Here is a 288,358-nt window from a genome sequence, read left to right as displayed (position 1 = left end):
GATAGCCGTTGCCCATTACCTAGTACCATATCATGTGATAGCCACTCTCACTATCTGACCCTCATATTATGTGATAGCCACTCCTGTTATCTGGGTCCCATATATCATGTGATAGCCACTCCCATTACCTAGTACCATATCATGTGATAGCCACTCTCACTATCTGACCCTCATATCATGTGAAAGCCACTCCTGCTGTCTGACCCCCATGTATCATTTGATAGCCACTCCCACTATCTAAACCCCATATATCATTTGATAACCACTCCTGTTATCTGGGCCCCATATATCAGCTGATAGCCACTCTCACTATCTTGCCCCCATACATTATGTGATAGCCACTCTTGTTATCTGGTCCCATATATCATGTGATGATAACCACTCCTGCTATCTGGCCTCTATATGATATGCAGTCAGGAAGCCGATCGCCGGCTTCCCGGCTGTGCAATCCCGACAGGGGACCAATGATAGGCATCAAAATCCCAATGCTTATCATTATCCCTATGCTGGGAGCCCGACGCCAGGCATACCGAATGAAGGTAGCCAGACGGCGGCCGCGCGGGGGGGAGGGTTAGGTTAGGGGCTCCCGGGGGGAACTTAGGGTTACAAACCCCCTCGGGAGGGTTAGGCTAGGGAAAGGGGGGGTTAGTGTTAGGCACCCCCCCGGGGGAGGTTAGGTTTTGGCTGCAGGGAAGGGGGGGTTAGGTTTAGGCACTTACAGGGGGGGGGTTAGGCACTAGGGGGAGAGATTAGCCTCCCTATGGGAGGGTTAGGGTTAGGGGGGGGTAGGTATAGTTCACTGCTGCCGGTCTTCCGGCGTCGGGATTTGAACATAGGTCCTGCGGTCATTCATACCGATCCCCTCCTTATATCATGTGATAGCCATTCCCAATCCCTAGTACCATATCATGTGATAGCCGCTTCCTGGTCCTGATATAGCTACTCCCGCTATCTGATCCTCATACCATATGATAGTCACTCCCACTATCTTGCCCCCATATATCTTCTGATACCCATTCTCACTATCTGGCACCCATATATCATCTGATATTCACTCCCGCTATAATGCCCCCATACATCATGTGATAGCCATTCCCACTATCTGGCCCCCATACATCATGTGATAGCCATTCTTACTATCTGGCTCCCATATACCATGTGATAGCCACTCCTACTCTTTGGCCCCCATATATCATGTTATAGCCACTCCCACTTTCTGGCCCTGATATATGATGTTATAGCCACTCCTGCTACCTGATCCCTATATACCATATGATATCCACTCCCACTATCTTGCCCCCATACATTATGTGATAGCCATTCAAGCTATCTGGCTCCCATATAGCATGTGACAGCCACTCCAGCTACCTAGCCCCCATATAGCATGTGACAGCCACTCCAGCTACCTGGCCCCCATATATCAAGTGACAGCCACTCCCACTATCTGGCCCCATACACCATGTGATATCCACTCCCACTATCTGGCCCCCATATACCATGTGATAGCCACTCCCACTATCTGGCCCATGTGATAGCTACTCCCACTATCTGGCCCCCATATACCATGTGATAGCCACTCCCACTATCTGGCCCATGTGATAGCCACTCCCACTATCTGGCAGATTTTTTGCTATGCAGAGGCACAGTTGTGATTGAGAAGCTTGATATAATAATGTACTGGAAATATACTGGGCATTACTGGGTGGTGACTGTGAGGTGGCTCTTCATACTCATGTACAGTACATGGACCTCCTTTAGGCATGTTATGGGAGTGTCATTAGTATGTCACTGAATCATTTACCTACTCAGACACTCACTCACATTGGAGGCTGTACTCATAGCGACATCATTGGTACATTTCCTATATAAACAGCTGGAGATATCGCACACTGTGGACTGTGTTCTATAAATGATGTAAGTGTCACATCATTAGTAGCAGCTAGGGATGGCCATCGACCATCGATGATTTGAGCTCATCAATGGTTTATGCCCAATGGTGAATACTTTTACCATCGATGGTGGAGAACCAGATGATTTTCCGCAATTGATGGTGGGTCTTAGGCTGATGGTGATCATTTCATTGTGTGCCAACAACAGCACTCAGTCATTACTTATTAGTGCTGCCGCAGCCCCCTGCGCTAAGTGCTGACAGTCTTCAGTGGCAGAGACAATGGGCCCGGCAACAGTGCCAGCGGCAGTCACAGAAGACAAGGCTGCTCATCTTAGCTGTCGTCTATCAGTCACTAAGCAGCCCGACCCACTATGTATCTTCAGGCAGCTACTTGCGTGTGTTGTCAGCCTTCTAGGGAGGAGTCAATGACTGTCTCCTCCCTCAGCTGCTTTGTATCTGACCTATAATGGCCGCCACCATGGTTGTGTATAGATCCCCTTCAGCTAATGTACCTGAACATGACATCAGCTGAAGGCGGAAGTGCTGTATCATGACCTTAAAGGCCACCAACAGTAGAAATGTGTTTGCTTGGCATGCTTTAGGCATGGTGGCTGGCTACTTCGCCACAGGTTACTATTCCCAACCAATGTGCATGTGGATAGTAAATGATGACATCAGGGTACATTTGCTGAAAGGGATCTATCCATAACCCCACCACCACAAATCACATAGCCTGGTTCACACAGACAGTGAGTGACAGCATTACAACAGCCATAGCCAGCCGCCGGGTGAGCCACGCCACACATACGCAGAGGAAACTTTTGCTGGTTAGCAGACTTTCTCCAGCAAAGCATCTTCTTGCATGTGCGGCTATTTGATATCGGGAACCATCGATGGTAGATGATAGAGTTTATAACCATCGATGGTTCCAACTAAAATGGCCAACGATGACAACCATCGATGGGTGTGGTATCAATGGCCATCCCTAGTAACAGCAGTGTGATATTATACAAGACATCACTCCTATTATACCAGCAGCAATACATGATGTGCTGCCTGTGTCATAATACTGTACAACTAATGCTCCTTTCTATAACAGCTAGTATTTATGTCTTACATTAACCATGAGAAGGGATGGGCTGAGCTGGGCTGGTGATTCACGGCCGCTCTGTGCTGTATCATGTGTAAAGTAATCCAGCTAGGGATGGCCATCAACCATCAATGATTCATAATCATTGGTTTATTGGTCCATGATGGTTTATGGCCGATGTTGAATGCTTTTGCCATCAATGGGTGAGAACCAGACGGTTTCCCTCTATCGATGTAAAAGCATAACCAACTTTTTTTTGTTTTGCTTTTTTATATAAAGTGCAGAGACACGGAGCATAGCTCTGCCTCAATGCACTCACAAAGCCCCGCCCCCATGTTTTGATTGGCACACAGGCCAGTCAGTAAAAAAAAAGGATGACCATCGGTTGGTGAAACCATCGATGGTCATCCATTGAATGGATGGTAGCCATCAATGGCTAATTGCTATTTTGCCATCATTGACATGGTAACTACACCAATGGCCATCCCAAAATCCAGCAGGGGCTAACTGAAAATGGCTGCCCCCATAGCAGGCTACAAAAATATGTCCATCATCAACCAATAGGAAGCCAGGTTTCTTTTTCCAAGCTGGAGAGTAAAAAAGGGGGCGGGGCTTATTGAGGGAGTTTGTCAGGACTCAAGCTCCCCATGCCTTCCCCAGATTGACTGCTAGGGATGGCCATCGGAGGGGTGTCCATCAATGGTTACCATCGATGGGACCATCAGTGGTTAACATCGATGACACAGAAACCATCTATGGTGAACCATCGATGGTTTGCACCCCTCGATGGCCACCACTGCTGGATTGCACAGTGGGCCAATCAAAAACAGAGGCGGGGATTAGCGGCACTGGGGATCAGGGATAAGCTCACTCCAGTCTGAAAAAAAAATACATCAGCTCCCACTTGTTCATCGATGGCTAAGAACCATTGACACTCAGCCATCGATGGTTAAAATATTCAACAGTGGCCAAAAACCATAGATGATTTCAAATCATCGATGGTCTTCCCTATTGACTGCTTCTACTGCTGCCTTCTCCTGCTGGGTTCATACTGACAGCAAGTAAGATTCAGCATTGGGCACACAATAGTACTGTGCAGCACTGGGCACACCATAATAGTGTACAGCACTAGGCACACTATAGTACTATGCAGCACTGGGCACACTATAGTAATGTGCAGCACTAAGCACACTATAGTACTGGGCTGCACTGGGCACATCATAGTACTGTGCTGCACTGGGCACATCATAGTACTGTGCAGACTGGGCACACCATGGTACTGTGCAGCACTGGGTACACAACCATACCCCGGCTTCAACCTGCTGGGCCCACAATGACAGCAAGCAAGATTCAGCACTGGGAACACTATGTACTGGGTAGTCCTGGGCACACCATAGTACTGTGCAGCACTGGCCACACCATAGTACTGTGCAGCACTGGCCACACCATAGTACTGTGCAGCACTGGCCACACCATAGTAATGGGGTCTCTGTCTCCCTCTGACCCGTTCAATACTTAGGCAATAGTAAACGGGGATAGAGGTGAGAGGTCTTCCCCCAATTAGGGCAGAGAATGATCTCTTTATTTCTGATAACAGAGACTGGTCCTCCTGAATATTTTATTTCATTACTACGGATTCATGTTAATGTTTAATAATCATGTCACTATTAAGATTAACAATATGTGGATTCACATTTGTTTAATATGAGTAAATATCTAATACCCTTCATTTGAAGGGATGATGTTCTCACATGCCATTCAATAGCAGATTTCTACTATGCAATATATACAGGGCATTGGTTACTACAATTTATCTTATATCTGAATCTAATCAACATGATTAACAACCTTTTTCCGTTTTGAGGCCAGTAATACAAGGGTTAATCACTGAGAGAGGATACCAGCAAAGGGACATACTTGCACGATATATGTGAGGAGCCTTTCCCGTCATATCTACAAGGGTTAATTATGGGGATGTGACAATTTTTGCAGCACCAAAACCACTCCTACACACAGACTGTGACTCAGAGAATATACACCCAACAATATTATTCTATTCAATAAAAGATACTTGATTAGATCTCGTTGGAGGTAGTAACCAGTGTCACAATCTGGGATAGGACAGATTATTTGAAGTGGTTTAAATATTATATTTCACTCTTGTGTCCCAGGTTTTTGTAATTAGGCAACATGAGCTCTACAATGGGTAATTTAAACCGCAATAAAAGAGAGATAAGCATGTTGATAAAATAATAGACCTTGCATACTAATTGAGCCATTAATCCAAATAGAATACTGCAGCAATATATATATATATATGCTTACATTGTATGCAGATATGTTTTGTATGTACAATATTTTCTATTTACCTGTTTTAAAACGATACTAGTAAAAGTTAAGTTTTATATACATTTTTCATATTTAATGAGTGCACCCACCAAGGAAAAATCTTTACTCTCTGTTGAATCATCTCTTATATGATCCAACACTCTACATACAAGTACCTTGTACTTTTCCTGTGGTGCACCACCAGCCACATTTTCCGAATTGATAGGGGATAACACCCCGCTCTAAATGATAATTAAGCTGGTCATGAATTGTTATAACTACAGTGATTAGTTTTAGATTAAAATTATGTTTTCCTGTGCGGAATCAACAAATCCCTCTCCACCTCCCAGGGGGGTGCCTATCCCTAAGTCCCCCCGGGAGCCCCTAACCTAACGCTCACCCTCCGCGGCTGTCCGCGCCCGGCTTACCTTCGATTGGTTTGCTGAGTGTCGGGCTCCTGGCGTAGGTAAAATGATAGGCGTCGGGATTTTGACGCCTGTCATTAGACCCTTGCCGGGAGTAGACAGTCAGGATGCCAACGGTCGGCATTTAGACCGTTGGCATCCTAACTGCATACCCTGTGCAGCACTGGGCACACCATAGTACTGTGCAGCACTGGGCACACCATAGTACTGTGCAGGACTGGGCACACCAGAGTACTGTGCAGGACTTGCAACACCAGAGTACTGTGCAGGACTGGCAACACCAGAGTACTGGGCAGGACTGGGGACACCATAGTACTGGGCAGCACTGGCCACACCATAGTACAGTGCGGAACTGGGCACATAACCATGCCCCAGTCTTCACCTGCTGGGTCCACACTGATAGCAGGAAAGATTCAGCACTGGGCACACCATAGTACTGGGCAGTCCTGGGCACACCATAGTACTGGGCAGTCCTGGGCACACCATAGTACTGTGCAGCATTGGGCACACCATAGTACTGTGCAGCACTGGGCACACCATAGTACTGGATAGCACTGAACACACCACAGTACTGTTCAGCACTGGGCACACCATAGTACTGGGTAGCACTGGGCACACCATAGTACTGGGTAGCACTGGGCACACCATAGTACTGGGTAGCACTGGGCACACCATAGTACTGCGTAGCACTGGGCACACCATAGTACTGTGCAGCACTGGCCACACCATAGTACTGTGCAGCACTGGGCACACCATAGTACTGTGCAGCACTGGGCACACCATAGTACTGTGCAGCACTGGGCACACCATAGTACTGTGCAGCACTGGGCACACCATAGTACAGTGCAGGACTGGGCACACCATAGTACAGGCACACCATAGTACTTTGCAGCACTGGGCACACCATAGTACAGGCACACCATAGTACTGGACAGGACTGGGCACACCATAGTACTGTGCATGACTGGGCACACCATAGTACAGTGCAGGACTGGCAACACCAGAGTACTGGGCAGGACTGGGCACACCATAGTACTGGGTAGTACTGGCCACACCATAGTACAGTGCAGCACTGGGCACATAACCATGCCCCAGTTTTCACCTGCTGGGTCCACACTGATAGCAGGTAAGATTCAGCACTGGGAACACCATAGTACTGGGCAGTCCTGGGCACACCATAGTACTGTGCAGCACTGGGCACACCATAGTACTGTGCAGCACTGGGCACACCATAGTACTGGGTAGCACTGGGCACACCATAGTACTGTGCAGCACTGGGCACACCATAGTACTGGGTAGCACTGGGCACACCATAGTACTGGGTAGCACTGGGCACACCATAGTACTGTGCAGCACTGGGCACACCATAGTACTGTGCAGCACTGGGCACACCATAGTACTGGGCAGGACTGGGCACACCATAGTACTGGGCAGGACTGGGCACACCATAGTACTGTGCAGCACTGGGCACAACATAGTACTGTGCAGCACTGGGCACACCATAGTACAGGCACACCTTAGAACTTTGAAGCACTGGGCACACCATAGTACAGGCACACCATAGTACTGGACAGGACTGGGCGCACCATAGTACTGTGCAGCCCTGGGCACACCATAGTACTGGGCAGCACTGGGCACACCATAGTACTGTGCAGCACTGGGCACACCATAGTACTGGGTAGCACTGGGCACACCATAGTACTGTGCAGCACTGGGCACACCATAGTACTGGGTAGCACTGGGAACACCATAGTACTGGATAGCACTGGGCACACCATAGTACTGCGTAGCACTGGGCACACCATAGTACTGTGCAGCACTTGCCACACAATAGTACTGGGCAGGACTGGGCACACCATAGTACTGGGCAGGACTTTGCACACCATAGTACTGCGTAGCACTGGGCACACCATAGTACTGTGCAGCACTTGCCACACAATAGTACTGGGCAGGACTGGGCACACCATAGTACTGGGCAGGACTTTGCACACCATAGTACTGTGTAACACTGGGCACACCATAGTACTGTGCAGCACTGGGCACACCATAGTACAGGCACACCATAGTACTTTGCAGCACTGGGCACACCATAGTACAGGCACACCATAGTACTGGGCAGGACTGGGCACACCATAGTACTGGGCAGGACTGGGCACACCATAGTACTGTGCAGGACTGGGCACACCATAGTACAGTGCAGGACTGGCAACACCAGAGTACTGGGCAGGACTGGGCACCCCATAGTACTGGGCAGCACTGGCCACACCATAGTACAGTGCAGCACTGGGCACATAACCATGCCCCAGTTTTCACCTGCTGGGTCCACACTGATAGCAGGTAAGCTTCAGCACTGGGAACACCATAGTACTGGGCAGTCCTGGGCACACCATAGTACTGTGCAGCCCTGGGCACACCATAGTACTGGGCAGCACTGGGCACACCATAGTACTGGGCAGCACTGGGCACACCATAGTACTGGGTAGCACTGGGCACACCATAGTACTGTGCAGCACTGGGCACACCATAGTACTGGGTAGCACTGGGCACACCATAGTACTGTGCAGCACTGGCCACACAATAGTACTGGGCAGGACTGGGCACACCATAGTACTGTGCAGCACTGGGCACACCATAGTACTGTGCAGACCATAGTACAGGCACACCATAGTACTTTGCAGCACTGGGCACACCATAGTACAGGCACACCATAGTACTGGACAGCACTGGGCACACCATAGTACTGGGTAGCACTGGGCACACCATAGTACTGTGCAGCACTGGCCACACAATAGTACTGGGCAGGACTGGGCACACCATAGTACTGTGCAGCACTGGGCACACCATAGTACTGTGCAGACCATAGTACAGGCACACCATAGTACTTTGCAGCACTGGGCACACCATAGTACAGGCACACCATAGTACTGGACAGGACTGGGCACACCATAGTACTGTGCAGCACTGGGCACACCATAGTACTGTGCAGGACTGGGCACACCATAGTACTGGGCAGCACTGACCACACCATAGTACAGTGCAGCACTGGGCACATAACCATGCCCCAGTTTTCACCTGCTGGGTCCACACTGATAGCAGGTAAGATTCAGCACTGGGAACACCATAGTACTGGGCAGCACTGGGCACACCATAGTACTGGGCAGCACTGGCCACACCATAGTACTGGGCAGCACTGGCCACACCATAGTACTGGGCAGGACTGGGCACACCATAGTACTGGGCAGGACTGGGCACACCATAGTACTGGGCAGGACTGGGCACACCATAGTACTGTGCAGCACTGGGCACACCATAGTACTTTGCAGCATTGGGCACACAACCATACCCCAGTTTCCACCTGCTGGGTCCACACTGAGAAGTAGGTAAGCTTCAGCACTAGGCACTATAATACTGGGCAGCCCTGGGCACACCATTCAGTGTGAATCGCTTCATCGCCCCCTCTAACCACCCACTTTCACGTGTTGTGGGTCAGCACAGATTCCGGGGGACTTGCCTACTCTTGCAGGGTGCTGGAAGTGGCACCCGATTTTCTGGAGGCTCCCGGCAGTCCCAAGAGAGTAGCCAAGTGTGGTGCAAATACACATTAGAATGTAACAAATTTAGAGGATGTCACTTAATATCCTTTCACCTCAAGCTGCAGAGACGGCCTCACACAGTCCTGAAGTTTTTCGGCACAGTCCTGTAGTTTATTATTTCCGGTCAGGTCCAATCTGGTCAGAGAGCGGTTTGTAGTAATAACAGAGAGGAGATCATCACAGCAGGAGGAGGTCAGATCACATCTCTGTAACCTGATGAGAGATGAGGGATCTGTATTAGGTAATTTCTTATCATTCCCAGCCTCACACTCAGCATGATGTCATCACTGACAGGATAATACTGTGTAATGTACATACAAATATTGGTGAATATATATGAGCTTTAAATTACTAAATACATAAATCAAATAAAAAAATAAGTCAGAGCTTTCTTATATTAAATAATCCACAAATAAAAATATATAAACATAATAATGATAGATGATCTAAAAATCTATTTTTGTATGCGGCCAACGGTAAATCATACCGAATGCATATATATCATGTGACTGCCACTCCCACTATCTGGCTCATTTATATCATGTGACTGCCACTCCCACTCTGCGCCTAGCTGTGCTCATTGTGTATACACCTAAAAATAAAACAGAATGGATGGTGTAATGGTTAGTGTAATGGTTAGTATTACTGCCTTATAGGTTTTTGGTTTGATTCCCACCATGGCCCTAGATGTGGGGAGTTTTAATATTCTCTCCATGCTTTCATGGGTTTCCTCCAAGTGCATTATTTCGTTCAGTAACCAAAAATATATGGGTAGGTTAGTACAGATGTGTCCTCAGTTATCTTTGCTATGTAGCCTGTACTATTCATGTGAGTGTGAACCAAAGCACCTTCCCCCCAACCCCTCCCAACTACCGCATGGTGTCACACCTACAGTATATCTTACATTGAGGATGTCACACCTACAGTATATCTTACATTGAGGATGTCACACCTACAGTATATCTTACATTGATGGTGTCACACCTACAGTATATCTTACATTGATGGTGTCACACCTACAGTATATCTTACATTGAGGATGTCACACCTACAGTATATCTTACATTGAGGATGTCACACCTACAGTATATCTTACATTGTGGATGTCACACCTACAGTATATCTTACATTGTGGATGTCACACCTACAGTATATCTTACATTGTGGATGTCACACCTACAGTATATCTTACATTGAGGATGTCACACCTACAGTATATCTTACATTGTGGATGTCACACCTACAGTATATCTTACATTGAGGATGTCACACCTACATTATATCTTACATTGTGGATGTCACATCTACAGTATATCTTACATTGAGGATGTCACACCTACAGTATATCTTACATTGTGGATGTCACACCTACAGTATATCTTACATTGAGGATGTCACACCTACAGTATATCTTACATTGAGGATGTCACACCTACATTATATCTTACATTGTGGATGTCACATCTACAGTATATCTTACATTGAGGATGTCACACCTACAGTATATCTTACATTGTGGATGTCACACCTACAGTATATCTTACATTGTGGATGTCACACCTACAGTATATCTTACATTGAGGATGTCACACCTACAGTATAGCTTACATTGAGGATGTCACACCTACAGTATATCTTACATTGTGGATGTCACATCTACAGTATATCTTACATTGTGGATGTCACATCTACAGTATATCTTACATTGTGGATGTCACATCTACAGTATATCTTACATTGAGGATGTCACACCTACAGTATAGCTTAAATTGATCATGTCACACCTACAGTATATCTTACATTGATGGTGTCACACCTACAGTATATCTTATATTGAGGATGTCACACCTACAGTATACCTTAAATTGATGGTGTCACACCTACAGTATATCTTACATTGATGGTGTCACACCTACAGTATATCTTATATTGATGATGTCACATCTACAGTATATCTTACATTGATGATGTCACATCTATAGTATATCTTACATTGAGGATGTCACACCTACAGTATATCTTACATTGATGGTGTCACACCTACAGTATATCTTACATTGATGATGTCACACCTACAGTATATCTTACATTGATGATATCATACCTACAGTATAGCTTACATTGTGGATGTCACACTTACAGTATATCTTACATTGATGATGTCACATCTATAGTATATCTTACATTGATGGTGTCACACCTACAGTATATCTTACATTGATGATGTCACACCTACAGTATATCTTACATTGATGATATCATACCTACAGTATAGCTTACATTGTGGATGTCACATCTACAGTATAACTTACATTGTGGATGTCACATCTACAGTATATCTTATATTGATGATGTCAATACATTTTGTTTTTGTTATTGGTCAGCTTTAACTTGTTTTTAAAATGCAGTTTTTATGAAAATTGGTTCAGTAGTTTTTGTGCCAACTTGGAACAATCAGACAGACACTACGTTCTTATTATATTAGTATATATATTAGTTTAGATACATTGAAAATAGTTAATTATATATATATATATATATATATATATATTCAGATGCTATATAAGGAAATAACAGTAGCTAATGTGCCTGTGACTTTGCCCTGTGTGATCTATGTACTGTACTGAGAGACAGATATATAAATACTAGGACAGGTCTTACGTAAGATCCTGTAGGGTACAGTCCTGATGTCTTAGTCCCTCACACAAAAGTTTCATTCCAGAGTCCTCCAGAGCATTGTCTGACAGGTCCAGTCTGGTCAGAGAGCGGTTTGTAGTAATAACAGAGCGGAGATCATCACAGCAGGAGGAGGTCAGACGACAGGACTCTAACCTGATGAGAGATGAGGGATCTGCATTAGGTCATTTCTTATCATTCCCAGCCTCACACTCAGCATGATGCCATCATTGTTAAATAAACTATATAATGAAGATACATTATTGGTGAATATATATATTCGCTATAAGGCTGTAGGTATCTGTCCCTGTCAGGGCCAGCTCTAGGGGTGTTCGACCACTGCGGTTGCACAGGGGTGCCACCCATAGAGGGCGCACCACTCCACAACATCCCGATTTCAGCGGGACAGTACTGTCCCGCAGTTCCACCCGTGGGCCCGAAGTGGCCCGCGGGTGGTCACATCGGTAGGTTGGGGACCCCACTGCCGCAGCTGTGCGGCAGTGCCAGAGCCCCAGAGTGTGAATGGATGCCGCGCGCATGCGTGCGGCATCCATTTACTGACGAGAGAGGGCTGGGGGAAGCCCAGCCAGTGACGGAGGGCTGGGCTTTACCCCCAGCCTGACGTTATTTGGAGGCGTGCCATGCGGGGATGCCTCCTAATAACGTCACTTAGGGGGCGTGGCATATTGTAATGTAGCCACACCCCCAATTTCAGGCGCACGCGGCTTCACCATGCGCGATTACAGGGCGCAGTGTGACGGGCCGGCACAGGGTGTTCAGACCCCTGGAGCCGGCCCTGGTCCCTGTTAATGATGATTTGAATTACTGTATAGTATACAAATTGAATTCTAATAAATAAATAATCTACAAATATCAAAAATATAAACATAGTAATGATAGATGATCTAATAATCTATTTACATTAACATTCACCAATGAAGACATCTCATTTTCCGGTCCCCTTATGTGAAAGATACTCCTGCTATCTGTACCCATATACTGTATCATGTGATAGCCTGGCCCTGATATACAGTATGATATTATAGCCACTCCCGCTATCTGATCCTCATATACCATGTGATAGCCACTCCTACTCACCGGCCCCCATATATGATGTGATAGCCTCATACTTGCCTACCCTCCCGCATCTCGCGGTATCCTTCCATTTTAAGGTGGGAGCTCCCGCTACCACTGAAAGAAAAGCGAATCTCTTAGTTTCCCCATCTAAAATCCGGACTGCGCATGCCCGAGTCCGGATTTGACGGGGCGGAGCTCAGGTACGTCATGACGTGTGATATTGTTACGCTTAATATACAATAGGCTGGCCACTGCGGGGTTGTGGGAAGTGTTGGCCAGTGCGCCTAGCATAGCACATAGTCACTCTGTCACAGTGCCTTACCTAGAGCCCCGATCCCAGTACATCTCTATGTGTGAAGACAAGAAGTAGATGGGCTGGTGGTCGGCAGTGCACCCTGTATGGCAACAGTGTCATTACCTTTCCGGTGGCTCCTCTTCAACGCAGCAGGACCTGCTTCCTCCTCCATGGCAGCCACACTAAAATGGTCAGAGCAGTGAGCATCTAGCAGCAGCCCATGAGAAATTGGTAAGTGACACACTGGGGAGACTGCACCCTGATGGTGTAGATGAGGGAGTCAGTATTAATAGTCAACTCCCAGTACACACTGAGCTGGGTTATTATTTACAATAGAGGGGATTGCATAGTGATTTATGAGGGGAGGACGACACAACTCCCAGCACACACTGATATGTGGTATTATTATATAGAATAGATAGGATTATAGTGATACATTAGGGTAATAGTAATAAGACAGATTCCAGCGCATACTATATGTGGTATTATTTTCATATAGAGGAGAGGAAACTGTACAATGATATATGAGACACCAGCCTACACACAGCAACTGGATAGAGGCGATTCTTACCCACAACCCCTCTGCTTTCCGCAGTATCAAACCCCGATCTCCAATTATTGTGGTGCTCCACCCCTGAGTAGCAATAGATTCACTCATGGGCAAAGCTAGACACTTCCTTTGTGCGGAGCATGGCACCACCCGATGGCGCATACAACCACTGACAATAATCTCCATGAAACTGATTTTCAAAAGTAGGCAAGTACAGTATGGATATCCTGGCCCTGATATATGATGTTATAGCCACTCCCGCTATCTGATCCTCTAATACCATGTTATAGCCACTCCCGCTATCTGATCCTCTAATACCATGTTATAGCCACTCCCGCTATCTGATCCTCTAATACCATGTTATAGCCACTCCCGCTATCTGATCCTCTAATACCATGTTATAGCCACTCCCGCTATCTGATCCTCTAATACCATGTTATAGCCACTCCCGCTATCTGATCCTCTAATACCATGTTATAGCCACTCCCGCTATCTGATCCTCTAATACCATGTTATAGCCACTCCCGCTATCTGATCCTCTAATACCATGTTATAGCCACTCCCGCTATCTGATCCTCTAATACCATGTTATAGCCACTCCCGCTATCTGATCCTCTAATACCATGTTATAGCCACTCCCGCTATCTGATCCTCTAATACCATGTTATAGCCACTCCCGCTATCTGATCCTCTAATATCATGTTATAGCCACTCCTGCTATCTGGCTCCCATATATCATGTGATAGCCACTCCTGCTATTTGAGCTCATATGTCATGTGACAGCCAATTACCTATCATCATACCATATGATAATAGCAGAGCCAGATTTAGACCTAATGTGGCCCTAGGCAAGATACCAGTTTTGGGGCCCCCCTCCCTCAAACAATCCATAGCACTATATATTAATTTCTGATTCATGCCCTTGTACAGCATCCTTAAAAAAGGTCCGCTGCGGACTTGAAACGTCGGCTATGTATGTATGGGTTGGGTAAGGTATGCCGGCGCTCAGAATCCCAACGCTGTCATCCCGACAAGGTTAGGATACCGATAAATGCCGGTAAGTATCCTAACCCTACCCTTCCCTCCCAGCAGCCTAAACCTAACCCTCCCCCTCACAGCCTTAGACCTAACCTTCCACCCCCAGCAGCCTAACCCTAACCCCATTTAGCACAGAACCCCCCTCCCCCCACAACCCCCCTTTCCTCACATAACTGACCCCTCTCCCCTTTCAGCAAAGACCCACTCTTTCACTGACCCCTCTCAGCACAGACCCCTCCTCATAATACAAAACCCCTCTTTCCTCACATCACTGATCCCTCTCAGCACAGACGCCCTATTTCCATGCATCACTGACCCCACAGCACAGTACCCTCTCCCCTCACAACACAGACCCCCTCTTTCCTCACATCACTGACCCCTCCCCCCTCTCAGCACAGACCCCCCTCATAGCACAACCCCCCTCCCCTCACAGCAGAAACCCCCTTTCCCTACCTCACTGACCCCTCTAAGCACAGACCCCTCCTCCTCTCACATCACTAACCCCTCTCAGCACAGATACCCTCTTTACTCACATTACTGACCTCTTTTTCCTCAGCACAGTCCCCTCTCAACCCTCACAGTGCAGACCCTCTCTTTCCTCACATTACTGACCCCCTCTCCCCTCACCGATCCCTCTTTCCTCATATCACTGACCCTTCCCCCCTCTCAGCACAGCCCCCTCAAAGCCCAGGCCACTCTCCCCTTCCCTCACCTCTCACAGCACAGCACATTTCTCCCTTCCCCGCTAGTTCCAGCAAACTTACCTGTTGGCCAGGGCCCTGGAACATTATTTGCGCCGTGGACCTGTCCTGCATGGGTCCTCACACTCCGGCTCCCAGTAAGTATAACTGCGATGTGACTTGATGACATCACGTCGCCCTCACGGCGCAGTGCTCCTGTATAGGGATGGGGATGTTCTCAGCCGGCCGCCTACCCTGTGGGCCAGCCCTGTCCAGAAACTCTGCCTCCTCCTCCCCCTGCCTGGTAGGGGCAGGCTCTCAATGTGCTGCTGCTGTGTGTCCTCTCGCCGGCTGGTGCTAGCAGCAGCAGCAGCATCCGCCTAGGTTACCTAGCGGTTTATCCGGCCCTGGATAATAGCCTCTCCCACTATCTGATATATGGGAACCGATTGCACCATATCTGATTGTCAGCATGAAAATAGCAAACTGTACGTAATGAACCTGCACCTAGATGTGCTATTTGTCCATGCACCTAAAAATCAGAGAGCATGGTTGGTGTAACGGTTAGTATTACTGCCTCAAAGCACTGAAGTCTTCAGTTTGATTCCCACCATGGCCCTAAATGTTGGGAGTTTGTATATTCTCCCCATGCTTTAATGGGTTTCCTCCGGGTGTTTGCGTTTCGTTCACTAACCAAAAATATACTGATAAGTTAGTACAGATGTGTCCTCACGAATCTTTGCAACAATTATTAACCCTAGTGTGTGTATGTGTGGTAGGGAATATAGACTGTAAGCTCCACTGGGTCAGGGAACGATGTGAATGGGCAAATATTCTCTGTAACATACTGCAGAATATGTGTGCATTATATAAATAACTGGTAGTAAATAATGAATCCATATGGTGGAAATAGTAATAATGTGACATAAAGTCCACTCTACAATCACTTTATATCATCTATGTTGAAGAATCTTCACCTATGAAATTGATTTTGAAGCCATTTTAGCTGTTACAGTATGTAGGACTTGCATGGTGCAGTGATCCTTAGTAGAGAGAATCTTCCAAGAAGGGCTCCACTTTGGTAACTGGAGGTGCACCTAAATTCTGTATCACTGTGATAAGCAGTGATATAGCTTCTTAGTTATTGCTGACTGTTAAAAAATAGGCCCCAGATCAGAAAATTCGGCCACAGCACCAACGGAAATGGCTGCAGCCTAAACTTGCTCTGTTGTAGCCGCAGCAACATCTACATTTCTGGTCCTCCCACGGGTCTGACAAGCCGGACTGAGGCCACCACCAACTACGGAATTGCCTCCCTCTATGCATGCAGAGGTATGTTTCCCCTCTAATGCCCAGCAAATGCCAGCACCTGGGTAAAGAGAGATGCCAATCCAAGATGGCGGCAGCGGTTCCCGCTGTATCTTTGCTGCTTTTACCTTATCCTTTCTCTTCCTCATCTCCTTCTACTCCCTCTATGCCCCTGCAGGAAGATATACAACCAGAAGTGCTGGCACCCTAATCTGATAAAGTGAGGGCAATCAGGGAGACTATGGCCCCACTGATGAAGGAACAGGCAGATTCCTTTAAACAAGCAATGCAGGAGGCTAATAATAATATTGTACAGCTAACACAGTGGGTCAAGGCTATTAAGATCAAGCTGGGGGAGACATCTCATGATGCCTCTACTTTAAAGCAGCAATATGATACACTTTACCAACAGCACCGGTAGGTTCTTAATACAGTGAATGAATTTGAAAACCACTCTCGACAGAACAACCTGAGAATGGTGGGCCTTCCTGAATCCATTAAAGGGGATGCCCTGACCCATTTTATTACCACCACTCTCCCAGAGTTATTAAAGGTTTGCGACTCCTGTGCTGACATGGTTGTGGAGCGAGCTCATTGCATTAGACCTCCTCATGATACCTCTGAAGTTCACCCCAGAGTCACTATATTTCATTGTCTTACCGTTCTACACTGCAAGGCACTTTGGCATGCATCCAGATGTAACCGAACCATTGTTTGGGAGGGGCACAACTTCACATACTAAAACTTTATTAATTATTTATATTTTTATATCTATTTTATTTAGTTTTTTTTAGTATAAAGGTTATATTTGTTTAATATATATTTTCTATCCAGTGGAGTAGAGAGGATAGCTAAGAGCTTATATTTAGATGTGGAGTTAAAGTTTTAGTATGTGAAGTTGGGTGTAATCACAGGTGTCCCAGATTATTAAGTTTTCAATTGAAAAGATATCTCAGTAACCAATGGAGGACAAATAACAATTAAGATCAACGGGTATTTAAGGTCTATGTGACTGGCTCAGAATTACTCTTTGAAAAAGCTCCCTGTTTATTGGAGCGAAACGCATTAAAGTTTGATTAGCTAATTGATGAGAGACCACGTGAAGTTGGGTGAGATTACATACTTTACTCTCACCATTATTCCTGCATTACCTGAGGACACTGCACTCAGCCGCGCTATTGGGACCTTGGAGTTACAGCGTATCTAACTTGAAAAGCGGGGGACCTAACATTCACAACAGACGGCGGTGCAGTCACCTGGCTGACATCTCGCGGCAGTAAAGGCATGGGCAGTCTGCGGCTGCCAAGCCACATATGACTTGTGGAACTTACAACTCACAGTGGTCTACCTCCCATACTGTTGGGGATTACATTACCCTAGTGGTTATCCATGGACTTGAATTTGTCAGGAATGATTACCAGGTCCAGATGTAACGCTTGTGCCCCGATACACCTGTTCTCGATCTAAATGGTGTTCAGTCGGACCTATACCTGCCTATATTAATAGCATATATTTGCAGGTTCCTTTATGGAATTTTTTTAGATATTTTGGAACAAATTGGGACTTTCATTGTAGGTTCTATGATCATGATTATATCTTCACAATTTTAGTACATGCTTTTTATTGTGTATTTCTGATATCAATATTGATATTTTAGAGATGTGTTTATATATATCATATTAAAATATCTGAATTTCACCTATCAGACCTCTTGATCATTTATTAGCGCACTTGGATATATATACAAATGCTCATATCCAATATTACATGATATGCAAATTATCATACACCTCTAGACTCCATAGAATCATATTCATATATTCTATTTAAGTGTGATTGCGCGGAGATATATATATATATATATATATATATATATATATACACACACACACACACACACACCACACACATACAGACACACACTATATTTGTTTTCCTTTTTCTTGTGGAGGGGCCGCCAAACTCTAACTTGCCTCTGGGTGACTGGGAAGAACTTACCCCTCTGATCACCAGCACACAGCCAAGTAGGCCCCACTGTCCCCCTTCCCTGGGTATCCCCTATCTAGCTTCTAACCTTCAATTGGTTGATGTATGGAGGACATTTCACCCCACAGATAGGGAGCATACATGTTTGTATATACGCCACTTTGTCTCATATTGATTACATCTTACTGTATGATAAGATTTCCCGAGTTGATGTTTCCAGTATTGAACCTATTGGACTATCTGACCAAGCTCTAATCTGGTTCTCCTTCATTCCAGTCACTGATAGCGATTCTTACAGAACGTGGAGATTCCCCTCCTACTAAGTGAATTCTGTTACATTTTGAAATATGCTATAGGCAAATTATGTACATAACAATGTTGACTATGTAGACTCTCCCTCGCTCTATTGGCAGGTGGCCAAATCTGTTCTTAGAGGGGAAATAATTGCATATACTGTACTTCTAAGCAGAAAAAGGAGTGTGCACAATTGTATGTGTAGGCTCAAGGTGACCTCACTGCTTCTTTTTAGGACTTTAAGTCTTGTCCCTCCCCACCTTCCTGTGAAAAGTATAAAAAGGCCAAGTCTCATTTTGAGGGGGTATTACACCAGCTTGCTTCCCATCATACTTTTCGTAAGAATTGGCAATATTATAAGCATGGTAATAAAGCTATTTTCTAATTTGTTATGTAGCCGTACTACCCCTTATTCTGTCTCTGCCCTTCGGTCTTCAAATGGTTCTAAGATGCGGAAGGGTGAAGACATTGCTATCCTCCTTAGAGATGTTTATGCAGACCTATACTCTCAGCCTTCTATCAATGTAAGCCAGAAAGCCGTGTTTCGGAATAATGCTGCTTTACCTTTGATATCTTCGGACCATGCTGGAATGTTAATGGCTCCTATCACGCCTGAAAAAGTTACCAATACAATTACAAAATGTAAACCCTTGAGAGCCCCAGGCCCAAATGGATTCTCGGGAGACTTCTTTAAGATTCATAGTAAAGATATTTGTCCTCCTCTTATTTCTTTCTTTAACTCTATTCTTTCTGATCTTATTGTGCCACAACATTATAATTCTGCTGTAATGAAGGTATTACCAAAAACTGGACATAATACAGAACTACCTGCTTCATATAGATCTATATCACTCCTAGATGTCGAATAGAAGATATTTATGAAAATAATTTTGGAACGGCTGAAGTTGGTTTTACCTTCTATTATTGGACAGGTTCTCAAACTCGGTCCTCAGGACCCCAAACAGTGCATATCTTCCAGGTCTCCTCACAGAATCACAAGTGAAATAAATAGCTCCACCTGTGGATCTTTTTAAATGTGTCAGTGAGTAATGAATACACCTGTGCACCTGTTGGGTGACAAAACGTAACCTGTGTGAGCTCCTGAGGACCGAGTTTGAGAACCACTGTATTATAGCATCGGACCAAACTGACTTTATCTAGGGTAGTCATTCCACTCTTAATATCCGTAAGGTGATCTCGGTGATACAGTTGTCTGCCCTGTCCTCTGCTCCTTCTCCGCAAGTTATCATTTTCATGGATGCCGGGAAGGCTTTCGACTTTGTCACCTGGGATCACCTTTAATATACATTAAGTAAGTTTAGTTTTCCTGTCCAATTTACTGCCATTCTCAAAGTGTTATACTTCTCACCTTCTACACAGGTGTCCAGCAATGGCTATCTGTTCTCGTCATTTCAGGGTCACTGAGGCACTCGTTAAGGCTTCCCTATGCCCCCTTATTATTTTCCATAGCTCTAGAGCCACTTGCTGTCCTCGGCTGGTTATGCAGAGCTTAAGTTGTCACTCTTCGCGGATGACATGTTACTTTTTTTTATAGACCCTATTTCCTCTATACCAGCTATAATTTCCTTGTTGTCCTGTTTTGTGGGCTAAAAAAATAATCTCCATAAGTCTGAGTTATTACCATTCGGAGGCATCAGCATTATTGATTTACAAGATCCTGCCTTTGCTTATTTCAATATTACTACTACGCACTTTAAATATCTTTGCATTGTTATTCCTTTGATGCTTGCCTTGTTATACTGCTTAAATTTACTCCTGTTCTTACACAGATAGCCAAGATGCTGGAGGCCTGTATACTGTTACCTTTGTCCCTGTTCAGATGGTTGGCTTTAATTAAGAGTGTGACCTTCCCGAAATTATCATTCCCGATTCAAAGGCTTCCCATTGCTTTATCCTCATCTGATATTTTCACTACTTTCTTGTGGAGGGGTGGTCATTGGATAGCAGTCACCAATCTACAACTGCCCTGAGATAAAGGTGGGCTAGGCCTCCCAGACATTAACTTGTTTACTAAAGCAGTGTTCTTTAGGTATATCAATGTCTTTTAGATAGGGACATTTATACCCATTCTCCTTCTGAACCTGCTTAGTTTACCCCCTTCTCTGAAGCTGCATTGCTCTATCCACTTAAAAAATTATCCCCCCCATATTTATCATAATATTGTCTTTCATTAGATCTACTTAGCATGGAAATCTATCTGTTCCAAACGGTCTCAGCCTTAGATCACATAGAAATTTCTCCCATTATGGGGAAATCTTCTTTTTATTCCAGGGCTAGATAACTTGGAATTAAATTGAAATTAAGGACGTATTTAATCCCGTTTAGTACCCTCCATGATAAGTATCAGATCACACGTAAACAATTTTTCATGTACATGCCGGTTTCCCACTATGCTAGATCAGTTATGAAGCAGTGCCACATTCGGCCTCTCCTGATTCTATTCAATCATTATCTTTTCTCATACTGCACCGCTACAAGACTAAATATCTCAGCTCAGAATTGGTGAAACACACCCCTACCAGGGTCTGGAAACAGACAGTGGTAGCTTGGGAATGTGATATACCTTCTATTACTTCCTCTGATGCTCTTTTGAATCACTATGATGCAAACACAACTTTTTTCCACAACTTTTTGGTTGTGTCTTAAGATACGAAGGTTTTGGAGTAAGGTTGTGAATTATATTAACACCATTTTTCATTTTCAACTTCAGATGGGCCCAGCTGCTCTGCTTTGTGCTATTTTTTCAAAGTAGGCTATTGCGTTGAATGGTATTCTGATTATTCCTTTATTGCCCATGATTGTTACGATTGCCAAAAAGGACATTCTATGCACTTGGGCTTCCTTGGTTCCCCCCTTTTTTTTAGAAACAGTTAAGTCCTTGCTGTTTATAACACTCTATTATGACCGACAAGATATTTGCATTTGTTGTGTCACTCGACTCCTCTGTCCAAGCTAATGCTGGGTACACACGGAATGATCTGTTCAGTGAACGATATCACTGAACGATCTCTCTTGAAATTCCTGGTGTGCTGGATGAATGATATTGTTCATCCACAAATCAACGATTTCATCAATGATGAGCGACCAACGATCGTTCTCCCATATAGAAAATTAACGATGTCGTTCAGATTGGCCTGCATGCATGCCAGATGGACAATATCGTTACCGTCCAGTGGGAGCGTGCATTGCTGGTCGTTTATTGCATACGAATGGAACAATATGAAAGATATACCGTTGAACGATATAGTTATCGTTCATATTGTAACGATACTGTATATCGATCTGTGTGTATAAATTAGCCTACATCGCCCCTTGTGAACCTAGTACTTTTTGGAGGTCTACTGTTTAACCCATTTCTCCATTTGCATCCACATTGTATATTTCACTGCACTCTGGTGGTGTGTATATCTAACTTGTCCCTGATATTTCCCCACTCCTCCTCCTCTTTATCATTCTCTCCTTCCCTTTATGCACTCATCATATAGGTCTCTCACATTGGTACTATTGACTCCTATTATTATGGTGTATTTGGTCATCTTATGTATTTTTCATGAAATTATGATGATCTTGTATATTTTCTGCTTTACCAATGTACGATGCCTTTTGCTACTTACACTTGCTGTAATTTTCTATGTTCTATTGCACTTAATAAAAAGATTTAAAAAAAAATAGGCCCCTAAAAGCCATCTAAGGCAAAACATAAAATTACAGTGAGATAGGAACGGTGTGACCTGTATGTGTAAGATGTGATATGTATTTATACGTGTAATTCAAGATATTTATGTAAATTGGGTAACTCGCATTAAAAATGTACAGTAACAAATAAGAGGCTGCACTCAATGTCTCTGATTCACATTGTTCTTATTTTCAGCCTTGTAGTACAACATTTTTATCAATAATGCAGGAATAAGGCCATTGTTATTGTCAGAAGCATTACTGTATATCAAGGGCTTCTGCTAATGTACATGGGAGGTTTCTGTGATCCCTGAGCTCACATTAGGACACCTGTGTTATGATATGACATGTGCACCACCCCAGGGATCTCTTGTGTCTTGCTAAGTACCACAGTCCCCATAATTCTCAATGGGGACTGCCGTCTTGTGAGGGCAGTGACCGGTTACCCCAGGAAAGCCCATGACTGGACCAGGAGTGTCCTTTGGATGCTTTGGACAGTGCTGTACATCCTGGTTCCGTTGGCCCTGCCCCCTCAATGTGATGACATGTCGTCACATGTCTGGGATGGCACAAGGTGGAAAATCGTCCTGCTCCAGCACGGAGATAAGGTTACAGGAAAATGGGTGGTCCAGGGAGAAGACAAGGCAGATCCAGGATCACAGGCAGAGGATGGGTGTAGGCCGCAGATGAAGAAGTAGAGACTTGTCTTTCATGTGGTGCACAAAAGGAAACAATAAAACCTAACTCTTATTGGATTAAATTATAAACCACATCAATTAATTTAAAATTGTTTCATAAAAATATAGCACAGAAGTGTATATAGGTAATGAATTGTGTAATGTAAATTCCTGCTGTGCACCTAGAAACAACTATTATATAAAATATATCACAATTAGAGAATCTTATAAGATCTGTATTTGCTCGTCGGGAGGCTTGCCACCTGGTGGGTTAGGTGCAAGCCTCCCGACGATCGCGAAGAAGGTAAAGTGAAAGAACTTTCACTTACCTCCACAGCCAGGAGGGAAAGCGGGTCTCAAGAGACCCGCAAATCGCAGGTCCTAGGCACTATAAATGGACACGCACACGTACGCTGGGCACATGCTCAGTATAAAGGGCTGAGCCACGCCCCCCGTTAGATTTGACCTCTGCGTGATGGAGGACACAGTGTCTGTGTCTGCCACAGACACTCTGCTGGTGTCCCCATCTGTCAGCAAAAGAGGTAGGCAGTCCTCCAGGCATAACCTGGATGATGCTGCTACTACTTCTTCCTCAGAGGAAAAATTTATTTTCAAGAGAAGAAAATGAATGAACCCTGTCAGGTCGGAGGACAGCAGGGACACCTCTAAAGAGGGGGAGATTAGTCAGGCTGCAGAGACTCCTTCCCCTCCTGCATCTTCTCACAGAGTGGTGAGAAAATGGTCATATAAAAATAAACATATTGACAGTATTTCTTCAAGCGATGCCTGTCCAGGCAAAAACATCTCTTTCCCAGGTATTGCCTGTAGCTGGAATACCTGTAAGGTCCACAGCAGACCTCTCCTGCCCATGGCCAGCACATATTTCCTGACTCAGACCAGCAGGTCGCGCCACAGCATGCTCATAAGGGTGCTAGTCACCACCGCACACCACCCCCGACTCACTCACATAGGGATGCTAGCTACCTTCCAGTAGATTGGGAGTCAGAGGAGGTAACTAGGACTAGCACGTCCTCTCGCAGAGGTGAGTATAGTGATTTACAAATGGCCCATGTAGCATTAGCTGGCATAATGCCCCCATCCAAAATTCATTCCTCTCACTGGGTCCTGAGCGAGCGGTCCCAGGTATACAATTTTGCTCAGTTAGCCTTTAGAATGGCTCTCATTAAGGAAGACGAAATGGTTCTCCGCAACCATACTGGCACCCCTGACAAGCAGTTTGACCCGTGACCAGCGGGGTGCCCCCAGAGCTTCAAGACGAGGATTCTCCCGGACACGGATTGCGAGAGGCCCCAGATCTAGGAATGCATTCCCCGTCCAGAAAAGACAGAGGATACGTTAAGTCAGTTGCCTTCGCTTACTCCTCCTCGTCTTTCCCAAACAATAGTTTCCTGGAGGCAGATCACCACAGACAGGTGCTTGCTAAGGATTGTGGAGAAAGGTTTGTCCCTTCCACTTTTCCATTTTCTACATCAGGTATATCCCTGTTAAAAACCGCCAGTCTTTTATTAGAGGGTGTCCTAACCCTTGCCCTTCAGCAGGACAAAATAGAATTTGCAGATACTTCCAAGAGAGGCTGGATCAGTCACCTATTCCCCGTCAAAAAACAGGACGGTTCATACAGGCCACTTTTAAATGTCAAAACCCTAAACAAATATATACAGTGGGGCAAAAAAGTATTTGGACAGCCACCGATTGTGCAAGTTGTTGCACTTTAAAAGATGAGAGAGGTCTGTAATTTCCATCATAGGTACACTTCAACTGTGAGAGACAGAATCAGAACAAAAAATTCCGGAAATCACATTGTATGATTTTTAAACAATTTATTTGTATATTCTTGCGGAAAATAAATATTTGGACAATCAAAAAGTTTAACTCAATACTTTGTAAAGTAACCTCAGTTGGCAATTACAGAGGTCAAATGTTTCCTGTAGTTCTTGACCAGGTTTGCACACACTGCAGCAGGTATTTTGGCCCACTCTTCAATGCAGATCTTCTCTAGATGTTTCATGTTTTGGGGCTGTCGCCGGGCAACACGGACTTTCAACTCCTTCCACAGATTTTCTATTGGGTTGAGGTCTGGAGATTGGCTAGGCCAATCCAGGACCTTGAAATGCTTCTCCTTAGTTGCCCGGGCGGTGTGTTTGGGGTCATTGTCATGCTGGAAGACCCAGCCACGTTGCATCTTCAATGCTCTTACTGAGGGAAGGAGGTTTTTGCCCAAAATGTCACGATACATGGCCCCATTCATCCTCTCCATAATACGGATCAGTCGTCCTGTCCCATTTGCAGAAAAGCATCCCCAAAGCATGATGTTTCCACCCCCATGCTTCACAGTGGGTATGGTGTTTTTGAGATGCCACTTATCATTCTTTTCCCTCCAAAGACGGCGTTCTATTTTGGTCTCATCTAACCACATGACATTCTCCAAATCCTCCTCTGGATCATCCAGATGGTCATGGGCAAACTTTAGACAGGCCTGGACATGTGCTGGCTTAAGCAGGGGGACCTTTTGGGCGCTGCAGGATTTGAATCCATGATGACGTAGTGTGTTACTAATGGTAACCTTTGTGAGTGACTGTGGTCCCAGCTCTCTTAAGGTCATTGACCAGGTCCCCCCGTGTAGTTCTGGGCTGATCCCTCACCGTTCTCAAGATCATTGATACCCCATGAGGTGAGATCTTGCATGGAGCCCCTGGTCGAGGGAGATTGTCAGTGATCTTGTATTTCTTCAATTTTTGAATAATTGCGCCAACAGTTGATCTCTTCTCACCAAGCTGCTTACCTATTGTCAAGTAGCTCATCCCAGTCTTGTGCAGGTCTACAAGTTTGTCCCTGGTGTCCTTAGACAGGTCTCTGGTCTTGGCCATGGTAGAGAGGTTGCAGTCTGACTGTTTGAGGGTGTGGACAGGTGTCTTTTATACAGTTAACCAGTTCAAACAGGTGCCATTAATACAGGTAACGAGAGGAGGACAGATGACCTTCCTAAAGAAGTAGTAACGGGTCTGTGAAAGCCAGAATTCTTGCTGGTTGGTAGGTGTACAAATATTTATTTTCCGCAAGAGTATACAAATAAATTGTTTAAAAATCATACAATGTGATTTCCGGAATATTTTGTTATGATTCTGTCTCTCACAGTTAAAGTGTACCTATGATGGAAATTACAGACCTCTCTCATCTTATAAAGTGCAACAACTTGCACAATCGGTGGCTGTCCAAATACTTTTTTGCCCCACTGTAAAACCTCGTTCTTTCCATATGAAGGGCTTAGTGCATGTACCCTTCCTACTCGCCAAGAATGATTTTTGTATCAAAATAGACCTCAAAGAGGCCTTTCACACAATTCAAATACATCCAAATCACAGGAGACACTTATGATTCCTCTGGAATGGCGTCCTCTATCAGTGGACAGTAATGTTTTTCGGGCTATCCAATGCACCTTACACATTCACACGCCTTATGAAGGCAGTAGTTACACACCTCCGTCAGATGGGAGTCCACTGTATAATTTACCTGGACGATCTCCTAGTGGCCCGCTTGGACCAGGACTCCCTTTTACTCCACATGGACCTTATACTGTCTGTCACGGACTGAGGGCTTCATTCAGAGCCGCTCGTAAGCGGCCGCTCGTTCGTTCCGAGCGATGTTTGCACATCTGCGCATGCGTACGGATTGTAATACGCATGCGCGAACCAGTCAGTGCGGCCGAAAATCGTGTGCTCGCTAAATAGCGAATGCCTGCTATTTTGAGTGACAGGAGGAGGTGTATGTGGGTGGTAACAGGGGAAGGTGCTTGAAAACGGGGAGTGGAGATCAGAACGCAGGCGTGCCTAAAGGTCAAAATGGGCGTTTTAAGGGTGTGCATAATTAACAAAGCAGCGTCATCGACCACGTCACTTGGTTGTTTTATAGTCAGAACTGCTCGCATGATTGCGGAAGGAAAATCCAACCACAAGAATAGCGAGCAGTTCATACGCTGTTCGATGTACTCGATTAATCTAATAAATAGCGGACATGACGTATGATGCGAGCGGCCAGGGGGCGTTTTTTTTTCAAAATAACGACCGCATGTTTTGTTCGCTCGTTCAGACATAGAGGTGTGAACAGACCGCAAAGAGCGAACGGTTAATCTAAATAGCCACCCCCTTTTTCTGAACGAGCGAGCGCAAATAGCGTCCGGCTCTGAATCAGACCCTGAGTAACTTGGAGTTGTGTTCCCGAACTGGGGTGTTGGACAGAGACACCTGGATCAGTAGATGGTTTGAAACTGGATGGTTTCATATAATTTCTGCTCATACAGTTGAAATAAAAGAAGATTGTAGTGTAAGATGAAATACTATAGTCCTCTGAGCAGAGATAACGCAACTAGAAGATGCTGAATAAGATTGTAGGGGAAAGTCTCTAATTAGTCATTGAACTTGGAAAAGGAACTGTAGACTTGGAACTTGAACTTGATCTCCGGACTGGAGTATCGTGAACTGAACTAAAGCACTTGGATTTGACTCCGGACTGGAGTACTGTGGATTGAACTGTAGAACTTGAATTTGACTCCGGACTGGAGTACTGTGGATTGAACTGAAGAACCTGGAATTGACTCCAGACTGGAGTACTGTGGATTGAACTGGAGAACTTGGATTTGCTTTGTTGTGCTGGAAAGCATAGGTTTCACACCGGGAGCTCAGGAACATAGGCCATGCTGCAGCAATGGACAATGTTGTACTGGCAACCAGCATGTGTTACAGGGAGGTCCTTTATAGCACCAGGCTGGAGTGGATTGGCTGAGGCAACTAGGGACTGCTGCTGACTGGATGCATTGGTATCACCTGACCTGGCTTAAGAAGGCTGCGCCCAGGTCCTGGAGAGTTTGAATGCTGGTGCACCGCATGCGCAGGGATCTGCGGCAGTGGGACACAGGCAACAGCAGGGATGTTGCAGCCGATCCTCCAATGGAGGCCCTGCACCGGAGATTGTCAGAGTAGCAGACCGATGTCATGGCAGAGTGCGACGGCACAGACGCACAGGAAGGTACAAGGGTCTGGGGCGGAGGTCTCTGCCATGGTTTGTGACACTGTCGCTCCTACAAAATCTAGGGTTTACCATAAATCTCAACAAATCTGTGTTAATCCCTTCACAGGCAAACATATTTTTAGGATTCTTGAAAGATACCCCTTCTTTATCAATAGCCGTTTCCCCAGACAAGTGGAGGGATATTCAAAACTTCGTGTCTCAAACCCTCGAACACCAATTCTTAATGAGGGATTTAACTAAAGTTATTTGCAAAATGAGAGCCTTAGATCCAGGGTTTCTCCATGCTCCCCTGGTATGCAGGCACTCTCAGAACCTCCGCTCAACTCTCCTTCGACAAGGTCGGGATTGGACAGACAAAATCCTCGTACATCCCACAGTTCGCAGAGAGATCTGCAGCTAGACAGCCCTTCCCCTACCCTCTCCCAGACTTCTGCTTCCTCCTCCACTGGACATAGTCATCACGTCAGACGCGTCTCTTTCAGGCTGGGGAGCGTATACAAAACACAAAGCAGTAAGAGGAGGGTGGCCGGCTCAAGATCAATCTATTGGAATTGAGGGTTGCCAGGTCAGCTATTTCTGCACTAGTCCCACTGAATTCCTGGGGGGATATCTGTCCAGCTCTGCCTGGACAACAGGCCAGCGGTTTCTTATCTCAACAGAATGGGAGGCACTTGATCCCTAAATCTCTGCCAAGAGGCAATAGACATCTGGAACTGGGCGGTGGAGCGCAATATACGTTCCCGGAGAGCTAAACGAGTTAGCCGATTCCTGATCCAGGAAAAAACTCACACTGGATCGGGCAACTCTGAAACTGGAGGTGTTTCTCAACATTGTGAAGACCTTTGGACAACCACAGGTGGATCTGTTTGCAACCCCGTCAAACACTCAGGTTCCAACCTTCGTCTCCAAAATCTGGACTCAAGGGGCCATGCACATGGACACAATGGCCCTCATTCAGAGGCACTCACAAGATGCGAGCGGTCGTTCTGAATGAGGGTGGCCGCTTGCATTTTGAAGTGCAGCCTCCTGGTCACTAGCTAAGCTGTGGGTTACCACCCACAGCTCTAGCGATGGACCAGGTTGATGGTTACGATGGTCAAGACCATCGCGACCATCGGGGCTTGCGATGAGACCCTAAGGTTGGGTCTCGGCAACCGCAAGCCCCAGGGAGCTTCCTGCTCTGATCGAGCAGGAAGCTCCCCACTGACATCACTGCTGATGTCAGTGCGGCCGCCCACAAACGGCAGAGGTTCCTTAAGGAACGCCTCCGTTTGCCCAGCCACCCCCCTCCCCACGGGGCAAGCTGTCAATCACCACTGACAGCTCGCCCCCTTTGGTGCGAGACCCATAGCGACGGAGCGCCCATCGTAGCCGGGTCTCGCGCATGCGCACTTCGGAGCCGGCTCCGACGTGCGCATGCGCAGTGGCCAAACATCGACCCGCTTGAGAGCACCTAGCGCTTGCAAGTGAGTCTGAATAAGGCCCAATGTCCTTCCCATGGACAGACCTTCCTTTTCCTTACGCTTTTCCCCCTCCGGCCATGCTACTGAAGGTCCTTCAAAAGATCAAAGTGGACAGGATATCGCAACTCATTCTAGTATATCCCATCTGGCCCTCCAGAGTTTGGTGCCCTTTGATCACACCTTTATCTGCAAAGGTCCGAAACTTCTCGGCATGTCCAGAGACTGCTTCTAGGGGACTCCAGACCTCCCAATGTCGCTATCCCCATTGCATTTGACATTACTAGATTGTTGACCGCTACTAACCTCTTGGCTTCATCTATGGCCTTGATAAACGCATCTCTTAGACCCAGAACAAGGTCCAGATACCAATCCATAATCGATGAGTTTCTGTCCTGGCGGGCTGCTCAGGCTCTGCCCTCCAGCTCTCTTTCCGAACCTAACTTAGCCCTAGATTTCCTAGCTACTAAGTTCGAGTCAGGCCTCACTTCTGCCACAATACATTCATATGGCTCGGCACTGGCTCTCCTTATTCCAGGCCTCACAGAAAATAAACTATACCTTAGACTACTTAAGGGTATTTTCTTGTCCAGGCCTCCATGTCCATGTTACCACCTGGGACATTAATCCCTTTTTGAATTTTCTTGCCACTATTCCTACTACGGCAGACATCCCTAACCTTTCAAAAAAGCTAGCTTCACTCCTAGAACTGGCATTTGTTGCCAGAGGAGCAGATACACACATCTGAACCCTGGATGACAACCACTCCACTGGGTTTCCATATTGTTTTGAGAGGACACACAAAGACCAGTTCCATTCAGTTCCCTCCCTCTGGTGGAGTTTGATCTACTTAGAGACCAGTCAGACGCGGATCTTTGCATAGTCGACTGCTTATCTACCTACCTAACACTCATAGCCCCACTGAGAGATAACATTTCTAACCTCTTTATCACTTGCCGTAAACCCTTTCGTTCCGCCAGACCTTCCACAATCAGGGGTTGGATAGTTTCTGCTATGCAGAGTTCATTCCCTTCGTGGGTCATTCCCTTCGTGGGGCTGCCGTCACATCGGCAGCGGCTAGGGGCTTGACATTACAGTCCATAATGCGAGCTACTCGTTGGTCTTCTACACATACCTTCGTTAAACACTATTGGAGGCCTTCTGATACGCAAAGGATAGAATTCCTTAGAGCAATCACCAAGTACGTGGTAGTCTACCCACCAGCTGTTGCTAGGTGGCAAGCCTCCCGACGAACAAACACTAGTTTGTAGGAATCTATGACCTGCAAGCTCTCTTTTTTCTAGGGAATATGATTGCCACCTAGCAACAGCTCCCACTCAACCCACCCTATACCTTGCTAGGTCTGCTGGCTTTAAGTTCTTGTGTCAGTTACGAGTTATACCTGACCTCTCCTTTACTTTCAGGTGCTACAAAGGTCCAGAAGATGCAGCAGCAGTCACAGCTACCTAAGGATCAGAAATAGTTTTATCCTTATCTTCTACACTCACCACAAGTTCACAGGTGTTTAAGACTATGTTCCAGTTTCAAGTCAATATAGGAGATCGTTCTTCCTCCATTCCCAATTGCCTTCCTGATTACCTTATACTACAGTTTGCTGGTTTCTAGTAAAGGTATTGTTTCTGCATCAACATAGTCTCCTGTCTCCTTTGTTCTTAGGTTACAGGAATTAAGGCTATTTCACCCTTCCCAACTTCTCTCTGGTTCTAGTCAGGATTGCCATCTGTAAGCTTCTGTAAAATCTAACAGGGGGGGTGTGGCTCAGCCCTTTATACTGAGCGCGCGCACGTGCCCAGCGTGCGTGACCGGCGCATGCGCTTATAGTGCCTAGGACCCACGGTTTGCAGGTCTCCTGAGCCCCGCTCTACCCCTGGCTGTGAGGTAAGTGAAAGTTTTCTTTCACTTTACCTTCTCCGCGATCGTCGGGAGGCTTGCACCTAACCCACCAGCTGTTGCTAGGTGGCAATCCTATTCCCTAGAACAAAGAGAGTTTGCAGGTCATAGATTCCTGAAAACTAGTGTAATTTGAATACAAGTAATTCCAAGTATCCCTAATACTGATGTCAGTGTCTCACTCATACAGTATCTGGGGTACAGACCTTTGTAGAAATGTAAATTAATTAATGTGGTTTATAATGTAATCCCAAAAAGATAGGTTTTAATATTCCCTATTGTGCAGCAAATAAAAGACAACTCTCTCCCCTTCTTCACTGTTTATGTCCCAGTCAGGTGTCAGTGGTAGCGCCCCCTATACTCTGTAATGGGAAGTCTGGTGACTGTAATGTGAAAAAAGCTGTATTCAGATCATAAATGTGACATCATGTGTATACAGATCATAAATGTGACATCATGTGTATACAGATCATAACTGTGAGTCACATTTATAATCTGAATACAGCTTTTTTTCACATTGTTTGGGAATGCCGCCTCGTTCTTTGATATTGGAACCTTTGATGTGTATATAATATATATATATATATATAAATATATATATATATATATATATATATATATATATATATAATCACAGGGGCTCTGCACCACTCACCATAATAACAATAATAATAATACATATAATAAACAGTGGGGTTTTGGTTTTGGTTCATGAATTGATCAATGCATTTAAGCTTGCAGCCCGCTTCACGGGACCCCACTTTACTGCAAGTCCCTACTCTATTGCTCAGAATTATAACATGGACATAGCCATCGCATTAGTGTTAAACTCAGGGTATGCTATCAAGGTTTAAAGCTCACAGCAACTTTGCTTTTAAATGTAAGACAGTCGCCAAGCACACCTGTTGCAAAGCACCTAGGAAAAACAGCACCCCAAATCTAGGAATGGTGAGTGCTGTGGATTAGTGCTTTTTGTGTATATTGTATATATTATATATATATATTTATTAGGGATGTGCAGGCTCGGATAGGTTCGAGTTTGCACGTTGAGTTCGGATTTTTCCCTCCAAGAAAACAGAACTCAGAAAGAGGCAAAACGTCATCTTGCATGGACGAACATCATCATTCCTGGTCAAAAGTCCAGGAATGATGATGTTCGTCCATGCAAGATGACGTTTTGCCTCTTTCTGAGTTTCGTTTTTTTTGAGGGAAAAATCCGAACTCAACGTGCAAACTCGAACCTATCCGAGCCTGCACATCCCATATATATATATATATATATATATATATATATATATATATATATATATATATATATATATATAATTATATATACACACACACAATCTAGTACACCGGCACTCCGTGTAATTGGGCATATAGCCCTAACCTGCTCCGGTGCCCTCCAAGGAGGACAGCACCCCCAGCTTATTCACAACAGCAAAGTACAGGTGGCACTCGGAGTCTTATAACCATCACTACTATATACCTTGGGCATATAGCCCTAACCTGCTCCGGTGCCCTCCAAGGAGGACAGCACCCCCAGCTTATTCACAACAGCAAAGTACAGGTGGCACTCGGAGTCTTATAACCATCACTACTATATACCTTAAAAATTGCCATTTTTATGGTATACAGTGTTTAAAGTTTTTTTTTTTTACAAAATTGTGTTGAATAAGTTGTAAAAAGCTGTTCTTGACCTTATTCAATCATAAAAGAAACCCGACAATTTCAGAACGGTTTTGGAAAAAAATGTTGTCAGTTAAGTGGTTAAGGTGCACGTTTCCCTTGTAATTCCAGAACCAGGACTGGTTCAGAGCCCAGTTCTGGTTGTGCTAAGTACAGGCGAACAGTACACAATTTTTTCCCTGTACTTACACAACCAGGACTGGCTAGGAAATTTCCGGGGCTGATTGTGTATTTAGGGTGGGACCCCACATAATTATTTTTTTTTACTTTAACTCTTTCTAAGCATTTTACAGTAAGATACATGCATGCATCTCACTGATGTATGTATCAAAACGAACGGCTCATGCTGAAAATGAAAGCATGAAGCAGTTCTATTCAGTCGGGGCTTGGAAGTTCGTTTTGGTGTTCGATTTGTACATGAACATGCAAAATCGAACATTAAATCACTGTTCAAAAATGAACCAAATTGAATTCGATTTAAAAAAAGGCTTCTAAAAATGAATTTTAGTAAATGTGGAATTTGAAGAGCGATTTGTACTTTTGATGTGATTCAATTTGAGGTGAGCTTAATTGAACATCAAAACGAAAGTAAAAATGAACTTTGATAAATATACCCCCTAGTGTTTCTGTGACTTTGCCCTGTGTGATCTATGTACTATACTGAGAGAACAGATATATAAATAATAGGATAGGTCTTACGTTAGATCCTGTAGGGTACAGTCTGCATGTCTCAGTCCCTCACACAGAAGTTTTATTCCAGAGTCTTCCAGAGCATTGTGTGACAGGTCCAGTTTGGTTAGTGAGCGGTTTGTAGTAATAACAGAGCGGAGATCATCAAAGCAGGAGGTGGTCAGACGACAGCCGTCTAGCCTGATGAGAGATGAGGGATCTGCATTAGGTAATTTCTTATCATTCCCAGTCTCACACTCAGCATGATGTCATCACTGATAGAATAATACGGTGTAATGTATATACAATTATTGGTGTATGTATCAGTTATAAGACTGTAGGTATATGGCCCTGTTAATGATGATAGCAAATTACTGAATACAAAAATCAAATATTAAATCAGAACTTTCTTATATGAAAATAATTGACAGATATAAACAAGTTTCTCATTTTTCAAAATATACTTGCTTAGTAATTTATTTTCCAATCAAATGCATTTCGGTCCCCTCATAGTATCTGCACACCCAAAAGACAATACAGAATCCCTTAACTGGTGCCCCTGGGGACCCAATTTTAAGGATGGTCTATTGCGACACGATATGCAACCAACTATAACCATGGGGGGTAATTGGCTGACACAACAGACTGGCTGCTACAGATGTTTAGGCTGCACTACATGTCAAGCAATGCTAGTGTGTAAACATTTCAGTCACCCATATACCTTGTTTCTAGGTCAGAAACCTAACGGGTATTATCGGCTTATCCACAATATCAAATCCCTGAACAAATTCATCAGGGTGTCCAGGTTTTGTGGAAACCCTATGTTCTATTGTTCTAGCTATGGAGCCTGGGGGCTTTAAAGTATCTCTGGAAATTCAGGATGCTTACCTACACGTACCTGTAGCACCCTCTCATCAGAGATATCTCAGGTTTGCTGTCCTACAGCACCATTTCCAATTTCAGGCTCTGGCCTTTGGACTTTCTACAGCTCCACAGGACTTTAACAAAATTTTGGCTGTCATGGCAGCCTACCTGCGTTGTCAGGGAGTCAGGCTGCTACCATACCTGGACGACCTCTTAGCATGCTCCCCAAAGGTTCTTCAACTACATCTGCAGGTAACCATTGCCCTCTTGCAGAGGCACGACTGGTTGATCAACTGGAAGAAGTCATCCATGACCCCTTCACAAAGGATGGTCCATCTGGGAGCGCAGCTGGATTCTCAGGATCAGAGAATCTTCCTGACAACGGACAAGATTTCCACACTTCAACTATAACTGTGTAGATCTCCGCAGTCGCCGAGTGTTAGTTCATGCAGCAATGCAGATTCTGGGATCCATGGTATCCACCTTCAACATGGTGGAGTATGCTCAGTTCCACTCCAGGCCTCTGCAATGCCTAATCCTTTCCAGGTGGAATGGATTGCCCCAGCGTATCAGATCTCAGATACTGGTTCTCTCTCCAGAAATTCTTCTGTCCCTCTCATGGTGGTTACAGACGTTCCACCTAACCAAGGGTCACCCATTTTGGATTCCGGAATGGGTGCTTCTTACAACAGACGCAAGTCTCCGGGGATGGGGTGCTGTGACTGGTCAACACTCCTTCCAGGGTTGTTAGACATCGGTAGAGTTGATCCTGCCAATCAATGTGTTAGAACTAAGGGCCCGATTCAGACCTGTTTGCAAGGCTGCGTTCGCACACAGCCATCAGGAGGCAGAGTACCCAAATAACGCGATCGTATGGTAAGACATCAGGATGCCCTTTATGTCTTAGCGTGCGTCGGCAGTGCGATCGCAAGCCAGTCTAATGGTGCCCACTTTTCCTGTGCAGCACACGTCATCTCCAGGAAGTGTATAATACAAACGGTAACATCGAGACCATTAGAGGCATACGCAGTACTTGTGGTTGACCCTATCCTACCACAAACACTGCGAGTGCTTCAGTGTTTAAACATGCCAGGTGACGTGTACAATGACGCAGTCTTGTAATTATGGACACCCATAAAACGCCGTTTTGACGCTCAGACCCGCCTGAGTTCACACCACCACTCCCCTGTTTTCAGGAACCTTCCCCTGTCACCACCCACAAATGGCTCATTATGTCACTCAAACTAGCGGGCAGCCTGTGTGTTCTGTGCGAGCGCTCCCCGATCGCAATGAATGGTTCGCACACGCACACTGCGACACATGCGCTGATAGCATCAATCGGCAAGCAGCATGTGAATGCAGCCTAGTGAATAGGTCTGAATCGGGCCCTAAGAGCCATCTACGGAGCGCTCACTATGGCTCAGAACATTCTTCGAGACAAGCCTGTGCAGTCCGACAACGCCACAGCAGTGGATTATATCAATCACCAGGGAGGCACTCGAAGTCGGATGGCAATGGCAGAAGTGTCACGCATTCTCACATGGGCAGACGGTCACATCCCGGCCATCTCCGTGGTGTTCATTCCGGAAGTACTCAATTGGGAAGCGGACTTCCTCAACCGTCATGACATACATGCAGGGCAATGGTCTCTCCACCCAGAAGTCTCTCAACTCCTAAAGGACAGATAGGGCCTACCAGAGGTGGACCTCATGGCCTCCCCACACAATTGCAAGCTGCTGGTGTATGGGTCCAGAATAAGGGATGGCAAAGCAGCCTTTGTAGATGCCTTATCAGTTAAGTGGACCTTTCATCTTGCGCATCTCTTTCCTCCAGTCTCGAGTCCTTCGGAAGTTCAAGCAAGCTGGAGGCACGGTCCTGCTGGTAGCTCCAGCTTGGCCCAGATGGCATTGGTACTCCGATCTTCAGAGTCTCTCCATAGATGCTCCATTTTTACTGCCTCAATGGCTAGACCTGTTGTCTCAGGGTCCCTGCATGGGTCGTCTGTCTTTGACGGCATGGCTCTTGAGACATTACTCCTAAGGTCCAAAGGATATTCTCGCTCTGTGGTCCAGATTTGGGGGTGCTTTCCTGTCACTCTCCATTTCTAATTTTCAATCAGGACAGGGTTGTTCCATGGACCTGGTCTTCTTCCCAAGGTTGTTTCTCCTTTCCATTTTAATTAGGAAATTATAGTACTGGCCTTGCAATCACCAAACCTCTCAACAGGTGAGGCATCATTGGATGTGGTCCGGGCCCTTAGGATCTACGTGGATACTCTGTTTGTTCTTTATGGATTCCAGAAGAAGGGCTGGTCAGCCAACTTACTTGTTTTGATAACCAGATAAGTAAGTTTATTTTACTGCTATTATATATGATGTTTTATGTATTTTTTATTTATTTTATTATTCCTTCTATTATGTGTATATGTGGACTCTATGTGCATACCTCCCTACATGTTTAGGGTTCGGTCTTGTCTTAATAAAATTTGTTTTATATATTTTTGATAAAGTCCTATAAAATGTTTTTTTTATAGAAGTATTTATAGGTGTTGGTAATTTGCACAACTGATTGTATAATCAAATTTTAGTATACTGTACATTTTTCCTGCATTTTGTTTTGTTTGGACTTTCTCACAAGAACATACCTACTTGCTTTATTTCCAGATGCTTAGGACTTTAAGAATTTTAGTGGTTTAGTATCTTGCTACATGGTTGTATTTACTTTGCACTGCACTATAAATAGTTATTTTATGGTTTGAACTTTAGGGTTTTTGCATATATATTTACACAGGGTAATAAGCAGGGTGAGAGCTCTGTTTCAGTTCCAATATCCCCATTTCTTTACACATAACAGATTAGATTTTTAGTTTTTATTTTATCAAGGCTTCTCACTTCATTTGGCACTTTAAACCTCTGTGTATATATAGATATACAAAACAATTATGGTGAGCAGCGCTCAATTCGATAAGTTTGTTTTCCACACTTTTCAAAGTCTTAGGCTGGGTACACAGCTAAAGATTTTCTGTCCAACCATCAAACTAGTTGATTGGTTGGAATGAAAATCTGGTAAGGAATGAAAGCAAATGACAATCAGCAATTTGCTCCCAAACGCCGGAAAATGGACAAAAACTGTTGTTTGAACAAATTGTTTAGATCAAACATTTAACAAACTTGTCTGACGGCCATTTTCATCTGTTTTCTGGCATTTAGGAGCAAATTGCTGATCATCAGTTACTCCCATACCTTACCAGATTTTCATTCCAACCAATCAACTAGTTGCATGGTTGGACAGAAAATCTTTAGGTGTGTACCCAGCTTTAGTTACTGTCCCAAAAATGACAGAAAAGTTACACTCCTCACAATATGAGTGGCAGCTTCAAACATCTCCAAAGAGGACTAACACTCCAAAAAGTCCCAAGTACAGATTGTTCAGCAACTGTGAGACTACAGCGCCATCTAGTGTTTAAGATCTGAAAGACCACTTGTGCTTTATTCCAATTTCCTTTCAATTACGGCTCCAGAGAGATATTTTCACAGCCACAAGGGTAAAAAAAAAGATATAATAAAGTGCATTAGTTGTGTACCATTTACATAAACTTTATTTTTGAATATAATAAACCACCACCTCTATAGGTGCAATTCAATATTCGTCTTGTACGAAAGTTCTTGCACCCCTCATACAAGTTATATTAGTGCAAAAAATAACGAAACCTAAAGTAAATCCAAAGAATCACCGCAACAAAAGTGCACAGTGCTTTGTGCAACCATATTGTCTCCAGACCATGTGACCAAAACCATAAATAATAAAGTGCAAGTGTTCATACCAGCGGACTAATCTGGCAATGTCCTGATGTCCACTCTGTCACTCGTGTAGATTTTGTGGTAAGACATAAATGTGTAAGGATATAAATCAGTAGTATATATATAAAAAAAACATTTAATAAACAAGCATTTAAAACATACATCTAAGAGCAGGAAGTTGAGCCTCCTGAAGAAGACCTGCTATACGGTTAGCTGACGAAAAGTGTTGAGGTGGTCCTGGTGTTGTTGGTCCAGACTCTGATGTGGTGACCCCAGCCAGATAAGCTCAACTTCCTGCTCTTAGATGCATGTTTTAGATGCTTGTTTATTAAATGTTTTTTATATATACTACTGATTTTTATCTTTACTCATTTCTATCTTACCACAAAAATCTACATGAGTGACAGAGTGGACATCAGGCCAAATTTGTCTGCTGGTACGAGCAATTGCACTTTATTATTTGTGATTTTGGTCACATGGTCTGGAGACAATATGGTTGCGCAAAGCACTGTGCATTTTTGTTGCGGTGATTCTTTGGATTTTATACACAAATTGTGCACTTTAGGTTTCGTTATTTTTTGCGCTAATATAACTCGTATGAGGGGTGCAAAAATTCTCGTACAAAACGAATATTGAGTTTCACCTATAGAGGTGGTGGTTTATTATATTCACAAGATTTTATGCAAATGGTACACAACTAATGCACCTTATTATCTACTTTTTTACCCTTGTGGCTGTGAAAATATCTCTCTGGAGCCTTAATTGAAAGGAAATTGGAATAAAGAATAAGTAGTCATATGGATCTTAAACACTAGATGGCGATGTAGTCTCGCAATTGCTGAACAATATTTTATTTATATATATATATATATATATATATATATATATATATAGATATATATATACACACACACACGAATATCTGTATATGTCCAAGTTCTTTATACACTAAAATCCTGTTCTCACGGGGGCAGATCAAAGTTCTCCAATAAGACCGTTGTTGACGGATCCCGGATTTATGAGAAATAGAAGGGGGTATGAAAATCGCTCTATAGTGTAATAATTTATATAAATGTGGTGCACAGCTTGAAAATATAAATGCGTACCGTGTATACCTATTTATATAGGCATTTAATTTATGTCTTTTTCCTGGGTCCTCACCAGAAACTTCTTTGAAACATATAGTGTACAGTACAGTCATTGAGCCTTAGCAGTCATAAAAGAGAGGGAGAGACAAATACTCTCATGGTGTAGTATTTCAAACACATTTATTTGTACATATCACAAGCGAGTCGATGGTCCCCCACTGCGCATGCGCCGCCTCCAGCGTGCGCATGCGTGAGACCCGCCGAGAGACTGAACCTCAGTCGCTGCGGGTCTCGCTACAAGACGGGGAGCGGCTGTCAATGGTGAGTGACAGCTCGCCCCGTTTTGTAGGCAGGGAGGGGGGGTGGCTGCACAAATGCAGGCATTTCCTTAGGAACACTTGGAGTTTGTGGGCGGCCCTACTGACATCACTAGTGATGTCAGTAGTGGACGTCCTGCTCTATTAGAGCAGGGAGTCCACTCGGGCTTGCGAGAGCTGATACCCTACCACAGGGTCTCCTCGCAAGCCCGATGGTTGCGATAATCACGACGGGCTCCAGGCCACTCGCAAAAACTGTGGGTGGTCACCCACAGCGTAGCGAGCGGCCTGAAAAAAAAAAAAAACACACCCTGATTCAGCGAGCAGTTCTGAATCAGGCCCTATGTACAGTACTATACTGAGAGAACAGATATATAAATAATAGAATAGGTCTTACGTAAGATCCTGTAGAATACAGGCTGGATCTCTTAGTCCCTCACACAGAAGATTTATTGCAGAGTCCTCCAGTGGATTCCATGACAGGTCCAGTCTGGTCAGAGAGCGGTTTGTAGTAATAACAGAGCGGAGATCATCACAGCAGGAGGAGGTCAGATGACACAATTGTAACCTGATGAGAGATGAGGGATCTGCATTAGGTAATTTCTTATCATTTCCAGCCTCACACTCAGCATGATGTCATCACTGACAGAATAATACTGTGTAATGTAGATACAATGTTGGAGTATATATCAGCTAATAGACTGTAGGTGTTGTCACTGATAATGGTGTTAGTGATGTAATGCATATAGATGAGAGTAGGTGGATGTATGGCTGGATAATGTCTCCTTACAGTACTGATCAGTAAAAGATCACATGACCTCATAACGACCTTCTATAAACTGCAGGTGCTTTAAATTACCACTCACTTTAGCTGTGTGAATATAATTAATTTGATGCCTAAAGGTGGGTACACACCTGACAGATATATCTGCAGACTGAGTGATCTGCAGATATATCTGTAGATGATGGTCGTTCATACACACTGATGGCTATCATTTGTCTGGCAGCCGTGGGTCACGCTGGCCAGTGGGGCATGTTCGCCCACCTCTCTGAGGTTGCTGCTCCATGTGTATGGGCGGTCTGCAGACCACCCGTACACACTTGCCGATGGACAGTTATGTCTGCAGACATCTATCAATCGGCTGTACAGCACAGCCAAAGCGATATGTCTGTGAACTACGTCATTCACAGACATATCATCTGTACACACTGGCCGACGGGCAGCAAATATATTGGCCGATCAATTGATTGGCCAATATATCTGCCAGTGTGTACCCAGTTTTACACACAGGCAGAAAAAATAGTTTTGTCTCCTGGACAATCAAAATCAAAGCCCCCGACTGAAAAGAACATTATGTAACTACTGGAAAGACACCAGGTTGCGATGTGAAACATATGAGCAGAATAAGATTAAGATCAAACTTTGGGTGTCCATCTAAGCCGTGCCTGGTACTCACTGATTTCATTTTTGAAGAAATTTAAAATTCACAATGTGACTTGTATTTGTGTGTTTTAAAAATAAAAATAAATTATATGTTTTAAGTGAAATAAAAGTTAAGCTTGGTTTTTTTTATGTGTGAGAAAATTATTTATTATTATTATTAGCAGTTATTTATATGGCGCACACATATTCCGCAGCGCTTTACAGAGAATAGTTGGTCATTCACATCAGTCCCTGCCCCAGTGGATCTTACACTCTATGTTCCCTATCACATGCACACACTTACACACTAGGGTTAATTTTGTGTTGGGAGCCAATTAACCTATCAGTATATTTTTGGAGTGTGGGAGGAAACCCGGAGCACCCGGAGGGAAACCCACGCGAGCACAGGGAGAATATACAAACTCCACACAGGTAGGGCCGCGGTGGGAAATTTAACACATGACCTCAGAGCTGTGAGGCAGTAATGCTAACCATTACACCGTCTGTGCTGCCCTGTCATGCCCTCTATATATTTTTGGGTTATATAAGGATAAGACTCACCATTTTATATCTTATTTGGAACTCAGCACCAATTATGAATATTATTATTTAATGAGGATTAGTTTAAGGGAGAAGCTGTTGCTCCATTTATATTTGTAATGGCTGCTTTGTGAAGGGGTTTATAGCATGAATAATATCACTCATATATTATTATTGTATTGTGATTTGGACACCATAGTTTTATTGTATTGCTGCTAAAGATGTTTTCATATAGAAAATCTAGGAAGAATTATTTGAAAGATGTATTCTCCCCAGAGGGAGTCCTAGATTCGAACAAGAAGGATGAAGATTTAACAACCTTTTTTGGATAAATTAGAGAGACTTGTTAAGAGAAAACTGCCTAAGGTGGAAAGTGATTACTCTTGAGCAATATCAGGTTAATTATGTGGTTCCAAAAGGTCTGAAAATTATGAAAACTCCGTCTTTTGACTCAATAAGTAAAGGTTTTAAAAATGAGTGGGATATGATTTTTCAGAATTGCTCCCTTGCTTTGATTGATCTAAACTTAAGAGAAAGACATACAGATCTAGTTGAACTTAATCAGGAAATTGATACACTGAAGGTCTTAATTGAATCATTCATTGATTTAGAAGATGTTAAAAATAAAGGAGGAATTATTATAAGTAAATTAGAAAAAAAAACACCAATGAATTAAAAACCATAAAAAATATCTAAGGGATTTGGATAGTTTGAAAACAGAAACATCTAAATCGTTGATGGAAAAATCCATATATAAAAGGAAAATGAACAAGATAAATATCCCACCCAAAATTTTTTTTGGGGAAAGGTCATTTTAATAAAAGAGATCAAGAGGATTTTGAACCCACATGGGATAGATATAGAGGAGCCCAAAAACCTAATAGACCCAGGTACAGCAACTGGAGGTTGGAACCAGACAAAGAGAGATCCAAATCCAACTCCACCTATTCCAATTATAACACAGAAAGGTGTTATTATAAACTGCTAAGGAAGAGATTAGAAGTGAATGAAGAAAGAGAATGAAGAAAGAGAATATCATATACCACTAAAAAATAGATAAGAACATTACAAAAAGCAAATGGTTTTAAAGGGCCTCGTCTTTTTTAAGATGGTAACCTTGGACCCCAAGGAGAGAGTAAAGAGAAAATGGAAAAATAAATCTAATAGGGGGAAGTGGAGAGGCAGAAAGAACAATAACAAAAAGAGAAAAACCCAAATAGATTCTGGAATTATAACTACTATAATAATGAAAGTACAGACATAGGCAAAAGACATGGGGAAATAGAAATCAATATAAAGGGTTCTAATATGAGTAAAGTATTTATCTTGAGTGACAAAGACCTTTTAGAAGAGGAAGTAAGCATATTTAAAATAAAAGTTTAAAATTTGCCCCAATAGTTAACATTAACCAGTTTTAGATCTATGTCGATCTTCAAAAATTTATAAGGAAATTAAGTGTCAAGAAATTCTTCCTAAGAAAAAGGAAAATGATCCAAAAACAAACGAAGTAGAAAAAACTCTGTTTAAACCAAAGTCAAAATTTTATCCTAAATATTTGAAAAATGAGTATCAATTGTTTTAATTCTATTGTAACCAAAGAACTTAGAAAGGTCACAATCCCCTAAAGGAAGAATATTACTAAAAAAGAAACTCTAGCAATTAAACCCCTTTAGGAGAATGATAATATGATTTTTAATTTGGCGGATAAGGGGGTGGTGTGGTTATGATGAATAAAAGATTATGTGGATGAAATAGACAACTGGGTGGCCACTTAACATATAAGAAGTTGAGAGGTGATCCCACATCGAACATCACTAAGAATGTATTGGAATTCACAAAGAGAGCCCAGGAAAAAGGTTATATCCAAATATGAATTGGATTTAATTAACATTAGTAACCCCTCCACCCCACTTATTTATGTGCTACCTAAGATACATAAGTTTCTAAAAAGAAAAAAGCCAGGATGACCTATAATTATGGTGAGCAGTAGTATCTTGTCCAATTTATCAGCTTTGGTAGACTTTTACCTTCAACTGCTTGTCCAAAAGACAAACTCGTTTTTGAAGCATACAGGCGATGTCTTAATGAAATTAGATAATCTAAGATGGGATGAAAATTGTTATTTAGTAAGTGCAGCTGTAATCACTCTACACCATAATAAAATGGGATAGAGGACAAGAAGCCATTACATTCTTCCTGAAAACCAGTGAATATTCAGAAGACCTCAAAGATTTTATCATTGAAGCAATTGATTTCATTTGAAAAAATATATTTTTATTTTATTGGCATATATTTTGTTTACAAATCAAAGGAACAGCAATTGGCACTAGGTTTGTCCCCAGATATGCTAAACTTCATGTCTTATTGGAAAATGCTAACCATAGAGACTATGAGAAAAAAGAGTGGGCAAACCTGATGTGCTGGTGGCGTTTTATCGACGATGTCTTTTTCATTTGGAGAGCAGAAAACTCCCTAAATTATTTCTTCTCAAGCCTCAATTTTATTCTTTTAATATGAAATTTACTTTTAACATGAGCAAAACAGATTTAGGGCCTGATTCAGAGCCGTTCGCTATTTGCGCTCGCTCGTCCAGAAAATAGGGGTGGCTATTCAAATGAACCGTTCGCTGTTTGTGGTCTGTTCACGCCTCTAGGTCTGAACGAGCGAACAAAACTTGCGGTCGTTTTTTGGGAAACTACGCCCCCTGGCCGCTCGCATCCTACGTCATGTCCGCTATTTATTAGATTAATCGAGTACATCGAACAGGGTATGAACTGCTCGCTATTCTTGTGGTTGGTTTTTGCTACCACAATTTTGCGAGCAGTTCTGGCTAAAAAAAAACCCAGTGACGTGGTCAATGACGCTGCTGTTTTAAATATGCACACCCATAAAACGCCCGTTTTGACCTTTAAGCACGCCTGCGATCGGATCTCCACTCCCCGTTTTCAAGCACCTTCCCCTGTTACCACCCACATACGCCTCATTCTGTCACTCAAAATAGCAGGCATTCGCTATTTTGCGAGCACATGAATTTCGGCCGCACTGACTGGTTCGCGCATGCATATAACGATCCGTACGCATGCGCAGTTGGGCAAACATCGCTCGGAGCGAACGAGCTGCCGCTTACGAGTGGCTCTGAATCAGGCCCTTAGTCATTTTTAAATTTAGTGATTTATGTTGAAAGGGATAAAATCTGTACAAAAATACAGAAAATAAGCTGACTCAAAATCTTACATTGAGATCAATAATGAGCACCATAGAAGATGTTTCAAGAATGTACCCCTTGGTCAGTGTAAATTATTAAAAAGAAACTGAACACATCAAAGCACCTTAACGGAACAGATTGAGGAAATGAAAGGTAGAGTTGAACAACAAGGTTACCCACATCAGTTGTTGGAAGATGCTAAACAAAAAGTAGAAACAACTGAAAGGAGCCAACTTCTAAAGGAACTACCCAAGAGGGAAAATACCCATCCAAATTATAAATGGGCATTTATTACACAATATAGTGCCTATTATAGACATGTTTAAAATGTTGTTAAAAAGAATTGGAGACTATTGAAAGATGATTCGATGTTAGGGGATGTTATCACTAACAAACCAGTTTTATCAATAAAAAGGCAAATTTGCTTAAAGATATGTAAAAACTGCTTTACAAGAAAAAAAGGTTGCAAGCAATAAAATGAAAGGGTTCCATCGCCGTGGCACTTGTTTGATGTGTAGAACTACAAAAGACTATGGTCCTCATTCAGACCCGCTCGCAAGCGCTGAGTCCTCGCAAGCGGGTCCATGTTTGGCGCCTGCGCACACACAGCGGCTGCACTGCGTGTGCACTAGCCCCGGAGCGAGAGAGAAATTCTCTCGCTCCGGGGCTCACTACCAACGGGGTGGCTGTCGATGTTGATTGACAGCTCGCCCCATTTGGTAGGCGGGCCGGGGGGGTGGCTGACCAAATGGAGGCCGCACTTGAAAACACAAGCGGCCGCACACATTCAGAGCCAGCGCTCGCTTCTTGCGAGCACCTCTGAATGAGGGCCTATGAGAGGAAGACCACTTAATTTGAAATAAAAGGAGAAAAGCATAGAAGTCATGATTTTATAACTTGTCATTCAAGGAATGTAATTTATTTTTTAGAATGTTTATGTGGTTTTATTTATGATGGGAAAACATCAAGGAGCCTGAAAGTAAGATTACCAGAACATATTTATAATATTACAAAAGGTCTTGCCACACATCCATTGTCCCAGCACTTCTCATGTGAAATAAAATGGATCTTCTCATTAGACACACTCACCGCCAATGGCCTAAATGCCAATTTCGAACTCCAATGGTTTTAGATTAATCCTCCCTTTTAGTATAATTATTTTTATAAGATTGTCTTTAAATATTTTATAATGCATGTATGTATTTTTAATGCATTTTTTTATTATTTTTTTACTCTATTTTTACATGTATCATCCATGGGGCCACAAAGAAATTAATCCATATGTGGAAATCCCCCCCTTCTGGTATAGGGATGGACCATGTTGGAATACAAAGTACAAGACAGTTTGATGGTAAGGAAGGTGGAGATGACCACTAAAGAGAATTTATAATGAAGAGATGGGAATACCATATTTGGTAGATGGTCGCCGGGGATACAGTATGTCACTTCCAGGATGCATATCTTAGCAAAGAAAAGGAGTTTGTAAATTACACTTAACCGGAAGTCACTAATGAAGTGCATACATTACGCCCAGGCATTAACTTTTGGCCGTGAGGTAAAACACAAGTGGAAGTGGACGCTGGAACTCCAGCATCACTTCCAGATCATCGTGGACCAGAAATAGGATGTTTCTTCAAGAAGGATCTAACATCTGAAACAAATTGTACGGAGAAGCATGCCCAGAAAGTGGATAGAACCAGCACTGATTGCCTTAACTTGACTATTGAAAAGCTGACTGCGGTGGTGCCGAGCTTGAGGCCTGGGACCTTATGGTCTATTACTAGCACTAGCCCACCGCAGCACGTCTAAAGGGTGAGAGATTCAGGATCTATGCTTTCTCTTTTGGAATAGTGCTGTATATATCCTTTGGGCTGTATTTTTATTTGGTCTGTACATTGTCATTGTTTTTTTATGTGTGAGAAGATATATGTATTCTTTTATATGCATACCCTCTATATATTTTTGGGTTATATAAGAATAAGACTCACCATTTTGAGTACCAATTATGAATATTATTATTTTATGAGGCCCACTACCAGTATCTCACATCCGTAATACCTTGCAGTCCTGCAATACATCGGTAACATCGGGCCGCCATGCACAATTACAGCAGGTCTGACCTGACTCAGAAATTGCAGTGAGTCATGTCGTGCGACGACACTGTGCATGTCGTCGCAGTGGCTAATTTATGTATACCCATGCAACAGAGTTCAAATGAACAGGTACCTCTGTGTTTCGCCAACCACTTCCCCGACATCACCCCACAATGCTCACAGCCTGTCACTTACTCTGTGATGGCTTACTGTGTTCTGCATATTCGCAATGTGATCGCAATTCAGCCGCTGCTCAAGTGCAATGGAGTGCATATGCATGCATAGTACGCACTATCAACCGATCTGTGGGCCTGATTCAGAGCCGAACGCCCTGACCAGAGCGCTCGCTCTGAATCAGGGCCCTCCTCCCTAAAAATGGAGCGGCCTCTTGGACGCTCGCATAGCTGTGGGGGTCGCGATGGTCAAGACCATTGCGACCATCGGGCTTGCGACGAGACCCTGCGGTAGGGTCTCGGTGACCGCAAGCCCTGGAGTGATTTTGGCTCTATCAGAGCCAAAATCACTCCCACTGACATCACTAGTGATGTCAGTGGGGCCGGATCTAGACGGTAAGCATTCCCATGGGAACGCCTCCGTCTGGCAGCCACGCCCACCAAAGGGGGCGTGCTGTCACTCACCATCGACAGCACGCCCCCTTTGGTGCGAGACCCCGAGCGAAGTATTCCTCGTCGCTTGCCGGGTCTCGTGCATGCGCACGTCGGAGCTCCCTCCGTCGTGCGCATGCGCATTCGGCCACCATCGACCCGCTTGCGAGCGTCCTTCGCTCGCGAGCGGGTCTGAATCAGGCCCTGTGTACGCTGTTGTAATTGCGATTAATGCTGAATCAGGCCCTGAGACAGTGAGTAAGGGTAGGGAGGCTCTTACAGATGCCCTATACACTACTATATGGGAAATATACACCTTCATTATAAGAGCTGTCACATCTGAGATCACTTTTTACATGAACTATAAAACTAATACTATACTGTATCTATTACAAGACATTAATCTTTAAGTTTGGTCATTATGCAATACCACAAATGGGGACCTGGGTGTGTATTTAGCAATCACTGATTATACAGTTTTAAGGGAAACTGCTCTGTTAACCCCTTTATTTTCTCAGCAATCGGAAAACTGCATAACTTACCTGACAAGATACAAGATTTAAAAACACAAGATGGAATCCCTGTCTGAGACAGAGACATTTGTTCCACTGTCCTAGCAATGTACAGACACGTAGAATGCACAATCGCCGGTACTTGCCTGTTATCGGGAGATCGCATCAAAGTTATGATAACTTATCAGATGCTGTTTCACATGCAGAGTGTAGTACCTCAGAGCAGCCATGAGAGGGTAGGGGCCGCAGTGCACTGCTTCTACAATGCTGTCAGGATAGCCCTGGCATGTAATTAGACTATACAGGAGATACACAGTACTTGCCTACTTTTGAAAATAAGTTTCAGGGAGATTTATAGTCAGTGGTAGTATGTGTCATCAAGGGTTTTTTTTTGCTCCGCCCAAAGGGCGTGTCTAGCTTTACCCATGGGCGTATCTATTGCTACTCATGGGGTGGGGCGCTGGCAATAATGGGAGATTGGGGTTGGCTACTGCGGGATGCAGGTCCTGGGGGTTGTGGGTAAGAGTCACTGCTGTCCAGTTACTGTTGAAGCAGTCCAAGATGTGTCATATCATTGTAGTGTCTTCTCTCCCCTATATAATAATAATACCACATATAGTGTGTGCTGGGAGCTGTTATTACCTCTCATATATCACTGTACAGTCCCCTCTCCCCTATATAATAATAATACCACATATAGTGTGTGCTGGGAGCTGTGTTAATACCTCTCATATATCACTGTACAGTCCCTCCCTTATATAATAATAATACCACATATCAGTGTGTGCTGGGGGCTGGGTTATCCCCCATCAAATATTACTGTACAGTCCTCACTCCCCTATATTATAATAATACCACATATCATATCAGTGTGTGCTGGGAGCTGTGTAATCCCTCATCATATATCACTGTACAGTCCCCTCTCCTCTATATTGTAATAGTACCACATATCAGTGTGTGCTGGGAATACGGATTCCCTTAACTATACCATCCCGGGAAAGTGTGCAGTCTTCACAGTTTGTCACTCACAGGTTGCTCATGACTCTGCTGCTCAGACCTCACTGCTCTGACAATGATAGTGTGGCTGCCGTGGAGGAGGAAGCAGGTCCCACTACATTGTGATGAGGTGCCACCAGCAATTATTATGCCCACCAGCAATAGTATGCAAAGTAGCTAAGAGATAATGCTGATGTACAATATCTGAGTCTGTATAAGAACCAAAAGGAGAAGATATGCAGAGGCTTATGAAGAGTATCACTTATGTAATAATGGGTGTACGATGTGATCTGATGAACGTAGAATGATTGTGGGGCCCACAGCAGCAGTGAGAGCATTAGCAATAAGGCTGCACTGGTGACTTGTTCCAGGGCGACAGTTGTTACAGTGTACACAGAATGGGCCATTAGACAAACATTGGGTTTGAGATCTAGGCCTGTGGGTGTAAACAGCTGCAGGATGCTTTATTTCTTGTCTACTTTTGCAATATAATATACTTACTTTAGTTCCTGCATCTGACAGTGATTAAACATCCCAGATAAACTGAATTCAGCCCGAGATACGTCTTCCTCATTAACTGGAAACAGACAGTTACTGAAACTAAAGAAGACACAGAAACACATAAGTAATTACATGATGAGACCTTAAAGCACATGCAATGGTGATTAATAGTATATAGTAATAGTGTACACTGTGTGCCATAGAATAGAATATAATTACATGCACCTTATGCTGGGGCAGATGGCTATGGGTCTGGTATGATTTGTCCATATTCAGAAGGTTAACAGTTAGAATGCTGACATTTAACATGTCTATACAAGAATGTCGACATATGGTGGTTTGCTTATTTTAGCCCCATCCTAACCCTAAGCCAAACCCTAACCCAAAGCCAAGCCCTAACCCAAGCCAAACCCTAACCCAAAGCCAAACCGTAAAGCTAAACCTAAAATTCAACAAAAAAATAATCAACATTGTCAACATTGTGGGGTCAACATTGTGGTGTCAACATTCTGAATGTGTCTACATTGTAACCATGTAGAACTAAATGCAGGTCAACACATTGATTGTTGACCTAATGATCATGTCAACCTTCTTATTATTGCCATTCAGAACCAATGACTACCACTGGTGGATCACTAATTATTATTACAATCATCTTTTTTATATGGCCACACAAGGGTCCGCAGCGACATACAAAGTACATAGATAAAAACAATATGAACAAAACAAGAACAAAGTCACTTACAGTACAGACTATTGCAGGACATGAACATGGTATAAACATTGCTGCATCAGCAGTCATAATACCCAAGGGAAAGGTGCCATTGTAAGCAGTGGGGAGGAGATGATGGTATAAGTGAGGGAAGGCAAAACACAGGAGGGAAGAGGGTCCTGCTTGTAAGAGCTCAGGGAGGAAAAGGGAAGGAGTGAATTTGTTTTGACCAGATCCAAATAGGATTAAAATAGATGTGTGTATAGTGTTTAAGAAGCAACACAGAGGACATCACATAGTATGGTATGATCCTGCTACATCACAAGGTGGTGGTCCCTAGAGTCAGGTATATCATGTATTACCAAAGGAGTATGAAGGAAGTCTTTTTGTTGTGACATCACTCTTTTGATTTAAATTTTGTTTCATTAAAACTTTGTTATTGATCTGCACTAAGAAGGGAGAGGGGAAGAACATTTACTTTTTTTACTCAGGAGTCTATTTCCAGTAAAGGTACAATTATTAAAAAGGACACATTATAGTGAGTTATGTAATTAGTGTTACACAATTTATTGATAGATGTGAGAAGATACAAACAGTTCAATTATGTGATGTGGATCACAAACGCAAAAAATAGTCAAGTTCTATTTGTGATGGTGGAGTATAAAGTGGTTTCTACAGAATATAAACAATGAATACACAAAAAAAGGGGGGAAGGTTGCTCACAATATATACAGGGTAATTGGCATATCGAACATTAAACTAATAAATCATATAACAAAAAATCCCTGAAAAATATATCAATTGGTAAAGTCAGCAAATATCAGAACCACAAAGCTAACTAATGGCTCCCATTGAGTGGTCCAATAACCTGTGGGATGTAGTCCAATCACAGACATGAACAAAAAGATCTTGAGCAATTCATAAATGAACAATGGATTTCTGCTTCATGAACATAAAGTGCTAAGTGCTTACGTACAAAAACATATATTGATAAGTAAGAGTTTCAACACCTGTACGTAATCTGTGTCCCTGTGAGTGAGCAATCGTGGGTAGGTTATGCCAATATGTGCCTGATGGACCCAGTTTTCAAACTAATATGCCGATAATGAATTAATCAACTGACGAATTTAAAACATACATAAACATAATTATAAGCAATAGATAGATGGCGCTAGAGGAGAGATTAAACACACCTTTAGGGGTTAATGGAACCTCTGATTTTTCCTCTCCTTTTCTGCCTCTACCCCGTCTCCCTCTAACTCTGGATTTCTGACCCTTTTGGGGGACTGGAATATTGCTGCATACCGGTTTGTTTTTAACAGGGAATGAGTGGTTTCTAAAGGATCTTCCCTTCTTGCTGCCTGTTCTCTTTCTAAAAAATGCTTGTTGGATTTAGGCGGGGAACGATGTTTATTACATACAAAACTGCTATTTCTCCTCATAGTCTTAGGTCTCACATCCTGCCACCCACTCGTTGGATCTACATAACTCCTCCCTGAAGGATGAATAGAGGGTGTAATCTGGTCATGTTTATTAAAGGTATCTGGACTTTTGGATGGGACCTCTGCATAGCGTCTATGATTACGGTCTTGCTTATGTTTCTGATAATTATATCTATAAGGTGTAGGTTCCCTTATTTTGTTATATGTTCTTACTTTGTCCATATCATAATCCTGTAAATCCCACATAAAGTGCTAAGTGCTTACGTACAAAAACATATATAAATAAGTGAGAGTTTCAACACTTGTAAGTAATCTGTGTCCCTGTGAGCAATCATGGGCAGGTTATGCCAATATGTGCCTGATGGACCCGGTATTCAAACTAATATGCTGATAATTAATCAACTGACGAATTTAAAACATACATAAACATAATTAGATAATTAATTCATAGGTAATTAAGTGCATATGGTAAATCCATGCAAGACCAACAACGCTGACCTCTCAGTCTTATGATAAAATTTCGATTGAGACGTGTTTTAATTTAGTAAATTTCCAAAAAATGGTTAAACTCACCTAAGATTGCAATCTCAGACCAACACAATTCTTAGTATAATTACCCGTATAAGACAAGAGTGCTAAGAAATTGATTCAATTGCATAAGGGAAGGAGAAAGAAAATTGGGTGAAAATGTAATGTGTTGATATGAGACAGGTTACTGAAAAGTCAAAATTCAGATACTTATGAGGGTAAAAAGGAAAATAAAGATAAAGATAAACCTGTTAGAGGTTTCAATCTTGAAGAGTTGCTGTGTCTTGTAGGTAGGATGGTAGACCCAAGACAAGATGGTGTAGGTGGAGAGCACTGAATGTGCTGGCTTTCTCTAATAGCCCTCCAATTCCCGAGATCATCATAAGGTTTTTATGAACCTTAGGAAGAAGATAAAAAGTTGGGGTTTTGGGATGTATTGTTGTTAAGTAGTCATATTGCATGAATATTCCAGTTGCTAGTGCCTTATCCAGTATTCTTGTGAGTATTATATTGTAATTGTCAGTTGGATTGTATAGGATTCTTTTGTAGCAGGTCTGGGGCCAAATGTAATAAGGTGAGAGTTTAGAAATGTGAGTTTAGCAGCAAACTCTCACTCTTTTTAAACTCACCCAATGTAATAGAGTCCGAGAACATGCAAATTCGCATGTTTTTAGACTAAAAAAAAAATCTCACAATTTAAACGCTCATCCAGATGTTTTCCCATTTTGAAGATAAAACTCGTCCAATGTGAGAGTTTACTGCTAAACTCTCACATTTTCTAAACTCTCACCCTATTACATTTGGCCCCTGGTCTTCAAGCTGTCATGATGCTTCCTTGCAATACATATCCACAGGCCATGTGACAATGTTGCCTCCCTTGCCCGATGGTTTTATTAGGACATCTTTCCATTCTCATACTTCCATCATCATCTTCATCTCTTCTTTGCTGAAGTTGCCATTCTTGGGTGTTCAAGTTTTCTGAGGGAGTATGTCTAGATCTCGCGCTACCATTTCTTGAAATATTCTTACTTGTGGGCATACTGTTTTTGTTTCTGAGGAAAGAAATTAGATTTTTTTCTTGCAGATCGGTCTTTTCTGTGATGATATTGATAAAGTTTCATAGTTTTCCTCATGGAGTTCTTCCAGTGTTTGAAGAGCTATGCCTTTCTCCCAGCCTAAGTCTGTCATGGTGGAAGTTGTGTCTTGATATGTATGTTGGGCTAAATTATTTTGTTGCGTAAAGAATTTCTTCAAAAGGATTTTGCAGCCAAACAATTTAAAGTTCTTTTCACATATAAATCTGTTAAAGGATCTCATGGGTGAATACGATAAGCCTTTGCTGACAAAGGTACATTCTTGTTCCGTTATTGTTCTGGAGGAGAGATTGATAATTTTTAGACTATTAGTGTCTTCTAGCATCCCTTTCTTGTTCTGGTTGGGTATCTCAATGTCGATTGTGGGTCTCATTCTGGGCATTCTCTTCCTGCTCCTTCCAGTCTTGTTCGATAACATGTTCTGTCTCCCCTAAAATAGAGGGGTTTTCAACATAGGTTTCACTTCAATAGTCCTGGTTACTAAATCCTATGGAGTTTGCTTCTAGGAGGTCTTCCCCTCCTGATGACTCTGCTTCTGAGGAGGTATATGTGAAGTTCTCCTGCGGTTTGCGATGTCTTGTACCATTCAGGTTAGTGCATTTAAAGATGTTTCCCATCTCAAAATCTTTTTTATCACGGTTTAATTTATTTTTTTTTACAATCGATGATAGTTTGTTTGTACGTATCCAAGTCTATTTTATATTTTTCAAAATTCTTTTGGAATAAGGTGCTTTGTTCCCAACTTTCAAGTTTATGACCAAAGCTCTCTATTTCTTTTTCACAGTCGAGTAAGATAAGAGGATTGTGTTTAACTAATATAGATACCAGTTATTGAGAGCATTTCAGTAATGTTTTGTCCTGATTAGAAGTTGAACAATCCAAGATTTTTTGGATTGTATATCATATCTGACTTATATCAACACATTATATTTTCACCCAGTTTTCCTTCTCGTCCAATATTCACCCAAATTTAAATTAGACTATATATATGCTTCATTAATTTTTGCCCATTTCTTCAATGATGTCGAAACCCAGGGCCGGCTCTAGGGGTGTTTGACCTTAACGGTCGAACAGGGGCGCCACCCATAGAGGGCGCACCCTTCCCCAGCATCCCGATTTCAGCAGGACAGTACTGTCCCGCTGTTCCACCCGTGGGTCGCAGTGGCCCGCAGGTGGTCAAATTGGGGGGTTGGGGACCCCCATCACTGCAGCTGTGCGGCGGTGCCGGGACCCCAGAGTCTGAATGGATGCTGCGCGCATGCGTGCAGCATCCATTCAGTAACAGGAGAAGGCTGGGGGAAGCCCAGCTAGTGAGGCTCCCCCCAGCCTGACTTTATCTGAAGGTGTGCGATGCGGGCATGCCCTTCAGATAACGTCATGTAAGGAAGAATGGCCTATGGTAATTAGGCAACGCCCCCAATTTCAGTTGCACGCGATAATGAGCGCACAGCACTCAGCCAGAACAGGGCGCTATTAGCACTGGAGCCGGCCCTGCTTCGACCCACATTTTCACACCCATATTCATATTCTCTTATTCCCCACTTAAATACCAAACACCTTCCTATTACTCCACTACTTCACCTAATATGTATTACACAATTCCATTCTTCACCTTTATTACAAGTCATCCTTCCCTCACCCCTGCTGGTTCCCTTTATACTCATACACTATTTATAGATCTGTTCTTCAATAAATGACATCTATACTTTATGTTTATTCACATTTTCACATAATTGTATATATTCCTAATACCCACTATTCCCCACCAGGTCCCCATTGTTTAACATATATATTGTTTTATTCCCCAATATTGCGCTCCAATACTCAGCCTATATCAGGGTCGTAACTAGGGTAGTGCAACCTGTGCCATGGCACAGGGCACCACAGGGCAGGGGGTGCTGTTTGGACCTGTCAATTTTTCTGTTAATTATCATTCTCACTTGTAGCTTCCTCTTCTTTTATCCCCAGCATCTCCTGGCCTCCTATCTCTTCCCTGGCACTTCTCCATGAGGCCATGGCCCCTTTTTTGGGTGCACTATCTTATGTCCCTATTTGAAAAATGAAAGGGGGAGCGCCAATGCTCTCTCTGTCACAGGGCACCAAAAAGTCTGGTGACGGCTCTGACCTATATTATGGAGGACTGAGAAGTTTGCCCTGTGATTGCTCTATTCAATCCTTGTCCAAGCTCCAAAGGGACATTACTCAATCATCTTTGATAATATACAGTATATTGGATGCATAATACTAACTATGGGCTCTGAAGTTATTTTGCTCAGCAACAATCCACCTTATTTTAACCAAGTCCTAAAGTCTACTCTTGTAACCCCTGTATTACACATCCTACCATTATAATATAGCTAAGTATGCCTGACAGAAACACACTCCCCCATCTGACAAACAGTCAAACTACATTTCCCAGCCTCCCCTGCTGTCTTGTTAACGGTGCTGCCTAGCAACACTAGGAACGGACATGACTGGCACCTGAGGCTCATGATACCAGGGTCGAGAACACTTACTTTGCCCAGCCGTGATCCCCCCTATGGGTGTGGGAAATCGACACAGTGTCAGCACTCCCCGAAATCCGCATTTACCGGGAATCCCTATATAAACTGTCTAGAATCACTAGCGATACCATTAACGGACATGACCGGTGTCCACGGCTCCCATTTTTGGGACCGCAAACACGGATCATGCACACTTATGCCCAGTCATTTTCCCTTTAATATTTTGGGGAAGTTTTATACAGTGGCCGCACTTCTTAAACACCGGCATTCTCTACAAATACAGATGCTTATTGGGAGCATCCACATAGCAGTTGCACGGTCTTAATCACTAGCATTTTTTTCTTTAAATGAGGGCAGACTCTGCATGACAATAACATTTCCTGCACACACAGTAAGATCACTTACTCTGTATATGATTGTGTGTGTTTATTTCATTTACATTATACCAGTATGCTTAATACACATGGTGGCATATCAAGAGTTAACTTCATTATAGAACCAGCAATCATCAAGATTATATAACAAGCAATCATTGGCTCACTTAACGGTCTATAATACCCATATACTACATTTGTCTACATTCTCAAGTCACTCAGCAATACCCTTAACCAAGGAGTTCATAGGCTCACATAGGAGGATTTTCCTCCTATAGGTGGGACTATCATTTCCTCTTCCCACCCCCATTCTTTATGTGTAATAGTATAGGGTATATAAGGGAATACAGGTCACCTCCATGCCACACTTAGTGAACAAGCAGGGGCGTATCTATAATGGGTGTGGGATGTGCGAGGCACATGGGCACCTGGGTCCAGGGGGGGCCTGCACCACACACCCTGCACCCATAAAACTAACCTCTCCGGACTCCCACGTTGGCTCTGGTGTCTGTGCCTGTAAAAACGACTGGAAAATGGGTGCCGCGCCCTTTTTCCCAAAGTCTGCGCATGCGCAGCACAGGGAAATGGGCGCCGCAGCCATTTTCCCGGTGACCAGTGTATGTGCTATAGACTCTGGGCACACTCTAGTGCCCAGAGTCTATAAGTGCGGCGCTGCCCATGCACTGCTCAGTGTGCAGCCGGCCACCGGACGGAGAGGAGGGGGCCCAAGTCGGAGACTGCACACGGGCCCCCTCCTCTCTAGAAACGCTCCTGTTAACAAGCCTATAGATGGTGAAATATACGTTTAAGGAAGGAGTCTGAGTCCCGTGCACAGGACCAGGACAGACTGCAAAATACTCTGATAAGTACTCTATGTATTTATTATATAGGATTTTGTTGCCTCTCTCTGGATTATTATCTTGCTTTTTTCATAACAATTACTGCCTATATATTTTGAATCATCCAGTGTATACTCGTAACTTTTTACTAAATACTTTATATCAAGCAGCAAACAGATTAATTTAATTCCCCCTTCCCCCTCTCCTTTTCTATTCCCCTCCCCCACTCCCTTTTTTACTTTTTCTGGGACTCTCATTACACCTGAGTATAACCACACCCCCTGCAATGGTTATTACTAACAGGGGCTAGGTTTAATCTCTTTGTGTGTAGAAGCAGATCCCTTACACTTGTATCATCACTGACCCACATTTTCCACACTCTCACCCACCTGTTCACTGTTCTCAGAAACACGCAGGTGGGAAGTAGAAGTGGAATGTGGGTCATATGATTCGAACACATTCTATACAGTACCTACAAAGCATTATTGTAAAGCATCCTCCAGATAGGGCACCACCATTTGGGTTCAGGACTAATGGGGGGCATCCACTAGACGATTTTATCCCTGTCCAACCTCTTAACGATTTTCCCTTGAAGTTTCCCTTGAAATATGATCTTCCACTCTGAACAATTTGCAAAAGATTTGCAAAAGATTTGCAAAAGATCTAACAATAAACTATGTTGTTTTAATCTGTGATTGAGAGCTTTCAGCTATAGTGGGCAGATAGTGGTTCATCGTTTGATCGTTCAGCGTGAACGATGTGTAAACGATTTGTAAGCAATCAAGTGAAATTGACCTGCATGTTCAGTCGATGGAGGAGACGATCAAACGACCAGCGGGAGCGCGCATCGTACATCGCTAGAAACAATTTCTGCACGATGTTGAAACGATGTTTGAACGATTATCGAATGATTTTATCATTATCGTTCAATCGTTCAACTTTATCGTCTAGTGGATACCCCCCTTTAAAACTATCACAGTATTTGTGCAAATCGTGGATACTGCATTTCAATATATGATGATTATTTATGTGTGTAACTGAAAAATAAACTTCAGTATCTAATTTTGCCAAGTTTAATATCTTGTATTTGTATCTGTATAATTATTGTCTATTGTATATATTTTTCTCTCTACTTTCACTATACATGCTTTTGAACTGCAATAATTAAACTCATCCATTATATTCAGTGATTAACAGGATAGCATCCTATCCACATATTGGAAATCACTCTATAACTGGCTGATACATTTATTGCTTTTACATGTATCTGTATTTGCAATTTCTGTACTCTTATCCATATGCCAATTAACCTGTAAATATTGAGAGCAAACCCCCCTGTTTTTGTGTATTCATTGTTCATATTATTTTGTACAAACCACTTTACATTCTACCATCACAAATTATACTAAATATTTTTTGTATTTTTGATCCACATCACATAATTGAACTGTTTGTATCTTCTCATCTATCAATAAATTGTGCAACATAACTCACTGTAGCATGTCCTTTTTAATACTTGTACCTTTTACTGGAAAAAGACTACTTAGTAGAGAAAGTAAATGTTCTTCCCTTTTTTATTTTTTAATGCATAGCAATAAAAAAATATTCGAATGCTTAATAAGCTTGAGAAGATATAAGCACAGTGTTGTTTATTTGTTACAGTACTAGTTAGAGCTGGTTTTGTTATTAGTTTATAATTGGTAGAGGTCAGTTGCCAATCATTATCGGTTAGCCTATTAGCTGCCCCGTCGAGGTGGGGTTTAACAGTGGTATATTAGGGCTGGAGGAGGAGTCAACTGCCTCTTTCCAGTTTGTGATCCCGGACTGTTAAGTACTCTGTATCTTTATTGTCTGTTATAGCTTAAATAAGACCTTTATTTTACTTTACTTTCCCCATTATTTCCATAGCTCTTTCCTCACAGACAGCTCTTTCCTCTCAGATAGCACTTTCCTCACAGATAAGCTCTTTCCTCACAGATAAGCACTTTCCTCACAGATAAGCACTTTCCTCACAGACAGCACTTTCCTCACAGACAGCACTTTCCTCACAGACAGCTCTTTCCTCACAGATAAGCACTTTCCTCACAGACAGCACTTTCCTCACAGATAGCTCTTTCCTCACAGACAGCACTTTCCTCACAGATTAGCTCTTTCCTCACAGATTAGCTCTTTCCTCACAGACAGCTCTTTCCTCACAGACAGCTCTTTCCTCACAGATAGCTCTTTCCTCACAGATTAGCTCTTTCCTCACAGATAAGCTCTTTCCTCACAGACAGCTCTTTCCTCACAGATAGCACTTTCCTCACAGACAGCACTTTCCTCACAGATAGCACTTTCCTCACAGACAGCTCTTTCCTCACAGATAGCTCTTTCCTCACAGATAGCTCTTTCCTCACAGATAAGCACTTTCCTCACAGACAGCACTTTCCTCACAGATAGCACTTTCCTCACAGACAGCTCTTTCCTCACAGATAGCACTTTCCTCACAGATTAGCTCTTTCCTCACAGATAAGCTCTTTCCTCACAGATAAGCACTTTCCTCACAGATAGCACTTTCCTCACAGACAGCTCTTTCCTCACAGATTAGCTCTTTCCTCACAGATTAGCTCTTTCCTCACAGATTAGCTCTTTCCTCACAGACAGCACTTTCCTCACAGATTAGCTCTTTCCTCACACACAGCACTTTCCTCACAGATAGCTCTTTCCTCACAGATAGCTCTTTCCTCACAGACAGCTCTTTCCTCACAGACAGCTCTTTCCTCACAGACAGCTCTTTCCTCACAGACAGCTCTTTCCTCACAGACAGCTCTTTCCTCACAGACAGCTCTTTCCTCACAGACAGCTCTTTCCTCACAGATAGCTCTTTCCTCACAGATAAGCTCTTTCCTCACAGATAAGCTCTTTCCTCACAGATAGCTCTTTCCTCACAGACAGCACTTTCCTCACAGACAGCTCTTTCCTCACAGATAAGCTCTTTCCTCACAGATAAGCTCTTTCCTCACAGATAGCTCTTTCCTCACAGACAGCTCTTTCCTCACAGACAGCTCTTTCCTCACAGATAGCTCTTTCCTCACAGATAGCTCTTTCCTCACAGATAAGCTCTTTCCTCACAGATAAGCTCTTTCCTCACAGATAGCTCTTTCCTCACAGACAGCACTTTCCTCACAGATAAGCTCTTTCCTCACAGATAGCTCTTTCCTCACAGACAGCTCTTTCCTCACAGATAAGCTCTTTCCTCACAGATAGCTCTTTCCTCACAGACAGCTCTTTCCTCACAGACAGCACTTTCCTCACAGATAAGCACTTTTCTCACAGACAGCACTTTCCTCACAGATAAGCTCTTTCCTCACAGATAGCTCTTTCCTCACAGACAGCTCTTTCCTCACAGACAGCTCTTTCCTCACAGATAGCTCTTTCCTCACAGATAAGCTCTTTCCTCACAGATAAGCTCTTTCCTCACAGATAAGCTCTTTCCTCACAGATAGCTCTTTCCTCACAGACAGCACTTTCCTCACAGATAAGCACTTTTCTCACAGACAGCTCTTTCCTCACAGATAAGCTCTTTCCTCACAGATAGCTCTTTCCTCACAGACAGCTCTTTCCTCACAGACAGCTCTTTCCTCACAGATAGCTCTTTCCTCACAGATAAGCTCTTTCCTCACAGATAAGCTCTTTCCTCACAGATAGCTCTTTCCTCACAGACAGCACTTTCCTCACAGATAAGCTCTTTCCTCACAGATAAGCACTTTCCTCACAGACAGCACTTTCCTCACAGATAGCACTTTCCTCACAGATAGCACTTTCCTCACAGACAGCTCTTTCCTCACAGATAGCACTTTTCTCACAGATTAGCTCTTTCCTCACAGATTAGCTCTTTCCTCACAGACAGCACTTTCCTCACAGATTAGCTCTTTCCTCACAGACAGCTCTTTCCTCACAGATAGCACTTTCCTCACACACAGCACTTTCCTCACAGATAAGCTCTTTCCTCACAGATAGCTCTTTCCTCACAGACAGCTCTTTCCTCACAGATAAGCTCTTTCCTCACAGATAGCTCTTTCCTCACAGACAGCTCTTTCCTCACAGACAGCTCTTTCCTCACAGATAGCTCTTTCCTCACAGATAAGCTCTTTCCTCACAGATAAGCTCTTTCCTCACAGATAGCTCTTTCCTCACAGACAGCACTTTCCTCACAGATAAGCTCTTTCCTCACAGATAAGCACTTTCCTCACAGACAGCACTTTCCTCACAGATAGCACTTTCCTCACAGATAGCACTTTCCTCACAGACAGCTCTTTCCTCACAGATAGCACTTTTCTCACAGATTAGCTCTTTCCTCACAGATTAGCTCTTTCCTCACAGACAGCACTTTCCTCACAGATTAGCTCTTTCCTCACAGACAGCTCTTTCCTCACAGATAGCACTTTCCTCACACACAGCACTTTCCTCACAGATAAGCTCTTTCCTCACAGATAGCTCTTTCCTCACAGACAGCTCTTTCCTCACAGACAGCTCTTTCCTCACAGATAGCTCTTTCCTCACAGATAAGCTCTTTCCTCACAGATAAGCTCTTTTCTCACAGATAGCTCTTTCCTCACAGACAGCACTTTCCTCACAGATAAGCTCTTTCCTCACAGATAAGCACTTTCCTCACAGACAGCACTTTCCTCACAGATAGCACTTTCCTCACAGACAGCTCTTTCCTCACAGATAAGCTCTTTCCTCACAGATAGCTCTTTCCTCACAGACAGCTCTTTCCTCACAGACAGCTCTTTCCTCACAGATAGCTCTTTCCTCACAGATAAGCTCTTTCCTCACAGATAAGCTCTTTCCTCACAGATAGCTCTTTCCTCACAGACAGCACTTTCCTCACAGATAAGCTCTTTCCTCACAGATAAGCACTTTCCTCACAGACAGCACTTTCCTCACAGATAGCACTTTCCTCACAGACAGCTCTTTCCTCACAGATAGCACTTTCCTCACAGATTAGCTCTTTCCTCACAGATTAGCTCTTTCCTCACAGACAGCACTTTCCTCACAGATTAGCTCTTTCCTCACAGATAAACTCTTTCCTCACAGACAGCTCTTTCCTCACAGATAGCACTTTCCTCACACACAGCACTTTCCTCACAGATAAGCTCTTTCCTCACAGATAGCACTTTCCTCACAGACAGCTCTTTCCTCACAGATAGCACTTTCCTCACAGATAGCACTTTCCTCACAGACAGCTCTTTCCTCACAGATAGCACTTTCCTCACAGATTAGCTCTTTCCTCACAGATTAGCACTTTCCTCACAGATTAGCTCTTTCCTCACAGATAGCACTTTCCTCACAGATAGCACTTTCCTCACAGATAGCACTTTCCTCACAGACAGCACTTTCCTCACAGATAGCACTTTTCTCACAGATTAGCTCTTTCCTCACAGATTAGCTCTTTCCTCACAGACAGCACTTTCCTCACAGATTAGCTCTTTCCTCACAGACAGCTCTTTCCTCACAGATAGCACTTTCCTCACACACAGCACTTTCCTCACAGATAAGCTCTTTCCTCACAGATAGCTCTTTCCTCACAGACAGCTCTTTCCTCACAGATTAGCTCTTTCCTCACAGATAGCACTTTCCTCACAGACAGCTCTTTCCTCACAGATAGCACTTTCCTCACACACAGCACTTTCCTCACAGATAGCACTTTCCTCACACACAGCACTTTCCTCAGATAGCACTTTCCTCACAGACAGCACTTTCCTCACAGACAGCACTTTCCTCACAGACAGCACTTTCCTCACAGATAGCACTTTCCTCACACACAGCACTTTCCTCACAGATAGCACTTTCCTCACAGATAGCAATTTCCTCACAGATAGCACTTTCCTCACAGACAGCACTTTCCTCACAGATAGCACTTTCCTCACAGATAGCACTTTCCTCACAGACAGCACTTTCCTCACAGACAGCACTTTCCTCACAGACAGCACTTTCCTCACAGATAGCACTTTCCTCACAGATAGCACTTTCCTCACAGATTAGCTCTTTCCTCACAGACAGCACTTTCCTCACAGATAGCACTTTCCTCACAGATTAGCTCTTTCCTCACAGATTAGCTCTTTCCTCACAGATAGCACTTTCCTCACAGACAGCTCTTTCCTCACAGATAGCACTTTCCTCACACACAGCACTTTCCTCACAGATAGCACTTTCCTCACACACAGCACTTTCCTCAGATAGCACTTTCCTCACAGACAGCACTTTCCTCACAGACAGCACTTTCCTCACACACAGCACTTTCCTCACAGATAGCACTTTCCTCACAGATAGCAATTTCCTCACAGATAGCACTTTCCTCACAGACAGCACTTTCCTCACAGATAGCACTTTCCTCACAGATAGCACTTTCCTCACAGACAGCACTTTCCTCACAGACAGCACTTTCCTCACAGATTAGCGCTTTCCTCACAGATAGCACTTTCCTCACAGATAGCACTTTCCTCACAGACAGCTCTTTCCTCACAGACAGCTCTTTCCTCACAGACAGCTCTTTCCTCACAGACAGCTCTTTCCTCACAGATAAGCTCTTTCCTCACAGATAGCTCTTTCCTCACAGACAGCTCTTTCCTCACAGATAGCTCTTTCCTCACAGATAGCACTTTCCTCACACACAGCACTTTCCTCTCAGATAGCACTTTCCTCACAGATTAGCTCTTTACTCTCAGATAGCACTTTCCTCACAGACAGCTCTTTCCTCACAGACAGCTCTTTCCTCACAGATAAGCTCTTTCCTCACAGATAAGCTCTTTCCTCACAGATAAGCTCTTTCCTCACAGACAGCTCTTTCCTCACACACAGCTCTTTCCTCACACACAGCACTTTCCTCACAGACAGCACTTTCCTCACAGATTAGCTCTTTACTCTCAGATAGCACTTTCCTCACAGACAGCTCTTTCCTCACAGATAGCTCTTTCCTCACAGATAGCTCTTTCCTCACAGATAGCACTTTCCTCACAGATAGCACTTTCCTCACAGACAGCACTTTCCTCACAGACAGCACTTTCCTCACAGACAGCACTTTCCTCACAGATAGCACTTTCCTCACAGATTAGCGCTTTCCTCACAGATAGCACTTTCCTCACAGACAGCACTTTCCTCACAGACAGCTCTTTCCTCACAGACAGCTCTTTCCTCACAGATAAGCTCTTTCCTCACAGATAAGCTCTTTCCTCACAGATAGCTCTTTCCTCACAGACAGCTCTTTCCTCACAGATAGCTCTTTCCTCACAGATAGCACTTTCCTCACAGACAGCACTTTCCTCACAGACAGCTCTTTCCTCACAGACAGCTCTTTCCTCACAGATAAGCTCTTTCCTCACAGATAAGCTCTTTCCTCACAGATAGCTCTTTCCTCACACACAGCACTTTCCTCACACACAGCACTTTCCTCTCAGATAGCACTTTCCTCACAGATAGCACTTTCCTCACAGACAGCTCTTTCCTCACAGACAGCTCTTTCCTCACAGACAGCTCTTTCCTCACAGACAGCTCTTTCCTCACAGACAGCTCTTTCCTCACAGACAGCTCTATCCTCACAGACAGCTCTTTCCTCACACACAGCACTTTCCTCACAGATTAGCACTTTTCTCACAGATTAGCACTTTCCTCACAGACAGCACTTTCCTCACAGACAGCTCTTTCCTCACACACAGCACTTTCCTCACACACAGCACTTTTCTCACAGATAGCACTTTCCTCACAGACAGAACTTTCCTCACACACAGCACTTTCCTCACACACAGCACTTTCCTCACACACAGCACTTTTCTCACAGATAGCACTTTCCTCACAGACAGAACTTTCCTCACACACAGCACTTTCCTCACACACAGCACTTTTCTCACAGATTAGCACTTTCCTCACAGATTAGCACTTTCCTCACAGATTAGCACTTTCCTCACAGACAGCTCTTTACTCACAGACTTTTTCTCTTCCCTTCTGTTCTTTTGTTCCCCACCTTTTTGTACCTTGTCCTTTTCCCTCCATTCCCATCAGGCCCCCTCTTTTCGCCCCCCTCTTTGATCATGCCCCATCCACGCCGCAATGCCTCCCCGCCGTTTGGTTGGTGCTCACACCGTCGGCCGCTTCCCCATCCGGCCTCCGGACATGGCTGGCGAGGGGTGCGGCGGCCGGGCTTGGCACCCCCTGCCCGCTCAGCTCTCCAGCCCTAAGCGGAGCAGCGCGCCAGTCTTCCCCGGATGCTAGCCCTGCCCCTCTCACAGCGGTGGCCATTTTAGATGCTGAGGAGGTTTTAACCTCCTCAGATTCCCCCCTCCCGGCCTAATGGACTGGAGGCTTGGAGGATTTTTGCTGCGCCCAGTGCGCAGGCCTCCCCTGGGAGCCAAACTGGCAGCATATTAAGCCCCATGCAGCCTCCACCCATCCTGTGTTTCACTTCCCTGGGCCATTTTTACAGCAGACTAGAGCATCCCCTTCTGGGAGCGCTTGGCCCAGATAAATTGCGCCAATATTGCCCCCCCACCTGCCGCAGCTAATATGCTGGCAGGGCCGCAGGTTTGTAATTACGGGCCTAGCCCCACCCCCAATCCTGCTTTTTGTTTCGCCCCTTATTTCTATCCGGAAGCTTACCAGCAGCCATTCCCAAACCCATCCCACTTCCGGGGATGTCGTGGCAGATGAGCGTTTGTCTTCGTGTCAAAGTCTTCGTGTCAAAGCGCGGTGGGTGCACCGTACAACGAGGGACAAGCCTCCACTTCCAAGGACGCTCCTTTGATTCCATTGGCATCTGGAGCAGGTGAGATGCGCGCAAGCTTATGAAATACTTTGTGCCCATTGCTCAAACACGGCAATGTTGAGGTGTTAGGTCCAAGATCAGGGAGCGAATACAAAAAGGTCGATATATCGACATGTTCACAATCACACATGAAACTAAGAAGGCGCTAGACGCAGCGAAGAGGGGGGGTGGCAGCCGAGGAGGAGCTATCAGAATTGGCTTACTGGTATGTATGTGTTTGCTGCATGCTACATTGAGACTCGCCCGGCTGGATATATGAATGTGCTAAAGTACTTACATTTAGTACAGGGCATGCAGGTGTCAGCTAGGCTTGATGTTTGGAGGCAGTATGATGAGCTTTTTAGGAAAAAGTAGGATGGCCAGAAAGTTTTTAGTTTTGGGTTTAAGGATGTGGAGGTGTGGCTGGAAGTTACGCAGCAGGCCCGAACAACTCTTGAACCTACTGTTGGGCATAAACACCCTTTTCCAGCCTGCCCAGGATTTAATACCAGAGGAAAAGGGAAGTGCTACGCGTTAATAATGCCCAGTGTAACAGAGGGACTAGCTGCCGCTACCAGCACGTCTGCATGCTTGGTGGGGGAGGTTACCCAGCAAAGGACTGCAGTCGTGTCGGGGGTCATGCAGCAGGAAAAAGGGATCAGCGTGTGGGGGCTAAGTAGAGCTGTCTCTCCAATTAAGGTGGAAGTGTTAGAGCGTGGGTTTTAGGTTACCGTTGGTTCGTCCAGATCTAGTTGTAGCTAAAAGGAATTTGAAGTCAGCTAGGGAATTTTCAGAGGTCATGCCCCTTTTACCTCACCACGAGTGAAGGATCTTTGCATTTATCCGCTGGGTGTGGTACCAAAGAAGGAACAAGGAAAGTGCAGGTTGATACAACACCTTTCTTACCCGGAAGGAGGGTCAGTAAATGACGCCTTAGATCCAGTCGATTGTAGTATCACCTTCCAGTCAATTGAGGATGCACTTAGTTTTGTGCAGGATTTTGGGAATGGGGCTTTGTTAGCAAAAAATTGATAGTGAATCGGCTTGCAGTTGCCCCCTTTACATCCTGAGTCATTTAGGTACATGGGTTTTCGGATAGGTGTTTCATTTTACGTATATAAGTGTTGGTTGTTCTATTTCTTGTTCCTTTTTTAAGTGTTTTAGCTCTTTTTTTTTACAGTGGTGTCTCCAAGCGGGTAGAGGCCAGTTAGGCGTCACTCATTATCTTGACGACTTTCTTTTGGTAGGATAGTGCAGTCTGTAGCGAGCTGCTGTTTTCGGCTCAAGCGCTTTTTAAGTCAATGTGGGTTCCCATTGCGCACAAAAAGGCGGAGGGGCTTGTTACTAAGTTGGCTTACCTAGGTATTGAAATTTACACTGATTTGGGTTTGTGTAGGCTCATCTGTGAAAAGTACGCAAGATTAGCGAGTTGTTAGCGATTTTGTGTCCGTTAAGAAAATATATTTGAAGCAGCTGCAGTCCCTACTATGACTCAATTCTGCTTGTCGCGTCATTCGCAGGCTGGAGCGAGCCTCCACAGGCGTCAAAAAAGCTCACCATATTATCTGCCTTTCACCGATATATGAAGGAGGATTTTAAGGTATGGTTGAGTTTCCTACAGGAATTTCATGGGGTTTGTGTTTGGCTCACTTCGTCTGTGGCTAATTACGAACTTCAATTGTTCACAGACGCATTGGGGGCTTTGGGTTTAGGAGCATTTTTTGAGGGTGAATGGTGCACAGAGGCTTGGCCCGATTTGTGGCATTCGAAGTGTTTGACTCGTAACTTACTGCTGTTGGAACTATTTCCAATTGTGGTAGCAGTTGGGCTGTGAGGCTTAGCAATTGGAAAATCATATTTTGGTGCGACAACTTGGGGGTGGTTCAAGCTATTAACAATCAGAGGTTGGTCAGCCCCCAAGTGCTACGGCTAATTAGACATTTAATTTTTGTCTGTATGCTTAGGAATATTAATTTTACAGCTAAGCATGTCCAGGGTGTTGAGAATGAGGTTGCGGATGCGTTGTCTCGTTTCCAATGGGATAGGATTAGGTTATTGGCCCCGTCAGCCGGGATTCATGGTTTGCTTTGTCCTGATTCTGTATGGCAGATTATGAATCCGGCATTGAAGGACTCACTCTGAGAGCACTTGCTCCAGGTACGTGGAGGTCCTATGCCGCAGCGTGGGATGAATGGCGGGTTTTTCTGGCAAAGACAGAAGCCAGTAAGGATCCGCATGTCAGTATGTCTGAGCTTGTATGGCACGGGTGAATGGTTTGACTGATCCTACCAAGTAATCTATTATTTCTAAAGCGCTGAGGGGTTGGGTGAGGGATCAAGCGGCTTCATGAGCAGGCGTCTTTGGGTGATTCGTGTACGCCAAAAGATGTGGGTATGTTGAGAGATTTAGTTTTGGAAATAAGGCATAAGTAAGGGTGATTTTGAAGTGGCTTTGTTCAGTTTGTCCTTTGCGCTGGCATTTTTCGGTGCTTTACAGGTTGGGGAGTTAGTAGCAGCAGATAAAAAAACAGCCAACACAGGGTTGCTAATGGGTAATGTTGTAGTTAAGGCTAATTTAAATTTGATCAAAAACAGATCAGATGGGTGGGGGCATTGTATTTCTGTCCCCTCGCATCTGGAGCCGAGCATCTGCCCAGTAACGCTAGCTAACAGGTATAATCAGCAGCGTCTAAATGGGGGGGGGCTCATGGCTTATTCATGAAGATCTCCCAAGTTCCAGTATCTAAGTTCCAGTTTGTTTGCAAGTGTGTTCAATAGATGCCTGATAGCTTTGGACGTGTTGATTGAAGAGTACGGCACCCATTCATTTAGGATTGGGGCAACAAATTGTGCAGCAGCGTCAGGTTCTTTCGCGGAGGCAACCAAGCACTTAGGTAGATGGAAGTCTTCAGCTTACAAGAGATATATATATATATATAAGGGGCAATAAATTGCAGAAGTAATGGCGCTCCAGGCGAGTTTGTTTTTTGGGAAACCCAGTACCTTATGCTACCCGCCACTAGGGGGGATTGGAGTTCTTTTCACTTTTGCCCTCAAATCAGCATAAGAGGTTTTGTGTCGTTCACCTCCATCTGGGTAACCCAAACAACTCAATTTCCCTCCTTTTTTCCTGTTTGAGTTTGTATTATTATATTCTGTTAATGCTTAGGTATACAATTTTTTCCCATCACATGTTTTTTGAGGAGAGATTGCCAGGTGTGGACTGTTGGTCATTCTTTTGTGTACTGGGCTAAGGCATAGCTGTGCTACCTTAGCCCCTTTTAAGGTTCCCCTCCTTTGGATTGAGAGGTTTTAAGTGGAGAGGCTTTTTGGACCTTCTTTGGCAGTCTGAAAGCAAAGTGGGGGACCCCTGACTGTTTAGTAGTGCACTTAGGTGGTAATGACCTTGGCGCTTGTAAGGGAGTGGAACTGATACTTATAAGTTTATAACGGAATGCTGGCCACAGGTTAAGATTTGTTGGTCTGAAATAATTCTGAGGAGGTTCTGGAGTGGCACTCAGGGTGGGGCAGTCCTAAACAGAGTTAGAAGGAAGCGAGCGCTGCGGTGTCTAAGTTTGTGATGGTTTTAGATGGGCATTTTATCAAGCACCCTCATCTTCCCTATGTGGAGGCGCATTTATATAGGCCAGATGGAGTGCACCTCACCGAAGGAGGTTTGGAGTTTTTTGTCTCGGATATCTTTGCTTCTTTGGAATAGTTTGGAGGGGCTAGGTGTTCTTTTGTGGTGGTACGTGGCCATGTTGTCCACGTCGTTGGCGGAAAGCAGTGCTCCTCGGCGGCTCAATTTTGTGCAGCAGAGCTTGGCTAGCATTCCCCCTTTGAGAGAGGTGAGTCGGTTACTACTTTAGGGGGGAACCAGGTCTTCATCCTAGGGAGGGACCAGCACTGTGCCAGTTAAGGGGAGGTGGTACTACCCTGGATAGCTTGCGCACGGGGCAGAAAACTCCACCCCAATTTTGGTAAAGCGAATAATTATTATGAGCTGTAGACCGAGGTAGCACTGCTTTTGCGCCACCAGGACTAATTCATTCAATTATATTCCGATCTAAATAAATTTGGCTGTGACCTCTTTTTTCCAATTCTATACAGTTGTCTGTGTCTTATTTATTAGTTAAGTTAAGCTTAAGAGTAGTGTTTAAAATAATAAAACTATGGGTGACTTAAAATATTCGAATGCTTAATAAGCTTGAGAAGATATAAGCACACTGTTTTTTATTTGTTACAGTACTAGTTAGAGCTGGTTTTGTTGTTAGTTTATAATTGGTAGAGGTCAGTTGCCGATCATTATTGGTTAGCCTATTAGCTGCCCTGTCGAGGCGGGGTTTAGCAGTGGTATATTAGGGCTGGAGGAGGAGTCAACTGCCTCTTTCCAGTTTGTGATCCCACCCACCCGGCATATTGAGGAATTAATTTGTACCAATATTTATTCATTGTGAGAAATTGGTTTGTACCAATATTTATTCATTGTGAGAAATGGGTTTGTACCTATATTTATTGAAATTGGTTTGCACCAATATTTATTCAGTGTGAGCATTTGGTTTGTACCAATATGTATCATTGTGAGAATTGGTTTGTACCAATATTTATTGAAATTGGTTTGTACCAAGACGTATTCGTTGGAGTATATTATGTTCTTTTCTCCAGCAGGTGAGGCGCAGCAGGCGGAAAGCAGTGCTCCTCGGCGGCTCAATTTAGCGCAGCAGAGCTTGGCTAGCATTCCCTTTTTGAGAGAGGCGAGTCGGTTACTACTTTAGGGGGGAACCAGGTCTTCATCCTAGGGAGGGACCAGCACTGTGCCAGTTAAGGGGAGGTGGTACTACCCAGGATAGCTTGCGCGCGGGGCGGAAAACACCCCATTTTTGGTAAAGCGAATAATTATTATGAGCTGTAGACCGAGGTAACACTGCTTTTGCGCCACCAGGACTAATTAATTAAATTCTATTCTAAATTTGGCTGTGACCTCTTTTTTTTAATTCTATACAGTTGTCTGTGTCTTATTTATTACTTAAGTTAAGCTTAAGAGTAGTGTTTAAAATAATAAAACTATGGGTGACTTAAATGTTTTTCTATTTTTATTGTTTAATTATATATAATAATAATTTATATTATTTATTTGTTATTCTGTTGACAACATCGCAGTCTGTAATCAAACATATGAAGAATATAGAATCATTCTCTTGAGGGAAAATAAGCTAATCAATTCCAATAGCTCCCAGATGAGATATAGGCTATAAATAGAGAACACCTGGATAAAGTACAGCTAATAACAGAATCACCTAAAATATTTTAACAACTCACAAATAACATAATTCCAAAACGTGGAATGTCGTGATGATACACAATTGGTAACACTATCCTCTCTCAAACATTAGCCCAATTGATAAAAGTGACTTCAATAAATATATATAATATAATATAAAAAAATTAAGATGCAAAGAGATAAGGAAACACCAAAATAATCATAATCTGAAGAAGACAAGTGAAGGTCTTAGTTGCCTCCGGGATAAGAAATAGGCTTTTTAGTCTATTGGAGGGGAATGTTATCTTAAAACACATATAAGATTGAATAATCCATTCCCTTTTACACTTATAACTAGTTGAATGAACTCCTAAAATATCTCCATAACGTTATTCTGTTCCCACCACAACCTACTTTACTAAGTACAGTAACTTACTGCATCTAATTCTATATTAAGGTCAAACTTTAAATTTATTTCCAGAACAGCTACAGGTCACAAGGGAACTTTGCTCTCATTAATGAGCCAGGTACATACCTTAGTGTGGGACACATAGAAAGTGCTTTCAATACAACTTTCTGAGCCTTTGGTCCTATTGTGTAGTGCTCAAAAGTGACATTATGTTTTCTTGTACTTCTCTCCAAGCAGTAGGCTGCAGCACGCAAATCAATGTTCTTCTGGTCACCATAATAAGAATTTACTTTCATATTAAGAAAGTAAGACATCATTTTCTCCACATAGTCCTCATCCTGTGTTTCATACAGGCAGCGTAGTTTTGTATTATGGTACTGTGATTTACTTGTCTTTAGCCATTCCCCCAAAATCATTTTGCTAAAGGCAATGGTACTACCAATGGTTTCCTGAGTCTCTTGAATTTGTTTCTCACTTGTGAGGCCAAATAGGAATCGTACAGTTAAAGTTAGATGTGGCTGCCGTCCTAATGCCTTCAGTAAGCCTTTCACTTTTCTCATCTGTGAGTTGTCCTTCTTGCTCACGGCTTTCTCATCCAGGACATAGTAGAGAGCAGCAAAGAACTCCTGCACACTCAGATGGATGAAGCTGTAGCAGGTGTGGGTCTCAATGTCCCTGTGAAAGACGTTCTCATTCAGAAACACAGACTCCAGCTCTGACATAGAGAGTCCATGTCTATTGAGATCTGTTTCTTCAAATAGTATTCTCTGACCCCAAACTCCCTCAATGGCCAAAGCACACAGCTTCTTTATACATGTGCTTATAGGCTGGGCAGTGTCCCTTCCATGATAATTTATTAAACCCTTTAGGTACAACAGGTAAATGGATGTGGACGTTTTGCAATCAATCGCAGATAATCCCCCTTTTAGTAATGGTTTCATTACAGTACATACAATCCAGCAAGTTATAGGGACAGCACACATAGTGAACAGAGTGTCATTGTCTTTAATTGAACTAAGAACCAGGTCTGCTTGTTCTTTGCTTTCAAAGAAATGATAGAAATATTCCTCACGCTGATTCCCTGTAAACCCCAGAATTTCCACACATCGGGGATATCTAACAAGCTGCTTCAGCTTCTCCAATGACAATGGCCTTGTGGTGATGATTAGGGAGCTTCGCCTGAGAAGTTTTTTCTTAAACAAACTATACAGAAGGATTTCTTTGGAGATCTCCTGAAATGGATCAATACAAAGTTTCGTATCATTAATTGATGACAATTTTAATTCATCAAAACCATCAACAATAAAAAGTATTTCTTCAGAGGCACGGAAGATTGACTGCAACAAATCAGATGGTTCTGACAGTTCACAAAACTTTGATAAATATCCAGCCAGGCTTATCTCATAGGTGATGGTGTTGACTTCTCTACAACTAATGCAAAATACAAATTTAAAATGGTCTTTATACAGATTCCCAGAGGCCCAGTCCAGCATGATCTTCTGTGATGTCATAGTCTTCCCTATCCCGGCAGGTCCCTGTAACACCACAATCTTGGGGATAGTTCCATCTTTATCAGGATCAAACAGAGCCTGTATAGTGGTTGGGGAATATTCATCTGATGATCTGTCTGCCATAATCTGTAGATGCCTCTGGCCTAAAGCTGTTATTTCATGATGTCTCTGCTCTTCATCCCGATAATTTTTGATCAGTAAAAGACTGATGAATCTTTTCTCCAGACTGACAGTTTCCCCTAATCTTGCGTTTCTATCTTCCATAAGACGGTATCTCTCTCTCATGTCATCCACATACTGTATTCTGCAGTCTGTATAGGAAATAAAAGTACATATTAGTGATAAATACTTTGACAATTTGTATACTGTAAATATTTTTAGCTAATGAGACAACAAATCTAGTAAAACAGCACCACCTTAATTCTATAAGAAAAGTCAATAAGACATGTAACATCGGACACTGTGGTGTAAAAGAAAATGTACATTTGTCACACTCACATACATAAAATGGGGTTCACATGTATTTTCATCAGTGATGTAGTAGTGGGTCACATGCAACCAGTGATGTATGATGTAGTAATGGGTCACATGCAACCAGTGATAGATGATGTAGTAGGGGATCACATGTAACCAGTGATAGATGATGTAGTAGGGGGTCACATGTAACCAGTGATAGATGATGTAGTAGGGGGTCACATGTAACCAGTGATAGATGATGTAGTAATGGATCGCATGTAACCAGTGATAGATGATATAGTAATGGATCACATGTAACTAGTGATATATGATGTAGTAATGGGTCACATGTAACCAGTGATAGATGATGTAGTAATGGGTCACATGTAACCAGTTATAGATAATGTAGTAGGGGATCACATGTAACCAGTGATAGATGATGTAGCAGGGGGTCACATGTAACCAGTGATAGATGATATAGTAGTGGGTCACATGTAACCAGTGATAGATGATATAGTAGTGGGTCACATTTAACCAGTGATAGATGATGTAGTAGTGGGTCACATTTAACCAGTGATAGATGATGTAGTAGTGGGTCACATGTAACCAGTGATAGATGATGTAATAATGGGTCACATGTAACCAGTGATAGATGATGTAGTAGGGGATCACATGTAACCAGTGATAGATGATGTAGTAGGGGGTCACATGTAACCAGTGATAGATGATGTAGTAATGGATTGCATGTAACCAGTGATAGATGATATAGTAATGGATCACATGTAACTAGTGATAGATGATGTAGTAATGGGTCACATGTAACCAGTGATAGATGATGTAGTAATGGGTCACATGTAACCAGTTATAGATAATGTAGTAGGGGATCACATTTAACCAGTGATAGATGATGTAGTAGGGGGTCACATGTAACCAGTGATAGATGATGTAGTAATGGGTCACATGTAACCAGTGATAGATGATGTAGTAGGGGGTCACATATAACCAGTGATAGAAGATGTAGTGGGGGGGTCACATGTAACCAGTGATATATTATGTAGTAGGGGGGTCACATGTAACCAGTGATAGATGATGTAGTAATGGGTCACATGTAACCAGTGATAGATGATGTAGTAGGGGGGGTCACATGTAACCAGTGATAGATGATGTAGTAGGGGGTCACATGTAACCAGTGATAGATGATGTAGTAGGGGGTCACATATAACCAGTGATAGAAGATGTAGTGGGGGGGTCACATGTAACCAGTGATATATTATGTAGTAATGGGTCACATGTAACCAGTGATAGATGATGTAGTAGGGGGGGTCACATGTAACCAGTGATAGATGATGTAGTAGGGGGTCACATATAACCAGTGATAGGAGATGTAGTGGGGGGGTCACATGTAACCAGTGATATATTATGTAGTAGGGGGGTCACATGTAACCAGTGATAGATGATGTAGTAATGGGTCACATGTAACCAGTGATAGATGATGTAGTAGAGGGGGTCACATGTAACCAGTGATATATTATGTAGTAGGGGGGTCACATGTAACCAGTGATAGAGGATGTAGTAGTGGGTCACATGTAACCAGTGATAGAGGATGTAGTAGTGGGTCACATGTAACCTGTGATAGATGATGTAGTAGTGGGGTCACATGTAACCAGTGATAGATGATGTAGTAGTGGGGGTCACATGTAACCAGTGATAGATGATGTAGTAGTGGGGGTCACATGTAACCAGTGATAGATGATGTAGTAGGGGGTCACATGTAACCAGTGATAGATGATGTAGTAGGGGGTTCACATGAAACCAGTGATAGATAATGTATTACAGATGTGTCCACATACATCTTTCCTCCATGTGCTACAAATCCCGATAAACATAACATGTGAGTGACGTATTTACACTGTACTAAATAGCTGGAGATGCTAATTGATTTAATTATATAAACTTTATATTGAAAGTTGCCAGTGACACTTGTCTGACCCCTCATGGAGGGGAATATGGTGCAGCCTGACCTGGCTGGATTGAGAAACAATAGAGGCACGCCCCAGGGGCAGGTCATTATGGCCGCTACAGAGGGGAAACCCTGCTCCCTCTGACCTTTCAAAGGGGGCCAGTGGAGAGAGCGGCACGTGCGGTCAGCGGGAAGGAGCCCCGCATGCGACCGCTACTATAAAGAGACACCCACGGGGGCTGCTTGGAGAGTGTGTGTGAGGGAAGCCTGAGGTGACGGGACCCAAAGAGGAGTGCTGTACTTATCGGAGTACAGTGACTGGATCCGCGGCGGCTGTGGAGCAGACCGCCAAGGCTGAGACTCACAGGAAGCTGACCGGACGCTGTAGAGAGGAAGCAGCATCAGCGGGACCGCCCAGAGACCTGCCCATCTGAAGTGACTGACAGCCAGGAGGCGGGGAAGAGGAGGCACCACTGATCGTAGTACTGAAATAGGAGCTGAGAACAGGTCTATCAGCTGTATTTACACACCACCTTCATATAGCACATTGCAGCCTAAACCGTGAGCAAACTTCCCCTGCCACCTAGTGATATTTGTTTTCTGCAGGTTAATGTAGAAACTCACCTCCTCATCCTAATTGCTAATTATTAAGTAAACAGCTCCCGCAGGAGTAACAGAAATTTAAAAGATCCACAACTATAACGAGCGGCCATGATGATGGTCCTGATGGTCAAGACCATCGCGACCATCAGGCTTGCGACGAGATCCTTGTGGTAGGGTCTCGTTGACAGCAAGCCCTGGAGTGCTTTTGGCTCTATCAGAGCCAAAATCACTCCCACTGACATCACTTGTGATGTCAGTGGGGCCGGCCCCAGACGGTAGGCGTTCCCATGTCAGAGAAAAAAAGGACACTTAGGTTACAGAGACGATGTCAGTAAAGGAGAACGTATGCACCCATTCATTGGTCGCAAGGGACTGTATTATTAACGTTGCATATTAAAGATCAAAATTGGAAAAGGTTCAGCGTACTAAGCTGGGAACCGTGAGACAAGTTGGGATTTCACACTGAGGCTAGGCAGCGTCAGTTACCTTCCGAGTCAGTCAGCATCAGGGACAGCAACTCCCTTCCTATAGGAAAGATCAGGCCCGGGCTTGCTACATACAAGCATCAGTATCAGTAACAGCATCTGAGGTAGTGCCACCTATATACTTTCCATCAGGAATCAGGGGAAAAGAGTGACAAAGCAGCCATTATATCAAAGTTCAAATGTGCACCAACGCAAGTGGTTTGGCCAGATTTGGGGGATATTGGGAGAGCCTTAGGCTGTTTATTGCATGTAAGACTAAGGAAACACTGACTGGGTTCAGAACCAATAATTGAGTTAGGGTATTACATTTGTCGCTAACATTTGAAGAAGTGTTCCAGGTTAATAAAATTCCTGCAGGAACAGGGGCCCTGATTCAGAGCCGGACGCTCTGACAGAGCGCTCGCTCTGAATCAGGGCCGTCCTTGCTAATTTTAGAGCGGCCTCCTGGCCACTCATATAGCCGTGGGTGACCACCCACAGCTATAGCGAGCGGCCAGGAAGATGGTTGCGATGGTCAAGACCATCGAGACCATCGGGCTTGCGACGAGACCCTTGTGGTAGGGTCTCGTTGCCGCAAGCCCTGGAGTGCTTTCGGCTCTAACAGAGCCGAAAGCACTCCCATTGACATCACTTGTGATGTCAGTGGGGCCGGCCCCAGATGGTAGGCGTTCCCATGGGAACGCCTTTGTCTGGCCAGCCACGACCCCAGCATGCCCACCAAAGGGAACGTGCTGTAACTCGCCATCGACAGCACGCCCCCTTTGTAGCGAGACCCGGAGCAACGGTTTGGCCATCGCTATCCGGGTCTCGCGCATGCGCACGTCGGAGCCGGCTCCGTTGTGCGCATGCACACTTGGCCAACATCAATCCGCTTGCGAGCGCTCGCGAGCGGGCCTGACTCAGGCCCAGAGTGTGGTTATTGTGTTCTAACCTGTGCAATGTACTGTAATGTGCCCTGTTAACATGTTGTTTCTTGTGTAAAACTGTTTGTTTTGGTGAAGTTTGTGAAATTGTGAATAACTTCACATTGTTATTCAACCGGGAGCCTGTGATTTAAGCAACTGAATCGGAACAGTTGAAAGGTTAAGAAAGCAGGTGGATCTGGTAAGAACACTTCACTCCAACACCACGCTTTGAACAGTACACCCTTATAGGGGTGTTACATTAACGTAGCATTTCACATGGAGATACACAGCAGTCTCCTCTCTGGTCTTCTCCCGGTGACAAAAGATAGGAAAGTATGCATTATAAACCATGTTGGCTTTTCTTGTTGACTTGAGGCCCTGTTGTTCCAGATTTGCTGCCTCATTCATTTACCCTTGGGACTACTTTGGGAACCCATCAGTCCCATCCTGGTAGCAAAGGACTGATAGAGGATTTTGTTATTGTATGAACCAACTTTGATTAACGCTGGTCTATCTAAGGGCCCTATTTATCATGCAGCGCACCTCAGGTGCGGATGTGATCAAGTCGCCAGAATTCGCAATGCGATATTTGAATACGTTGCAAGGATGTATCAAATATTTCATGCAGGGACAGAGCTTGCCAGAAAGCTCTGTTCCTGTGAATCCTCTCCGCACACTTCTCAGGGATTTTTGAAAACAAAATACCCATTAACAGTGTCTGCTCATGCACCACCGGCTACACCGCCTCCCCCCACTGCTGCTGCCCGGTGATCAGTGCTCCAGTGAGGTCCTCTGGGGACTACAGTCAGCTGCCAGCATCTCAGTTTACAGCATAAAACAACTGACTCACCAAAAACACCCATCACTAGTCCCTGGGTGCAGGAAAGTGTTATTTATTTTTTTTATTCTCGTATTCTTATAGTGATCAGCTTGTAGTCTATTTAGGCACACAATGCTGATCAAAGGTGCCAGCTCCGCTCTGCATATCAGAGCAGAGCAGGAGTCAATGAAAGGTTGGAAAGCCCTAAAAACACCATCTCATAGTGGCATTATCATCACATGCCCCCCCCCTTATTATTTTACAATTGAAGCTTTGTAAAGCTGAGCAGATCACATTCACCATTAGATTTATGGGAAATGTGATCTGCTTACTAAAACATTTTTATAATTAGGGCTTGTAGGAGAATTTTGCAAATGCCCCTACAATTACCCCTTAGTTCATTTAGATGAAACTAAAATAATGTGAAAGTGTAAAAAACACCTGTTTTCACATTATTTTGGTAAAAATAACATTTATACATACAGTAGGGCCCTAAGTATCTCATGTATAGCTAATTGTCTGGCTCAATCAATTCAGATCATGATATCAATCTGAATTTTGCATAAGAAAATAGGTCTGTACTTATTTCTACACATAAATATTATATGGACTTCGATTAATTGACTATTTATCATCAGTATATATTTTACTAAGATATTGATGTAAGCTAACAACATCTCTTTATTCCTTCTATTAAATTATAAAATATATATTAAATACATCAGGAATTAAAGTATTTTATTATACTGTGTTGTATCAGATAGACAGAAGTGTAATACTTGTGTGGTATAAGGATAACTAAGATTTATAAAGAAATATAATGTTGTGTGTTCTACGAGAATAAGAGAACCTTGAGAAATTCAGCTATGGGGACACCCGGCTACTGATCAGTATGAGGAAAATAATAAGAAAATTACTTTCACTTTTAAAGAAGATATATAGATAGAAACTTCCTTTTATTACTTTGACTACATAAATGCATATGTGAGTACGATTAAAAGGCAATAACTGATGTTATAACGAAAAAAATATACTTTACTAAGATATATTAACAACATGAGAATATTAAGGTAGTTATGTTTTAATAAAAGAATAGATATTAAGAAATGGGAAAATGTAGAAATAATATAAGATATCTAAGTTCTAGAAAAGTTATTAAAAAACACATAACACTATAGAGCATATTTAATGATTAGGTGCAAAAATAGCAAAACCCCCGCACCTATGAGGTTATTCCCAAAAGTGTGGGATTTTTGCTATTTAATTAGGTGCTCTGTAGTGTTATTACGTGTTTATACTTAATACTATCCATTCCTTCTTTAAGCGTTAACCTAAGTAATACTTGAAGTCAGAACCTTATCGCACAAACAGGCTCTGTAAAGGCTCGCCCATCCAGTGCGAGTGTGTGACCCAGTGACTCCCTGTCACATGTGTGACCCCAATCATATGTGTGTGTGACCACCCTGTTATGTGTGACCCCATCCTGTGTTTGTGAGCATGTGTGACCCCAGTGTGCTGTGCAATCACTTTCCTCTCCCTGATTGGCTTCTCTGGTGCAGCAGCCAGCCGCAGCCAGTCCGGGCAGTGAGAAGCAGCAGCAGCCAGACGCAGCCAGTCCGGGCAGTGAGAAGCAGCAGCAGCCAGCCGCAGCCAGTCCGGGCAGTGAGAAGCAGCAGCAGCCAGCCGCAGCCAGTCCGGGCAGTGAGAAGCAGCAGCAGCCGAGCACAGCAGAAACCGGAGCCACCTGAACAGGTGCGTAATCATGCCTTTTTTCATGCACCGCAGGATTTTCAATGCTAATAACCCAGTTTGCATTTTTTTTTTTTATATTGGACTTTGCATGTATTGGGAGCGCGTATACCCATGGTGATCTGTAATTGGTTGCGAGATCCCCGTGATTTTTTTCAGTCAAAACTTGAGGACAATTGAATATGTTAATATAAAGTTTTAGACAGCAGAGTGTGAGCCATGAGTGAGAGAATAAGGTTTATTATAAATGTTTTCATTTTGACAAATAGGGATCTTATCACAGCAGAGATAATTTAAAATATAATACTAATATGCAACACAGATTAAGACACTCGAGTGCTTGCATAAGCGGGAGAGAATATAAGCACCTGTTTTTTTATGGGAGCAAAACGGATGGGGATTGGTTGATGTGTTTTAGTTGCAGATTGGTTTGCCGTGTTGTCAGGAAGTAGTTTAGCCAATAGATAGTTCTTGGTAGGCGGGGTATGTTAGGTGGTATATATTGGCTGGTAGAGGAGGGATCTTCCTCTTTCCAGTTTGTAATCACAGGCAGGCTAAGTACTCAGTGTCTCACTGATTTATCTAGTACAACATTGTTTGTCTTTCTGATCCCTGGGTATATTGCAAGTGTATCCTGGTATCCCTATTTCTATCCATTCCTTGCACCCCCCCCATTCACCTGTCACACCATTTGTGCATCAGCCCTCTCCATCAGGCCCGCCATTTCCATCGCTATGCCCCGTCCCCACCGCAACGCACCACCACCCCGCCGCCTCATGGAGGCCTCTCGCCCACTTACCACAGTGGCGGCTGCTTCTGCGCGCCGCGACTCCCGCTTTGATGCCCTACGTGCTCCTGCTCCAGCTTGGCATGCTGCGAGTGTTGCCGGGTCTGCAGCGGGACCAGCCCCCTCACTTTCCACCTTGCAGGCCTGGTTGTCCCGTGGGGCCACTAGCGTCGTGGGCACACCTGGCCCCGCTTCGCAGGTTGCATCCCCACGGGGCAGATCATGCTCAGCTCCGGCGCCTGGCCCGCACCTGTCCTCGCAGCCGCCATTTTGGATTTTCCCAGGATCCAAGGTGCCTTTGTTTCTCCTGCCCCTGTGTCCACAGCTGCCATTTTAGACCCAACCAGGACTCCAGGAGCCGGGGGTTTGCCCTCCACATTGAGGGATTTGTCTGCAGCATCTCCACTGCAGGGCCCGAGCATGTGGCTGTCACCTTCCCCGCTTGGTCATCGTCTGCGCAGTTCCCCGGCGCGAAGCAGGACTGGGTGGCGGTCGGTGATTCCGGAGGGTGTAGCATCACCTATGCCTAATTTTATAATGCCCGCTCCCCCACTGCTTGCCTTACCGCAAAATAGTTTGGGCTGGTCACCCTATTTCACAGGCATGCCGCAGCAGCAGCTTGGCTTTCCCATCATGATCTTTTTACAGCAGCAGCACATGTTTGCCCCTCCCCCTGCTCCATACATGGCGCAGGCGCATTTGCACCAATTGCAGCAGCCTTCTGGTTTTCACTGTGCCCCACCTCAGTTGGCGCAGCATTCATTGGGCATTTCGGTTGGCTCGCAGCAGGCATTCCAGCCCCCTCTCCCGATGATGCCCCCTCCAGTTCCACCACCTCCCCCTCCACCAGTGGGGCCAGTTCCCCCCTCTGCCCCATCCGCATTTATGGTTTCATCTAACACTGTGGCGCAGGAGGCTAACGTGCCTGTTTCAAGTTCGCAGGTTTCAGCCATGGTTACGACCGCATCGGGTTCGGAGGTGCCCAGCAGTGAACCAGCAGAATTGAAACCAGTAAATCAAGCCTGGCAGGCTCGCTGCGCAGCGGGGGACAGCATTCGGTTTCCTAAGAGCCTTCGGTGGGGCCTTCTATATCAGGAGCAGGTGAGCATGAGGTTACTGTTCCCAGCAGCGCTAAGCGTTCTTCAAGTTCTGATTATTCTACCGATTCGTCCAGCTCTTCAGGGAAACCTCGGAAGCTTATGCGTTATTTTGCTCAGCAGATTAGAGGAAAAGGTAAAAGTCGGGAAAAATCGGGTAGAGGGAAAAGTAGCTCTTTACCTGATGCTACAGGGGACATGGTACATTGCGCAAATACAGCTATATTGCGCAGCATAAGGTCTAAAGTTCGGGATAAAATTAGCAGGGGTAAATTCGTAGATTTATTTGCCATAACGCATGGTGCAAAAAAGGCCTTAGATGCGGCTAAGTCCAGTGGACCAGTAGCAGAGGAAAATAGGAGGAGTTATGCCAATTGGCTGAAAGGCATGTACTGTACGTGTTCGCAGCTTGTTATGCGGAAACCCGCTCTGGGGAGTATGTGAACATATTGAAGTATATGCATATGATTCATAGCATGTATATATCCACTAGGGACAATGTTTGGCGTCAGTAGGACGAGGTGTTTAGGAAGAAACAGGATGGGCAGAAAGTGTTGTCTTTAGGTTTTAAAGATGTGGAGGTGTGGCTGGAAGTCATGCAGCAAGGGAAGGTTGTCACTGAGGGGTCAGTTAACCGTAAGCAGCCTTTTCAGGCCAGGCCGGGCTTTAATGGGCCCGCTAGGGGACGAGGTTACGCCTTCAACAATGCCCAATGTCATAGGGGTGCCAGTTGTAAATACAAGCATGTCTGCATGTCATGTGGGGGAGGCCATCCTGCGAAAGATTGCAGTTGTCCCAGCGGTCAGGCAGCGGGTCGAGGGGAGCAAAAAGGATCTGGTAAACATAGCTAGATCTCCTTTTAATAGGGCTGTTTTGGAAGGTTGGTTAGGGTGCTATCCTCTGAAGGATGAGGCGGCCTTTTTGTTACAGGGTTTTTTACAAGGTTTTCAGTTGCCTCTGGTTCGACCAGTTTTGGTTATTGCTAGGGGTAGTCTTAAATCGGCTAGGGACTTTCCGGAGGTGGTGTTGGCTAAAATTAATGAGGAAATAGAGTTAGGGTGCATGGTGGGTCCTTTCCAATTCCCACCTCTTGACGGTCTCTGTGTGTCACCATTGGGGCTGGTACCAAAAAAGGAGCTGGGTAAGCTCCGGTTAATACAGCACCTGTCTTACCTGGAAGGGGGATCGGTAAACGACGCACTCAATACTTCAGATTGTTCTGTCAGTTATCAATCTTTCGAGGATGCCCTGAGTATTGTACAGGAATTTGGGAGGGGGGCGTTAATAGCCAAGGTGGATGTGGAGTCAGCCTTTCGGCTGCTTCCCTTTCATCCTGATTCTTTTCGTTACTTGGGCTTTAAAGTAGGTGGCCAATATTCTGTGGACAAATGTCTGGCGATGGGTTGTTCCATATCTTGTTCCTTTTTTGAATGAACGCCTGCCAATTGGGGACGGCCCTACTGACATCACGAGTGATGTCAGTGGTGAGCTTCTGGGTCTATTAGAGCTGGAAGCTCACTGGGGCTTGCGATGGACGAGACACTACCACAAGGGTCTCGTCACAAGCCCGATGGTCGCGACCATCACATAGCCGCTCGCAAAAGCTGTGGGTGGTCACCCACAGCTTAGCGAGCGGCCAGGAGGCCGGCTCCAAAAAAAAAAAATGCCCTGATTCAGAGCGAGCGCTCTGAAAGAGCGTCCGGCTCTGAATCAGGGCCTCTGTCCCTTCATATCAGGATCTCAGTATTTGTCCAGTGACCTTAATAGGGAGTTTCCTGTTGCAGCGTCCAAAAGGGAGTGTGCAGTGGTTGGTTCATGAGGATCTATCCCCTTTATCTCATTTCCAATTTACTAGCATTTTTAGGAAATGTTTGGTTGCACTGGTTTTGCCGCTAGAGCACTATGGGACACATTCTTTTCGTATAGGGGCAGCGGCATATGCAGCGGTTTCAGGAGCTTCTATTGCAGAAATAAATCGATTAGGTCGTTGGCGATCTTCTGCTTATAAGGCATATATTAGGGGGGGAAGTTGCATAGCACCTAGTGCTCCTTGCGAGTTGCTTTTTGGGAAACCCAATGCCTTAAGCTTCCCGCCATATAACGCGGGAGAGTGAAGTACTTTTCAATATTACCCTCACAATTAATGTAAATATATAAGAGGTTTTGTGTTTTTCAGCTTCATTTGGGTCACCCAAACAGCCTGTTACCCCTTCCTTGGCTAGTTATGTAGTTATGTTTACTTCCTTACACAATACTAATGTTTAGATATTTTCTTTTTGCAGGTATTCTTGGGGGATCTTGTCGGGTGTGGTTTATTGTCCACTCTTATATTTTTTGGGCCAGCAGGCATTTTTTGGCTGCTCGGGTACCGTTTGAGGCTCGATGGATTAGGGTGAGAGGTATGCGGTGGAATGCTTTGTTAGATCTGCTATGGCAGTCTGAGCAGAAGTGGGGGACCCCGGTTTGTTTAGTGATCCATTTAGGGGGGAATGACCTGGGAACTTGTAAGGGCATTGAGTTAATAAATGCTATCCGGAGGGATTTTACAGGTCATTGCAGATCTCTGGCCACAAGTCTTGTTGGTCTGGTCAGAGATGATACCACGTAGGCTTTGGAGGGGTGAGCAAAGTGGAGCTGCTTTGGACAGTTTCAGAAGGAAGCTTAATGCAGTGGTTTCTCGATTTGTGTTGAGTATTGGTGGGTGTGTTATTAAGCACCCTCGCATTCGTTTTGAGGAGGTGGAATTTTATTTTCCGGATGGCGTGCATATGACTGGCGAAGGCCTGGAGCTATTCGTCATGGCTCTTACCTCATTTCATTAGGCGGAGGGGTTGGGTTAGCTTCTTGTGGCGGTACTTGGTCTTTGACCTGTACGTGGCGGAAGGCTGTGCTCCTCCGCAGCTATAATTTTGCATAACAGGGCTTGATTAGCATTTCCCCTATGGGAACGGCGAGTCGGTCACTACCTTACAGGGGGGGACAAGGTCACCATCTCATGGAGGGATCAGTACTGGGCCATGTAGGGGGAACTGGTTCTACCCAAATTGGTTATGCACAGGGGGTTGGATTTCCACCCCCAGCGGTTATTTAATAATGTATTCATAGAGCTATGGCCGAGGGCACTGCCTTTCACCACCATTGCTAATCAATAATTAATAATTCAATTCGATTAATAAATTTGGCTGAGACCTCCCTTTTTGCAAACTTATTCACTTGTACGTGTCATTATTTTATCTGGTTTAGAAAGGTGAATAGTGATTAACAAACAGTTAGGCGTGTCTGTTTCATTATTCTATTTACTCAAGTAAGTGAAGTGTGAATAATAAAACCTATAGGTGGCTTATTTGGATTATATTGTAGCACTAAAAGAAACAATTCAATGATCTACAGAGTAATGAAAACAAGACAACTTTATTGAAAATCCCTCCAGGACACAAAGAACAAGATCCCACATGTGCAAACAGCAGCATATATTATACAGTGACCAGTTGGTGGGGATGGGGGTGGAGCTTATCACAAAACTTGTGATGCCTGTTATGGCACCAGTGAGGGGGAGGGGATTTGTGTTCCAACATGAAGGGAGGGGCCTATTTGGACAGCAGTGGGGGCTTGTTGTACAATAGAGTTCATGTTGGTTCTGCTGGGAGTTGGAATGTAGTAATGGGGTCTGGGCAGGATAGTACAGGAGACGGCTGCTGGTAAGAGGACAAGTGCTGGGTAATTAGAAGGTATATTGTGTATATTGTGTGTGCAGGGAGATCTGGTGCAGGAGAAAAGAAAGGAAGCTGTTATGATTTGCGGCAGTGGATCATTTTGTTTGTAGGTCCCAGCCTTAGATTCTAGTCCTGGCTGTTGCTAGATAGCTGGGACTCTGTCTATGGGTGGAATTCAATTGTTTACACGGACGGATCTCCCGTCTAAAGTGATAGGAGATCACGAGCCGCTATTCAATTGCTGCCATTTTCGCAACTGAACTTCAGTCACTCGCAGGGGCTCGCGCATGCTGGACGGGCGCACAGTGCTTGCGAGCGGCCCTGAATCAGGCCCTAAGTGTCTTTCCCTGTGCTCAGGTGCCTGAGTTTTAGCCGATCTCACCTGGTTCTGCAGTTCCTGCATTCAGTAGTTATTGTCACCAGTTTCCTGAACCTGTCTTCCTGATAAGAAGTCGCCCTGATTTCTTCTGCCATTTTTATACTTGCTCACATCCTTGCTGTTGGTACCATCCAGAGCAGCGACTTCTGCAGCCGCACCTACCTGTCCGCAGCTAGTGGCATTTCCACACCACAGCCTATGCTGCGTCAGTCAGTGATCAGTTGCTTCAAGCCAAAATCTCACTGCCTCCAGTCTGTGTTCTAAGCTGCACCTGTGATTATCTGTCTGTCATACCTCAGTCGGTCTCTTGTCGCACCTTAGACCTTAGTCTGTTACTTCAGTCAGTGGCCTAGCCCCATTATAGTGCTTGTCCAGTTGTTCTACAATCCACGGTATTGGCCGCATCACCGTCTACAGACCAGTTGTCCTGCGCAGCTTAGTCGCATCATAACCCTCACTCTTGTCACTCTGTAGCCTGTGGCCTGGTCACTCCAGACCATGATCCAGGCACTCCACAGCCCGTGGTTCAGCCGCACAGGAATCCATAGCCAGTCATGCCATAACCCGAGACCCTGCTTTACCACAGTCCCGGTCGCTCCTGCTCCATAGCTAGTGACTATCCACCCAGTGTTTAGCCGATTTATCCCTGGTGACCCAGTAGCACCATAGTTCCTAGACACACCTCAGACCATCACCACTTTCTGCTGGCGGTGTACTTTTACCATCATTCCTGTACAAGTTACATTCTGCCTGCAGCTTCGTTCCAGCTAGTTCCTGCAGTGCTAAGACTGCCACTTCATAGTGTCACACAGGCTGTGTGAGGAGGGGCTCACTGATGTCCTCCTGAATAATATTTGTAGTGTTAAGATAAATGTTGGGTGCAAATTTGCCTTGAGCTGATCTTCCTTTGGCAGATGGAAATTGTGTGTGGATTACCATGGTGTCTACCCCATAGGAAAGTTACTGCCTGAGGTCTACAGAACTTTACTCTGCCGCCCCCAAGGTAGTTTCATCAAAGTTTCACTGGTCCAAGACCCAGACACTACATCTATCAATATAGATATGTGTATTCTCCTTGTCCATGCATTTAAAGAGAAAATGTCACTAACCTTCCAGTTCTACATCTGAAGACGTCTTCTTTAATTTTGCTAATAGAAAAAAGCATAAAAAAGAGTAATTATAGAGGGTACAATGTGCCCCAGTGTAAGTAGGTAATAATATTAGATGTCACTGAGGATTATAAAGTCCAGATAACAGGAACGAGGCAGCAGGTGATCATTATACAGAACTCTGAGGGGATTCATAATATCCTTCTATATTACATTAGCACCATACGTAACCCTTATACATAGTACAGTGATGTCATCACTAGTCACCATTTATGTAAATGATCACTCACTGATTGTACAGGCCTTTATATATGGCATAACAAGCTCCCTACTGTAAGTTCTAGGGATATTAAAGATTATGGAGTATAGATTTGTCCTCATACATTTAGCCTCAATACACCACACGGTACAAGATGCCTGGCATGAATGAGTAACCAGGTCCTGTGTGTCTTTGTTAATGCTGGGCATATTTTTTGCATCTTTTTGTGCTGAAAATGTTACTACAGTAAGTCGCAATGTTATGTACTAGGACGCACACCAGGAGACTGTGCTGATTAAGTGGTGTGCAACTGAGTCTGTATATAAAGCACAGCAGCAGGGCCATAACTAGGGTGGTGAGACATGTGCCATGGCACAGGGCACTGTAGAGCAGAGGGTGCTGCTTGGACCTGTCAATTTTCTGTTTATAATCATTCTCACTTGTAGCTTCCTCTTCTTTCATCCCCGGCATCTCCTGGCCTTTCCTATCTCTTCCTTGGCCGACTTTCCTTCCATCTGACCACCTCTCCAAGCACCTTCAGTCACATACTCTTTTATTTATGGCAGTGAGACACCTTACACATGGAGCCATCTGCCCCACAATTTCTAATGGCAGCCCTGAACATAGCCACCAATTCCTGACCCAAGTGTTCAGCACACCTAGAGTACCCTTGCCGGTAAGTTCAGCTGCCGGCGCAGGATACATACATTCACCTCCCTGACACTGATATTTGCTGCATATACACTACAAGTATCATCCTTTCTATACCTTCAGTCTGTGATCTACACTGCTGGCACCGGGCTTGTGTCTGGTTGTTCTGATGGACAAATCCTGCTGCAGATGCAGCGTCACCAGAGCTCTCCTACATCTAGTGCTGGTGAGTTATACTGTGTAGTTATTGTGTATCATCACTGCAGCCATTGTAGTCACATTGTATTTGGCACCGACACCTGGATAACTGTGGTACAATGGGATTGGTACTCCATCATTGTACGGGGCAAATCAGATTTGTCATAGCCCTTCCCCATTAGGTCACATCCCTTTCTTAAGTGTGCATCTTATGTCTGTATTTTAAATACAGGGAGCTGGGCGCCAATGCTCTTTCTGGACTAGGGCACCAAAAAGTCTAGTTATGGCTCTGCACAGCACAACTTGGCATGAAAAAAGCTGCGGCTGATGCATCTTAACACTTCGTATATAGATTCCTAGACTCAATCGTACAGATATACAAGTATCGCATATCAAATTAATCAGTGCAGTCTCCTGGTGTCATCTCACTGTAACTCAGATGCATTTGCAGGAGAAAAAGACCCTCAGTACAAGCTAAGTCACAGGGGACCTGGTGCACCAAGAGGGGCTTTTTGGCACGACTTGAGCAATGATGTATAAGGACAAATCTGTAGTTCTGTGTCCATATAAATGCACAAGGGACAAGTTTTCCTAAGGAACACTGAAGTGATGACATCAGAACTCACTAATCATACAGATAATATATACATCCGCCTATACATATATTAGCAAACCTTTATGTATTATGTATATATTAATGGGATTTCTGCATTATGTCAGAATATTCTGTACAGTGTGAGACCAGTCTTCTCCACTTATGCTAGAAAAGTATCTCTCAAAGTCAGTAACTAAAGCATCTTCTCACTTTATAATTATAGTACAAATGATACAGATAAAAAACAGCATCCATGTGTTACTTAATAATATGGTTCTCATTTATTTTTTATCTGTATGTTTTGTAATAACACCTGGCAAGTGCTTATTAAATAGTCCAACACAGCCAGTATTCAAACACTAATAATATCCCCACTAACTATGCTGGTACTGCACAACTAACTACATAAGCATTACTCATGTGTAAGTACACAGTGATTGTATTATATGACAATTCATTCTGCAGTCAGTTTAAAGAGGAAGAGCACAATGAATGCCCTGTGTGTGATGCATACTTGCGTACTCTCCCAATATGGTCGGGAGCCTCCAGAAAATCGGGTGTCACTCCTGACCCCCTGAAATAGTGGGCAAGTCTCCCGGCCGGGGCCACCTGCCCGCAGTCCCCAGCTCTCACCTTGCATAGATGGCCGGTCTGGGTGGAACGGATGACGTGATTTGCGCTGAATTGAATCATCCTGGCTCCGCTCTGCCTACACAGTGCCGTTAATCTTGGCAGTGTGTAACAGGGCGGGGCCACAATGATGTGATCGTGCGGTCACGCCCTGCCCCCACCCACAAAACCATGCCATGCCCCCTTGCTGTGCCGAGCTTGTTGCCTCTCCCGGAAGACAGCCAGATTGTCTGCAATCCTGGTGTGATGTTTCCTCCTGCAGTCAGTATAAGTGAAAGTACAGATATGTCCACGTACATCTATCCTCCGTGCGCTACAGGTTGCGTTACACATAACACATGAGCGCCCTGTGACTCAGGAGTGCAGAGCGTCTTTTCGTGTTAATTTTTACCATCCAGTGCGTCTTATTAGCACAGCAATGTGAATAGGAGGCACAGGCAGCTTCTGCTGAAAATAAGGAAATGTGGCATGTCTATATTCTGTATGCACCTGCGGGTGTATCTGTATGTGAAAAGCTACATTACAGTGTCAGCAGCTGTAACACTGCAACGAAAGGTTTCACATACACATACACCCAGAGGCGCACAGAGAATATAGGCATGCCACATATCGTTTTAATCAGCAGAAGCTGCCTGTGCATCAGATTCCCATCGATGTTCAAATAAGATGAACAGGAAGGTAAAAAGTCACATGAAATGATGCTTGGAGCTACCAAGACACACCACGGTATGGCACGACTAGAAGGGCTGTTTAACAATCTCTATACAGTGATTGTCCTGTGTGTGATGTTCCTCCTACAGTCAGTATAAGAGGAAGTGCACAGTGATTGTCCTGTGTGTGATGTTCCTCCTACAGTCAGTATAAGAGGAAGTGCACAGTGATTGTCCTGTGTGTGATGTTCCTCCTACAGTCAGTATAAGGGGAAGCACACAGTGATTATCCTGTGTGTGATGTTCCTCCTACAGTCAGTATAAGGGGAAGCACACAGTGATTGTCCTGTGTGTGATGTTCCTCCTACAGTCAGTATAAGGGGAAGCACACAGTGATTGTCCTGTGTGTGATGTTCCTCCTACAGTCAGTATAAGGGGAAGCACACAGTGACTGTCCTGTGTGTGATGTGTCCTCCTGCAGTCAGTGTAAGAATGTGCACAGTGATTGTCCTGTGTGTGATGTTCCTCCTACAGTCAGTATAAGGGGAAGCACACAGTGATTGTCCTGTGTGTGATGTTCCTCCTACAGTCAGTATAAGGGGAAGCACACAGTGATTGTCCTGTGTGTGATGTTCCTCCTACAGTCAGTATAAGGGGAAGCACACAGTGATTGTCCTGTGTGTGATGTTCCTCCTACAGTCAGTATAAGGGGAAGCGCACAGTGACTGTCCTGTGTGTGATGTGTCCTCCTGCAGTCAGTATATGAGGAAGAGCACAGTGACTGTCCTGTGTGTGATGTGTCCTCCTGCAGTCAGTGTAAGAATGTGCACAGTGATTGTCCTGTGTGTGATGTGTCCTCCTGCAGTCAGTGTAAGAGGAAGTGCACAGTGATTGTACTGTGTGTGATGTGTCCTCCTGCAGTCAGTATATGAGGAGTGCAGTGACAGTTGGATTAGATATACTGGGTGGCTGCTGGTACTGCATAAATACCACCCAGTCTGTCAGATTTCCAGCACACCCCATCACAAACTCAAACATGGATTGCGCTCATCATTGTGAAGTGCATTGTGATTAGTTTTTATGCTTCTTAGAAAACAATCACTGACAAGCCATATAGGATAAAGACACTTCACCACCACGTGTGACTAGAACTCACCAGTTTGTGTCACTTGCTGTTGGAGATCCTCTGCAGGTCCCATAAAACCGATCAGTTTTAAGACCTCTATGGTCACTTCCAGAGCTGCTTCCTCTCCATATACTTTTATCAGCTGGTCTTTTGTGTTAATACAATCTGCATTCTCCAGGTGCCCACGTGGGATGGGGTCTCGTCCTCCATAGGAGAAATCAGACAACTCAGACTTAAACCGCTTGAAGTCATATCGCTCCAGGTCTTCCAGAGCCTGACATAGAATATTTCCAGGTCTCCTGCTCCTCTCACACTGAGCCCCTGGTGGGAACAGAGTAATATATAACTGTTATACAGAGAAACACCATCACCACATGACATATATAACACCCAGCGGACTCATTTATTGCCATTGCCCTGAGATAGAGCTGTTCCTGATAATATAATTACAGGGCTAAAGTCAGAAATAACAAGGAATTAATTTAGTAAAAGCTGCAGGAGGGCGCATACAAGCTACAAATGTAAAATTATCTAATTTACATGGTGTAATATCTATGTAATGACCTCCTGCAGAATGTAACTAATTATAAATGAGTAGAGTAATAAAACAGTTTGGTGTAAGACATTCCTTACAGAGAACCTGTGTATATTATATTTACTAACAACAGTAACAGTTACAATAGTGCAATGTATCTCACTTCAAGGGAAATATCACCTATAAGCAATAAATATATCCACATATATAACAACCATTCACTAAGTATTAAGGGATATTTACCACAACATTACTACTGCTGAGCTGCTGTTCTCTATGGATGCAAATACTCTTATTATTAATGATAATGAATTGTTTCAAAAGCTGTCACTCACTTTTTAATGAGGATGTGGCCATCACACAGGAGACAATCAGATCCTACGTGTCCTAGTGGAAAATAAAACCAGATTATATAAGATAAAACTTTGATAAGCTGGGTCAACTCTAAACAATTTTTGGACTGACCGGTCAGATATTGGGTCATTGGCCTAATAAATGATTAGTGTGTGTGTATGCTGCACCAAGGGCTGATGATTGGTCTCCTGATAGAACATGTGTTGCACACACTGTGCTGTTTATGTTGTTTTGGAACCAGTTGGAGATTGCTGTATGTATAGATCTCTGCCCAATTTCTGCTGATAGCTGTATGGAGACACTGATCACTGAGATGACTTGGAATTGAAGGAATCATTTAAATCTAAACGATTATTGGGTAGTGTGTACGCTGTATATCGGCCATTATGGCAGGCGAAGGCTGTATAGGCTTGAGAATAGATAAGAGTCCTGGGTTTTTTGCTGATTGGCTGTCTTGACAGCCTTGTTACTAGGCAGATTAGCTGGGTTAGTGGTCAGGTGGTTGTTATCTGACCAATGGAGTGAATTGCGGGTGTGTTTGAGAATTATGTATAAAAAGTGGTTGTGCATGTGATCAGCCTCTTTGTCATTTCTGGAGGATTGGATGAGTATCCTGCTGTTTGCAGCTTTATTACTTTCTCTTTCATCATCTCTCTCCTGCTTTTCCCTGTAATGCCCCCTCCTCTTCCCCTTGCTCATTTATTTCTCCCTTTCCTTTCCTTTCACCTTTGTTTCTCCTCTTTGTCATTTCTGTAGGACAGTACAAGTATCACACCCTGTGGTCTTTTACTCGTTTCTGCCTTTCATTTCTGACTGCTTTAGCCACTGATTTATTCTCCCTGCCTTAGTGGAACCCAGCCCCAGCATTCAGCCCCAGGCTATTTTTTCAGCTGCGCAGACAGCTAGAACATCCCTGCTGCCTCCTTCACTGGCCCCAATAACCCTCATCAGGCCTCCCCCGTTTCTTTCCCCCCCTGGCCTCAGGCTTCTTGGAGCTTTGGCTCTGCTCCCCCTATTTTTTCCTCATTTTCATCTGCCCCTTTTTCATCCATTTATTCTTCTTTTGCACCCGCTACCCTGCCTTATGGTTACCCTTATTGGCAACCTGCCCCCTTTTCCGGTCCTACTGCCTGGCAATTTCGCCCCCTTCCAGCTTCTTTTATTCAACATTCTTCCACTCCTGGTTTTCCCCCTGCACTGCCTGTGCCTGCTCCCCCTGTTTAGGCAACTCCTGTGCCTGCACCCCCTGTGCCTGCCCTCCCCATTCCTGCACCACCTGTGCCTTCAACCTCTTTTTCTACACCTCCTGTGCCTGCTCCCCCTATTCTTGCTCCTGCGGTTTTTATCCCCCCCCTTTCTGTCACCACCCCGCCTGCCCCTGCCTCACCCCCCAGTCCGTTTTTCCCCCGGTTTCTGTTTCGGCTCCAATTTCTCAGGATTTTGTGATGGTCTGACAGACTCTCAGTGGCTGCTGATTACACCAAACACGCAGCTGCTGGCTCCGGCGGCTGTGTGTTTGTGCTGTGTAGCGCTGACCGAACTCCGTCCGGTCAGCGCTACACTTCACTCGAGTATAAGCCGAGGGGGTACTTTTTCAGCACAAAAAAATGTGCTGAAAAAGTCGGCTTATACTCGAGTATATACGGTAGTTAGTTTTTCTCTGGGTGGTGGGCCAGTCTCCTTTTGAGTCTGGCTGTGGCAGGAGAATTGTCAGAGTTCAGCCGGGGATCGGCCGTCCCTTACCGTCCCGCAGGCTTCCTCTGACTTCCCGGGCAGTCGGGCGGCTGGTGCTGCGACGTGGGAGGTGCTGAGCATTCTCGCTGATGCTGGTGTCTCGGGCGGCCTGGTGCGTGGGGATCGGAGTTCCTGTCATGGGCGCCGCCATGACACTTCCTTCTCTGACTATCCTTCCTTCCCTGACAGTCTGGCCGGTCAGCTGACGCTGTGGACCAATCAGTGGGCTTCCAGGGGTATATATCCAGCTCCTGTGTATCAGGTAGTTGCCTGAACAACCATTGTCACTGCTAGTGTTACTAGTGGTCTCTCGTTCCAGGTTCCCTTGCTTCCAGTGATCTATTCCTGTGTGCAGCTATATCATTCATCTCATCAGTGCTTTACCATCTCAGCCTCTGAGCAGCTATATCATTCATCTCATCAGTGCTTTACCACCTCAGCCTGTGTGCAGCTATATCATTAATCTCATCAGTGCGTTACCACCTTGCCTGTGTGCAGTATACCTCCATTCCACCAGTGCGTTACCACCGCCGCCTGTGTGCAGTATACTATCCATTTCACCAGTGCTTTACCATCACAGCCTGAGTGTAGTTATACGTACCCACCTCTCCAGCGTCATAATCTCTGGCTGGCTCCAGTACCACTACCCACCTCATTACTGGACTCTGTGGTCCCTACCTACGTGTTACAGTATTGCACCGTGGTGCTCTCTTTCTAACCGGCAACCCGGTAGAGTGTGTCCGCAGTGCACACTTCCTTGTACCTCAAGTACAGTGTCCCTATGTGCCCCTTACTGGCACAGACCCTTTGGGCCACGAGTGTTCGTCTCTCCTTTTCCCGCAGGCTTTGGTCACCTAGTCAAAGGACCGCGACCTGCTTACGAGGTGCAGCTCAAGCCCATATCCCGATTGGTGGGGTCACTGGCGAACACCATCTCATGGGTTAGATTCCGCACCTTTGACTAGGTATCGCCAACGACCAACCGTGGATGCGGAGGTCGTACATTCAGGCCCCTCGCCTCCGTTTCCTCCAGCAGCCTCAGGCCTCAGCTTCCAGAAAACCGCCTCCCAGCGTGACAGTTTGTTCAGGCCAAATGGAAGCTACAGGCTCCCCAGGTACTGGGAATCTCCAGGAGCTAACGACTCGCATGGATAACCAAGAGGCGGCAGAGCAGCATGTGGCCCAGTACCTACAGGAATTATCTGGTCAGCTCCTGTCTATTCAGAACACTCTGGCAGCTATGTCTCATGCTCCACCTTCTGTCGCTCATACGGTTTCTCCTGTATTACCTTCGGGGGTCGTTCCTCAAAAATCCTGTTTGCACTTGGCTACTCCCGGGAGGTTCGATGGTACTCCTCAACGATGTCGTGGTTTCATAAACCAGTGTGAGATCCAGTTCGAATGCCTACCACAGAATTTCCCTACCTCCCGGTCTAAGGTGGCCTATGTAATTTCATTACTAACCGGGGCAGCTCTGGATTGGGTCTCCCCCTTGTGGGAACGAGCAGATCTGCTCGTATCTAGATATGAAGAGTTCGTGGCAGCTTTCAAAAGGATCTTCGATGAACCCGGGAGATCTGTCTCTGCTTCTTCAGATTTGCTTCGTGTCCGTCAGGGTACCCGGTCCGTCGGCAATATGTAGTACAATTTCAAACCCTGGAGTCCGAACTAAAATGGAACGAGGAAGCACTTAAGGCAGCCTTCCTACATGGCTTATCTGAGAGGATGAAGGATGAATTGGCATCTAGGGATTTACCTCCCACCTTCTCGGATGTTATATCCCTCTGTATAAAAATTGACCTTCGCCATAGAGAGCGGTGGGGAAATAGGGGGCGTGGAGATCGTCCTCTGGATCGGCCATCCTTGGGAGGTCATTCCTCTCCTTCCTTCTCTAGCAGTGAGGAGCCGATGCAAATGAACAGATCCCGGTTAAGTACCGCCGAACGGAACCAGCGTTTTCAAAATAAATTGTGCTTGTATTGTGCTGCTCCGGAGCACACATTAAGGAATTGTCCTGTGTTGACGGGAAACGTGAAACCCTAATTGATGTTGGGAGCATGCAATTGGGGGTTATTTCTGACTCCTCCCAAATAAATGACAGTTTATTGCCTGTGTCGCTCTCCTACCAGTCCAGGACAAGGATTGTTAAAGCCCTTGTGGATTCTTGGGCTGCCGGCAATTTTATTTCTAAGTCACTGGTTCAGACCCTAGGCATTCCGGTGGTTCCATTGCCAAACAGATTACTGCTCTCTGGTGTAGATGGCAAGACCTTGCTAGGGAGATCCATTTCCTCAAAAACCCTGCCAGTGTTCCTCCAGATTGGATGTCTGCACCAGGAGACTATTGAATTTTTTGTTCTTCCCGACTCAGCCTATGAACTAGTTTTAGGCCTCCCCTGGCTACAAAAGCACAAGCCTACGTTTGAGTGGTCCAGTATGCAGATTTTATTGTGGGGTCCAAGTTGTTTCCATGGATGTCTCATCCAAGTACTCCCTGTCCGCACTAACGCGGTGTCCTCCAGTGGAAATATAATCTTCCCCCCATCTGACAAGCACAAGTGTTCCTCTGTTCCCGGTCTACCAGCAGCTTATCAAGATTTTGCCGATGTATTTTGCGAACAGGCTGCGGATAAACTTCCACCTCATCGTTCCTGGGACTGTGGTATTGAGCTCCTGCCAGGGACGAACCCTACTCGGGGTCGAACCTACCCATTATCAGTTCCTGAAACAGCTGCTATGGCGGCATATATAAAGGAGAATCTAGCTAAGGGATTTATCCGGCCCTCCACTTCTCCAGCAGGGGCGGGGTTTATTTTGTTAGCAAGAAGGACGGCGGGCTTCGGCCTTGTATTGATTACCGGGGTCTCAACCAGATTACTGGAAAGAATCGATATCCTCTGCCTCTGATTCCGGAGCTTTTTAATAAAGTTTGCGGGGCCTCTTTGTTCACCAAACTTGATCTGCGGGGTGCGTATAATTTAATACGTATTAAAGCTGGAGATGAGTGGAAGACCGCTTTTAACACCAGAGACGGCCACTTCGAATATCTCGTAATGCCCTTCGGACTCTGCAATGCCCCAGCGATATTTCAGGGTTGTGTGAACGAGATCTTCCGGGATGTCCTCTACAGTTTTGTTATAGTCTATTTGGATGATATTCTAATTTTTTCCAAAAATTTGCAAGATCATCGCCAGCATGTCCGCGAAGTCTTTTCACGCCTCTGGAAGCATCATCTTTATGGAAAAATATCCAAGTGCCTTTTCGAACAAACCTCGGTACCCTTCCTAGGGCACATAATTTCTGGAAAGACCCTCCGGATGGATCCGGAGAAGTTAAAAGCCATTTCTGACTGGCCGTTACCAAAATCCTTGAAGGCTACTCAACGCTTCTTGGGTTTTTCAAATTATTACCGGCGGTTTATACCAAATTTCTCCACACTGGTGTCTCCTATCACAAATCTCACAAAGAAGGGTGCCAATCCCATTCGCTGGCCAGATACTGCCATCCAAGCCTTCCAAAAATTAAAAGAAGCCTTCTCCACTGCACCTATCCTGTGCCAACCCCAATTGGACAAACCGTTCACAGTTGAGGTAGATGCTTCTTCAGTAGGGGTAGGGGCAGTACTGTCTCAAATCTCAAGTGATGGAAAGTACCATCCCTGTGGGTATTTTTCTCGTAAGTTTTCCATTGCCGAAAAGAACTACGGAATTGGTGACCAGGAACTACTAGCAATGCGGTTAGCTTTAATGGAATGGCGGCATTTGTTGGAAGGAGCCAACTTTCCAGTTACCGTGATCACAGATCATAAAAACTTAATCTACCTCCAAACGGCTCACCGTCTAAATGCTAGACAGGCCCGTTGGTCCTTGTTCTTTTCAAGATTTAATTTAAAACTTCAATTTCGTTCTGGCAGTCTAAACAGAAAAGCTGACGCCCTCTCACGGTCTTTCTTGTCCAGCACTCAGGAAGAGGATCATCAATGTTCCCGACCAATTTTAGATCCTGTAGTCTTCGCCTCTACTCAAATGTTGACTCCTCCCCCAGGGAAAATTTTTGTGACCCCAGAACTACGGGGAAAATTACTAACTTGGGCTCATAGCTCTCTGTTTGCTGGCCATTCTGGTATCCTCAAGACTTACAAGTTCCTTCAGCGTTCCTATTGGTGGCCCACAATGAAAGGGAATATTCGAGAATTTATTCTTTCATGTGTTAAATGCGCTCAGCATAAGACTCCCCGCAAGAAGGCAGCAGGTCTCCTGCGACCCCTGTCCATTCCTAATACTCCTTGGACCCATATATCCATGGATTTCATCTCTGAACTACCATGCTCCCAAGGATACAATACCATATGGGTAGTGGTGGATTGCTTTTCTAAGATGGCACACTTTATTCCATTGATGGGTCTCCCTTCTGCTCCTCAGTTGGCAAGAGTCTTTGTTAAGGAAATATTCAGGTTGCATGGACTTCCTAAAGAGATCATTTCCGACCGCGGAGTTCAATTCGTAGCTAAATTTTGGAGAGCCTTATGTAGCACTTGTGGAACCAAGTTAAAATTTTCTTTAGCCTACCATCCACAAACTAATGGGCAAACCGAAAGAGTTAACCAAGAGCTGGAGACTTTCATAAGACTCTTCATTTCTTCCTCACAAGATAACTGGCTGGATCTATTACCTTGGGCAGAATTTTCACACAACTTCAAATATAACACTTCCTCCAAAGCCACTCCTTTTTTTACAGTGTTTGGGAGACATCCTCGAGTCCCAGATTTTCAAAATTTGCCTACAGTAAAGGTCCCTGCAGTTTCTGAATTGGTGGAGTCTTTCGCAACCGTTTGGAAGAGGGTTCATTCCTCTCTGAAGCAGTCGTCCAAGAACTACAAAAAATTTGCGGATAGACGACGTGTCGCTGTTCCACTGCTGAGAGTTGGAGATAAAGTCTGGGTATCCTCCAGGAACATCCGATTGAAAGTACCCAGTATGAAGCTAGCCCCACGCTTCATTGGTCCTTACCGTGTTCGCAAGGTCATCAACCCAGTTGCGTATAAGTTGGAACTCCCTCCTCAACTAAGAATATCCAATACCTTTCATATTTCTTTGCTGCGTCCTCTAGTGCTGAATCGTTTTCAAACTTCTGCTCCCAAGTTACCTCAAGTGCAAACTTCTCAAGGTACAGAGTTCGAGGTAGGGAGGATTTTGGACTCTCGATTTACCAAATCTAACAACCTCCAATATCTCATTGACTGGAAAGGGTACGGTCCGGAAGAAAGGGCATGGATCAGAGCCACAGACGTTCACGCGCCTCAAATGGTTCGAGCCTTCCATATTAGATTTCCTGGTAAACCTGGTGGGTGTCCGGTGTCCACCCTGAAAGGGGGGGGTACTGTCAGAGTTCAGCCGGGGATCGGCCGTCCCTTACCGTCCCGCCGTCTTCCTCTGACTTCCCGGGCAGTCGGGCGGCTGGTGCGGCGATGTGGGAGGTGCTGAGCATTCTCCCTGATGCTGGTGTCTCGGGCGGCCTGGTGCGCGGGGATCGGAGTTCCTGTCATGGGCGCCGCCATGAAACTTCCTTCTCTGACTATCCTTCCTTCCCTGACAGTTTGGCCGGTCAGCTGACTCTGTGGACCAATCAGTGGGCTTCCAGGGGTATATATCCGGCTCCTGTGTATCAGGTAGTTGCCTGAACAACCATTGTCGCTGCTAGTGTTACTAGTGGTCTCTCGTTCCAGGTTCCCTTGCTTCCAGTGATCTATTCCTGTGTGCAGCTATATCATTCATCTCATCAGAGCTTTACCATCTCAGCCTGTGTGCAGCAATACCATTCATCTCATCAGTGCTTTACCATCTCAGCCTGTGAGCAGCTATATCATTCATCTCATCAGAGCTTTACCATCTCAGCCTGTGAGCAGCTATATCATTCATCTCATCAGTGCTTTACCACCTCAGCCTGTGTGCAGCTATATCATTCATCTCATCAGTGCGTTACCACCTCAGCCTGTGTGCAGCTATATCATTCATCTCATCAGTGCTTTACCACCTCAGCCTGTGTGCAGCTATATCATTCATCACATCAGTGCGTTACCACCTCGCCTGTGTGCAGTATACCTCCATTCCACCAGTGCGTTACCACGGCCGCCTGTGTGCAGTATACTATCCATTTCACCAGTGCTTTACCATCACAGCCTGAGTGTAGTTATACGTACCCACCTCTCCAGCGTCATAATCTCTGGCTGGCTCCAGTACCACTACCCACCTCGTTACTGGACTCTGTGGTCCCTACCTACGTGTTACAGTATTGCACCGTGGTGCACTCTTTCTAACCGGCAACCCGGTAGAGTGTGTCCGCAGTGCACACTTCCTTGTACCTCAAGTACAGTGTCCCTACGTGCCCCTTACTGGCACAGACCCTTTGGGCCACGAGTGTTCATCTCTCCTTTTCCCGCAGGCTTTGGTCACCTAGTCAAAGGACCGCTACCTGCTTACGAGGTGCAGCTCAAGCCCATATCCCGATTGGTGGGGTCACTGGCAAACACCATCTCGTGGGTTAGATTCCGCACCTTTGACTAGGTCTCGCCAATGACCAAGACCCGTGAATGCGGAGGTCGTACATTCAGTTTCCTCCAGCAGCCTCAGGCCTCAGCTTCCAGAAAACCGCCTCCCAGCATGACAGAGAATGCTGCATCTCAGTGGCTTTATTGTGGCACAAGAGAGCATTGTGAGGGCGCTGGACCTCAATGTATCATGGCGAGTTTGTCCTTCTCTGTGCGAGGGGTCTAGGCCCAGGAGGGAGGTGAGTCCTTTGCAGCATGAGTGCATCTGTAGGGGGAGCATTTCAGTCATTCCCCGTGTATGTCTCCAACTTGAACGCTAGAACTGAGTATGCAGTGTCTCCTGGCCACCTCGGTTTGGTGAATTCATTAATTGATAAATAAAAGCTGTGACCTTTAGCCAAGCTGTTATAATGTCCATCTCTTTATTTATTAGATAAGTTAAGTTAAGTAAGGATGTTCAAGGTATTCATCAGCAATAAACCAATGGAGGTCTTATTGGGATGATTTTGTTCTGTCCCAATGGGTCTAAAAGTTACCTTCATTTGGAAATCTTACAGTGTGTACCCAGCTTTACTTTCCCAATTCCTTTGGAGCTTTTAAGTGCTCACTGACCTGTTGCAGAGGTGATTATATAACAATTAGCCATTATCTAAGTAGGTAAGCTAAATAATGCTAGAATCATTTTAATAAACCAGAAATTAAATCAGATGGTCAATATTTAAGATACATAAGGAAGAGTATAACCTGAGGCATTATAGTTATAACACAAGACAGACAGCTTTGAAGTGGGTGTGTTGATAAAACACATGGGACAAATATTAGTAAAGCTACATTTAAAAAGAATACAAGCAGAGCAACAAAATGTACATGAGGAAGATAATACAATACAGCTCATACATGCCAGAGGAGGACGAAACACAGCATCTGATTATTACAGAAAATGATCAGCACACGTTTTACTGCAATCAGTTCTACTGACTCTGCAAACCTCACAGTACTACTGACAGTGCCATCCTCACACAGTACTACTGACAGTGCCATCCTCACACAGTACTACTGACAGTGCCATCCTCACACAGTACTACTGACAGTGCCATCCTCACACAGTACTACTGACAGTGCCATCCTCACACAGGATTACTGACAGTGCCATCCTCACACAGGACTACTGACAGTGCCATCCTCACACAGCACTACTGACAGTGCCATCCTCACACAGCACTACTGACAGTGCAATCCTCACACAGCACTACTGACAGTGCTATCCTCACACAGCACTACTGACAGTGCTATCCTCACACAGTACTACTGACAGTGCTATCCTCACACAGTACTACTGACAGTGCAATCCTCACACAGTACTACTGACAGTTCAATCCTCACACAGTACTACTGACAGTGCAACCATCACAATTTGCTTTCTTCATATTTTCTTGGGAAATTGAGTGTAAATAACACGCACACACACACATATATTATATATATAAAATTATTGTACAATTGTAGCATATAGTAAATAGAGATGTGCACAGACCCTCGTATTTTCGTTTTGGTTCTAAATTAATCTTAGCATTTTGGTTTCACATTTGATTTCAGTTTGGTAGTTTTGGCAGATAGCAGACAAATAGCATAGCCATGTCCTGGCACAAGGTCAGTGGCAGATAGCAAACAAATAGCACAGCCAGGTCCTGGTACAAGGTCAGTGGCAGAGAGCAAACAAATAGCACAGCCAGGTCCTGGCACAGGGTCAGTGGCAGGGAGCAAACAAATAGCACAGCCATGTCCTGGCACAAGGTCAGTGGCAGAGAGCAAACAAATAGCACAGCCATGTCCTGGCACAAGGTCAGTGGCAGAGAGCAAACAAATAGCACAGCCATGTCCTGGCACAAGGTCAGTGGCAGAGAGCAAACAAATAGCATAGCCAGGTCCTGGCACAAGGTCAGTGGCAGAGAGCAAACAAATAGCATAGCCAGGTCCTGGCACAAGGTCAGTGGCAGAGAGCAAACAAATAGCATAGCCAGGTCCTGGCACAAGGTCAGTGGCAGAGAGCAAACAAATAGCATAGCCAGGTCCTGGCACAAGGTCAGTGGCAGAGAGCAAACAAATAGCATAGCCAGGTCCTGGCACAAGGTGAATTATCACAAGATGAAACAGGTCACAATCAGCAGAGGAATGGAGCTCAAAACAGTACCTATAACAGACACCATGCAAAGGTACTGCTGGGTATTAAAAGTACAGGTATAGAATAGGAAAGCAGCTGCATAACTGAGCCCTCTTCTTGTAGGCACCAGTGCGGTTATTTGACAGCTTACAGTCAGGGATCGCAAAATACACGCTATAGTGCATGATCTACACACTGTAGTACATCCTGGGCAGTGCTGCCATAGCAGCAGGTGCTACCTCCCTATATAGAAATATAACCAGCTCACCTACATCCCCAGTGCATGATCTACACACTGTAATACATCCCGGGCAGTGCTGTCATAGCAGCGGGTGCTATCTCCCTATATAGAAATATAACCAGCTCACTTACACCCCCAGTGCATGATCTACACACTGTAATACATCCCAGGCAGTGCTGCCATAGCAGCAGATGCTACCTCCCTATATAGAAGTATAACCAGCTCACCTACACCCCCAGTGCATGATCTACACACTGTAATACATCCCAGGCAGTGCTGCCATAGCAGTGGGTGCTACAGTACCTCCCTGTATAGAAGTGTAACCAGCTCACTTACACCCCCAGTGCATGATCTACACACTGTAATACATCCCGGCAGTGCTGCCATAGCAGCGGGTGCTACCTCCCTATATAGATGTATTACCAGCTCACTTACACCCCCAGTGCATGATCTACACACTGTAATACACCCCGAGCAGGGCTTCCATAGCAGCAGGTGCTACCTCCCTATATAGAAGTAGCGTTCCTGCTAGGCTGTTTCAGCGGGGCGCCGTGCCCTGCCCTATTTCTGAAGAGCAGAAAGCAACCTGCCCTCCACGGCAGCGCCCCGCTGAGACAGCCTGCAGGTTCTGTCTCCCCCCACGTGTCGCAGTGTCCCGTGGGTGGTCAAAATGGAGGCACAGCGGTCACCGCAGGTGAATGGATGCCGGGCGCATTCGCCTGGCATCCATTCACAGTGACCGCAGTGCTTGGGGGCTGCCCGGCATGTCCGTAAGTGCCGGGCATGCCCCCAGGACTGCCAAAAAGGGGACGCGTCATAAAAACACGCCCCCTTTTCGGCCGTGCGCAGAAGTGCCCTATCTGTAGGTCTGGCGCCCTGCCTGCTGCTGGACCTAGAGTGAACACTATAGAAGTATAACCAACCACAATGTCTAAGCTAAAGGGGGCCTTACATGCAGAAAAATAACAATTACATATAATTACAATCAAAGTGCCACATAAAAAGCACAAACTCCTGAATTGTTTAGAAACAAAGCAAATATAAATATTGAAATACTCCGTTCATGATATTATTCTTGTTGTAATCAGGGGAATCAGCACAATGAGCATGGGTGACAGTTTTCCTCACTCTCCATAGAGGTGTGTAGGAATATAATTGATGACTGCCTACTGTAATTAGTAATCTAATGTATAGTATAAAGAAATCAGCTACATTGCTGTGTGCATATATATTACAAGATTGATGTGCACTAGCTTACCTCCCAACTGTCCCGCATTCAGCGGGACAGTCCTGTTTTTCTGGGACTGTCCTGCTGTCCCACCCGCGGGCTGCAGTGTCCCATGGTGGGTGGGATGGGGAAGTTGGGGGGAGCATACAGCGCTGTTCTGCATAGCATACAGCGCTACATAGCAGAGCAGCAGGTATGCAGAGCGAGAATAGTAATGTTATTCACAGTGCTGGGGCCCCTTAGTGATGTAAACGGGGGCATGACATCAGGCCACATCCCCTTTTTAAGCGTGCGCACCTCAGGCACACGGAAGTCCAGATTCATTTGGGATAAATGTTGGGGGGTATGCACTAGTAATATTTTATATACTGTACATATAAAAATATTCATATTAGTTACAATATAAGACAGTTACATTTCTTTGTCTATATACATTATAGTATATTAGGTTTCTTAACATAATATATAGTATCATACAGATCAGTTGTCACATTGCTGTGTATATACAGTATATATATATATATATATATATATATATTACAGTAAGTGAAGTATATTAATAATATAATAGGTCTGTTATTACTTTGCTGTAGGTGTTTACATTAAATCATATGAATTTTAATGAAACATACATAGTACAATGTATAAAAGTTATTATATTACCTCCTCCAGCTCAGTAAACTTCCTGCATTGTGATCGACCTGCAAATATCTGTGTCTGTGGGTGCTTACATAGAGGATCACAATCTGTACAGTAGGAAAACAGAGAGAGAGAGGTACTAATTTACATATCTGTCCTTCCTCTGGACTATTTGAACACAATTTCCCGACATAACACTATACACACACTGTCCCCGTCTCTATAACCTAGACACGTACTGCAGCCAACACCCACACAGCTTCCTCTTACATTACCCGCCTCCTGTCTGACACTTCCTGCTTCCAAGCCTCATTTCTATATCTAACAACCACCTGACTGATACTTCCTGCATCCAAGCCTCATTTTTATGTCTAATAACCTCCAGATACTTCCTGCATCCAAGCCTCATTTCTATGTCTAATAACCTACTGACTGACACTTCCTGTATCCAAGCCTCATTTCTAGGTCTAATAACCTCCAGATACTTCCTGCATCCAAGCCTCATTTCAATGTCTAATAACCTACTGACTGACACTTCCTGTATCCAAGCCTCATTTCTAGGTCTAATAACCTCCAGATACTTCCTGCATCCAAGCCTCATTTCAATGTCTAACAACCCTTTACAAGCTCCTGTAAAAGACTATTAAGTTAATCTAGGCAACCACTATTTTGTGTTTCTGTTCTGAGAGGCATGGATGGGACCAGCATTTGGAGGGTGTGCTGGCTCTTGTAGTGCTATTTGGAGCTCTTTGTGGAACCTCCAGGTGAGGTGGCTCTCAACTTAGATATATCATTGTATGTGCTGTTATTATTATTTTTATTATCATTTATATGGTGCCAAAAGTGTTCCGCAGCGCCTATCAAAGTACATAAACAAATAGATTGATTTTCAGTGACTTACAGTACAGTACAATACGATACAATACAGGACATGGATAATATACATTGCAACATTCATGACCATAACACCCAGATAAGCAACAATGCAAAGCAACCAAGTGTTAGGTGCCCTGGTAGAAAGTAAGAAGAAGATGAAAGTAGAGTAAGGAAAAGCACAAGAGGGTAGAGGGCCCTGCTCATAGGAGCTTACATTCTAAAGGGGAGGTACAGACAAACAGGTGTGACACAGATGGGGTAGGCAGGGAGAATGCAAGATGTAGCAGCAAGTTAAGATGAGAGCTGGAAGGCTGTGATGAAGTAGTGGGTCTTGAGAGCCCATTTGAAGGATTGAAGAGAGGTGGAGAGTCTGATGGGAAATGGGAGAGAGTTCCAAAGGTGGGGAGCAGCGCGGGCAAAATCTTGGAGGCAGGAGTGGGAAGAAGTAATCAATTGGCATGAGAGGCGGCGTGCATTTGTTGAACGAAGAGGGCGGACAGGAGAGTAAAGGGAGATAAGATCAGAGATGTAAATGGGATAGGAATGGCTGAGGGCTTTGTAAGTGAGTGTGAGAACCTTAAATTGGGTTCTAAAAGGGAAGGGGAGCCAGTGGAGGGCTTGTAGGAGAGGGGAGGCAGATGCAGAGTGTTTTGAGAGGAAGATGAGCCGAGAAGCAGCATTGAGCACAGACCGGAGAGGGGAGAGAAGGGAGTTGAGGAGGCCAGATAGGAGGAGGTTACATTAGTCCATTCTGGAGATGACCAATGAGTGTATAGGGTTTTAGTGGCATCCTGGGTGAGAAAGGGTCTAATTTTGGAAATATTTTTAAGATAAAAACGACAGGACTGTGAGAGATTCTGGATATGTGGTTTGTAGGAGAGGGAGGAGTCCAAGATAAGTCCAAGACAGAGCACTTTGGGGCTAGAGGAGATAGTTGTGCCATCAATTGATAAAGAAATGGTGGGAAGTGTGGTTATGTAGGGGGGTGGGAAGATGATTAGCTCAGTCTTAGACATATTAAGTTTAAGAAATTGCTGGGACATCCAGGAAGAGATGGCAGAGAGACAGTTGGAGACACGAGTGAGGAGAGAGGTCAGGGGAGGAAAGGTAGCATAACATCATATTATTATTATCATGTGGCACAACAGTATGCAATTACAGTATAAGACCCAGAGTGGGTACTTTTATCATGTAGCGTTAGGGACACTGGTATAGAGACGCCTTGATACGGTAAAGTGCCTAAACATATATTTGCAAATATATGCAACAAAGATCTCTGAATTTCTATTATCCTGTATTATTCAAATCTGTCACATCTGAGGGTTGGTGTGAATAGGAACAGGCATAGGAGGTTGAAGGAGAAGTATAGAGAACCTTAAATGGCTTCAACCAGGACCTCCTCATATAGGAATATGAGGGAATGGCAATGCATGAGGTGCCCGAAGGCAATGAGAGAACACGGAAAGTCTATTTAGTTAACAAATTAGATACTGTAACTTACTTTGATAGAAGTCTGATGTAGAGAAATAATAACTGGATTTGTTATACTGATAAAAGTCTGATGTTAAAAAAGAACAACTTGATATAATATACATTGATAAAAGTCTGATATTTGAAGAACAATAAATTTAATTTGATATACTTAGCTAAAAGTTCATATTGAAGAATTTGATAAAGATCCGATGTTTGAAGAACACTTGACTTAATGAAGATCTGATGTTTTCAAGAATAATATTTAATTGGATGAGGATCCGATATTTGAAGAATAATATTTAATTTGATGAAGACCTGATGTTTTGAAGTATAATAAAGTAAATCGGTAAGGACCGATAATGACACTTTAATATAGTTGATTGGTGAGTACCGATGGGGAGGCTTTAATATAATTGAACGGTAAGAACCGATGGTGATATGAGAATTCTCAGTGGCAATTCCAGACTCCAGCAGATGACACATAAGAAATAACTCCCAATGGCAAGTCCAGACTGCAACTGATGATAAATGAGAGCTAATTCCCAATGGCAAGTCCAGACTGCAGCTGATGATAAATGAGAGCTAATTCCCAATGGCAAGTCCAGACTGCAGCTGATGATATTGGAGTCAAGTTCCAGGTGAAGGAAATGGAATAGGATGGACTGCACCGTACAAATAAGACACAGAGCTCAGCACTTGAGCTATAACTTCAGCATGAAGTGATGTACTGGCAATGAAGGCCAGTCAGGAAATGGAATTTATAGGACAGGATCCCATATGATAGGATAATGCATCCAGCAGGTCAGAAGATAGTGTTCTGAATGGAAGCATAGTGTCAGGTGACAGAGTCCAAGATGACCGCGCTCATATCCCTGTTCAGGAGGGAACTCCGGCGTGTGGCCTGTATGTCCACATGCTGGAGAAGCCTGTTAGGAGTAGAAGGCCACAGAGAGCTATCGGACGGACCTCTGCACAATCCTGGACAAGCACCGGAGAGGTAAAAAGCTATCTATGAAAGGGCGGATCGTGACAGAATCTTATTGCTGGTCTTTTGCAGTGTGCTGGAGGGAACAGTTTTTTCCTAGTCTAGAGTAAATCCCTCCCATTACAAGCACATGTGAAAGACTATTACATTGATCTGAGCGACTATTATTTTGTATTATATGTCTAACAACCACCTGACTGACAATGCCTGTATCCAAGCCTCATTTTTTTCTGTATTTAAAAAAGGGATGGCCATTGGTGAGACCACCATCGATGTAAAGAATAAGCAAAGGAACTGTACATGGTATCAAACTATAAAGTTGTCTACCATGGGTAGAATGCACATGTGCAGAAGAGACGTAGCTGGCACGGATGTCAGAACCAGAACCAGCGGGCAGTGGGCCTGATTCATCACAGATCACAACTACAACAGAGCACACAGATCAGTTGATGGTACGTACTGTGCATGCATATGTACTGCAGTGTATGCGTATGAGTTAGCATAGCAATGGCACTGCAATTAACTATGCGGCTACGAAACCAATGCAGATGGAGGGACAGGACGTTAGCGTTGGTGGTGGTGATGGGGGAGTGGTCAGAGAAACACAGGTGTGCCTGTCCATTGGAACGCCACTGCGATTGCGTATGCAGCCTGAGTACTCACTGCATGCTATGAGGTTAGTAATTTCTGAGTAAGGTCAGGGCTGCTGTACTGTGCGTGAGGGTCCGATGTTACTTGATGGTACTGATGTGCACGCCGAGCAGAAAGGGCATCAGAGGACAGAGCATGAGATGGGAGCGATAGCAGGTGCCATATATCAGTGACTGTAAGCAGAGAGGATGACAGGTGCACAGATCACCTCTGAGCAAGTTATGTTACACAGGTATGAGCACATGGACACGTCTGCATTATATACTTTTACATATTTATACACACTGTGACCTGTATTGTGAGGTTTTCTTAGTGCACTTTTATGTCAGTGCAAGTTGTTAGCCCCTCTCTGTAATATTATATTTCTAATCTTGTTAAAAAATATGTTTGTTATTTTAATTTAAATGTTACCTTCATTGTCTTTGTTATAGTATCATTACTTTAAATAGAGGCACATTTTTTGGTTATAATGTAGTATGTATGAAGCCAGACATGTATAAACCAATACCTTGGTAAAAACACTAGGGAATGTGTCACTATTAAATGTCATCCATATATAATAGTACAAACACGGTAGAATTATTGATTTTTAAAACAAAAATCACAGACATATCTGAGTGTTTGTGCCAATGTTTTATTTATGTTATTATTACATTGTTTTTCACTACAAAAATATCATTTAATTACAAAAAAAATTGAAATAAAAAATATTGGGCATTTTTCCATACAAGAATTTCTAGAAGGATGTGTAAGAGGAACACACTTGCAGATGTGTGATGGAGCTGATTCTGGGCCTGATTCTGACCCGCTCGCGAGCACTGTACGCTCGCAAGCGGGTCGATGGTGCCTAAGTGCGCATGCACACGACGGAGGGAGCTCCGTCGTGCGCATGCGCGAGACCCGCCGAGCGACGGGGAATCCGTCGCTCGGGGTCTCGCACCAAAGGGGGCGTGCTGTCGATGGTGAGTGATAGCACGCCCCCTTTGGTGGGCGTGCCGGGGGCGTGGCAGACAGACGGAGGCGTTCCCAAGGGAACGCCTACCGTCTGGGTCCGGCCCCACTGACATCACTTGTGATGTCAGTAGGAGTGATTTTGGCTCTGAAGAGAGCCAAAATCACTCCAGGGCTTGCGGCAGCGAGACCCTACCGCAGGGTCTCATCGCAAGCCTGATGGTCGCGATGGTCTTGACCATCATCATGGACGCTCGCATAGCTGTGGGTGATAACCCACAGCTATGCGAGCGTCCAAGAGGCCGCTCCAAGAATAGGTAGGAGGGCCCTGATTCAGAGCGAGCACTCTGGTCAGAGCGTCCGGCTCTGAATCAGGCCCTCTGCACCAAATGTTCCTCCTCCACTTCCTCCAACACAATAATCACCTTCAAATGTGTCTGCCAGAACTATAACAGACCCAACATACAGTATGATGGCAACGTATCAGTGCCAAGTCTTAGTAAGAGGGAGGTGCATCAAAGAGGTAATGTCCAGATTTCATAGTAGTCCAAAGTTCTAATAGATCATGGAATGATCAGGATTGAAATTGCCAAAAAAGATAATTCTGTGCATTGACGATTCACAGCAGACTCAGGACCTGATTTATCTGGGATCCGGGTGGACCATTATGTACCCTACTCAGAGCTGGTTCCTGGCTGGTTAGGGCGCAGGTCCACCTCTTGAGAGCTTACACTTGGGCCAGGTAGTCTTTTTCTTTTATCTCCCTCAAATCTTGATGAATTTCCTTTAGAACAGAGGTTCTCTCTCACATGCTGGCCCAGATGACGTCATGCATTAACTCAGTGGCTGCAGTCACACCATTTGTCACTCACATCTCCTAGATTCTGCCCATGCTAACAAATGTACAGGCATCTGGTTAGACACACGTGTCAATGCGTTGAGTGGTGATAGGAATTTGAAATAGAGGGTGCTGTAGCCTACCTAATGAAGTGTCGTAATCTGCCATTTTAATGTAGACAGCCAATCAGAAAGTACCAGAGTTAAAGTATGTAAAGTATGCTTGCTTTAATAATCACCATTGCCATAATTAGAGCAGCATGTTTCAGCCGGCGGGAGCTCCACATCCTAACGGAGGTCACGGACCGTAATCTGGGACATGTGGTGCCCTACATATGCAACACTATGAAAATCACAGCCTACCACCTCCGCAGAAAGGGGTGCAGACGTACCATCGTTTAATTGGAAAGGCAGTGGAGTGACCTGTGGCGTCACCAACCAAATCTCCTGACCCGCTTACTGAGCGCAGTAAGTATGTATAACCAGCTATATGCATAAAAGTGAGTAAGATGGTATGTATGTGCTTATGTAAGCACGCACCTCGCGGGCGTACTGCGGAAGCCTGTATATGCACGTGTATGATGCTGGTACTGGTAATATGGTGCTTCCATTTTATATTTTGTGTAACTATTTTTAAATATCTTTTATTTGTTGTACTCCATATTCCAAATGTATTCTCCCTCATAACACATTTATGACGGCTATAAGCTATAGAATTTCTTAGAGCATATTTACATATACCTATGTGTGGATATGTATAAAGGCTGCTGATCTCAATCCCGACAATGGAATCCCAGCAAGGGACTTAAGGTGCGTACACACTGGGTGATAAAGTGGACGACTGAATGATAACGATATCGTTATCGTTCAGTCGTTCACTATATCGTCCATTTTTTACACCAAAATGATGAACGATAACGACGATGCGCGTTCCCGCGGGTCGTTCGTCATTGTCGTTCATCGGGCAAACATGCAGACCAACCTGACTATATCGTCAGGTTGCTGCATGTTGGGGAATGGGGGAGAGAGCCGGGCGCTGTTCGATATCGTTAATTATATCGTTCGCTCAATGTCATGAATGACATTGAGTACACTCTGCCTGGGTGCATATCGTCTAGTGTGTATGCTCCTAAAAGCTAGGCATCAAAATACTGATGCCTGTCTTAATCGTGATGCCGGAACACCGAGGGCGCCAGCATGAGTGAGGTAAGTCTAGGGCACCCTTAGTGTTAGCCGTGGGGGGGGGAGTTTTTGGGGGGAGATTAGGGTTAGGCACCCCCGGGGAGAGGTTACAGTTAGACACCCCCCTTGGAGGGCTAGGTTTAGGGAATGGTAGGGGGGTAGGCACTAGTGGGGAGGTTAAGGTTAAGCACTAGTGGGGAGGTTATGGTTAGGTTCCACTAAGGGAGGGTTAGTGGGGAGAGGGGTAGGGTTAGTGTTAGGGGGGGGAGAGGGGTAGGGATAGGTTGCTTACCTGCCCTGTCGGGATCTTCTCCCTTCGGGCTGCTGATGTCGGGATATGAACCGGTGCCTATTCAGCTGCCGGAACTTCATACCCATTCCATATAAATTATATTGATCTTGCATGATATTTTAAATATTTCATATACACAAAACTTAGAGAAAAAAAATATTAAAATGATGTTAGAAAAATTATAAAATTTTTGTTTTCAGTATTTCATTCCTAGGACAACAGCAAGCACTTCAGGAAAAGCATCGGAGGAGACCAGAAGTGCCAATCTCCCCCTCCCCTAAACCTTCTTTCTCCTCTGCCCACTCTGAATTCCATGCCCATTCCAACTATCCTACCAACTCCCACACCCCTGCCCACTCCCCTGCTCCCATCCACTCCCCTGCCCAACCTACCCCACCCTACCCACTCTAATTCACCAGGGGAGTCATGCTATGCCACCTCCTCCACACCAGGGTGAGGTGGCATCTAAGAGCCTGCTAGGGATTTTTTCGATGGCCAACATGTGGCTGAAGGAACATGATAAAGCCATCATAATTTACCTCACACGTAGAAGGAATGTTTGTATTTGGCAGCACTTACATTGTAAAATGTATGGTGAAGATATACAGTTATCAGGTCTATCTTAGGGCAGCTGTACAAATCCATCTATCTCAGATGCAAATGCAGAAGGAAGTATCAGACACCTCCATGCTGCATCTGTGTGATACCATTGCTGCAACCAAGGTTGCAGTCATCACAATCATCTATCGGGATTGTTGTCCATTTGCCTAGGCTGTGGGAGAAAATGTTTCCAGCAGCCTGGCCAGTGCCTGGTCACACAAGAGGCCAGGAATCTGCCTTCAGTCACGCAGACCCTGGCCTCTTGCCTCCAGGAAAATAGAGGCATCACACCTCCATTTCTGTGAATGGAGCCCAAACAGGCACCTATGCCGCAGCTTGTCAATCATGCTACAGGTTGGGTTGTCTGCAAGGGAGACTGCAGAATTCATTCTGCACATGTGCTTAACATATGTTATAACGTATGCTGGGATGAACATACATCTCTGTATCAGGCCCTTAGTCTATAGTCATATAATCATAAGTTACTTGTACAGTATGTGCCTCATTTATCACCAAGCTTCAAACATTCACAAGAAGTGTCTAAACGTGTGTTTAATAATGTTACTCCAGCTAATCAGCTACTAAGGGCCATATTCAATTTGAGGCGAAAACCCGTCATTTCCGCCGATTTCAATTATCCCCGTATTTAATTACATAGACTTTTCACATAAACGGGGATAAATTTTCTACAGCCTTTAGCTGGCAAAAAAAAGTGCAAAATTGGGGTTTAGGGGTGCAGGCTTAAAATAAGTAGCCTGCACCTCTGGGAATGGCCCCTAAAATTAATGTAAGTCAAATAAAGTAAAAAAAAAAAAAAAATCGTGACACCCCAAAAAATGTTTTACATTTTGGGGTTAAAAAAACAATATATAGGGTGTTCCAAAGTATGTGGCAGGTGTTTTCTTCAATGCAGGTGATAGCGGCAGGTGCATTTTTGCAGAATTAAAAAAAATAATTTTATGGACTTAAAAATATGCTTGCACCCATTTTCAAGTACCCCAAATTTGATGGCCATACTTATTTTCCCCCCAAAATTGCTAAATGCTCTTCTGCATCACCTATTCAAAGCCGCATTTATGCACCTTCCGCGGCTATTTAAAAACGCGACTTCCTTTCAGCATGCAAAAACGTGGGTACCCATAGTGATCCCCCATGTCTGGACATCTTTAGGGGGGTCCAAGGATGATTTCCCAAAAATTTCCTTTTTTTTCACCGCTCCATGTTTCGCCGGGTCCCGATTTTGCGTCCTTTGAAATTGAATACGGAAAATATAGGGCACGCGCACAATATTTTCCACCTGGAAAACAGGTGAAGGTCTGGCAGGTGAAAAGTCTGGACTTTTCGCCTGAAATTGAATACGGGCCTAAGTGTCATTTGTTTGCTTTGCACCATTTATCAAACGCAACAGGTTTCATGCATGTAGAGTGCATACAGGTCCAACGGGCAATGTCAGTGACAACGTGTGGGAGCGCACATTGTCAGCGACATAGCTGGCACACACTGACCAATGCAGATAATATTTTATCAAATCCGCCTGATCGGATGGAATATGTCCCCAGCATTCCACTTATTGAAATTGTGATTTTTTTTTTGTTTTGTTATTTTTAATCTTGTGCATAAGTTTTTAGTTTATGTTATTATTTGCATTTGTACATAAAGTGATAGAAATATTCTGATATTCGTTTTTTTTTTATTTTTTATTTCAGATGCAGAACGTCAGAGGCGAGAGTGGCAAAAGGTGCTTCTAAATGAAATGAGGTGCATGAGTGACTATTTGGTCCAGATGAAGAAGCCGATGGACAGGGTCTTAAATTTATTAGAAGAATAAAAAATGTTTTAATAATAAATATTGAATAATTGAATATATCACGTGTTGTGTAATTATTATAGGTTAGCTAAGTATAGCTTAGAAGTGAGTATCTATTAACAATACACACAGGAATAAAACACACATATTAGACACATAACTTTTATTAAAATAATAACAAATAATACACATCAATTAAAATAAAGGCACACAGGCAGTTATGCAATTTTGTCCTTGCAAATGCAGCAGGAGGTGTCTGGTGTCTAGGTCACCGGCTGGGATCACCATGCCACTATTGGCCGCGATGGAGAATGTTGGCAGCTGAGTAAGCCTTAACTTTCTCAGGCTGGCCAGCTTGCGATACCAGAAACTACGTCTACTGACGCAGTCCTGGCCCTTTCCACTCCCAGAGAATAGGGTGGACATACACCAGTTTGGTGGCACACCAGCCAGCCCAGTTTCCTCACCAGCCATTAAATGCTTCTGCCCGTCAATCAGACAGAGGCATCAAAGTGGCTGCGTGACTTTACACAGGAACCCATCAGTACACTCACAGTAAGGGTCCTGTGTATACACAGATTTCAGATTATTGGGAATCTGCATTCAGCATTGTACACAAGTGCAATACTGTATCACCCCAATACATACAGGGGAACAAATATAATCTTGTATTTAATTAATTGAAAACGATAAACTTTAATTTAATTTTTTTTTTTACTTTTGTCTGTCTATCATCTTATACCCCTTTTCCACCTAAATTCCGGGTTTGACCCGGAGTTGGAACAAAGGTCCTATCCGGATCAGACCCGGAATTTTGCCGGCGCTGACTCGGGATATTCCCGAGTCAGCGCCGCTCACACCGCAGTCGGCTCTGCATAGACCCGGCTTTTGCGGAGTGAAAGTGGACGCTTGGAGATGACGTCAAAAGTGTGTAAAAGGGGTATTAGACACATGTTGTACACATTGCACACTACAGATTGATAGGGAAAATAAATGCCTTCGTACAGGTCTTCTCATGTAGCTCATTAGCCTAAATTAGTAAATGAGTCAGATCAAAGGTATTATTCACATTAAATATGTGTGCCAAAAACAATTACTACAACAAGAACCTTGAATGCTGTAAGAAGACGGGTTCAGATCCTTCGCTATACAGGATCTGCATTCAGTTGAAAAATTACAGGAGCTGATTGGTTGGTACTTTGTGACTCTCCAAGGCTTAGTGCATCTCCCCCTTTATCCCTATTTTTAATACATACTGGGTTTACTATAATGCAGTCTTTCAGTGAGTAGTATTAATAACTTTCTGGTGGAAGGTGCTGAATGGTGTTTGCCAGTTTTGGACAGACAAGTTGTCAGACAGCTGAGCTCAGTAAATGCCAAGTCAGTTAGGTGAGCCAGCCTGTAGCCCTTCCCCACCCATATCAACACACACTGGCTGCTGTCAGCCTGTCACCAGTTTAATGTAAACAAGCTCTGTAGACCTGCTGGTGTGGCACCGCTGTGCCTGAGGAAGTGGTCAGCATACTGAGACAGGCGTTGCTAAATATTTCCACTAAGAGAATTTTTTTTAAACTTTAATATTTTTATTTATTTTTATTGCGTTTGCTGCTTTTCTCTGTTTAGCAGATGAAACTACATATCATTTTGGTTCCTAAGTGTAATTGTATGTGTTTTAGATCTTCTTTATTTTGCTAAAACACTATCTTGCACTTTATATGTTTGACCTCCAATAATATTTAAATACAGCCAATAATTACAAACAAACATAGAAATCAATATAGTTCACTGCCAATGTTTGTTAATACAGGTAAAAGGTGATTATTGTAAGTGGTTAGATTCAACACATTATATTTATCTATTATTGATCATTCAAAAAACATATCTTGTTATTGAAAAAAATACACAGTACCAAAGAAGCCTTCCTTCTAATTTTGAAAAAATATCAGATAAACATATCTACATAGATTCTAGCATATTTGAAGGAGTATTTTGGCAGATGGTTTATCCTACATATATACTGTTATAGGAGATATCACTGTATCCATTTTGTACCAATATGTTGCAGCATGTTGCAGTACAGTTGCTAGCAGAGATAATTAGTACCAATATGTTGCAGCATGTTGCAGTACAGTTGCTAGCAGAGATAATTAGTACCAATATGTTGCAGCATGTTGCAGTACAGTTGCTAGCAGAGATAATTAGTACCAATATGTTGCAGCATTTTGCAGTACAGTTGCTAGCAGAGACAATTAGTACCAATATGTTGCAGCATGTTGCAGTACAGTTACTAGCAGAGATAATTAGTACCAATATGTTGCAGCATGTTGCAGTACAGTTACTAGCAGAGATAATTAGTACCAATATGTTGCAGCATTTTGCAGTACAGTTGCTAGCAGAGATAATTAGTACCAATATGTTGCAGCATTTTGCAGTACAGTTGCTAGCAGAGAGACAATTAGTATCAATATGTTGCAGCATTTTGCAGTACAGTTGCTAGCAGAGATAATTAGTACCAATATGTTGCAGCATGTTGCAGTACAGTTACTAGCAGAGAGACAATTAGTATCAATATGTTGCAGCATTTTGCAGTGCAGTTGCTAGCAGAGATAATTAGTATCAATATGTTGCAGCATGTTGCAGTACAGTTGCTAGCAGAGATAATTAGTACCAATATGTTGCAGCATTTTGCAGTACAGTTGCTAGCAGAGATAATTAGTACCAATATGTTGCAGCATGTTGCAGTACAGTTACTAGCAGAGAGACAATTAGTATCAATATGTTGCAGCATTTTGCAGTACAGTTGCTAGCAGAGATAATTAGTACCAATATGTTGCAGCATTTTGCAGTACAGTTGCTAGCAGAGAGACAATTAGTATCAATATGTTGCAGCATTTGCAGTACAGTTGCTAGAAGAGATAATTAGTACCAATATGTTGCAGCATTTTGCAGTACAGTTGCTAGCAGAGATAATTAGTACCAATATGTTGCAGCATGTTGCAGTACAGTTACTAGCAGAGAGACAATTAGTATCAGTATGTTGCAGCATTTTGCAGTACAGTTGCTAGCAGAGATAATAGTACCAATATGTTGCAGCATTTTGCAGTACAGTTGCTAGCAGAAAGACAATTAGTATCAATATGTTGCAGCATTTTGCAGTGCAGTTGCTATCAGAGATAATTAGTACCAATATGTTGCAGCATTTTGCAGTACAGTTGCTAGCAGAGATAATTAGTACCAATGTGTTGCAGCATTTTGCAGTACAGTTGCTAGCAGAGATAATTAGTACCAATATGTTGCAGCATTTTGCAGTACAGTTGCTAGCAGAGATAATTAGTACCAATATGTTGCAGCATTTTGCAGTACAGTTGCTAGCAGAGATAATTAGTACCAATATGTTGCAGCATGTTGCAGTACAGTTACTAGCAGAGAGACAATTAGTATCAATATGGTGCAGCATTTTGCAGTGCAGTTGCTAGCAGAGATAATTAGTATCAATATGTTGCAGCATGTTGCAGTACAGTTGCTAGCAGAGATAATTAGTACCAATATGTTGCAGCATTTTGCAGTACAGTTGCTAGCAGAGAGACAATTAGTATCAATATGTTGCAGCATTTTGCAGTACAGTTGCTAGCAGAGATAATTAGTACCAATATGTTGCAGCATTTTGCAGTGCAGTTGCTAGCAGAGACAATTAGTATCAATATGTTGCAGCATTTTGCAGTGCAGTTGCTAGCAGAGATAATTAGTACCAATATGTTGCAGCATTTTGCAGTGCAGTTGCTAGCAGAGATAATTAGTACCAATATGTTGCAGCATTTTGCAGTGCAGTTGCTACCAGAGATAATTAGTACCAATATGTTGCAGCATTTTGCAGTGCAGTTGCTAGCGGAGATAATTAGTACCAATATGTTGCAGCATTTTGCAGTGCAGTTGCTAGCAGAGATAATTAGTACCAATATGTTGCAGCATTTTGCAGTGCAGTTGCTAGCAGAGATAATTAGTACCAATATGTTGCAGCATTTTGCAGTGCAGTTGCTAGCAGAGATAATTAGTACCAATATGTTGCAGCATTTTGCAGTGCAGTTGCTAGCAGAGATAATTAGTATCAATATGTTGCAGCATTTTGCAGTACAGTTGCTAGCAGAGATAATTAGTACCAATATGTTGCAGCATTTTGCAGTGCAGTTGCTAGCAGAGATAATTAGTACCAATATGTTGCAGCATTTTGCAGTACAGTTGCTAGAAGAGATAATTAGTACCAATATGTTGCAGCATTTTGCAGTACAGTTGCTAGCAGAGATAATTAGTACCAATATGTTGCAGCATTTTGCAGTACAGTTGCTAGCAGAGATAATTAGTACCAATATGTTGCAGCATTTTGCAGTGCAGTTGCTAGCAGAGATAATTAGTACCAATATGTTGCAGCATTTTGCAGTACAGTTGCTAGCAGAGATAATTAGTACCAATATGTTGCAGCATTTTGCAGTACAGTTGCTAGCAGAGATAATTAGTACCAATATGTTGCAGCATTTTGCAGTACAGTTGCTAGCAGAGATAATTAGTATCAATATGTTGCAGCATTTTGCAGTACAGTTGCTAGCAGAGATAATTATTATCAATATGTTGCAGCATTTTGCAGTACAGTTGGTAGCAGAGATAATTAGTATTAATATGTTAGTATCAATATGTTGCAGCATTTTGCAGTACAGTTGCTAGCAGAGATATGTTGCAATGCAGCAGCTCAAGAGCTGGCAGAGAGACAATTGTTATTCATGTAGCAAAAACAGAAAAACAGATCCCTACAGTTTTTTTCACTCAGTAGATAGAACAAAGGGGCCTCATTCAGACCGATGTTTGCCCACTGGGCATGCACAAATCGAAGCTGGCTCCGACATGTACATGTGCGAGACCCGGCTAGCGACGGCCACTCCGTCACTCTGGGTCTCGCACCAAAGGGGGCGAGCTGTCGATGTTGATTGACAGCTCGCCCGTTTGGAAGGCAGGCTGGGGTGGTGGCCAGCCAAAGGGAGGTGTTCCCAATGGAATGCTTGCCGTTTGGGGGCGGCCCCACTGACATCAGCAATGATGTCAGTGGGGAGCTTGAGCAGGAAGCTCCCTGGGGCTTGCGAGTGCCGAGACCCAACCTTAGGGTCTCGTCGCGAGCCCCGATGGTCGCGATGGTCCTGACCATTGCAACCATCACCCTGGTCAGTCGCTAAGCTGTAGGTGGTAAGCCACAGCTTAGCTAGCGACCAGGAGGCCGCACGTCAAGATGCAAGCGGCCGCCCTCAATCAGAGCGACTGCTTGCATTTAACGACCGGGTCTGAATGAGACCCTCAGTCCTGCTGAAAGAAATATACTGCATGAAATTAATCAGCAGTAGAGATATATTTTATACCACTTTTACACCGAAATTCCGGGTCTGACCCAGAGTTGGAACAGAGTTCCAATCCGCATCAGACCTGGAATTTCCCCGGCGGCGACCCAGGATATTCCCGAGTAAGTCCTGTTCACACCGGAGCCGGGTCTGCATTGACCCAGCTTTTCCGGCATTGAAGTGGACACTTGGAGATGATGTCATTCCAAGTGCCACTGAAGCCGGGCCAATCGGCCAGCATGCGGCACACTCCAGGTCATCATGACGCAGAGTGCGCCATTCACACTGCAGGGTTTCATGGGTTACTCCCGTGTTAAACCCTGCAAGTTACCTGGGTGGGATTGCTGGGTCACTCGACCCGGCGATCCAACCCTCTCCCCTTTTACACCAAGGCGCTACCCGGGTTAACCCTGCAATAACCCTGGTTTTAGCTCTGGTGTAAAAGGGATATTATTCTCACATTTATTCGATCATTGAACTGGGACAAAGGAGGAACATTGAGGAACAGGCATAGGTATGATATAATCACAAGGTGCTATCCGAGCATTCAGTGTCTCATATACCAGAAAGTTAGTTCCAATTATTAAAAGAGTGTTCAATGCTATTAGCCCCCTGCACGCCATTTCAGCCATCTGCACTAAAAATAACTATGGCCATAAATTGCGTTGCTTGGGCAGAGATATGTGAAGAAATCGGATAACACTAGATAAAATTTCTGGTTATTTAATATAAGCTAAGTGCTTGGTAATATCTAAGCATATATAGTGAGGTAATATGCTCAACTCTTTACAGCAGTTGTCCACTGACATCATTACCGATATAGTCGTAATCACAGATTAATCCTCTATGATAGAATCCTTAAAGCAAATTACATGTAGTCACTGGTCATTCTCTTTGCTAGAATTCTTAAAGCAAATGTCTACTGACACCATTCCAAATATGGCCGTGATGACAGCTTAATATAGAAAAATATATACTTCCATAGGAATGTTTTAGTGAGGATTATAAGTCTGGATACCCATCAAGAATGCTGAATATTCTATGTATACAAGGGAACCATATTAGGGTCCTGCAAAATAGGGGATTATTGTGCAAAGAAGTAGTATTCGATAGAATCATGATATATATGTGTGATATGATGTTAGTTCTTAGTATCCATCCCGTTGGTAAGCATGTGTCTTATACCCCTTTTCCACCAAAATTCCGGGTCTGACCCGGAGTTGGAACAGAGGGCCTGATTCAGGACCCGCTCGCGAGCGCTATGTGCTCGCAAGCGGGTCGATGCTGGCCCAGTGCGCATGCGCATGACGTAGCTGGCTCCGTCGTGCGCATGCGTGAGACCCGGATAGCGACGGGCAAGCCGTCCCTTCCGGGTCATGCTACAAAGGGGGCGTGCTGTCGATGTTGAGTGACAGCACGCCCCCTTTGGTGGGTGGGCTGGGGGCGTGTCTGCCCAGACGGAGGCGTTCCCATGGGAACGCCTACCGTCTGGGGCCGGCCCCACTGACATCACAAGTGATGTCAGTGGGAGTGCTTTTGGCTCTGTCAGAGCCGAAAGCACTCTTGGACTTGCGGTAACGAGACCCTACCGCAAGGGTCTCGTCGCAAGCCCGATGGTCTTCACCAACGCGACCATCTTCCTGGCCGCTCACTATAGCTGTTGGTGGTCACCCACAGCTAGGCGAGCGACCATGAGGCCGCTCTAAAAAAAGAGGATGGCCCTGATTCAGAGCGAGCGCTCTGTCAGAGCGTCCGGCTCTGAATCAGGGCCAGAGTTACTATCCGGATCAGCCCCGGATTTTAGCCAGCGCCGACTCGGGATATTCCCAAGTTGGCGCCGCTCATACCGGAGTCAGGTCTGCATAGACCCGGCTTTCCCGGTGTGAAAGTGGATGCTTGGAGATGACGTCATCTCCAAGCGCCACTTAAGCCGGACCAGTCGGCCGGCTTGCAGCGCACTCCAGGTCATCGTGACCCGGAGTTTGCTGTTCTCACAGCAGGGTTTCACGGGCTGCGCCCGTGTTAAACCCTGCTATTTACCTGGGTTGGATTGCCGGGTCACTCGACCCGGCGATCCAACCCTCTCCCCTTTTACACCAGGGAGTTGCCCGGGTTAACCCTGCAATAACCCGGGTTTTAGCTCCAGTGTAAAAGGGGTAATAGATAGGATTATGCTCTGACTTTTCATAAGGTTCAATAAAAGAATTGTCCTCTGCATCTGAACAGTTTAGGTAGAGTAGTGATTCCTATAATTATTAGTAGAACACCAGCACAGACGGGTGGTTACTGTCACAACAGCAGAAGTGCATTTCCAATTATCTTTCATCCCAGGCAGGGCCTCCTCACTCTCTCATTTATCACCCTCTACTATATGTATGGTGTCAGACAGCAGAAGTGAAAGGGGATTCACCTGCCTGGATTCTGTCAAACTACTAAAGGTTTAAATGGTGCGTTCCTTGCAGTGAGTCAAATCTTTATTTACCCAAATCTGTGTCAATTGTGCTTAATGTGTATTCTGTACAGCACATTTATTAAGGGTAAAAAAATATTGACCCTCCTGCTCACTAAGCAGGGTGAAGCTCCACCATGAGCAATTAGTACATACCTAATAAATGTGGTTACTACAATGCACTCTGCATTACCAGTTTTTGAGACTAATACCCCTTTTACACCGGAGCTAAAACCCAGGTTATTGCAGGGTTAACCTGGGTACCACCTTGGTGTAAAAGGGGAGAGGGTTGGATTGCCGGGTCGAGTGACCCAGCAATGCAACCCAGGTAACTTGCAGGGTTTAACACGGGAGTAACTTGTGAGACCCTGTAGTGTGAAAGACGCTCTCCAGGTAACGATGACCAGGAGTGTGCCGCATGCCAGGCGATTGGCCCGGCTTCAGTGGCGCTTGGAGATGACATCATCTCCAAGCGTCCACTTCAATGCCAGAAAAGCCAGGTCAATGCAGCCCCAGCTCTGGTGTGAACATGGTGCTGACTTGCTGGGTCAGCGCCGTGGAAATTCCAGGTCTGATCCGGATTGGAACTTAGTGGAAATATTTAGCAACGCCTGTCTCAGTATGCTGACCACTTCATCAGGCACAGTGGTGTCACATCGGCAGCTCTACAGAGTTTGCTTACATTAAACTAGTGACAGGCTGACAGCAGCCAGTGTGTGCTGATATGGGTGGGGAAGGGCTACAGGCTGGCTCACCTCACTGACTTGACATTGACTGAGCTCAGCAGTCAGTCAACTTGTCTGTCCAAAACTGGCAAACACCATTCAGCACATTCCACCAGAAAGTTATTAATACTACTCACTGAAAGGCTGCATTATAGTAAACCCAGTATGTATTAAAAATAGGGATAAAGGGGGCGATGCACTGCCTTGGAGAGTCATAAAGTACCAACCAATCAGCTCCTGTAATTTTTCAACTGAACGCAGATCCTGTATAGCGAAGGTTCTGAACCCGTCTTCTCACAGCATTCAAGGTTCTTGTTGTAACAATTGTTTTTTGGCACACATATTTAATGCTAATTATACCTTTGATCTGGCTCGTTTACTAATTTAGGCTAATGACCTACAAGAGAAGACTACCTGTACAAAGGTATTTATTTTCCCTATAAATCTGTAGTGTGCAATGTGTACATGTTTCTAAGATGATAGACAGACAACAGCAAAAAAAAATTAAGTTTATAGTTTATAGTTCAATTAATCTAAGGCCCGTATTCAATTTGAGGCGAAAACTCCAGACTTTTCGCCTGCTGAACTTTTCACCTCCTTCGCCTGTTTTCCAGGCGGAAAAGTATCGCATGCGTGCCCGATATTCCACATATTCAATTTCAAAGTACGCAAAAACGGGAACCTGCAAACCTTTGAGCAGCGGCAAAAAATCGAGAATTTCCGTGAAATCATCCTAGGACCCCCCTAAAGATGTCCAGACATGGGGAATCACTATGGGTACCCCTGTTTTGCCTGCTGAAGGAAGTCAGATTTTTAAATAGCCGCGGCAGGTGCATAAATGCAGCTATGAAGAACGTGATGCAGAAGAGCATTTAGCATTTTTGGGGGGGAAAAATAACTATGGCCATCAAATTTGTGGTATTTGAAAATTGGTGCAAGCATATTTTTAAGTCCCTGAAGTTATTTTTAAAAATTCTTCAAAAATGCACCTGCCGCTACTCCCGCAATGGAGAAAACACCTGCCGCATATATGGGAACACCTTTGGAATCAATTTTGCTAATTTAGTGTGTTCCCTATTTTTTTTTTTTTTACCCCCAAATTAAAAAATTTTTGGGGTGTACCTATGTTTTTTTTTTTTTTTTACACAGATCATTTTTAGGGGCCATTCCTAGGGGTGCAGGCTATTTCTTTTAAGCCTGCACCCCTAAATCCCAATTCTGCACTTTTTTTCGCCAGCTAAAGCCTGGCAAAAAATTATCCCCGTCTTTTACATTGACTTTTCGCACTGAATACGGGGATAATTGAAATAGGCGATAAAGGACTTTTTGCCCCATATTCATTATGGCCCTGTGTATTGGGGTGATACAGTATTACACTTGCGTGCAATGCGGAATGCAGATTCCCGATAATCTGAAATCTGTGCATACACAGGACCCTTACTGTGAGTGTACTGATGGGCTCCTGTGTAAAGTCATGCAGCCACTTTGATGCCTCTGTCTGATTGACGGGCAGAAGCATTTAATGGCTGGTGAGGGAACTGGGCTAGATGATGTGCCGCCAAACTGGTGCATGTCCACCCTATTTTATGGGAGTGGCAAGGTCCAGGACTGCGTCAGTAGATGTAGTTTCTGGTATCGCAAGCCGGGGAGCCTGAGTAAGGTAAGACTAGTAAGGTAAGGTAAGGCTTACTCAGCTGGCTGGCAGCCACCACTATCGCGGCCGATAGTGGCATGGTGATCCCAGCCGGCGACCTAGACACCAGACACCTCCTGCTGCATTTGCAAGGACAAAATTGCATAACTGCCTGCATGCCTTTATTTTAATTGAAGTGTATTGTTTTTCATTAATTTAATAAAAGTTATGTGTCTAATATGTGTGTTTTATTCTTGTGTGTATTGTTACTCGCTTCTAAGCTATACTTATCGAACCTATAATAATTACACAACACGTGATATATTCAATTATTCAATATTTATTATTAAAAAATTTTTTCATTCTTCTAATAAATTTAAGACCCTGTCCACCGGGTCCTTCATCTGGACCAAATAGTCGCTCATGCGCCTCATTTCATTTAAAAGCACCTTTTGCCACTCTCACCTCCAAAATTCTGCATCTAAAAAGAAAAAAAAAAAAAAACAACAACGAATATCAGAATATTTCTATCACTTTATATACAAATGCAAATAATAACAAACTAAAAACTAATGCACAAGATTAAAAAAAACAAAAAAATTACAAAATTTCAATAAGTGTAATACTGGGGACATATTCCATCCGATTAGGCGGATTTGATTAAATATTATCTGCATTGGTCGGTGTGTACCAGCTCCCACATGTTGTCATTGACATTGCCCGTTGGACCTGTATGCACTCTGCATGCATGAACCCTGTTGCATTTGATAAATGGTGGGGAAGCAAACAAATGACACTGAGGGCCGTATTCAATTTGAGGCGAAAAGTCAGTTTCCGTTTGTTTTTGGCGGAAACTTTTCAGGTGCTTGCGGCAGGTGGATGTTTCCCAATTTTTTCAACTTCACTTTAGCAACTTTTAAATATGCTGACCCCCATTTTCAAGTACCCCAAATTTGCTGGGATAAATTAATTTCTGGAAAAAAACCCTCCAAAATACTATTCTTCATCATGTATAGAAGAACGCTATTTAGCAGCTATTGAGCCCGTTTCAAATCACCAAATACCTTCAACGAGCAAAATTGGGGAGTACCATAGGGAACCCCCATGTCAGAGCATCATTTGGGGGGTGTCAGGCTGATTTCCCCAAAACTAACAGTACTTTCCGCTTGTTTAAGTTTTGCCGGGTCCCGTTTTCGCGTACTTCCATATTGAACGGGGTCAAGCCGGGGCGGCCGCGATACTTTTCCGCCTACAAAACAGGCGAAGTAGGCGGAAAGTCCGGCCCGCGAATAAGTATCGACAGGAACCAGCTCTGAGTAGGGTACATAATGGTCCACCCGGATCCCAGATAAATCAGGTCCTGAGTCTGCTGTGAAGCGTCAATGCACAGAATTAACTTTATTGACAATTTCATGATCTATTAGAACTTTGGACTACTATGAAATCTGGACATTACCTCTTTGATGCACCTCCCTCTTACTAAGACTTGGCACTGATACGTTGCCATCATACTGTATGTTGGGTCTATTTATAGTTCTGGCAGACACATTTGGAGGTGATTATTGTGTTGGAGGAAGTGGAGGAGGAACATTTGGTGCAGCATCAGCTCCATCACACATCTACAAGTGTGTTCCTCTTACACATCCTTCTGGAAATTCTAGTATTTTTTATTAAATGATATTTTTGTAGTGAAAAACAATGTAACAACATAAATAAAAATTGGCACAAACACTCAGATACGTCTGTGATTTTTGTTTTACAATCAATAACTCTACCGTGTTTGTACTATTATATATGGATGACATTTAATAGTGACACATTCCCTAGTGTTTTTACCTAGGTTTTGGTTTATACATGTCTGGCTTCATACATACTACATTATAACTAAAAAATGTGCCTCTATTTAAAGTAATGATACTATAACAAAGACAATGAAGGTAACATTTAAAGTAAAATAACAAATAAACATATTTTATAACAAGATTAGAAATCTAATATTACAGAGAGGGGCTAAAAACTTGCACTGAAATAAAAGTGCACTAAGAAAACCTCACAATACAGGTCACAGTGTGTATAAATATGTAGAAGTATATAATGCAGACGTGTCCATGTGCTCATACCTGTGTAACATAACTTGCTCAGCGGTGATCTGTGCACCTGTCATCCTCTCTGCTTACAGTCACTGATATATGGCACCTGCTATCGCTCCCATCTCATGCTCTGTCCTCTGATGCCCTTTCTGCTCTGCGTGCACATCGGTACCATCAAGTAACATCGGACCCTCACGCACAGTACAGCAGCCCTGACCTTACTCACAAATTGCTAACTTTGTAGCATGCAGTGAGTACTCAGGCTGTGTACCCAATCGCAGTGGCTAATTTATGCACGCCCAAGAAATGGCGTTCCAATGGACAGGCACACCTGTGTTTCTCTGACCACTCCCCCATCACCACCACCAACGCTAACGTCCTGTCCCTCCATCTGCATTGGTTTCGTAGCCGCATAGCTAATTGCAGTGCCACCACAATGCTAACTCATACGCATACACTGCAGTACATATGCATGCACAGTGCGTACCATCAACTGATCTGTGTGCTCTGTTGTAGTTGTGATCTGTGATGAATCAGGCCCACTGCCCGCTGGTTCTGGTTCTGACATCCGTGCCAGCTACGTCTCTTCTGCACATGTGCATTCTATTGATGGTAGACAACTAGTTTGATACCATGTACAGTTCCTTTGCTTTTTCTTTACATCGATGGTGGTCTCACCAATGGCCATCCCTTTTTTAAACACAAATAAAAATGAGGCTTGGATACAGGCATTGTCAGTCAGGTGGTTGTTAGACATATAATACAAAATAATAGTCGCTCAGATCAATGTAATAGTCTTTCACATGTGCTTGTAATGGGAGGGATTTACTCTAGACTAGGAAAAAACTGTTCCCTCCAGCACACTGCAAAAGACCAGCAATAAGATTTTAAGATTTTGTCACGATCCGCCCTACAAAGCTACCTCTTTATCTCTCCAGTGCTTGTCCAGGATCGTCCATCCAGGCTTACCATTATGTATCATCTGCTGGAGTCTGGAATTGCCATTGAGAATTCTCATATCACCATCGGTTCTTACCATTCAATTGTATTAAAGCCTCCCTATCGGTACTCACCGATCAACTATATTAAAGTAATTATCGGTCCTTAACGTTTTACTTTATTATTCTTCAAACATCGGCTCTTCATCAAATCAAATCGTTTTCTTCAAACAACGGATCCTCATCCAATTAAATATTATTCTTCAAAACATCTTCATTATGTCAAGCATCCTTCAAACATCAGAACTTTATCAAATTCTTCAACATCAAACTTTAATTAAATCAAATTGTTGTTCTTCAACATGAACTTTTATCTAATTACTGTATATTAAATTGTTATTCAAATATCGCAGTATATTAAATCAAGTTATATCAGTATAACAAATCCAGTTATTATTTCTCTACATTGGACTTATCAAAGTAAGTTACATTATCTAAATTATACTAAATAGACTTTCCGTGTTCTCTCATTGCCTTCGGGCACATCATGCATTGCCATTCCCTCATATTCCTATATGAGGAGGTCCTGGTTGAAGCCATTTATGTTTCTCTATACTCCTCCTTCACCCCCTCCCATGCCTGTTCCTATTCACACCAACCCTCAGATGTGACAGATTTGAATAATACAGGATACTAGAAATTCAGAGATCTTTGTTGCATATATCTGCAAATATGTGTTTTGGTTACTATACCGCATCAAGGCATCTCTGTACCAGTGTCCCTAATGCTACATGATAATAGCACCCACTCTGGGTCATATAATTGCATACTGTTGTGTCACATGATAACAGCACATGCATTGATATATCTAAGTTGAGAGCCACCTCACCTGGAGCTTCTCCAAATAGCACTACATGAACCAGCACACCCTCCAAATTCTGGTCCCATCCATGCCTCTAAGACAGGGGTTCCCAACCACGGTTCTCAAGGCACACTAACAGTCCAGGTTTTGAGGATAGCCATACTGGAGCACAGGTGACTTAATTAGTACCTTGGTTATTTTGATTTAACCATCTGTGCTCAAGCCTGGATATCACCAAAACCAGGACTGTTAGTGTGCCTTGAGGACCGAGGTTGGGAATCACTGCTCTAAGAACAGTAATACAAAATAGAGCAGAGGTTCCCAATCATGGTCCTCAAGGCTCCCCAACAGTTCATGTTTTAGAGATATCCATGGTTGAACACAGGTGACTTAATTAGTACCTCAGTCAATTTGATTTAATCACCTGTGCTCAGCCATGGTTATAGCTAAAACCTGAGCTGTTGGGGAGCCTTGAGGACCGCATTTGGGAGCCTCTGAAATAGTGGTTGCTCAGGAAGTATCAGTCAGGAGGTTATTAGAGATAGAAATGAGGCTTGGATGCAGGAAGTGTCAGACAGGAGGCGGGCAATGTAAGAGGAATCTGTGTGGGTGTTGGCTGCAGTACGTGGCAAGGTTATGTAGACGGGAGCAGTGTGTATAGTGTTATGTGGGGATATTGTGTAATCATCTCCTAGAGGAAGGACAGATATATAAACTAGTACTCCCCTCTCTCTGCCTTCCTACTGTATGTGATCCTCTATGTAACCCCCCACAGACACAGATATTTGCAGGTCCCTCACAATGCAGGAAGGTTACTGAGCTGGAGGAGGTAATATAATAACTGTTATATATTGTACTATATATGTTTCACTAACATTCATCATATAATTTAATGTACACACCTACAGCAAAGTAATAACAGACCTATTATATTACTAATATACTTCACTTATATATATATATACTGTATATACACAGCAATGTGACAACTGATATACTGTATGATACTATATATTACATTTAGAAACCTAATATATCATAATGTATATACACAGAAAGAAATGCAACTGATGTCTTATATTGTAACTAATGAATATTTTTATATATACAGTATATGAAATATTACTAGTGCACATCAATACTGTAATATATATGCACACAGCAATGTAGCTGATTTCTTTATACTATACATTAGATTACTAATTACATATATCTCTCTACCAGTTATTACAGTAGGCAGTCATCAATTATATTCCTACACTCCTCTATGGAGAGTGAGGAAAACTGCCACCCAGGGCTGTAACTAGGGTAGTGCAACCTGTGCCATGGCAAAGGGCACCGCAGGGCAGGGGACGCTGTTTGGGCCTGTCAATTTACCTGTTTATTATCATTTTCACTTGTAGCTTCCTCTTCTTTTATCCCCAGCATCTCCTGGCTTCCCCTATCTCTTGCACAAAAACAGACAAATCTCAGGTGCACAACTCCCAAATTATTAATAATATATAAATGCAATAAAATTTTGCAATCAATAGAGGTTTTTAGCATAATCTTGGCCAAGGTTATGGGCTACCCACCATATCCAGGTAACCTCTGTAGGGTAGGTCCCTAACATACGTACCAGTGGCAAACGCAGGATTTTGAAAGGGGGGTTTCCAAACTGATTTAGATATATATATATATATATATATATATATAATATATACATACATACTGTATATCACTATAGTACTTGTGTACTTTACAGACTTATTACTTTATTAAGTGTCCAGCGTCATTCCCTACCATCCAAGTGGGCACAGAGTGGGCATATAACCGTGTGGCGAGCCACCGAGCCCGAAGCGTGGCAAGCCTGCGAGGGGACAACTTTCACCGAAAGTTCTCTATAATAAGGCAATGAGTCCGTAAAGTACACAAGTACCATTATATATATATATATACACATACACAGATATATATATATATTTTTTTAGACCGTTCAGCATTGCAGACACACACAAACACTGACACACTACATACTGACACACACACATTGACAAAGACTACATACTGACACACACACACACTGACAAAGACTACATACTGACACACAGAAACTGACAGACTACACAATGTCATACACACATATACTGACACACGCAAACTGACAGACTACACAATGTCACACACTGACAGACTACATACTGCACACACAAACTGACAAAGACTACACACTGTCACACACACATTCTGACACACAAACTGACAAAGACTACACACTGTCACACACACATTCTGACACACAAACTGACAAAGACTACACACACCTCTTTCACTTAAAAAGTTAATGTAGGCAAATATAGCGTCATGTATTAAAGATTCCCACCTCCCCCGCCAACAACCTCCGTCCCCTCACCCGACAACCACCCTGTGCTGGCAAGACACCACATACACATCCCCGCCGGCACCTCCTTTCCTTTGTCGCGCATCCCCACATGTAATTCACACACCTGTGGGGCTCCGGGGGAAAGCGAGATGGATACAATCAGCGGCAGCCTCTCACCATGCACCATCCTCGGAACAGCCTGGGAGGAGCTGCGCACTGTGCAGCTGCAGCTCCCCCGTCAATCAGCCCAGCCCAGTCCCAGCCTGTGTACAAAGTCGGCTGCTGTTGTTCAGCTGCCCGTTAATAGAGCGGCGGCCAGGGGGGGTTTCTAGGTACTCGGAAATCCCCCCTGCATGCGCGGGTGCGTACCATGATTCAAATCCAGAGCGCAGGACCCCCCCAAACTAGCCCAGCTAAGTTGCCCCAGGGCACCGCCATTGTAAGAAAAGTGCAGTGAGAAAGAGATAGTTAGGAGCAGCTACTGCTGCATATAAAGAATGAAAATAAAAAGTGAGGTACATAATTACATATATAATAAACAGTGAAGGGTTAAAATGTGTTATAAAAGAAAAATGTGTTATAATGCGGTGCCCTGAAAGAGATCAAAAAAGGCAATCCAGGGGGACCCATGCCCCAAAAATGGGGACTTCATGCTTTTAAACCAATAAGGTAGGGGTGCTAATCAAATTCTAGGTAAGTCCTACAAGTTTTATATACTGTAGTGCAACTTTGGATAATCGGGAGCAGCTCCCATCCCCCCGGAAAGGCAGGCAATCCCTCCGACATCCCCCGCAATTTACTCTTAACCCCCGCTGCGAGGGCAGCCAGTGACGCGATTTGTGTAATTTTGTCCCCGTCCCCTGCCTCACAATGCCTGTATTATCGGCATTGTGTAGCGGGGGCGGGGTCAAAATGATGCGATCATGTGACCCCGCCCCCGTGATGCCTACAAACATCTGGCACCCATCCGGACAGGTCCCCTTTTTCAGCCAAGCCCCCCGCTGCCCTGTTGATCTGGCTGCTTCCTCCCGGAAGGAGCAGCCAGAAAGTCGGCAACTATGCTATGGCAGCATTTCCTAGGATGTATTACAGTGTGTAGTTCATGCACTGGGGTGTAAGTGAGCTGGTTATATTTCTATATAGGGAGGTAGCACCCGCTGCTATGGCAGCACTGCCCGGGATGTATTATGGTGTGTAGATCATGCACTGGGGGTGTAAGTGAGATGGCTATATTTCTATATAGGGAGGTAGCACCCGCTGCTATGGCAGCACTGCCCGGGATATATTACAGTGTGTAGATCAAGCACTGGGGATGTAAGTGAGCTGGTTATATTGCTATATAGGGAGGTAGCAGCCGCTGTTATGGCAGCACTGCCCGGGATGTATTATGGTGTGTAGATCATGCACTGGGGGTGTAAGTGAGCTGGTTATATTTCTATATAGGGAGGTAGCACCCGCTGCTATGGCAGCACTGCCCGGGATATATTACAGTGTTTAGATCATGCACTGGGGGTGTAAGTGAGCTGGTTATATTGCTATATAGGGAGGTAGCACCCGCTGCTATGGCAGCACTGCCCGGGATGTATTACAGTGTGTAGATCATGCACTGGAGGTGTAAGTGAGCTGGTTATACTTCTATATAGGGAGGTAGCACCCGCTGCTATGGCAGCACTGCCCAGGATGTATTACAGTGTGTGGATCATTCACTGGGGGTGTAAGTGAGCTGGTTATTCTTCTATATAGGGAGGTAGCACCCGCTGCTATGGCAGCACTGCCCGGGATGTATTACAGTGTGTGGATCATGCACTGGGGGTGTAAGTGAGCTGGTTATACTTCTATATAGGGAGGTAGCACCCACTGCTATGGCAGCACTGCCCGGGATGTATTACAGTGTGTGGATCATGCACTGGGGGTTAACGATACAGAATTTGAACCTCTATACACTCCTTCCTATACATTCTAATATCCTTCCTATACCTTCTAATGTCCTGCCTATACCTTCTAAGGATGACGCTATTTTGCGTACGCAATCATACAGTAAATAAAGACTTCAGACCTAGAACATGTGGTTCCAAAGCACAAAGTATTATTAAAGTAAAAGTACAGTCAGTTACATGCTATTGATCCAAATACAATTCAGCGCAAAGGAATTATACAGACCCAAGTACAGTATACATACGCAGCGCTTCTGGTCCAGATGTAGGCATCAGCAAGAAACCCTCGTCAATCAGCATTCAGCAAGAAGACTAAGACCCAGGGTTGGAGCACACATTTTTATACCCCCCAGAAATAGACAACACAATAGAGAAGTTTGTTGCTGATGCCATTGGTCCTCATGGGGGATGCATCTGTTACAGAGCATTTAACAGGTTGGTTCAAATGGACACAGCAGCCTCTAACAGCTGCTGGTCTCTAGTTTCCCGCCTCATGCAACAGTTGTTCATAATATGTACATTTTGTTGCTTGAAGTCTCTGCCGTCCATAAGTTGAGAATGCATGATGCGATCTCCACAACGATGATACCGGAATACTGTTGAAAGAGAACGCATCAGTACAATACCAAACATGGCTTACTTATCACGTATAAAACCTTAGTTGCCAAATAATCTTTATTTCACAGCAATTATAATAAATGAACATACTTAAATCTTATACCTTAAAGCTTATTAAACCTTTTATATGAATATGTAATGTGTAAGTATGCAGGGTGTGATATAAAGATGCTAGTTAACTTGGGGCAGATGCGTGCGCATGGAGCTAATAAACAGCGTTTTCATACAAGATCTTATGCATTCGCTAATATGCGACTAGTTAACAGCGCAATTTAGCGTATTAATGTGTATATGAGAAATGGTGAAAGATGCAATCGTATGATGCTAATAGTAATATCGCCATATGTACTTAATTGTGAGTTTATCTAAAATGGCGCTTGGGCGGCCATTCGCAAAATGGCGTCTTGCGATCTCATTTCCAAGATGGCATCTTGCGGCCAATCGTAAGATGGTGTCCCTGCGATTCAATTTTAAACTGATCTTGTCTCAGCCAATTATCCAGCTTCGACAGTCCACCCTTTGATAGCGAACAACATGCTATCACAATCTGTTTTTAAAATTTAATTTTAGGCTTACATTTATATACCATTTAGTGTTATTATGGGATGGCACAAGGTGGTTCTTAATCCATCAATAATGTGTCTCTGAGTGGGGACATAAAACTACTATTATACGCACACCGCGGATCTTGGAAGATCATTGTGAAAGGTGTGGGGATGCACCATAAAGGCAGTCTTGAAGGGGAAATTAAGACTTCACATTATCTGAGGTGTTGTAAAAATAACATTTAAATAATACATTCTATGCAGGTCTAATTACAATACATTAAATGATGGTATTTCCTAGTTCAGGGTTGTAATGCAGTTCTATATTTACCTTGGCATTCATATTGTCATTACTGACCACCATCATTGTTTCATTCTTTCGTTTTACTCTATTTTTACATTTTCCACACTTCAACACAATAGGAACACACCGGACGCATATGCCAATTAGTATGATGACAATTAGTATAAGGATCAAGAATTTGCCTATGCTGGCGATCACTTCCTGGACCCATTCCCCTAGACCTGAGAACCATTTCACTGGGTTCAGCCATGAAACCCATTCTTCTATCTTCTCCCCTACTTCAGCCACTGAAGCATTATGGTTCTTACGAAACTCCCATTTTAGCTGCAGAATTTCATCCATCTTCTGGTCTATCACCTCCTTGGGGTCGCTGGTATCATTGGTGACATAGGTGCAACATTTTACTCCAAATTGGTTGGCTAGAGTTACGCAGTACCCTCCAGTAACAGCAGTTAAATAATTTAACACTAGCCTGTGTTGCACCAGTTCTTTCTTGTACGCTTGCAATTCTCTCACTGTATACCTAAATGTGTCATCGTACAGCTCGGTAATATTATCTATCAATTTAGCAAGTTCCTGAATATATCTAAAATTTAATGTACCCCGAGCAATCCTGGTGGGATCCAGTGCGACTAAAACTTGAAAGCCAGTTGTCTCATTAATTAACTGAGTGGCTTTATGCACGTCACCAGGTATCATGTTTCATTTGTCTCTGTGTTCATATTGCATGTAAAGATATGGTGATGGTGTGTTTTTATGTATACCAAGCATTTCAACATGTGTGAGGGTCATAACTTCTGGGACTACTCTTCCCAGGTAACACAAACCTTCGGAACTCGGGGAGAGCCACTTATACGCTTTTCTTCCACATATAAAATATACATTATCAGGGAGAACATAAGGAATGGTATGCATCATTATCATTAAGCACATTTCCCTTGCAAACAATCCTATTTCTGGGTCTTCCATCTGGTACATGCAAGTCTCTGGCTGTATTATTTTAGCACAATAACCATCTGGCACCTTACCAATAATTTCTTTGGTGGAACTCAATGTATACCAGTACCTAAAATGTCTCCCACTAGATTTAATTGAGCGTAACAGATCATGGTTTATGGACTCACTATCAGCTCTTTGTGAGAAGGTCATCGTCTGATTATTCCCTGTCACTTCCCAACTCCTGGGTTTATTGGGGTTGGTTATGTTCAAACACAAAAGTGATCTATCTACTTGGAATTGATAGAGTTTAAAATGAGGTGGTTTGGATGAGAGGAATTTTCCATCCAACGTTTTCCCTTTTTGTAATTCTAACATTTCCGTGATATTCAGCGGAAATGGTACCAACCTTATGTTATGCTGTCCCTGTGGCACATGTGAACACACCCAGCAATCAGTTTGATTTAACACTTTGCCTACCATGCTATGATAATCCTCCAAAGGATACCCACCCCAGTACGGGTTATATTTAGGTTGGCACTGTTGGATACAGTTCTCATCAACTAGGGACCCACAAAGCTCACAAATACAGGAATCTTCAGACGATAAACTTCCACACCTTCCCCAAGTATCCGGAATAACAGCTCTTTTAACAATAACAGTACTAAGATTGGTCAGACACTCCCATGATTGGCATAGCACTCCTCCTGACTCCACTCCATCAGCACTGCCATCAGCTCCCATCTCCTAAATCGGTCTCCTGTCACAGAAACCGGATATCCCAGAACCAACCAGAATGGTGAACACTCTAAAAGAGAATATGAAAATAAACACAGCAGGCCCGTCCATTGCCACAACAAGACCTGCAAAATTTCTTTTAGTTCAGGTATCTCACTATGACCTTTTCAATCCTCCCGGAACAAGTTCGCTATCGACAGGTCCACGCTATCAGCCTTGTCTCCGACTTGTTTCTCCACCAGTTGATTGACCTTTTTGCAGTGAGTGGAATGGACCCAGGTATCTCAGCCACCTTCAAAGATGTAGTACTTGTCAGCAGCACCTGGTACGGACCTTCCCACCGATCAGTCAAACAACCTGAACGCAAGAAATTTCTGATCATAACATATTCTCCTGGTTCAACATCATGACAGTTAGTTTCAGGCATATCATTGGACAACAATTTCAGTTTCTGCTGTTGCTGTTTCAACTGTCTACTCATTGATATAAGATACTTTACAGTTACCTAGTTGTTACCTTTCAAGTTTTCCTGTGGGGTTATAATCAAGTTAGGTTGTCTACCAAACAGTATTTCAAAGGGCGACAGATTCAGAGGGAATCTGGGAGTGGTCCTTATGCTATGTAGGACCAAAGGTAATGCTTTTGGCCATCCTAGTCCAGTCTCTGCCATGATTTTACTTAACTTATTTAGTGTTCACTCTAGCTCTGGCGCGAGGCAGGGCGCCGGAGCTAGAGAGGGCACGTTTGCACGCGACCGAGAAGGGGGCGTGGTCATCGGAAAGGGGGCATGTCTATAAGACGCGTCCCCTTTTCGTCACTCTTGGGGGCGTGCCCGGCACTTACGGACACGCCGGGCAGCCCCCAAGCCCTGCAGACAGGGAGAATAGATGCCGGGCTCATGCGTCCGGCGTCTATTCTCCGGCAGTGACCGGGTCACCGCACATTTCTTCACCCGCGGGACAGTGCAACCCACGGGTGAAGACGGCTCCCGCAGGCTGTTAGGGCAGGGCGCTTTTTGCCCTTCTTCTGGAGGGCAGGGCGCTTTTTGCCTTCCAGAAAGAGGGCAGGGCGCAGCGCCCCGCTAAAACAGCCTAGAGGGAACGCTATTATTTTTAATAGTCCCATTCATCCTCTCTACCTTGGCACTGGCTTGCGGTCGGTAGGGGATATGAAGTCGGCTATTAATACCCATCAGCTTACACATATTTTGAAAAACATCACCTGTGAATTGAGTACCCCTGTCACTCTCAATGCTTTTTGGGATACCGTACCTGCATACAAATTCCTGAACTATTTTATTGGCAGTAAACACAGCAGTATTAGTGGCCGCTGAGTAGGCCTCAATCCAATTAGAAAATATGTCAGTGCACACTAATACATACTTGAGATTCCTGCAGGGTGGTAATTGGATGAAATCAATTTGTATCACCTGGAAAGGTCCATCAGTCGGTGGAATGTGGGACGGTTCAGTAGGGATCGCTTTCCCTATGTTCTTCCTCAAGCAGGTCAGACAGGACATTGCTATCTTTTCTGCTTGTGAAGAAATACCTGGTGCACACCAGTATGCTCTTACCAATTTGCAAATACCTTGCTTTCCCAGATGAGTCAGACCGTGTGCTGCCTCAGCCAGGCTGGGGTAATATGCCTTGGGGGCTACTGGTTTACCTTGTCCGTCCCTCCAGAGCCCAGAGGACTCTTGCCCACATCCCTTGGACTTCCACATGGATTTTTCCTGAATTGAACACAAATTTTGCATCTCAATTAATTTCAGCATATCAATTGTTTGGAAAGACATAATTTTTTCAGTTGGAGAAAACATTTTTAACCCTGCTGCCCATTTTGCGGCTTCATCGGCTCTGTTGTTGCCCAGTGACACCGGATCATCCTCACATGTATGGGCTTTACATTTAATTACTGCCACCGCTTTAGGTAGTTGGATTGCTTCTAAAAGATGTTTTATGTGTTGGGAACGTGCAACTGGTGTGCCTGCTGCTGTCATAAAATTTCTCAGACGCCATAGAGCCCCGAAATCGTGCACCACCCCGAACGCGTACCTCGAGTCAGTGTAAATGTTAGCAGATTTGCCTGCTGCCAATTCACATGCTCTAGTTAGTGCTACTAACTCTGCCACTTGGGCTGAGTGAGGAGGACCAAGAGGTTTAGCTTCTATGATGTCTGTGTCACTTACAACAGCATAACCTGTACATAATTCACCTGTGTCTGTTTGTCTATGACAACTCCCATCCGTGTAAAAAAGGTGTGTCATGTATGTCAGGTCTAGCAGTAAAGGTCTGATTCAGATATTCCATACAATCATGTGCATCTTTATGTCCGCTGAACTCACCTCCCGCCAGCAATTCGTCTCTTTCCACCCTTTGTACATCATGTTGTACATATGGTAAATACGTTGCTGGGTTCAGCGTGCTGCAACGTTTAACAGTGATGTTTGGTGGTGCGATTAGAGCTAGTTCCCATTTGGTAAATCTAGCCGAAGAGACGTGTCTGGTTTGAGCAGAGTTCAGTAGAGCAGATACAGCATGGGGAGTATAGACAATCATATCATGACCCAATACTACGTCCTCACATTTACTCACCAATAGAGCGGTAGCTGCTACACTTCTCAAACAGGTGGGGAGTGATCTTGCCACAGTGTCCAATTGGGCACTGTAGTATGCTACGGGCCTACTGGCATCACCATGTTTTGTGTGAGGACACCTGCAGCACAACCCTCGGCTTCCGTACAATATAAATCAAAAGGTTTTTCATAGTCAGGTATTCCCAATGCAGGTGCTTTTGTCAGACTATCCTTAAGATTAAGGAAAGCCTGCTCTGATTCCTCTGTGTGTATGACACGATCGGGCTTTGAGGAAGATACTAAGGCCCTCATTCAGAGGCGGTCGTAGGATGCAAGCGGTCGCTCAGAAACTGGGCGGCCGCTTGCATCCTGACCAGCCGCCTTTGTTTCGGTCGTTAGGCTGTGGGTTTACACCCACAGCTCTAACAACCGCTAGGGTGATGGTCGCGATGGTCAAAGACCATCGCGACCATCGGGGCTTACGATGAGACCCTAGGGTAGGGTCTCACTTGTCGTAAGCCCCGGAGAGCTTCTGGCTCTGTCAGAGCCGGAAGCTCTCCACTGACATCACTAGTGATGTCAGTGGGGCCTCCACCAAACGGCAGGCGTTCCCCTTTGGAAAGAGACCCACTACGACCGGCGCTGTCGGTCGTAGCGGGTCTCATGCATGTGCACGAAGGAGCCGGCTCCCTCGTGCGCATGTGCACTGGACAAACATCGAGGTGGCCGTGCGATCGTAGACCGTACGGCCACCTTTGAATGAAGCCCTAATTCCTGTAAATCCAAGGCCAAAATAGAAAAACCTGGGATCCACATTCTACAGTATCCACACATTCCCAAGAAGGTACAAATTTGCTGCTGGTTCTGCGTCAGTGTCAGGTTCTGTATGGCCTTGATTCTATCATTTGTAAGATGTCTTAACCCCTGAGTTAGGCAGTGTCCCAAATATTTTACTCTGGATTGGCACGGCTGTAGTTTGTCCTTAGCCACTTTGTGTCCTGTATGCGAGAGATGAAGCAACAAAAGTTTAGTATCATTCAAACATGACATAAATGAGTCAGAACATAGCAATAAATCGTCCACATATTGAATTAGAACAGATCCATTGGCAAGTTGAAAAGATTGTAAACAGTCATGCAATGCCTGGGAAAAGATACTGGGGCTGTCTATGAAACCTTGGGGCAACCGTGTCCATGTATATTGTACACCTCTGTATGTAAATGCAAATAGATACTGACAGGGTGGAGAGGCACAGAGAAGAAAGCAGAACAGAGGTCAATGACAGTGAAATGGGTTGCATTTGGTGGGATCTGCATCAGGATGACAGTTGGATTTGGCAGTACGGAGAATTGGCTCTCTAATACCTTATTAACACCTCTAAGGTCTTGTACCAGCCTATAACCCCTCCCACCACTCTTCTTTACTGGAAAGATGGGACTGTTGGCTACACTAGCTGTATGAACTAAAAGTCCCTGTTGCAATAGTCGCTCAATTATTGGAAAAAACCCTAATTCTACCTCCTGTTTTAGTGGGTACTGGGGAATTTTTGGAGCTTGCCTACCGCTTTTTAAATTTACCTTTACAGGGCTTACGTTTGTCATTAATCCAGTGTCCTGTCCATCCTTAGTCCAAAGGGAATCTGGAATTTGGGACATTTCATCCACCTGTGATGGATTTTCATTTAAACTTGTAGAGTGATACATTATCCTTTGGGGAGTGTCCAACATATCATGCACCTCATGCGCAACTCTCTCTGGGATATCTAGAAATACACCATCAGGGGTGCAATATATAACACATCCCATCTTACATAACAAATCTCTACCCAGCAGGTTAGTAGGAGTCGCAGCAGCCAGAAGAAAAGAATGCCTGGTATGCAGCTGCCAAATAGTAACCTCTGTGGATTTTGTTAAAGGATAATGTTCCACTTTACCTGTTACACCCATTGTTGGTACTGTCTTGTTGGTCACCTGTAAATTAACGGGAGATTTCATCACTGACCTGGTCGCCCCTGTGTCTACAAGAAAAGGATATTCAGTACCAGCTACATCAACCATCATGACCGGTTCTTCCCTAGTACTTCCCATTAACCTGACTATCTGTAGACTACAGGTATGACCTGACCCCTAGCGTTGGCTACCATTCTCCAATAAAGCATTAACGGCCACAATTGGAGCTGGTGCCTGCTGAACATTTGCTGGTCTCTGTGCATATCCCTTGTGGGGATATCCAGGTCTTCCCTGATTTGGGGTTCCTACTCTTTTTACTAGACAGTTTCTACTTACATGTCCTGTTTGTTTACAATTAAAACATGTTCGTGGATCGGGTGAAGACACGGGTTGTTGTGAGGTTTGAGCAGAGGGTAAAGGTGGTGGATATGGGTAAGGATAGGGAGGGTAAGGGTATTGTGGGGGATATGAAGTTTGTGAGTAGTATGGGACCTGTGGTTGTATTGGGTTAGTGGACTAGAGCTGTGTTTGTTGTTGAGTGGGGTTAGTGAGGGCATATATCTGTTCAGGTGTAAGTGTGTGTGCAGATGCAAGTGTGTCTGTTGGCTGTGATGTTACTGTCATTCCCTCCAGAGCTTGGATACTGACAGCCATTAGTTTTTTGCTCTGGGTCTCTCTCTTCTTTGAGATGTTTTTATCATGTTCTATGGCAGATTCTATGAGTGTATCTATTGTGACTCCCATCCAGCCAGGTTGTGAGGTCTGAACCCGTCTTTAAATTCTCTTTAAGACCGTCCATGAGTACTGTGACTATCATTCCCCTGTGGTGAGTGCTATCTTTAATATCTTCTCACCCAGTGTACTGGGTGATAGCCTGCAGAGCCCGGTCGCAATAATCTTCTGCAGATTCACTCTCCTTTTGTTTAATGGTGACAATTTTGTTCCAGTTAACTACTACTGGAAAATATATACCCAATTGAGTTACAATGCGGGAAATGTTACCTTGGTTTACTTGGTCTGTTAAGGGGACATCACCATCCAATACACAATCCGTGATAAATTTTGTCACGTCGGTATTGCGTGGTAGACAGGCACCAATCTTTATTAGTTGGCTCATGAGAACTACCCAAATTCCTCAAAAATCTTTGACATTTGGCTAGTTCCTTTTTGGGATTGGGGAAATCATTTATGATGGAATTTAGTTCTGCTCTTGTCCAAGGACAATGCATTACTACTTCCCTCGTGGGCACTACACCGTTCGCATCTGCATTTCCATTCTGGGGGTTTAATCTGTTGCTGCTACGTATGGTATTAACAATTTCCTCTACGGGTGCAGAGCGTCTTAGCACTTCGCTTGCTGTTACCGGTGAAGATGGTGGCACCACTCGTGATTGTTGTGATGCAGCATCTATCATTTGTACAGCATGGGAAATGGCAGACATTACAATAGGCTCATCATCCACATCATGAACATTTTCTTTATGGTTGCTTAAGAGAGGGTACAAATTGCTTGTTACATTTTTATGGGTATTTTTGGTAACTGTACCTGCACCTCCATCCACATAAGTGGAGGTGGTGAGCGTGAACTGCTGGCAATACTCTCCACAACGCTACCTTGCTGCACGTGCGCACCATTTTGCGGCCCACCCGTATTGCAATTTAGCGTCGCGGATGTATTTTCTGGCAATGCGCTCGCAACGCTAGTTTGCGTCGCTTGCACATTTTTAAGCCATGCATCCCCTTCATGCTGTCACAATTTTAAACATTCATAATATTTTACCTTTTTCTCTCGGGAGCGCATCAGACTGATCCCGGACATTATCTAATACATCCTTATCAAAACTACCAATTCTGGGAAACGGTCTAACACTCTTCATCGTCATTTTAAACCATACATCACAATACCTTATTGCATAAGTACCGTACTTAGTATGCATAATACGACGGGCCGATCCGATCGGCGCTTCCATTAGCAGCACATCATTGTCTAACATCTCTATTGTTTGCGCGCCTCCCATTCTGAGACAAATCCTACGCTTTTCAATAAAGATTTAAACTGGTGAAAGACAAGCAATTATAATAAATGAACATACTTAAATCTTATACCTTAAAGCTTATTAAACCTTTTATATGAATATGTAATCTGTAAGTATACAGGGTGTGATATAAAGATGCTAGTTAACTTGGGGCAGATGCGTGCGCATGGAGCTAATAAACAGCGTTTTCATACAAGATCTTATGCATTCGCTAAAATGCGACTAGTTAACAGCGCAATTGTGCGTATTAATGTGTATATGAGAAATGGTGAAAGATGCAATCGTATGATGCTAATAGTAATATCACCATATGTACTTAATTGTGAGTTTATCTAAAATGGCGCTTGGGCGGCCATTTGCAAAATGGCGTCTTGCGAACTCATTTCCAAGATGGCGTCTTGCGGCCAGTCGCAAGATGGCGTCGCTGCGATTCAATCTTAAACTGATCTTGTCTCAGCCAATTATCCAGCTTCGACAGGGTGTAAGTGAGCTGGTTATATTTCTATATAGGGAGATAGCACCCGCTGCTATGGCTGCACTGCCCGGGATGTATTACAGTGTGTAGATCATGCACTGGGAGTGTAAGTGAGCTGGTTATATTTCTATATAGGGAGGTAGCACCCACTGCTATGGCAGCACTGCCCGGGATGTATTACAGTGTGTAGATCATGCACTGGGGGTGTAAGTGAGCTGGTTATATTTCTATATAGGGAGGTAGCACCCACTGCTATGGCAGCACTGCCCGGGATGTATTACAGTGTGTAGATCATGCACTGGGGGTGTAAGTGAGCTGGTTATACTTCTATATAGGGAGGTAGCACCCACTGCTATGGCAGCACTGCCCAGGATGTATTACAGTGTGTAGATCATGCACTGGGGTTGTAAGTGAGCTGGTTATATTTCTATATAGGGAGGTAGCACCCGCTGCTATGGCAGCACTGCCCGGGATGTATTACAGTGTGTAGCTCATGCACTGGGGTGTAGGTGAGCTGGTTATACTTCTATATAGGGAGGTAGCACCCGCTGCTATGGCAACACTGCCCGGGATGTATTACAGTGTGTAGATCATGCACTGGGGGTGTAAGTGAGCTGGTTATATTTCTATATAGGGAGGTAGCACCCACTGCTATGGCAGCACTGCCCCGGATGTATTACAGTGTGTAGATCATGCACTGGGGGTGTAAGTGAGCTGGTTAAACTTCTATATAGGGAGGTAGCACCCACTGCTATGGCAGCACTGCCCAGGATGTATTACAGTGTGTAGATAATGCACTGGGGGTGTAAGCTGGTTATATTTCTATATAGGGAGGTAGCATCCGCTGCTATGGCAGCACTGCCCGGGATGTATTACAGTGTGTAGATCATGCACTGGGGGTGTAAGTGAGCTGGTTATACTTCTATATAGGGAGGTAGCACCCGCTGCTATGGCAGCACTGCCCGGGATGTATTACAGTGTGTAGATCATGCACTGGGGTTGTAAGTGAGCTGGTTATACTTCTATATAGGGAGGTAGCACCCGCTGCTATGGCAGCACTGCCCGGGATGTATTACAGTGTGTAGATCATGCACTGGGGGTGTAAGTGAGCTGGTTATACTTCTATATAGGGAGGTAGCACCCGCTGCTATGGCAGCACTGCCCGGGATGTATTACAGTGTGATGCACTGGGGGTGTAAGTGGGCTGTATATGACCGGCACTGCTTGTCTCTCTATTTGTACATGGTATTTTGCTGTAATTAAGAATCTTTTAACATCTGTATACAACCATAGACAAAGAAGTTGCATCCAATCAGTTTATACCTATCATTTGATAGAATGTACTTAATAAAAGCTAGCTAGAAGCTGATTGGTTGTTGTGAGTAACGTTTCCATTTGTCCACTTTCCCAACTATAATTAGAAGGCTTGATACATCTCCCCTATAGTTTGTGTAGCAGTGATGGCGGAAAAGTGTTTTCTTGGATGTATCCTAACAGTGCTATATTATTAGGGTTATTACCCTGATAGATTAGTGGATGTAATGTACAGATTTTGTTTTTCTATTATCTTTGATTAACAAGTGCCGTATAGTAAGATGGTTGGTAATTGGCTGTAATACATGGAAGAGGGACTCTTAGTGTATGTAAGTGCTGTCTGCCTGATACTACACATAGATTTGCAGTGGTGGTGATAGTGCTGATGGCAACAGTCTTTCTGTTTTGTATATATCATATGGCATCAATATTGCCACACAGCTGGTCCACGTACAATATAGTTAAAACCAACCACAAACATATATAATGAGTGTGTGTGTGTATATATATAAAATGTTATTTTTATTATGGGAATGGATGGAGTAATGGTTAGCATTGCTGCCTCACAATGCTATTGTCCTGGGTTCAATTCCCTGTGTACAATTTGTAATATTCCCCCTGTGCTTGCTTGGCCCTAGTGTATCTGTATTTGTGTGTGTGTGTGTGTGTGTGTGTGTACATGTGGTAAGGAATATAGAGTGTATGCTCCACTGGGGCAGGGACTGATGTGGTGGCCAAATATTCTCTTTGAAACTCAACGTAGTGTGTGTGCACTATATAATTTGGTAATAAATAAATGGTGTGATGAAGGTGAGTGTGTCTGTATTATATGTGGTGTGATGAAGGTGAGCGTGTCTGTATTATATGTGGTGTGATGAAGGTGAGTGTGTCTGTATTATATATGTGGTGTGATGAAGGTGAGTGTGTCTGTATTATATGTGGTGTGATGAAGGTGAGCGTGTCTGTATTATATGTGGTGTGATGAAGGTGAGCGTGTCTGTATTATATATGTGATGTGATGAAGGTGAGCGTGTCTGTATTATATATGTGGTGTGATGAAGGTGAGTGTGTCTGTATTATATGTGGTGTGATGAAGGTGAGTGTGTATGTATTATATGTGGTGTGATGAAGGTGAGCGTGTCTGTATTATATATGTGGTGTGATGAAGGTGAGCGTGTCTGTATTATATGTGGTGTGATGAAGGTGAGCGTGTCTGTATTATATGTGATGTGATGAAGGTGAGTGTGTCTGTATTATATGTGGTGTGATGAAGGTGAGCATGTCTGTATTATATGTGATGTGATGAAGGTGAGCGTGTCTGTATTATATATGTGGTGTGATGAAGGTGAGTGTGTCTGTATTATATGTGATGTGATGAAGGTGAGTGTGTCTGTATTATATGTGGTGTGAGGAAGGTGAGTGTGTCTGTATTATATATGTGATGTGATGAAGGTGAGCGTGTCTGTATTATATATGTGGTATGATGAAGGTGAGCGTGTCTGTATTATATGTGGTGTGATGAAGGTGAGCGTGTCTGTATTATATGTGGTGTGATAAAGGTGAGCGTGTCTGTATTATATGTGATGTGATGAAGGTGAGCGTGTCTGTATTATATATGTGGTGTGATGAAGGTGAGTGTATCTGTATTATATGTGATGTGATGAAGGTGAGTGTGTCTGTATTATATATGTGATGTGATGAAGGTGAGCGTGTCTGTATTATATATGTGGTGTGATGAAGGTGAGCGTGTCTGTATTATATGTGGTGTGATGAAGGTGAGCGTGTCTGTATTATATGTGGTGTGATGAAGGTGAGCGTGTCTGTATTATATGTGATGTGATGAAGGTGAGCGTGTCTGTATTATATATGTGGTGTGATGAAGGTGAGTGTGTCTGTATTATATGTGATGTGATGAAGGTGAGCGTGTCTGTATTATATGTGGTGTGAGGAAGGTGAGCGTGTCTGTATTATTTTTGCTATTATATTTTTACTTAGTATTTCTTTGTCTTGGTCCCAATATGTGAAAGGAAGGCAGCACTCATAGCATACAGAAGTCCTTTCCCTGTGTATGGTAACTTAGAGTGCCCACCAGGCTGTTTTAGTGGGGCACCGTGCCCTGCCTTTTTAGTGGCGCTCCGCTAAAGCAGCCTTCCTTCTGCCATTCCCAACCATAGGTCGCAGGTGGGAAAATGTATGGTTTCTGAGAGAGGGTCTCAGGTATGCATCGGCTTTCCTATTCTATACCTAGACTTTTAATACCCGGCTGTACCTTTATATAGTGTCTGTTACACTGTAAGTTCTGTTTTGAGCCCCAGTCCTCTGTTGATTGTGACCTTTTTCATCTTGTGATATTTCACCTTGTGCCAGAACCTGGCTATACTATTTGTTTGCTCTCTGCCACTGACCTTGTGCCAGGACCTGGCTATACTATTTGTTTGCTCTCTGCCATTGACCTTGTGCCAGGACATGGCTATGCTATTTGTTTGCTATCTGCCACTGACCTTGTGCCAGGACATGGCTGTGCTATTTGTTTGCTATCTGCTGAAACTACCAAACTAAAACCAAATCTGAATCCAAAATGCTAAGTTGAATTGAGAACCAAACACAAAACATGATAGTCTGCACACATCTCTATTTGCTGTATGCTACAAATGTGTGTTTCATTCATATCATTTTTTCACTCAATTTCCCAAGAAAATATGAAGAAAGCAAATTGTGACCCTTCACGTTGGTAACCGTACTGTGTGAGAATTGTACTGTCAGTAGCACCGTGTGAGGATTGCACTGTCAGTAGTACTGTGTGAGGATTGCACTGTCAGTAGCACTGTGTGAGGATTGCACTGTCAGTAGTACTGTGTGAGGATTGCACTGTCAGTAGCACTGTGTGAGGATTGCACTGTCAGTAGTACTAAGTGAGGGTTGCACTGTCAGTAGTACTGTGTGAGGATTGCACTGTCAGTAGTACTGTGTGAGGATTGCAGTGTCGGTAGTACTGTGTGAGGATTGCAGTGTCGGTAGTACTGTGTGAGGATTGCAGTGTCGGTAGTACTGTTTGAGGATTGCACTGTCGGTAGTACTGTTTGAGGATTGCACTGTCGGTAGTACTGTGTGAGGATTGCACTGTCGGTAGTACTGTGTGAGGATTGCACTGTCGGTAGTACTGTGTGAGGATTGCACTGTCGGTAGTACTGTGTGAGGATTGCACTGTCGGTAGTACTGTGTGAGGATTGCACTGTCGGTAGTACTGTGTGAGGATTGCACTGTCAGTGGTACTGTGTGAGGATTGCACTGTCAGTGGTACTGTGTGCGGATTGCACTGTCGGTAGTACTGTGTGAGGATTGCACTGTCGGTAGTACTGTGTGAGGATGGCACTGTCGGTAGTACTGTGTGAGGATGGCACTGTCGGTAGTACTGTGTGAGGATGGCACTGTCGGTAGTACTGTGTGAGGATTGCATTGTCGGTGGTACTGTGTGAGGATTGCATTGTCAGTGGTACTGTGTGAGGATGGCACTGTCAGTGGTACTCTGTGAGGATTGCACTGTCAGTAGTACTGTGCGAGGATGGCACTGTCAGTAGTACTGTGTGAGGATGGCACTGTCAGTAGTACTGTGTGAGTATGGCACTGTCAGTAGTACTGTGTGAGGATTGCACTGTCGGTAGTACTGTGTGAGGATTGCACTGTCGGTAGTACTGTGTGAGGATTGCACTGTCGGTAGTACTGTGTGAGGATTGCACTGTCGGTAGTACTGTGTGAGGATTGCACTGTCAGTAGTACTGTGTGAGGATTGCACTGTCCGTAGTACTGTGTGAGGATTGCATTGTCAGTGGTACTGTGTGAGGATTGCACTGTCAGTGGTACTGTGTGAGGATTGCACTGTCAGTGGTACTGTGTTAGGATGGCACTGTCAGTAGTACTGTGTGAGGATTGCACTGTCGGTAGTACTGTGTGAGGATTGCGCTGTCGGTAGTACTGATTTCAGTAAAACATGAGGTGATCATTTATGTAATAATTAGATGCTGTATTTTGTCCTCCTTCGGCATGTATGAGCTTATTGTATTCTTTTCCTCATGTACATTTTGTTGCTCTGCTTGTATTCTTTGTATATGTAGGTTTACCAATATTTGTCCCATGTGTTTTTTCAACTACCCCACTGCAGTGCTGTCTCCCTTGTGTTAGAGTATTACCTGAGGCATTATAGTTATTTCTGTTTTATCTTTAAATATTGACCTTGTGATTGAATATCTGGTTTATTAAAATGATTCTAGCATTAATTAATTGACATAGTTAGATAATGGATCATTGTTATATAATCACCTCTGCAATAGGTCAGCGAGTAATTAAAGGCTCCAAAGGGATTTGGAAAGTAATTGCCCCCATACATGAGACGATAAAGCTGGTGATCTGACAGATTGGTGCGATTTGCCTGCTGTATTTGCCTGATGTCAGGTCGAGCGCGCTCCCATGGGGTCGTACATCGCACCCCCTGATCTTTCTGCAGGACCATAACATCAGGGGATGCGATGTGTGATCCCATGGATTCCTATGTGGGTGAGAGAGGGGGGAGCCAGCATTTCGGACGGTCGGCCACCCCATCGCACCGTGTGTGCAGACCGCCCGATATGTCAGACAACGGATCCCCTGTCACCTTGCACCATTTATGGGGGCCTTAAAGCTGGGTACACACTGTAAGATTTCCAAATGATGGTAACTATTAGACCCAGTAATGGCTGATCTATAGCATACACACAGTACCGGCTCCAGGCACGGGCAAGCCGGTCCGTCGCCCGGAGCGCCACTGTATCTGGAGGGCGCAGGAAACACCCACCCTCCCTCCCGCCGCTATTCTTACTATGTAACTTCAGGGGGAGGGAGCGGAGGTGGGAAGGGGCGGCAACACAGGACGACGCTGGGCGCAGCAAAGCCTAGCGCCAGCCCTGCGTACACACACTGCCCAATAATTATTTAGATTTAAATGATTCCTTCAATTCAAAGTCAGTTATCAGTGTCTCCTTACAGTTATCGGCAGACACTGGGCAGAGGTCTGTATATAGTGTTCACAAATACCCGGTATAGCCCGTATTTTACCCGGATTGAGCAGTGGGGACTCACTTTTAAAAAGCAGCCGGGTCCCCGGGGACGTGCTGTGCTGTGGCCAATCCCTGACAGCTGGCTGCAGCACAGCGTGTTCTCCTGTAGAGAAAGACACAACGCTGTTTGTTATAGCAGCCAATGAGAGTCAGACAGACTCTCATTGGCTGCTGCTGTGGAAAGCCATCCTGGGATTAAGTGTCTGATCCCAGCATTGGCACAGCTGCAGGGGCAGGCAGAGGAGATGTGTCCCCTGCGGGACACATCCGTGGCCAATGCTGGGACAGTGTGTTTGTTCCTAGTGTTGGGTAAGCTGCCGTGGCTGGTACCTGGTGAACGGACCACCTGGTCCCTTCCACCAGCATCGGCGGTAAAGTGGCGGCAGGAGAAGCTTGGCTCCGGGCACAAGCTAAGCGTAGCTCGCTGCCTGGAAGCCAAGAAGAGGTGGTGGTTGTTTGGCACTGGGCGCGAGCCAAACACAGCTCGCGGTGCAGCAGCCAATAGGAGGCAAACGCGACGAGCCAATCGCAGCTCACCGTGTCATATTCCCGCCCACATGCGGCATCTTGTATTAGACGCCGCTGAGCAGGAAAGTTCATTTTGGCGGCGGAGGGGGGGGACTGAAAACCTCTTGAAGATAAAAGCATTGCGGCAACAGTTCCGGCGGCCATGCAAGAGGCCAGAAGATGGTGTGATCAAGGAGGAAGAAAGGAAGAGGCGGCACCGCTGGCCAGGACGGGCCAGCGGCAGAAGAATGAAGCTGAGGACTGGAGAGGACTGCGGGGGTGGAAAGAAAAAGAGCTAATGAAGCTCCCCCTCACAGCATCTTCCTCCATACTAGTAGGCAGCCTTGGGCCATCGGTATTTAACCCCTCCCAGGGTTGTCGGGCAATATGTCCATGGGATAAATTCAGGCAATAGGCCTGTGGGTATATAGGCGGGCACAAAGCCCGGGCTACATATGGGGCATTAGGCCAAATTGAAGGTATCTGCCCCACAAATAGGTGTGAGTGACCTGGGCATTAGGCCCAGGTCACTAAAGGGCAAATAGGTGGACCACTACAGGGGGCAATAGATAGGGGTTAACTACTAGGGGCAATGCTTAGGGGACTGCTACTAGGGGCAATGCATAGGGGGTCAACTACTGGGGGCAATGCATAGGGGGAGGATTACTACTGGGGGCAATTTATAGAGGGATTACTAGGGGCAATGCATAGGGGACTACTAGGGGCAATGCTTAGTGGACTGCTACTAGGCGCAATGTATAGGGGGTCATCTACTGGGCGCAATGCATAGGGGGAGGATTACTACTGGGGACAATGCATAGGGGGACTACTAGGGGCAATGCATAGGGAGTCAACTACTGAGGGCAATGCATAGGTGGAGGATTACTACTGGGGGCAAGGCATAGGCGGACTACTACTGGGGCATTGCATAGGGGGACTACTAGTGGCAATGCATAGGGGGACTGCTAGGGGCAATGCATAGGAGACTGCTACTAGGGGCAATGCATAGGGGGTCAGCTATTGGAGCAATGCATAGGGGGAGGATTACTACTGGGGGCAATGCATAGGGGGACTACTACTGGGGCACTGCATAGGGGGACTACTAGTGGGAATGCATAGGGGAACTATTGGGGGCACTGCATAGGGGGACTAAAGGGCATTAATGTGCAGCATAATGTGTAAAGACCAGGCATTTAGAGTTCAGTCTAGGGAGTAAATTTACTAAGATGGGAGTTCAATTTAAGAAGTGATGTTGCCCATTGCAACCAATCAGATTCCAGGTATTATCTTCTAGAAGGTGCTAGATAAATGAGAAGTAGAATCTGATTGGCTGCTATGGGCAACATCACTTCTTAAATAGAACTCCCATCTTAGTAAATTTACCCCTAGGTCCGGCAGGAGGCAGGGCGTGGGACCGAGAGATAGGGCACTTCTGCGCGTGCGCTGCCAAAAAGGAGACGTGTCCAAAGAAAAGGACATGCCGGGCAGCCCAAAGCACTGCTTTCACTGTGAATGAATGCTGGGCGCATGCTCCCGGCATACATTCACCGGTGGTGACCGCTGCACCACCGGTTTGACCACTATCGGGACACTGCGAACCGCGGGTGGAGACAGAACCCGCAGGCTATCTCAGCAGGGAGCTGGAGGGCAGGGTGCTTTCTGCCCTTCAGAAATAGGGTAGGGTGCGGCACCCCGCTGAAACAGCCTAGCGGGAATGCTAGGGCATTAATGTGCGACATAATGTGTAAAGGCCGGGCATGGCTGTGTGGCGTAATTAGTGCTCACTCTAGGTCCAGCATCAGGCAGGGTGCTGGACCTAGAGATAGGGCACTTCTGCATGCGCCCAAACAGAAAAGGGGCATGTCTTTAAGACACATCCCCTTTTCGTCACTCCTGAGGGCGTGCACGGCACTTAAGGACATGCTGGACAGCCCCCAAGCACTCTGGTCACTGTGATTGGATGCCCTCTCTAGCTCCGGCGCCCTGCCTTCCGCCGGAGCTAGAGTGAACACTAAATGTGCAGCATAATGTGTAAAGGTCGGGCACTACTGTGTGGCATAATGTGTAAAAGGCCGGGCATTAATATGTGGCATAATGTGTAAAGCGCATTAATGTGCTGCATAATGTGTAAAGGCTGGGCATTGCTGTGTGGCATAATGTATAAAGGCCGGGCATTAATATGTGGCATAATGTGTAAAGGGCATTAATGTGCTGCATAATGTGTAAAGGCCGGGCATTAATATGTGGCATAATGTGTAAAGGGCATTAATGTGCTGCATAATGTGTAAAGGCCGGGCATTGCTGTGTGGCATAATGTGTAAAGGGCATTAATGTGCTGCATAATGTGTAAAGGCCGGGCATTGCTGTGTGGCATAATGTGTAAAGGGCATTAATGTGTGACATAATGTGTAAAGACCGGGCATTACTCTGTGGCAAAATATGTGAAGGGCATTACTGCATGGCATGAATGTGTAAAAGACATTACTACAGGGCACTACTGTGTGACGTAATGTGAATTAGGCCTACTATACAGTGAAAAGCTAAAACAGCCATCGCCACTTGTGGCCCGCAGTGACCGGCATGGCATGGCATGGCATGTATTCACACCGCAGAGAGAGCTTGCCTTGAGGGCAGCCCAGCATTTCCATGAGTGCTGGGCATGCCCCCTACAGTGATGAAAAGGGGATGCATCACAAGGACACGTCCCCTTTTCTAAATCACCACACCAATTTTTCGGCCGTGCACTAAAGGCGCGCGGAGTGTCCCTTTCTGAAAGACGCCCCCTGCTTGCCCTAACAAGACAACTAGGGCATTATAGCAGATATCTGGAATATCTGCTGTGGTCTCCTGTACATAAATCCTGGTAGTTTCTAATATTTGTATACCACCTCAGAAAATGATTGCTTTCTAGGATATACCACATATATCCTTTGATAAATATTATTACCTAAAGCGTTATTTATAGGATAACCATACTATCGCTTTAAAATGGGAAACTCATGAATTAATTACAAAGGTTCTGTGACTGGCTGACCTCATGCCTGGATTTCACCTGGTTCTAATGAGCCACAGAACCTGTGTAATCCATGAATGTCCCAGTGTAAAGGGATGATATGGTAAGCCTATGTATATATAAAGGGATGATATGGTAAGCCTATGTGTATATATAAAGTGATGATATGGTAAGCCTACTTATTCACTATGGGTTTTGTGAACAGACAAGTCATATTACCTGAAAGATCATGGAGGCATTAAAACATGCAATTAAAAGGCATGTGAGGATATCTAATGCTGTTGGGGGTATCATCTGGGCATTTTAAGGGCATGTGGAGATGTGTGGTGGCATGTGGGGAGGTCTGAGGCATATGGAGAGCTCTATAGCATAAATTATGATGGGACCCAGAAATGGTCAGGTAGGACCCCATTTTTTTTTTAAAGTGGAGGGTCCCTGGGACCCACATATTTTGTTACTCACCGCGATCACTGGTATACACTGCAATCTCTGAATGGTTCCAAACCAACATAAACAGCATAGTGTGTGCAGCACACGTTATATCAGGAGACTATACATTATACACGTTATATCAGGAGACTGATCATCAGCCCTTGGTGCAGCGTACACACACTAATCATTTATCAGGCCAATGACCCAATAGCCGACAGGTCAGCCCAAAAATTATATAGTGTGTACCCAGCTTATCATAGTATTATCTTCTATAATCTGGTTTTATTTCCCATTAGGACACGTAGGATCTGATTATCTCCTGTGTGATGGCCGCATCCTCATTAAACAGTGAGTGACAACTTTTGGAACAATTCATAATCATTAATAATAATAAGAGTATTTGCCTCCATATAGAGCAGCAGCAGTAATGTTGTGGTAATTAGCCCTTTATACATAGTGACTGGTTGTTACATCTATCAATTTATTTATTGCTTATAGGTGATATTTTCCTTGAAGTGATTGTACAATAATATCGGGCAACCTCTTTACCTTCCCCCTATGAGGCTTAGACAAAAGCCAAATCTTGCAGCACTACAAGTCCCAACATGACCAGTGCTTCACTATAGCCTAAGAGCCACAGATTGCCTAACTGTACTATAATTTATATTTTATTTAATGCGATCAAGCAGTATTGTAACTGTTACTGTTATTAACCACTTAGTTGTTGTTTAGCTGACAATTTTTTTCCCAAAAACCACTCAGAAATTGTCGGGGTTTTTTATGACTGAATTGGGCCAAAAACATCTTTATAAACTTATCCAGCATGATTTTATAAAAAAAAAATATGTTTTTAAACAACGTATACCATAACAATAGCAATTCTTATGGTACACTGGGCCTGATTCAGAGCCGGACGCTATTTGCGGATGGTCGTTCTGAAAAAGGGGCCGGATATTTAAATTAAGCGCTCGCTCTTTGTGGTCTGTTGACGCCTCTATGTCTGAACGAGCGAACGAAAAAAAACGCCCTGTGGCCGCTCGCATCATACGTCATCTCCGCTCTTTATTAGATTAATCGAGTACATCGAACGGCGTATGAACTGCTCGCTATTCTTGTGGTAGCATTTTCCTACCGCAATCATGCGAGCAGTTCAGAATAAAAGACAACCAAGTGACGTGGTCGATGAAGCTGCTTTGTTAATTATGCACTCCCATTAAACGCCCGTTTTGACCGTTTGGCACGCCTGCGTTCGGATCTCCACTCCCCGTTTTCAAGCACCTTCCCCTGTTACCACCCACAAACGCCTCATTCTGTCACTCATATTAGCAGGCATTCCCTATTTTGCGAGCACACGATTTCTGACCGCACTGACTGGTTGGCGCATGCGCATTACAACTAGGGGTGTGCACCGGCCACTTTTCGTGTTTTGTGTTTTGGTTTTGGATCTGGATCTTTCTTCGTGTTTTGGATCTGGATTGGTTTTGCCAAAACCACCCTTCCGTGTTTTGGGTTCTGGGTTTTGTGTTTTGGATCTGTATTTTTTTGAAAAAAAGCATAAAAACAGCTAAAATCACAGAATTTGTAGGTTTTTCTGCTCCTATGCTATTATTAACCTCAATAACCTTAATTTCCACTCATTTCCAGTCTATTCTGAACACCTCACACCTCACAATAGTGTTTTTATGTCCAAAAGGTTGCACCGAGGTAGCTGGATGACTATGCTAAGCGACACGAGTGGGCGGCACAAACACGTGACCCATCTAGGAGTGACACTGCAGTGGCAGACAGGATGGCAGTTAGAAAAACTAGACCCCAAACTGTACATAATGCAAAGAAAAAAAAGAGGTGCAAGATGGAATTGTCCTTGGGCCCTCCCACTCACCCTTATGTTGTATAAACAGGACATGCACACTTTAACAAACCAATCATTTCAGCGCCAGGGTCTGCCACACGACTGTGGCTGAAATGATTGGTTCGTTTGGGCCCCCACAAAACAAGCTGGCAATTAATGTGTCCCTGCACAAACTGGCTCTACGGAGGCAAGATGTCATCCTCATCCTCCTCATCCACCGATTCCTCACCCTCTTCAGTGTGTACATCCTCATCCTCACAAAGTATTAACTCGTCCCCACTTGAATCCACCACCACAGGTCCCTCTGTACCATCTGGAGGCTGGTCTCCCTGGAAGAGCTGATAATTCATTTTGATGAACATCATCTTCTCCACATTCTGTGGAAGCAACCTCCTATGCCTTTCGCTGACAAGGTTCCCGGCTGCACTAAACACTCTTTCGGAGTACACACTGGAGGGGGGGCAACTCAGGTAAAATAGAGCCAGTTTGTACAGGGACCTCCAAATTGCTTCTTTTTCCTGCCAGTACAGGTATGGACTGTCTGACATGCCTACTTGGATGCTGTCACCGATGTAATCCTCCACCATTCTGTCAATGGTGACAGTATCATATGCAGTGACAGTAGACATGTCAGAAATTGTTGCCAGGTCCTTCAGTCCGGACCAGATGTCCAAACTTGGTCCTGCCTGCCCTGCATCACCGCCAGCGGGTTGCTTAGGATACCTAAGTTTTTTCCTGGCAGCCCCAGTTGCAGGAGAAAATGAAGAAGGAGCCGTTGACGTGTCACGGTCCGCTTCAGCGGACAGTGTGTTCACCAGCAGGTCTTTGCACCTCTGCAGGCTTGTGTCAGCCGGAAAGAGAGACACCACATAGGCTTTAAACCTAGGATCGAGCACGGTGGCCAAAATGTAGTGGTCTGATTTCAACAGATTGACCACACTGGAATCCTGGCAAAGCGAATGAAGGGCTTCATCCACAAGTCCCACATGCCGAGCGGAATCGCTCCGTCTTAGCTCCTCCTTCACTTTCTCCAGCTGCTTCTGCAAAAGCCTGATGAGGGGAATGACCTGACTCAAGCTGGCAGTGTCTGAACTGACTTCACGTGTGGCAAGTTCGAAGGGCTGGAGAACCTTGCACAACACGGAAATCATTCTCCACTGCGCTTGAGTCAGGTGCTTGTATGGCCTTTTGCTGCTCCTCCATCCTCTGAAGCATATAGAGGGTTGAGTTTCACCGCGTCACAACCTCTTGCTTCAGGTGATGGCGGGGCAGGTTCAAGAGTGTTTGCTGGCGCTCCAGTCTTCGGCACGCAGTCGCTGAATGGCGAAAGTGGCCAGAAATTTTTCGGGCCACCCAAAGCGTCTCCTGCACGCCCCTGTCGCTTTTCAGAAAATTCTGCACCACCAAGTTTATTGTGTGAGCAAAACATGGGACGTGCTGGAATTTGCCCAGATGTAATGCCCGCACAATATTGGTGGCGTTGTCAGATATCACAAATCCCCAGGAGAGTCTAAGTGGGGTAAGCCACTGGGCAATGATTTCCCTCAGTTTCTCTAAGAGGTTGTCGGCGGTGTGCCTCTTACTGAAACCGGTGATACACAGCGTAGCCTGCCTTGTAACGAGCTGGCGTTTCTGAGATGCTGCTACTGGTGACGCTGCTGCTGTTGCTGCGTAAGGTGATACATCTACCCAGTGGGCTGTCACAGTCATATAGTCCTTAGTCTGCCCTGTTCCACTTGTCCTCATGTCCGTGGTTAAGTGGACATTGTGTACAACGGCATTTTTCAGGACACTGAGGACACTTTTTCTGACGTTTCTGTACAGTCTCGGTATCACCTGCCTAGTGAAGTGGAATCTAGACGGGATTTGGAACCGGGGACACACTACCTCCATCAATTGTCTAAATCCCACTGCACTAATGGCGGATACCGGACGCACGTCTAACACCAACATAGCAGTCAAGGCCTCAGTTATACGTTTTGCTTCAGGATGACTGCTGTCGTACTTCATCCTCCTCGCTAAGGACTGTTGGAGGGTCAATTGTTTAGTAAAAGTAGTGGTGTTCCTACTTCCTCTCTGGGATGATGAACGACTCCCAGCAGCAGCAACAGCAGCAGCAGCGGCAGCAGTAGGCGTAGCAATGCAGGATCCTCCGGAGGAATCCCGGATAGGAGAGTCAGTCATGCCAGTGACATGGCCTGCAGGACTACTTCCGATCCTGACTAAGGAGGAAATTGACGAGGAGGGAGTTGACGGTGTGGTTTGCAGGCGCTTGAATACAACAGGACAACGGGATTTAGGTGTCCCTGGACTGCTTACGGTCTTAGCCAAAGTTTCTGAACTTGACAGTAACTTTTTATGAACGCGCTGCAGGTGCCGTATAAGGGAGGATGTTCCTAGGTGGTTGACGTCCCTACCCCTACTTATTTCACCTTTACATATGGTACATATGGCAAGACAGTTGTTGTCCGGATTTGGATAGAAATATTGCCAGACCAAAGAGGGGGAATGTTTGGTCTTCTGCCCAGGCATGACCGTGATGGGCTTTTTCATCCCACGGACAACTGTCTCCCCCGGAGCCTGATTTAAACAAACCACATCACCATCAGAATCCTCCTCGCCAACTTCCTCCTCAGCGCCAGCTACACCAGTATCCTCATCCTGTTGTACTTCAACAGTGACATCTTCAATTTGCATATCAGCAAGTGGACTGTGGGTGCTCCTTTCAGCACTTGCAGGGGGCGTGCAAATGGTGGAAAGAGCCACCTCCTCCCGTCCAGTGCTGGGAAGGTCAGGCATCGCAACCACCACCACACTTGGACTCTCCTTGGGGATTTGTGATATCTTCTTAGAAAGCACAGTTCTTCGCTGTGCTTTTGCCAGCTTAACTCTTTTGATTTTTTTAGTGGGAGGAGGGCTTCCATCGTCATGTGAAGCTGAACCACTAGTCATGAACATACTAGGGATCGACCTTAGCCATTCCTTGCCACTCCGTGTCGTAAATGGCATATTGGCAAGTTTACGTTTCTCTTCAGCTGATTTAAATGTCTTTTTCAAGGTCATTTTCCTGAACTTTGCCATTTGGGATTGTATGTGCCCTCTACTATGACATTGGGCATCGGCCTCGGCAGACGACGTTGATGGCATGTTATCGTCTATGTCATGACTAGTGGCAGCAGCTTCAGCACTAGGAGGAAGTGGTTCTTGATCTTTCTCTATTTTATTTTTATCGGAGAAAGTTTGGTCCTCCATTTATGTTATATCGATTTGATATATACGTGCGGCTAAACACAGAAAATAATTTTTTTTTTGGTTTGGACTGGAGTGTACTTTTGGGGGTTACAGCACCCTTAACGGTCAAGCCAGCCGACCCTTTACTTATGACACAGGCGCACGCTTGGCACTACTTTGTTGATGCACGTGCGGCTACTGCGCACACAATTCACAAACACAGAAAATATATAATTTTTTTTTTGGTTTGGACTGGAGTGTACTTTCGGGGGTTACAGCACCCTTTAACGGTCAAGCCAGCTGGCCCTTTACTTATGACACAGGCGCACGCTTGGCACTACTTTGTTGATGCACGTGCGGCTACTGCGCACACAATTCACAAACACAGAAAATAATTTTTTTTTTGGTTTGGACTGGAGTGTACTTTCGGAGGTTACAGCACCCTTTAACGGTCCAGCCAGTCGGCCCTTTACTTATGACACAGGCGCACGCTTGGCACTACTTTGTTGATGCACGTGCGGCTACTGCGCACACAATTCACAAACACAGAAAATAATTTTTTTTTTGGTTTGGACTGGAGTGTACTTTCGGAGGTTACAGCACCCTTTAACGGTCAAGCCAGCCGGTCCTTTACTTATGACACAGGCGCACGCTTGGCACTACTTTGTTGATGCACGTGCGGCTACTGCGCACACAATTCACAAACACAGAAAATATATAATTTTTTTAGCACTTGGGGGGAGCACCCCTGATGGACAGAGCACCCCCTGGACAACACTACAGCACTCCTTTAGGACTGGGACACTGCACAGGACTTTGGAGTGGACACAGCCCCTATGGAGAACTGACTGCACAACACAGTCCAGCCAGCCCCTATGGACTTTGAAGTAGTGGACACAGCCCCTATTAACAACAGCAGCACAGCACAACACAGCCAGCCCCTATGGACTTTGAAGTAGTGGACAACAGCAGCACTACACTACACTACACAGCCCAGCCAGCCCTAACTCCCACCCTCCCTCTTCACTGTCCACAGCCGAGTGAGAAAATGGCGCCGACGCGGGTACCTTATATAGGATCCAAAACCCGCGAGACTCGGAAGGCGGGATGATGACGTTTTGCCTCGATTTCAGATCCGAGTCAGGCGGGAAAAGTCGAGCCTGACTCGGATCGGACTCGGATCGGGGGGGCTCAGGGGGGTTCGGATTTCAGAAATCCGAACCCGCTCACCCCTAATTACAACCCATACGCATGCGCAGATGTGCGAACATCGCTCGGAACGAACGAGCGGCCGCTTACGAGCGGCTCTGAATCAGACCCACTGTAATGATGGCCATTGACAGCTGTACCATCGATGGCCGAGTGGTTCAACAATCAGTAGAACCCATCAGTTGTTTGAGACTGTAGCTACCAATGTTTCCTTAACATCGGTTGAGGGGCTTACATTGTTGGTGCAGCAACGGTGCCCCTCAGCGATGGCAAAACCACTTGTCATAGACTACCGATGGTTTACAAAATATCGATGGTCATCCCTTGTATACTGTAGAAATGGCCATCGACCATTCAAAATAATCAATGGTTTATGGCCAATGTCGAAATGTTTTACCATCAATGACAGAGAGCCAATGGTTCTTTTCTATCGATTTACAAGGAGCCAATTTCTTTTTTTTTCTTAACCTTGCCCCCCAATGCCCCGCTCAGCTCTGTCCTTTTTTTTTGATCATTCCATGGCCTCCGTCCCCACCACAGCTGTGGCCATCGAGGTGTGCAAACCGTTGATGGCTCACCATAGATAGTTTGTGTGCCATTGATGGTAACCACTGATGGAGCCGGCCACTTTTCGTGTTTTGGATCTGGGTTGGTTTTGCCAAAACCACCCTTCCGTGTTTTGGGTTCTGGGTTTTCTGTTTTGGATCTGTATTTTTTTAAAAAAGCATAAAAACAGCTAAAATCACAGAATTTGTGGGTTTTTCTGCTCCTATGCTATTATTAACCTCAATAACATTAATTTCCACTCATTTCCAGTCTATTCTGAACACCTCACACCTCACAATATTGTTTTTAGTCCAAAAGGTTGCACCAAGGTACCTGGATGACTATGCTAAGCGACACGAGTGGGCGGCACAAACATGTGGCCCATCTAGGAGTGGCACTGCAGTGGCAGACAGGATGGCAGTTTGAAAAACTAGGCCCCAAACAGTACATAATGCAAAGAAAAAAAAGAGGTGCAAGATGGAATTGTCCTTGGGCCCTCCCACCCACCCTTATGTTGTATAAACAGGACATGCACACTTTAACAAACCAATCATTTCAGCGCCAGGGTCTGCCACACGACTGTGGCTGAAATGATTGGTTCGTTTGGGCCCCCACAAAACAAGCTGGCAATTAATCTGTCCCTGCACAAACTGGCTCTACGGAGGCAACATGTCATCCTCATCCTCCTCATCCACCGATTCCTCACCCTCTTCAGTGTTGTGTACATCCTCATCCTCAAAGAGTATTAATTCATCCCTGCTGGAATCCACCACCACAGGTCCCTCTGTACGTTCTGGAGGCTGGTCTCCCTGGAAGAGTTGATAATTCATTTTTATGAACATCATCTTCTCCACATTTTGTGGAAGCAACCTCCTACGCCTTTCGCTGACAAGGTTCCGGGCTGCACTAAACATACTTTCGGAGTACACACTGGAGGGGGGGCAACTCAGGTAAAATAGAGCCAGTTTGTACAGGGGCCTCCAAATTGCCTCTACGGACTTGTCTGACATCCCTACTTGGATGCTGTCACCAATGTAATCCTCCACCATTCTGTCAGTGGTGACAGTATCATATGCAGTGACAGTAGACATGTCAGAAATTGTTGACACGTCCTTCAGTCCGGACCAGATGTCCAAACCGGCGCTTGACTTATGACACAGGTGCATGCTTGGCGCTGCTACTGTGTTGATGCACGTGTGGCTACAGCGCACACAAGTCACAAACACAGAAAAAAAAATGTTTTTTATTTTTTGGAGCACTTTGGGGGTTACACCACCCTTTAGCAGACTTATGGGACACAAGCGCACACTTGGTGCTGCTCCTTTGTTGATGCACGTGCAGCTACAGTGCACACAATTCACAAAGACAGAAAAAAAAGAATTTTTTATTTTTTGTGGAGCGCACTTTAGGGGTTACACCACCCTTTAACAGACAGATGCACGCTTGGCGCTGCTGCTTTGAGGATGCACGTAGAGTGCAGACAATTCACAAACACAGAAAAAAAAAATTATTTTTGTTGGAGTGCACTTTGGGGGTTACACCACCTTTTAACAGACAGATGCACGCTTGGCGCTGCTACTTTGAGGATGCACGTACAGTGCACACAATTCACAAACACAGAAAGAAAAATATATTGTTTGGAGTGCACTTTGGGGGTTACAGCACCCTTTAACGGATGAGCCAACCGGCCCTTTACTTATGACACAGGCGCACGCTTGGCGCCACTTTGTTGATGCACGTGCGGCTACTGCGCACACAATTCACAAACGTAGAAAATTATTTTTTAATTTTGTTGGAGTGCACTTTGGGGGTTACAGCACCCTTTAAGAGATGAGCCAGCCGGCTCTTTACTTATGGGACACAGGAGCACGCTTGGCGCTACTTTGTTGATGCACATGCAGCCACAGTGCACACAATTCACAACAACAGAAAATATTTTTTTACTTTGTTTAGAGTGCACTTTGGGGGTTACAGCACCCTTCAATGGACAAGCCAGCTGACCCTTGATTTATGAAACAGGCGCACGCTTGGCGCTTAATGGTTGATGCACGTGCGGCTACTGCGCACACAATTAACAAACACAGAAAAAAATAAATTTTTGGGAGTGCACTTTGGGGGAGCACCCCTGATGGACAGATCACCCCCCGGACAACACTACAGCACCCCTCTAGGACTACAGCCTTTATGGGACACTGCACAACACAGTCCTGCCAGCCCCTATAGACTTTGGAGTGGACACAGCCCTTATGGACAACTGACTGCACAGCACAGCCCAGCCAGCCCCTATGACAGCAGCACAACACAGCCCAGACAGTCCCTATGGACAACAGCAGCATAACACAGCTCAGTCAGCCCCTATGGACTGAGTGGACACAGCCCCTATGGACAACAGCAGCACAACACAGCCCAGCCAGCCCTAGCTCCCACCCTCCCTCTTCACTGTCCACAGCCGGAGTGAGAAATGGCGCTGACGCGGGGACCTTTTATAGGATGCAAAACCCACGAGATCCGGAAGGTGGGATGATGACGTTTTGCCTCGATTTCAGATCCGAGTCAGGTGGGAAAAGTTAAGCCTGACTCGGATACGACTCGGATCGGGGGGGCTCGGGGGGGTTCGGATTTCAGAAATCTGAACCCACTCATCCCTACTGTGTACACAGTGCCTGATCACTGTGGGCAGCAGTGATTGAGGGTGAACTTCGGCTTCTAGTGCAGATTCAGATGCACAGAAACCTGAAGGAGGTGGCCCCGGGGGTGCCCCTAGCTGGATTATGGAGACATGCCATGAGAGGGGGTGATGCAGCCTCAGCTGCTTATGGAGACATGTCGGCTTTGCCGGGAGAGGTGGGTAATACAGCAGCAGCTGCAGCCGGCTTCCAGAAGCCGCTGCTGCAGCTTCCATGGAGGACATGGCTGCCTTGCAGCCGCAACAGGCGGGTACTAATGCTGGCTTCCCTATCACTGCTGGCCACAATAATTGGGACACGGCAGCAGCTTCTATGGAACACACGGCTGCCCTTGCAGCCACATCAGGAGGGGGTGCCACCGAGTACCCGATCATTGTGGCCAGCAGTGATCAGGACCCAAAGGATGGGGAGCAGTGGGTGGCTGTGGGGAGGTTAGCTTCCCACAGCCGCCTACTGGCCATATCTGACTAGATATTACACCCTTTAGATGAGATGGTTTTAAATTAGTGGCTCATATACGTCCTCCTGCAGCTTTTACTAAATGCATTCCTTGTTATTGCTGACTTTTACCCGCTATTTATATTATCAGGAACAGCTCTATCTCAGGGCAATGGCAATAAATGAGTCTGCTGGGTGTTATATATGTCAGGTGGTGGTGATGGTGTTTCTCTGTATAATAGTTATAGATATTACTCTGTTCCCACCAGGACCTCAGTGTGAGAGGAACAGGACACCTGGACATATTATTTATCAGGCTCTGGAAGACCTGGGGGAATATGACTTCAAGCGTTTTAAATTTGAGTTGTCTAATTTCTCCTATGGAGGACGAGGCCCCAACCCACGTTTGCGTCTGGAGAATGCAGATTGTATTAACACAAAAGATACACTTGTAAATGTATATGGAGAGGAAGCAGCTCTGGAAGTGACCACAGAGGTTTTAAAACTGATCAGTCTTATGGGACCTGCAGAGGATCTCCAACACCAAGTGACACAAACTGGTGAGTTCTAGTAACATGTGGTGGTGAAGTGTATTTTTCCTATATGGCTTGTCAGTGATTCTTTTTTAAGTAAAAAAACTAATCACAATACACTTAACAATGATGAGTGCAATCAGTATTTGTGTCTGTGATGGGGGTTGCTGGAAATCTGATGAACTGGGTGGTATTTATTCAGTACCAGCAGCCACCCAGTATATCTAATCCCACCGTCACTGCACTCCTCATATACTGACTGCAGGACGACACATCACACACAGGACAGTCACTGTGCACTTCCTCTTATACTGACTGTAGGAGGAAAATCACACACAGGACAATCACTGTGCACTTCCTCATATACTGACTGCAGGATGACACATCACACACAGGACAATCACTGTGCACTTCCTCACATACTGACTGCAGGATGACACATCACACACAGGACAATCACTGTGCACTTCCTCATATACTGACTGCAAGAGGTAACGTCACACATAGGACAATCACTGTGCTCTTCCTCATATACTGACTGCAGGATGACACATCACACACAGGACAATCACTGTGCTCTTCCTCATATACTGACTGCAAGAGGTAATGACACACATAGGACAATCACTGTGCACTTCCTCATATACTGACTGCAGGAGGAAACATCACACATAGGACAATCACTGTGTACTTCCTCTTATACTGACTGCAGGATGACACATCACACACAGGACAGTCACTGTGCTCTTCCTCATATACTGACTGCAAGAGGTAACGTCACACATAGGACAATCACTGTGCTCTTCCTCATATACTGACTGCAGGATGACACATCACACACAGGACAATCACTGTGCTCTTCCTCATATACTGACTGCAGGATGACACATCACACACAGGACAATCACTGTGCACTTCCTCATATACTGACTGCAAGAGGAAACATCACACACAGGACAATCACTGTGCTCTTCCTCTTATACTGACTGCAGGATGACACATCACACACAGAACAATCACTGTGCACTTCCTCATATACTGACTGCAAGAGGTAACATCACACACAGGACAATCACTATGCTCTTCCTCTTATACTGACTGCAGGATGACACATCACACACAGGGCATTACTGTGCTCTTCCTCTTATACTGAATGCAGGAGGAAACATCACACACAAGACAATCACTATGCTCTTCCTCTTATACTGACTGCAGGATGACTCATCACACACAGGACAATCACTGTGCACTTCCTTTTATACTGACTGCAGGATGATACATCACACACAGGACAGTCACTGTGCATTTCCTCTTATACTGAATGCAGGAGGAAACATCACACACAGGACAATCACTGTGCACTTCCTCTTATATTAACTGCAGGATGACCCATCACACACCGGACAATCACTGTGCTCTACCTCTTATATTAACTACGGGATGACACAGGACAATCACTGCGCACGTCCTCTTGTACTGACTGCAGGATGACACATCATCACACAATCAATGTGCTCTTCCTCTTATATTTACTGCAGGATGACACATTACACACAGGGCCTTATTCAGACCCACTCTCCACAGCGCTGAGCACTCGCAAGCGGGTCGATGTTGGCCCAGTGCGCATGTGCACGATGGAGCCGGCTCCGTTGTGCGCATGCGCGAGACCCGGATAGCGACGGGCAAGCCGTCGTTCCGGGTCTCGTACCAAAGGGGGCGTGCTGTCGATGTTGAGTGACAGCACGCCCCCTTTGGTGGGCGGCCCGGGGGCGTGGCTGGCCAGATGGAGGCATTCCCATGGGAACGCCTACCGTTTGGGGCTGGCCCCACTGACATCACAAGTGATAGAGCCAAAACCACTAGGGCTTGCGGCAACAAGACCCTACCACAAGGGTCTCATCGCAAGCCCGATGGTCGCGATGGTCTTGACCATCGCGACCATATTCCTGGCCGCTCGCTATAGCTGTAGGTGGTCACCCACAGCTATGCGAGCAGCCAGGAAGCCGCTCTAAAAAAACAGAGGGACGGCCCTGATTCAGAGCGAGCACTCTGTCAAAGCGTCCGGCTCTGAATCAGGCCCACAGTAAAATCACTGTGCACTTCCTCTTATACTGAATGCAGGAGGAAACATCACACACAGGACAATCATTGTGCACTTCCTCTTATATTAACTGCAGGATGACACATCACACACAGGACAATCACTGTGCACTTCCTCTTATACTGAGTACAGGATGACACATCACACACAGGACAATCACTGTGCACTTCCTCTTATACTGAGTACAGGTTGACCCATCACGCACAGGACAATCACTGTGCACTTCCTCTTATACTGAGTACAGGATGACACATCACACACAGGACAATCACTGTGCACTTCCTCTTACACTGACTGCAGGATGACACATCACACACAGGACATCACTATGCACTTCCTCTTATACTGACTGCAGGATGACACATCACACATCACACACAGGACAATCACTGTGCACTTCCTCTTATACTGACTGCAGGTTGACACATCACACAGGACATCACTGTGCACTTCCTCTTATACTGACTGCAGGATGACACATCACACATAGGACAGTCACTATGCACTTCCTCTTATACTGACTGCAGGATGACACACACAGGACAATCACTAGAGTCATACCAAGCTGTTCCTCCTGGCCACCAGGTCCCGTGTGACTACTTGTGCTGAGCATCTTTTTACCCTGAAAATGCTTTTTAGTTGTGATGCGATGTTACCAGGACCCAGCATGAGACTGCGCTGATTAATGTGATATGTGACACTTGTATGTCTGGGTTGGGTATGGGATGCCAGTGCTCAGGATCCCGTTTGACAAAATCCTGATGGGTTTAGGATACCGGCACCTGTCTGTAGGTATTCTAACCATTCTCCTAACCCTAACTCCCTCTAGTGCCTATACCCAACCTTCCTCTTCTCGCACCTTAATCTCAACCCTCCTCACTAGTTCCTAACCCTCCCCCTAGTGCCTAACCCTATTACCTAACCCTTCTACTCACCTTTAGGATGCCAGCGCCGGGATTCTGACAGGTGTCCGGGATTGTGAACGTATCCCGTATGTCTGTGACTATGTCTATAAATCTATATATGATGCATCAGCTGCTGCTTTTTCATTCCAAGTTCTGTTGTGCTTTGTATATAGACTCAGGGGGCAACTCAGCTGTGGACACAGTGACAGGGTACACTCAGATTCCTGATTATCATGGAAGGGAATCTGTGCATGCACCTGATCCATACTGCGCATGTGCAAAATGGGTCTACAATCCCGCACGCAGTCTGGCAGCATCGGGTCAGGTTACGAAAATAGATGCATGTTGCCGCCATTGGGAGGGAGTGGAGAGACCAGGATCTCTGTCGGCTGATGGAGATTTCTGGCTTCTTTTACTCCTCTGTAATAGCAGGCTTACATGTCCCCATCGTCATTAGCCATCCGATAGCCATGCAGATGATCCGATGCTGCATCCTTGGGTGCATCGTGGATCAGTAATACATTACCATATTACAGCTATAGCAGCTGCGATAGCATCTCCGTCTGCAGCTGAATCACTCCCTCAGTTGCGCTCACAATAATCAGCAAAGTCTCCTGGTGTGTCTTAGTACATCACATTGCAACTAAATCACATTTTCAGCTCAAAAAGATGCCCAGCAATAGCAGAATCACACAGGACCTGGCGGCTCACTCACACCAGGCATCTCGCACCATGTGGTATACTGAGACTAGATGTATGAGGAGACATCTGTATTCAATAACCTCTAATATCCCTATAATATACAGAATGCAGCTACTTATGCTATATATAAAGGCCTGTACAATCGGTGACTGATCTTTTACATAAATAGTGCCTAGAGATGACATCACTGTACTATGTATAAGGGATACATATGGTGCTAATGTAATATAGAAGGATATTTTGAATCCCCTCAGAGTTCTGTATAATAATGATCACCTTCTGCCTTGTCCCTGTTATCTGGTTATACTCCTCAGTGACATATAATAATATTACCTACTTACACTGGGGCACATTGCACCTTCCATAATTACTCTCTTTATGTTTTTATCCTTCAGCAAAATTACAGAAGACATCCTCAGATGTAGAACTGGAAGGTTAGTGACATTTTGTCTTTTAAATGTATCCAGAAGGATTTTAAATATATCTATAGTGATAGATGTAGTGTCTGGGTCTTGGGCCAGTGAAAGTGTCTTTGATGAAACTACCAGGGGGGCAGCTGAGGAAAGTCCTATAGACACCAGGCAGTCACCTTACTATGGGGCAGACATTGTGACCCATGTGAGGATTACAGTACAGTGAGGATACACCATATTTCTCCACATCAACATTTATACCCCTTTTACACCGACTGAAATATCCCGGGTTGATGTTCATGAGCGCGCATAATCCTGGGAATTTAGTCGGTGTGAACGGATCAACCCGGGTCCAGAGACCCGGGGATCCGACCATTCTCCATTGCAGGGTTGAGCGCGGGTTGTTCCCGTGTCACCCTGCAATGTAAACGGCGCGGCACGGCTCACGATGACCCGGGTCGCACCGCATGCTGCCTGATTGGCCGGCTTTAGTGGCGCTTGGAGATGACATCATCTCCAAGAGGCCACTGCAAGCAGCGCCTGCCCGAGCGGCACGAAGCAGCGCATCCCACCTGCTCTCCCTGCCTCCGGACCACTGCAGGCTAAGGTAAGTAGGTCGCGGTGGAGGGAGGGAGGGGAAAAAGTGCTGGTCACCTTCGCCGGGCAGCCGGGTCAGTGCTGACCCGGGTCAGGTGTGAATGGTGCCGACTCGGGCATAGCCCGGGTCGGCGCCGCAGTGTAAAAGGGGGTTGCCCCGGGTCTGATCCGGGTTGGAAACGTGTTCCAAATCCCGGGTCAGACCCGGGGATTTTGGTGTAAAAGGGGTATTAGTAACCTGTGCCTCCTTCCTTTCCCCCTAGTATTCCCAGCTGGCTGCCCCCTCCTGGAGGGACCACCCAATAAACCAGTCATGATCTGACACACTGAGTCTGACAATTAGCTACACATAAAATCTTAGAGACCAGCATCAGTATAATGGTTGGGAACCCCTGGTTTACTAAAAATAAGTGATACTTAGGGCTTGGAGTAGAATTTTACGAATTCTACTTCAATTGCCCTGTAATAATTATAGGTGATACTAAAATAATGTGAAAAGGGTGTGAAAACACGCTTTTTCACTTTATTTTAGTAAAAATAATGTTAATAAATAGAGCCCTAAGTAACTTTGCACCCGGACAAACCATTTTGCACAGCAGGGGGTACAATAATTTTTTTTATTATTGAATTGTAACAAATGATCCACTATTACAAATATTTAATTGGTTATAAGTTTAACTGGCGAGACACAGCATTGTCTGTCATTGGTTACAAGTGAGCCACTAACACAGCATCTATCACTTGCTACATGTGACCCTTTACTACATCCCCTATCACTGGTTACATACGGTCCACTACTATATAATCTATCACTGGTTACATGTGACCCATTACTACATCATCTATCACTAGTTACATTTGACCCCCTACTACATCATCTATCACTGGTTACATGTGACCCACTACTACATCATCTATCACTGGTTACATGTGATCCACTACTACATTATATATCCCTGGTTACATGTGACCCATTACTACATCATACATCACTGGTTATATGTGACTCCCTACTACATCATACATCACTGGTTATATGTGACTCCCTACTACATCATCTATCACTGGTTACATGTGACCCACTACTATTTCATACATTACTGGTTACATGTGACCCACTACTACATCATCTATCACTGGTTACATGTCACCCACTACTACATCAACTATCACTGGTTACATGTGACCCACTACTACATCATCTATCACTGGTTACATGTGACCCATTACTACATCATACATCACTGGTTATATGTGACTCCCTACTACATCATACATCACTGGTTATATGTGACTCCCTACTACATCATCTATCACTGGTTACATGTGACCCACTACTATTTCATACATTACTGGTTACATGTGACCCACTACTACATTATATATCCCTGGTTACATGTGACCACCCCTACTACATTATATATCCCTGGTTACATGTGACCCATTACTACATCATACATCACTGGTTATATGTGACTCCCTACTACATCATACATCACTGGTTATATGTGACTCCCTACTACATCATCTATTACTGGTTACATGTGACCCACTACTATTTCATACATTACTGGTTACATGTGACCCACTACTACATCATCTATCACTGGTTACATGTCACCCACTACCACTGGTTACATGTCACCCACTATCACTGGTTACATGTGACCCACTACTACATCATCTATCACTGGTTACATGTGACCCCCTACTACATCAACTATCACTGGTTACATGTGACCCCCTACTACATCAACTATCACTGGTTACATGTGACCCACTACTACATCATCTATCACTGGTTACATGTGACCCACTACTACATCATCTATCACTGGTTACATGTCACCCACTACTACATCAACTATCACTGGTTACATGTGACCCCCCTATTACATTATATATCCCTGGTTACATGTGACCCACTACTACATCATCTATCACTGGTTACATGTGATCCATTACTATATCATCTATCACTGGTTACATGTCATCCACTACTACATCAACTATCACTGGTTACATGTGATCCCCCTATTACATTATATATCCCTGGTTACATGTGACTCCCCTATTACATTATATATCCCAGGTTACATGTGACCCTCTACTACATCATCTATCACTGGTTACATGTGACCCCCTACTACATCATCTATCACTGGTTACATGTGATCCATTACTATATCATCTATCACTGGTTACATGTCATCCACTACTACATCAACTATCACTGGTTACATGTGATCCCCCTATTACATTATATATCCCTGGTTACATGTGACTCCCCTATTACATTATATATCCCAGGTTACATGTGATCCATTACTATATCATCTATCACTGGTTACATGTGACTCACTACTATATCATCTATCACTGATTGCATGTGACCCCCCTATTACATTATATATCCCTGGTTACATGTGACCCCCTACTACATCATCTATCACTGGTTACATGTGACCCCCTACTACATCATCTATCACTGGTTACATGTGACCCCCTACTACATCATCTATCACTGGTTACATGTGACCCCCTACTACATCATCTATCACTGGTTACACGTGATCCATTACTATATCATCTATCACTGGTTACATGTGACCCACTACTATATGACAGCAGAACACTTATGATAGGTGAGTGTGACAAATATACAGTTTCTTTTACATCACAGTATCCTATGTTACATGCCATATTGACTTAATTAATTATATTATGTCCATTAAAATCTTATACAGCATGTAGACAACAGTATGTGAATGACATGAGAGAGAGACACCGTCATATGGAAGATAGAAACGCAAGATCAGGGGAAGATGTCAGTCTGGAAAAAAGATCCATCAGTCTTTTACTGATCAAGAATTATCGGGATGAAGAGCAGAGACATCATGAAATAACAGCTTTAGGCCAGAGGCATCTACAGATTATGGCAAACAGATCATCAGATAAGTATTCTCCAACCACTATACAGGCTCTGTTTGATCCTGATAAAGATGGAACTATCCCCAAGATTGTGATGTTACAGGGACCTGCCGGGATAGGGAAGACTATGACATCCCAGAAGATCATGCTGGACTGGGCCTCTGGGAATCTGTATAAAGACAAGTTTAAATTTGTATTTTACATTAGTTGTAGAGAAGTCAACACCATCACCTCTGAGATAAGCCTGGCTGGATATTTATCAAAGTTTTGTGAACTGTCAGGTCCATCTGATTTGTTGCAGTCAGTCTTCCGTAACTCTGAAGAAATCCTTTTTATTGTTGATGGTTTTGATGAATTAAAATTGTCATCAATGAATAATATGAAAGTTTGTAATGATCCATTTCAGGAGATCTCCAAAGAAATCCTTCTGTACAGTTTGTTTAGGAAAAAGCTTCTTAGAGGAAGCTCCCTAATCATCACCACAAGGCCATTGTCACTGATGAAGCTGAAGCAGCTTGTTAGATATCCCCGGACTGTGGAAATTCTGGGGTTTACAGGGGATCAGCGTGAGGAATATTTCTATCATTTCTTTGACACCAAGGAACAAGCAGATCTGGTTCTTAGTGCAATTAAGGACAATGACACTCTGTTCACCATGTGTGCTGTCCCTATAACTTGCTGGATTGTATGTACTGTAATGAGACCATTAATAAAAGATGGATTATCTGTGATTAATTGTAAGACAACCACATCCATTTATCTGTTGTACCTAAAGGGTTTAATAAAGTATCATGGAAGGGACTCTGCTCAGCCTATAAGCACATGTATAAGGAAGCTGTGTGCTTTGGCCAATGAAGGAGTTTGGGGTCAGAGAATACTATTTGAAGAATCAGATCTTGATAGACATGGACTCTCTATGTCAGAGCTGGACTCTGTGTTTCTGAATGAGAACATCTTCCACAGGGACATTGTGACCCACACCTGCTACAGCTTCATCCATCTGAGTGTGCAGGAGTTCTTTGCTGCTCTCTACTATGTCCTGGATAAGAAAGCTGTGAGTAAAAAAGTCAAAGTACACATAAGAAAAGTGACAAACTTACTAAAGGTATCAGAACATCAGCCACATTTAACATTAACTGTACGATTCCTATTTGGCCTCTCAAGTATGAAACAAATCCAGGAGATTGAGGGAACCATCGGTTGTACCATTTCCTTCAGGGAAAAACCCAGTTTGGAGGAATGGCTAAAGGGAAAGACATCAAAGTACCATAACTCAATATTATGCTACCTGTACGAGACACAGGATGAGGACTATGTGGAGAGAATGATGTCTCACATCCTTCATATAAATACAGGTTCTTATTATGGTGACCAGGAGAACAATGATTTGCGAGCTGTAGCCTACTGCTTGGAGAGAAGTACAAGAAAACATAATGTCTATTTTATCAAAAACAGAATTGGACCTAAGGCTCGGAAAGTTCTATTGAAAGCAGTTTCTAAGTGTCCCACACTATGGTATGTACCTGGCACATTACTGAGCACAATGTTCTCTTGTGTCCTGTAGCTGTCCTGGAAGTAAATCTGAGTTTGGCCGTAATATATATATAAGTATGAGATACTATTTAAGTTACTGCATTTAGAAAATTAGGTCATGGTGGGAACAGTGTAATGTTCTGGAGATATTTTTTGATAATTGAACTAGTTATTAGAGTAAATGGGAAGAGCTGAATGAACATTCCCCTCCCTGCAGCTAGAAATAGTTCCAACATGAATGGAGATGGCCGCACTGCTCTAATGTGATTGTCAGTGTTAGAAATGCACTTTTATATCACCCCTTGTAGTTGTTAAGCAGTCAATGCATTTAATATGGAATTATCCTTTATTAGTATAATGTTTGGATGTACAGTTGCCATAAAGAGACTACTTCCCCCAGTATACAGAACGTTATTCAGCAGCCTGTTCATGCAGATATGTCACTTAGTTGCCAAAAAAGGGGCATTTGGTGGAGGTTTCCCTTCCCTGTACTCTTCTCTCCTCTCTGTCCCTGTAGCTCCTCCTCCTACTTACCTAACCTGGAAGTAGTACCACTCCTCCATACCTGCCACCATTTTATTCCCAAGAGACCCACCCCACAAATATGGTGGTACTGCCAGCATATCCCAATGCAGAGAGCCTGGGGAGGTGGTCATCGGTTGACTGGTCGACATTCAGAAGACCGACAGTTAGAACTTCGACAGATTCTGATGATGACATTTTGTTGTTAACATGTTGAATGTTGACATTATGCAAGTGAAATTTTAACCCTACCGACCTAAGTGCATGTTGACATAATGGATGACTGTGTTTTGACTGTCAACATTCTGGTGTAAACATACTGAATGTCGACCTTCTGAATGTAGACAAGTCATAGCACATCGTCAGACCATTATACATGGTTTCTGAGAAGACACCTCCCCCATTTATAGTATGTTTTTTAATCAACAATTACCAGTATGCTACATATGCCTCATCTGTCAGCATGATATATAGCCTCTTGTGATAAGATGTTACATAGCCTGCAGTGTCCTACATGTTGTTATATTGCCCCCATTTCTTCTTCCTCCATTAGGGGGGCACAAGTATCACTTTGGGTATACCCTGGAGAGGAGATTCTGGACACTAAATAGTTACTTATTATCTTTCCAGTAGCCCCCAGGCTTCCTCTCCAGTATACTCCACCCCAGCCACCCGCCAGCCAGTTTTTTGGTGCCGAGCAGGAGCGAGGACCATTTTGTGGCTGCTGCTTTTAAGCTTTTAATTTATTTTATTTATATCAATTTATTTTTTATGAGCAGGCAGTGCAGGGCACTCTATGGGATGCCATCACTGCCGCTCCAACTACATGAGCGCCGGTTGTGGCAGTACTGGCGACTTGGTTGGTGACTTCTGCTGCGGGACTCCAGGAAGGGATAAGCACACCACCACTCCAGGAGCTTGCAGCCACAGCCACTGCCGATGGGGACAGGTAAGTGTGACTCCCTGCTTACAGTGAGCCGCATGCTTGCGGCTTAACACTGCCAATGTGGAGACCACTGGCAGTGCTGGTAGCATTGGTCCTGGGGTTCCCCATTCACACACTAGACCACCAACGGCTAACAGGATGCTGCTGGCAGTGGTGAGGGCCATATTTTATTTTATTTATTTTATTTATTAACAGTTTCTTATATAGCGCAGCATATTCCGTTGCGCTTTACAATTGGAAACATTGATAGAACAAAACAGGGTAATAACAGACAGACATAGAGGTAAGAGGGCCCTGCTTGCAAGCTTACAATCTATAGGGAAACAGGCATTGATACACAAGGATAGGTGCTATATATATTGCAATTTGGTCTGGCCAGAATGCAGAGTTTCTTGGTGGGCTGCTTGATCCAGTCACATAGGAATGTCGGCAAAATGTCAGGAGTATGTGAAAGAAAGACAATATGTGAGGTTATGTATGGACTGTGAGAGGGGATGTAATAAGACATGGAAGCTATGAAGGTTATGTGGTCGGTTCTGGAATCTGATAAGCTTGTCTGAAGAGGTGAGTTTTCAGGGAACGCTTGAAGGATTGAAGAGTAGAGGTAAGTCTTATTGTGTGTGGTAAGGCATTCCATAGAGTAGGTGCAGCCCGAAGAAAGTCCTGTAACCGTAAATGGGAGCAAGTAATGCGTGGGGATGAGAGACGCAGTTCTTGTGCTGAGCGGAGAGGTCGGGTTGGGAGATATTTTGAGATGAGTGAAGAGATGTATGTTGGTGTAATTCGGTTAATGGCCTTATGTGTAAGTAACAGTATTTTGTATTGAATACGGTAGAAAACCGGCAACCAATGGAGGGACTGACAGAGCGGGGCAGCAGATGATGAACGTTTGGCAAGGAAGATAAGCCTCGCAGCTGCATTCATAATGGATTGTAATGGCGATAGCCTGTTTTTGGGAAGACCAGTAAGGAGACTATTGCAATAGTCAATGCGGGAAATAATGAGTGCATGGATTAGAGTTTTTGCAGTGTCTTGTGTGAGATATGGTCGAATTTTGTATATGTTTTTTAGATGTATGTAACATGATTTTGAGACAGATTGAATGTGGGGAACAAAGGACAATTCAGAATCAAGGATGACACCAAGGCAGCGAGCTTGTGGGGTGGGGTGGATTGTTGAGTTATCAACAGTGATAAAGAGATCAGATTGGTAACTGTTATTGGCCGGTGGAAATATAATTAATTCTGTTTTAGAAATATTAAGTTTCAGGTAGCGAGATGACATCCAAGATGAAATGGCAGAAATACATTCAGTGACACGGACCAATACAGATGGTGATAAATCTGGAGAGGATAGGTAGATTTGAGTATCATCCGCATACAGATGGTACTGAAATCCAAAAGAGCGGATTAGTTTGCCAAGAGAGGTGGTATAGATTGAGAATAGCAAAGGACCTAAGACAGAGCCTTGCGGTACTCCAACTGATAGAGGTAGCGAAGAGGAGGCAGAATCAGAAAAACGAACAGAAAAAGAGCGATCAGATAGGTAGGAAGAGAACCAAGAAAGGGCTGTGTCCTTAAGACCTAGGGATTGTAATGTTTGTACGAGAAGAGAGTGGTCAACAGTGTCAAAAGCAGCAGAGAGATCTAGAAGAATTAGAAGTGAGTAATGGCCTTTAGCCTTGGCAGTGACCAAATCATTTACTACCTTAGTCAGTGCTGTCTCTGTGGAGTGCTGGGAACGGAAGCCAGACTGAAGTGGGTCCAATAAGTTGTGGGTGTTAAGAAAGTGTGTGAGGCGGGTGTAGACAAGTCTCTCCAGTAGCTTGGAGGGGCATGGGAGCTGGGAGATAGGACGGTAATTAGAGAGAGTGTTAGGGTCAGAATTTTGTTTTTTCAGAATGGGAGTAATCACTGCATGCTTGAACAGTGATGGAAAGATGCCAGTAGAAAGAGAGAGATTACAGATTTTAGTTAGGGTTGGGATGAGCACAGGAGACAGAGCTTTACTAATTTGTGAGGGTATAGGATCTAGAGGAGAGGTAATAGAGTAGGAGGATGAGAAGAGTGTAGATACTTCATCTTCATTTGTGGGGTCAAATGAAGAGAATGTGCCAGAGGGTTCAGGTAGGGAATTGAGTAGGTCACTAGCTGAGGAAGAGAATAACATTTCATTTCGGATATTATCAATCTTGTCCTTGAAATAGGAAGCAAGATCTTGTGCACAGATAGTAGCAGGTGGCTTGGGTGAGGGAGGGGTAAGAAGCAGTTTAAATGTATTAAAAAGTCGCTTGGGGTTAGAGGCTTGAGCAGAGATTAGAGATTGGAAATATATTTGCTTGGCAGTGTCCAGAGCAGTACGATAAGAGTTGTAGATAGACTTATATGTGAGGAAGTCACTTGGAGTGCGAGACTTTCGCCACTGACGTTCTACTTTACGTGAGAGTTTTTGTAGATGCCTTGTTAAGTTAGAATGCCACGGTTGACGTCTGAGTCTACGCGGAGTGTGATGGGTAGCTGGAGCTACTTCATCAAGGGCTTTTACTAAGATCTGGTTTAGCTGTGATGCAGCATTCTCAGGAGAAGTGAGTGCAGAAATTGGTGAGAGTTGTTGTTGTAGAGAGGTAGATAGTTGTTGAAAGTTAATCACATTAATATTTCTGCGGGTTTTAGTAGGTTTGGTTGATTTCACTGACATTGAGGTTGATGTAATGGAGGAAAGTGTGCAGGTGATAAGATTGTGATCTGAGAGAGGGAAAGGAGCATTAGTGAAATCAGAAACTGAGCATAGTCTGGTAAATACAAGATCAAGGCAGTGGCCCTCCTTATGAGTAGAGGAGTCAGTCCATTGGGAGAGGCCAAGAGAGGAGGTTAGAGAGAATAGTTTGGTGGCATGAGGAGATTGTGGACTGTCAATGGGGATATTGAAATCACCCATAATGATGGTGGAGATGTCTGAGGATAGGAAGTGAGGGAGCCAGGCTGAAAAATGTTCCAGAAATTGGTGCGGTGGCCCAGGCGGGCGATAGATAACAGCAACTCGCAGAGAGAAAGGGGTGAAAGTCCTGATAGAATGTACTTCGAATGATGTAAATGTGAGTGAAGGTACCTGTGGGAGAACTGTGAATGTGAAAGATTGGGAGAGTAATATTCCTACCCCACCTCCTTTACAATTGCCAGGCCTGGAGGTGTGTGAGAAGTGTAGGTTACCATGTGAAAGTGCAGCAGGGGAGACAGTGTCTGATTGTGTTAGCCATGTTTCTGTTATTGCCAGAAGGTTGAGGTTGGTTGAAATAAAGAGGTCATGGATGGATGTTAGTTTGTTGCAGACAGAGCGTGCATTCCATAATGCACATTTTAGTGACTTGGATGGTGAAGGGAGGCATGCAATATTTATGAGGTTAGCTGGATTTATAGTTTGTTGTGGGTGTGGCATGTGAGTTGGGCCTGGATTTGGAGATATGTCACCAGCTAATAGAAGCAACAGGAGCGAGATATAAATATATTTGTGGGATTTGACAGAATGTTTGTTATGGCGAGAGGTTGTGGATGTTATTGTCAATGTGTTTAGATAAGTTAAAAGCTCATATGTGTTTGTAAGAGAAGAGGAAAGTACTGAGGCAGCAATATGTACAAAAGGAGGAGCTGCAGGGAGAGTAAAGGATGTAGTAGTCTTAGAGATGATTCCATGGAGTGAGATCATTAATAGAAGTTTTTGATACATTTTTGCAATACATTCAATAATGCACAACACACAAACTACTGGTAAGGAATGATATTGTAATTACCTTGTTGTAGATGTTGTTCATTGTTTGTTCTACTGTTTTTTTTTAACTGTTATATAATTACACTTTGTGTTATAACACACTTAGTGCTTATAATACACGGCTGCCATCGACATCCACGGCTGCCTCTATACTGATTCTAAACTTAAAGAAAGTCTGATTGAGACATGCTACAGCTGACCACAAATGCTAACTAATCAATGAAGAAATTTGGCACTGGGTTTGTGTAAACACAAGCAGTATCCTACCATAAACTAGGCATCACTGAACAACATCCCCCACCCAGGTAATCCAAAATACAATCAAGTCATTACATCTAAATCTTTGCTAACAGAAATAAAATCCATTATGCAGAAATGTAAGAGCAATATGTTGCTTGCTAGATGGGAATGGGTAACATACTTTTTAAAATCCAAACAGCTGATCTGAGTGATTGCAAAGCACTAGTTAGACTATGCAGCTTGTAGAATGGGTAACATACTTTTTAAAATCCAAACAGCTGATCTGAGTGATTGCAAAGCACTAGTTAGACTATGCAGCTTGTAGAATGGGTAACATACTTTTTAAAATCCAAACAGCTGATCTGAGTGATTGCAAAGCACTAGTTAGACTATGCAGCTTGTAGAATGGGTAACATACTTTTTAAAATCCAAACAGCTGATCTGAGTGATTGCAAAGCACTAGTTAGACTATGCAGCTTGTAGAATGGGTAACATACTTTTTAAAATCCAAACAGCTGATCTGAGTGATTGCAAAGCACTAGTTAGACTATGCAGCTTGTAGAATGGGTAACATACTTTTTAAAATCCAAACAGCTGATCTGAGTGATTGCAAAGCACTAGTTAGACTATGCAGCTTGTAGAATGGGTAACATACTTTTTAAAATCCAAACAGCTGATCTGAGTGATTGCAAAGCACTAGTTAGACTATGCAGCTTGTAGAATGGGTAACATACTTTTTAAAATCCAAACAGCTGATCTGAGTGATTGCAAAGCACTAGTTAGACTATGCAGCTTGTAGAATGGGTAACATACTTTTTAAAATCCAAACAGCTGATCTGAGTGATTGCAAAGCACTAGTTAGACTATGCAGCTTGTAGAATGGGTAACATACTTTTTAAAATCCAAACAGCTGATCTGAGTGATTGCAAAGCACTAGTTAGACTATGCAGCTTGTAGAATGGGTAACATACTTTTTAAAATCCAAACAGCTGATCTGAGTGATTGCAAAGCACTAGTTAGACTATGCAGCTTGTAGAATGGGTAACATACTTTTTAAAATCCAAACAGCTGATCTGAGTGATTGCAAAGCACTAGTTAGACTATGCAGCTTGTAGAATGGGTAACATACTTTTTAAAATCCAAACAGCTGATCTGAGTGATTGCAAAGCACTAGTTAGACTATGCAGCTTGTAGAATGGGTAACATACTTTTTAAAATCCAAACAGCTGATCTGAGTGATTGCAAAGCACTAGTTAGACTATGCAGCTTGTAGAATGGGTAACATACTTTTTAAAATCCAAACAGCTGATCTGAGTGATTGCAAAGCACTAGTTAGACTATGCAGCTTGTAGAATGGGTAACATACCTGCAGGGATGACAAGAAATAGAAGATGTTCAGTCCAGTTGCAAATTTATGTAGATTACTGTTTTTTTTTAACTGTTATATAATTACACTTTGTGTTATAACACACTTAGTGCTTATAATACACGGCTGCCATCGACATCCACGGCTGCCTCTATACTGATTCTAAACTTAAAGAAAGTCTGATTGAGACATGCTACAGCTGACCACAAATGCTAACTAATATATACCTGAGATCCATACCAGAAGGGGGGAGTTGGGCTCTTCCTTCCTCCAGACCTGGGCACACTCACTCATAGCAGACAGCCTGCTCCAGTGTGATTTCTCTTTCTCTCACTCTCCCCTCCTATAAAGAAATGCTGGGAAGCCATTTGGCAAAATGCATGCCTCACCACATCTCCATAGAATTGTTTGGTCTATAGACGGGTCTATAGTTGGTCTATAGGCAGGGGCTCACCGCTGTCAGCCAAGGAACACTCAGATATGACTCTATAAAGGCAGAAGCCGCATCTGAGCATTTCACTCAGGAGATCTCAACCATCCTGTTTGGTACCTGTTGTGTGAATCAGGATTTTCTTTTTTTTAGTTTTTTTTAAGAAGACCTTGGATGCCTACTTTGGACAAGGGGACCACTCCTGGTAATGTAGGTGAGTATATGTACGTGTGTGTATGTGTGTAATAAAACTGTACTTTCATGGTGTGTGTGTCTTGTGTTTTTAACACATTTCTTTACAGGTGAAATACAGGTACCAGCGGGCCCTTAATGCCCTGCATGCTGGAACTTGTGGTTCTCCAAGTACCAGCATGTGGGTGAGGCTTGCTGGGACCTGCAGTTCAACTGTAAAGACAATGTTGATACTTCTATTTTTATACACCACACCTACACTATCAACCTGCCACCCACTGCCCAGGGTTGGCAGAGATAGTCCCGGGCTATCACCTAGGCCAGGGGTACCCTGGAGAGGGGGACCCCTTTATTGGGGGGTTCCCAACTCCCCAGGGGGATCCCTGGTCTGGGCTGACTAGCGGTCAGGGCTGATGCTGTGGCTGGGGGGCCCGGTGAAAGGGCTCCCCTGGCCGTGGCATCAGCCCCCTGCTAGAAAGGGTCCGGTGCTGGTATTAATATAGGGGGAATCTCATGAATTTTTTTTCTCCTATATTTAAAACCAGGACTGGCCCCGCAGCTAGGTGTTCATTCATAAATTATGGTGGAACCCTACTAATTTTGTTCCCCGCAATTTTAAGAACCAGGACTGGCTGGCAAGTCCGGGGCTGGTTAGCCTTTTGGGGAGGGGGATCTCACATAATTTTTTTTTTAAATGAACCCTTCTAACACACTTTCCATTCATAAACATACACAAATCACACTCTTTTGTGTATGTTGGATGGCAAGTCGCAGCTCTGGAGGCGATGCATTTAAAACTTCTATTGAGTCCCCGATTTGAGTGTAAAATGCCTGACTTTTGCAGAACGAATAATGGTAAATTCACGATTTAGGCAGAGATAAGTGAAAAGCACTTCCGAATTGAGCCGATGGTGATATAATTTCTATTGTTCAAAACAGCCAAATTTGTGGCATCAAATCACCTGATTTCAACACCAAAGGATGAAGAAATCACCTGACTTTAATGATAGTAAATTCACGATTTGCAATAAAGTGATGATATCACCCGAAAATTCAAATCAGGACCAACACGAATCTTATTAAATTTACCCCTTAGAGGCTTTTTATATTTAGAGAAGGTCCTCATGGTCTGGACAGTCTCTAGGCACCCAAATTAATTGTCTGCCTTTTGCAACAGACCATCTACCTTCTAGAATAAGGAGTTCCTCCTCTATGGGTCCTGGGTCCTGACATAGGTGACCTTGATCTGCCAGAGAGCTGGCAGGTCTGTTTCCACAGGTTGGGGTGGAATTCCACCTGAGGAACCCCAGTGTGGGTGACAGTTTCCTGAGTTTTCTTGTAGTGTACAAACCATGAATAATGCCTAACAACCTGGCTGGCTAGCCACTCAGGGGTAATATTCCCGTATATATAGACCAAAAATGCCCATGTTCGAGTCCCATCCGGACTCGTATATACTTTCCCAAGCACTCCCAGGACCAGCCAGAGCTCTCGGAGGCTCTGTTCACTCCCCTGTGGCCTTCAGGGTCATTGTCCTGTTCCCCCCATCTCTGAAGGTGCAAGTTACTATATCAGGTGCCTACTGGTTAGACACAGGACTGCTTGTTTAAGTCCTTACACATGGGCGCTGGCAGGAACTTCAGGATTCTCAGGTTCTGCAAGGGGTCGCTCCGCTCCATCATTCACTCAGACTAGGTGATCTTAGAGCATGGTTCCTTTCAGGATGCCTACTATATATATTGCCATCCATGTCAGCCATTAGCACTTCCTTGAGTATGCTGTACAGAAGAATAACTTCCGGTATCACCTTTAGGGAAGGGCTAAAGCCACTTGTTTTTTCATGAGGATCAGGATAGTCATAACATCTTTTCTTATCTTGGCTCAGTCACTGGATATCCATCTGTCTCAGGATATATCTTTATTAATCCCATGGATGGATATTTACTTGGAAGCTTTTCTCCTGGATTCCAAGGTTAGGCGGGTATTCCTCCCTGCCATCATACTAAGGGTCTTATGGTTACCATATAGTTTGGCATCTCTACCCAGTGTTATTATTCTCCTGCAGACAGATCTATAATCTACCCCTTCGATGGGGTAGGGTTTTCTGCAGTTTACTTAGTTTGGTTCCCTGTCTCACAGGGAAATGTGGGCCCTATGACATAGATCCCATCTGCTTTTTATGATGCAAGCTACCATCCTTATTGTGTGGTAGCTAAAGGGGACCCACTTGGATATGGGCCACTCTCTTTGGGATCCAAGACAGGGGTCCTTCTCTTCACTGATGCACATCTTTGGTTGGAGAGCAGTTACCCATCATTAGACCTTTAGGACCGGTCAGTGGCTTAGGTGTGCCTGTTACCAATCATCATTCTACAGCTCTGGATGGTTTACAGAGCTCTTTGTTGCTATCACTGCTCCAGCCTAATCTGGTCTTGGTCTGGTCTGACAGCGCAACACCTGTTGCCCACATAAGCCATCAGGGTGGTGCTCTCTATTGCTGTTCCATTAAGATTTTTAGCTACTTCCCCAGTTGGGCAGAGCATCATCTTATGGCTCTGAAGGCTGTCTTCTTCCCCACAGTTCTCCTTGAACAGTGGACTCCTAGGCTACCAGGCAAGTGTACTCTACATCCTGTTGCTTTTCAGCACCTAGTGATCACTGGGGCCTGATGGACATTAAGATTATTGGGTCTTGCACAACTACTAGTTACCAAGATAATGTTCCTGCCCCAGAGAATCTGGAGCTCTCCTATTGGTCACTGTGGCTGTACAGTGGAAGTTTCCGATCTTATTTTTCTTTCCTCTACTTTCCATTCTCTCGTAGGCTGCAGCTTGGCCATGGCAACCATAGTACGCAGCTCTTTCCGTCTATCTGGCAACGTGTCACTGTATTTTCCTTTATGGTCAGTTTTTTTGGTCTCTGGGCCCATATTTCCATCAGATTCTGGCCAGCCTCACTTTGCCAGAGTGGTTCTTGATAACCATCCTAGAAGCTAGGAAGGTGTTTTCCAGAGGGGTCATTTGTACCCTGCTGCATGCCTAGTAGAACACTTCATGACTCCTACCAGAGGTTCAGGCATTTATTTCAGGGCATCCTCTATGTGCAGCCACCATTTGCTCTACCAGGTTGTTCCATCTAACCTGTCCTGGGTTCTTCATACTCTTCCATAAGTTACCTTAGGAGCCCTTCATTTGTTGATTGCTGTGCACATTGCGCAATCATTTGTTTACCTGGACACCTGTTTGTCCTACTTACCATCGCTTGGTGCAATGACTGTCTGTTTGACTGCCTGGTATTGTCGCTCCCCCTCTCTGATCTTGTACTTGGATCGGGCCGTTCTGCGGTTTCGCTTGGGTTTCTTTCCTGTTGTAACAAACTGCTTAACGCATTTTAGTGTGACATGCACCTTCATCATATTGCTTCTGCATGTCTTCACACAGCCACTGCTGGAGGCCTCTAGGTACTTAGCAATGGTATTTATATGAGAGTACTTATATGATATACTATAATTGTTTTCGTCCACAGGCCTTTTTTTCCTGTAGGAATCAGAAATGTTGTTTTATGGCTATGGTTTTATTTTCTTCTTTGCAGAGACTAAAAAAATTGTTTTTGTTTTAAAAGAAGAGACTTTTAGTGTTTCTGTACAATTAACAGTAAAACAAGCTTAGGTCAATAAAATGCTCTCTATTTCTACTGGTATATGAGGGCTCTATATCATACAGGATACTACAGGCTTAGTAACATCCTATCACTAGTATCTGTATATCATACAGTATACTTACAGGCTTAGTAACATCCCATCACTAGAGGCTGTATAACATGCATGATACTACAGGCATATTAACATCCCATCACTAGAGGCTGTATAACATGCATGATACTATAGGCTTAGTAACATCCCATCACTATAGGCTGTAGAACATGCATGATACTACAGGCATATTAACATCCCATCACTAGAGGCTGTATAATATACAGGATACTATAGGTTTAGTAACATCCTATCACTAGAGGCAGTATAACATGCATGACACTACAGGCTTAGTAAATTCCTATCACTAGAGGCTGTATAACATACAGGATACTATAGGCTTAGTAACATCCCATCACTATAGGCTGTAGAACATGCATGATACTACAGGCATATTAACATCCCATCACTAGAGGCTGTATAATATACAGGATACTATAGGTTTAGTAACATCCTATCACTAGAGGCAGTATAACATGCATGACACTACAGGCTTAGTAAATTCCTATCACTAGAGGCTGTATAACATACAGGATACTATAGGCTTAGTAACATGCTATCACTAGGGGCTGTATAACATGCATGATACTGCAGGCTTAGTAAATTCCTATCACTAGGGCTGTATAACATGCATGATACTATAGGCTTAGTAACATCCTATCTCTAGAGGCTGTATAACATGCATAATACTACAGGCTTAGTAAATTCCTATCACTATAGACTGTACAATATGCAGGACACTACAGGCTTAAGGGTATACGTTTAGAAATCACTAAAACATATTGTGTATCACTGTGCTATGCTTTCTAAGCAGCTCATTGAAGTTCAAGCATAAAAAATAAATAAAGTTATGAGCGCTATGTATAAAAATAAATAGTGGCACCTGCAAGAAAATACACAGGTTAGTAACTTATGTTTATAGCTGCTTTATGGAGAATGTGGTTTGAGGTGAGACCCGGTTCAGGGTCGCTATTGCCGTGTTGCTGTTAGCCCTGACTGTCCCTACCTTGTCCCACCAGTGGGCGCTCCTTGCGGTATGAGTCCGGGCGTTAATGGTAGTTGGTGGAGCTGAGTCTGGCCTTGACTCCTGCTCCACATGTGCCGCTGGCACATGGCCGAGTGCGGCCGCTGGTGATGATGTCAACGGGATACAGCAGACAATTACGGACGCCTTTGTAGCCAGTATGCCTCGATGCCGGATGTGAATCACCTACTGCCTCCAATGCGTTTCATGCCCTCCAGCACTTTTTCAAGGATGGATTTAAGTCTAATACTAATGGTTTAAATGGCTAAAAAACTTTATTAATTTTCATTAAAAACCGGAAGTTGTCACCGCAAGTATATAAAAAAGAGCGGTTACCATGTGTTGCACTGCCATATTGTGGATAAAGTTAAAATTAATTTGATAAGGTGCCACATAATTATAAAATATGTTAAATTATTAATGTATATACGATATGTTAAAATGTTAATATAAAAGTACAAGTGTGAAATAAAATAAATTATATAATTTAAAATATGAAGTTTGGAAGTTTAAAACAGGATTATAAAAATGCATTAGTTCAATATCTATATTTAGACCAGATGGTTGCAAAGTTTTAAGATCGTAGATCCATTTTGTTTCTATTCTTTTTACGCTATTTACGACTTTTCCACCTCTCCAGTTTCTATGAAGTTTTTGTATTGATATAAATTTCAGACCTACTGTTTTTTTTTTATGTATTTCTGCGAAGTGCTTCGAAACACTATGGGTTTGTAAGCCTCTTTTTATATTATAAATATGTTCCGCCAGTCTCGTCTTCATTTTTCTCTTCGTTTGACCTACATATTGAAGCTCACAGGAGCATTCTAGTAGGTAAATTAGTTCTTCACTTTTGCATGAAATAAATTATTTTATTTTGTACTTCTTTCCAGTTATATTTGATTTAAATTCATGTATTGGTTTTGTTGTTATTTTTTGGGTCTTGCACGCTTCACATTTAAGGCAGTAATGGTGTCCTTTATTGAGAAGTGAAGATTCCTCATTCAAGACAACAAAACTTTTTACTAATTCCTGTTTCATATTTCTTGCTTTTCGGTATATAATACGTGGGTTCTCTGAGATATGGGGAATCAGATCAACGTCCAGCCTCAAAATATGCCAGTGTTTTCTTATTAGGTCTTCTATAGTTTCAGTGTTACTATTAAACTGTGTGATAAAAGAGAGGTTTCTTTCTTCATTCTTATTCTTGTTTTTATAAGTAATTAGATCTTTCCTTTCAAGTTGTTCTATTTTCATTAGTTGGATTTCAAGATCTTTGGATTTATAGCCTTTGTTGATAAACTCAGTCTTTAATGTCTCGCTTTGTTGATGATATTCTGAATTCTCTGTGCAGTTACGTTTTATTCATCTGAATTGTCCTCCAGGTATATTACGAATCCAATTTCTGTGGTGATTGCTTGATACTGGTAAGGCATTGTTCCCATTTACTTCTTTGATATATGTTCTTGATTGTATTTTGTTTTCTCTAATATAAATTTCCAAGTGTAGGGAATACGACACTTTCCTTGCTCGTCATGGTTGTGAATTCCAGATTGATGTCAATCCTATTGATATACTTGATTAAATTTTGTAATTCTTCATTCGGTCCATCCCATATGAAGAAAATATCATCGATATATCGTTTCCAACAGATTATATTGTTTATATATTCATTATTTTCCCATATATGGTCATCCTTCCATTTCGAGACAAACAAGTTTGCATAACTAGGTGCAAATGAAGTTCCCATCATGGTTCCTCGTTTTTGGAGATAGAATCTACCTTCGTACCAAAAATAATTGTGTGTTAGGATAAACTCAATATTTTCCATAATAAAATTGATTTGTTCATTCTCAATTTCTGTCATCGTGGAAAGGAAATATCTAGTACTTTCACATCCATTGTCATGGGAAATACATGTATGCAGGGATTTCACATCGCTTATTCCCAAAGTGTAATCCTCCTTCCAGGTCACCTTTTCTAATACTTGTAGTATATTTATGGTATCTTTAAGATGGCTTCTTTGCTGAGATACCAAATCTTGGAGAAATAAATCAATGTACTTGGATAAATTGCTTGTGATGGAATTTAGACCCGATATTATCGGGCGACCGGGACACTTTTCTAAAGCCTTGTGGATTTTCAGTAAGAAATAGAATGTCGGGATTTTTGGATCTTTTTCCCAAACATAATAATTTTCTTGATAATTCCCATCTCTAAACCTTCATTAAGGATTTCTTCTAATTCTTTTGTGAATTTGGTTGTTGGATGCATAGGTAATAGATCGTATGTCTCTGTATCACCTAGTAATCTTTTGGCTTCTTGTTTATATTTTTGTTTGTCCATCAGCACGATTCCCCCTCCTTTGTCGGCTGGTTTAATTTCAATCGAAGTGTCTTTTTTTTAATTCTCTCAAACTTCTTTTCTCTTCAGGAGACAGATTATTCTTTATATTTTGTTTTTCTGGTAAAGTAGAAATATCTTTTTCCATCAATTTCTGGAAGGTCTTTATATGTGGTCCTTTGCAGTGTATAGGATTGAATGTTGATGATGGTCTAAATTCCGTATGTTTGTAATTTTCTTCTGATATTTGATTTGTTCTTATCGGTATTTCCTTGGAATAAAACTTCTTTATACAAAGCTTTCTCACAAACTGTTGGACATCAATATAAAGATCAAATTTGTTAATAGTGGACTGTGGTGCGAATTTGAGTCCCTTTTCTAATAATGAGGTTTCTGATAGTGTTAAAAATTTTTTGCTTGGATTGAAGATGGTGGTTTTTGAGTTTAATTGTTTCTTTTTTTGAGACTTTTTCTGTTTCCCTCCTCTTGTCCCTCTTCTTCTGAAAGGGGGTTCTTTCGCACTTTTTTGTTTTGTGAAATCTGTATATGGTCCGGAGGTTTTTTCACGCCATGCATCAATTCTAAAAAATCATCCTCATTAAATTCCTCTTCTGAGTCTTCATGTAGATTCCTTTTAAAGGAATTTTTTCTAGGTTCATAGGAGATTGTTGCTTCTTGTTTTTTCTCAGATATGTTCTGTATCAAGGAGTTACATTCTGTCTGGTCTTCTCTTAGAGCTGTTTCTCTTCCAGATCTGTATGAATCCTTTATCATTTTGTAGGGATTCTCTCCAAATGAAAAATTCCTTTGATTATATGGTTTATAATCTTGTCTAGTATTTCTTAGTTGTGGTGTTGTTTTAATAAGGGGTTCTCTTCTTTTTTGTTATTGTTGGTATTGTATTCCAGATTGAGGATTTGTTTGTGGTTTATTGTTTCTATATTTATGTTCTCTTTGTAATTTCTGGTTGTAAGTGAATTTTTGTCCATATTGTTCAGATTTATGGGCTGTTTGTTGTGTATGTATAATGGTTGTTCTCCTTTCATTTTTCTTTTGTTGGTATATAATTAATTCCTTCATGTCTTTTCTAAATTTTTGTTGTTTCTGTGTAATTATCATTTCTTCCAATTTTTCTATCTTGTCATTGGTCATTCTTATCAAGTTTCTAAAGTCTTCCATTCCTGTTAAACTTTCAAATCTTTTTTCATATAACTCTATGTTGTCGTTAGTTTTTTCTAGTGTCATTTTTCTATCTTCCACAATCAACTTCATGAGTTGTATGGAACATGAATATAAAATAGTGTTCCTCTTCTCATACAAATCACTTTGGATTGGTTGAAATGTTGCTACTTTATTAATTGGTAAACCTCTTGGTATCATGTCATTTTCAATATATTTATTAAGGGTGGTGATTTCCCACCACCGTTTCACCTCTTGGGTGTAGTGTTTCTCTAATTTCAGAAATTGACTACAGAATCTTTCATCATTAGTATTATCTTCTGTTTCTTGATAATTCAGATTATCACTAAAAACATTATCTAGATTATTCCTTAGATTTTGGTGTGTGACATGTACTGAGGTGTATTTGGACATGGTTTTACAGCTGCAGTATACTGGTTAGGTAAATCACTAAAACGTATTGTGCATCACTGCGCTATGTTTTCTAAGCAGCTCATTGAAGTTCAAGCATAAAAAAATAAATAAATAAAGTTATGAGCGCTATGTATAAATAAATAGTGGCACTCGGCCAGATGACAGCGGCACATGTGGAACAGGAGTCAAGGCCAGAGTCTGCTCCACCTACTACCATCACCGCCCGGAGTCATACCGCAAGGAGCGCCCACTGGTGGGACAAGGTAGGGACAGTCAGGGCTAACAGCAACACGGCAATAGCGACCCTGAACCGGGTCTCACCTCAAACCACATTCTCCTTAAAGGAGCTATAAACATAAGTTACTAACTTATGTATTTTCTTACAGGTGCCACTATTTATTTTTATACATAGCGCTTATAACTTTATATGTTTAGGAAGCCGGCGGACCCAATGCCGACTGCCAGCTTCCAGACTACTTAATCCTGGTGAGGGTTAAATGACAGGCATCTAAATCTAGATGGGCGACGCTGGGAGACCGGCACCCGGTATCCCGATCGAAGGGATGCTGGGCGCGGACAGCCGCGGCGGGGGAGGGTTAGGTTTAGGGCTCCCGGGGGGACTTAAGGTTAGGCACCCCCCAGGAGGTTAGGGTTAGGCCAGGGGGAGGGAGGGTTAGGCTAGGGGGAGGGAGGGTTAGGCACCCCCCTGGCGGCAGGGAAGGGGGATTAGGTTTAGGCACTTAGAGGGGGCATTAGGGTTAGGCACAGGGGGGAGGTTAGGGTTAGGCACAGGGGGGAGGTTAAGGTTAGGCACCCTAAAGGAGAGTTAGGGGGTAAAATTAGGTTAGTTTATACTTACCTGGGGACTATCGGGATTTCCTCCTCTGTCGGGCTGTCGCAATTTGAACTGCCGGCCATGCGGCCCGTAGTGAATCATACCGATTCCGGATTAAGGTGTGTATCTACTAGCAGACTGTGAAACGACTGCACGATTACGACATTGTAATCATGCAGACATTTCACAGTCTGTGCTGTGCCTACACTGAATGATCAGTCGTCCAGTGTAGGCACCCTTCCTCATCCCCGAACATGGCCAATCTGTCATTATCGGCAGATTGACCAGCATGTTCGGGCGATGATTGATGTCGGAAATGACCAGCGGGAGAGCGCATCGCTGGTCGTTTCCAACATTTTCATACCCGATTTGTGCTCAATTAATGAGCAATTGCACGTTTACGATGTCATAATTGTGCAATCGCTCAGTTTAATTGGGTAGTGGATAACCGTCTGTATTAACATCCTATCACTAGAGTCTATATAACAATTTGACAGATGGGACATATGTAATATACTGGTAAATGGGGGCCGTTTAAAAAAATGATCCATCTATTAGCACGTTATACAGCTTCCAATAGTAGAAACGTACTGTATGTAGCTTATAGTATCCTGCATCATTTATAGTACTGTTTGTTATACAACAACCCGCATTTACCAGTATATAATGTGCCTGTCCTATCTGTCAGCCTGTTACGTATATATTTACCAGCATTTTATACAGCCATGTGCAGACTATGCTACATAATATGTATCATAATAGCTCTGTGACCACTATAATAGCTACAAAGATCAGCCTAATAGCCCACAAGACCAGCACAATAGCCAGTGTTACAGCCCGCATACCGCAGAATGAAACTCCAATGTCCAGGACTGTATTTGTGTGTCCAGCCAGGATGTAGTTAATAAACCGCCAGATGCCATGCCGCCGGTCTAAATCCTGACTATACATGCCCGACACAGGACTTAAGATAGGCGTAGAATTACCGACGCCTACTGTATCTTAATCCCGATGCCAGAAACCCGACCCCCACCATCCCGATCGTCAAGAGAAGGGTAAGTTTTTACATCTTAGCCCGGGGATGGGGGGTTAGGTTTAGGGATCCCGGGGGGTTTAGGGTTAGGCACCCCCCGGGGAAGGTTAGGTTAGGGGAAGGGGGGTTAGGGTTAGGCGCCACTAGGTGGAGGGTAAGGTTAGGCACCCTCCCCCCACAGGGGGTGCCTAGCCGGCATAACTCATTCTTCATTCATGGAATTCAGCACTGCAACATCATTTCCAGTGAAAGTAATTAGAACCAGTCAGTGAGGGATTTAAAGTAACTACTTAATCTTGCAGCTATAGGGGATTTGTAGCCATATCACATACAGTACAAGCTTTTGGCTTTGACTTCTGCCTCTCCATCTAATCCTATAAATCTATACTTTTGGGAAGGAGTTCCAATTCTCCACATGTCAAGGCTGCATTTATATAGTGGGGAGCTCTATTTCATATACTAACGGGACTATATAATTACATTTTACACTGCCTGGGGGGGATGTAGTTATGTCGGTCACAATCCCAACAGCAGAATTCCGGCTAGGAATTGATGATAGACCTCAAAATACCGACGCCTATCATAATCCCGAAATCCAGGACGACGCGTGCCCGAATGAGGTAAGTCCAGGGCTCCTGTCCTGTTAGCCGTGGGGGGGAGGGTTAAGTTTAGGGCAGTTAGCGGGCTTAGCGTTAGGTTTTGGGGGGTTGTGGATAGGTACCCCTAGGGGGCAGGGCTAGGGTTAGGCACCCCCAGGAAGTGGTTAGGGTCAGGCACCCCCCCCAGGGAGGGTTAAGATTAGGGAGCAGTAAGGGGGGGGGTTAGGGTTAAGCACTAGGGAGGGAGTTAGGGTTAGGCACCCCTAAGGGAGGGTTAGCTTTAGGGGGGCGACAGGGGAGGTTAGCATTTCTACCTGCCTCTGTCAGGATTTTCATCCTGTCAGGCAGCCACTGTCGGGATTTGAACAAGCGGCCAAACAGCCACCGGAATTTCAATCCCATTCTGCCTGGGGAGCATAAATTGGGACTACTGTAACTATAACTGGCAATGATAGACTCCTCCTGAACTGATACAAAGACATTTCTGTTACTGGACTCTTGGGGGGGTAAATAGGTCTATATACGTAAGTAATTGCTAGAACATTGTAGAAGGATTGGTATAGTTAGTTATACCCTCAGAGGGTGATGTAATAAAAAAATATATAGTTATAAGCATTGTATGATAATACAAGGTATAGAGTAGGTAATAATATAACAAATGTAAATCAAAATGTTGCAGAAGAAAGAATATGTACTGTTGCAATTGTGTATGTTATTCTTATTTTATAAATTAGTAACTGAACTATAACTGGGGTGGTTTACTCACCCAAAAACCTGAAATAAAGCAGAATATTACAGTGTGATCAGTATATAAATTGTGTTATATTTATATGCCTTACACTGACATCAAATGGTATATTAGTAAATACATTCAAATAGTATTCTTCTTAGGCTTTCCCAAGTTAGCCTAGACAGCATTATCAAATATAATCTGGGTGGAGGGACTATTACCTAGAAACCAGGGTTACATAGTGATCCAGCAGTAGTAGTCATTGGTTTCAGGTCAACTTGTCGACATTCAGAATGTCGACAGGTTCTGAGTGTTAGAGAAGAAAAGAGTGTACACTATTACTATATACTGTTACTCAGCATTACATGTAATTACATTCTATTCTATGGTACACTGTGTACACTATTACTATATAGTATCATTCAGCATTACATGTAATTACATTATGTTCTATGGCACACAGTGTACACTATCACTATATAGTATCATTCAGCATTACATGTAATTACACTATGTTCTATGGCACACAGTGTACACTTTTATATACTATTACTCAGCATTACATGTAATTACATTCTGTTCTATGGCACACAGTGTACACTATTACTATATACTATTACTCACCATAACATGTAATTACATTATGTTCTATGGCACACAGTGTACACTATTACTATATACTATTACTCACCATTACATGTAATTACATTCTGTTCTATGGCACACAGTGTACACTATTACTACGGTATATACTATTACTCACCATTACATGTAATTAAATTCTGTTCTATGGCACACAGTGTACACTATTACTATATACTATTACTCACCATTACATGTAATTACATTATGTTCTATGGCACACAGTGTACACTATTACTATATACTATTACTCACCATTACATGTAATTACATTCTGTTCTATGGCACACAGTGTACACTATTACTACGGTATATACTATTACTCACCATTACATGTAATTAAATTCTGTTCTATGGCACACAGTGTACACTATTACTATATACTATTACTCACCATTACATGTAATTACATTCTGTTCTATGGTACACAGTGTACACTATTACTATATACTATTACTCAGCATTACATGTAATTACATTCTGTTCTATGGCACACAGTGTACACTATTACTATATACTATTAATCAGCATTGCATGTGCTTTAAGGTTGCATTGTATGCAATAATTACTATTTGTGTTTCTGTGTCTTCCTCAGTTTCAGGTGGTGCCGGTTTCCTGATAATGAGGAAGACGTATCTCAGGCTGGATCCAGTTTATCTGGGATGTTTAATCACTGTCAGATGGAGGATCTAGAGTAAGTAGTTTATATTGCAAAACTAGGCAAGAAACAAAGCCTTCAACAGTAGGCCTAGTAATCTAGTGAGTCCTGTGTATTATGTGACACACAATACAGTATGTTCTGTACCACTTATTCGCCCCTCACTAGCCTGTAACCTGCTGCCCCCAGATCCGACTATGGATACCAAGGTGCATACACAAGTTTCCCATTAGATAGGCTCACATGAGATGGGGGATAGGTATGGGGCAATGATACACCCAGTAAGAAATAAAGGTCTTGTTATTAGTTACTGCTGTACTCAATGGAATCACACAATTACACCTTGTTACTTGACCAGGATGGACAGTCACTGTCACACTATCATTATCCTACATTGTACACACTTGAACTCAATAAATGTAGAAATGGTCACACATCTATAACTAAATAGCAGATCCCTTGGATGATATATCAGATAATATGGTGTCACTGGGTGTATTCTACATCCATCCGTTCCACTGTCTTGTAGGTTAGCTATGGATGCCTGGGCAGCAGGTAAGTAGCTCAGACATTATGCCAGTCAGCATCTCTATCAGGCAGTACCAGGGTATGGCGTGCTGTCCTCTCATTAGTAGGCATGTGAGACTAGGTATAACTCCTCATGGGAATCAGATTTTATTATTCACATGAACAGTTTAGACAATCTGTCAGGTTTGAATTAATGACGGCCATGAAAGCCCAAAGTAACTAATAATCTAGCAACCAATCAATGAGAACATTATTCAGTGTAGTGCCAGAAATATAAACTAAAGCCGATATATGATTGGATCAGTAACTGTACTGTGCTATTAGACCATTTTTACTTTTGGCAACCTTATTTCATGCAGTAATGCCCCTGATTAGTGAGATGGTGGGTGTTCCCCATCAGAACCGTATCTAGACTTTTTGGTGCCCTGTGCCAGAAAGAGCATTGCCCCCCCTCCAATATTTTTCAAATAGGTACATAAGAAACACATCTGAAAAAGGGCCATGGCCTCATGGGGAAGGGCCAGGGAAGAGATAGGGGAGGACAGGAGATGCTGGGGATAAAGGAAGAGGAAGCTATAAGTGAGAATGATAATAAACAGAAAATTGACAAACCCAAACAGATCCCCCTGCCCTGCAGTGCCCTGTGCCATGGCACGGGTCGCACTACCCTAGTTACTGCCCTGTCCCCCATACCACTGCTGTTACCTGTTTCCAGTGTATCTGAGAGTAAAAGATAAGCTCTGGAATCACAGCAGCCGAGTCTTGGTGAATAATACAAACCTGCTTAGAGTAAGGTGTATATAATGCACCATCTGATGTACCGGACGCACAGCCATCCCAGCCAGGTGCCACGTTACACATCTGCCATCCACAGTACAGTATTCTGTGTACAACTAGAAGCACTGGATCCTGGAAATGGCAACTGGAAACACTGTGTGCCCAAATTATTATAACCTTAGTACATAGGCCCTCATTCAGAGCCGTACGCTCTGAGCAGAGCGCACGCTCTGAATGAGGGCCGGGCTCCATTTTCATGGAGCGTCCTCCTGGACGCTCGTATAGCTGTGGGTCACCACCCACAGGCTATACGAGCGTGCATTGTGATGGCCGCGATGGTCGAGACCATCGCGACCATCGAAATTGCGAGTCGGAGCCTGCGGTTGAGGTTTTCACCTGCAAGCTCCGGAGTGATTTTGGCTCTATCAGAGCCAAAATCACTCCCACTGACATCACTAGTGATGTCAGTGGGCCGGCTTCTGACGGGAGGCGTTCCCGTAGGAACGCCCCCGTCAGGGAGGCACGCCCCCGGCACGCCCACCAAAGGGGGCGTGCTGTCAATCAACATTGACAGCACGCCCCCTTTGATCGGACACAACGAGCGAAGGACTTTCCTTCGCTCGTCGCGTCTGGCGCATGCGCACGACGGAGCTCCCTCCGTCGTGCGCATGCTCAGTCCATAACATCGACCCACTTGCGAGCGGACAGCCGCTCGCGAGTGGGTCTGAATCAGGCCCATAGTTTGGCCACCTTTAGCTCTTAATACAGATTGAATTATTTTAGGCATTGATTCTACTTAATATTTTTAGATTTCATGGGAGCTATGATCTGCATCTCCATATCATTGCCTCTACCTGATGATAGCAATGGTGTATGGACAAGTCTTCTGCCTGGCAGTAAGGGGCAGAAGTATGGCAGCAGGGATAGGGGGTGTCTGGTAGCAGGGAGAGGTGCTGTCCATGGTACGGGTGACAGGAGCGGGAGGAAGGGTGTACTTAAAGCAGGGAGGGAATGGAGGTAGAAAGGGGGGGAAGTGCTAGTGTTTGGTGGCAGGGACTCTGGAAGTGAGGAAGAAGTACTGTAGGTGGGAAGGGTGGAGTCTGGAGGCAGGGAGAGGGTGTGTGTGGGGGGTTCTGTTTGGGGAAAGGGGGTAGGGAGGTGTCTGTATGTCACACACACCTGTCCTAAATTATCTAGCACAGATAGTATTAGTAATGGCATGGCACTGACCTCATCTGTATGTATAATGCTAGGGGCGGACTCTTCTGTCTACAGCCTGGCACTGCGGGAGTTATGTGAGGTACCGGGGGCAAGGCTAGGGGCCCTACCTCACCTCTTATGCCTTCTACCCCCTGTGGCAGTATATTAGAAAATTATATTAAACATTGAAAATAATGTATATAATAATGTATGGTCCAGGCCCACTGGCATGCCTGCGTATGGGTAAATAGTACCCGCTCCCCTCACATGCTTATTATGTCATGTGGTAGCTGATCTTTGGGATTGATTCTCATTGGTTACAGCTGAGTTTAATAGCCGCCTTTCTATTTCTGTCTTCACCACTTTGTAGATCCACCCAGGTAAAACAACCCCAGAGTTCCGACAAGTTCCTACTGTAGATTTCTCACTCAGCAATAGGGAGGTAGTTATGGAATTTCAACCTCGGTTCTCATAACCCTGCATTTCCACTGGGCCTTGACCATGCTTAGTACTTGTGGATTTGCTGTGGTATCACTGATATTGCCCCCATCTGAATCTTCCCCTCCTTTGCTATATATTCTGGGAATGTATCGCTCCTAAAACTCAGACTCGCATCCCTCACGGTCCTTCTAGACGATGTGCTCACGATGCGATATCGTGAGCGATTTCCCTTGAACTCTCCCTGGCAGCTCCCTGACACTACAGGACAAGATGTTCAGCAAAAGCTACATGATGTGTCACTAGATCTACCATGTGCAATCTAAAGATTTTCAGATCTTTAGATCATGCAGGATAGCAGACAGACGCTTGCACGGATCAGGGAGATCCGTGAAGCATACATCTGTCTCTAAAAAATAAATATAGATGCACTAACGGATCAGTGAGATCCATCCATGCTGAGGTGTATAAAAAAAAAAAAATTAAAGCCTGTGTGCATAAAAAAAAAAAAAAAACATGGCGTGCCTCCCCAAAAGAGCAACCAGCTCTGGGCTTAGTGACCCAGTGCTGGTTGTGTAAAATACATGGGACAGATGAGGTCCCCTGTATTTAAGCACATCCAGCACTGGGCTCTGATCTGGTAGTGGTTCTGGAAATACAGGGGGAAAATGCATAGGGTTCCCCTGTATTTACCAGAACCAGCACCAAACTTTTTCTAGCGGGGGGGCTAGAAACAGCCAGAGCCCTTTCACATGGCATAAAAATGGTGACACATTAAGTTAGTACAACTTTAGGGACAGCATAAGATTAATAGGTGACTTGTACCATATAAATGAGTATTAAATACATCCTGATATATTACCTAAATAAATGAGGGATGAACTAATCAGAAATATGAGAGTTTGTTACTATGGGTAATCAAAACTAAGTAATCTAACTAATACGCCTGTAATACAGAATCTTATCAACCAGTGATATGTAACCGTCAGTAATTCTCAACGATGGTCCGGGGAACATATCTTGTTCAGAAAGAATAACTACTGCATGTCCACTTAAAAATGTCACATCTCAATTGTATATCTGTAAAAAAAAGAGCAGTCTACAGTGTAAAAGGTAGCATACTAATCCTCATCAATAAGCAATTAATAATGCCCAAATAGCAGATAATAGCCTTTTTGGGTACTTACCATTGAATCCTTTTCTCTGAGTCAGGCTGGGGATCACTGGACCATGGGTAGTAGGTGGGAAGGCGTGGATTTGGCACGAACACTGAAATCTAACTCCTCCCCTCTGCAACCCCTGACTTCAGTACAACTTCAAAAGTGCCTGGTAAGGAGAAGCAATACTCAGTGACACTGTCACTCCAAAAAATAAAAATGAAATTGATGGTCAATACGACCCAAAATCATAACTCATACTCAATAAAACTGAGCATGAGGGAGGGAACGCAGTGTCCCCCAGCCTGACTCAGAGAAAAGGATTCAACGGTAAGTACCCAAAAATCCTATTTTCTCTTTCGTCTGGGCTGGGGGACACTGGACCATGGGATGTTCAAAAGCCCCCCCATGGGAGGGAACACTCAGATTGCCAGACCGGAGAACTGTATGCCCCAAAATGGGTGTCCCCACAGGCAAAAACATGAAACCTGTAGAACCGCACAAACATGTGGACAGAGGACTGCGCGACAAACATGTTCAGCTGAAGCCCCGTGACGCGCCACCCAGTAGGCCACCACGGCCCTAGTGGAATGAGCCAACACCCTAGCTGGTGCCGGGCGCACTGCCTCTGAATAAGCCCTTGAAATCACTGAGCGGAGCCATTTTGCAATGGTCTGCTTTGTGGCTGGCCAGCCCCGTTTGTGGGCGTCGTAGAGAACCAATAGAGTCCTTTTTACATAAGATCGAAGTTCTATCTAAATAAATGCATAGGGCCCGGACAACGTCCAGCAGTGATAGATCATCATGGTACCCTGAGGACTCTGAAGATGAAAAAACAGGAAAATCAATCTCCTGGTTTAAGTGGAAAGATGAAACCACTTTCTGTTGAAAAGAAGGAACCGTCCTGAGCACAGGCCTATCGTCATGGAAAACAAGAAAAGGTGGTTTGCAGGACAAGGCCCCCCAACTCAGAGACCCGCCGAGCCAAGGCAATGGCCATAAGAAAAAACACTTTCCACGTTACAAACTGAAGGTCAACTGATTCCAAAGGTTCAAACGGAGACTGCTTAAGAGCTGACAGAACCAGGGGCAAATCCCATGGAGCTACTGTGGTTGAACTGGAGGCTGTATTCGCAAGATCCCCTGTAAAAAAGTCTACACCTCTGGGAGGAGAGCCAGACACTGCTGAAAGTAAATGGAGAGAGCCGAAATCTGTGCCTACAAAGATTGAAACCGTGAGCCGGCCTCCAGACCGCCCTGCAGAAATGCTAAAAACCTTGGCAGGCGGAACTGGGCAGTATGTACTCTCCACTGCTCACACCACACAATATAGGTTTTCTAAACCCTGTTGGAGTTCTGCGCAGAAACCTGCTTCTGCGCCCGGAGCATGGTCCTGATGACTGAAGAGCCCAGTCTCAACAACCAGGCCATCAAAGCCAACTGAGGTAGGCCCTTGTGACAGAATGGCCCCTATAGCAGAAGATCTGGATGCAGAGGCAGACTCCAACCTGGCCCTACAGCTAGCCTGAGAACTGTGTCGAACCACGACCGGCGCGGCCAGTTTGGATCCACTAGGATGGCTGAAAACTGCTGCTCCCTGACTCGACGGAGTACTCTTATGGTGGGTACACACTAGACGATATGCTCCCTGAGCGATATCGTGTAGTGTTGTCCCCGGCAGGCTGTGCTCAATGTCGTTCATGACATTGAGCACAGCCGCTGAACGATATCATTAACGATATCGTTCAGCGCCGGGCTCTCTCCCCCATTCGCTGACATGCAGCAACCTGATGAGATTGTCAGGTTGGCCTGCATGTCAGCCCGATGAACGATGATGACGAACGACCCGCGGGAACGCGCGTCGTCATCGTTCATCTTTTTGGTGTTAAAAATGGACGATAAAGTGGACGACTGAACGATAACGATATCGTTATCGTTCAGTCGTCCACTTTATCGCCCAGTGTGTACGCACCATTAGTAACATAGTGTGGCTGGAGGCCGGCCCCACGTGTATAATGGCGTCTGCAGCACAGAAGGGGTTAACCCCCCATGCTGCAGCGCCATTTTTAAAGGACAAAAGGCGCCAGGCATCCATTGTAAATGTGTACTCTGCACTAGTTGCTGAGTGTTAATAAGTGTGCTTTTAATGTTTTATATGCCATGGCCAGGAACCACTGCACTGGGGGAGTGTGGGTAGAGTGTGGCTGCACGTGGGGGGACAGAGAGAGCCAGCTCCCACTACAACCAGCGCTGACACAGTTAAAGTCCCAGTGACGACACAGTTTAAAAGCACACTGCACATGGTTTAGAATAAACTGTATTAAAAATAATATATATGTATTTCTGTAATGCACAGCAGCTGATCTGCAATGCATTATTGCATGAAGCAAAGTATACTTAATAGGCTATGCACTATATTGTTTAAGAGTATATTATTGTAATGGGGATTGGCCCCCTGACATAGGAAGTGATATGTTAGTTATCCTGACCTATGGTAGTGGTCAAACCCTTTGTGTAACAAAGCTTTCTTTGAAGTGCATTCCAGGTGAGACCAGGATGGAAGCTTTGTGTGAAGGTGTGAATAGTGTCATATGGCTAAACCATTCGGTTACAGCACTTCCTTTGAAAAGACAATTTGTGTTTAAGAAGCCCCTTTTGGATGTCACTGAATGTGTTAAGGTTGGAAATGCCAAACTGATAGGTACTTCCATTGGGAAAGATGAATGTCATTTACTATTTCCTGTGAAAGGTTATATCAACATTTTAGGAGACAGGTATACTGTATACTAAATCAGTTTATGTTTAGGAAGCAACTGCTTTTATGTGGTGGATTAAAAAGGAGGAAATTGGGTGACTCCTTTGAAATGTAATATGTGGTTAAATTATATTATGTGAGGAAGCATGATTGGTTGAGAGGAACACAAGGCGGATTTACCCCCCTGTGGTGATGTATGTAAGAATAATATAAAAAGAGGGCATGTGAGCCCTGTATGTAGACATCTTTGAAAATCCTTTGTGGAGAAGAACTGCTGTTTTATTTCTGTATGATATTCCCCTTCAGGCGGAAGGGAAGGTCTTCTTTAAGATTTTGAGCAATAAACACCTTTGCCATTAGTTTGACTACATCTGTATCCTGTGACCAACAGAATTGCGCCAAACACTATTCTGTTCTCCTACTGTTCTCGGTTGGGCAGAACATCTCTGAAGTTCAAGCCCTCTGCTGCTACCATGCAGAGCCTGTTCCATTGTGAGGGATCAGGTGGGAACAGCCGACGCCAAACAGGAGGTGTGGCCACAGCCAGTAAATGCATATGCAGCAGAGCGGTTCCTGGCGCCGGCGGTAGGAGCCTGAGTATACCTAAGAAGTGGTTCCAAACGCCGATGGTAGAGTTTGGTGGTGGCAGCATTGTTACACCCATGGCGCAGTGGGTGGAGTCAGTGACAGGCAGTCACTGAGGTTAGCGGTAATCCTTGATACCCAAGGTCAAATGGGAATCGAGACCCCAACCTGTGATCGGGAGTCCGGGCTGGAAGCCATCTGCTCACAGATAGGAATTGGAGGAAAAATGTAGGCCAGACGGAAGTTCCAGGGAACTGTCATGGCATCCACTGCAAATGCTAAAGGATCTATGGACCTTGCCCAAAATCGTGGGACCTCGCCATTGTGGCGAGACGCCATCAGGTCCACTTCCGGCAGCCCCCATCTCTGGACCAGCTGCTGGAAAACCTCCAGGTGGAGAGACCACTACCATTGCTGGAACATAGTCCTGCTAAGGTAATCTGCCTCCCAATTCTCCACCCCTGGTATGAAGACTGCTGAAATTGCCATGAGGAACGTCTCCACCCAAGAGAGAATGAGACTTGCCTCTGCTATGGCAAGTGCGCTTTTGGTTCCGCCCTGTTGGTTTACATATGCCACTGCCGTGGCGTTGTCTGATTGAATTCTCACTGTTTGGCCTGCCAGGAGGGCCTGATCCCCACACAGTGCCCAATAAATGGCCCAGAGCTCCAGCATATTTACAGGGAAACCAATCTCTGATGACGACTAGGTCCCCTGGAGACAGAGGTTCTCAGTCACCGCTCCCCAACCTCTGAGACTTGCGTCTGTGGTGACAATAATCCAGTTGGGAGTCACCATGGACCGACCATGGAGAAGGTGATCGGTAATCAGCCACCAGCGAAGTGACTGATGAGTGATGTCTAACAGAACCAGCAACTGAGAAGAAAGGTCATCTGAGCGGCCTGTCCAATTCTGGAGAATCTCCCACTGGAGAATCCATGAATGGAAGCGGCCGTACTGGATGGTCTCAAAGGTAGAGGCCATCGTGCCTAGTAACCTCATGCCCAGCCAAACAGATGGCCAAGGGGCAGACAGCACTTTCCTGACTAAGTTCGGAAGGGCACAGGCTTTAGACTCAAGCAAGAAAACCCTTTACAGTGCTGTATCGAAGATCACCCCCAAAAATGTCAGATGTTGGCACGGCCTGAGGTGACTCTTCTAGAGATTCAGTATCCACCCATGATGCTGTAACATCTGCACCATGTGATCCAGGTGGAACTGAAGTTGGGCAGCGGAATCCGCCTTTACTAGCAAGTCGTCCAAATAGGGAATTACCGTTATTCCCTCAGAATGCAGTAAGCTTGCTGCCATGATCTTTGTGAAGACCAGCGGAGCTGTAGCCAAACCGAACGGCAGAGCCTGGAACTGTTAATGACCGTGAACCTGAGTAGAGACTGATGCCCCACCCAAATCGGTATGTGGAGATATGCATCTCTGATGTCGATAAGACGCCAAAAACTCGTTTGCCGACATACCCTAGATCACTGATTGGAGTGACTCCATGCGAAACCGATCCACCCGCAGGTTGGCATTCGTAGATTCAAAATCGGACGATAAGTGCCGTTGTGTTTCTGGACTAGGAACAAGTTGGAGTAGAACCCCTGTTCCTGTTGAGACTGTGGAACAGGAACTATAACCCCTTCTAAATAGAGGGAACTGATGGCCTGGTTTAAGGCCCGTCTCTTCTCCAGCTCCCTGGGTAATGCTATAGCGAAGAAACGTTGTGGCGGCTGCCCCCTTAGGTCGATCACGTAACCTCAGGAGACAATGCCCCTTACCCAGGCATCTACTCCCGAAGCTACCCACCTATCTCGGAAAAGGAGACGGCCCCCTACCTTCCCTGAGACCGGATGGGCTGAGATCCTGTCAGGTACTCTGCTTCTTAGATGCCCTAGCACCTGGGTGCCTGAATGTGCCGGAGAATCTACCTTTGGGGTTCAGAACCCCTACTGGGAAAAGAGTGTCCTCAGGCCCCCTGACCTCTAATCATTCCCCCTCCTCAAAAGGAAGAACGGAAGAATCAGAAACGTGAGCCCTTTAGCTTCTGGGGTACCACAGGCAGAAAAGTGCTCTTTCCATCTGTCGCCTGGGATATAATAGTATCAAGCTCAGAGCCAAACAGGATACCTCCACAAAAAAAGCAGAGACTCTAAAGCGCATTTTAGATTCGGCGTCTGCCTCCCAGGCATGAAGCCAGAGTGCTCTGCATGTCACGACTGCCGTGGCAGAGACTCTAGAGGTAATCTGCGCTCTATCTTGTGTTGCCTGACACATATAGTCTGCAGCCACACGTATCTGTTCTGCCAGTACCAGTAAATCCGCTCTGGATGAGTCACCGGCAAGTCCTGCCACTAATTTGTCAGCCCCCTTCTCCATGGCTCGAGAGACCCATGCAGATGCCAATAATGGGCGAACAACCACTCCGGCACCCATAAAAATACTCCTAAGGCATCCCTCCAATTTTTTGTCCAGCGGATCCTTAAAGGATGGCTAAACGAGCCACGTCCGCATCCACTCTTGGAGGCAGCTCCCACTTAGCGACCTGCTCCTGTGGAAAGGGATAAAGGGCTGCAAACTTATAAGGAGTAAACAAACGACCCTCTTATGCCTCCACTTAAATGGCCCTTCCGCCCTATCTGAGTCGTCAAGGTCCAGACAGTCCAAAGACTGTCGTACTGCCATATTAAGGTCCTCTACGCCCTGACTTGACCCAGAGTCTGAACCTTCCTCATCTGGCAGAACCTCCTCTTGGAATTTCCCCTTTTCCTCTTCTTCCTTCCCCTCAGGATCTGGCTCCAACAAGACATTGGATAGAGGACGCTTATGCATAGTGCGTAGCTTAGACTCCTCGAAGAAGCGTTCCATAAAGGCCAATACTTTCTCAACCCCTACCGCTGAGTGCTCCATGGTACGGACCCAAGGAGGATCAGGACCCTGATAACCACCCCCTACAACAGCAGGCGGTGAGGGCAAAACAGGCGCTGGTGCTGCTTGGGCTAATTCTTCTCTATGGTGGAGCAACATCACCAGGTCAGAGAGTGAATGGCTCATAGCCTGAGCCCATGCCAGCTCCTCTGTAAGCAGAGTGGCTTCCCCAGCTGGCTGCGCACCTAGTGAGCCCGAGTCCTTACACAAAGCCCCTGCATTCAGTTGTCCACACGGCAATTTAGCCTGACACTGGGCACATGTAAAAAATATAGCCATAGTGTTGTTCTGGCCCTTTGTGGACACTCTGTCTATCATTAGAGCACCCCCCTTCCTGCACTGCCCTGCCCCAGCAGTCAGCCTGGAAAAGAAAGCAAAATACCAAAAATATAACAAGTGGCAATGAATATTCAAACACTCCAAGCCAGCACAAGAACAGATTACAGTGATACTGAAAAGTACTTTCTGTAGCTGTATGCTGCAGAGGGAAAGGAGCTTGCTTTGTCCTCCCTCCATGCTGTTCAAGCTTGTCTGCTGGGAGCCTGCATTTTGCCACTGGAGAGTAAGGGGAACCACCAGCCATGGCTCCTCCCCCCCCCCATCATACTGAAGCGAACCTCACTGCTCCTTCCTTCAAGTGTTACTCCCATCAGTGGGGAAAGCACTTGGACTGACCCGCATTTACCTATAGCACCTAGTATTCCCAGGTGGTTTCCCATCCAAGTACTAACCAGGCCCAACACTGCATAATTTCCAAGAACAGCATGTCCAGTGTGGTGTTGCTGTAGGTCTCACCTGAGGTTGGTCTGTAGTCAGCGTTCTCCCCACAGGAGCCGCCGACAAGAAACCCAGCAAGCTAGCGCCTGCCATCCAGGACCACGCTAACTGCCTGCTCCTCTACCAGGTAACAGCAGTGCACTATCCCTGGGCCCAGACGGTCTCTTCAGAGACCAGAGTGTGTGGAATGGGGGAAGTGCTCAGCACCATCCCCCCCTTAGATGTGGCTCTCACTGCCGCTTTACACTCCAGCTGTGTGCTGCTATAAGCAGCGCGCAGTACCTATAGTAAAAAATAAACATAATATTACAACTAAAGTAAAAAATCTTTAAGCTAAACCAGGGCTGCAGAGCAGCCCTGAAAAAATGTGCCTCTCTCCACAGGCACTAAACTTACACTGAAGTCAGGGGTTGCAGAGGGGAAGAGTTATAGATTTCAGTGTTAGTGCCAAATCCATGCCTTCCCACCTACAACCCATGGTCCAGTGTCCCCCAGCCCAGACGAAAGAGAAATACTGTATATTATATATCTCCCAGTTGCTTGGCCTTGTTTCAATGTCAAATGTGTGGTTTTTGGCCAAAATTCTTCCATGAAGACCATTTCTGGCCAGACTTCTCTGGATACAGTAGATGATGTACCTGGGTCCCTCTGGTTTCTGCCAGTTTTGAGCTGAAGGGCTGGAGAGTGGCACAATAATGAGTATCTTCAGGCAACAGTGAAGCATGGTGGAAGTTCCTTGCAGGTTTGGGGCTGCATTTCAGCAAATGGAGTTGGGGATTTGGTCAGGATTAATGGTGTCCTCAATGCTTAGAAATACAGGCAGGTACTTATCCATCATGCAATATCATTAGGGAGGTGTCTGGCTCCAAATTTATTCTGCAGCAGGACAACGACACCAAACATACAGCCAATGTCATTAAGAGCTATATTCAGCGTAAAGAAGAACAAGGAGTCCTGAAAGTGATGATATGGCCCCCACAGAGCTATGATCTCAACATCGAGTCTATCTGGGATTACATGAAGAGACAGAAGGATGTGAGCCAGCCTACATCCACAGAAGATCTGTGGCTAGTTCTCCAAGATCTCACCCTCAGAAACAACCTCCCTGCTGAGTTCCTTCAAGAACTGTGTGCAAGTGTACCTAGAAGAATTGAAGGCAAAGGGTGGTCACACCAAACATTAATTTTAATTTAGATTTCTCTCCTGTTCATTCACTTTGCATTTTGTTAATTGATAAAAATAAACTGTTAACACTTCTACTGTATTTTTGAAAGCATTCTTACTTTGCAGGTTTTACTCCACATATACAACTTTTCCACAGTACTGTATATACACACTAACATGGCATGTACTTTATTTATTCCATTAGTGATGACGTCATGCAGATGGTGAGACTGGAAATGATAAGAAATTACCTAATGCCAATCCCTCATCTCTCATCAGGTTTATGTACTGTGGTCTGACCACCTCCTGCTGTGATGATCTCCGCTCTGTTATTACTACAAACCGCTATCTGACCAGACTGGACCTGTCAGACAATGCTCTGGAGGACTCTGGAATTAAACTTCTGTGTGAGGGACTAAGACATCAGGACTGTATCCTACAGGATCTTATGTAAGACCAGTCCTAGTATTTATATATCTGTTCTCTCAGTACACAGTACATAGATCACACAAGGCAAAGTCACAGAAACATTAGCTACTATCGTTAGCTTTTATATGATCTGAGTATACTGTATATATTAAATTTTTCTGCTGCACATGGATATAAGGTAAGTTGATGGTATTGTTATTTGCAGTGGTGGAAGTGGGAATTTTGAAGTGGGTGTATGGAAAATCAAAAGGATGTACTTAAGCGTGTGCTAGAAAAGGGGGTTTGGTCACTATAAGGGGATGTGCCCTTTAGACACGCCCCTTTTTTGACCGTGTATAATACCCACAGTAGTAGTGCGAACCATACAATGCCCACAGTAGTGCCAACTATACAATGCCCACAGTAGTAGTACCCCTTATGCAATGCTCACAGTAGTAGTGCCCCTTATGCAGTGCCCACAGTAGTAGTGCCTCCTATACAATAGTGCCTCTTGTATTAGTGCTCCCTATACATTGCCCACAGTAGTAGTGCCTATTGTATTAGTGCCCCTTATACAATGCACACACTAACACTAGTAGTGCCCCTGACACACAGGGCTGGCGCTACCGCTAGGCAGATTTAGGGAGCTGACTAGAGCACCGGCCACTGCAGGGCGCCGCTGGATTGATGTGTAGTGTGGACTGCACATAAGTGCAGTCAGCACTACACTACTAGTAACAAACACACAGCCGCCAGCACCGGCAGCTGTGTGTTTGTTTTAGCAGATGATGAGAGTCAGATGGCCTCTCATCAGTTGCTGAGCCCACTGCCAGAGCCGGGCTGGAGCTCACTCATGAGCTCCATTTTCCGGCTCCCACAGTGAGTGATGGGAGAGACGTCATGACATCTCTCCCATCATGCAGATCGGGCCGGCCCGGGGGGACAGAGGAGCGGGTGACCGAGCGGGGATTAAGGTAAGTGGAGTTTTTTTTTTTTTCGTGTGTGTCTGTCTGGCCCTGGGATTACTGCTAGGGGGGACTACTACTGGGGACAATGCTGGGGGGGCTTCTACTGGGGGCACTGCTGGGGGGGACTACTACTGGGGGCACTACTGGAGGGGACCACTACTGGGAGCACTGCTGGGTGGACTACTACTGGGGGCACTGCTGGGGGGGGACTACTACTGGGGACACTGCTGTGGGGGAATTACCACTGGGGGCACTGCTGGGAGAGACTAGTACTGGGGGCACTACTACTGGGGGCACTGCAGGGGGGGACTACTACTGGGGGGTATTACAACTGGGGGCTCTGCTGGGAGGGAGTACTACTGGTGGCACTGCACTGATGGGACCACTATGGGAGGCACTGTATGGGTGGGGATTACTGCTTGGGGCACTGCATAGGTGGGGGACTATTACTGGGGGCACTGCTGGGAGGGACTACTACTGGTGGCACTGCACTGATGGGACCACTACGGGAGGCACTGTATGGGTGGGGATTACTGCTGGGGGCACTGCATAGGTGGGGGACTATTACTGGGGGCACTGCTGGGAGGGACTACTACTGGTGGCACTGCACTGATGGGATCACTACGGGAGGCACTGTATGGGTGGGGATTACTGCTGGGGGCGCTGCATAGGTGGGGGACTATTACTGGGGGCACTGCTGGGGGGGAGACTACTGCTGGGGAGAACTACTACTGGGGGGACTGCTGGGGGGTTACTACTGGGAGCACTGCTGGGGGGGACTACTACTGGGGGGCACTGCACTGATGGGACCACTACTGGGGGCACTGTATAGGTGGGGATTACTGCTGGGGGAACTGCATAGGTGGGGGACTACTACTGGGGGCACTGCTGGGGGGGAGACTACTGCTGGGGGCACTGCTGGGGGGCAGATTACTGCTGGGAGCACTGCATCAGGGGGACCACTACTGGGGGCACTATATAAGGGGCATTGCACAGAATAGGACTACTACTGGGGGCATTATATAAGGGGCACTGCATAGGGGACCACTACCTGGGGCATTATATAAGCAGCATTGCATAGGGGGACCACTACCTGGGGCATTATATAAGCAGCATTGCATAGGGGGACCACTACCTGGGGCATTATATAAGGGGCACTGCATAGGGGGATCACTACCTAGGGCACTTTAAAGTGGCACTGCATAGGGGGGACTACTACTGGGGGCAATACTGGGGTCACTGTATAAGGGGCACTACTGGGGGAACTGCATAGAGGTGACCACTGCTGGGGGCACTGTATAAGGGCTTGTGTAGCTTTGTGGGGGGGGCGGTGCAAAGCTGAAGAAATGCCTAGGGTGCCAAGAAACCTTGCACCGGTCCTGCTTACACATAATGACATACAAACACAATCAGTACTTACCTGAAGCCTCGCTCCTGCACCCACTGCCATACGACCGCTCCTCGCACTCGCCACTGTGGGAGAGAGGTCATGATGTCTCTCCCAAAACACACTGCGGAAAGAGGAGCTCAGGAGTTAGCTCCTGCCTCTGGCTGCATGTAGAGAGCTGCTGGGCACCCGCTGGTAACAAAATCTCAGCGTACGCCCAGCATATGGACAAGGCAGTGGCGGTGCTTTCTCCATATACCTCCCCAGATCTTCTGGTGGGCATGTTAAAGTGTTAGTTCGTATTACCAGCTAAGCGTCTGAGTCCAGCACCTTCTGCTTTCAGTTTTAAGACACTAGAGAGTCACATGTGACTCCAATACCGAGCGCAATTATTTGGATTATATATAATATATTATAATTCGTATAAATCTTAAGCAAATAAAACAATCTACTTAAAACAACCAAACTTTTACATACACAAATCTGGATTGCTCTAAATGGAAATAGATATATATGATGTGCAAACAATTTAAACACATTTAAGCTGAAAGTGACTGTAATCCATTGTGAGTTGCGGAACGGCAGAGTGGGGTTAAATCACCTTGTGAACAGACCGCTCTCTGGGCCTGATTCAGAGCCGCTCGTAAGCGGCCGCTCGCTTGCTCCGTGCGATGTTCGCAAATCTGCGTATGGGTCGTAATGCGCATGCGCCAACCAGTCAGTGCGGTCGGAAATCGTGTGCTCGCAAAATAGCGAGGGGCTGGTAGTTTGAGTGACAGAATGAGGCATTTGTGGGTGGTAACAGGGGAAGGTGCTTGAAATCGGGGAGTGGAGATCCGAACGCAGGCGTGCCAAACGGTCAAAACGGGCGTTTTAAGGGTGTGCATAATTAACAAAGCAGCGTCATCGACCACGTCACTTGGTTGTCTTTTAGCCAGAACTGCTCGCATGATTGCGGTAGGAAAATCCTACCACAAGAATTGCGAGCAGTTCATATGCCTTTCGATGTACTCGATTAATCTAATAAATAGCGGAGATGACGTATGATGCGAACGGCCAAGGGGGCGTCTTTACAAAATAGCGAGCGCATGTTTCGGACGCTCGCTCAAACATAGAGGCGTCAACTGACCGAAAAGAGCGATCGCTCAATTTAAATAGCCAGACCCTTTTTCTGAACGAGCAAGCGCAAATAGCGTCCGGCTCTGAATGAGGTCCTCTGCACGATAAGCCTACCACCTTTTAATACTGAGCCGCACGGAACCTCACTATCACTGGGATATTTCTCCCGCTGACCACAGGCATTATTGAGTCACAGGATTATGGAGCGATAGCAGTGATACTATTTACCAAGAACTGTTATTTCTTGTAGGAATAAACTATAAAGGTAAGTCGTAAGGTGCCCACAGACATAGTGATGTGTTCCTGATCAGCCGATGTACATGATTTCCCGTGAACTGTCCTCTGGAGCTCTCTTGCAGTCGTGATCCCGATTTGATTCCAAAAGCTTCCAATTTGATTTACAATCTCACGATCTATCGGATCGTATCATCGTGAGATCGTGCACGATGAATCGTGAGTTTTACAAAACGCCACCAGAGGCTCTTCACGATTGGTGGGAAATTTAAATAATAACAACAATGGGAGGGGCTAGCCAGGAGGTATAAAAAGCAGGCACCATTTTAACCTTGTGCACATTCTGCTCTGCTACTAGTGAGGCTAGGTGTATTCCTGTTAAACCCTGTATATTGCTACTGTGCTCTTTGTATTTGGCTTGCCTTTTACAAACTTTCTTCTATCAGTATTGTTACAAGTCCAGTCCAGGACTTGTCTCCTGCCAGTATTCCTCCTGCTCCTGACCATGCTTCTAGGTTGCCGGTTGCTAGGAGACCCAGACGTCAGAGGATTTCACATGTTTCCTCCTAGTGTTGCCTGATTGGCAACTGATCCTATTTGAACTTCCTGGACTGTCGCCGCCCTGTTGGCTATAGAGTTTTCATATGGAACTTTTAGTTATGCAAGCTGCTCTCTGTGCATCCAGACTTCCAGCTATATTTTCTACATGCTGCGTGTATTCTGCTCACCGGCTTTTAAGTGACCCAAGTACCCTGGGTCCAAGCAACGCTGTCTCCAGGGCCCTCCAGGCCATACAGCTATCCTGCTTCTATACCACTTTTCAAGTAACGCTGTCTCCAGGCCATACAGCTATCCTGCTTCTATACCACGGTTCAAGCATCGCTGTTTACAGAGCCTCCAAGCCATACAGCTATCCTACTTCTATACCACGGTTCAAGCATCCCTGTCTACAGAGCCCTCCAGGCCATACAGCTATCCTGCTTCTATACCACGGTTCAAGCATCGCTGTCTACAGAGCCCTCCAGGCCATACAGCTATCCTGCTTCTATAGCACGGTTCAAGCATCGCTGTCTACTATGCCCTCCAGGGCATACAGCTATCCTGCTTCTATACCACGGTTCAAGCATCGCTGTCTACAGAGCCCTGCAGGCTATACAGCTATCCTGCTTCTATACCACAGTTCAAGCATCGCTGTTTACAGAGCCTCCAAGCCATACAGCTATCCTACTTCTATACCACGGTTCAAGCATCCCTGTCTACAGAGCCCTCCAGGCCATACAGCTATCCTGCTTCTATACCACGGTTCAAGCATCGCTGTCTACAGAGCCCTCCAGGCCATACAGCTATCCTGCTTCTATAGCACGGTTCAAGCATCGCTGTCTACTATGCCCTCCAGGGCATACAGCTATCCTGCTTCTATACCACGGTTCAAGCATCGCTGTCTACAGAGCCCTGCAGGCTATACAGCTATCCTGCTTCTATACCACAGTTCAAGCATCGCTATCTACAGAGCCTCCAGGCCATACAGCTATTCTGCTTCTATACCACGGTCCAAGCATCGCTGTCTGCTGAGCCCTCCAGGCCATATAGCTATCCTGCTTCTAAACCACGTCTCTAGCTACGCTGTCTACTAGGCCCTTCAGGCCATACAGCAATCCTGCTTTAACACCACGTTTCAAGCACCGTTGTCTACTAGGCCCTCCAGGCCATAGAGCAATTCTGCTTCAACACCATGTTTGAAGCACCACTGTCTACTAGGCCCTCCTGGCCATACAGCAATCCTGCTTCTATACCAGGTTTCAAGCATCGCTGTCTGCTAGGCCCTCCAGGCCATACTGCAATCCTGCTACTATACCATGTTTCAAGCATTGCTGTCTATTAGGCCTCCTGGCCATTTAACAACTTTAGTTTGGACTGTAAACCTACAGTATATTCTATTGACTGTCCTATGGTTTCAGCTCCTTATTGCACCATTGACATGTTGTGTTTTCACTGGTCCATCATATCATTTATTTAGTAAACTGCCATGATTTAACTGTACTTCTTGTGTTTGTTCTTCGATGTGCCATGTATCTCCAACACCTCCATCTCGGTCCTAGCAATTGCTAGAGGATCGTAACAAGTATAGAGTGTTGGTCGCCGAAGCTGGGTTCCGGGTGATTAAGGAGAGGGCCCAGCGAAGAAGGACGAGAGCATGCTGGACTAAGGAGTGGCTCCTGCAAAGGAATACCCGCTCTCATATGTCCCTACTGATGGAGATCAAGTAGAACAACCCGGAGGACTACCGCAACTACCTGCGCATGGATGATGCCACTTTCCAGGAGTTGCTTCATCTTGTGACCCCCCACATCGGAGGCAAGATACAAGGTGGCGGAGGGCAATCCCTGCTGAAGACAGACTGATCCCTACCCTGAGGTACCTGGCTACAGGAAGGTCATTTGAAGACCTGAAGTTTGAGACAATCATCTCACCTCAGTCCTCGGGCATCATCATCCCGGAGACCTGCAAAGCGATCATTCAAGTGCGGCAGTACCAGTATTGCAAGGTAAGAAATAAAACACACTACACATTTGTTTCTTGGCAAAGAAAAAAAGTTTTTTAGTTTTTTTCTGTTTGTTTTAAATTTAACTATTTAAATGTGATGCAGAATTAACACAACTGTGCTGCATAGCAGTCATTAATAATATTTGTGTGTCAACAACACTGCAAGTTTTTAATTAAACTGTTTATTATTACTGCCAATAAGGCTGCATTAACCAAACTGTGCACTGAACTGTATGTAATAACATTTGTTTATTTTAAAATAAATAGGGTTATAAATTGTACAAAGTAGCATTATCACCACATTGTATCAATCACAATAGGTAGCCGGCTGTATGTTGTACGGTGGGTCAGACACCTGATTGAACAGGCCAATACACACATGGCACAAGTACAGATTGTGGCCCCAGCTTCCAGCAATCTGTACTTGCACCATGTGTATAGTGACCTTGTCCAATTAGCGTCATCACCACCGTATACCATACAGCCAGCACCTATTGGGAGTGACACCATTTGGTGATAGTATAGGCAAGAAAAAAAAAAGTGAATAATTGGGAGATTCTTCTGCTGCATCCAGCAGAGCGCTAAAAATGGTATGGCTTGTGCTTGGGGTTCTGGGTGGGGGAGTAATCTCCAACTGGGCTGGGGGGGGGCGGACATAAGTGTTTGGGGCAGGGGAATAAATCAGTGGGTCTGCGATATAAATGGAGTCATCTATGTTGTTGTTGAGAGACCTACTTAAAAGTCATAGGTGAGCCTGTGGAAATTTTTCCTATTTAGATCATCCATTTTCCTCATGCGACTGTTGACATGTGCAGTAAAATTGTCAATATCATCTGGTGGTTTCTGAAGGAGACGTTCAGCATTTTGGAGAAATAAGTCCTCCTGTTCGGTGTGGTTCTCCTTTCTCCCCTGTTTTTTTTTTTCGTGGTGGTACGGAAGAGGATGATGGTCCGGGTACAATGGGTGTTGGCAATGGGGTAGTATTATCCACATCGCTGTCCCCAAGCAAACTTTGGTCTGGCGTGGAGGACAAAACAGGCTCTTGGGTGGGAGTCTATAAAGAAAAAAAAAAGAAAAGCAATATTATAGTCATGTTTTAACACATTTTTTTTACAGTTCCCTGACACCGTGGAGGAGTGGAAGAGCATCGCTGAACAGTTCGAAGAACGTTGGAATTTCACTAACTGCGGAGGAGCCATAGATAGAAAACACATCCGCATCAACCCACCTGCCAACTCCGGATCATTTTACTACAACTACAAAGGCTTCTTCAGCATCATTCTCATGGCAGTGGTGAATGCCTACCACGAATTTATGTTTGTGGATGTCGGCAAGAATGGCCGTGCTTCAGATGGTGGGTCCTTCAAACAGACGACATTCTACCAAAGACTCACCAACAAAACCCTCAACTTGCCATCACTGGAAGAGACAAAGCACGGCCTAAATTACGTTTTTGTTGCAGATGAGGCTTTTGCATTACATGAACATGTCATGAAGCCATTTGCACCAGAGAGAAGAGGATCTACAACTATTGTCTATCCCAGGCACGGCGCATTGTGGAAAATGTGTTTGGAATATTCAGCAACCGGTTCCGCATTTTCCACACCACCTTAAACCTACGTGTGGAGAAGATAGACTGGGTCGTGATGGTGTGCTGTGTGCTGCACAACTTTCTGCAAAGAAAAACTACCCAATGAGGACCAGTCCCAGCTACACCAGAAGATGTAGGACCTCCGGAGGACATTGCCCAGTTTACATCTGTGTCTGCACCACCAATTTTTACAACATCAACCGCACGTGCCAAAGAAGTGAGGGAGGAGTACATGGCCTATTTCAATGGACCAGGTGTGGTGCCATGGCAGGAGGACTGTCTGTGAGATAAATGACTATATTGGACAATTGGGATTGAACTACATAAAACAATAAAGTTTTGGTTTACGAACTGTGTCTCTAATTACCAAAACTTCCGCAGACGGTCCACTCACTTCTGCTGCTTCTTCTCCCTCTCGCTCGGCCATCAGGACAAGTGACTTGCGTTGTGGCTCCTGTTCACTCAGAAAGCTCATGAGGTGATAGTACCACAGTGTTGGCTGGTACAAGTCATTGTTGTCTGCTCCAGAACTTTTCGAATCTTCTATTTTTTTTTTTTTCTCCTTTCTGTAGACGGTACGCAGGTTGTGAATTTTGTTCTGGACTGTTTTGAGGTCAGCATCCGCAATAAAAAATTTGTGTAGTCTAACAACACCCCAAAGCTGCCAACTTCTGAGATTTGTTGTGGTACTTTTTACTTGTTATCCGCCATAGACACTCCTTTGACTGGATGATCTCCAAAAATCAAATCACAAACTTTCTTTCGGTATCCATAGACTTTGCTATGAAGAAAAAAAAATATGGACATTTTATTAAACTACAATTGTAAATTGTTTAGTATTTTTTTTTACAGGCTTTTAATGTATTTTTATTGTTTTGTAATGTATTTTTTTGATTTTTACAGGAATGTAATGTATATTTATAGTATTTTAATATGAATTGCAATGTATTTGTTTATGTTGTTGACAAACAATTGTTTATGATGGAATATTCATACATTATAAACACATGTATAACAAGAACATAAATTTTAGATGTTTTGTTATTGTTGTAATGTTTTCTTTTTTGTTGTTGAATTAAAATTGTTTTTGTAATTTTAATATTTTTTTAGTGTTTTATGACTTTGCGGACATTTATTAGGTTGTCCATGACATTGGTGGCCAGTGAGTTGATAGGTCGGCCAGTGGCACACATTGCTGGTGAGGTGAATGCATGACCCAGCCACCACCCGCCTTATTTTGGCGGGTGGTGGCTTGGTCATGCATTTATATGGTGGGTAGGTGGGTGGCTGGCACACATTGGTGGACAGTGGATGTGCATCAACAGCAGCAATATACTCACCAAAACACAGATTTGCAGACTTCAGTGTGCAAGCTCCCAATCGTGCCTCCTTCTCCTTCTATCCACGATGCTGCACAAGATGGCGGATGGGCATGTACAGGGTCCTGTCTGTCAAATTCAGCGATGTACGATGAATCCTTAATTTGATCATGTGAAAAAACCTCACGATCGACATCCATCGTGTCGCAGATTGGCAAATCTGCCCTACAGCATGGCAGATGTGAAGATGCAAGGTACGATGAGTGGGGACGCGCATTGGCATCATGATCGAGAGTAGAAACTCACGATTTTGATATATTTTACAAGATTTGTCCTCCACATTCGTCGAAAACGGCCAAATCAGGTAAAAAATCGCTATGTGTGTGGGCAGCTTAGCACACAAGTATGATGAAAGCAGTATTTACTATTTATTAAACTAACCTGGTAACGCTATGATGGTAGTGCTCATAGGGGTAAAAAGGATCACTCTGCTACTAATTGTAGCCAGTGGCTGGATGTTAGTCTCTATTCCATCAATTAGTGTCAATAAAGAATCAATAAAAAGTAGTCTTTAACAAGAAAAAAAGCTGTATATAAATATAAAGCAGTCCAGAAAAAATAGATATATGGGTGTAACTTTCTGGAGGGGCGGCGTCCCGTGCCCTTCTGTACGTTTACTTACCCTCTTATGGTTTCAGGCGCTTGCCACAGTATATACTTTGGTTATTTGTGTGCATTGTTTGGTGGTTTACCCTCCCTCTGCTGGGGAGTGTGTGCCTTGTTACACACTCCTGGGTATCCCTGTAATTATTCCCCAGTAGCTGCGAGACTACCAGGTCCCTCACTCTCATTGAGCCGTCAATCGCTGCCGCCGCTCACTCGATTCAACCCGCTGGTGAGGAGTGTAGGGTTACATGCTGGGCAAATAGAGCCTGGAGAAGGTCTGTTCACACGCTCGATGTGGATGACAGAGGTGTAGTGACGCCAGTCACTTCCAGGTGTGTGTGTAATGTGAGACTTGCGGAGACACTGGTATGCTGTTCCTGCATTAAGCATATCACCTGAAGTAAAGGTCTTTTAGAATCAATGGAGTCTTTGTAGTGGATATGAGTACAAGTGGTCCGACGCGTAGCGTAGTGGCCTCTGCGGCCTTCTTCAGGGTCATGTGATATGATAGGGAGAGGTCTTTGCAATTTATGCCGGGGTTATCCCTTTAGGCCCCTCCCTGTGGGTAGTGGTAAGGTTGTCATAGTGATCTGACAGGGATGATGAGTTATCACAGCAGCTGGGTGCATATTGTATCTACATATTCCCCACCACGCTGTGAATGTCGGTGTGTTAATTTGTGTGTATTGTCACACAAAAGTTATTGCTTTATATAAGGAAATATTAGGAAATATTTTAGAGGGGAGCCTGGACAGTGTACAGTGGTTTGTGTCACAAGTATATCTAGCTATATTCCAATCGCTGACCTAATAGTCCTGAGACCTTAGTGTGACCGGACGCCTTTCGTCTAGGCCAGCCCTGGTCATGGGTTAGCACTTTCGGACTCCCACTCACCATCAGTGACTGCCTGTCACCGACTCCGCCCACTGCGCCGTGGGCATTTACTGAAGCTGCTACCACTAAGCTCCTTTCAGCGGCGCTTGGAACAGATTTTTACGTACAATCAGACTCCTACCACCAGGACACCTGGAACCGCTCTTGCTGTGTATGCGTCGACTAACTGCGGACACACCTCCTGTTTGGTGTCGGCTGTTCCCACCTGATCCCTCGCAATGGACCAGGTCTGCACGGTAGCGGGCAGAGGGCTTGAGTTCTGGAGATGCCTGACTCAACCCAGAATAGTAGGAGAACAGAATAGCGTTTGGCGCAATTCTGTTGGTCGCAGGGTACAGATGTAATTGAAGTAAAGGCAAAAAGGTGTTTATTGCTCAAAGTCTTAAAGAAGACTCGTCCCTTCGGATTGAAGGGCAATAATCAGCATACAAGATGTTACAGCAATTCTTCTCCACAGAGGATTTTCAAAGATGTACAACATACAGGGCTCACAGGCCCTCTTTTTATATAATTCTTACACACAATATCACAGGGGGGTAAATCCGCCCTGTGTTCCTCTCAACCAATCATGCGGTCTCACAAAATAGGAAATAACCACATTTTACATTTCAAAGAAGTCTCACTATTTCCTCCTTTCTAATCTACCACCCAAACTTAAACACAAACTGATTTATCATACATTATAACTGTCTCCTAAAATGTTGATATAACATTTCACAGGAAATGGTGAATGACATTCATCCTTCCCAATGGAAGTATCAATCAGTTTGGCATTCCCAACCTTAAAACAACCAACCTTGCTGGCTATTGCCTTTTCAAAGGAAGTGCTGCAAATGAAGGGTTTAGCCATATGACACTATTCACACCTTCACACAGAAAACTTCCAGACAAGCCTTTCTATTCATCAGACCTCCTGCTAGGGAATGACAGTTAGCATCTAGTCTCTGCAGTCACAAGCTTATCATGTCTTATACAGGCATATTCAATAAGTGCATTTTCTCTACAAAATATACATTTAAAATCATAAATTTTAAATACCTTCACATTTCATGCCTGGGCACAGCATCAGGCTTTGCACATACCATTTTAAATACGTTTTTGTTTTTTAAACACTTGAGTACACATTTACAATGGGTGCCTGGCGTCTTTTGTCCTTTTAAAAATGGCACCACAGCACGGGGGTTAACTCCTTCAGTGCCGCGGCCGCCATTATAGACGTGAGGCCAGCCTCCGGGCCCCACACTTAGGGGGTCATTCAGACCCGGTCGTTAGCGCCGATGCGCTCGGACCGGGTCGATGGCCCCCCACAGAGCATGCGCAAGACGGCGCTGTTTGGAAGGGCCGGGGGGGTGGCAGCCCAAACGGAGGGGAACGCCTACCGTTTGGGGGAGGCCCCACTGACATCACTAGTGAGCTCTCCGGGGCTTACGACAAGTGAGACCCTACCCTAGGGTCTCGTCGTAAGCCCCGATGGTCGCGATGGTCTCTGACCATCGCGACCATCACCCGAGCGGTCGTTAGAGCTGTGGGTGTTAACCCACAGCCTAACGACCGCAACAGAGGCGGGCGGTCAGGATGCAAGTGGCCGCCCAGTTTCTGAGCGACCGCTTGCATCCTCCGACCGCCTCTGAATGAGGCCCTTAGTGATTTGAAAGTCAATCTTACTTCATTATCAATATTGAGTCCTTGTGGTGACTGTGTTTTTAGTGTGAAGATCCACTTTAATTCTTCTTTGTTAATAGTTTTTTTGAAGTCACCTCCCCTCCAGTTCTGTTTGATTTGTCTTATTCCTATTCATTTAAGTCCTTTAGGGTTGTTATCATGTTTGAGTTTGAAATGTTGAGACAAGCTGTGTGTTTCTAGCCCTCTGCGTATATTCCTAATATGCTCTGCAGATCTCACTTTTAGTTGTCTGACTGTCCTACCGACATACTGTAGCCCACATGGGCATTCGGCTAGATAAACCATTCCTGAACTGTTGCAGGTAATGTGTTCCTTGATTGTGTATGTCTCATTAGACATGTTTGATTTAAATGACTGTATTCTTTTGGAAGTGGATCCACATGTTTGGCAGTAAGAGCACATCCCACATTGGAAGAAACCATTTTGTAGTGTTGTGTTGGTTAGAGTATATTGAGCTAATGAGCACGGTGGAATGTGGTTTTTGTTTAATCTCATATTGAGATTCGGGGCTTTTTTAAAAATCATTTTGGGTTTTGGTGGTAATATTTTATCTAGTAGGGAATCTTGCTGCAGAATGTGCCAATGTTTTCTCAGTATGTTATTAAGTGCAAGGGAGTCACTGCTGTATTGTGCTATGAAGCTTGTCGTATAAGCTGCCTTATTGTAATGTGTTTTTTGCTTTGGTTCTACTAAGGAGTCTCTTTCCAAGTTGAGAGCTTTTTGAAAAGCTTGTTCTATTTCTCCCGGATTGTATTGTTTTGATATAAATTGTTCCATCATCTCTGATACCTGTTGTAAAAAGTGTGCATCTTGTGTACAGTTACGCCTTATCCTTCTGAATTGGCCTAGGGGTATGCTTTTGAACCAATTCGGGTGGTGACCACTTGTAGATAGGATATAGCTATTGACATCAACAGTTTTTTGGTACGTTTTTATGTGAATGTGATTGTTCTCAATAAAAAATATGATGCTTGTTTATTAAAGATAACATTTTGCCTATTTCTGAGATTTGAAATTTAGCAGAAAAATCTCAACCAAACCGAGTCTGCACACCACTAATAAATATATGGGATAGACTTCAGATCTAGATGCAGACCATGGCAGCCGTCAATATACCGTTGCTGGAATCCCGACAAGGATCAGAAGCCCTGTTCAACAATCCCAAGGTCCGCGATCCTGGACGTAAGTTTTAGGTTTAGGGTTAGGCAATAGGGGGAGGGTTAGGATTAAGCTGCTGGAGGGGGAGGGTTAGAGTTGGGCTGTAAGAGCAGAGGGTTATGGTTAGGCTGGAAGAGCAAAGGGTTATGGTTAGGCTGGAAGAGCAAAGGGTTAGGCTGCAGGAAAGGTGGGTTAGGGATAGGGTTAGGGTAAGCAATAGTCTACTTGCCTGCAGGCATCAGAATTCTGATGTCAGTATTGCAACCACCAGCATTGCCTGGTACACTATTTTGCAGAATGGGGTGATCCCAACTGCAGACAACAGCAGTGGGTGCAGTATTCTCCAGTCGTTACATATGTGTGGGTCAATGGCTTTCCTGCTTAGTAAGTGCAGGGGTCAGTAGATCCAGTAGATTGATTACATTTAGCACTCAACATCCAGAAGTGTGCGATCCACTGCTCATCCTACAAAGCTTCCACAGTCATCATGAAAGCTCCATGCCTGCGGTCTCTGACCCACATTCTTCAGTGTTTTGCAGCTCTCATTCTCATAATGGAAGTAATGCTGGCTGAAATTAAGGCTCTCCTCCTGCACAAATATTGGCATTGAGTAGTAGCCTTCTTAGCCAGAAATTGTGCCCTCCTCCTCCTATAATAACTCTGCACTAGGTCGCACAATGTAAAGTGCAAACAGTCAGGAACTCTGGACTACACACTGGTAACTCATCGGCCATGACTGATGCAATACAGTGAGCAGTCCCCCTTTGAGCAGACCTTATCTTTGCGAGGCCTGAAAAAAGGCCATTTTTAATGACATCCACAGGTTTTGCAGGTGTTAGGATCTGCAGTTAGCAGATCCTATTGCTTGGACTTCCAGCCTTTGTTACTACTGAGGCACTGCACTAATTGCTGCCCCTGTGCAGTGTCAGGTGCACTAATTGATTCTCCTCTCTGGACACAGCCCAGGTGCACAGTAATCTGTCATTAAGGGAAAGTTGCTTGGATTGGATTCTGTCTCTGTTAAATTCCACCCAGCCCAGCAATCCATGCCGGTGATAGAAGTTTGTTTGTACTTCCGGGTCCTGTCTCCTGCATGTCAGTCGAGTACCTGTGTCAGTCTTGCTGTGTTTCATGTGAGCCGTTTATTCCATCCAGGCGGCTCCACCTGCATCTCGTCCATACGTGCTGCTTGTACCATCTGGGCAGCACGCAGCGCTTCCTACCCCAGAAGCATCTGTCATCATCCGGTGAATTGTGTCAGCTCAGCAGCACCAGTCGCAGTTTAGCCTTCCAGCTGTGCACTCCAGCACACCGTCGCCAGTGTCATCCCAGCGGCACTGGTAGCTACTCTGCGTTCCAGGTGCAAAACCTAGCACCCTATTGCCAGTGTCATTCCAGCGGTGTTGGTAGCAGCACTGCATTCCAGGTGCACCACTTAGCACACCATCGCCAGCGTCATCCCAGCGGTGCTGGTAGCAACTCTGCGTTCCAGGTGCGCAACCTAGCAAACCATCGCCAGCGTCATCCCGGCGGCACTGATAGCAGCTCTGCATTCCACGTGCGCTATTAAGCACACCGTCGCCAGTGTCATCCCGGCGGGACTGGTAGCAGCCACCAAGCCTGCTCCAACAGCCCCAAGGCTGCTTCACATCACCAGTCCCTTGGCCACGACTATAAAGGCCACAACCAGCCCTCAAGGCTGCATCTCAATCACCAGTCCCTTGGCCACGACTATAAAGGCCACAACCAGCCCTCAAGGCTGCTTCTCAATCACCAGTCCCTTGGCCATGACTATAAAGGCCACAACCAGCCCTCAAGGCTGCTCCTACTGCCCACAGGTGGCATCTCGTATTCTATACTTAGCCCCAACTAGTCAACTGGCAGCAGTCCTCTTACAAATCTTACCTGATTAACTATCCAACCCATAACATTATCACCGGCCAAAAGAAAGTAGCTTAATCATGGAGCCCAGTCAGAATCCGGTGCAAATCCTGGCCGCCCAGATTCAGGTGTTAACTCAAAAAGTCCAGGAACTCTTCCACAAAGTTGAGGAGCCATGGTCCGCTGCCCTTCTTGCCACAGTTTGTGAACCCAAACTTCTCTTGCCTGATCGCTTTTCTGGAAGCCATAAAGACTTTGGCAATTGCAAGGATGCTTGTAAGTTGTACTTTAGACTCAGGCCTCACTCCTCCGGTTCCGAAGTCCAGTGAGTCAGGATTATTATTTCCCTTCTGCAGAGTGACCCACAGATCTGGGCATTTGGGCTACCACCCACTTCTTCTGCACTCCAGAAGGTGGATGCCTTCTTTGCTGCCTTGGGACTGCTTTGTGATGATCCCGACAAAACAGCTATGGCAGAAGCCTACCTCCGCTCTCTGAAACAGGGAAGCCAGGCAGTGGAGGATTACTGTACAGAGTTCCGGAAGTGGGCCGTGGACTCTGGATGGAATGATCCCGCGCTGCGTAGTCAGTTTCGGTGGGGGCTGTCTGACCAGATCAAGGACGTCCTTGTCCAACATCCCACCTCAAGCACCCTGGATGACCTCATAAGTTTGTCTATCCGGATAGACCGACGTCTCCGGGAGCGCAGGCTGGAAAGGAACCTGCCATCGCAAGCTCCTTGTTCCTCTCTTTGGATTCCGGCCACCGAACAGGATGAGCCAATACAACTGGGAGCCTACCGTCTTCCAGCAGAAGAAAAATGGAGAAGGCGCTCGCTGGGTCTATATGTATTGTGGAGGCAAGGGACATTTGGCCCAACACTGTCCTGTAAAGTCAGGAAACGACAAGGTCTAGATGTTTGTGGAGAGATACATCTGGGCCTTGCATCCATCTCTCCAAAAAATTCAGTCTTTTCCTGCGTTGCTAAAAACCTCTCATGGCCAGATTCCTGTCTCTGCATTTATTGACAGTGGAGCTGCAGAAAACTTTATGGACCAGTCATTTTTTGAGAAATTGGGTCTACTTCCCGAACCTCTAGATACTCCAGTTGCTGTCGTTGGTCTGGATGGGAAGAGTCTGTCTTCAGTCCCTGTTACTTCCCGGATGCCACCTATTCAGTTGACAGTAGGTGCCTTGCATCAAGAAGAGTTTTCATTTCTTCTCCTCCAGTGTCCCATGGCTCCCATTATGTTAGGCTTACCATGGCTGAAGAAGCACAACCCGGTTATTCAGTGGCAGACGGGGGAGATTCTCCAGTGGGGTGGTTCTTGTTTTGTCCATTGCCTGTCCCATCCGTTTCGTCTTGCCACTATCATCTCCATTAACTCCCTAAGATTCCTGTTTTTTCTAAAAAAAAAAAAAAAAAAAAAGCTGACATCTAGCCACCTCATCACCCCTTCGACTGTGCAATAGATCTGCTACCGGATGTCAGACTTCCTAAGGGTTGGCTGTATGCACTATCAATCTCTGAGGATAAGGCAATGCAGGAGTACATTCAAGATGCTCTTGAAAAGGGGTTCATTCGACTATCTAAATCCCCAGTGGGTGCAGGGCTCTTCTTCATTCAGAATAAAATAACATTGAAGAATGCATACCCTCTGCCTCTGATCTCAGTCCTTTTCGATCAACTACGGGGGGCCTCAATCGTCTCCAAAATTAATTTACGTGGAGCTTACAACCTCATCCGCATCCGCAAAGGAGACGAGTGGAAGACACCCACTCGGGGCATTTCGAGTACTTAGTGATGCCATTCGGTCTGTCCAATGCCCCTGCTGTCTTCTAATTTTATTAATGAGGTCCTGAGGGATTTTCTGGGAGTTTTCACTGTGGTAAACTTTGATGACATTCTCATTTTTTCTAAGTCCCTGGAGAAACACCGACAACATGTCAGGCAGGTGTTACAGAGACTCCTGGAGAATAGTCTTTATGCCAAATTGGAGAAGTGAGAATTTGAGGTGGAACAGATCTCCTTCTTGGGTTATATTATTTCCTAGTCAGGGTTCTCTATGGACCCAAGTAAGACGAAGGCGGTTTTAGACTGGGAACAACCCACATCTCTCAAGGCCATTCAGCGGTTCCTAGGATTCTCGAATTATTACCGTAGCTTCATCAAATCATTCTCAACTATTGAATCTCCGATTGTGGAACTTACCAAGAAGGGGGCAGATGTCTGTAATTGGCCTCCCAAAGTTGTATTGGCTTTCAAACAACTCAAGTCAGCCTTTGTGGGTGCACCCGTCCTTCGTCATCCTGATCCCGACCTCCCTTTTGTGGTGGAAGTCGGAGCTGGGGCCATTCTTTCTCAGAGGGATCTGAGAGACAACAAACTACATCCTTGTGCTTTCTTCTCTAGGAAATTTCAAGCAGCTGAGAGAAATTATGAAGTGGGCAATCATGAGCTCTTGGCTATTAAGTGGGCATTTGAAGATTGGCGACACTGGTTAGAAAAAGCTAACCATGTAGTGTCCATCTTGATGGATAATAAAAATCTGGCATACATTGAGTCCGCCAAGAGATTGAATGCCAGGCAGGCACGATGGGCCTTGTTTGTCACGCGGTTTAATTTCAACATCTCTTTTTGCCCTGGGTCTAAGAACGTTAAGGCAGATGCTCTGTCCCGAAGCTTCCCCTATGACCTGTTTTCTTCAGATAAAGAGGAGACCATCATCTCTTCTACTCTGATCCATTTGGCCATAACAAGGACCATGGCAGACTCTCTGAGACAGCAACAGGCTGAAGCTCTTCCGGAAATGGCTAGAGGGTTAATGTTCGTTCCTGTAAAGTCCCACAAGGTAGTCCTTAAGGATTTCCATTCATCCAAAGCTGGGGGTCATCCAGGTGTTGCCAAGACTCTAGATCTTATGTCTTGTTCTGTTTGGTGGCAGTCCATGTCTCGAGATATCTATGAGTTTGTGGCCGCTTGCGATGTCTGTGCCAGGAATAAGGCTCTCTGTACTGCGCCTACAGGTCTATTGTGTCCATTGGACATGCCCCATAAACCATGGACACACATCACGATAGACTTTGTGGTGGATCTTCCATCTTCTGCTCACTGTACAGTTATCTGGACTATTGTCGAAAGATTTTCTAAAATGGTGCATTTCGTCCCTCTCGGCAAATTACCCTCAGCCAAAGAATTGTCAAGTCTTTTTGTGCAACATGTCTTCAGAACACATGGACTGCCTTTGGATATCGTTTCTGACCGTGGTACCCAGTTTGTTGCTAGGTTCTTGAGGTGCTTCTGTGCTGATCTGGGCATCAGGATATCATCCACAGTCCAATGGGCAGACAGAGCGGGCCAATCAGTCTTTGGAGCAGTATCTCCGGTGTTTTATTGCTAAATGTCAGAACAATTGGGTGTCCCTCTTGCCATTTGCAGAATTAGCCTACAACAATTCTTGCCATTCCACATCTTCTGTGTCCCCGTTCTTTTGTAATTTTGGAGTTCATCCTAGAAGCAATTCTTTTGAGTCTTCATCAAATTCAAGTCCTTCATCTTTATCTGTTTTCAGTTTTCGATCTGTCTGGAAGAAAGTGCATCAGTCCCTTCGGCAGGCAGCTGGTCACTCCAAGGTCTGGGCAGATAGACATTGTAGGCCTTGCAAGCTGAAATTTGGGGATTTGGTCTGGCTGTCCACCAGGAATATCAATCTGCGCCAAAGGTCACAATAATTGGGTCCCAAGTTCATCGGGCCTTTCAGAATTATTGCACAAATTAATCCTGTGGCATTCCGTTTTAAGCTACCCTGGTCTCTCGGATCAATAGTACCTTCCACTGTTCTCTCCTCAAGCCTGTGTACTTCTCCACCAGATACTCTCTCAGACGTTCAATCAGACCACCACCAGTTCTTGTTCAGGGACAATGAGAGTTTGTGGTAGAAAAAATCTTGGACTCAAGAGAGGTTGTCTTCAATTTCTGGTACACTGGAAGGATTATGGTCCTTAGGAGTGCTCTTGGATTCCGGGAAGACTCTTTGCATGCTCCTATCCTGAGGAGGAAATTTTTTGTGGACTTTCCAGACAAACCTGGGTCTAGGGGTTCCTTAACCCCTTGTCAAGGGGGAAGATACTGTTAGGATCTGCAGTTAGCAGATCCTATTGCTTGGACTTCCAGCCTTTGTTGCTACTGAGGCACTGCACTAATTGCTGTCCCTGTGCAGTGTCAGGTGCACTCTTTGATTCTCCTCTCTGGACACAGCCCAGGTGCACAGTAATCTGTCATTAAGGGAAAGTTGCTTGGATTGGATTCTGTCTCTGTTAAATTCCACCCAGCCCAGCAATCCATGCCGGTGATAGAAGTTTGTTCGTACTTCTGGTTCCTGTCTCCTGCATGTCAGTCGAGTACCTTTGTCAGTCTTGCTGTGTTTCATGTGAGCCGTTTATTCCATCCAGGCGGCTCCACCTGCATCTCGTCCATACGTGCTGCTTGTACCATCTGGGCAGCACAGAGCGCTTCCTACCCCAGAAGCATCTGTCATCATCCGGTGAATTGTGTCAGCTCAGCAGCACCAGTCGCAGTTTAGCCTTCGAGGAGCGCAATCCAGCACAACGTCGACAGTGTCACCCCGGCGGCACTGGTAGCTTCTCTGCGTTCCAGGTGCACAACCTAGCACCCCATTGCAAGTGTCATCCCGGCGGCGCTGGTAGCTGCTCTGCATTCCAGGTGCACAATCCAGCACACCGTCACCAGTGTCATCCCGGTGGTGCTGGTAGCAGCTCTGCGTTCCAGGTGCGCAACCTAGCACACCGTCGCCAGCATCATCCCGGAGGCACTGATAGCAGCTCTGCATTCCAGGTGCGCTATTAAGCACACCGTTGCCAGTGTCATCCCGGCGGCACTGGTAGCAGTCCCTTGGCCGTGACTATAAAGGCCACAACCAGCCCTCAAGGCTGCTTCTCAATCACCAGTCCCTTGGCCACGACTATAAAGGTCACAACCAAACCCTCAAGGCTGCTCCTACTGCCCACATGCGGCATCTCATATTCTATACTTAGCCCCAACTAGTCAACTGGCAGCAGTCCTCTTACAAGTCTTACCTGATTAACCGTCCAACCCATAACAGCAGGTCAGACCTGGGTTCAGTGTAAACGGGGCTGACCCAGGAATAACACAGGTCGAAGGTGTAGTGTAATATACCCTTTCACATTTGCTGCAATAACCCGGGTTTCTAGGTAGTGTCATACTTGCCGACATTTCAGCAGGGGAATCCGGGAGGGGGCTGGCAGGTCCATCCAGCAGGGAGGATGGGGTGAGTCAAATAGGCGGAGCGGGGGCATGCCGACGCGATCGCCTCATACCGTGGCCCCGCCCCCACTTTATAATGCCAATATTACTGGCATTATAAGGCAGGGGGCGGGGCTATGATGACGCGATTCAGCGCGAATCGCGTCATCACACCACCACACCACCCACTTTTGCTGCTGGCGAGGGGGTTAGCCTAGTCTTGCGGGGTGTCGGGAGCGGCACCTGATTTCGGGAGGCTCCCGACAGTCCCGGGAGAGTAGGCAAGTATGGGTAGTGTGAAAGGTCCAGGTTGAAATGAGCCAGGTGAGAGATCCAGAATTTCAACCCTGATCATGAGAAGGGTTGAACACAGGTTTACCCTGGCTCTTGATGCAGTGTAAACGGGTAACCCGAGTGGATGTGACACGGGTCCCATTCATTATATATGAAGAGTTGGAGCTTGGAGATGATCTCATCTCCAGTAGCTGGATCAACATGTGATGATAGGGATGTCATCAACTCGGCAATATTGCAGTCCGATAGGGGTCTCAGCTGGGTCGCACCCGGAATCCACCTGTGACCCTCCATTCCAATCTGAAACTGTTATAAATGGGCTTTGAGCTAGGTAAAGTAATTTTACATTAACATAATCACTAAGAGTCATTTTTCTTTTTATGACATTTGTAGTCTCTCACATTACACTGCTGATATAAGAGAAATGGGGGGAAATTTCGGCTCCAGGCCCATGTAGACCTTATCCTGGGTACACACACTGGCCGATATATCCACCATTCAATTGAATGGCTGATCTATTGTGTGTGTGCATCAGCAAGGGTGTACAGGCGATACGTTTGTGAATTATGACATATATAGACATATGGCATCGGCCGTGCTGCGCAGCCAATGGCAGATATATCTGCAGATACTGTATATTGGTGATTCGTGCTGTGTGTACAGGTGGTGAGCCGACTGCCTGTACACTTGCTGCAGAGGCCGCTGGTGACTGACAGCTCAACTCTGCTGGCACATCTAAATGCCCTCCCACTTGTGATGTCAGTCACAACACATCGGGCCAACGATTGGTTGCTATGGGCAACTTCTCCACAATTTTCACTGCTTGATACATAAACCAGTAAATCTCTTGATTGGGGAAGTCCAGGAAGCAAAACTATAATAACTGCCTGTCTGGGTTCAAATTAATTATATACACACAGAGGCTAAGTGAGTTTTAACAAAATCACCTGCAGTTCATGGAAAGTCACTATAAGGTCATGTGATCTTTTACTGATCAATACTGTAAGGAGACATTATCCAGCCACATAGAAACAATAGATAACAGCGCTAGTGAGAGGCTTATTTCATCATCTATAAAGTGGGGTTTGATAAATTTTACCCTATACCATCCAGCCACATATTCACCCACCCTTATCTATATTCAGTGCATCAATAACACCATTATCGGTGACTATTTCTACAGCTTAAATGATATCTACATTACACAGTGTTATTCTGTCAGTGATGACATCATGCTGAGTGTGAGGCTGGGAATGATAAGAGATGACCTAATGCAGATCCCTCATCTCTCATCAGTTTACAGATGTGTGGTCTGACCTCCTCCTGCTGTGATGATCTCCTCTCTGTTATTACTACAAACCGCTCTCTGACCAGACTGGACCTGTCATACAATGCTCTGGAGGACTCTGCAATAAAACTTCTGTGTGAGGGACTGAGACAACCAGACTGTACCCTACAGGATCTTATGTAAGAAATGTATTAATAATTATATATCAGTTCTCTTTAGTACAGTACATAGACCACACAGGGTAAAGACACATACACATTAGCTGCTGTCATTTCCTTATATATCATCTAAATAATTTATTTTTAATTCTTCTTCTGCTGCACATGGATATAAGGTAAGCTGATTTTATTGTTGTTTGTAACTCTGATGAAATTATTCTTAAATATTGAAACATAGAACTATATTACATGCTGTCACGCATGAGGGTTGAGGTTGGTCAGAACAGGCGTGTTCCAACTAAAGTGCTGGTTTTTGGAAATGGCGATGGTGTCCATAGCAACCAATCAGATTCTACTTAACATTTATCTAGCATCCTGTAGGAAAGGGATGTCAAACTTGGGCCCTACAGCTGCTGCGGGACTACATATCCCAGCATGCGCTGCCACATTTTTAGTATGCCCTATTAGCAAAACTGTGGCAGTGCATGCTGGGATGTGTAGTTCCACTGCAGCTGACGGGCCCCGAGTTTGCACTTTCTGATTTGTGTTCTTGACTATTTTCTCCCTCTGGGGGTAATGGATCAAGATATGTGCAGTCAGTCATGTGTGCAGTGATTTTCTTATATATATATATATACAGTGTATATATATATATATATATATATATATATATATTAATAACAATTGTCAGGCGGCACTCAGAGTCTCAGTGAATCCAATACCCTCACCAGAGGGATTTATTAGTCAATGGTCGACGTTTCGAGGTGATCCACCCCTTCCTCAGGACAATTGACTAATAAATCCCTCTGGTGAGGGTATTGGATTCACTGAGACTCTGAGTGCCGCCTGACAATTGTTATTATTACATTTTGGGGGTGCCGTCCTCCTTGGAGGGCACCAGAGCAGGTATTGGGCTTTGCCCTTTGACACAGAGTGTGGGAGTGCCGGTGCACAGTATTGTATATATATACAATCAGGTGCATAAATATTGGGACATTGACAGAATTTCATATTTTGGCCTCTATTCACCACCACAATGGCTTTGAAATGAAACAAACAAGATGTGCTTTAACTGCAGACTTTCAGATTTAATTTGAGGGTAATTACATCCAAATCAGGTGAACGGTGTAGGAATTACAACGGTTTGTATATGTGCCTCCCACTTTTTAAGGGGCCAAAAGTAATGGGACAAACTAAACAATCCTAAATCTAACTTTCACTTTTTAATACTTTGTTGCAAATCCTTTGCAGGCAATTACAGCCTGAAGTCTGGAACGCATAGACATCACCAGACACTGGGTTTCATCCCTGGTGATGCTCTGCCAGGCCTCTACTGCAAATGTCTTCAGTTCCTGCTTGTTCTTGGGGCATTTTCCCTTCAGTTTTGTCTTCATCAAGTGAAATGCATGCTCAATCGGATTCAGGTCAGGGGATTGACTTGGCCATTGCATAACATTCCACTTTTTAGCCTTAAAAAACTCTGGTTGCTTTTGCAGTATGCTTCGGTTCATTGTCCATCTGCACTGTGAAGTGCCGTCCAATGAGTTCTGAAGCATTTGACTGAATACGAGCATATAATATTGCCCGAAACACTTCAGAATTCATTCTGCTGCTTTTGTCATCAGTCACATCATCAATAAATACAAGGGAACCAGTTCCATTGGCAGCCATACATGCCCACGCAATGACACTACCACCACCATGCTTCACTGATGAGGTGGTATGTTTTGGATCATGAACAGTTCCTTTCCTTCTCCATACTCTTCTCTTCCCATCAATCTGGTACTAGTTGATCTTTGTCTCATCTGTCCATAGGATGTTGTTCCAGAACTGTAATGGCTTTTTTAGATGTTGTTTGGCAAACTCTAATCTGGTCTTCCTGTTTTTGTGGCTCACCAATGGTTTACATCTTGTGGTGAACCCTCTATATTCACTCTTGTGAAGTCTCCTCTTGATTGTTGACTTTGACACATATACACCTACCTCCTGTAGAGTGTTCTTGATTTGGCCAACTGTTGTGAAGGGGTTTTTCTTCACCAGGAAAATAATTCTTCTGTCATCCACCACAGTTGTTTTCCGTGGTCTTCCGGGTCTTTTGGTGTTGCTGAGCTCTCCGGTGCGTTCTTTCTTTTTAAGAATGTTCCAAACAGTTGATTTGGCCACACCTAATGTTTTTGCTATCTCTCTGATGGGTTTGTTTTGATTTTTCAGCCTAATGATGGCTTGTTTCACTGATAGTGATGGCTCTTTGGATCTCATATTGAGAGTCGACAGCAACTGATTCCAAATGCAAATGTCACACCTAGAATCAACTCCAGACCTTTTACGTGCTTAATTGATAATGAAATAACGAGGGAATAGCCCACACCTGTCCATGAGTTGATAGTCCCATTACTTTTGGCCCCTTAAAAAGTGGGAGGCACATATAGAAACCGTTATAATTCCTACACCGTTCACCTGATTTGGATGTAATTAACCCTCAAATTAAATCTGAAAGTCTGCAGTTAAAGCACATCTTGCTTGTTTCATTTCAAAGCCATTGTGGTGGTGAATAGAGGCCAAAATATGAAAATGCTGTCAATGTCCCAATATTTATGCACCTGACTATATATATATATATATAAGTCCAGTATTAGTCCACACTCATGTCTGAAAATCCAATTGCTGGGGTAGCCACCCAAATGGGATCACCTGTATCCCTGCATACAAAAAATGAACAAAGGGGGTGCACTCACCAGTCTTCTAAAATGAGTTTTCATCCATGGCTAGGACCGAAACGTCGGAGCTTTACTATGATGCTGTAAAAATTTTTTAAAAAGATTAAATAAAAACTCATTTTAGAAGACTGGTGAGTGCACCCCCTTTGTTCATATTATATATTCATTATATTGTTCATATATATATATATTTAAAAAAAAGCTGGTTTCTCTGTCAGAGCATAGATTAGCCCAATATGGACAAAAGCACTATTTTTTGTCCCAAAGGTGTGTATTGATGAAAATTTTATTAATACATAGTAAATTATTCAAGGTCCTAAGACCTTTTCATCAGTACTAATAAAAGTGAAACAAATAATATATATATATATATATATATATATATATATATATATATATATATATATACATACATACATACAGGTTGAGTCTCCCATATCCAAAATGCTTGGGACCAGGGTTGTTTTGGATATCGGAATATTCCGTATTTTGGAATATTTGTATATCATATTGAAATGTCTTAGGAATAGGGCCCAAATCTAAACACAGAATGCATTTATGATTCATATACACTTTATACACACAGCCTGAAAGTAATTTTATACAATATTCTCAATATTTATGTGGCTCAAACAAAGTTTGTATACATGCATGAGATTAATTTGTTTCATATACACATTAAACACATAGCCTATAGGTCATTTTATACTTTAGTTTTAATAAGTTTGTACCTTAAAGTTTGTGTACATTGAACCATCAAAAAGCAAAGGTTTCACTATCTCAGTCATGCTGAAAATATTCCGTATTTCAGAATATTTGGATAGGGGAGACTCAACCTGTATATATATGTGTATATGTATATATATATATATATATATATATATATATGTATGTGTGTGTATATGGCAAATAAAAGCATGTAGCCCCCATGCCTGATGCAATGCAGTGAGTAGTCCCCACACACCTTTTTTTTAAAGTACTTTTTTATTGACATTTTCCAAGATAGCATTTATAAAGTATACATGAAATGTATAAATACAAATATAATATTCAATATGCTTTACAGAACAAAATGAGTGATGCACACAATCACAATGCAGAAGAAAAAAATAAACAGAAAAGGAAAAAAACATATTTGACCTTTTATCCTATTCAGAAATACAAATTGACTTGAGCTAAATACGTCGAACAATCAAAAATATTCGAAATAATATGCAAACTAATTTTCAGTAAATAGTATCAAAGAGGAACCAGGGAACAAACAACACATAAGGAAAGAAGGGAGCGGAAGGGGAGTAAATTGAGCAGAATAGGCTTCATCAATTTGACTGTTAGTAGAGGCTAATAAAAGGCAGTGAAATGAGTGAAAGAAAAAACATATAGTGGTATAACTACTATACATACTAAGATGAAGATATATGTCTGAGTAAAAAACAATCTGTGTTCTCAAACAATTTGATAATGTGATCTTGAGTAGAATTATCCAGCGTATTAATGTAGGGTTCCCATTTATCATAAAATCTTTCTGCTCCCTTATTTATGTCAGGCATAGTTGATCTTATGTCATAATATAGCAGTTGTAACAGTTTATGTTTGACTTCCACAAGAGATGGAGATGATCTGTTGGTCCAATGTAGTAAGATTACTTTCTTTGCTACCATAACTAACAAATAAGGGAAATTTTGTTTATGTGGTCCGAAATCCCACAGTTGGAAATTATCCCATAAACATGCTAATGGGTTAGGCGATAAATTAAGTGTATATAGGTTATTAATCATCTGAACTACCTTGTTCCAAAATTACCACATACAGTGAATAAAAGTAGCATCTACCATGTGACATTTAGGGCAAATACCAGTTTCTGATTCAACCATGTACCTGCGTTGTGCTGGGGAAATATATGCCCTGTGAACATAGGTGTACTTCCTGCAAATACGAGGATTGGAATCTTCTTAATGTAGAAACCAAATGCATAGTTAAATCAGAAAGGGAAATTATTTTCAGAATATCTCTTCCATGCTTTATGTAAAGAAACCCATTGAACAGCATAGAGATTATTAACCAAATGTACATATAGCATATTTATTTTGTAAGGGATATTATTTAATAGCTTTAAAAGGGATCGAAGATAGATTCAGCGTCATCATCTGTAATTAAGGGAATAGTTCATATGTAATGTCTCGTTTGCAAATACAGTACATATAAAAATGTTGTCTCGGCAATTGATATTTGTGTTGTAAATCCGTAAAAGACATTAGAGAGCCACCAGGATCAAAGACTTTAGTGATATTCGACAGATCTTTCTCTCTCCACCGAAGATAATTACTATAGGTCAGAGAAGGAGGAAAGGCTGGGTTGCCCCATAGAGGAACATATGGCGAGTATAAATAATTACTCCATAATTTCTAGTTGATAGAAATCCATGAACAATAAGTATCTCTAAAGAGAATGTTTTGGAAAATAAGGGAAGGGATGTATTTAATGTTAGAATGTAATAACGTACTTGGGGATTACAGTGAAAATGATGCTAAATCCAGTCACTTATCTGTGTAATTTCCTTTATCTAATATCCAATCATTAATATACTGAAAAATATGGAAAGAGAATAGCTCTTAATATCGGGAAGACCAAAACCCCCTTTAGTGTGAGTATTTGTTATCCCAACTAGTGCTATTCATGGGCGTTTTCCCTGCCATAGAAAATACAAGAAATCAGTAGTAAGAATTTTGATATCCTTTAAGGAAAGACCAATCGGCAGCATTTGCATTAAATAAAACATTTTGGGAAAAATTATAGATTTTATTACAATAGTGAAAGAGGCAAAGATTTCCAATTATCTGGTAAAGTGTTAATTTTAGCTATCATAGGTATATAATTAACAGCAAAAAAGATTCAATAAATCTGAAGTAATGTGAACCCCTAAATATTTAAGGGTATTTGAAATACCACAAAAAGATTGTATAAATGGTAAAGAGTCAAAGCCCTTGATCCACAGGTAAGCATTACTTCAGACTTTTCCAAATTAACTTTATAACCTGAAATTAACCCGAAAGAAGAAATGAGATCCATGACCACCGGAAACGAGTTATGGGGATTAGAGACAAACAACAGCATATCATCTGCAAATAGGGCAATTTTCAAATGGACATCACGAACCGAAATCCCTTCCACTTGCGGGGATGTTCTCAAGGCTATAGCTAACGGCTCATTCGCCACCGCAAATAAGAGTGGAGAAAGGGGCAACCTTGTCTTGTCCCTCTATATATCTCAAATGGTGAGGAGATATATCCATTGCAAGAGACCTGTGAGAGTGGATTTGTGTATAATGTTCTTAAAATGTCAATGAAAGACAAAGGAAAGCCAAATCTAATCAGTGTTGAGTAAAAATGTTTCCAAATCACAAGGTCAAATGCCTTTTCCGCATCAAAGGAAACTATCATGTTAGAAGTAGTGCATTCGGAAGTTCGAAGATGTTGTACCGCACCCAATACTCTCCAAACATTCACTACAGAATGTCGCCCCATAATAAATCCAGATTGGTCCGTATGTATGATTTGTCGAAGGATTGGTTTTAATCGTTCAGCATACATTTTAGTTAATATCTTAGTCGATATTAAGCAAAGATATCGGTCTATAAGATCCCAGTAGTGATAAATCTTTACCAGATTTAGGTAAAACTTTAATTATTACGGAATTGAAATAAAGTAGAACAGATTAAGTGCTAATAATATGATTATAAAAGGAGACTAACGTGTCCCCAATGCGTGGTAGGAGAATTTTATAGAATTCAGTCAATAATCCATCTGGGCCAGGAGCTTTGGAAGATTTCAGCTGCTGTACAACCCTAGTAACCTCCACAAGTGTTATAGGCCCTATTACAGTATTTGCTAAATCTGACATTATTTGCGGAAATGAGAGATTATCCCACCAAGGAGGGATAACATTTGTGGAATCATTTGAAGTGTCAGTATTAGAATAAAGTTTAGCGTAAAATGCTTTCATAACCTTAGTAATTTGACTACTAGAGGTGGTCAATGAACCATCATCAGTCCATAGTGGGTTAACTACCATTGGTTCCCTGTAATAAATTGGTCAACAATTTCCCAGTTTTATTGCCGAATTTGTTAAATTTGTAATTAAGTAAAAATAAGTACCTATCTCCTTTATTTTTCATGTATTCATCAGAATGAATTTTAGCTTCACTATATACTATTTTGGATGAGGGAGTCGGGTTAGACTTAAATAATTGAAAAGCATTAGTGAGTCTATTTTGAACATCCGAACATGCAATGGCCAATCTTTTATTTTCTGCTGAAACATAAGAGATAATACTACCTTGGAGGACTGATTTTGCCGCTTGCAAAAACAATGAAGGATTAGATTCAGCATGAGAAAGATTAGAGTGCTCATAATCCATCCATACAGTCTCCAACTTATTACGAAAAGAAATTGACTGCGAGAGATATGTTGTAAATCTCCAATGTCGGTATGGTCCTCTATCTAGAGTTGTCTGAATAATCATCCAGACTAAGGCATAGTCAGATAAAAGTATAGACTTGTTTATATAGTGCCATTCTAGGCACCCTGCTAGCCAGATGAGGCTAGCAGAAAAAAGCTCAGAGGGCCAGACCAAATGATTCCGGGGGCCTTATACTGCCCTCGGGCCTGAGGTTCCCCATCCCTGCTTTATATGAACAACCACAATGAGAGCTTAATAAAAGATATAGTTGCGGGATAGCAACAGAGCTCTGTATAGGGATTACTCACTACATCAGAGCTAGATTCAGATTGTGGAGTGCAATTTCAATACCACATGGATTATAGGACAGTCATGTATTATGAGAAATCAACAGTTAGACGTGACCAGCAGTGTCTCTAGATTAAGCAAGCTGCAATTGTTAATATCCTATCCAGCAGTTGTGGGGGGAAAAGCAGGATGATATTAGCTCTGGATCCTGATGTGGTCCCAAGTAAATTACCCTTGCTCTGGTTTCTCAGGGCTTAAACCTCAAAATGGCGGGTGCCACTTTCAACACTTAAATCCTGCACTATAGTAGTATTTCAGCAAGCAGGGGGACAATACCGGTAACCAGAACCTCACCTGCCCTTTGGTTTAGCTCTGGGAATGGGGAGCGGTATAATACGGCATCTCCGTACTTCCGGGTGCAGCCGCGATCACACCGGCTGGAAATCAAGGCCACGTGCTCAGCCTCAGCACCAGGCCGCGATGATAATAGTGAGTACGAGCTGCAGGAAATGGCTCGGTTTGTGTGGTAGGCTCCGTTGAGTGATCACTGCCAAGAATAGCCAAGTAAAAGTGTCTAAAACGCTCCTAAGTCTGTCTTCCAATGTCCACGATGAGGAGAGCTCCTAAACAAGTGTCTTCCCAGGTCCACATCCAAGCCATGCCCCCTCCCTCACACACCCTTTTATGACCTTATCTTTGTGGGCCTGAAAAAGGCCATTTTTAATGACATCCACAGGTTTTGCAAGTCAGAACTGGGTTCCGTGTAAACTGGGCTGACCCAGGAATAACCCGGGTCGAAGGTGCAGTGCAAATGGGGTCTGACCTAGGTTGGAAGAATGACTAAAAATCAGGTTGGACCTGGGTTTTTGGTGGAAAAGTGGTATTAATTAGCAATTGTGTGTATAGGTAATTGTATTAGCTACAGTAATACAACTTTTACATTAAAGTTTTGGATCTGACCTGGGATTTGGAAAATGGTTCCAAACTGGGTTAGACCCGGGGAAGCCCCATTTCACACTGTGGCAATGACCCGGGTTATTCCAAGGTTGGCACTGTTCATACTGCATCTCTTCAGGCAGTGCTTTGAGATGACATCATCTCCAAGCACAGATTTTTCCATGCTGGAAATTAGATTTGGGTCAGATGATCCATAATACCCATTTCCACTGAATCCTACCTAGGTCCTTCCCAAGTAAAACCTTGCTAGTTACCAGGGCTTCATGCATGCTCACGTGCAATAAACTGGAATTTTGAGGTCATTGGAAAAGGGGTATTTTAGTACTCACTATGGGGTCTAGATATATTTTAGTATAACTATTAATGTCATATTTAGTGTCCTGCATGCTCTTTAGTGGAAAAATGTCATATTTACATAATCAATAAGAGTTATATTTAAGCAGCATGTAGTCCCAACTGTCAAATCCCGGCATGGGAGTAATGATAGGCATCGAAATCGCAGGGGGGAAGGGGTAGGGATCTTCACCTATCGGTCTGCCGGCATTGGGATAACATCCGGTGGTCATTCATACCGATTCCATTTATGCTATGTAGACAAAAGTGGTTGGACAGCAAATAGTTCAACAAGATGCTATTGACGTCAGTACTTTGTAGGTCCACCACGTGCAGTGATTACTGCAGACACCCTTCTTGGCAAATTGTCCACAAGTTCCTGGACAACAGCAGATGGTGTGTATTGCCTTTCCGCCTTAAGTACAGTGACCAACTGTGACACTAGAGAAGACTTGCCACAATGTAGGGAGCACAGAGTTACAGTATCAAGAATATCTCTATACTTCTCACAGTTAATGATAGTTATATATACAGACAGGCTAAGTGAGTGGTAATAAAAGCACCTGCAGTTAAAGGAAGGTCATTAAAAGGTCCTGTCATCTTTTACTGATCAATACTGTAAGAAGACATTATCCAACCACACATCCACCCACCCTCATCTATATTCATTACATCACTAACACTATTATCACTTACTATACCTAGGGGTAAATTTACTAAGAATCGTGTTTGGCCAAGTTTTACCATTATTAAACTCAATTTGACTTGCTAAAACTGGTGATTTTAGGCTTTTGAAACACTCAAATTTACCAAGACTCATGTTTTACTGAGAGTCTGTTTTCCGATGGTGTATCTGATCGAGATTTCTCACCCAAGTTTGCAGATTTCTCACCCAAGTTTGCAGTGTATTCTTTCTGACAAACTCTCCTGAACAAGCAGCCTTCACATATCGGTGAGATGTGTTCTACCTGTAAAAAAAGGGTTAACATTAAAAAAAATGACATAAGGTCCCCTCCCAAACAGCATAACAAGCCCTGGGCTGCTTAGTCAGTCCTGGTTCCTAAAAATATGGGGAAAAAAACTAGTAGGGCTCCCCCCGCATTTTAGGAACCAGGACTGGGCTACTAAGCCTGTCCTGGTTTTAAAAATAGGTGGAAAAAAATTGCGTAGTGTATTTCCTAAAATACGGAGCACCCTACTCATTTTTTTTCCCCGTATTTTTAAGAACCAGGACCGGCTGAGCAGTCTGGGGCTGGTTATGCTGTTTGGGTGGGACCCTACGTAATTTTTTTGTTTAATATTAACACTTTAGAGAAGGTTTACATGCGGAAACATATACAAATCACGCTGATCTGTTTATTTTTCTGCTAACCTCGCAGCTCAGGAGGTGGCCTATTTGAAACGTCTATTTAGCTGCGAGTTTGCTACAATTACACCCGTGATTGTAATCACGATTCTTGGAAAATTCCCGAGTTGAGTATTTTTCAGTGAAAGTACTTTTGAGTTTTGGCTATGATGAGTTTATTCGAGTTTGCATTCTCACCCGAGTTTTTCAGTGAAAATAGAAAAATTTCTCCCAAACTTACCAGAGTTTTTCTGTAGTAAATATGCTAGTAGAAAAAAATTCCTAAACACACCCAAGATTGCAATCTTGACCAAACACGATTCTTAGTAAATTTACCCCCTACTGCCTAATAGCTGATATATACACAAATATTGTATCTATATTACACAGTATTATTCTGTCAGTGATGACATCATGCTGAGTGTGAGGCTGGGAATGATAAGAAATGACCTAATACAGATCCCTAATCTCTCATCAGGTTACAGGCCTGTGATATGACTTCCTGCTGTGATGATCTCCGCTCTGTTAGTATTACAAACCACTCTCTGACCATATATATATATATATATTAGGGGTGTGCACCGGCCACTTTTCGTGTTTTGGTTTTGGAGCTGGATCTTTCTTCGTGTTTTGGATCTGGATTGGTTTTGCCAAAACCACCCTTCCGTGTTTTGGGTTCTGGGTTTTGTGTTTTGGATCTGTATTTTTTTTAAAAAAAGCATAAAAACAGCTAAAATCACAGAATTTGTGGGTTTTTATGCTCCTATTCAATTATTAACCTCAATAACCTTCATTTCCACTCATTTCCAGTCTATTCTGAACACCTCACACCTCACAATATTGTTTTTATGGCCAAAAGGTTGTACCGAGGTAGCTGGATGACTATGCTAAGCGACACGAGTGGGCGGCACAAACATGTGGCCCATCTAGGAGTGACACTGCAATGGCAGACAGGATGGCAGTATGAAAACTAGGCCCCAAACAGTACATAATGCAAAGAAAAAAAAGAGGTGCAAGATGGAATTGTCCTTGGGCCCTCCCACCCACCCTTATGGTTGTATAAATAGGACATGCACACTTTAACAAACCAATCATTTCAGCGCCAGGGTCTGCCACACGACTGTGGCTGAAATGATTGGTTTGTTTGGGCCCCCACAAAACAAGCTGGCAATTAATGTGTCCCTGCACAAACTGGCTCTACGGAGGCAAGATGTCGTCCTCATCCTCCTCATCCACCGATTCCTTGGATAAAACAGGAAAAAGGGATTTAGGTGTCCCTGGACTGCTTACGGTCTTAGCCAAAGTTTCTGAACTTGACAGTAACTTTTTATGAACGCGCTGCAGGTGCCGTATAAGGGAGGATGTTCCTAGGTGGTTAACGTCCCTACCCCTACTTATTTCACCTTTACATATGGTACATATGGCAAGACAGTTGTTGTCCGGATTTGGATAGAAATATTGCCAGACCAAAGAGGTGGAATGTTTGGTCTTCTGCCCAGGCATGACCGTGATGGGCTTTTTCATCCCACGGACAACAACTGTCTCCCCCGGAGCCTGAGTTAAACAAACCACATCACCATCAGAATCCTCCTCGCCAACTTCCTCCTCAGCGCCAGCTACACCAGTATCCTCATCCTGTTGTACTTCAACAGTGACATCTTCAATTTGCATATCAGCAAGTGGACTGTGGGTGCTCCTTTCAGCACTTGCAGGGGGCGTGCAAATGGTGGAAAGAGCCACCTCTTCCCGTCCAGTGCTGGGAAGGTCAGGCATCGCAACCGCCACCACACTTGGACTCTCCTTGGGGATTTGTGATATCTTCTTAGAACGCACAGTTCTTCGCTGTGCTTTTGCCACCTTAACTCGTTTGATTTTTTTAGCGGGAGGAGGGCTTCCATTGTCATGTGAAGCTGAACCACTAGTCATGAACATAGGGAAAGACCTTAGCCGTTCCTTGCCACTCCGTATCATAAATGGCATATTGGCAAGTTTACGTTTCTCTTCAGATGATTTAAATGGTTTTTTTAAGGTCATTTTCCTGAACTTTGTCATTTGGGATTGTATGTGCCCTCTACTATGACATTGGGCATCGGCCTTGGCAGACGACGTTGATGGCATGTTATCGTCTATGTCATGACTAGTGGCAGCAGCTTCAGCACTAGGAGGAAGTGGTTCTTGATCTTTCCCTATTTTATTTTTATCGGAGAAAGTTTGGTCCTCCATTTATGTTATATCGATTTGATATATACGTGCGGCTAAGGCGCACACAAACACAGAAAATAATTTTTTATTTTTGCTGGAGAGTAGTGCACTTTGTGGGTTACACCACCCTTTAAGAAATGAGCCAGCCGGCTCTTTACTTATGGGACACAGGCGCACGCTTGGCGCTGCTCCTTTGTTGATGCACGTGCAGCCACAGTGCACACAATTCACAAACACAGAAAATATTTTTTTATTTGGTTTGGAGTGTACTTTGGGGGTTACAGCACCCTTTAACGGTCAAGCCAGCTGGCCCTTTACTTATGACACAGGCGCACGCTTGGCACTACTTTGTTGATGCACGTGCGGCTACTGCGCACACTATTCACAAACACAAAAAATATTTTTTTATTTGGTTTGGTGTGTACTTTGGGGGTTACAGCACCCTTTAACGGTCAAGCCAGCCGGCCCTTTACTTATGACACAGGCGCACGCTTGGCACTACTTTGTTGATGCACGTGCGGCTACTGCGCACACAATTCACAAACACAGAAAATATTTTTTTATTTGGTTTGGAGTGTACTTTGGGGGTTACAGCACCCTTTAACGGTCAAGCCAGCCGGCCCTTTACTTATGACACAGGCGCACACTTGGCACTACTTTGTTGATGCACGTGCGGCTACTGCGCACACAATTCACAAACACAGAAAAAATATTTTTTTTTTAGCACTTGGGGGGAGCACCCCTGACGGACAGAGCACCCCCTGGACAACACTACAGCACCCCTTTAGGACTGGGACACAGCACAGGACTTTGGAGTGGACACAGCCCCTATGGACAACTGACTGCAAAACACAGTCCAGCCAGCCCCTATGGACTTTGAAGTAGTGGACACAGCCCCTATTGACAACAGCAGCACAGCACAACACAGCCAGCCCCTATGGACTTTGAAGTAGTGGACACAGCCCCTATGGACAACAGCAGCACAGCGCAGCACAGCACAGCACAACACTACTCTGCACTACACTACACTACACTACACAGCCCAGCCAGCCCTAACTCCCACCCTCCCTCTTCACTGTCCACAGCCGAGTGAGAAAATGGCGCCGACGCGGGTACCTTATATAGGATCCAAAACCAGCGAGACCCGGAAGGCGGGATGATGACGTTTTGCCTCGATTTCAGATCCGAGTCAGGCGGGAAAAGTCGAGCCTGACTCGGATCGACCTCGGATTGGGGGGGCTCGGGGGTTCGGATTTCAGAAATCCGAACCCGCTCACCCCTTATATATATATATGTAGCAGTAGAATGGCACTCCCATTAAAATCCAGTATAGCCCTGGCTGCCCTCTGCAGCATGCTAATATAATAGCAGCAAGCATATCCATACAGTTCAGCGGCACTCCGGTATTAAAAGATGCACGGGCACAGGATTTAATACATCAAATGTATTAAATCCTGTGCCCGTGCATCTTTTAATACCGGAGTGCCGCTGAACTGTGTATATGTGTATATATATATATATATATATATATATATAGTATAACAATAGGAGATGGCACTCCACAGCTGATAAATAAATGCAGACAAACAGTGTCTATAAAGTCAATATTTCAGAGCTCGGCGGCTCTTTTATCAAGACAATATCAAGAAAAATACAAAACACACATATAAATACATACCTGTAACCATATACCACTGTGTACATCCCACGCTGACCCTCCGGAGTCCCGATGATGTCATAGGCGTGTCTAACTGTTTATCAAAAAGTAACATAGATGTATGTAACTAAATAAGTTATCTGTGTATAATTCACAGTAGGAGCCTCATAGCACTGTAACTGTACAAGAAAATATACTAACAGACTATTGTGATCACTAACGGCAACACATCTCGTTAATAAGGGGTGAAGCAAATAATCATGCCACAGTAACAAGGCAAATGAGACAATCATATCATGTCCAAGCTAGAACATGAACTATGTGTAATAGACTGTGAGATCATAAAAAGCAATTTAGCGACAGCATTTCATTTAAACCTCCTGGATGCATGGTTTGTAAGGTGTAAACCCACAATGATTCTTTCTGTAATAGAGCTCTGTCTCTATCACCACCTCGATGGTGCAGTGGGACCCAATCAATAATTTTATACTTAATGGTAGATAAACTGTGGTGATGATCTCTAAAATGTTTGGCCACAGATTGATTAGCACCCGTGCCTTCTAATGCAGCCCTAATGTGGGAGCGATGGAGGGCCATGCACTCTTTCATTTGTATTGAGGTCTTGCCGACATAATACATGCCACACGGGCATCTAATAAAGTAAACAACATAGCGACTAGAACATGTCTGGGGACATTTGATCAAAAACTTTTTGCCTGATCTAGGATGAAAAAATGTATCGCCCGTTTCCAAAAAGCTGCAGGTAATACATCCTAGACATTTATAATTGCCAACAGCACGACTTAGAAAATGTGTCATTTGAGGTTGGACATATCAGCTAATGTCATTGTGTACAACTGCATATTTAATGTTGCGACCTCTCTTGAATGAAGGTAAAATGGTAGATCCTTGTAGGGTTGTTAATTTAGGGTCCTTAGACACCACAGGCCAAATCTCTCTTGCTGCTCTCATCAGTTAAGAGCTTGCTGTGGTATATTGTTGGGTACATACCACCCTGTTAGAATTCTGTTTAGGTCCTGATGTATATAGGGCCTGTGTCCTGAATATTGTTAGCACTTGATCTTTTGCATGCTTCAGGGTGCTATAGTGATAACCACGTTGCAAGAATTTGTGAGACATAATGTCAATCTGCCTATGGCATCATTAGGATCACTGCATATTCTCAGAATTATCAAAAATTGTGAATACTGAAGTCCACTCTTAAAGGACGGAGAATATGTAGACGACATATTTCTGCTATGGTCGGGCTCATTGGAAGGATTTCAACAATTGATGACAGATCTTAACTAGAGAGAACATCTGATCAAACTGACATATGACTGCAGTTTTCAATCTGTCCACTTTTTAGATGTAAGAAAAAAGAAGGAAAGAAAGGGCTAGTAGCTGGAGCACTCTTAACGACTAATGTCCACTATAGATATTAGATATTACTACTAATTAATTATTGAAGATGGTAACAAGTACACCACACATAGCACAAATTAAACAACTATATATAAACTATAAATAGAAGAGAGGTGGATAGCTTAGACATATTTACAGTGGATATTCAGAAAAATTATTATTATAAAAAATAACTTTTAATCAAAGTTGCATTAAAAATGTTGTAAATGAATATCCCTACAGACAAATTGTATTGTAATTATAAAATGATCAATTTTGGGCGAAAATATTATGTATCGGGTAATAGAATCCCCACACACGTTCATATATGCGTGTGGATGGATAAATACCCTAGTAGCCTGGTCGTGTATGAAATAATTATAATAAAAAGTATCGTATTCTTTGAGTGTATGTAAGTCATTATAATGATACTGAGTTACCACTCTGCTGTGTAACCAAACTGTCCCAATCCACCTCCAGTATTAGTAACCTACAGCACCTGGTATTCCCAAGTGGTCTCCCATCCAGGTACTGACCAGGCCCATCACTGTATAGTTATAAAGAACTCCAGGCATTTGGTCTGGAGAAAGTCAACACAGGAATCCGAGGGGGTGATATTGTACAAGAACTGATTAAACGGGAGAGTTTGTGGACATTCAAGCTAGGTGCTCTGAATCCAGTAGGGATGAATGAGTTTATTAATTATGGTGTATTCTTATAACACTATCATCCCCACTGAACACTTTAACATCAGCTACTGAACATTCTAGCATCAGCTTTGATCCATTGGCTTACACACTGGACCAACAAGGTGTTAACCTATCATGAACTTCTTATTTTAATAATTTTTAACTTTTTCCATTTTTTGTGTGTGTATAATAATTATGAACATCATAATTTTTGAGTTCTGTGTGGAATATCACTTTTTCCTTTGCACTTTTTAGATGTTACTGTCATGATCACAATGAATTACTGACCTCTATGTATGTTAAACCGACTGACCGGTATACCATTTTGCAAGCGGGTAGCCATCATCCTCCGTCCCTTAAGAGTGGACTTCAGTATTCACAATTTTTGAGAATTCTGAGGATATCTATTTGCAAAGATCCAGTAAATGAGGTTGGTTAGTTAGCGAACAGGTCAATATATACTAGCATTCAAACTCCTCCTTCCATCAATATCATTGGCTCATCACACCAGCTGACCACAGAAACTTACCCAGCAACAAGGCTCTCATAACCACAACATTCAGCAAAAAAACAGCAATCTTATTTGTCCTCAATCCTATTCAGATTTCATTTACCTTACTGCTGGAACAAGTTTCTTATTCTGTTATACACTATACTCAGTGGTTACCCAGGTCATAAAGTTATACTATTGTGCTGATTTGTATTGGCTTCCCTTCACTGTGAGCTATTGTCTTGAGCTGACTCAGAGAAGGGTGCTGGTTCCCCAGCTAGGGTTCAGTGTGCAATATACAGTCTGTACTCTGAGGTGTTCATTAGCTGTATTACTTATCCTGACTCTCAGTTCTGAGTTCCTCACTGGTTCCAGTTCCAGGTCTTGTGTCAGAGCAGTACCAGGGTCGCAACTTCCTCAAGTTGTACTCTAACTACTTAAGATTCCGATTCCTGGCTTTATTTCTAAGTTCCTGTCTACCAGTACTATGCTGTTTGAGTTCTGGGGTCACCCTTGTCACTGGAGTATATTCCTGGTCTTGCTGGCCTTCACAGGTCACTAAACGAGGGGTTGCCCAGTAGGCCTGGGTTGCTCACCTCAGTTCCACTCTAGTATCCTTACATATCACAAGTTTGTGGTTCCTACACTGGCACTAGTGTTCCTAACTCCTGTTCATAGCCATAAGTCAGAGTTGTATCACCTCATTTTCTGTATACATCGGTCAGACCCAAGGGTCCCAAGCGGGATCTACAAAATAACCAGACCATGACACACCTGCAGTTTAGGAGGGTGACTTATTAGAGTATTGATCAGCAAAAAGTCATGTGATCTTAAAGTAGACCAGATTTGGCCACACACCCTCATATCCTCATCTAATTTCATTAAATCAATAACAACATTATCAGCCTAATATCTAATATACACAAACATTATTTTATCTACTTTACAGTGTTATTCTGATAGTAATGACATCATGCTAAGTGTGAGGCTGGGAAATGATAAGAATTGACCTAATGCAGATCCCTCATTTCGTCAGGTGACAGGGCTGTCACCTGACCTCCTCCTGCTGTGATGATCTCCATTCTGTTATTTCTACAAACCGCTCTCTGACCAGACTGGATCTGTCATACAATGCTCTGAGCGACTCTGGAATAAAACATTTGTGTGAGGGACTGAGACATCCTGTATTCTAGAGGATCTCAGTTAAGATCTGTCTTAATATTTATTAGTGCCGACACCTGTGTTTTGGTTTTTGATCCAGAGTTATCTCCATGTTTTGGTTTTGCAAAACCACCCTCACATGTTTTGGCTTTGGATCTATATATTTTTTTTAAACAAATTACATGCCTATGGGGAGGCCTGTGTTACATGCTTGTGGGAAGGCCTGTGTGGACTGTGGATTTGTACTGCGTGTTACAAATGGAGAGACATGAGGAAATCTTCAGAGTCATCAAGGTGGACTTTAAGGTACTTGTGGCATCTGAGGACATTTGGCAAGTGGGAGGTCTGAGTGGCACATAGTATGTGCATGTGGTATATATTCCCTTTTCCAGTTGTTATTTATTGGAGTACCAATGTAAGAATTCAAAGAACAGGTTTCAAGGGGCGCCATTTTTTTTTTTCATTTGCCCTGGGCAATGTCAACCCTAGTATGTCTTCTGCTGATATGTGGTATTATTATATAGAAGAGAGGGGACTGAACTGTTATATATGATGAGTGATAACACAGCTCCCAGCACACACTGATAAGTGGTATTATACTTATATAGGAGAGGAGACTGTACAATGCTATATGATGAGGGATAACAGCTCCCAGAACACAATGATATGTGGTATTATTATTATATACCGGAGAGAGGACTGTACAGTGATATATGATGAGGAATAACACAGCTCCCAGCACACACTGATAGGTGGTATTATTATTATTATTATTATTATTATTATTATTATTATTACATAGTGGAGAGAGGATTATACAGTGATATAGGATGTGGAATAACACAGCTCTCAGCACACACTGATATGTGGTATTATAATTATATAGGAGAGGAGACTGTACAGTGATATATGATGAGGGATAACACAGCTCCCAGCACACACTGATATGTGGTATTATTATTATTATTATTATTATTATTATTATTATTATTATTATTATTATTATATAGCGGAGAGAGGACTGTACAGTGATATATGATGAGGGATAACACAGCTTCCAGCACACACTGATAGGTGGTATTATTATTATTATTAGTATTATTATATAGAGGAGAGAAGACTGTACAGTGATATAGGATGTGGGATAACACCGCTCACAGCACACACTGATATGTGGTATTATTATTATTATTATTATTATTATTATTAGTAGTATTATTATATAGAGGAGAGAAGACTGTACAGTGATATATGATGAGGGATAACACAGCTCCCAGCACACACTGATATGTGGTTTTATAATTATATAGGAGAGGAGACTGTTCAGTGATATATGATGAGGGATAACACAGCTTCCAGCACACACTGATAGGTGGTATTATTATTATTATTATAATATAGAGGAGAGAAGACTGTACAGTGATATAGGATGTGGGATAACACCGCTCCCAGCACACACTGATATGTGGTATTATTATTATTATTATTATTATTATTATTATTATTATTATTATTATTATATAGCGGAGAGAGGACTATACAGTGATATATGATGAGGGATAACACAGCTCCCAGCACACACTGATAGGTGGTATTATTATTATTAGTATTATTATATAGAGGAGAGAAGACTGTACAGTGATATAGGATGTGGGATAACACCGCTCCCAGCACACACTGACATGTGGTATTATTATTATTATTATTATATAGAGGAGAGAGGACTGTACAGTGATATTGGATGTGGGATAACACCACTCCCAGCACACTCTGATATGTGGTTTTATAATTATATAGGAGAGGAGACTGTACAGTGATATATGATGAGGGATAACACAGCTCCCAGCACTCACTTATATGTGGTTTTATTATTATTATTATTATTATTATTATTATTATTATTATTATTATTATTATATAGAGGAGAGAGGACTGTACAGTGATATTGGATGTGGGATAACACCGCTCCCAGCACACACTGATATGTGGTGGTATAATTGTATAGGAGAGGAGACTGTACAGTGATATATGATGAGGGGTAACACAGCTCCCAGCACACACTGATATGTGGTATTATAATTATATAATTATATACAGTAGGAGAGGAGACTGTACAGTGATATATGATGAGGGATAACACAGCTCACAGCACACACTGATATATATCATTATATAGAGGAGAGGGGACTGTACAGTGATATATGATGAAGGATAACAGCCCCCAGCACACACTGATATGTGGTATTAATAGTATATAGAGGAGAGGGGACTGTACAGTGATATGAAGAGGGATACCACAACTTCCACCACACACTGATTTGTGGAATTATTATTATATAGGAGAGAGGAGACTGTACAGTGCTATATGATGAGGGATAACACAGCTCCCAGCACACACTGAAATGTGGTATTATATAGGTGAGATGGGACTGTACAGTGATACGGTGATATACTGTATGTTGAGGGATAACACAACACCTTCCTGTCCCTGCCTTCAACTACATAAATACTCCAACTGAATAATAAAAGCATTTGTTTCCTGATGTGCCAAGTTGGTAGTTGAACTGCCACGTGTTTGTGCCACACACTGCTGCCGCTTAGCTTAGTCAGCCAGCTAGCTTGGTGCAAATTCTGGGCCTAAACTGAATGAAAACAATATTGTGAGCTGTGAGGTGGTCAAAATTGACTAGAAATGACTGGCAATAAATGTTATTGAGGTAAATAATGACCATAATCATAATCATAATCTTGACCATCGCGACCATCAACCTGGTCGGTCGCTAAAGCTGTGGGTGGTAACCCACAGCTTAGCTAGCAACCAGGAGGCCACACTAAAACACACAAGCGGCTGCCCTCATTCAGAACGAGCGCTCACTTCTTGCGAGCGCCTCTGAATGAGGGCCTATATCCTTTCTTTACCACTCTGTTTTGACATTGGAGTCCCCCTCACTTTCTACACACGAACTCGCATGGGAAGCAGATCTGGGACAACCATTAGGAGATGATACTTGGGAAATAATATGTCTCGCTATCTCCAAATGTTCTCTTAGTGTGGCTATCTGAGAAAATTCATATAAAGTATTTACCAGATGGTATCTAGTCCCAGAGCACCTTCATCAAATGTTTCCTAATACTTCTGACTTGTGTTGGAGACAATGCGGCCACATTGGCACATTTTTTCGTACCTTGTGGACCTGCCCAAAAATTATCCCATTCTGGAATATGGTCTGCTCCCTTATATCGTCAATTGTAACCATACCTTTCTCTCTCTCCCCTGTCAACTTGTTACCTTGTGCCCCGGTTGACCAGACTTCTAAAAATACTAACAAATTGTTCCTTCACATCTCATGTGCAGCTAAATATCAAATAGCATGTAATTGGAAAAAACCTGATACTCCAACTCATCAAGAACTCTTGAATAGAATCTGGTGTATATCTAACATGGAGTACACTAGCAGTCTTTTGAATAATTCAGTGGAGAGGTTTCACTTAATTTGGTCCCCCTGGTACTCCTCTCAGGCGGTTACCCTTCCTGGCCTCACGTGAACTGTGATCCATATTCTTGCTCCTGTTTCTTTATTTATATTTGATTTTTTTTTATATTTATTATTATTATGTCCCCCTGGCTCGCTTATACTTCTTCTTTCCCTTCCCCATCTTTTCCCTTTTCTTGTTTACCCTACTTTTCTACTTTAGCTCCTCTTTTTACTCTATTACAATTATTTTTCAGTAGCTCTATTGTAATTTAGGAAGTTGTTCCTTCCAATCTCTATACTACAGAGGTACCTTTATTATGATGTTTATTATTCCTCTAAATATGTATAATTTTTTTTATGTGGCTAACTATGTATCTCTAGATTTTATGTCTGTTGAGATGCCATATTGTTTTTGATGTTCAGTCCTATAAATTTAATAAACAGTTTAAATAAAAAATAACCTCATACTACCTATGAAACATGGTGGTGGTATCAGAGTTTGGAGCGTGTATTGCTGCATCTAGCCCTGGACAACTTGCCATCATTGATGGGACAATGAATTCTGAATTATACCAGAATATTCTAAAGGAAAATGTTAGGACATCTGTCCACGAGCTGCATCTCAAGAGAATGTGGGTCATACAGCAAGACAATGACCCAAAGCATACAAGTCATTCCACCAAAGAATGGTTAAAGAAGAATACATTTAAAGTTTTGGATTGGCCAAGTCAAAGTCCTGACCATAACCCAATTGAAATGTTGTGGAACTACCTGAAGTGAGCAGCTCATGGGAGGAATCCCACCAACATAACAGAGTTGAAGCGGTTTTAGCCAGAGGAATGGGGTAAAATTCCTCCAAGCCGATGTTCAGGACTAATCAACAATTACCGGAAACGTTTAGAAGCAGCTATTCAATGGGGTCATTCCAGATACTGAAAGCAAAGGTTCACATACTTTTGCCACTCACAGATATGTGATATTGGATAATTTTCCTCAATAAAAAATGAGCATGTTTAATTTTTTTTATCTCATTTGTTTGATTAGGTTCTCTTTATCTACTTTTAAGACTTGTGTGAATGTCAGGTAGTTTTAGGCAAAACTTCAGCAGATATATAGAAAAGGTTCACAAACTTTCAAGCACCACTGTAGCTGATATGTACACCAACATTGTATCTACATTACACAGTGTTATTCTGTCAGTGATGACATCATGCTGAGTGTGAGGCTGGGAATGATAAGAAATTACCTAATGCAGATCCCTCATCTCTCATCAGGTTACAGCACTGTCATGTGACCTCCTCCTGCTGTGATGATCTCCGCTCTGTTATTACTACAAACCGCTCTCTGACCAGACTGGACCTGTCATACAATGATCTGCAGGACTCTGGAATAAAGCTTCTGTGTGAGGGACTGAGACATCCAGACTGTACCCTACAGGATCTTAGGTAAGAGCTGTCCTAATATTTATGTATCTGTTCTCTCAGTACAGTACATAGGGCCTGATTCAGCATTGATCGTAATTGCGATTGTAGTTATGTAAAGTTGCGAAAATATGCAAATGTTACGCTCAGCCAGCATAGAGACGCCAACTACCGCTTTCTCACATATGTAATTCCTTGCCAAACGCTCATGGCCTGTCACTCACTCTGTGGTGAGGTCCTGTCTGCATGCGTATTCGCAATGTGACCGATGCACACATGCAGTGTAGTGCATACGTATGTGCAGTACGCAACAATCATCCAATCTAAATATTTATATTTGTGTGTGTGTACATTATATATATATATATATATTAGGGATGTGCAGGCTCGGATTTACTCGGTTCTTATCGCCACTTTACTGCAAGTTCGGATTAGTTTTTTTTTTTTAATTGACTATCCGAAACACGTGATAGCCGATAGGCAATAAAATGCTATTTTGAGATCCGAGTAAATCCGAACCCGCTCATCTCTAATATATATATATATATATTCCTATTTATTATTAAGTTATAACCATTTATTTTTCATGTTCAAGTTACTTTAGTTATTACTATTACTAGGTGAAATATAAGGCCCAGGAGCTTACACTCTCATTATGTATTTGGAGGGACAAATGTAACAGGGTGAGAGTTTAGAAAATGTGAGTTTAGCAGATAATGTTCACACTCTTTAAACTCGCCCAATGTAATAGAGTATGAGAACATGCAAACTTGTCCAATGTAATAGAGTATGAGAGCATGAAAACTCACCCAATGTAATAGAGTATGAGAGCATTAAAAACTCGCCCAATGTAAGAGTATGAGAACATGCAAACTTGTCCAATGTAATAGAGTATGAGAGCATGAAAACTCACCCAATGTAATAGAGTATGAGAGCATGAAAACTCACCCAATGTAATAGAGTATGAGAGCATGAAAACTCGCCCAATGTAATAGAGTATGAGAGCATAAAAACTCGCCCAATGTAATAGAGTATGAGAACATGCAAACTTGTCCAATGTAATAGAGTTTGAGAGCATGAAAACTCACCCAATGTAATAGAGTATGAGAGCATGAAAACTCGCCCAATGTAATAGAGTATGAGAGCATAAAAACTCGCCCAATGTAATAGAGTATGAGAACATGCAAACTTGTCCAATGTAATAGAGTATGAGAGCATGAAAACTCACCCAATGTAATAGAGTATGAGAGCATGAAAACTCACCCAATGTAATAGAGTATGAGAGCATGAAAACTCGCCCAATGTAATAGAGTATGAGAGCATGAAAACTCGCCCAATGTAATAGAGTATGAGAGCATGCAAACTTGTCCAATGTAATAGAGTATGAGAGCATGAAAACTCACCCAATGTAATAGAGTATGAGAGCATGCAAACTCGCATGTTTTTAGACTCAAAAAAACTCTCATGCTTTAAACTCTCACAAGATTTTATGTATAAGAGATATATATGCATACTGTATATATTTACAGTATGTGTATATAAAGAGGTATTAAATACTTTATAGTTTGGAACACCAGGTGATGCCATATTTGTTACTTGCTTGACCCTATGGCCCGTATTCAATTAGTTTTGCACCCGTGATACTTTTTCGCATGCCATACTTTTCGACTACATCACATGTTTTGGATGCGAAAACTTTTTTTGCGCGCCCCCGCTATTCACCGTATTCAATTCCACAGTACCCGAAAATGGGACCTAAGTTTTAAAAATGCTTTCTATTAGCGTCTTTGTAAAAGTGGTAAAGAGTGGCATTAAGCAATATTTTTTGGAGAAAATAAGTACTGTAGTACTTTGGGGTACTTGAAAATGGGTGCAAGCATATTATGAAGTCCCTAAAGTGAAGTTTTAAAAACCGTGAAAAACGCACCTGCTGCAAGGACCTGCAATCCTAAAAACACCTGTCCCAAACTTGAGTACCCCCAAGTCTATTTTGCTAGATTTTATGTTTGTTCCCCCACTTTATACTTTTTCACTTATTTTAGGAGTTTTTGTGACACAGTTATTCATTGGGGGCTGTCCCAAGGATTCTGAGTGGTTTCCCTACCTTTGCACCCCAAGGACCTGCAATCCTAAAAACACCTGTCCCATACTTGGTATCCCCAAGAAGTCTATTTCGCTAGTTTTATGTTTGTCCCCCCACTTTGCATTTTTTCGCCCCCAAAATGAAAGTACTTTCTTTGGGTGTTCCTCACTTTTTTTTAGGAATTTTTTGACTCAGTCATCTATTGGGGGCTGTTCCAAGGGCTCTGAGTGGTTTCCCTACCTTTGCACCCAAAAAAAAATGCACTTCTTTTCTCCAACTATTTAGAGGTGAATCTTTTTCGTATATTACATTGACTTTCCGCGTACGCGAAAAGTCTTTGGAATTGCATACGGAGATAAGTTTTCACCTGGCAATAATGAGGAAAGGGAGAGCTTTGTCTTTTATGTTCTGCACAAAAGGGAATATGAAAACATATATTTTTTGGGATTACATTATAAACCACATTAATTACATTTCCACAAATGTGTTATGTTACATAAAAGTGTTATGTTTGGAACTAGGAAAACACTGCATTCCAGCATAAAAAATCTCATACCATCTGTGAAACATGGTGGTGGTATCACGGTTTGGAGCGTGTTTTGCGGCATCTGGCCCAGGACAACTTGCCATCATTGATAGGACAATGCATTATGAATTATACCAGAATATTCTAAAGGAAAATGTTAAGACGTGTCCATGAGCTGCATCTCAAGAGAATGTGGGTCATACAGCAAGACAATGACCCAAAGCACACAAGTCATTCCACCAAAGAATGGTTAAAGAAGAATAAATTTAAAGTTTTGGAATGGCCAAGTCAAAGTCCTGACCATAACCCAATTGAAATGTTGTGGAACTACCTGAAGTGAAAGCAAAGGTTCACATACTTTTGCCACTCACATATACAGTGTTCGTAAATACGCGCTATAGCGCGTATTTTACCCGCTATCGGGCACCGGGGACCCACTTTTCTAAAGTATCCGGGTCCCCAGGGACGCGCTATGCTGTGTCCAATCCCTGACAGCTGGCTGCAGCATAGCGCGTCCCCCTGCAGTAACAGACACAACGCTGTCTGTTAGAGCAGCCAATGAGAGTCAGATAGACTCTCATTGGCTGCTGCTGTGTAAAGCCGTGCTGGGATCAAGTGTCTGATCCCAGCATCGGCACAGTGTCCGTGCCCAGCGCTGGGACAGTGTTTGTTCCCAGCACCGGGTAAGCTATTGCGGTGGGTACCTGGTGAAGGGACCGCCTGGTCCCTTCCACCAGCGTTGGCGGGAGTAGCCTGGCTCTGGGTGCAAGCTAAGCGGAGCTCGCTGCCCGGAAGCCAAGTGGCGGTGGTTGTTTGGCACTGGCCGCGAGCCAAACACGGCTCGCGGTCCGCGGTCCAGCAGCCAATAGGAGGCAGACGCGATGAGCCAATTGCGGCTCGCCGCATCTTAGCCCCGCCCACTCGTGGCATCTTGAATTAGACGCGACTGAGCGGGAAACTTCAGTACCGACGGCGGAGGGGAGGAGAGAAGACCTCCCGAAGAGCAGCTCAGCAACAGTTCCGGTGGCCGGGCAAGTTGCCAGAAGACAGCGAGATCAAGAGGGAAGAAAGGAAAGGCGGCGCCGCTGCCCAGGACGGGCCAGCGGCAGAAGTATGAAGCTGAGGACCGAAGAGGACTGCGGGGGTGTGAAGAAAAAGAGCTATCGAAGTTCCCCCCCGCAGCCTCTTCCACCATGCGGGTGCTAATTACCCCTCCCTAGACCACCAGGGTTGTTGGGCACTAGGCCCGTGGCATAAATTCAGGCAATAGGCCTGTTGGTATATAGGTGGGCACAAGGCCCAGGCTACATAGGGGGCATTAGGCCCAAATTAAGGTATTTGCCCCACAAATAGGTGAGTGACCTGGGCATTAGGCCCAGGTCACTGAGGGGCAATGCATAGGGGGTCAACTACTGGGGGCCCTGCAGAGGGGGGATGACTACAGGGGGCCCTGCAGAGGGGGGATGACTACTGAGGGCCCTGCAGAGGGGGGATGACTACTGGGGGCCCTGCAGAGGGGGGATGACTACAGGAGGCCCTGCAGAGGGGGGATGACTACTGAGGGCCCTGCAGAGGGGGGATGACCACTGAGGGCCCCCTGCAGAGAGGGGATGACTACTGGGGGCACTGCAGAGGGGGATGACTACAGGGGGAGATGACTACTAGGGGTAATGCATAGGAGGATTACTACTGGGGGTAATGCATAGGAGGATTACTACTGGGGGCAATTCATAGGGGGACTAAAGGGCATTAATGTGCAGCATAATGTGTAAAGGCTGGGGATGGCTGTGGCATCATTTGTAAGGGGCATTACTGTGTGGCATTAATGTGCGTCCTAATGTTTAAAGATCGGACATGGCTGTGTGGCAAAATGTGTAAAGACTGGGCATTACTGCATGGCATTAATGTGCAGCATAATGTGTAAAGGCCGGGCATGGCTGTGTGGCATCATTTGTAAGAGGTTAGGGGAGGTCTGAGAGTTATATAGGGAGCTCTAAAGCATAAATTATGATGGGACCCAGAAATGGTCAGGAAGGACCCCATTTTTTTAAAGTGGAGGGTCCCAGGGACCCACATATTTTGTCACTCACCGCGATCACTGCATATATGTGATATTGGATAATTTTCCTCAATAAAAAAATGAGCACATTTTTCATCTCTTTTGTTTGATTTGGTTTCTCTTTATCTACTTTTAGGCCTTGTGTGAATATCTAAGGTAGTTTTAGGCAAAACTTCAGCAGAAATATAGAAAATTCTGAAGGGTTTACAAACTTTCAAGCACCACTGTAGCTGATATGTACACCAACATTGTATGTACATTACACAGTGTTATTCTGTCAGTGATGACATCATGCTGAGTGTAATAGTGGGAATGATAAGAAATGACCTAATGCAGATCCCTCATCTCTCATCAGGTTACAGAGATGTCATGTGACCTCCTCCTGCTGTGATGATCTCCGCTCTGTTATTACTACAAACCGCTCTCTGACCAGACTGGACCTGACATGGAATTATCTGCAGGACTCTGGAATAAAACTTCTGTGTGAGGGACTGAGACATCCAGACTGTACCCTACAGGATCTTATGTAAGAACTGTCTTTGTATTTATATATCTGTTTTTCAGTACAGTATATAAGGCCCGATTCAGCACTGATTGCAATTGCGATTGCAGCTGTATAAAGCTGCAAAATTTAGCTAATGTCTGCCACCGCTCAGCCAGCATAGAGACGCCCACTACCGCTTTCTCGCATATGTAATTCCTTGCAGTCCTGCGCATACATGGATAGGTCTGACCTGTCTCTGAAATTGCCAGTCTCCTCGCACGCAGTGAGTACTCAAGCTGCTTATACAATCGCAGTAGCTAATTTCTGCACGCCCATGTAACGGTGTTCAACCGGACAGACACACCTGCGTTTCTGCAACCACTCTCCCATAACCACTCCCAAATGCTCATGGCCTGTCACTCACTCTGTGATGAATTCCTGTCTGCATGCGTGATCGTGTGGTTCATATGTATGTGCAGTATGCAACAATCTTCCGATCTAAATATTTGTGTATATATATATATATATATATATATATATATATATATATATTTATATATATATATATATATATATATATATATATTAGGGGTGTGCACCGGCCACTTTTCGTGTTTTGGTTTTGGATCTGGATCTTTCTTCGTGTTTTGGATCTGGATTGGTTTTGCCAAAACCACCCTTCCGTGTTTTGGGTTCTGTGTTTTGTGTTTTGGATCTGTATTTTTTTGAAAAAAAGCATAAAAACAGCTAAAATCACAGAATTTGTAGGTTTTTCTGCTCCTATGCTATTATTAACCTCAATAACCTTAATTTCCACTCATTTCCAGTCTATTCTGAACACCTCACACCTCACAATAGTGTTTTTATGTCCAAAAGGTTGCACCGAGGTAGCTGGATGACTATGCTAAGCGACACGAGTGGGCGGCACAAACACGTGACCCATCTAGGCGTGAAACTGCAGTGGCAGACAGGATGGCAGTTTGAAAAACTAGGCCCCAAACTGTACATAATGCAAAGAAAAAAAAGAGGTGCAAGATGGAATTGTCCTTGGGCCCTCCCACCCACCCTTATGTTGTATAAACAGGACATGCACACTTTAACAAACCAATCATTTCAGCGCCAGGGTCTGCCACACAACTGTGGCTGAAATGATTGGTTCGTATGGGCCCCCACAAAACAAGCTGGCAATTAATCTGTCCCTGCACAAACTGGCTCTACGGAGGCAAGATGTCATCCTCATCCTCCTCATCCACCGATTCCTCACCCTCTTCAGTGTGTACATCCTCATCCTCACAGAGTATTAATTCGTCCCTGCTGGAACCACAGGTCCCTCTGTACGTTCTGGAGGCTGGTCTCCCTGGAAGAGTTGATAATTCATTTTATGAACATCATCTTCTCCACATTTTGTGGAAGCAACCTCCTACGCCTTTCGCTGACAAGGTTCCCGGCTGCACTAAACACTCTTTCGGAGTACACACTGGAGGGGGGGCAACTCAGGTAAAATAGAGCCAGTTTGTACAGGGACCTCCAAATTGCTTTTTTTTCCTGCCAGTACAGGTACGGACTGTCTGACATGCCTACTTGGATGCTGTCACCGATGTAATCCTTTAACAGACAGACGCACGCTTGTCGCTGCTGCTTTGAGGATGCAAGTGCGGCTACAGCCCACACAATTCACAAAGACAGAAAAAAAAAAAGAATATTTTTATTGTTTGTGGAGCGCACTTTGAGGGTTACACCACCCTTTAACAGACAGACGCACGCTTGTCGCTGCTGCTTTAAGGATGCAGGTGCGGCTACAGCCCACACATTTCACAAAGACCGAAAAAAAAAGAACAATATTTTAATTGTTTGTGGAGCACACTTTGAGGGTGTCACCACCCTTTAACAGACAGGCGCACGCTTGTCGCTGCTGCTTTGAGGATGCAGGTGAAATCTAGACGGGATTTGGAACCGAGGACACACTACCTCCATCAATTGTCTAAATCCCACTGCACTAATGGCGGATACCGGACGCACGTCTAACACCAACATAGCAGTCAAGGCCTCAGTTATACGTTTTGCTTCAGGATGACTGCTGTCGTACTTCATCCTCATCGCAAGGGACTGTTGGAGGGTCAATTGTTTAGTAAAAGTAGTGATGTTCCTACTTCCTCTCTGGGATGATGAACAACTCCCAGCAGCAGCAACAGCACTAGGAGGAAGTGGTTCTTGATCTTTCCCTATTTTATTTTTATCAGAGAAAGTTTGGTCCTCCATTTATGTTATATTGATATATACGTGCGGCTAAAGCGCACACAAACACAGAAAATATTTTTTTATTTTTGCTGGAGAGTAGTGCACTTTGTGGGTTACAGCACCCTTTAAGAAATGAGCCAGCCGGCTCTTTACTTATGGGACACAGGCGCACGCTTGGCACTACTTTGTTGATGCATGTGCAGCCACAGTGCACACAAGTCACAAACACAGAAAATATATATTTTTTTGGTTTGGAGTGTACTTTGGGGGTTACAGAACCCTTTAACGGTCAAGCCAGCCGGCCCTTTACTTATGACACAGGCGCACGCTTGGCACTACTTTGTTGATGCACGTGCGGCTACTGCGCACACAATTCACAAACACAGAAAATAATTTTTTTTTTGGTTTGGACTGGAGTGTACTTTCGGGGGTTACAGCACCCTTTAACGGTCAAGCCAGCCAGCCCTTTACTTATGACACAGGCTCACGCTTGGCACTACTTTGTTGATGCACGTGCGGCTACTGCGCACACAATTCACAAACACAGAAAATAATTTTTTTTTTGGTTTGGACTGGAGTGTACTTTCGGGGGTTACAGCACCCTTTAACGGTCAAGCCAGCCGGCCCTTTACTTATGACACAGGCGCACGCTTGGCACTACTTTGTTGATGCACGTGCGGCTACTGCGCACACAATTCACAAACACAGAAAATATTTTTTTATTTGGTTTGGAGTGTACTTTGGGGGTTACAGCACCCTTTAACGGTCAAGCCAGCTGGCCCTTTACTTATGACACAGGCGCACGCTTGGCACTACTTTGTTGATGCACGTGCGGCTACTGCGCACACAATTCACAAACACAGAAAAAATATTTTGTTATTTGGTTTGGAGTGTACTTTGGGGGTTACAGCACCCTTTAACGGTCAAGCCAGCCGGCCCTTTACTTATGACACAGGCGCACGCTTGGCACTACTTTGTTGATGCACGTGCGGCTACTGCGCACACAATTCACAAACACAGAAAAAATATTTTGTTATTTGGTTTGGAGTGTACTTTGGGGGTTACAGCACCCTTTAACGGTCAAGCCAGCCGGCCCTTTACTTATGACACAGGCGCACGCTTGGCACTACTTTGTTGATGCACGTGCGGCTACTGTGCACACAATTCACAAACACAGAAAATATTTTTTTGGGGGGTTTGGACTGGAGTGTACTTTGGGGGTTACAGCACCCTTTAACGGTCAAGCCAGCCGGCCCTTTACTTATGACACAGGCGCACGCTTGGCACTACTTTGTTGATGCACGTGCGGCTACTGCGCACACAATTCACAAACACAGAAAAAATATTATTTTTTTAGCACTTGGGGGGAGCACCCCTGATGGACAGAGCACCCCCTGGACAACACTACAGCACCCCTTTAGGACTGGGACACTGCACAGGACTTTGGAGTGGACACAGCCCCTATGGAGAACTGACTGCACAACACAGTCCACCCAGCCCCTATGGACTTTGAAGTAGTGGACACAGCCCCTATTAACAACAGCAGCACAGCACAGCCAGCCCCTATGGACTTTGAAGTAGTGGACAACAGCAGCACAGCACAACACAACACTACTCTGCACTACACTACACTACACAGCCCAGCCAGCCCTAACTCCCACCCTCCCTCTTCACTGTCCACAGCCGAGTGAGAAAATGGCGCCGACGCGGGTACCTTATATAGGATCCAAAACCCGCGAGACCCGGGAGGCGGGATGATGACGTTTTGCCTCGATTTCAGATCCGAGTCAGGCGGGAAAAGTCGAGCCTGACTCGGATCGGGGGGGCTCGGGGGGGTTCGGATTTCAGAAATCCGAACCCGCTCACCCCTAATATATATATATATATATATTTTATATACACACACATATTAATGCAGGAACAGCACTCCTAAGTAAATTCAAATACCAGAGTGTTTCTGAAAAATCCATACACTGTACAGCGACGTTTCGGGCAGCTGTTTGCCCTTTCTCAATGTATATGTACATTATATATATATATATATATATATATATATAAATTTTAAAAACAGAAAACCCAGCACTCACCATTGTTAAATCACTCACAGTAATATATAAATAAATAATGGGGTTTTGGTTCATGGATTGATCAATGCATTTAAGCCTCCAGCCCACATCACGGGACCCCACTTCTCTGCAGGTCCTTCTCGGACAGCCGTGGGGGGAGTGGGGATCGGTTTAGGGCACCCGGGGGGGACTTAGGGTTAGGCACCCCCCGGGAGGGTTAGGGTTAGGCTAGGGGGAGGGGGGGTTAGGGTTTAACACCCCCGGGGGGAGGTTAGGGTTAGGCACCCCCCCCGGGGGACTTAGGTTTTGGCAGCGGCCGGCGGTATTTCATACCGACTCCCCCCCCCCCCCCTAGTCTATTTGGCTAGTTTTTATGTTTGTTCCCCCACTTTATACTTTTTCTCTCTTTTTTTTAGGAGTTTTTTGACGCAGTTAAGGGTTCTGAGTGGTTTCCCTACCTTTGCACCCCAAAACAAAAAAAATGCACTCCTTTTCTCATCCTATTCAGAGGCGAATCTTTTTCATGTATTACATTGCATCGCGTACGCGAAAAGTCTTTTGAATTGAATACGGAGATAAGTTTTCACCTGGCAGAATGAAATCATCCGCTATACTTTTTCGTGGATCTCGGCTTTTCGCATCAAATTGAATACGGGCCTATGTCGGGTACTTTCTATACTAGCATTCTTTATAGTGTGAGATTGGCACTGCTTATAATGTCACCTTGTGCCAGTCTCTTCTCATTGGTGCCAGCTACCTTATATAGTCCCCTTTCTCGGACATACCTATAGCGGTCACACACTGGCATTTCCATTCTCCTGCTTCTACTCTGCTTGTCTCTGGTCTCTGCCTTGTCTGCTGCCTGGTCCCATTACATGCTCATGTACTAACCTCACCGTTCATTCCCATCACTATCTCTGAGATGGCCCCTATAATCAGGGGCGCCGAGAGGGGGGGGGAGGCGGGTACAGATTACCGGGGCCCGGGCTTCCTGAGGAGCCCGGCGCCGCTCCCCCTCCCTCACAGCAGCCCAGCACACAGCGTGTGCTGAGCCGCAGTGGAGACTGCTCGTGGCTGCTGAGCAGCAGCCACGAGCAGTCTCCTATGCCTGTGAGGGGGAGCGATCACACTGATCGCACCCCCCCTGGCTTTGAGCAGGGCTGAGGGGGCTCAGAGCACCCCCTCTCGCGGCCGGCGCTGCATATCCCTTTTTTTTTTCCGGGAAGGGGGCGTGGCCACGCCTCCCTCGATTAGGCCACGCCCCCTATTATCAGCGGGCCTGCCTATAATATGTAGAATAACAGTCTTAAATTATGTGTGGTACCAGATAGCCCTATAAATTAAATGTAATAAATACAATAAATATGCCTTAAATTCTAGCAATAAAAAATATAAGTAAAAACGGATCTGCAAAGAATCACTGTTGCCTGGAGCCTTCCTAGTGGAAACTCCCCTGTACTTATCCCTTTTACAGCGCTTAGGACAGAGCAGAGTGATTGTGCAGCCACTTGCCAAAAACCAGACGGGCTGAACACCGCTGACAGCACATGTCGGCTAGCTGCACTGACTGTGAACAGAAGATCACTCGGTATTGTAAGACAGGGAACATTTTTCAGTACTTACTGTGCCGGAACCCGAGAGGTTAATCAGCACATTCATACAAAAGGGGCTATAAACATCTTTTAAGTGTTCATTTTATGTGTGTCCTATTAACTGATTACACCCTGCAGATCCGTTTTTATTTTACATTTATTATATATTTTTTCATTTATATTTATAATTTTAGGCATATTATTGTATTTATTACACTTAATTTATAGTGCTTTCTGGTACCACACATAATTTAAGACAATTTAAAAGTTGCTTTGGTTACAAATTGAAAGCGCTTGACCACATTCTATATGTAGAATAACAGTCACCACATTTCCCATTACAGAGTATAGGGGGCGCTACCACTGACACCTGACTGGGGCATAAACAGTGAGGAAGGGGAGAGATCTGTCTATTATGTGCTGCACAAAAGGGAATATGAAAACTTATATATTTTTTGGGGATTACATTATAAACCACATTAATTATATTTCCACAAAGGTCTATACCCCAGATACTGTAGGAACAAGGCGAGACACTGACATCGGTATTAGGGATACTCTGAAATACTTATATTCATATTATGCAGATCTTCTAAGGGTCACTAATTATAATATATTTTATATAATAGTTATTTCTAGGTGCACAGCAGCAATTTACATTGCACAATTTATTAATTATACACAACCATTTTTTTATCAAATGATTTTGCTGAATTTTAAATAAACTAATGAGGGTTATAATGTAATCCAATATAAGTTGAGGTTTAATGTTTCCTTTTGTGCACCACACTAAAAACAACTCTCTACTTCCTCATCTGCGGCCTAGACCCACCTTCTGCCTGTGACCCTGGCTCTGCCTGTAACCCTGGCTCTGCCTTGGCTTCTGCCTGTGACCCTGGCTCTGCCTTGGCTTCTGCCTGTGACCCTGGCTCTGCCTTAGCTTCTGCCTGTGACCCTGGTTTCTGCATGTGACCCTGGCTCTGCCTTGGCTTTTGCCTGTGACCATGGCTCTGCCTTGGCTTCTGCCTGTGACCATGGCTCTGCCTTGGCTTCTGCCTGTGACCCTGGCTCTGCCTTGGCTTCTGCCTGTGACCCTGGCTCTGCTTTGGCTTCTGCCTGTGACCCTGGCTCTGCCTTGGCTTCTGCTGTGACCCTGGCTCTGCCTTGGCTTCTGCCTGTGACCCTGGCTCTGCCTTGGCTTCTGCCTGTGACCATGGCTCTGCCTTGGCTTCTGCCTGTGATCCTGGCTCTGCCTTGGCTTCTGCCTGTGACCCTGGCTCTGCCTTGGCTTCTGCCTGTGACCCTGGCTCTGCCTTGGCTTCTGCCTGTGATCCTGGCTCTGCCTTGGCTTCTGCATGTGACCCTGGCTCTGCCTTGGCTTCTGCCTGTGACCATGGCTCTGCCTTGGCTTCTGCCTGTGACCCTGGCTCTGCCTTGGCTTCTGCTGTGACCCTGGCTCTGCCTTGGCTTCTGCCTGTGACCATGGCTCTGCCTTGGCTTCTGCCTGTGACCATGGCTCTGCCTTGGCTTCTGCCTGTGATCCTGGCTCTGCCTTGGCTTCTGCCTGTGACCCTGGCTCTGCCTTGGCTTCTGCCTGTGACCCTGGCTCTGCCTTGGCTTCTGCCTGTGACCCTGGCTCTGCCTTGGCTTCTGCCTGTGACCATGGCTCTGCCTTGGCTTCTGCCTGTGACCATGGCTCTGCCTTGGCTTCTGCCTGTGACCCTGGCTCTGCCTTGGCTTCTGCCTGTGACCCTGGCTCTGCCTTGGCTTCTGCCTGTGACCATGGCTCTGCCTTGGCTTCTGCTGTGACCCTGGCTCTGCCTTGGCTTCTGCCTGTGACCCTGGCTCTGCCTTGGCTTCTGCCTGTGACCCTGGCTCTGCCTTGGCTTCTGCCTGTGACCCTGGCTCTGCCTTGGCTTCTGCCTGTGACCATGGCTCTGCCTTGGCTTCTGCCTGTGATCCTGGTTCTGCCTTGGCTTCTGCCTGTGACCCTGGCTCTGCCTTGGCTTCTGCCTGTGACCCTGGCTCTGCCTTGGCTTCTGCCTGGACCACCCATTTTCCTGTGATCTCAACTCTCCATTTCCAGCGACACTGTAGCATACAGTATATGTTATAGTGTAGCTATATGATGCAGATGGCAGGTCCCATTAACAATTATAGGGACTGCAGTACTTAGCTGAACATAGGGGTTCCCTCTGCACTCCAGCATGCAGTGTCTCCCCATTCTTAAAAAAATGCACTCTTGATTCTAACACTCTCAGAATCAGCTTTATTGGCCAAGTGTACAAACATATACAAGGAATTTATTTCCGGTTAACCACTCGTCCCATACACTTACATAAACACAACAATACAATACACTGACAATCCACCTCATAATAAACAAATCAGCCAATAATCACAACTAACAACTTTCTAAAGTTTTTAAAAGTTACAGAACCCTACCACATATTTTCTCTAACTACCGGCCCATCTCTCTCCTCCCCTTTGCCTGCAAACTCCTTGAGCATATTGTCTACAACCGCCTGTCTTTCCTCTCACTCCCTGCTCAACCCATTTCAGTCTGGCTTTCATTCTCTCCACTCCACTGACATTGCCCTCATGAAATGACCTCCTTGCTATGAAATCCAAGAGCCACTACTCTGCTTATTCTCCTCGACCTTTTTCAACCACACTAGTGTGCCGTGAGCGGTTGTCAAGTGTGCCGTGACATCAGTGCAGTCAAAGCTGACTTTACTTGTACTGTTTGCCCGGGCAGTGCTGGGCTCTTCAGGGAGGCTCAAGCATGCTCGGGCCGTGACCTATGAAGATGTAGCAGCATGACATAGGTGACGCCGTGTTGCACACCTGCCTGCACACTGCTCACAGCTCTGCACTATGTGCTCAGTCACTAAGTGTGACTGGGCAATCCTAACCGATGAGGGAAAGGACAGGGATGACAGTGAGCCTTCTCAGCTGGTTATTTTATTTTTTCTGTGGGGCCAATGTGTGCATTTGTTTTTTGTCTGTGGGGATCATTTTGTTTGATATTTTTTTCTTTGGGGCCATTGTAAATTAGTTTTTCTCTGTGGGGGCCAATGTCTGTTCTTTTTCATGTGGGAGCCAATTTGTAAGTGTTTTTCCCATGGGGGCCAATGTGTGTGTGTGTTTTCCCATGAGGGACTGATGGTGTGCCTTAGAAATTTTAAAGTCTTGTTCAGTGTGCCACGAGTTGAAAAAGGTTGAAAATAACTGCTGTAGACCATTCTCTTTTCCTGAAAATCGTCCACTCCCTTGCATAATACTGCCCTCTCATGGCTTTCCTCTTATCTCTCTGACCATTCTTTTTCAGTCTTCTCTCATGACTCTACTTCTTTAACCAGTAGGTGTACCCCTAGTTTATGTTCTTGGACCCTCTATACAGCCTCTCTAGGTGAACTCATTAGCTCTTTGGGCCTTCAATATCATCTCTATGCTAATGACACTCAGATCCACCTCTCCTCCCCTGACCTTTCACTCGTATCTCCATCTATCTCTCTGCTATTTCTTCCTGGATGTCCCTGCACTTAACATGTCCAAGACTGAGATAACCATCTTCCCACCTTCTCGAATACGTGTGTGTGTGTGTGTGTATATATATATATATATATATATATATATATATATTTCTTCTTCGGGGTCCATGGGGTCCACAGCCATTACGTTGGGGTATGAATCCCGGTCTCCAAACAGTTAACACAAACGAGCTCTCTGCTCCCAGGATGCATCGGGGTTCCTCCTCATATACCCCACCCCCTGCCTCAGGTAGCAAGTTCTTCCTGTTTGGTGTGTTCACCACATAGACAGTGGGACTGCGGGAGCAGTCCTGCAGACGAGTAACAAAAAAAAAAAAAAAAAGAGAGTTTTAATCTCTATCTCAGCGGGTGATCTGAGCTGTCCTGGAAGCAGCCTCGCGCCTGATTGGAGGCGCACCGGCCACGCGCTACAACTACCTCCTCCGGCGCCGCACCGTAGCCTTGGCAGATCCATGGTTGTGGATTCAGCAGGGGCTCTCATGCCCTGGACCGCAACCGGATCAAGGGGATGGCAGGTAAGCAGGTGGTTGCGGCGGCCGCTGATGCCGGGACCACGTGGCGGTCCGGCCTCCGGCGGTGAGACTGGCCGGAGGCGCGCTGCAGTCAGGAGGCATACGGCTTGTTCTCCTAGCCTAGACCGCTGGGATTTGATGTTCCTGACCAGCCTGGGCTTGTGGCGGCAGCCAGGTCAGTTTACCGGGCAGGTCCAAGCAGCATAGGGGTTTTACGCTTCCCCGGCAGCCCCTCCCCCAATCCACACGCTAGTTCAGTCCTCTGGCACAGTTGATTGTGGATTGCTCCTCCCAGCCTCCAAATAGGGCAGCCAGAGTGTATGTCAGTTGCTCTCTGAATGCTGTTCCTACAAGAGAGGACGTTGGGCAGTCTCCCTGTATACCTTGCCTACTGCTGGTCTAGGTTTTTACAGGGCTCTATCCTACCTAAGCTTAGGCTGATTGTGGTAGTGAGAGCTTATATGCATATGACGCGCAGAGTATTTATGCATGACATGTGATTGTTGTTTATGGATACTGTTTCTTCTGTAAAAGAACTGTAATTCCTGTATACTGTCACTGTCTTTCCCCTTAACCCTTTCCTACAGGTTAAGCTGCGGTCGGGACGCATACAGCTTGTTTCCTACACTAGACCGCCGGGATAAGGGTTCCAAGCAGCATAGGGGAGGTGCGCTTCCCCGGCGGCCCCTCCCCCAATACACACGCTAGTTCAGTCCTCTGGCGCAGTGATGGTGGGTTGCCACTCCCAGCCTCCATAGGGCAGCCAGAGTGTATGTCAGTTGCTCTCTGAATGCTGCTCCTGCAGGACACTGGGCAGTCTCCCTGTATACCTTTCCTACTGTTGGTTCAGGTGTTTACAGGGCTCTATCCTACCTAAGCCTAGGCTGATGGTGGTAGTGAGAGCTTATATGCATATGACTCACAGTGTTTATGCATGACATGTGATTGTTGTTTTATGGATACTGTTTCTTATGTACAAAGAACTGTGACTCCTGTAAATTATCACTGTCTTTTCCCTTAACCCTTTCCTACAGGTGTGTGGGTAATTAGGGTGAATCAAAATCACGTGTGTACTCACTACTTGTCATTATTATGTCAGAGTCTGAAGGACAGACGGCTAAGGTCCCTGTGCTGGGGGGGGTTTTCCCCACAGGATCTCATACAATCTCTATTATGTGGTTACTGTGTTAAGTAGACAAACCACCCAGCATCTGGATAGGAACTCCCTTGGGTTTCCTTTTCCCAGATTATGGACCAAAGTACATTGCTTAGTGGCAGGATGAACAGGCTCAAATATCCTACTAAGCTACTGTGCTTTTTTGATTAAGAGCCTATGGCAAACATACTGCTTAAATGCGTTAAGTTTTGCTGAGTTATGCTGCCTTTGTTTCTGAAAAGACTGATAGGGGTATTCAATATGGGAGCGAAAACATCGTTTTTTTGCGTTAATATCGGAGCTATGACGTCATTATCGGAGGTTTTACTTTTACACCCTATTCAATTTCAAAGACTTTTCGCAGTTTTGAGAAGTCTTTGATAAAAATCGGGGATAACTTTTCACCATTGAATAGGTGTCAAAAAAAAAGTGCAGAATTGGGGTTTAGGGGTGCAGGCTTTAAAAAAATAGCCTGCACCCCTGGGAATGACATTTAAAAAAGAACTGTGTAAAAAAAAATATAAAAAAAAAATAGGGACACCCCAAAAAATTTATTTAAAAATTGGTGTAAAAAAAAATAAATGGGAAAAAATTGTTTAACAATAGGGAAATAGGTTCAGGGCTATTCTGCATGTAAGCGGCAGGTGTTTTCTAGAATAGATTTATAGCGGCAGGTGTATTCTAGAATAGATTTATAGCGGCAGGTGCACAATTGCAGAATTTTTAAAAACTTACTTTAGGGACTTAAAAATATGCTAGTACCCATTTTCATGTACCCCAAATTTGATGGGACCACTTAAAAAAACGAAAAAAAATAACCTAAGTGCTCTTCTGCATCACTTCTTCAATGTCGGGAAAAAACACCTGCTGCGGCTATTTAAATCCCCGACTTTCATTTAAAGGCTAAAACGGGGGTACCCATAGTGATCCCCCATGTTTTTACAACTTTAGGGGGGTCCTACAATTTTTTTAAGGAAAAATTCGTAACTTTACGCAAATCCAACTTCAGAAGAACCCGTTTTCGTTAATCTCATATTGAATACGAGGATAAGCGGGCGCGCGCCCGATACTTTAACACAGGTAAAAACAGTGAAGTTTACGTTTCAGATTGAATACCCCTCTATGTGTGAAGATGAACACATTACATTGGCCCCAGCTGTAGGCTATATGGGCTATATTGTAATTCTCTCATATTGAATACGGGGATAAGCGGGCGCGCGCCCGATACTTTAACACAGGTAAAAACAGTGAAGTTTACGTTTCAGATTGAATACCCCTCTATGTGTGAAGATGAACACATTACATTGGCCCCAGCTGTAGGCTATATGGGCTATATTGTAATTCACATATACTGGTAGAGCTGGGTTGCCCATCCCCCCACTCTCCTAATTAGGAAGACTCAGCTGAGTTGAGTACTGATTAGGGGTGGGAGGGAAAGGCCCCCATACATCAGAGATGTGGATTGTGTATAAAAATCTTTCCCTTTTTCAATCGATTGTGGCAATTCTGCAATCTGCAATCGATTGAAATAGGGAAAGATTTTTATACACAATCGATTGCAAATTGCACGATTGCTGTAATCCATCTCTGATGTATGGGGGCCTGAAGTTGGCTATCCCTGAGTATGCCTTGTTCCCAGGAAAGTGCATAATATTGGAATCCTACCAACTTTTGTTGCTTGGTTTTAGTACCGATTGATGCAAATCTACAGGTAGATTTTGCAAAACTGGTCAGTTAGGCATGAATGTGCTACTGTTCAAAAATTTTATTTTCCTGAAACCCCTAAACTGTGGTTAGGGGTTAGAGAGTGCTTCACACGTATGTTTTTCTGTAAACCGACGCTTGTTGTGAGTTACTTGCAAATGTTCTCAGGAGATTTGATCTTCCTGGGTGCCTCTCTGTGGATGGCTAGGTTATACAGAGCTTGATGTCCTGCTTAGCCTTGTCGGCTGTTCGTAGTTGACCAAAAAAATTTTTGTTGCATGTATGTATATATGCCTCCACTGCGGTGATCAGGTCATACAGAGCTCTAGGTCCTACCTGGTGTTTGGTGTTTGGCCAGAGAGTTTAGTGTGTATGAACAGTGGATATGCGTGTATGTATGTATGTATATATATATATATATAATATATATATAATTATGTATCATGTGCATTACATGTGCTTTATGGAATCTGCTGTATTATGCTGCCTTGTCAGCATAAGTCTATCACTGCTGTTTCTCCTCATGTAACCCACTACAAAGATACGTGGGTACATTGGATGTAAAATGATGGTCACATTAAACCTAGACATTGGATAAACCTTGTATGTCCAATGAAAAGGTAAGACAGGTGGCTGGGGCCCCTGAGTTGGTGGCATGTGTGACCTGTAGCAGCAGCCCCTATGGTTATGCCCTCTATTTCCATCATGAATGGACATTTCACCTACAGCCATACCACACTGGACATGCCCAATCTCATATGACTTTGGAAGCTATGCCGTGTTGGTCCTGGTTAGTACTTTGATGGGAGACCACCTGGGAATACCAGGTGCTGTAGGCAGTGGTTGAGGCAGGCATCATCTTTAGTAGCCGTTAAACAATTTCTACAGGCTGCTAGGTCATTGCAGCTAAAGACCAGATGGCGTCGGCCCCTTACGCGGGCCAGGCCACAGAGAGGGGCGATGGGGTGACCTCACTGGACTTAATATAAATGGGTTGTGGTGGTCGCTGTGCTAAAGAGTCACCACAGTAGTCAAATCTACCAGATCATAGCGCAGGTTGTGGACAATTTGGCAACTCCTGCGTCAACCCTGATATTAAGGTATCTTCAGCAGCTGCAGCCTACCATGTTTGGGCTTCCTAGGTATCTGCCCTGGAGGGACAGGTGTGCTCACTCGGGTCAAAGGTGACTTCGTCCTTAGCAGCTTTTCAGCAGTTATGGCAAGCAGCTAGGCTAGTACAGCCAAAATAATCAGAAGGCGGTCGGTCTCATGCTCCGTCCAGCCCTCATATTCTGGTACATCTTCTGGTGTTTAGGGGGACACACGGGTCTCCTCCCAGGAGTCACTCTCAAGAGAGGAAGACCGTCTTCCAACAGTACGTCTCCTCCTTGATCAGAGGGGTCAAAGCTATGCTTGTGGAGCCGGTATAAGGAGAGGCTCCAGTGTTCTAATGCCAGAAAGTTGGGAAAGCCCTCCAAATCTGACTACAGCCAGACCAGACTGGACATGCCCAAGATGGTTGGATCTTGATAGCTAGGCAGCATTGAGCCCTGTTAGTACTGGGATGGGAGACCACCTGAGATTCCAGGAGTGGTAGGGAATGTAGTATGGAGTTTTTCCAGGCAGAAAAATCCATATTACCAGAAAGGTTGAGGCCTTATATCCCTTTCCAGTACCATTGGCATTCGCCTGTAAATGTTCCACTGATAAGAGATTTGAAGCCGTTTTCTGCGCAGTCTTTCTCTGTTAGGAGCTGTTATTTGCCCAGCCAGGGTACGGCCGGGGTTCCAAATAAAGGCACAGACTATCTGTCTCTCGCCAGAAGAGCGACTATCCGTTAAAGATGTTTGTCGCAACAAGGGTTGCCTGTTCTGGACCTGGATGATACCAGCCTCCGCGGGTGGGGAGCAGTGACAGGTCGACACACGATTCAAGGAAAATGGAGGACAACGGAAAGCAGTCTCTCCGTAAAACGTCCTGGAACTAAGGGCAGTATTCAGGAGCGCTTTTCAAGCTCAGGAAATACTACAGGGGCAGGCCGGTCTAGGTGCAATTTGTCAACACCACCGCAGTAGACTGCTTTATCTATCAGGGGGCAGAATGTCATTTTCCAGCAAGATCAGTTGTGCTCTAACCAGGAGTCCTTATTTTGGAAGTGGACTTCCTAGGCCAGCAGGATATACGCACCAGAGAGTGTGGGCTCTTCATCCACAGGTATTTCAGAGCCTTGTGGATGGATGGGTCTTCCAGAGTAGACCTCATGGCCTTGAGTCACAAGCACTGGGTCCCCAGGTAGGGGCACAGTGTTTGTGGATGATCTGGCAGTAGAGTAGAACTTCAAACTAGCGTATTTGCTTCACCCGCTATCCCTCCCTCTAAGGGTTAACGGGAACATGCAACAGTAATACTGATGGCCCCTGCTTGACCCTGGCGCTGCTGGTTTGCCAACCTGCAGAGTCATTCCATAGACACTCTGTGGCCTCTTCTGCTAAGGTCGGACCTGTTAATACAGGATCCCTTCCTGTATCTAGACCTGACTCGTCCATCTTGGACGGCATGGTTCTTCAAAGACCTCCTCCTTGTGAAGGGATGTTCTGTAGTTCAGAGGACAAGAAACTTACTTCTGGCTGCAGTTATTAAAAACTTTGTATGTTCTCCGGAATGAACTGAGAAAATGTGGCCCTAGGGGGTTAGGTTTTCTTGAGTATGTTCTTTTCGTCAGACTGGAGGGTCTCTGATCTAGCAGCACTTTCTTCCCGCTTCCCCATTTTAATAAGTCATCGGGAGAGAGTGGTACTTCATACTAGGGCAGAATACCTTCCAAGAGTGGTATTCTGGTTCTATATGAATGTAGAGGCTTTCAGACTACAAGCCTCTTGGTAGGTGAGGCTTCCTTGGATGTTGGCCGTGCGCTACATAATTATGTGGATCGCGCCAACAGCATGAGGAAGTAGGTTTCCCTTTTGTACTATATGACAGTCATAAGGCTGGCCAGCCGAAAAGCGGATGCTGGTCAGATGAATTTATATGATGATTTCTCATATACACACAGACTAGTCTGGTGGTGCCAGACTCAGTAAAGATACATCCACACGGTCAGTGGGGCCTTCGTGGGCTGCTTGCTGGGGTGCCTCTGCTGAATAGTTCTGCAGGGCAGCCACATGGTCTTCCGTCCACACCTTTGTCAATTGTTATGCCTTTGACATTTTTGCCTCTCAGGATGCCTCCTTCGTTCCCGCGCGTAGGGTTAGTGCTTTGGGATATCCCCAACGTATTGGCTGTGGACCCCATGGACCCCGAAGAAGAAAATAAGAGTTATGGTATAACATACCTTTGTTAACTCTTTTTCTTCGAGGTCCATGGGGTCCACAGGACACCCACCCAGACGCACCAGTTCTGGGGGAGGTTTTCCGTAGTTTCTCCTCTTGAGAGTCTGGCTCATGAGTTATGGGTTTCTTCTTTCTTACCCTTTGTTTGTCACCGCCTGCTTGAGCTTGGTAACAAACTGGCTATCTGAGGCAGGAGGTGGGGTATATGAGGAGTAACCCCGATGCATCCTGGGAGCAGAGAGCTCGTTTGTGTTAACTGTTTGGTGACTGGGATTCATACCCCAACGTAATGGCTGTGGACCCCATGGACCTTGAAGAAAAAGAGTTAACAAAGGAATGTTATACCATAACACATATATATATATATATATATATATATATATATATATTCCAAAGTATGTCTTAAACAACAATCTAACAATCTTCAATATTATGCATGAAAAAATATATTTTTATCAGGTAGAATTATATTATAGTACTGTATTCCATCAGCCAACAGTTCCAGCCAATAATAAAAGACATCAGTACAATCAAAGTGCAGGTGAGTAAAAAATATCAAGTACTCATTCAACTGGCATTATGAACAGAAAGGATCCATGGCCGAGAACCAGCAGCCCATCTCCCAACAGCCATTTTGGTGCTAGCAAGCACCTTCTTCCCAGGGTAGCACCGAAATGGCTGCCGGGCGATACTTCTGAACCTGGCCAAAAGAACCGCTGTTGTACTCTTTGTGGTGTCTTTTCTTCCCCCATAGCTGTGTATGAGCTTCCTGAAGTACTAGCCCTACATGTGCCCGGGGCACTAACAACTGATACTTTTTATTACCCCGCACGTAGCGCACCCGATATAACAGATTTCCTTTCAAAGCAAAGTAAAGGGTATCCTCTGGGGTAAAGGAAGCTTTATTTGCCCATTTATCTCAGCTACATTGTTAAAAGCATTTGACAAATTTGGGTTATTTATTTGATCATGTCCAAAGTCTGACAGCAATACCTCCAGACAGTCCAGCTCCCAGTTCCCCTCATCACCTTCCTAGTTCGCGATTTCAGAAGTGGGGGCCTGTTGTTCACTTGGTAACTCCACATGTCCAGGTAAGGCTTGTAGTGGAAGGGGATTTGTTTCTTCGGTTGCTCCAGCAATTGTAGACTTTGTCTCCACCCAGAAGGAAATAATCTCCTATAACAACGGGAAGACTTGACCAAAGATTTAGGGGTATGGTGACCAAAGAGCCACCGTCGCTATCGGAAAATTTTGTCATAAATTGCGTACGTGGCTGGCACAGGCATTTTTTTGTGGTTTTAAAAAAAGTGCGATGTTTAAAACACTTGGCCCATTCTTATGGCCCTCTGAAATACCATACCCAACACGTTAAATGCAGCTTATGAATATTTTTCCGGCTAAAGTATCATTAGGGGGGCTGTCCAATGGGTTCTGTAAGAAATACCCACAATTTTACCCAAAAATAGGGTAATTTTTTTTTTCTCCAAGTCTGAGATGGAGAAAACTTTTCTCCTGTTTTTCACTATAAAAGTGCGATAAACTATCGCGAGGCAATTAAAAGTCAGCTGATAGTCGGCCAATCGTCTGCAGATTTTTATCGCCTGTGAAACTATCGCCGCTAATTGAATACGGTCCTTAGCGTCTTTAGTTATATAACAGTAATACTTTAAGCGTTTAATGTATATAACCAGCAAAGGTTACCCTAGAATTTTTGACTAGAAACCAAAGGAAGGAGAAGGGGGGAAAAAAACAACACCCAAAAAAATTTCCCCTTTAAGACTTTTACAATTCCTCTGTACTACACAAGCTGCCCCTCCTGACTCATTATCAGACTCTGCAAGAAACAAGTGCCTTTTAGAGGGTATGCAGTCGGGAAGCCGGCGGACCTAATACCGACAGCCGGCTTCCCGACTGTCATATCCCAGCAAGTGTCTAATGACATGTGTCGAAATCCCAGTGAACAAGCGCCAAACTCCGGAGCTGGACCGCACACTAAGCCGGCTGGTGGTGCATAGCTGATTATGACATTGCGCTGGGCACAACAGTGGTGACTCATCATGTGTACCATCACCAGTGGTGGACTGGGCCAGGGGGCAGGGTGCCATTTGCCCCCCCAGGCTGGTACAATGTTAAAATTCCATGGCTGCCTGGCTGTGGGAGTACTGTCATGGTAGTCAGGGTCCTCTCCTCTCCATAAAGGGAATTTAGATATTACCGTACTGTCATGTCAGGCAGATGATGCTTCAGCTCTGGCGGGGGCTGCCCAGCTATGCTGCTGGTGAGATCTAAGTTGCAGAGGCTAATAAAAAATGGCTGTCCCCATACCAAACTACAAGGAAATGGCCACTGTCGACCAATGGGGAGCCAGGTTTCCTTTCCCAGGAACCTTAGAGGCTGGAAGGTGGAAAAAGGGTACGGGGTTTATCAGGGAGTCTGTCAGGAAAGGGAAGAGCCTGGGGACTGGGAGCAGAAAAATAAGCTTTATGGCACCCAGGGAGAAGAGAGACAGTGAGGGCAGAGGTGAAGAGTGCTCCAGAGTGCAGGAGAGCCTGCTTACTGTCCTCACTACACTTTTAGAAACCAGGTAAGTGGAGGGTGGGGCATACATACTGTGTGTGTGTGATGTTTATCTATCTATCTATCTATCTATCTATCTATCAATATCATATAGCTATCTCTTATATATCAATCTATCCCATATATATCTATCAATCTATCCCATATCTATCAATCAATCTATCCCATATCTATCTATCAATCAATCTATCCCATATCTATCCCATATCTATCTATCTATCTATCTATCTATCCCATATCTATCTATCTACAGTATCAATCTATCTATCTATCCCATATCTAACTATCTATCTATATATCTATCTATCCCATATCTATCTATCTATCTCATATCTATCTAATATCTATCTATCTATATATCTCATATATATCTATCTATCTATCTCATATCTATCTATCTATTTATGCATCCCATATCTATCTATTTCATATCTATATATCTATCTATCTATCTATCTATCATATAGCTATCTCATATCTATCTATCTATCTATCTGGTATGCAATCGGGAAGCCGACTGCCTAAATACCGGCAGCCGGCTTCCCGACTGTCATATCCCGGCAAGGGTGAAATGCCGGGCATCTAGATGTAGATGCCCGGCATTTCCCCGACGCCGGGAGACCGACGCCCGGCATCCCGATCGTAGTGATGCCAGGCGCCGCGAGCTGACAGCCGTGGGGGGGAGGGTTAGGTTTAGGCCACCCGGGGGGGACTTAGGGTTAGGCACCCCCCCGGGAGGGTTAGGCTATGGGGAGGGAGGGTTAGGCACCCCGGGGGGGACTTAGGGTCAGGCACCCCCCCGGGGGACGTAGGTTTAGGCAGCGGGGAAGGGGGTGGTTAGGGTTAGGCACTTGGGGGGGAGGTTAGGGTTAGGCACCCCTAAGGAGGGTTAGGGGGGTTAGGTTAGACAATACTATCCACGATCGGGATTTCCAGCGCTGTCGGGCTTCCGCTGCCGGGATCTCTGCTGATGTCGGGCTGCCGGGAATCGAACCAAGCGGCCGGCGGTATTTCATACCAATTCCATCTATCTATCTATCTCATATCTATCTATCTAATAGCTATCTCATATCTATCTATCTATCTATCTATCTATCTATCTATCTATCTATCTATCATATAGCTATCTCATATCTATCATATAGCTATCTCATATCTATCTATCTCATATCTATCTATATCTATCTATCTATCTATCTATCTATCTGTCTAATAGCTATCTCATATCTATCTATCTCATATCTATCTCATATCTATCTATCATATAGCTATCTCATATCTATCTATCTCATATCTATCTATCTCATAGCTATCTCATATCTATCTATCTATCTATCTATCTATCTATCATTGTATACAAATTATATATGTCCGTGTGGCATATACTTTGCAAGGAGGGGTGTTGTTTTGTTCTTTATAATGTCGATGGCCAGAATTCAATTCAGCACAATGCTGAATAGTCCGGGGAGGAAGCTCCTGGAGCTATTCAATTCAGTGCGCTAAGTCAAAAAATGCTGGTTCTTTAGACATAACCTGGGTGTTTAGTCGCAAGAACCGGCATTCTCCGACTAATGTGCCGGCCGTGCAGCTATTAGCAATGCACTAAGCCGGCAAACAGCTGCATGGCTGGCACTTTCGTTGGATTTCTCCTTGCATCCCGAGGGGGAGCGAGAAGAAATCCTGTAACCCGACCAAACATTGCGTTGAATTGAATAGCTTCAGGAGCTTCCTCCCGGGGCTATTCAACATCGCTTTGAATTGAATTCCCCTGCATGTGTGTGGACTTATTGTGTCTGTATGTATATATATATATTAGTGTTCCCACTAGGCACATTACGGATACCATGCCACCAGCATTGTTGTCACGCCTATTTTTACATTGCATTCGCTAGTAGAACAACTGGGCCACTTGCTTGCGTCTGCCCCCCAGGCTGAAAGTTTCAAGCCAGCCCCTGACCATCACCATAGTCAGAAATGTAAACATACAGAATAGGCACATGGTGCTACATTAAAGCATATCTAATAGACAAACAACATAATAAAATATGCACTATACATAATTATGCTTGCAACAATAGCAAACAATTGCAATAATCCTGCAGAAACAGCCTTTTAATCATGTTTTTGGCTCAATAAGTATCCCTGATGAAAGTTTTGTACCAAAAGGTTGGAAATAAGAGACATTGAGTGCAGTCTTTTTGTTACTTTACATTTTTAATGCATGTTACCCAATTTGCACATGAATGCAGGGCAGTATCAGGATGGCAGTGTGCTCTGTGCTGCACTACCACCCCTCTCACTCCTCCCCACCCCCCCCTCCCAATGAGCACTTAACATTTCCGCCAGAGGGTGGGGATCATCTTCGGCATTGCTCTCCAAGCGCAGACCTCCCTGAGCTGGCAAGCTTGCGGTCGGTGTCCTTGGAGAAATCCGCCCTCTGCGTAGGCACCGGCCGCACCACCCTCCCTATGGCCCTGCATGAATATCTTTAATTACACATATAAAAACATCTTACACATACCCATCACACTATTCCTACAGATATGTCCTCATACAAGCGTGACTTGCATGGTATGAGTGAGCCACCTGGTCCCGCGATATACTGATAGCATCGGGTGTCTTGTTTTGCTGAAAATTCTTTTAAGTTGCAATGTTCTAGGACTAGGGCGCACCAGCAGACTGTGCTGATTATGTGACACTTGTACATTTGTGTGCACCTAAGTCTGTATATGGAGCACAATGAGTCTTGCAATGAAAAAGCTGTCATATATCACATGAATCAGCACAGTCTGCTGGTGCTTCCTAGTCACATTACATTACGACTTAGATGTAAAAAATAACACCAAAAAAACGCCCGGCACTAGCAGAGTCTCATAGGACTGGGCCCATTGAAAGGTGTGCAAAGATGTGTAAGAACACATCTGTATCCTTCTCAATTTATGTTTTGTCTTAGATGGCTTCAAATAAAACCCTACATACATATATCCTGATGAATATCCTGACAGAGCCTGGGAACAGGTGAAACGCGTCAATCGTGGAGCACATCAATAGGATGCTGAACCGTGAATTAAACCACACAGCAGCCACCTTGCAGACACCTTGCTTTTTCTTTACACCAGACTGCATAAAGGGAGCTGGAGGATGCACAGCACCTTTACCCTTACTCAACTTGAGAAGGGTGAGTGCTCACATCAGAGGCGGACTCTATCCTGTATGGACCAATACAATTGTGGGCAACATACATTAAGATTGTGTGGTTATAAATTGGGTGCCATTAGTCACACAGAGCTGGACAATTAGATATATTGCACGCTAAGCAGATAACACCCATTACCCATATAAGAACTTTTGAAGGATCTCATTCTCTGTATAGGGGGGAATCAAGAACACACATAGGTGGAGGAATTCATTGGGATAGCGTACCACCTACACATATATCTCATTTGGGAAATCCATTTAACGGATTATATGTTTTTATGTTGTTGTTTTATGTTGTTTCAACTATACCGGTATTAAGATTATTTACACAGAGATTTTCATATTTAAAATTATATTTATACGTGTTAGAGACATATCTGGATTGTAAGATTTTTACACTTATATATCTAGCGGATTGTTCAACTTGATAAATAAATGTGTTTTTAAATGTTATCTGTGTCAGTAAATTACGGGAAGCAGTCGGGAAGCCGACGGACGAAATCCCGACCGCCGGCTTCCCGACTGTCTAATCCCGACAAGGTACTAATGACAGGCGTCAAAATCCAGATGCCTGTCATTAGACCTACGCTGGGAACCCGACACACGGCTTACCGATCGTAGGTAAGCCGGGCGTGGACGGCGGCGGGCGGGAGGTTTAGGTGAGGGGGCTCCTGGGGGGGACATAGGGTTAGGCTAGGGGAAGGAGGTGGTTAGGGTTAGGTACCCCCGGGGGGGAGGTTAGGGTTAGGCACTTAGAGGGGGTTAGGGTTAGGCACTTAGAGGGGGTTAGAGTTAGGCACTTGGGGGGAGGTTAGGGTTATGCACCCCTATAGAGGGTTAGGGTTGGGGGGATAAAAAAAAGGTTAGTAAATACTTACCTTTTCTAGCTTCGAGATCTTCACAACTGCCGGGCTTCCTGCTGTCAGGATTTGAACCACCGGCCTGTTCTCTTTCCCTAGCAGCTACCACAGATATTTGGTTAAGCACAGTCTTACATACACCTATCACCTTAAATAAAGGCCTAACTAAAAAGCTCCATCGCCGCTTGTCGCAGTGATAAAGAATTTAGTTGTGCCGCCATTTAATAGTCTGGGGATCTCTACTAAGGATCCCTGCACCGTGCAAGTGTCACATAACAGCTCTGATGGCTGAGTTGGGGTCTTATAACAGGATTCCTATAGAAAGAAAAGATGGGTAAAGCTGCCGTGTGGGTGAGAAAGCATAAAATGGCTTCAAAATTATATTCATAGGTGATGATTCTTCAACAGAGGTGAAATAAAGTGATAGTAGATTGGACTTTGTCACATTATTACTGTTCCCACCATTATTATTTATTACCAGATATTTATACAGTGCACACATATTCTGCAGTACTTAACAGAGAGTTTATGGCCATTCACATTGGTCCCTGCCCTAGTGGAACTTAAAATCTATATTCCCTACCTCATGTATACACACATGCACACTAGGGTACAGGTACATTTTTATCAGAAGTCAAGTAACCTACCCGTATGTTTTTTGGGGTATGGGAGGAAATTGGAGTACATTTTTAGGTATATACACAAAGAGCACAACTAGGTGCAGATTCATTTTGTACAGGTTGTAATTTTTATACTGACAATTCAATATGGTGCAATCGGTAATATATGTGGTCACATGACTTGTAACTTTTATTCCAGAGTTTTCACTAAAATGTCTATTGTTTGAAAACCAGATAGCAGGCGTAGCTATCGCATGGTATATGAGGGCCAGATAGTGGGAGTGGCTATCACATGGTATGTAAGGGCCAGATAGTGGGTGTGGCTATCACATGGTATATGGGGGCCAGGTAGTGGGAGTGGCTATCACATGGTATATGAGGGCCAGATAGTGGGAGTGGCTATCACATGGTATATGAGGGCCAGATAGTGGGAGAGACTATCAAATTATATCTGGGGCCAGAGAGTGGGAGTGGCAATCAAATGATTTATGAGGGCCATATAGTGGGAGTGGCTATCAAATGACATACATGGGGGGCAGATAGTGGGAGTGACTTTCAATGATATATGGGGGGCAGATAGTGTGAGTGACTATCAATGATATATGGGGGCCAGATAGCAGGAGTGGCTATCACATGGTATATGGGGGCCAGGTAGCGGGAGTGGCTATCACATGGTATATGGGGGCCAGATAGTGGGAGTGGCTATCACATGGTATATGGGGGCCAGATAGCGGGAGTGGCTATCACATGGTATATGGGGGCCAGGTAGCGGGAGTGGCTATCACATGGTATATGGGGGCCAGATAGTGGGAGTGGCTATCACATGGTATATGGGGGCCAGATAGCAGGAGTGGCTATCACATGGTATATGGGGGCCAGATAGTGGGAGTGGCTATCACATGGTATATGGGGGCCAGATAGTGGGAGTGGCTATCACATGGTATATGGGGGCCAGATAGTGGCAGTGGCTATGGGGGCCAGATAGTGGCAGTGGCTATCACATGGTATATGGGGGTTAGAATATTAGAGGTCTTCACTGGTGAATGTCCAAACAAAAAAATAGATTTTAAGATCATCTATTATTATTATGTTTGTCACTTAATTTTATATTTGCTTTATGTATTTATTTATTTATTCAGTAGTTCAACATCCTCATTAACAGGGGCATTCACTTACAGCCTAATAGCTGATATGTATTTACCAATATTTGTATCTACTTTACACAGAAGTGTCCCTACAATAGGTGACACCTGGTGCGGGCTGCTGTGGGGAAGGAAGTTGTGCACACAGTGATACAAATGGGCGTGGTCTCACAGGAAAGTGGGTGAGGCCTCACGGCCTGAACCTCCAGTTTAATCAACACAAGAAATACAATCTTACAGTTCCGCGCTGTGGGTAATTCCAATAATGATGAGAACTCCAAATGTTTTAGTCTCAGTCATAGGTGGTGGTATAGTCCAATGCTCAGATAGTCTGGATACTGTATAGACTATCTGAGCATTGGACTATGCCATCACCTACGATATAACCCACACTAAGGGTGTTATATACTCCATTTGGGACTGATACTACATCAAGTTTTTTGTCTGTTTTTTTCATATGTAAGGACTGAGACTAAAACATTCTCATCATTATTGGAATTACCCACAGAGCAGAACTATAAGATTGTATTTCTTGTGTTGTGTATGTATAGACTAGTTTGGTGACTTGTCACACAATCTTATATCTGCAGCTGTGTGGGGCAGCGTCCAAGGTGTGAAATTATTTTTGTATATTGCCCCATTGTAATCACTCTGGGGGTCCGGGAGATGCGGGCTGCTACTGGGGACAAGTCTGTATGCAAAGTGCCGGCTCACTTACTGTGTCAGGAGCCGAGTGCTGCACACAATACTACAGTGCTGCACCCAGCTATTGTCACTGAGGAGGAGTAGGCACTTTGGTGACACCTGGGTGTGGCCAGCACCCCACTAGTGACACCAGTGACTTTACACAGTGTTATTCAGACATCATGCTGGGTGTGAGGCTGGGAATGATAAGAAATGACCTAATGCAGATCCCTCATCTCTCATCAGGTTACGGAGTTGTGGTCTGACCTCCTCCTGCTGTGATGATCTCCGCTCTGTTATTACTACAAACGTCTCTCTGACCAAACTGGACCTGTCAGAGAATTATCTGCAGGACTGTGCAGTAACACTTCAGGAGTGTGTGAGGCCGTCTCTGCAGCTTCTAGTGAAAAGATATTGAATTACATAAACTAAATTTGTTACATTATAAAGTGTATTATTTTCTATTTGGACTGAATGTGTGACATGTATTGCCAGCATCTGTACATTTGCTTTGTATATTACTGTTACTGGGTATATGTGAGCAGGATCTCTCCCCACACACTTACTGTTACCTGATCATTTGGGGCTGGGCCCTTATGGAGAATTATATCAGTGTCTATAGTTACTCCTTTCCGTGGGTGTCCTTCCACTTCGGTCACCTGTATAACATCAGACATATATAGAATATGCTTATTCCCATTTGCCGTTTGTTGCACCAGAGGTGTTACATTGGGATATAGCTGGGAGATCCCTGTGCTCTGTATAAGGTATAAGTAGCAGATGTCCCACTATCTATCTGCCTTGGTGTATGTATGAGGTACACAGCGAGCGCCTCTTCTCCCCTGATTACATGTAATGAGACAGGGACATTTCCCATCACCCATCACCCAGTGTTTCCCCTGTATAAGGTGTAAGTAGCAGATGTCCCACTATCTATCTGCCTTGGTGTAAGTATGAGGTACACAGCGAGCACCTCTTCTCCCCTGATTGCATGTAATGAGACAGGGACATTTCCCATCATACATCACCCAGTGTTTCCCCTGTATAAGGTGTAAGTAGCAGATGTCCCACTATATATCTGCCTTGGTGTATGTATGAGGTACACAGCGAGCGCCTCTTCTCCCCTGATTACATGTAATGAGACAGGGACATTTCCCATCACACGTCACCCAGTGTTTCCCCTGTATAAGGTGTAAGTAGCAGATGTCCCACTATCTATCTGCCTTGGGGTATGTATGAGGTACACAGCGAGCGCCTCTTCTCACCTGATTACATGTAATGAGACAGGGACATTTCCCATCACACATCACCCAGTGTTTCCCCTGTATAAGGTGTGTAATACCCCAAACTTGGTGACCTTAGAGTAGGTGTTGGATCCCTGGTTCCCTTCACAGAGAGGTAAGAAGGTAAGCACACTGGATTTGCAGGGTCATATGAAATTATTTATTACAGCAAAGAAAACATACAGTGTTAATTCAAACTTTCAAAGGTAATAATAGCAACCTACACTACTGTCAAAACTTCACAATAAAATTTCTTGAAGCAAAGAGCAATTTTTATTATGCTGGAACACAGCCTCCCTTCTACCAATGGATCTCTCTCTCTCTCTCTCTCTCTCTCTCCCTCTCCCTCTCCCTCTCCCTCTCCCTCTCCCTCTCCCTCTCTCTCTCTCTCTCTCTCTCTCTCTCTCTCTCTCTCTCTCTCTCCATGTAGTACATTTAAACAACAATTTATCACCATACAGAAAACCAGTATCATCAATGTCATTCCCCAATTTACAACAACAGAGTATAACTATGGCTCACTAAACATCCTATCTTACTAACTTAGAATTAACAGCCTCATTCAGAGGTGGTCGTAGGATGCAAGCGGTCGTTCTGAAACAGGGCAGCCGCTTGCATCCTGAACGGCCGCCTCCATGTCGGTCGTTAGGCTGTGGGTTAACACCCACAGCTCTAATGACCGCTAAGGGTGATGGTCGTGATGGTCAAGACCATTGCGACCATCAGGGCTAACGACGAGACCCTAGGGTAGGGTCTCGTCAACCTTAAGCCCCAGGGAGATTCCTGCTCTGTTTTAGCAGGAAGCTCCCCACTGACATCACTGATGATGTCAGTGGAGCCGTCCCCAAACGGCATGCGTTCCGGAAGGAACGCCTCCGTTTGGCCGGGCACGCCCCCAGCCCGCCCAGCAAATGGAGCGAGCTGTCACTCAACATCAACAGCTCGCCCCGTCTGCTACGAGACCCCTAACAACGGATCACCCGTCGTTAGCCGGGTCTCGCGCATGCGCACGACGGAGCCGGCTCCATCGTGCGCATGCACACTGGAGCAACATCGACCCGGTCGCAAGCTCGTAGAGCTAACGACCGGGTCTGAATAAGCTCCTAAATGCTTTTCTGGCCATAAAACTAGCAGTTCATGAATACCTGTAGAGCTAAGTCTCTATAAGTGTACACACGTTGACCGGGTTATTAGTTGATAACACTGACTATAAACTGTCCTCAGTAGGTATATTTCCACTGTGTTTAACTGCATAAGCTGAGCTTATTCCTATTGCAATGGTTTCTCTTTATAAATCCTGGCTGACAGTCTCTGCCACTACTGTAGGTTACTATTTCAAGTGTGTGGTAACAATCACAGGCGTTTTATATTGCTATGTATGTTGCAAGTTTGTTGCTATCAATCCACTGGATCAGCTTATTAACTGGCTCTTTTCTGCTACAATGGTAACTACAGCTGAGGCTTTCCCCGGAGACTGATAATAATTCTGCGTTTTTTTGGCTTAATCTGGACAAGTCCTGTAGTTTCTTACACTGACTCTCCTGCCACCTTGTTTATTAATATAAGTCTGAGGCTCTGTGGGACAGTATGTTAGATTGCTTTTTCGCTGTAGTTAATTGGTAATTAAGGGTGGCTCCCTGTACTATTGATGGAGAAGGTTATTGCTGTGCACGGCTCTGGTTGGGTTGTTGTGGATGACTAACTACCGGTAGCTGTTAATGGTTAATTACAGAGGGGTGTGTGTGGCAGGTATCTTACCCCCTTGACTGAATTTGACTCCTCTGTCTCCGCAGTTCCAGACACAACCTCCAGAGGAACTCTGACAGCCTCGACTGACTAGATGCTCTTCTCCCAAACTGCGTCTCAGCCTCGCCTTCTCCAACAGGCTTCCGCTTCCTGCTGTCGGCTCCCTCCGACCAACGCAATGTCTCCAGACCGAAGACAGAGTTTCTTCCAGTCTCCGGATCGTCTGTTCCTGCCGTCCATCTCTCTCTCAGGTCCCCACAAGGCAACAGGGGGGAACAATTTGCGGCCATTGCTCCTAGGACCAACTGCCAGTCGTCTCATATCCTGGGCTTTTATCTTCCTGCTCTCTCCATCGAGGCCATGCTAACACATCTCTTGGCCTCCCGCACTGACTTCTCATACTCCCCCCAACCAATAACTGGGGTACCTCTCCCCTATCTGAGGCTCCTTGGCAGAGTCCTGTACTCGTGCCTCCCCCAGTATTAGAGGACCAATCAGAAAAGATGGAACCATAATTTCCCTTTTATAGGGATAGTCCAGGCACATATGAACCCATTGACTACTTTGTTTAAAAACATTCTCCTTCAACTAAAATACATTTATTTACAGATTAAAGGACCTTCATGACTTTAAATGACTGGCACAGATTTTTCAACCATTAAGATCCCCTAATTCCGGGGTACCACAGGTGTAAGTAGAAGATGTTCGACTATCTATCCACCTTGGTGTATGTATGAGGTACACAGCAAGCCCCTCTTCTCCCCTGATTACATGTAATGAGACAGGGACATTTCCCATCACACATCACCCAGTGTTTCCCCTGTATAAGGTGTAAGTAGCAGATGTCCCACTATCTATCTGCCTTGGTGTATGTATGAGGTACACAGCGAGCGCCTCTTCTCCCCTGATTACATGTAATGAGACAGGGACATCTCCCATCACACATCACCCAGTGTTTTCCCTGTATAAGGTGTAAGTAGCAGATGTCCCACTATCTATCTACCTTGGTGTACGTATGAGGTACACAGCGAGCGCCTCTTCTCCCCTGATTACATGTAATGAGACAGGGACATTTCCCATCACACATCACCAAGTGTTTCCCCTGTATACGGTGTAAGTAGCAGATGTCCCACTATCTATCTGCCTTGGTGTATGTATGAGGTACACAGCGAGCGCCTCTTCTCCCCTGATTACATGTAATGAGACAGGGACATTTCCCATCACACATCACCCTGTGTTTTCCCTGTATAAGGTGTAAGTAGCAGATGTCCCACTATCTATCTGCCTTGGTGTATGTATGAGGTATACAGCGAGCGCCTCTTCTCCCCTGATTACATGTAATGAGACAGGGACATTTCCCATCACACATCACCCAGTGTTTTCCCTGTATAAGGTGTAAGTAGCAGATGTCCCACTATCTATCTGCCTTGGTGTAAGTATGAGGTACACAGCGAGCGCCTCTTCTCTCCTGATTACATGTAATGAGACAGGGACATTTCCCATCACACATCACCCAGTATTTCCCCTGTATAAGGTGTAAGTAGCAGATGTCCCACTATCTATCTGCCTTGGGGTATGTATGAGGTACACAGCGAGCCCCTCTTCTCCCCTGAGTACATGTAATGAGACAGGGACATTTCCCATCATACATCACCCAGTGTTTTCCCTGTATAATGTGTAAGTAGCAGATGTCCCACTATCTATCTGCCTTGGTGTACGTATGAGGTACACAGCGAGCGCCTCTTCTCCCCTGATTACATGTAATGAGACAGGGACATTTCCCATCACAGATCACCCAGTGTTTCCCCTGTATAAGGTGTAAGTAGCAGATGTCCCACTATCTATCTGCCTTGGTGTATGTATGAGGTACACAGCGAGCGCCTCTTCTCTCCTGATTACATGTAATGAGACAGGGACATTTCCCATCACACATCACCCAGTGTTTCCCCTGTATACGGTGTAAGTAGCAGATGTCCCACTATCTATCTGCCTTGGTGTATGTATGAAGTACACAGCGAGCACCTCTTCTCCCCTGATTACATGTAATGAGACAGGGACATTTCCCATCACACATCACCCAGTGTTTCCCCTGTATAAGGTGTAAGTAGCAGATGTCCCACTATCTATCTGCCTTGGTGTATGTATGAGGTACACAGCGAGCGCCTCTTCTCCCCTGATTACATGTAATGAGACAGGGACATTTCCCATCACACATCACCCAATGTTTTCCCTGTATAAGGTGTAAGTAGCAGATGTCCCACTATCTATCTGCCTTGGTGTATGTATGAGGTACACAGCGAGCGCCTCTTCTCCCCTGATTACATGTAATGAGACAGGGACATTTCCCATCACACATCACCCAGTGTTTCCCCTGTATATGGTGTAAGTAGCAGATGTCCCACTATCTATCTGCCTTGGTGTATGTATGAGGTACTCAGCGAGCTCCTCTTCTCCCCTGATTACATGTAATGAGACAGGGACATATCCCATCACACATCACCCAGTGTTTTCCCTGTATAAGATGTAAGTAGCAGATGTCCCACTATCTATCTGCCTTGGTGTATGTATGAGGTACACAGCGAGCGCCTCTTCTCCCCTGATTACATGTAATGAGACAGGGACATTTCCCATCACACGTCACCCAGTGTTTCCCCTGTATAAGGTGTAAGTAGCAGATGTCCCACTATCTATCTGCCTTGGGGTATGTATGAGGTACACAGCGAGCGCCTCTTCTCCCCTGATTACATGTAATGAGACAGGGACATTTCCCATCACACATCACCCAGTGTTTCCCCTGTATAAGGTGTAAGTAGCAGATGTCCCACTATCTATCTGCCTTGGTGTATGTATGAGGTACACAGCGAGCGCCTCTTCTCTCC

General features: G+C 44.3%; 2 protein-coding genes, 1 long non-coding RNA gene and 1 pseudogene across 8 annotated transcripts in view; 2 read left to right on the top strand and 2 right to left on the bottom strand.

The window, feature by feature from the left end:
• The window catches only part of LOC148508053 (NACHT, LRR and PYD domains-containing protein 3-like), a 108,449-nt gene extending 3,009 nt beyond the window's left edge, over positions 1 to 105,440 (bottom strand). Inside the window, exons 1-10 of the mRNA XM_088445168.1 lie at positions 105,409 to 105,440; positions 92,817 to 92,868; positions 91,977 to 92,267; positions 87,838 to 87,876; positions 72,390 to 74,085; positions 50,324 to 50,422; positions 40,846 to 41,016; positions 34,410 to 34,580; positions 11,989 to 12,159; positions 9,381 to 9,540 (exon numbers count right to left, since the gene is read on the bottom strand). Coding sequence (XP_088301294.1) covers positions 9,381 to 9,540; positions 11,989 to 12,159; positions 34,410 to 34,580; positions 40,846 to 41,016; positions 50,324 to 50,422; positions 72,390 to 74,085; positions 87,838 to 87,876; positions 91,977 to 92,267; positions 92,817 to 92,838 — 2,820 coding nt within the window. The 5' untranslated portion in view covers positions 92,839 to 92,868; positions 105,409 to 105,440. The remainder of the gene's footprint in view (positions 1 to 9,380; positions 9,541 to 11,988; positions 12,160 to 34,409; positions 34,581 to 40,845; positions 41,017 to 50,323; positions 50,423 to 72,389; positions 74,086 to 87,837; positions 87,877 to 91,976; positions 92,268 to 92,816; positions 92,869 to 105,408) is intronic.
• Positions 105,441 to 125,547: 20,107 nt separating this feature from the next.
• On the bottom strand, positions 125,548 to 129,219 carry LOC148508052 (uncharacterized). Its single transcript, XR_015869644.1, has 3 exons — positions 129,141 to 129,219; positions 127,801 to 128,003; positions 125,548 to 125,704 (listed from the first exon to the last, which is right to left on the bottom strand). It is a non-coding gene; the product is annotated as an uncharacterized LOC148508052 (long non-coding RNA).
• A 590-nt stretch (positions 129,220 to 129,809) lies between these two features.
• Positions 129,810 to 286,100, top strand: LOC148508050 (NACHT, LRR and PYD domains-containing protein 3-like). 6 transcript variants are annotated; one of them, XR_015869629.1, is made up of 12 exons: positions 129,810 to 129,942; positions 154,238 to 154,289; positions 164,174 to 164,464; positions 168,541 to 168,579; positions 171,903 to 173,601; positions 194,223 to 194,321; positions 206,871 to 207,041; positions 229,318 to 229,488; positions 251,920 to 252,090; positions 257,090 to 257,260; positions 278,900 to 279,124; positions 282,697 to 282,782. XR_015869629.1 is itself a non-coding variant. In XM_088445162.1 (12 exons), exons 2-12 carry the CDS (start codon positions 154,268 to 154,270, stop codon positions 285,567 to 285,569), a joined length of 3,006 nt encoding a protein of 1,001 aa, XP_088301288.1. In that variant the 5' UTR covers positions 129,810 to 129,942; positions 154,238 to 154,267; the 3' UTR covers positions 285,570 to 286,100. The 6 variants fall into 6 exon arrangements, 5 of the variants coding, with proteins under 5 accessions (XP_088301288.1, XP_088301289.1, XP_088301285.1 ...); XM_088445162.1 differs by lacking the exon at positions 278,900 to 279,124 and adding an exon at positions 285,527 to 286,100 and having other exon boundaries at positions 282,697 to 282,825; XM_088445163.1 differs by lacking the exon at positions 278,900 to 279,124 and adding an exon at positions 285,527 to 286,100 and having other exon boundaries at positions 282,697 to 282,829.
• Positions 270,761 to 270,879, top strand: LOC148508051 (5S ribosomal RNA; annotated as a pseudogene).
• Positions 286,101 to 288,358: the final 2,258 nt, after the last annotated feature.

Source organism: Taudactylus pleione, unplaced genomic scaffold (genome assembly GCF_031769625.1).
Source record: "Taudactylus pleione unplaced genomic scaffold, aTauple2 ptg000377l, whole genome shotgun sequence".
In the NCBI taxonomy this organism is placed as follows: domain Eukaryota; kingdom Metazoa; phylum Chordata; class Amphibia; order Anura; family Myobatrachidae; genus Taudactylus; species Taudactylus pleione.
This window is presented reverse-complemented; position numbering and strand designations above follow the sequence as displayed.

Coding starts and splice junctions, on each gene's coding strand:
- LOC148508050 (XM_088445159.1), top strand. CDS start 154,268: ATGGCCGCATCCTCATTAAACA. Junction 194,322..206,870: donor TGTCAGATGGAGGATCTAGA/GTAAGTAGTTTA, acceptor ATCTCTCATCAG/GTTTATGTACTGTGGTCTGA. Junction 229,489..251,919: donor TGTACCCTACAGGATCTTAT/GTAAGAAATGTA, acceptor ATCTCTCATCAG/GTTACAGCACTGTCATGTGA.